The sequence below is a fragment of the Tenebrio molitor genome, chromosome 1 (genome assembly GCF_963966145.1).
Source record: "Tenebrio molitor chromosome 1, icTenMoli1.1, whole genome shotgun sequence".
Taxonomy (NCBI): Eukaryota; Metazoa; Arthropoda; class Insecta; order Coleoptera; family Tenebrionidae; genus Tenebrio; species Tenebrio molitor.
In genome coordinates this window covers 37,438,983-37,681,250 of record NC_091046.1, presented here as the reverse complement: position 1 = coordinate 37,681,250, position 242,268 = coordinate 37,438,983, and the positions used below count along the sequence as shown (strand labels likewise).

The window sequence follows — 242,268 nt, the reverse complement described above, 5'->3', positions numbered from 1 at the left end:
GTTTATTACATTACATTACAAAATATCATCTTTTTAAAAAACGATGTTTAAAGGCTGAAGGTGGAAATAAAATTTTGTATGCAACTCGCTTAGCAATTAATCTTTACTGGGCTCACTGGATTGTGGAGACTCGCTCCTTTGTCGCTCGTCCCACAAACTTTCCAGCAAACCCATAAAGATTAATTTACTAAGCGCGTCACATAAATAACTATTAGAGGTTTGTTGCACATTCATAATGTATTAATGTGTCTAGAATTCTTTCCGAAATTTTTGGAAAGATTGTAGAGAAAAGAGTATCTAACCGTTTTTTTAAATAAAAATATACAAGGTGGATGATAAAATCCGCCCCGAGCTCTAAAGCTTTTATTACAGAGTGCGTTGCAACGATGTGTATGTCAATCAAAACGCTTGTTCAGTGATGTAGGTATAATATTAATAATAATATTTTGAAAAAGTCCTACAACATTATAAATGTATGAAATCTTTTGAATAATTATTTTTCAGTTGATTGAAACGGTATTTTAGTTTTAGAGTTTATAAATTTTAACTCACTGTCAACGCCACATTTCTACATAAATTGCATTATTAATTTCATTTAGATTTAAATAACTTAGGTACAAGTTAAATTATTTTCAGCATTTTATTCATTTGTATGTATTGATCTAACTCATTCATACAGTTGTATTCAAAAAGTGTTGTACAGCTTTGTTGAATGTATGCTTCCTAGCAATAGGTACCAAATAATGCTTACTGAACACAAAAATAGAAACAACAAAGAGAAAGACACATACATGGTGATGCTCTGATATTGTTTAAATCTGATACGCATAACCCTAAAGTAACTGTACAACACTTTAATGAACACGACTGTACATAACAAAATATAAATTAAAAATAAGCAAAACTATTTAATTAATTTAAAAAAAACCATTAATAAGATTGCTATTAAAATATCAATAAAAATTTATCCATTTCGTAAATATTTTAACGACGTCCATATACAGGACAATATACACTGCGATTGTTATAATTAAATATCTGGTATGTCAAAAAGAATGCATAGGCGTTTTAGTAGCATACCGTAGCATACATAACACAGACCCCGACTTTGTATCAAAAACTGTTCTGCAGCTTTCAGTTAAAGAAAAAACTCAGAAAGTAAAAATGCAAATGGCAACAACGCAATAGATAACTAAAAATACCGTATGTAGGTACATAGTTGTCATGGTTACATTTTTTTTCTCAGTCGTTGGTCAAAACGCCTAATAACATTCACACTGGGATGCCTTCCGTTAGGAAAACGCATGGTGTATGTTCGTGCACTTTATTGACATGGGCATAATCAGGCAGGAAAATTTGTATAATATGTGACAATCTAACCAAATTTTTAAATGACATTGACGACCAAAATTTATCGCTCGCGACTGTACTATTGCGGGCAAAAAAAGTGAGACATCAAATTTCTGTCAGTTTTGAAAACTTCGATGTAGTTCAAGCTTTATTGTCATTTTTTTGACACTATTCCAGCTTACAGTTTAAAAATTTATTTTTCCGTTGACCGCTTGTTAATTTCAATATTAATGAATTCTTTTGTCTAAATTATAGTGTATTAATGGACCTCATTATTACACTGTTTCTCATTAATCAACGATTTTTGCGATTTTGACGTTTTGATTAAATTTTGATGTATAAACAACCTCGAACATGCATTGTGTGCACTTACCAACACTGCAGCAGGTAGTGCAGCAGGGTTTTCTATATTTTATAGCTCCATAACTGCATAATTACAAATTCACTTTTTCAAAAACCGACATTTTTGGTTATAATTCGCATGTCATATTTTTCAAAGGTAACTAGGTTTCCGTAGCAATCGTGATTTTTACGTGAAATTGAATGTGAATGGAGTTGACGTCTTTTGACACTCTTTGTGGAAAAGTGAATAGAAAGTGTTGAAAAATTTAAAAATGGCCTATTTATAAGGTCTCATCTTTATGGAAAAAGATGAAATTGGTTTTGATTTGGCTTTAATTTCAAAATTTGTCACCAAAAAAAAAAGTTTGCGGTCAACGAAAAATTTTTGTAAGTTTCGATTATTAATCGCCTTCATTAACAAACTAGTTTATTAAATAACTATTATACTCCTATTTTCCTTTTCCAAATGCCCTCTTTTTTTGATTGGAACTTTGCATTAAATAAATATTCACTACGTGCTTACTCACAATTATTCCCTACAACCTACAATACTTAATGACAACGTCATCAATTCAAAGTAGGGTTAGAATCAGATAAGGGTTATTTCACAGTGAAGACAATGACGTTGATGTTCCACTTTTTTTGCCCGCAATAGTACATAAATTTAGATTAGGGAAAAATTCTTGCTACGTTGACATGAAGTTTTTTAATAAATTGTCAGACAATAAAAATTTCACAAATTAAATCTTTTAAGAGAACTTTATTTAGGTCAACGCTTCGGCAGAAACCTTACTCACTAATGAATTTTACAATTACTAATTTTTTCTAATTTAAAGATTTTTTTGTTCTCTTTCCTTTTTACATTTTCAAACTGTATTAATACCTACCTACTATATTAATTTACAATTACTTCCCATTCAACCGGAACATCGAGAAGTTTGTTTGCGTTAATAAGTAAGCGCTCTAACTTGTGATATTTGGTTTATATCAACTTATTGTACTCGTATAACAGAGAGCAAATTCCACATTATTTTGTCGACCACAATGTTCAGGGATAGCTCGGAATATTTTCTCCACATCCTACCTGATACGTAAGTTTGTAGCTCAGCAACCATATCCTTTGATGTCCTGTTCAATGAATTTAAACGCGTGAAGAGCTTGCCATGTTTCTTATCCTCGTAAATCTTCACGCTTGGAAAGTAAGATTTTGTGAAGTTGCTATGCTCGTGTTGTGGGCTGCCTATCCAAAAAAATTCAAAAATCTAATCCGGGGCAAACCCTTGACAACATTATTTTTATTGATCGCGACTTATAAACGGAACTCGACATTTTTTACGGATGTCAACCACCTTTTATGGAAGAACAAAAATTTTAAGTACTTTTATCTTTAAGAAAATTAGTCTGAACTTGGGGCGTGATTACTATGTATTACGCCTCTTGTCTGTCGTGTGCTAACTATAAAGTGCCAAATTTCCATTAAGTAGGCAGGTATGCACGAGGACAATAAATTTAGGAGCTGAGGTCAATCGATACCAACCCTATCAGGTGTACTACTAAAGGTGATAAGCAGCGAAACGGAAAATATTCTGAGGGAAACGTTTTCGTGCACACGCTCAAATGCAGGATCGTATGCAATCCTGCGTCAATATTTGCTGAAATATCTATCAGTAACAGTACTCCAAAGGTAACCATCGAGACGTTCGCCTTTTGCGGTCGCACAATTTCCCAAAAATGTCATCTTTATTCGATCACACACCTCGATGTCATTTCACTCCAATTTGTTCCAAAATGCACACCAAAATTGATGCACCATCGAACGGAAAATGCTCAGGAGCTTATATTTATTATCTGAGCTGCAACGCGTCCGTGAGAAAGATAAACATTTCCTAAACTGCAAGACGGGAAATGCTTTTCAAAAAGTGGCTCTTTCATACTTCATAACGTTTACTTTTTAAATGTGGGATACTCCAGTCGCGTCATGCCAACATTAGCTCTAACTGCCGTCTGAATGAAAATTCTGGTCGGTTCTTTTCAGCGCTGTTCTTATAACATAAAGAGATGACGCCATTGTATTATTCCGAGTATCATTCACCGTGCCAAACATCACTGTAATTCCCGCCATTTACAGAATGAAACAGGTCCACAATGCGCCTCCACTTCTTAAACAATGACGGTAATTACGAGGTAAGTAGACGTCTGAAATCTGAAACCTCTGAAAGTCGCGCGATTTTTTGGCCGTCAGGATTTCTCTCAACTTCACCGTTGAAGAAATGATGGATGACGCTATCACACGTCGCGGATGGAATCTTCGAGTGATACAAGAAGCGTGTATTTAGAATTGTAGAAGCGCACGTCACGCGATGTATAAATAAACGTTTACCGCAAACCCTCACCCTTTAACCGTAATGTCATTACTCGTGGCTTTTTAAAGAGACTGATAAAATCTTAATTGTAAATTTCCACCATCTGCTCCTTCTTTATCTGCTAACTACGCAAACACTTTAAAACGCCGTTGACAATACTATCCGAAATAAAACTCGGAATTTATCAGGCCAGATAATGTACGTTTACAGCCGTTTTGAAATGTTTACACAACAACTACTTTGTTTTTGCGTGAGTCTGAAAGCTGGCGAATGGACTCGTTTTAGACCGAAACGTTTATTTTTTGTGCTTAGACGAAAGAAAGAAAATAAAACGGCCAGGATCAACGTACTCGACTGGACATGTGGATATAAAAAAGCGCAAGAATTCTGCCAAACGAGACACTTTTCAGTTATTGCACAAATTCCAGTGAAAAAAGCTGGACACTGATATCCTGGCTTGGGTGAAGTTGTGTTCGTGCACGGTTAGAAAATTACAATTGCATAAAGCGAAATGATGTAAGCTAACTGCAACAGTTATGCGTCATGAATATTAAAATATCGCTCGTGGGTCCCAATAGTACAACTCAAATCAATTTTGCGATAAGTGCATTTAGAGTTGTTAGTTGTAATGGAAACGTTAACACAGCAGCGAATAACACTGCCATTTGGCCATCCAATGTTAAAGATTGAGACATGCCAGTGTTACTTCTGGAAAGGAGACTAGTTTATCATGTCGACAGTAATTCTAAAATTACTTTTTTTGAGTTGTGTACCCCACGAGTGATATACTCCTAATGTCGAAATTTGAACATCCACGGATATGCATTTGACTTATCCCGTATGATCTAACAACGGACAAGAGTTGACTTTGAAATTACCAAACGTATATCCTTGGTAGCAAAATATTTTTTTTTGTTCGACACTGTTAGAATTTGAGAATTTTCTGCTGTGTGAACGGATTTTGGTAAATGTCACAACTTGTCAAAACGAAACGTCAAGCTAATTTTAAAGATTTTAAGCGATTTGGAGCCTTTAAGGGGCTCGTCGAAGAACTCATTTCACTCGTGTTTTAAACTGGCCCATGCCAAAAAAAGCCCGATTTACAACATGAACTCGTTAAATAAATTAAACGCTGTTCAAAAATTAAAAAAAACATTGTTTTTCATGACATTTCCTATTACTTATCACAGTGACAGATAAGTCATTTGCACCTCAATGGTTTTTTGATTTTTGTACAGCCTTTACTATCAACGAGTCTTCTGGGTGGTTAAACTTATTACGTGGACTTCCATAACACCCGGTATAGTTGACAATTATACCTTAAAAATGAATTGATGTGGATCTGTTAGTTTTTGGAACAAACGTCAAAATATTGACACAATGTGTCAAAAATAAATTACTCCCTAGGATTTAGGGATATTCGTTACTAGGTTGCCATAAATTTGGTTAGGTTGGAGGCTATGTGGTTTCTGGTAACAAACAAAAGATATCTCAAAAATGTAAGACAGCAAATTAATTGTAACACTTGCAAATGACTAATTCCTCGCTAAGTGATAGATGATTTTTCGTTTCACAATCAATTTTGGTTACTGGCGGCATATTTATTTGGATTTAATCTCTCAATTCAAAGTAACCAACCTTAGGCACTCAAAATAACTTCTGAAAATTCTAGTTACACATGACAACATGAAAAACGTTATTTCCCTAAAAGTTCGAATCCTATGGAGTAATTAATTTTTGACACGAGAGTACTTAAGAACAAAAATTGAGGTTTTGAATTATAACCTATAAAAATTAACATATTATCCAACACATATTTTCAGCAATTCTAAGGCCTACTCGTTCGCGTTTTTATTTGATCACAGGATAACTTTTTAGTGTCACCTTTATTTAATAATTGAATCGATAATTTCGCCGGATTATCAGTTTGTTTAGTTTGGTGAGGTAAAGTTCCAATTCCAGTCGATCGATGTGGACTCAAGCCCTAATTGAGCGTTATCTTGGTCCAATATTTATATTTATTTTAGAGTTAATTTCCCCATTTGAATATTGTGATTACCTCCCGTTTAAACCAGAGGAGATTAAAAGATTCCAAGAAGTATGGAGGACGGGAGAGATCCAATTTTCATTTATTTCAAGAACAAAATTGCGGTTTCTTTGATACGAGTTTCTCAATTAAGTTAATGCATTTTTATGTGGGCAATGATGATTCGGTTGGTGAAAAAAGCGAGTGTCCTTGATGGTATCATCAAAATAAATTAGGCTGTTTGCGATCAAATCCGAAATCCTTCACTCTCCCCGATAAACAAATATTTGTTGAAATTTAATAGAAGCGTTATAAGGTTTCTTGCTCCTTGTTTGTATAATTTAATAAATCTTGTCTTTTGCGTTCAGTTTACTTTGTTAAAATTATTGATCTGGGCAAGTTCGCTCCCCAATTATGAAAGTGCTTTTTACAATTTCGTAATTAAAGTTCGTCAGCCGAAAAAGTTCAAAATAAAACGCTGTCAAACATTCGCAATTACGTCTCGGAAGATGAGGATTAGCCGACAGCGGACTGATATCTTTTTTACATTGAGATTGGCAATCTACAAAGAACACCGGTTTTTACTTATCTTTCAAAGGATGATAATTATCCTGTCATGAACATCACAACGAGAAAACGACGATAACTTATGAGAAAACTCTTCAATAAGACGACGGCTCACGCAAGCTGGCATTTATTTATTAACATTGCTCACCCTCCTGAAAGGTTCTTGTAAACAAATCGTCAGTCCCAAACTATTAAGCTAGTTTTAGCGGAAACTTAATATGCAATATTTACAACTTAAAATTAATTATTTCTAAGTTGCCTTAGTGTACGTAATGCTTATCTCAGCGCTCGGGGTTGAATTCGGTGACGTTTATTAAACCCGGAGAAAAATGCATCACGTCCTTAAAATAATATTAAATCTCAACACGAGTTAATTTCGTTTGAAACTTGTTACTGTGGCATTAATTGTTAAATTTGTTTACATTTGAAATTGACCGACTAATTGAAATGCGGATGCAATTTAATTAAAATGAATATATTAATTTACAATTTATCTCACAAAAATCTATTGGGTTACGTCCTCCAGCGACAAGTATTTTAAAACATATTGTCATCATCATTAATTCAATTATGTTAATAAACTAATGAAATTTATGTTGTTGTCATATTTTCGTTGAAAATTTTAATAACAATATAACAGTAACCATTCAAGTCGGTCTGTAAGGGTCTTAATTTAATTTTCCAAATTAACTTGCAGGCGTCTCTTTAATTGGGGAAAGACTGAATACACCAATTCTAATAATTTATCACTGCCTCAGTTTTCGTTACGTTTATTACGGAACAAAAATCAAACAAAAAACCATAATAGATTTCGACCATTCTTTTTACACATTAAGAATAAATGTTACAAGTTTAAGAAATAAATAACACGGACCCCTGAAAAAATATTTCGAACATTTATGCAACCATTAATTCATGTCAGATTGCATTCAATTTTTTTAACATTATAGTATTTTGTGTAATATCTAGTTGTTAAAGGTGGCTTTCCGGACTGTTTGTCACCATGTAAACAACCTCATAACGGCTGGAGTCCGTTAAGGGTGTCCGTTATGCGTTATGAATGACTATGTAACTATAGCAACGTCGACCTAAACTTTATTTTTCAACTTTTTTATAATCGGTACAATAATTAATGTTTAATGTTATGGCACACACCTTGAATTAATCGGAATCCGTATGCCACTAGCAGATGTAGACGACATCTGAATTGTAACACTAATACAAACGCAATTTTGCAGGCAATAACGATGACCTCACTTCCAGACATCGGGATTGCGATTTTTTATTGATTTCATTAATTTATTTTCAACGGAAAGTTAAGCGTTGAACAAATCTGACAAACAACATTGAAACAATTTTTTTTTTCACAATCAACGGTTGACATGACGACGTCGTCCGCACACTTATTAATCATTCGGTTTTTTTCAATGGCGTTGAAAAAAATGTATTTCAAAAAGATAATTGTGAACGAATCGTAGAGATATTACAAAAACTATTGTACAATATACATTCGTTAGGGCCTTTACTGCCTCGCCAGTATTATTCGACTCGCTCTGCGAGCTCGTCTCACAAAATCTCTGGCTCTAAAAGTTATCCTAACGGACTACTGTAAAATACTAATACAAACTATTAAAAATTCCGGTATTTGAAAAAAAAAATCATATGAGCTTTACACGTATTGCTTTGGAAACACACATCACTCATATGAGCACGGGTGTAAAATTTTACTGAATTACTGAATTAAATTTAAAATTTTCAAAAATAGAGACTAGTTAATCACACAAAACGAATCGTTTGATAAAAATTAGGAGGCACAAAATCTTGTAAACTTTTGCGAATTTTGCAAAATGTTATAGGTACAGAAAACTAGCGAATTCTTCCACAGGTTAAAATTAATACAGGTATAGTTCATTTTTCTGACTCTGAAGGCCCGACTAATAAAACAAAATAATTACATAACATTTTTAATTTACAATGCAAAAATTTCCGATAATGAATGGCAAGGGAAATCCTCTCAAAAAGGAATTTCTTTGATTTTGAATCGCCTGATTCCGCGATAAGTCGGTTTCCGATGACATTAATGAAATCGATGGTTTCTTTGCACCAAGGGCCTAAGGTTTCAAAGGCTAAACCTTTAAATATGTAGTTTGACGAAATAATTGAACTATATTTGCTATGCTTGCGTTTGCAAGCCATTTCAGCGGCAAAACCTGGTTTGGTTCTAAAGTTGAATTAACATGAATAGAAGTCAAAGACCGGTTGATAACAGAATTAATTTCAGTGTGTCTTGAAAATCTACCACTGCTTTTGGAACAACTTAGACCATGAATGCCAATTTCGTCAACTTTCGCATTGCATTTGCAAATATGAGGTGTACAAAGATTACAACCCAATCTTAAACCAATACAAACTTGGAAGGAAGTGTTATCTAAAAGAGTGAAGGTATTGCATGTAACCAAGATCCTGATTCTCTGCATTGCAAAGCCTTAAAACGAGCTAAGTCTCTAGGTGAATTAAAGATTAACTCATTGGCAGTTATAAACAATAGTATTCACCAAATACAGGAAGCGGCATTGTGTAGTTGTATTTCCCAAAGTACTACGATTTAATCTGCATTTAGTAAGAACGCTCCCTGCAGATGAGTGAATGAATATTCGTTCGGAGTTTCTACCTGATTTGACATGAATTATGAATGAGACAAAAATGACCCTTACGGTAAAATATTTTTAAAGTAAAATTACGGTCGGTGCCACCATCTTCATCTGGTGTCCCTTCGGTGAATAATTGAACATTATCGATTTATTAGTCGGGCCTTTAGAGTCAGAAAAATGAACTATATTTCAGATACATCCTGTATAGAGAAGTAATCTTTGAAATTTGACAAATCATAAGTCATCAATGATGTTAAAAATTTCTAGAACTCTTCATTAGTAGGTTCCAGAAATGTCTACAGTTTTGCGGTTTAATGAAGCTATCATCATTAATTTGGCTTACCCATTAGTTTTTGTATTCCCTGTCTCAACTAATTTTCAACGTAAAGCTGATTCACTTACATAGCGATTATTACACTTCAGATTTCAAGGGAAAATAATAAAATAGAATTTCCTTGATGTCAATGGTGCCGCGAACCTCTACAATGGGTTCTCGGATCACCAATTAAAAACCACTACTCTCAACCTCTTAGACTTTCCATTGAAGTTATTTATGGAATAATGCATTTAATACTTTACTGCCGTAATAATATTTTCTAAATTAAAAAATGAATAATCTTGAGTTGATTTAGTTCGGTAATTAATGACAAGTCTTATGGTATATTGGGATATAAGGTTAGGAAGTGCATTATAACAGAAATGACTTTGACTTCGTCTCGATTTTTCAACTTCCGAGATTCTGTTATGGCACTTACTAACCGTATATCCCATAACGTTTTTCGCACAATCACTTATACGAAAAAAAATGGCTTCGAAGTAATTTTTTTGACAGGAATATTTTGAAGACATTAATGTCATTAATGACCTACCTCCGTAGGTATCGGTGTCGTTATTTACTTACAGCATTAGGGTTGTTAAGTTCAACTTTCGGATTGTGTCAACAACAATTGTAAGTAGCTATAACAACACGATTGCGCGAAAAGGAATTTACTTCAATGGAGATGTCAAACAGATATTTTTTAGACATGGCTGATTATTTTTTGATGTTCAAATATTGTTCAAATGAATTAATTGAAACTGTCAATATAATACTGTTCATGTTGTAATTTGACAAATGAAACATTTAAAAATAACAATCTCAAATGTTATAATAAATTCGTGTGTCACTGAGTAAGTGAGGTTATAAGTTCATGTCTTAAATAATTTAATTTTCAGTTATCATCTGTCTATCTGAACGGATTTTCGGTACGAGCGTTTCTAATTGTTCAAAATTGCTGTTGAAATTATTGATTCTTCTAAGATGAATGGTATCTACTTTTTATAGCGCAACATTCGCGTAACTAAGTGTTGCCACGCGTCTCCGCATCTGTCAAAAAAGTAAAATCTATCTATCTAAAAGTAAAATAAAAGTATGAGTGATGGAATGAATTTACAAGCTTTTGTACAATTTAACACCAAGTAATTGTCTCTACAGTGTGAAAACTTTAACTGGAATATAATTCATAACTTTGACATAGGTAAATTTTGTAAAAAATCCCGAAACAGGTCGATTTTTGTTTTTCCTTGCCCACATTTTGGCGTATATGGTTTTTGCGTATCTGCTTCCGGAAGTTCGCAACCACCCCTAACTTTTTTTTCAAATGGAAGGTTATGCCAAGATTGCCAAGTGACACCGTTTGAAAGGTTACTTAGGAAAGAATACAACGCACTATTTGTTTCCTGAATATTTTCAAAGCCTACGTGCTAAAATAAAAACCCTTTTTATAAGTTGAAGACTATTTAATGCAAAAAATGTTCAAAATGGACACCGTTTCTTTCTTAGCAAATGGCAAATCGGTAGTAACATTTTTTTTTTGCCTCATTTCATGCCTAAAACCGAACAGTATTGAAAATCCTAGGCAATGTATTAGGCATGAAATTAGGCAAATCTCACCAGAAATGTTACAAAACGTAAGGCATGTATGTTACTATCGATTTGCGATTTGCCAAGAAAGAAACGGTGCCCATTTTGAACATTTGTTGCATTAAATAGAATTCAACTTATAAAATTGGTTTTTATTTTTTAGCACGTAGGCTTTAAAATATTCAGGAAACAAATAGTGCGTGTATTCCTTGCAAAGTGGGCTTTCAAATGAGGTGTCACTTGGCATACCTTATATTTGAAAAAAAAGTTAGGGGTGGTTGCGCACTTCCGGGAGGAGATATGCAAAAACCGTATGCACCAAAATGTAGGCAAGGAAAAACAAAAATCGACCTGTTTCTGGATTTTTTACAAAAGTCACCCACGCCCAAGTTGTGAATTTTATTCCAGTTAAAGTTTCTACACTGTATATGCAAAACAAGTTATTTCTGCGTTTTTAATTATTATGAACTTTACTCTGGCGATTTTTGTAATGTAAGTATTCTTGCACACTATTAGCGTGAAGCACTGTGAATATTAAAAGACGTGAAGTTACCTTAGCAACTTTTCTGTTCACGTTGAACGTGGCACGAAGAGCAATGGTGCAGGATAATAACGACAATCATTAAAAAGTCCTGACAGTGGTGTATCAAATTGGAAACCGAATATTACTTCCTGGTGTCTGTTTGTTGGCTATTTTTAACTTCCATTGTCACTACATTTCTGTTGTAATTATGTTTGAATTTATGAAAAAACATGATTCTACATAAAAGTCCATCAAAAGTTCAAATGTCCAAACACTAATAAAGCGGATTCGGTTAGCTTTAAGATGAACATTTACTTCTTAATAAGAAATTTTAAGCTTCACCCGTGACAGTTTTTTTGGTGTTTCATCAGAATTACAAATATCTCTTCGGTCCAGTCTATTGTGCAACGATAAAACTCACTAGTTCACAAAGGCGAGGTGTAATGGAACATGCGGAATACTATAAAAAAAAAAGCATTGCCATGAATTATAATGTCATGTCACTCATATTTCTGATGATAAAAAATAACACGCTTGTTAATCTTTATGCATTTGTATAACCAAGCGTAGCTCCAGCGTGAATGTCAAAATATGTGTCGTGGATGCGAATTTCACCAACCACCAACACTGATTTAGAACGTCATTACTCATTACTCATTAGGTTCACGACACCGTGAACACCACCACACCAAATGAATTTTTATTCTTGCAGATGGGCTAGTTAAAATTAAACGAAGTCTTGACACCGTTACAAGTTTTAGTGCACAATACAACAGTGATGAGCTTCTTTACGTACTTTCGTAATTACAATTAACGAACTTCAATCAACACCAGCGTAGGGACATTTCTCCAAATTTATTAGTATCGATCCCGCACTTTAAAAATGTTTAATTTATCATTGAATCGAATAGCCTTGCGTACAGCAGGATTAATTGGATTAGATGCGTTTCCTTTGTAGTTCCGTTTGTCAGGTGGATGTATTACGACGATTATTTTCGAATTTAATTGATAGCGTATTTTTAGACGGGCGACGAGCGATCGATAAATCGATCAAAAATACATTATAATCAGTTAAGTTAAAAATTGCTTTCGCTCGACGACTTAGATTCACACGATAGCGTGACAATAATTACGGAGGTTTAATTTGCGATGAAATTGAAATATCCGAGAACGGCAGAGTACACATAATTTTGGATAAACAGTGATGGCAAATAACACTGAATTAACTTCGGCGAAAACCAGACTCTCTAGCATGTAACGTGTATTTTTCCCGTGTATGTACAGGTATCTCGAATCTAATATTTGACTTTTGTTTGCTCACCCACTTTTAACTTCACCCCTAATACATAATTAAGGTATTTGTTCGGGTGAAAATCTTGCAATGCTGACTTGGAGAAGCAAACCGGCATTATCACCTGAGAGTTTTTGGCATGTTGCGTCACTTTGCTCATTGAGCTAAGCCAGACAGATCAAAGAAAGGTAAAGAACCGTTCAAAACTTTTCTATAGAAAGTTGTAATGGGCTTGAGTTTTGCTCATTCAGCTAGACCTTACCAGGAGGATTAATTTGAGATTAATACAGTCTTCTCGATGTTGTTACTAAAAATTGTTAGTAAAGTAGAAAGGGATTAAGGAACATTTTTAACAGAAGGGATGATGTCTGCTACACGTTCTAAAAGTGATTTATATTTGTACATTTATGTACAGGATTAGACAGAATTTATGACGGTTGCACCATCTGGTCTGAAACGGAGATGAATGATAAGTAGAGCAAGTAAAAAACAAGTAATTATCTAGAAAAATGGCGTCATTTCTTTTCACTAATTTTTACAAAGTGAGGTTATGTCCATTGAGAGCACTTGTGAGGTAGTGCTGTCACGTATTTAAAAATACGTCGTGAATAATAAAAATTAAACAATTATATTTCTTGAAACTCCAGGTATTAGGTATTTGGTTTACAGTATTAATATCTTTTTGACTAATCAGTGCAATGTTTAATAAATAATTGGTAGATTGTAATGTTTCCAGTGAGATTTACTACGCATTGAAAATTAGTGACGTGAATATTTAAATTGTCTCTTAGGTATAAAATAAGTTTATATTATTTTCTATGGTACATTAAGACAACAAAACTGGATAAAGGATGCTAACAAAAAAAAAAAACAATACCTACTACATACTTTAAATATGCAATGTACTAAAATGTTATTTAACTGATCTTAATACCTGAGAATCATTATACAGGGTGAAATCGATATATGTACTTCAGAATATTAAAACCCTAGGATCTTAAGAACATTTGTGAAATTTACCTGCATTCAGTTTTGCGCTATCCTTACGCATGAGGGCAGAAATTCCATGTACAGTTTAAGTACAAAAGTTGGGTACGCAACTGATATAACGCTCTGTGTTTTTAATGCGTTTTTGCGGCTATTCATATTTCGATTTATTAGAGCTTCTAGAACCGTCTCGTTTGGGACAGAATAAACTTAATTTGGATTTAATGAATTTAATATGTTTATCAACATTTTTGATTTATTCGCTTATTGAACATAGTGGGCCCTATGATTTCCCATTTGTTAAGTCTTTCATTAGCTAAATAATTGATTAGACAAAGTGAGAGTATATGCCACGCACTATGTTAGACAGAGACAAAATAATTTAACGACGTTCTTTAACTTCAACGAAAGGGAAATTATACGGCCTACTGTGTTTTACATATTAAGATGCATTTCAGTTTCATTCTGTGTGTCCCGCTGACTAATACGCTCATTAGAGGTTTATTCAACCCAAATCACGTTTTAATAAATAAAATCAAAGACTTGTCAAGTAAAATTAGAAATTGACGCATGCAGTTGTCATAACAACGCATGCCCAGCGTAGGAATACAAGCTCATTGAAACATTTTGCGAATACCAACATAATAATGTATTCTCGTTTCAAATGCAATTTATTTGTTTTAGTACTTTTTGTTAGCACTACCTCTATCAGTGAAAATACTATAACTATTTATTTCACACGAATTAAACTACTTTTTTTCAATTGTTAATTTTTTCAGCAAACGGTACTTTAAGTCATCGTCTGAATTTTCCCAAAATGTATTCTTGACACGTGCTTCACGAAGCACTAAAGCACGTTTTCCATGATCGATCATCGTAACGACACGCTTTTAACACCAGTAATAATCTTCCTGCAGTGCTGCTGCTATGAAAATATCCAGGTGTCAAAGTTTTTCAACTGCTATCTTGAAACAATATTTTATTTTCACCCTATAAGTAGTTCTGTGAGCAAGTTTCCAATAACTTTCCAAACAACTGAGTCGGGTGGTTGGTTACATTTTTACTTCTCTAATAAGGAAAAGAGACCTTTGTCTTAATTTTTAACACATTTTATCGCGGGGTTTAACGTTCACTTTCATCTTGTTCGTAACTGCGGTGAGGTGTGAGACAAATACTGAAACAAAGGAGATCATCGTTCAAACTCGACGCCCACAGATTAAAGCAGTCTCTGTGTCAAGTGATAACAAGGGTGCCATTGTTTTTTATCGTCTTGCGTATTTTCCTTTATTGTCGATGTCGATACAACAATTCGAAAATGGGGTAGGGTGCGAAGCTTTGCGCACAGAAATATTTTTCAGGTTATGTGAACGAGTGAACGTTTGTTTTTAATTGGAGATCGATGGCACTAATCGAACCCAACCCAAAAATATGTAAAGATAGGACAGGATAATGGCATGAGAGGTTAAGATTCTAAACTTCGTCCAGCGAGAGATTGGGAGATTTTAAATTGTATTAAATTAACCCAACACTACAAAATGCACTAGAATACATTAATTAAAGCATAAATGTTACTGCTTGAAGGATATATTTCAAATTTTAGGTGCGCTAGCTACTCCTTGCCCTACATAGAATTTAATGATAATGACTTGTATGTCAACCAATCTCTTGCTGGAATAATTGCTGGACATTGCGTGTGCAGTCTAGTGCGGAGTGTAGATGAAATCTACAGAAATCTTTACAGAATCTATAAAAAGGAAAAAGATAATGTTGATGTACCTACATACAACGTGTAAGTTAACATCAAAATTATAACTAAACTATCCATAATACCATGTTTCAAAAAATGTATGGTCAAGAGCGGCTATCAAAAATAAAAGAAAACTTATGGGATGGTTTAACTTGTAGTATCTACATGATCTTATGATTTATGAGTATCTACATCTACACTTATGGTCAAGAGCGTTGTCAAAAATAAAAGAAAACTTATGGCTTAACTTATAGTGTCTGCATGTATAATTTCTTCATCATAGTAGCAACAAAGGCGTTTTGATTTTGAATTGGTCGACACAGTAGTGGTACTAACGTCAAACACTCAAAAGTGACAATTGTGTGATTCTCAATCAGCGTAAGAAAGACACTATAATTGTATAAAATAGTAAAATTTAGGTACCTATAGAACAAATAATAGTGATTTATTGTACAAGTTTTATAAGACACCATTTTGTCGCACGCGTTTTTTAGAGCACAACTAGCGCAGAGAGGAGTGCCATAAAACAAACAAGTGCGAAATGGCTTGAGTGTAATACAATATGTTTTTCTATTTTGCCCCTATTTTAATTTTTTAATTTTAAATTAAAAAAAAGTTCAAAACATAATGCTATAGTTTGTTTTTTAATCAAAGAACCACAACACCGCAATTTACACGCAAAATAGAGCTGACAACGTTGTACACTTTTGACATAGGGTGAGAAATCTCATCATATAAAAATTGAGGTTATTATAGACATTAGTAGCGCAGCATGTTAATAAAGTTAATAACAACTGATAACAACTAATTTGAAAGTTTAATAAATGTCTTACTTTGCGAGGCATTTTTAAAAACACGTTTAAATTTTTGATGCGAGTTTGCGTAATTTCAAAGACATTAAAAATGACAAGCGCCGTGGACAAGCGTTGGCTGGTATTGCCAATAGACATCATCAAATTTCCTGACTTTAGTAAAATTTTGTATTTTCAAACCTAAATCAACAGATCGTGGTTCTTTGATTAAAAAATAGACTATAGGAAAATTATATTTAGCAAATATTAAGGGTTGGTAACACTGGTAGCTAGACGAACAATTCAAAATTTTAATTTAAAGGGTCAAATAGTCACGTAGCCACTACACACTATCAGTCACTGTTAACATTAAAAATGTAAATGTTCCTGAAACCGGTATTGAAAAGAACTTTCCAAACCCGTTTGAGTGTTTGAGTCGATTGTGAACGGCCACTCGTCAGTGTGCAGATTAAAAACACAAACAACACAAAAAGTGACGTTAGATTTAAACAGCTGATCAGAGGTTTAATCCGTGATTGGTTCACAACCGAGTCTTCAACGCCAACTTTGACGGGAAATTTTAATGAACACCGATACAGGTTTATTCACGTGAGATGACGAGCCTGACCAGGTAAAAATGCAACCCAAAATACATTTTACAATGTATGCGTTGTGTTTTGGTATTTAAAAATTAAACCAGGAAGCCAAGTAGGTAATTTATTAGTTTGTAAGGTATGTCGCATAACATATTATGTTTTTACGTGTAAAATTTTAACTTTAACTTATTTTTTTTTCTGTGTTATCCTTCCGAGAATGAAATTGTATAATATCAACATAAGGAGTTCGCTCTAAAGTACATATTGTGGTAAACGAGATGATTCTACAATATCTTGCACACAGTCAACAAAAATTAACACAAGCAGTGCAAAAATCAATTATCATTCCAATATAGGATTGAAATCTTCTTAAAGATTAAATTTAGTCTATTTATACGAAATGTTTGCAGACCATTTGCTATACATATACTTAAGAAACAAAGTCATGTGATAATTGTTGTGCGGTGTGTATTTAGTATTTGAAAATGTTTTCGAACGAATAACTCTGTATATTTTTTCGGAAACTGACACGAAAAGTTTATATTTGTCAACTATTATTACGCGAAACTACTGTTTTTGTTTAGAAAATGTAACAAACTTATACGGGGTTATTACAAATGTTTCTTACATCTAGTTGGGGTAGCGGCGCACCTAAAGCACAGCGCACACTCACCTACGATGTTAGAAACATTTATAATATTTAATAAGTAATAACCCTGTACACTTCTGTTCACTGAAAAAGCATACACTTACATTTTGCTTGTATAAATCAGATTTACCATTACCTGATGTTACTGTCATTGTCAGTGGCACGTAATTGAAATAATTCGATTTCAGTCAGTAAAAGTGTACTTAATGCCCCCTCTAATGTTACTGTTATCAACATTATAGGTATTATTCTTTATTTTCAAGGTTTATTGTTGGTCTGGTATAATCAAAACTCGTTTGTAAATTCTTACTTGATAGCTTAGTATGGGTAAACATGGAAACAAACATCAAGTAAATTTACACAACCAAAAAATCGCAAAAATCTCTCTCAAGACTTGTATGCTTTTTCCGTGAACAGAAGTGTACATCCAGAACGTAAAAGTATTTCGCGTCCTAATTTTTAATTATTAATATTATTAATTCATTATGATTTTTTCGGGATGAGAAACTACGCTTCGTGCTGCTTCTAATACTTCAAAAAGCAGATCATCGTCATTGGCCATCGCCTTCGGAATCATTTTTAGATTTTTACTATTTTACCTCTAATACACTAAATGCATTCGAATCGTCATGACATAAAAGCTTCTTTAGTGCTTTACGAACATCATTTGTTCTGACATTTTTAGAAATTCTTTTGTTATATCCAACGTGTTCATAACATCAGCTAACACTACCCATTATTGTTTTATTTCTATGATGAGTGTATGGCGTGCTATTACATGTTTATTAATATTCATGGGCTTATCTGACCACACCGTTACTTTAGTTAATATATAGTTCTGCCATTTATTACATTTGAAGAATATGTTCAAATACGTGATTACTGATTATAAGATGCATAATTATGTTTCAACCGTTTTACAAAGTTTTTTGTTAACAAAAATTACATTTATAAAACACTTTAGTGCAGTAAAGTAACTACCTATACTAATTATTACAAGAAATTGTTCTGTGCTTTTTGTGGAACTAATATTGAACTCATTTTAAAATCGATAAAAATATATGAACGTTGACGCCATCAAATTATAGGATGAACGTTAATTAAAACCGATCGAGGTTGAGGTCGTTCAAGATCTCATGAGCTTCGGAGCAAATGATTCAAAAGGGTTTTCGTTGTCGTATTACTAGTACGACTGCCAGGTTTTCACATTAATATTTTACGTAAGAGGAAATTTTCATTTATAGGACAGGCAACGGAAATAACACAGTGCACCAAAAGCAAACATCGTCTTAAAAAGTACAATAAATGCAACATTTTTCATGAGGTTAATTAGAGTAACATGTCCGTCGGGTTTACTTTTTGCTCCAAGTGTTAAACTGTATCGCCACAGTTTAAACATGACCTACAGACTTTATAAAAATACGAGTTAAGAGGAAATCCAGGAGTAATGCATGCATGTGAAGAGGTTAATTTTCAAAAGAGACAAAAGGGTTGACATGATAAAAATAAACAAATTACACGCAAGGAATGCTTTTATAAAAGCAATTCATTGTTATTCACAAAAATTACGGGGGTGGAAGTAATGTCCGTACAAAAAAAATCTCCATGCTGTGCTTACATATTTTTAAATGGACGTTATTCTACAAAAGCGCTCCCAGTGACGTAATCTCGTTATCCAGCTAGTTTTTTTCAGGCCTCATCACTTTATTTTACATCTTGATCGATCAACGTTTGTACAAAAAATCTATCCTGTATAGTACGTGGGTGCGACGGTTAATCGTGACATTTATAACTGCAGAACATTATACAAGAACGACGTTATCTCATTTTCTTATGGACCACAAAAAACCAACTGAAATTAAATGAACTGGGGCGTCCTCCGCTGGAGCTTTTCGGCCGTTACAATAAAAATTTTACAACGCAGGACGCAAATAAGACATCGAGGACTTGTTTCGGAAGCAAGCATTACTTTTATACACGTTTTGTAAAGGTCGTCCATGTTTTGAGTTTCAGTTTTGCTGTAAATTTTATTGTAAACTTACTTGTCATTAGTGCACACTACTTTAGAACATTCGAATTTTGCGTTCAAACTCGATAAGTAGGGTCAAATTGGATTCTAAACAATTTAAAATTTGGAAGTGGGAAGAATTGAGTTTAGAAAATGTGTCTCTAAAATACTGTGCGAAAAATTTCAAAATTAAAACTGTAGATACGGGATAGTTATTTACATAACATTAGAGTATGGTAGGGGTATAGTCCAATTTTTACCCTTTTGCGTATGTTTGAGCTAAGATCAGAAACAAATTTGAATTGATCATAAATATCTAAAAGTTTCAAATTTGTTGACAATTGCTTCGAAAGGTTATGTGTGTAATCAATGTAATAAGTGAAAGAAATTAAAATTGTCAAATTGACAGGAGCATAAAACAACCTCAAAGTGACCATCAATAAATAAACGTGCCTTTTTTTGTTTTTTTCTGTTTCTGTCGTTTCAATAAAGAGCAAGCGAGAAAGTAAATCGTGACGTCACCTCAAAAGGGTAAAAATTGGACTATATTTCACAGCGCCAAAACTAAGTTTCAGGCACAAGGCGAAGGGTGAGTGACTGATTACTGATTAGTAGGGCCCGGATCTTAGGCAATTAAAAAGTCGAAAATAGGTGCCTAAAATAGTCCCTTAAACTACTGCAAATAGTCCCTTAAAAACTGAAAATAAGCCACATTAGGTCCTTAAAGTTGTGGTTAATTAAATTAAAAAATGGGTTTTTAAAGTTTTAAGTACACCCAACAAGATATTTACTAATTATTCCTTATTAATTTAATTAATATATCTACCTACAAGTTTGTTAGTTATATACTTGTATTTACATACATTGCATACAATATATTGCTCTAAATTTTCCATTTTAAAACATTGTCCGTTATCCACCAAAATGGACTTATATTTTGAGAAACTTCTTTCTACCTCGCAAGAGGTAATAGGCGCAAATTTGTAATTAATTTCTTCCATTTTGGTTTCATGTTCCGGCACATCTTCATCTCTAAATCTCTAATTTTCGTTTTTATGGCAGAGACCATTGTATAAACGTTAAAGCTTCTAGCCAGCCAGGTTATTGTTCTTCACCGTCTTCTTTTTTATGTCATACAACTCGACTTCTAATCCCGGTTGTGAAAATCTGATCTTTTCTGTGTTGTGAAACTGAAAACAAAAATAAAACTGGACTACGCCAATGCACTCGATTTTGGGTCGTCCTTCCCCTACATCTAACGCATCTCGGTAGCCACGCCTGTGTACCTCTCGTTGAAATGCACTCTAACAATACCTACGTATCACAGACCATTAGACTGTGTATACCTGCACCCCTTCGAACAGAGGCAAACAGATAAACTCTGTAATTTATGCCAGTCTAGTCTAATGGTTTGTGGTACTTTTGTATTGTCGGAGTATTTACCGCTGACACCATGGTCCCAACCGTAAAAGCGAAAAAGTAATTCCTTTATTGTACTGTACTTTGTACATTTCAATAAATACATCTCCCTAAATTTCAAAATCATAAAGCATTGTAAATTTTATTGAGGTACCACTTTTACATTTTTAATACCGTAAACTTCCCAGAATTCGAATATTGGGAAAAAATCCCGAAAATGAAATTGATTTTTGGTCATTTTAGGCATGTTCAGGCAGTTAAAAAGTAAAATAGGTATTTAAAGGGCATTTTAGGCCGAATAGGCAGAATCAAATATGGCTCTAATCACTCTAATTAAGCCAGAAATCATTTATAGACAAGTTTCATATATGTGCCTTAAAAAATAAAAATAGTCCATTTTGCCTAAAATCCGGGCCCTACTGATTAGTGATTAGTTGGAGCGCTGTAATAGTTATTTATGTTACAAGTGTTGAAAACGAACTATTGCTTTACGAACGGTAATATGGCGCGAGACGCAGTCGAGCGCTGTATGTGAGTGAGTAAAGCAATGGAGTTTTCACAAGAGTACCATACAATATTTTTTGTGCTGCCTTTTGTAATAAAACATATTTTTGAATCATTAACATAATCAATATTACTTAAACAAAATTATGTTGGTAATCAATTTAGCACTAAATATGTCAAATGTCAATCTGTCAGTGCTCGAATTTCAAATTTAAACGCAACATTATAGCTTGCAAGGTCACCAACCGAAGTTTTTATAAATAAACCTCCCAAACCTAAAATTAACACATTTTAACATTTTTTAAATATTTACGAAGCACCTTTTGTGTTATAACATTAGAGTCTTTCAGTAATACTTGATTTGCCACAATTAGTTTATTTTTTCTTGCCTTAGATTTCTTGTTTGTCCATTGCAGCACTAGAGTTTTCTCATTTCCATTGCCGCACGCTAATCGTCCACTTAAAATGCCAATTGCAACTACGGCAGCACAAAAAATACCTATCTTACGACATTTGTATTATACTTTTCGGCTGACCACATGTTGTATTCTGCACTTTTGCAGATTTATATGATACAACAAATGTCAAACTTTTTGACATACAGAGCTGCCAACCCGATTGGTCGTATTTTCCCTATTATGATTATGATTATTTATTATAATTAAAAAAAAAAAAACATTTGTCGGAAAAATAGTACATACATGTAATAGTTATTTTTATATTAAGTGCGTGAAGCGGTGAGAATGGATTTTCACTAAGAAGATATTTCTGCCAACCCAGGATACTGAGCGCAGTTCAGGTGTTAGTAAAGGTCAGTTCAGATAGAGAAAATTTCTTGAGCGCAGTTCGAGTGTTGGATTAACGCTCTAATAGGTTTTGTGCGCAGTTCAGTTGTCTCGCTGTGCCTTTAGTGCACATGTCATTGTTGCTGGTAACAGAATTAAGTCAAAATTTTCTTTTTGCCAAAATTTAACAGGAATGAAAAAATGAATGGTTAATTTTCAAAATGCCTTAAGTTTTTAAAGTTATTTCGATTATTATTAGTAATTAAGAAACGTATTCGTTTCTCTTTTTGAGATAAGCAGAACTGCTAAAATCCTGACAGTCATGTGGACCTTTTATTTTTCGCTAATGTACGGTCAATGGACAAATAAAACTGGGACACTTAAAATTTAATCTATTCTGTAATGATTTGAATACATTACTTTTTCCGCCAAATATTTGAACCTGCGCAAAACGGTAACAAATGTGGTCGTGATCGTCATCGAATCGGAGGAGCCCTACGTTGTGATTTTATTTTGGCGGAAAAAGGTTCGGAATGCAAACGGTGAGGGTTCCAGTTGGAAGAGTGCCGCAAATAAAACACACATGTGAGGGACGCAAAATACCTTTTATTAAAATGCCTGTAATAACTTTGATGAAAAGAAATTGAAACGAATACGAAGGACAGAAATTAAGTTTAACGAAGTACAAGAAATTAACTAGTTGAGTACATCACAAAGATAAACGACAAGATGAATGCAACAATATTTAAAATAACAGAAAAACGGGCACTTGACAGACAAAATGACAGTTTAAATCTTGCTAAACAAGTAAACAAATTATAAGGCAGTTATTACAGACAGGGACGGATGAAAAACCCTCTTCAAAAACCGTATCCCAGGTATTACTCATATTTTACAATTCGATTAATTACAAAAAACAATGTTTAACTCGGAACTACGCGGTCAAGGTACGCCTTCGGGAACTTAGAGCTGGAGGTAACAAACTCTCGGCCGCGAGGGGACTCAGAAGAATAATCTGAATCGGCTTGAGACCAGCGACGTTTCTAGATACTCAGGTTAGTAATGAACGTCGGGCTATTTCACCGACCAAGAAATAGTGACAAAGCGCCTCGGGGTTGTACGATGAGCTTCCCAAGCCGCTTCGAGCAGAGCTTGCTCCACCTTCCCCAACCAACCGGTTACCGACAAAAACCTAAGATCCCTAGAACCGCGACGGAGGTTTCACGTCAGCATCCCAGAGCCGCATCGAGCAGGACTTAGGTCCGCCTCCGCTAACGGCCGTAACTTAACCGTGGCCTCCCCAGGAATTTACTAGACAACCCCACGACTTCCTGATTGAAACCTAACTCCCATTGTGGCGCACTTACAACATTTTACTTTAACTCTTCCGAAACCTAGCGGTGCTTAACAACAACATAAAGAAAGCCCGAGTTTAATTCAATCGAACAACGCGTAACATTAAACGATGCGAAAATTCAACACAAAAAAGCGCAACATTAAACAATGATCAAATAAACAAAACAAAACGCAACATTAAACAAGGATAACATAAGCCAAAAACAACAAACCACAACATTAAACAATGAGGAAATAAAAGAGAACAAAACGTGAAGTTAAATAACGATAAAATAGAACCACTTTATATGGCTCAAATATCAGTAAACAACATAAATCACGAATACAATAATCGCTGGTAATGTTAAACAAAAAGATGGCGGGTCGAGTGCCGTTAAAATAAAATGTTAGTGAAAGAAACAAAATGGACGCTCGCGGTACGGACGACGGCTCCGAATTTCCGAAATTACAAGATTACAAAAAAATGAACCTCCCGGGAGAAAACTTAGGGATAACGCTTAAAATTAACAAATGGGCGCTTCTTAAAGAAACAGCATGCAACAAAATGAAATCTACAACATACCCTTACCACGTGGTCCTGGTGCCAAAACAAAACACAAAAAAAAAGCAACGAAAGTGGGATAAATTACCCAGGTGAATTAAAAACGTTGAATTCTTTACGGGGACACAAAATATCTACTCGGAACGGTAGTGGAATTGTTCAGGTTTAACTTACAAATTTGAGAAACTTGGATCGCTCTTCGCAAGGTGTGTTCGTTTCGAAAAACTAAACAAAAGTGACCTACCCCCTTCAACCACCCGCGCGAGCCCGTTTCACCCCCCGCTATATTTCCGCTCGCAGTTCCTAGTCTAGCCGCTAGTACCTTCACATTTGGCGTGCTGTTGTGGCGGTACCGGAAATTTAAATTTGAATTTTAAACTGGGTCACTACAATGTAAATCAAACTATTGAATTGTCAATAATTTGTCCGTGTCTGTATAATGTGTCATACCAAAGTCAACCTATTTATAAAGCCGTAATTAAACGATGCAAATTTGTAAATTTTGACTTATGTGATTGTAATTTTTTTCCCAGTTTTATTTGTCTGTCGACTGTACCTAATCACTTATACAGGGTCATTATAAATGATTGTCCCATCGCGGTTGGCGTTGAAAAATGAAAACCCACACAAATTTTGGATGTGCCGCCAGCCTCGCAACATTAGACAAACTTGTACACAGATTTCCACTACCGCCAGTATCTCCACCTATCGTCGATACTGGTCTCACTCATCTCACAAGGCTTGAGGACATCCAACTACGCCACCGACGCCTACTGCGATGGGACAATCATTTATAATCATCCTGTATTATAACAACCTTAATTGTTATTGTATTAATATGAAAAAAAATGTATGTTATTTGAAAACATTAATACAAAAGACCGACATCAAAAAATAATATATTGTTCTAAGAGTTGCACAAGACAGTCTATTGCCGAACGAGAGGGTTTAGAGCACGACGAGCGTAGCGAGGACCGAGTTCCATAAGATGTCTTGTGAAACGAGTGTACTCGTAACATGCTATTTTTTCTATTTCGGGTTCATTGATTTATTATTTTTAAATATAAAATAATTATCTAGTGACTCTTATTTTAATGGCATTATTGGGTTGATATTGTTGAAGCAAAGTTTCAAATTGTCTCTCAAATTTTGTTATAATAATAATCTACTCCCTTAATAGTTTATTTTGATCCTACAAGATGGATTCAGATTCAAATGACACCACATTTAACACTGGCAACGATGCTATAAAACTGAACTTCATGCAACTGTTTTTAGTTGAAAACAGTGTCACAAAATGCTCATTGTGTCACTGAAAGAGAAAAGAACTATTGAGTACGAGTATGAAAGTTGAGCGTCCGAGCCGAAGGCGAGGACCCCAACCGGGCGAGTGATTAAATGCACGTTTGCTCATGATCATAAAATACTTATTTATTATTTAACATGTGTAGTTTAAAAACAATATTTTTCACAACAAAACGTGGATCAACAAAATTCCAAACAAATGAGGTTATGTTGTTAGGCGTTGCGTGTTTGTGATTGGTTTAGCTAATTTTAATTTAATCAGTGATGCCAACATACATGAATTTTCCCAGAAGTTTACCCCAAGCCATTTCACGTTTTTTCATCAATTTAAGTCTAAACAAGTCAAAAATAAGATTTAAATATCGTAATGAAAGTGGGAAAGTGGCACTTTTTTACACGCAAAATCGTAGCGAAAATACATAGCACTTTTTTTACACGAAAAATCGACTTCGAGATGATTGTCAAAGCATACCTATTTTTGTTTTGTAATTTTTCAAAAATCCTTTTAGACCAAATTTCTCAACTTTTTTCGATATGCAAAAAAATAGTGTGTACAACACGTTATGAAAGTCACTTTTTTTCATTTATTTGCTTGACTAACTGGGGCTATTGCCCTCGTTAATCAATCTGCAAATTCCTGAAAAAAAGTATGACTTTCATAACTAGTTATACAAATAACTATTTGCTCACTAGTGAGTAAACATTTTTTCCTCAATTGCCATCTTTGCTCATTATTTTCAGTGAACAAAGACCACTGAAATTCAATGATCATGGAAGAAGTATATTTATAAATTTCCAAAATATCCTGTCCTAGACTAGAATACTCCGTGAATACTTTTACCAGAATTAACAGGAAATTTAATTTATCAAAAAGTATGTGTAATTTGATAACATATACATTAACATTATTAGTTCGATTGTTAGTTTTTTTTAAACAATCGATAAAAAATTTCATTCATCAAGAAAGATAATTAACTAACAATTACCGTTAAGTAGAGCTATCAGATAGTTATTCAAAATTCATTCAAAGTTGTTAATTACTAAATGGAACGTTACTTTTTATTACAACTAGTGCTTCTGTTTAGAACGTACAGAACTCGTCAATTTTTTTCTGGTAGAGATGATGACTACAGGTTGTTATTTAACGATCTTTATTTACTAGCCAACTGAATAATGCAGGTGGTCTTAATCGAGTTTAAAAGTTTAGAAATTTGTTTTGGTTCTTTCATTATGTTCGTTGTGCATTTTTTTCAAAAACGAGTTTTAATAATAATTAAAGTTGATCGCGAGAAATTCGCTTTGCTCGAAGTGGCAGCATTTTAAAATGAAATTTTAGTCGAATTTGAATTGTTCCAAATATCAGATGTGCCCTTTAAAGTTGTTGGTCTTAAACGAAATGAATCGAGTTAAAGTTGGGTGCCGTAGGCGCGGCGCTCGCCGATTTCTTTGTCAAACCTCGTCAAAAAATTCATTTGGCGCAATCACAGTCCGGGCCTCCCCACGTAAGACTGACCCTCCGCGTTCCCCACGAATCAATGAAATCCGAGCCGAGATTCCCCAATTTGCGAAATAAATAACGACCGCTCGTGGCCCTCCTCCAGGTAAAAAATCGTCATAATGAATTTGTAGAAACCGATGGAAACGCTGCCGGTGCCGGCGTAAAGGATTGTGCGTAAACAATGTTGTCTTGGGGGCTCTGGGGGGCCCTCCAAACGCCAATCAATGATATAGGGGGCAGTGCGCGCGCGCGTCGCACCTGGAGCCCAACTTCGGCCCATTCTATTCGCGATTTCGCCCCGGTCGGCCGTGATAATGTGAACTGTTGATCCTCGCTCACGATTCTCTTGTTTATCCTTTACGGCATGGTGTAAAGGTAAGCGACCGTTTTGTTGTTGTTTCGATGTTCGTGCCGGCATGCCGCCAGGATCCGGGGGCTTTACGCTTCATCCGCAAAAATTGATGATTTGATCCTCGATGATCTTTGGCAAATCATCGAGAGTAAGTCGCCGCGGACCAGGACGCTGATCCTGCGGCGGCAGCCGGCGCTCGGATTTTTTTACAGCGGAGCCACAGGTCGTCCCAGGAAGGAAATCGCCAAGTCGCACACTTACTAAACTTAAATGGCTTTGTACTTCTGGACTAATTTGCCACCGCTCATAATTCGCCGCCTCTCGCGAGCGGCTAAAACCTGGCAAGACAATCGTCTCGCTGTGACAATTACGGACGAATTGCGCAAATATTTTACAAACTGTGTTAACTCCACTTTCTGAAGCGTTTTGCCGAAGGAAGACGGTGGATGGTGGTGTTCCTTCAGTACAATTTAATTCGCCGTCGCTCGTTCAAAAATTTTTACAATATGTATATGTATATTTGAATTGCAAAGTTTACAACTTTCATAAACCAGACTGTTTACGACGTTTTCATATTGATTTAATACGGTGCGGAAAGATGTCAGAATATTAAAAAATTTAAATCAATGGTAAAATTTTCATAAAAAAAGATAATGGAAGAGTCGTTTGCTCACGTCGCTAATTGAGACATCACTAAAATATGAAAAATATTCTTTTATGCGCTGGAAATGAAACGCCTGTTGAGCTGAACATTAAACAAGCTAGAAAATTGCATTCTTGTAGATAGATCACTTCTGAAGACCAGTGCGATGTAAGATAGAAGTTTTGACATTTATTTGCTGTTAATCACTGCCAAGGGTAGTGTCAGTATTTCTTGTTATATTTCACTCTTTTTATTAGAACATAACAAGGTTCCTTTTATTGCTGCAACAGACGGTACAGACACAAATTATCACAACTTTTTAATGGTTATATTTAATACAGTGCTTTACTGGACTCCTACACTATAAAGTCTTAGTTAACTGATTTAAAGATCATTTTAGCATTGTTAATTTCTAAATAGAGAAAATAACACTTTATTTCTCCGCATGACTTAAAATTGATTGTCAAAAATAACATTCATCTTATCTTAAATTTAATTATTTTGTGCAGAATTTTCTTCATGGAGACATTTTGCACAAGATTAATGTTCTTAGTATTACAAAGTGTAACTTTATGAATGTCGGCTTGTGAAATTTTATTTAGAGATGGCGCAAATGGCTTAATTGTCTATAATTAATTATTTTTCAAGCGATCTTGATGAACGTCGTTTACAAAATATCGAATATAATTCTCTTGTCAAGATAAAAATTAAATTACAATAATACGTACAGTTCTTTCGAAGAACAAAAAGATGAAAAAAATATGAACAATAAAATACAAAATACAAGATTAGATAAGAAAATTTCCACTACCATTAAAAATGTTGTGAGTGTCAAATGGGTCTTTTTTCACAAGTGAAGTACATAATACTATATTTCGGAACAAGTTTAGTAAAATCACTTTTGTAACGTGCCTAAAAAATAGTAGGCAGATAGCCAATGTTTTCAGCCAGAAAATTTGAATATTTCGAAGATAGTAAAGCAGAAAGCACAATTTCTTTTGGAAAAGATATTTTAAATGCAACTATAAAAGCACCTTCCAGTTTGTTCCCAGCAAAGTCGAAATATGAAATATAACAGCACTGTTGCTGTTTTGTGAAACAAAAGTATGTAATAATAAGTAATGACCAAAACCATGACAATTTATTTATGTCATAAACCGTATGTTTTTTTATCAAATGTTAACAAATACATTTTCTTGGAAAAAAGCATTTCAACTCTTATTAAATACACTTCTTATATGTCTGCTACCTGGTAAGTAATGATAATAATTATTTTGAAATATCATATTTTGCTAGTCAGTGTAAGCTTTCTATTATAAAGAAGTAGTAAAAGAATTCGAATTCTGAAAATGATATTTGTACGTCATAGAAAGAATATACCTAGTATTCTATTCTCGTGTAATAGCTACTTCACAAATTTATTTCACATTTTATTACGCTTACAGCTAATATCATTTTGCTTAATTTGTCATAGAAATAGTGAAAATAGAAAAAAGAATTTTTTGTGCAACCGTCCGCGGGACTGAAACAGGCCGCGAAATATAATTTCGCGGTCGTTGCTGTTTTTAATATTTGATACAAATCAGAGTTTCCATGTAAGACTGCCGTTTAGATTTTTCCGATATCAAATTAGAAACCGCAGAATTTATAATACTTTTTAACTCTGGAGGAGTACACGAAACTCAAACATCGCTATCATTGCAATTCACTTCCGACAGTTTTAGGATTATTTACAAAATGATTTGTTTTTTTTATGTCATTTCTGTAGGGACATGTAAGCCGAATTTATATGTAGTTATTGACAGTGAAGTAAATTTTACTTGTTCATTTATGATAATTACAAATTTTCGGTTGCACAAAAAAAGTTGTGTACACCTTGGCCGCGAAATCCTTTAACATTCTCGAGATTGTCCTGCCTCGGCGACAATTTTTCTCTCGGACGTTAAAGAAAGATTTCGCGGCCTTGATATACAAATAACTATTAACTACTTAACTAACAGTGTTTTATTGTCACTTTCACTACCGCATTTATTGAGTTTATGGAAACAATTGTAACAGGCTATAGATGTGTAGGTACACTTCAACATGATGACAGCTTTTAACTTTTAGCTGGTTACCTTAGTTACACAATTACAGTAGATAATTATTGCTAGCTGATTTATATTTTAATATTTTTTGTCGTAAAAACTGTTTTACATTGATCTTACAAAATGAAATGATGTAAATCACTTCTTTACACGAGGGATTACGCTGCGTTCGTGTATGTAAACTTAGAAATTATAAAAAAAAGTGTTGTATACAAGATACAATACTACCAACTGCAATTTAATATGTACAAAAAATTCACTAGTTGCTTAATTTCTTGTTTCGGCCCAAAAAAATAGTATAAATTGTCGTAGTGTGGCAAGAATTTGTTGCGAAACATAACTTAGAGTACGCTTAGAGCTGTACTGCGAATTTATTGTGAAGGTTTTGGTGAAAAATAAATTTTGTCGACTGTGGTATTAGCGCTTTGCTATTGTAAAGCGACTTCAGAATATCCTTGTCGGTGGATATTTTTCTACTTTGGAGGTAGGGATGAATATTTTTGCTTTGCCACGAATTCCGCACAAGAGCGCCTTCTCACGCTCGAAATAAATTTCAGTGTTAGCGAGCTTCAAGTTAACGAAAATAAGTATAAGAAAAAGCTTGGATCGGCAGATTTATCACGGTAGCTTAGATTTACTTCAAAACCCATTTTTCAGTAATTTTCGGAATTAACTGTCAGAGAGATCAGGCGCTAGTTTCCAGAGTGTGATTGAAGATTTGAGATAACAATGCAAATGAAGCTGTAGTGGTGAAGTTTTAGCCGAGTATAATGCCAACTAAAACGATGCAGACAACGCTTGACAGTTTATTTAATGCTCGTTAAAGATGATTGAAAACCTGAAAACAAGTTTCAGTATTCATCATTCCCCCATATCGCTTCATCGACTATAAAATTTCAGTTAATCAAAATTTTAAACCACCCACTTATGATTTACATCCGGCTCTGAATTCAGTCGTTTATTTTACAACTGATTATTTTTTATTTTGGCAACCGACAATTGACCCCTTTAATCTGTCCATTAAGTCGGGCAGGTCCATAATACTAAAAACGGGGGAAATGAATAAAATAAACCCGGTAAGGGGTGGGTTTGCACCGGACCAAGATTTAATAGATCGATAAGTTCGCGTGCGTGGGGTTAATTACCACCGGGTGAAATTTAATTTTTTTAAATATTTAAAAATCCAGTGGCAAATATTTTTTGTTAAATTTGAAGGTGGAGCCGGTAGTGATGGTCTGTTTGTCGAGAGGGTTCTTCCTTGTTACTTGAGAGAAGCGGCTCGGAAATAAAATGTCGACGGTCCCGGAATGTCGATGAGGCATCGGAAATAACACTTGTGAAAATGAAGAATGAATTAAAATTAAAATTTCAGGAAAGCCGAATGAGCTATTGAACCCAAGACGTGATAAAATGTTTCTCTTTCGATTCGCATCCACTAAATTGTTAATACCCATTAATTTTTCATGTGCCCTGTGCTGCCAGCAAGCCGTTATGTGTTTTAGTTGACATGCAAATTTACTCTCCTTCTTGTGGAATGATTTAGTAATTCTTTCCCTTAATCAAGGACTGGAAATTTTTTAGAGGGCAACTTCATTCCTCCGTCCCTTTTACTTTCCAATTAATTTTTATCGGCACATTAATTTGGCGGATAGATTAAAATAGTTTTATGGCAAAAATATCTATACACGAAAAGTTTCATTTACTTGAGTTGCTCTCTTGAAAACTCGTAAAATACTTCATTAATTAAATTACACCCCGTTTTAGGAGCGTGACGAAAAAATTAAATGCCCACACGTAATAACCCGACATTAAGTTCATTGTTGTGCTTCCTTGGAGCAATTTTCCTGGCCTTTCAAAATCTGAATGAAACAGGTCCCTTGAAAATGTTGTATTATTAAAAGTGAAAAGAATTCGCCAGAAGTTAGCAACGTGCGAAGGTAATGAAAGTGTGGCGCTTGTTTTGTTTTCCGATGAATTTTAAACGGTTATAAACTCTACAACCCTTTAAACGGCATAAATTTCTGAACGGTTACGTCAAGTCAGTTTATACCGCTACCATTATTAGGTAGAATTAATGATCGGATTAACGTCCTCAATAACACTGATGTAGTTAACGTTTCTCGGGCAGTATGTTCCCGTAATTGGTTTAGACTTCACTTTATGGGGCTTAAGTGTCATTAAAAATAGGATATACGCTCGATACACAGATTTAAGATTTTTTGACGCCATTAACGCAGACCAGTTAAATTGTGATAGCTATTTGCACTTACATATTTTACGCTATATTGCTTGTATCATATTTTATAATGTTATATTGAAGGTAGATTAGATATCTCTAAGATATTTTTTTGCTAACTGTGATAAGCTGCTACATTTTCAGTTTTTGTCTATATTACCATCCAATAACTACAACACGACCAATAATCATAATGCTCAAGTTTTTAAAACGTTTGGTTTTTTACTTCCTGCTTTTGAATTATTTTAACGGCGATGAGTCAAAAACTTGTTTGCTATTTCTTTTATTTTTCTAGATATACCTATAATAAAGGAAAAACGAAAAATGTCACAATTTTTAAACGATAATTGAATCCTTAAATATTGGGTGATTCAAAATGATTGTGGCCAAGTATGGCAACTATGTACGAAAATTTATGTGGCAACTGTGTGGATGAGGTAGAGTTGTCATTTGTATGACATTTCATAAGCGTGCATTTGATTTTTTTGATATCATTACACATTGATTTGACAGTTTTGAAAATTGCGCGACTATGAACTGTCAAAGAAATATCAACTCTACCCTACCCACACAGTTGCCACATAAATTTTCGTACATAGTTGTCATACTTGGCCACAATCATTTTGAATCACCGAATACTATCCGTTTATTAAACTCCCGCACTGTCAGTGTCAAATTTTTTTTGGAGTGCACCTATGGTGAGATACATTTTCAGTTGCCTGTACACAAAATCTAGTTATAAAAACGTCAACAAGAAGAGTTTGGTTATGTTAATGGAGTTAATTCTCTTCTTTCCAAACAATAATGAACAATACCCTGCTTCTCTCTGGCCGTTAGCAGTATTCTTTTACATTTCATATCTTCTTCTTGTTCAGCCATTTAGTGTAAGTAATACTTTGAATGAAGCAAAGTGAATTTATTAAACTTAACTTCAAATTTGAAATTTCAAATTTTTGCGCCAACGTTAAAGTAAAAATTACTAGTCCCAGAACGGCAGTGCGGCAACTTGCACTTTGACAGTGCGGGAGTTTAGTAAATGGATAGTATGTTTGTATAAGGGTTTATATCGGGTCAAAGTTGGCACTGAAGAGTCGATTTTGAACGCACGCATCAGCTGTTTAAATCTTACCTCATTTTTTGCATTGTTTGTGTTTTTACACGAATGGTGCGTTCACAATCGACTCTTCAACGCCAATTTTGACCTAAGTAGTTTTTCGCGTAAGTAAAGTCCATTCACGTTGGATTTTCCCTGCCAAATTGTTGTCACGTTGCAAGCCTGCGACTCCTTTCCTAGTAATTTTTACATTATCGTGTTTTATTCGTGATAGAGCGATTGAGAGCGATTTGACGTCTTTAATTTTGAATGGTAGTTTGACGTGTGAAATAAAGTCACAGATTTTTTAATAAAATTCTATTCCTGGGTGATTTTACCATGGCGAAAAGAAAAAAGGTTAATTTTAAAATTGCGTTAACCTTCCACAACTGACGTAATGTGACGAAACCCGCAAGCTAATACGGACTCAAGAAAAAATAGTTTCAGTTCGAAAATTAATTAGTTAGAATCCTTTAATATTTAATGTATTGTATGTATTAACATGATTATAATCTATTTACGACCTTTATTGAGCAGTTTTAACAATACAACGTTATTTTAAAGGTAATATGTACATCGAAAAAACTTAAATTAGAAAAAAAATCATTAAAAATCAAAATACATCTTTCTTTTGTGGTATGCAATTGTAACAATACATTCTTGAAACGTCACAACCAGAATCAAAACGTATAAGTGTCTCTGAATAACTGAAATTTTATTGCCAAATTTGTTCCATCATTTAGATGAATTCCTTACTTCCATCGCTTCCAATGAAAGAAACTTCACACAATTTCCTATTGGGTTCATTTTCTATAACTTATTCTGGTTCCTTGTAACTCATCATGTTAGTCGTAGAAGGTTAAGTAAATGTAGTCATTAAGGGTTTTCTCACTTAATCAACAACGCAAGCAGAAAAATACAACACCAGTAGGTAGGAGTTGAGTACCTTTTGTATGTTCCTAATACTATCATACCGATTAACAACTGACACTATTTTTAGTGCAAATGATGACAAAATGGATGTATTATTACCTATTGTTATCCTCTAAAAGGTTTAATAACAATATATTTTGAAAAATGACTGTTTCTTTGCTGACAGCGAATAACATAACCTCTACAGTCTACGAATGACTTGGTTACTTTATCAGCCCGTATTGATGACATACACAGCTAAAGCATTTTTGAACTAAAAATCACACCGCCACAATATTGAATTATTTGACCTTGACTAGGAAAATCCAACGTGAATGGACTTTAGAATAAAACTCATTGCAAAATATTTACATTTTTTCTATTTCTTGTTTAAAAAAAACATGTTCGATCGAGTAGTTTCGATAAATTTGAAAACGATTGAGAAACAGCTCAACAGCGATGAATGAGAAAGAAAGTCCGTTGTCCAAAGTTTTTTGACTGTTTATTAATGTGAATATGCGAGTTTCTTGGTTCAATTTACATTTGTTTAATTATAAATATTCGTTACTTTACTTTAGGCCACCCAGGGGAAACTATTATCTAAAACAAAAATTTCTGATCAAATTGATTCGTAACTAATTGTTTTATGTTAAGGAATAGCCGTTATAGATTCAGTACGGCATCCCATTTTCCGGATGGTGTATCCAGGTGAATTGTCGATGAACAAGGATCAAATGAACTTTATTGATTGGTCGAGATAATCCTCGTTATTTGCACGAAATCTGAAAGTGCACGGCATAAAATAATTCATTTATTTTATCGCAGCGTAGGTGACTGCATATACGAGTATGTGTCTATGTATACTCGTATATTTTTTGTATAATATTTTCAAAGCCTGAGGACATTTAAACAGTTGGACATGGCTAGAAACCATCTGTTTGCAATATCTCCGGAAGCTCCACCCGAAACGTCGGAGATTTTAGGAAGCCGTTTAAAATGATTTATGGGTGGTATGTTTGTCCCGAGTTTAATTTCGTCGCTAATTATTATGCTCCTTTAAAAAAGAAACCGTGTAATTGGACCGTTTTTCGCAGTGAATGACTTTCCACCACATTTCCACTTGACGTCTCATCGAAACCGTATTCGTTTGCATTTTTGATACTCTTTCCATCCCAATGAATCAGTTGTCGTGTAAACAAATAATTTACATTTCCAAATAATAAAGGGGGAGGTTGTTCGTAGCAAACTCGTCAAAACACCTACGTACACTGACATTCCCAATTTCATCAATCTCCGTTTTGACACCTTTCTCTAATGTAGTTTGCGAATATACAGTAAGGAAGAAGGGAAATTCAATATTTGAAAACGGATATGCGTTCGTCTTATGGAAAATACGCACCGAAGTGATGGTTCAAGAAATCTATTTATTAATTTCTTTTTCGAGAAAAGGGAGAATGCCTTATATGAGAGCGAAGCATCAGCAGAAGGCGACGATATTTTTTTTAAATTAACGCCAAATAACTTTTTCCAGTTCCGAAAAGACGATCTTTCGAAACTCCACTAAACTTTAAACGAATAACAAAGTATTGTCACCCTTTTTTAATGCATCACGGTCTTCCTTTGACATACGCACTTTCCGAGTAAAAGATTGATGATGTCATCTGAGTGTTTTACCCCACCGGAGTTTCCCGGTCTAATAACGCCTCTGTTCTCAGTCAAGAAATTAAGCTAACGAGGAATTCATTCGTACCACATGTTTCAAAAAGTGTGTGATCAAGAGTGATTGTGAAAAGCAAAAGATTTGAAAACCTATGGCTTAACTTGAGTAATCCACCTGTGAATGTAATTTTTACCATAGTTAAACCAAGATGAAAAATTGTTTTGGCTTGAGAACGGTTCCTATATGAATGAGTATCCGCTACCAACCGAGCCGCCATCCAATAGTACTGTAATTGAGAAATTCAAAGTTAGTTTATGTGAATCTTAGTCTGTGGTTATGTATAATAATTAATATAAAACGGGGACACACGTTTTCCACATCATTGTTTTTCACAGTTGCTCTTGACCATACATTTTTGAAACATCCGGTATTATCTACTATAAACAAAGAGTAACTGCGATCAAATAACAAAAACAAAACATTTCGATCTTTTTTTTTGGTTTTGTTTCATTAATCAACCTCAAATTTTCTTATTAATTTCGAATTTTTAAAAGATCCATGAATTTGAGTTTTTTAAAAATACTCTTAGTATACACAGTGTTTTAAAATAGTGTGATTAAAATGTTTCTAGAAATTAAAAATGTAACATAATCCATTTGATTAATTCCCTACCCTGTTTTTAAAAGATAAAGTAACAAAGTAAAAGCAACAAGAATATACCTATGTATTGTAATTATTTTATAAAAAAAACTTTAATACAAGTCTGCAACAGTTATTATTGAAAAAAGTCCTCGGATATTCTTGTGATAATAATCAGTAAGAGGATAATGCTTTTCATTTTTAAAAATAACGAAATGAATCCGCAGCTTTGAGATAGATAATCTCTAAGATCCTTTTAATAAGTTACCTGAATAAAGTGTTTGGTGTTTTTTGTTAACAGTAAGGTGGATTCAGGTCTCGTCAAAGATAAATATCTGCAAGAGTAATTGAAGGCACACTGACGAATTATTCTTATTTGATTCATTTATTTGCGAAATATAAATATTGTTGAAAGGATAAAATACATAATGAAGAAAAAGTTGCAAACATTTATTTTACAAAAAGCTTTATCAAGAGTATTTAGTCTATGTCTATAACAACTATGACCACAAAATTTAAAAATTATTCAAATATGATAGTAAAACCCCTACGTTCTGAAGCATGATTGACTAAAACTGTATTTTTAAAGATTAGATTTTATTACTCATTTGAAAAATTGTCCAAGCTGAACGAACCAACTTGTTATTTTAATTGTGTTTCCAAAAGTTTGATGGAAACAATTGGCTAGAATTTCGCGCTTGCGGAATACAAACGGTAGTTGCCCATATTTCGTAGTTTCACAGGATTGTTAAATAGGTCTTGGTTTCAGAATTTATAACTAATTAACACAGATGCAATTTAATTAACACAGATGCAATTTAATTAACACAGATGCAATTTATGTACATCTAAAAAGCGATACGCTGGAGAAGAAAACATTTCAATGTAATTAAATATTTTTTTGTTCGACACTGTCAGAATTTGAGAATTTTCTCCTGTGTGAACGGATTTTGATAAATGTCACAACTTGTCAAAATGAAACGTCAAGCTAATTTTAAAGATTTTGAGCGGTTTGGAGCCTTTAAGGGGCTCGTCGAACAAAAAAACGTTGTATTCAACTCGTTCGTGTGTAAATTGGTCTCTTTTTGGCACTTGAACTCGTTAAATAAACTACTATTTTTTTATAATGATTATTTCCTTCATGTGTTTATCAACCAATTGCCTGACAAATATTGACCAATCAAAACGAGAAAACAAAAAATAACCCCATAAAATTTCTCTAAAATGCAATAATCTGATAAAAAAATGTCGGTACCTGATTTTATTTATTTTTTTTAAATTATTTTGAATAAAAAGGATTGAAAATAATGCGTTTGGTTTCATTCTATTCAGGAAATAATCAGCCGTATACCCCTCGTGCAAAATTTTAATATCGGAATTTTTTTTGCTAATGAACTCAAACATCCATAAATTATTCGATCAGAAGACCAGTTATTATCAAATAAAAGCCCTCGACTTCGTCTCGTGCTCTTATTTGCTAATTGGTCTTCTGACCTCATTTATGGATGTTTTCGTTCATTAGCAAAAAAAATTCCGATAAAAAATTTTGCACTTGGGATATAATAAGTGATTATTATTAGACATAAATAATAGCATTGCTCAGAAAATTATTGTGCTCAAATTTAATACACTTACTAATAGATTGTCTGAGAAAAACATGTAATTTTTTGAATGCTACGTTGTTTTGTGAACTTTGACATTTCTGACACTGTGAAATATTAAATAGAAATTTATATAGCTTTGAACTAAAAGCTCTTTTACTACAGGGTATCTATAAATTATAGGGTCAACCCAGCTTTGGATTTTTTTTTATGGTGCCGCCTCTTTGGAACAGATGTCCAATTTTAATTTATTATTAACTGTCACTTTTGACATTAATGGCGTTTTATTTGCGCTTTTCAATCCAGTTTTTATTCCTTATATTCGTTTTATCGCAGTGAATAAACACCAAAAACCTGTATTTTTTAATACAAATTACAAATATGTCCGGTTTTAGAGCTAAACAAACTTTGTGAGGATAGGATTTAGCCAACAATCTAACCTAAAAATGTGACATTCAAAATTTGACAAGTTTTCAAAGCAAGCTGGACCAGACAATCATTTATACAGTGTGGAATAAAATGATTTACATCTAGTTACCTTTGGAATTTTTGCACATGTAAATTTTCCTGTACCGCTCTACTTTTTTTTTCGAAGTGCCGAACTATTAGTTCTGTCAATAAATGTCATCAATCGAATTGACAATTGTTACAATTTACTAAATTGAATTAACAGACGTTGGTGGCCACTTTCAAGACTAGGAGCTGTGACTTGCTTTTGTTAGCTCCTTTTTAATTTCAATCTCTACTTTGCATTCATATCATCCCTTCGCAATAAATCACATTTGGAATTTTGGAATATTTTGAGGTTAGGCTTTCTTTTTTTTGTAGAGCGGCATTTCGTATTTTTATAAGGGTAATGCACAGGTAACTAGATGTAAATCGTTTTATTCCACACTGTATAATCTGTTTCAAAATCAAAAATCCACCAACACTGCATTCTACCTCGAAAATACAACCGACAACGTCGCCAACTTGTTGTTTTTAGTGTGTCTGCATGTGCCAGAAAAAAGTGGGGTTATGAAAGAAAACTGTTGACAGTCGTTTTGGTCATACTTCTCGGTGTTTTTTATACTCATTTTATTATTTTACTCAAAAGGTATGATATGGTAGCTACCACCTTTTTGCACATACCTAATAATTATTTTGTGTTAGGTAAATAAACTCAACAGTTCAGTGTTAAATTTTGGCGGGCGGTTGGGGCAACCCAAAAAAATGAAACTTATTCTATTTTCTATTTCTTTTTTTCTGCCAACATAATTCAACAGGTGGTGGATTTTTGATTTTGAAACAGATTATAACTATAGTCCAATTTTTACAGTTTTGCGATGACGTCATGATTACTTCCTCGCTTTCTCTCTATTGAAACAACAGAAACAAAAAAACAAAAAAGCGAAGCGTTTGAACTGAATTAACAAACGTTGATGGCCACTTTCAATACTAGCTGTGACTTGCTTTTGTTAGCTCCTTTTTAATTTCAATCTTAACTTTGCGTTCATATCATCCATTCGCAATAAATCACATTTGGTTAGGCTTTCTTTTTTTTGTAGAGCGGCATTTCGTATTTTTACAAGGGTAATGTAAAGGTAACTAGATGTAAATCATTTTATTCCACACTGTAGATAGCCTGTATTTGGTTAATGATCAATTTTGGCTATATTTTATTTAACACGGGATGCACGAAGTGACGGATGCAGGGATGAAGAATAAAATAAAGAACTTGACATCGCTTTATACAACCGGGCCTATAGGTCTCTTAGAGACCCAATTCGAAACTATTCCTTTCATCCGTGCGACTAAGACTTTGAAATTTTTAAAAGAGTGTTGTCAAACTTTGTGAGATTCATTTAAATTTAAATATCGAATTGGCTAGTATGATAAAGTGACACTTGGCGCAGTACTGCGGTAAAGTGTTATGCCGCCTGCTGCATTGGTCGTGATTTCGCTAATATCAAAGTTCCAATAAACTGAAGAAATATTTTCTTGATCTGTATCTTTTAATATTTTCTTCTTATTCTTCATCTTAATTATGTTAATGCAATGTTAAAAAATGATACTATTTTGAAAATATTGTTGCGTTTTCACAATAACCAATGTTTTTTTTTATTAAGCGTAATTTGCTTCACTCAGTCCTGACATCTACGAAAATCAACTTAACAAATAAATATAAAAATATTGCCATAAAACTTTATTTATTAAGATATCGGGAAATTAGTATAAATAATTTTCAAAATACTTTGAATTGAATTGAAAACAAAATTTATTCGAGGGAAACTTCTTCTGTCAAACGTGACTTAGTTATGATTTTCAACATCGATTGACATGTTTTTCAATTGTTCGACATACCATAATACCATGTAGTATGCAGTCAACAGGTTCGGTCTCACAGCTTTTAAGCTCTCGATCTGTGTACACGAAAATTAGATTTTCACTTTGATAGCTGTGTGCAGTTCACGCACTATTTCTCATTTGCCTTATTCATCCATATTTATCGTTGAATGATTCCAACAAATAAAACAACTATCGACATCGATTACCGGAAAAATATACAGAACAGTCTGTGATAAACACAGTTAGAATCTACACCATCCTTTTTCCGCTAGGTTCACGCAAACTGCAATTTCTCTTGTCTGATATATTGATTTTCTTGAATAATTTAGTTTAACCAGGTGCATAATTACTACGACACAGTCATATGCACATAATTTCATTGATTTTTCACTGTTAATATTATAACAAAATGTTGCCAGCCACCAGCCGAGTAAAACATTTTCGAACGCCTTTCATTCGCCAGTTGTCTCAAAGATAATTTCTATGACAACAGTTAATGAGACAATTGTTTTCAGGAAAGTCGTCCTGCGAGAACAACTGGATAACTTAGTTGCGCAAGTGAATAAAAACAGTGACACCGGGAACTATTTCGTTTGAAAAAGAAATTGAACGAATTTATCGATATTCAAATTAGTTTCGAACCAGACGAAAATAACATTATCAACCTACTGGAACATAAATATTATCATTAGATAACCTTTTGTTTGTTCTCTAATAGTGGGTAACGCCCTTATCGGTATTGGTCCTGTAGCGATCGGATGTCGCTGTTAATTAAATACATTAAGTAGGTATTTCGATATTCCTGCCGATTATTGTAAACATGGAGAGGATCAATACTGACGTTATCAATAACAACAATCAATGTGTTCAGGTTTCAGCCAGAAATCCCATCTAATTTGCAGCAGGTCGTGGCTGCACTCCCAAAAACAAAATGCTTTTGTGTTAGTCACTTTATTACGCTGTAAAATTTCCTGAAAGGGTTAACAAAAATCTCAGCTTATCCCCGCTAAGCATGAAAGATTAAAAGGAAGTTCAGCGAAAGTAACCCACGTAAACTGTACCTACCCCGAACAGCCATTAGCACATGTTGTAGGAAATTCACGAGCAGCGGATCGAATTTATCTTTGAATAGAAGGGTTATGTGCATTCATCGTATCCTGTGAACGTAAGAATGAGTTATATTCCGTAACAGCGTGATAGAGATTGCGAATAGGGTCACGTCACAGTCAGGGTTAGTCTATAAAACAAAGTGACATTTAGGTTTGCCCTCCTCGACTGTATTCCCCCATCAAAGCGCCTAGGCTTCTATCAAACTGCATTTCGATATTCAATCATGGGCCGGATACACGATTTAATGGTTTAAATAGAAATCAGAATTGTGTTAGACGGAGAGAGACTCACAGTTGTTCCACTGCTAATTATAATTAACCAACTATGCGGTACCTGTGTTTCATTATTACAGCGTCATTTACTTTCTGAACTATGTTGCCATCCTTTTATTGGTAAATCAGTAACGTCGCTCTGGCTTGCCGTTTTTAAACTATGCATGAAGGAAAGTCTGCAGAATCCGCATATTAACAACGTAGCTCCGCCTAAAAGCATTCAAATAAAATTCAGAAACTTTCGGTTTACTCAGTTTTATGGTAGTTAAATTTGAATTCTGTTTGCAGTTAGCTTCCTTCTGATTAATTTTTGATAAGTTTTGGTCGCTACAATACATACTTATATTTTTTATGTGACAGAAATATGTTGTCCAAAATTTAATGATCGTAATATGAAGTACGGTCCATGGACAAATAAAACTGGAACACTTAAAATTTAATCTATGTAAATCAGACTATCGAATTGTCAATATATTTATCAGTGTCATACCAAAGTTAACCTATTTGTGATAAAGCCGTAATTAAACTATGCAAATTTATAAATTTTGACTTATGTCTTATGTGATTGTCATTTTTGTCCCAGTTTTCTTTGTCCATCAACTGTACATAATAGAATGTAACATTAAGGATGATTTTCAATTTTTAGATAACATTATTTTATGATGTAAATTGTTAGTGCCAAACAAATCGATGTTATCTAAGGCATTGAGAACTATAAAATGAGCACTACATTTTTGAAATGATGTATTTCATTTTTCTGTTCCTTTTCGTTTCCGCGAAATGACATCATCACCATTTTTTTAATGTTAACCGCCAATCTTTTCCAATTTTTTTATGTAACGGGTGTTTAAATGAAAAGTTCATCAAGTTGGCTATGACTTTTTGATGAAAGAAGAGCGGAAAAGAGATGATGCCTTGTTTGACAGATGTCAGTGGTGTTTTACGAGTGTAACGTCTTTTTTGAGTTGAGTTTCGTTTTCTGTTGAATTATTATATAACAAATCAACTGCTTTCGCAAGTATACAACATTCGCTTTTTCTATCTCACGATGGTTTTCACCGGTGGCACATAAAACTTTATTAATCGGAAATTATATTCTAAACGGTACCAAAGTTCGGAAAATTTGGGTTTATTCGGTGCAAATAGTTATTTATACAACTAGTTATGAAAGTTTCATAACGTGTTGTACACACTATTTTTTTGCATATCGATGTAAGTTGAGAAATTTGGTATAAAAGGATTTATAAAAAAATAACAAAAAAAAAAGGTATGCTTTGACAATCATCTCCAAGGAGATAGAATAAAATGATGCAAAAAAAGTACTACTTTCACTACGATTTTGCGCGTAAAAATGATCTAAATGTACCAAAAACATCTATCCGACAATTGAGTCAACAAATGAATCTCTCTGTTGGAACAAGACGCACAATGTTACACAAAAATTTACATCTTTATCCCTACTGCGTCACACCAGTGCAGGAACTGAAGCGAGCAGATTATCCAAGAAGATTACATCTTTGCAATTGGCTTGTCGACAACGTAGGCAATAATGTCTTGATTGGCATTTAATGCTTTCAACAAATAAACACAACTAACCTAAAATTTTACAGATTACACATTTGACTTTCGTCAAATTAAGAGGTTTTGTAATCAATGTGACCAAACATCTAGCCAGAGTCTTGTCTAGAGTTCAATTTTTACCCAGTTGCGATGATCTCATTATCTATAACTTCACGTATGTTTGAGCTAGGATCAAAAATAACTATTAAGTTTCAAATTTGTTTTGGAATTATAACAAATCAACTGCTTTCGAAAGGTTATATTTGGAATCAATTGACAGGAGCATAAAATAATCATAAAGTACAATGAGGGACATGGAATCCTGGGCAGTCTGTTATTGTCATTTCAAAAAGTGTCAATATAAATGCACCTTTACCGTCATTATGATTGATATTTTCAAAAAAACTTGGTTATGAGTAGCTAAGGTATGGTTTAGAAATTTTGACAACTGAATCACACATCTGCCCAGTTTTCCGTGTCCCCAATAGTAACCAATAATAAATAAACGCTTCGCTTTTTTGTTTTTTTGTTTCTGTTGTTTCAATAGAGAGAAAGCGAGGAAGTAATCATGACGTCATCGCAAAACTGTAAAAATTGGACTATAGTTATAATCTGTTTCAAAATCAAAAATCCACCACCTGTTGAATTATGTTGGCAGAAAAAAAGAAATAGAAAATAGAATAAGTTTCATTTTTTTGGGTTGCCCCAACCGCCCGCCAAAATTTAACACTGAACTGTTGAGTTTATTTACCTAACACAAAATAATTATTAGGTATGTGCAAAAAGGTGGTAGCTACCATATCATACCTTTTGATGAGTATAAAATGAGTATAAAAAACACCAAGAAGTATGACCAAAACGACTGTCAACAGTTTTCTTTCATAACCCCACTTTTTTCTGGCACATGCAGACACACTAAAAACAAAAGTTGGCGACGTTGTCGGTTGTATTTTCGAGGTAGAATGCAGTGTTGGTGGATTTTTGATTTTGAAACAGATTATACAGTGTGGAATAAAACGATTTACATCTAGTTACCTGTGCATTACCCTTGTAAAAATACGAAATGCCGCTCTACAAAAAAAAGAAAGCCTAACCTCAAAATATTCCAAAATTCCAAATGTGATTTATTGCGAAGGGATGATATGAATGCAAAGTAGAGATTGAAATTAAAAAGGAGCTAACAAAAGCAAGTCACAGCTCCTAGTCTTGAAAGTGGCCACCAACGTCTGTTAATTCAATTTAGTAAATTGTAACAATTGTCAATTCGATTGATGACATTTATTGACAGAACTAATTGTTCGGCACTTCAAAAAAAAAGTAGAGCGGTACAGTAAAATTTACATGTGCAAAAATTCCAAAGGTAACTAGATGTAAATCATTTTATTCCACACTGTATAAACCTTTTTGATAACCTGACACTCACATTACATATAAAATAAATTTAGTCAAAAATGTCACTTCTTAAGGTGGTCCTAACCTAACTTTTATCGTTGATCTTCTAAGACACTTCACAATGTTGTGAAAAATTCAAAGGCTAGTTGATGAACTTTTCAATTGAACACTCGATATGTCCCTGTACCATGACGATCTTTTGGAGTGATACTTTCTGAAATATGTATTAATTTTTGAAGATAGAACTAGGGTGAAAATGAAATTCCAATTTTACATGGAAATTTTCACAACGGACTAAAACGCGCTCTTTGATAATTCATTAATGAAATCTTGAAATTGAGAAACAAACTCTTCATTCTAAAACAATAATGAAGTTTACAATGAATAATTTTTCAACAATTTTAAAACAACTTATTCTTTTCACTTGAGAATTTTATGTTCAAAAATAACTGATATTAACTACATATTTGTTTTTATTTGTTTTCTTCTTATCTATGTGGTACACATGGGAAATGGAAAATGAAACGGAAGTAGGATTAACGAGGTTCGATTCACATTCACACTTTCAGTTTTAATTTAGAATTCTTTGAAAATCACTCTTTCATTAATCTTTTTTTTTGTACTTTTTTGTGTACATATATGAATATTGAAGCAAGATTATAAAATGCATGATAAAGAAATTTAAAGGGCATTTTTTGACCTTGGAAATTATGTTCATAATAATAAAAATGTGCGATTTTATCTCAATTCTTTTAACATAATTCAAATGTTAATACTATGATATTTTTTTAATGTGTCAAGCAGAAACAAAATAATATATATCTTTTTCTAAAAAATACTAGTATTACGTAAACCCTTTGTCTTTACTATGTGGTTTTTTAAAAGAAAATGGTTCTATATTATAGTTAACGTTGTATGAGCTGGGGTCAAGTCTCATAAATTTACATTGAGTCACGACATCGTATTTTTTTTTTCCTTTTACCAACACAATACCGTAAACTTGCAAGTTTAATATAACTATATGTCTTACATTACATAAACGGGTCGATTTACATGACATGCAGAAATTACGTACCCAGGTGTGCCTTGCTTATAATAATATTTCAGACAATGTTTAAAAAATTACTTGATACATTAATTTAAGACGACTGGATGAGTTGAGATTGTTGTCCAGAAGAAAAACAGAACTCAGCAAGGATAAGTTAGAAAGAGGCAAATAACAAAATTAAGAAGGGCGATGTTCAAGAATTATGTTAATGGACAGATAAAAAATAAATCTGACAAAGAGAGGTCGCCAGATGTGCGACGGTTTTTTAAACAAAAAAAATCAGGGTGGTTGCCCCGACTGCCCTGAAAGAAATGCTCGACGCTCCGGGCTGGAATCTTTTTGCCGAAGTTTTTTTTTATTACTGAAAGAAAGAAAGCGCATTACTGTAACCTTCTTTATATTTTTTGTTTGTTTTTTAATAAAATTTTGTAAATTAAATTAGGTTTTAAAAAAACCGTCGCACATCTGGCGACCTCTCATGGTGAAATGAAACGCAATATAAAACTATATTTTTTGACAACAGTAAAAAAAATAAGTTAATTAAGTCGTTATTAACAGATATCAGACGTTCAAACGAAATCCTGAGCTGGGAAGGCGTCGGGAACCGTCAATTGTTTTGCTTTTTTAAAGTGTAAATTGACAGTTGTGTTGATTGCTAACCTAAAATTTATAAACAATGTGTCCGTTTTTTCCTTTATTTGCAATATTTTACATTACAAATAGAATAACTAACGTTTCCTATTTTCGAAGTAAATATCTAGGGGCACCCAAAGCTAAAAACAAACATGTTCAATTATCTGCCGTTAATAAATGTAATTCCTGTCAAACGGCGGGAAATTCAAGTAAACCAAATGGTTTACTTTTTTTAATGCCTACTCAGCCCAGATTTTCGTTTGAATGCATGATAACAAAAATTATTTCTTTTTCAATAGAGTTTCCTCCAATTCACATTAACTTGCAATGTGAAATTTTCGATTTTTTCAAGGCCTAATAAGAGATAGGGATTTTTTAAATTTTTATAGTAGATATAGAAATAGCTACTATCTAAATTGTTTTGAAAGTCTAGTTTTTTCGCTTATAATTTCTAAAACTAAAAGGCAGCTGAAAAATTCTTGTGGAAAATTTGTTTCGTTTTTTACACTCTACAAGATTTTGTAGATACATACATACATTAATGGAAAAATTTTAAAATAAAATTTCATAATTCTTCCCTACTTTCAGGTCATAGTAGCTAAACAGATTAACCTTCTTTGTAAGTATGTATGTATTAAAATTTTAAAACAATTTACTTCTTATAAAATACTGAAAAATGCCTGAAAAGTTACACAGTTTAGTTGAAAATTCTGATATTTTTATAGACGCGGTAGCTGTTTTCATTCTGTTCCCATTTTTATAAAGCTAATAGCGAAAACGAAATTGTTAAAGTGTTTGATAGAATTTGGTGTCAAATCAAGGTTTGTCCTATAGATTATAGATTTAGCAAAATTAGGTTTTCGTATGCAGGTGTCCAGTTCGACCCATTCCCTCAACTCGTTTTAAACTTTTACACGTAATTCTAAATAAAGTCCTAATGCGGATTCAAACTTAGTTATGAAGAGGGTTATTGCGGATCCCGAAATTTCGCGTTACGTGAAAAAGTTGCCGCTTTGGCCCAGTAAGGCGTTTCAAAAGCTGCGAGTTTTCTATTCAAGTATGTACGATAAAGAACGCAACTCTGCGACTAACTATTTAATCCAACAAGATTGTTCAACTTTTCTTTGCCAACAACTTCATTATGAATTTTAAAAGTAAAAATAGACAGCTCTCATAATTGTAATCTTTCTCGTAATTGGGTGAACCTTTGCAGTTTTCTCTAATTCACTTCTAATTTCCTTGTCTGCAGAGGCAGCACTCTTATTCACTGCTTTTAAGGCTTGTTTATTATTCATGTGTCATTATTAACTTATAACGTTCGACTTGAGATACTCATACTGCAAGAATTATTAATATCAAAAGGAATATACGGCTACAAAATGTTGATGCGTGCACTTCGACCTCTTTCTAACCTCTACACCAACGAGAATTTAATAATCTCGAGAGTTGAGTATACAGATGAAATGTCAAGATGTTACTAAAGAAGTTAACACACACGTAACATTTTGTATTCACTCTTAGCATTTGATATATTGCATTTTTTTTATTTTTGTGCGCCTTTCGTACATTAGCAGAAAAGCTGGGAAATAGAATACTGATGTAACTGCAAATTTATACGAAATACACAGCTTTCAGTGGGGAACCTTCGGTCTACTGAGGTACCGTATCACCAGTTATTGTCGAAGTCCTCTTCTCGAATGCACTTTCATTAGATAATAGCTCCATCTAAGGATGTGCCCGAAGGTGTTCCGCGATCTACAACGCCTACTAAACTGTCATATCCTCCAGTATTTCGAGTAGTTAACCGATCCCTTGGATCTGAATAACTTACGAAAACGCGAAGATATTCCTCGGCCGATGTGATGTGCTGCTGCATAAATTGGCTCGGATTCCATTACATCCTATTTGTGGGTAGGGAGATTTCTCGAAACGACCCTAAATTTTCTCCGAAGGGGCGCAGCCGCAACAAAGTAGGCTGCTTTGCTTTCTGACAAGGACGTCGAAGAAGTGACAGGTCTCATAATTTAAAAAACAGGACGCGTTTCGCTAATTGGAAAGAAATATTATATTTTCCCCCGTCTCATTTTTATAACGTAATAATCGCCGTTTCCTTGCCTTAAACGTAATTTACCACAATCTATAAAAAATATATACCAATAAACTGGCGCGACTATTGTGATCCTTTTATTCCTTCCGCAGTGTAGCAGCAGAATTGGAGAATTTTGTTTTTCTCTTGGGTGCAACATTCGACAAAACCGTTGGATAATATTACGAAATAAAATGTTGATCTAAGATTTGTTGTATAAAAGCAGAAGCTTCTGCGGCTGAGTGCCACTTCGGAGACTATTGGCGTTTTTACATTATTTTCAGCACATTTACTTTTAGTTGGTTTTGACAGTTTGCAAACATCGATTGATTCGATAGGAAAAAGTGAAATTCGTATGTGTTTTAAAATTGGTGGAGGCGCCGGGAGAGGTGAGGAAAATACGGGATACAAAAGCGGATAAATATTGGTACACAGTATCGAGCTTAGTAATTTATAAGTTATGGTATGCATCAATCATATCCTTCTAATTTTAACCACGAGACCTGCCACTCAGCGTTATCCTAGGTAAGGTCTTAATAATAATAATATGATAAAACGAACTGAAACTGTAATCTTCTAAAACCCACTTAGCTAACACCCAGTTTTAACAAGATGAGTTTACATCCACATAAAACATCTCATGAACCATATAATGCGAACAACAAATCAGAAACGTTTCTTGTTAGATTGTGCTTTCAGTGGTACGAAATTGGAAGTTCTTGTCGGTATTAGGCTTATGGCTCGACAAACATTTAGATTTAAGACTATTCGTGATTGTGCTCCATTTAATGAAAACTACTTCGGCTGTTGACTTATAGCACATAATTGTGTACGGATCTGCATTATTAAAACGTTTCCACTAATTAAGTGTTTATAAATACGATCTGTCGGGAATAAATGGAGATACTTCAATTAATGCGCAGGGAATAATCCAATAGATTGGCTCTTCGCGGTTGATAAACATTTCTTTTTGAGCGCAGACAATTCGTGGAGTTGTAAATTCCACTTTATCTCTTCTCTTGTTACTACAGTCGTAAAATTGTCGGTGTGATTTTTGATCACAGTTCTAATCAATAGTCACTGTATAATGTAACATATGTTAATTGTTTTTCGAACTACACGTGTGTTATCATTATCACCGTTGATTAGTCAAACATTAGTCTTTTTTAATCTTGCCCGTATATGTATAATGATCACCACATTATTTTCTTTTTTCAGTATTTTTGGCCTTACTTTACACTTTATATATTTTTTTGTTCGACACTGTCAGAATTTGAGAATTTTCTCCTATGTGAATGGATTTTGATAAATGTGACAACTTGTCAAAACGAAACGTCAAGTTAATTTTAAAGATTTTAAGCGATTTGGAGCCTTTAAGGGGATCGTCGGACAAAAAAACGTTGTATTCAACTCGTTCTTGTGTAAATTGGGCTTTTTTGGCACTCGTGGGCCTTTAAACCGCTCGTTTCACTCGCGCTCACTCATACCAAAAAAAGCCCAATTTACACACGAACTCGTTAAATAAATAACTATTTAAGTTTCCCAGTACAGTTGGTTGCAAAAAACGGGAAAAGAGATTTTTCCTAATGTAGATTTTGCTTTGTCTATTTGTCAATTAAATGTCTACTTGACAATACATATTAAATAATTTTTTAAAATGTCATTGAATTTTGACCATAATTCTAACCTATTTTTCTTAAGGTTCCACATTATGAAAGGATTGTAAAAATGTGTCAATTTTATTCCAACTGTACCAAGAATTTTTAATATAATAATTCAGAGACCATTTTATTTAACGTGTGTTCTAAGAAAACATAATTCACAAAAATTGGTAACTTTTAATATTTTTCAAACCATATTTATCTATTGATCCTCTGACAAAACAAATATGTTGTATGCATATGACATACAGAAACAAATATCTTTAAAATGAAACGCTGTTGTTGCCCTCAAACAAATATTTGATGACCCTCAAAGGAAAAGATTGTTATTTTTATTTTATCAAACGACAAATGTTTTAGGATGATTTAAAACATTGTGTTTTATTTTTCTGTATGTAGTTCGAAAGTTAACAAAAAACACAGGGTTGAAAAACATTTTTTGCGGCATCGACCTATCTTCATTTGTTTCTCGCTTCGTTAACAGGCACAGTAAGATCAATTTAGGGAATCCCTCTCTGTTGCTATGGAAACAACAAAATAACAAAATTGTTATAGATTATAACGGTACTAGTGTTACTATGAACAGCGAATAACTTTAATCAATGAGGTGTTTTCGAATATTTATTAATTATTGAACAAATTACATGTTAAAAAAATACAAAAACTATTAATTGGGTAGTTTTACCCTGCAAAGTGTGAGGAAGAAATTATATTTAGTAATAATAATTTTTGTGTCTTATTAAATTTTCAATAAAATATCTCCATAAAAATGTCTGTACGACCGATAGTTTATGAGATATGGTCGTTAATATGTTGGTCTGTTTACGATGCAAGACGTAAATTCACTTTATACAGTTAGGTACTCTTTGAATTCCCACTACTATTCTATTTATTCAATTTTCCGCATCTAAATATCGAGTATTCATTTAAATTTATCCTCAAAGTTGGCGTTAAAGAGTCGATTGTGAACGCACCACGGATTACAGATCACGGATCAGCTGTTTAAATAAATCTAACCTCACTTTTTGCGTTGTTTGTGTTTTTACTGCAGACGGACAATCGACTCAACACCAACTTTGAAGATAAATTTAAATGAACAACCGATTATGATTGTGTGGTAAAATTGCAATTACTAAAATTTGAAAAAGTAATACATGTTTGAATTTATGTGACAAAATAAACTTTACGAAAAATTGATATTTGTAAAATTTAGTTTTAAAAATCTTCTAATTGATATTGAAAAAATTCCGTCGAGGAATCGAGAGAGTATGACGAATTTCTTTGGAATTATTCTTTTTCTCAGCTATTTTCGGAGTTTTAATTAACCAAAGATGAATCTGCCAAAGCAAATAAACATGCTATGCTATCTTTGGATATTCATAACTCGAAAAATACAGGGTGTTAGTAAATGGTTGGGAATAAATTTCGGGGTGAATTCCTTATGAAAAATGTGGCTTAAAACCTAAATAAAGTTTTTCGTTAAAATGAGTAGTTTTCTCAAAAAAAGAAAAAAAGAAAAATAAACGTACATAGTGACAGCAATTTTTTTAAACATTTTTATTTGGTCAACAGGATGTCCCCTCCTAAGCCCCGAACTCGGAATACCATAATTTTAAGACACTCTGTATGTGCAATTTTCTTTGGTTATAGAATAGTAGTTTATTTGACGAGTTTGTGTGTAAATCGGGCCTTTTTGGCACGTGTGGGCCATTTTAAAACGCGAGTGAAACGAGCGTTTTAAAGGCTTACGAGTGCCAAAAAAGACCCAATTTACACACGAACGAGTTGAATACAACGTTTTTTGGTTCGACGAGCCCCTTAAAAGCTCCAAATCGTTTAAAATCTTTAAAATTAGCTTGACGTTTCGTTTTGACAAGTTGTGACATTTATCAAAATCCGTTCACACAGGAGAAAATTCTCAAATTCTGACAGTGTCGAACAAAAAACATTTTGTTTCAACGGCTTAATCGCAAATTTTCTTTTAAATCTTTTGAGTTAAAAAGAAATCCTGAAGCCTTCTCGTAATATGAGGAAATGATAAACATAGTTTAAAAAATTACAAAAATCATGATGTGGCTATCGCTGTGCTTGTGCTAATTAAGTTAATTACTTGAAAGTTTCTTGGAATGGAACGTTGAATGACGGAAGGAACCCTTCCAGATGCCGGAAACAATCTTTGCAAGATTGTTGTGGCACCAACATATTGCCCAGAGAAGTTCATTTGCTCCCATCTTGTTTAATTTTTTTCATCGTTCCGTTCAAGCCTGCGGAACAAAGACTTGCCGGCCGCAATGTAATAAACGGACGATGTGCTCCCAAAACTTGAAACTTTTTACCTGAAGTTGAGCTTCATGAAGGTTTTTGAAAGAGAAGATATCGATTTGATTGGAGCCAATTGGAAATTTTTAAGTATTAAGTTTTATTGGATATTAAATATAGCGAAAAAGCGAAATCCTTGCAAAAATGAAGCTTAATCAATAGGCTGGGCTGCGATAATAAATTTAGAAAGCTCGTCTCTCAAAGATCCTCGGAGGCTTATAATCACGTCACTAGAACGTTATTATGGACAAATTACAATACGAACGAAATACTTTCTGAATTTCTTCCCACTTTACTTAATTGTTTTGCTTTCATAATAATTTAATTCTTTCATGACAGCGTAATTACATTTTAATCTCAATTTACCCGAAACATAATTTTAGCTTCATTAGAACTGAAGAACTCTTATTAGGCAAAACAACATTTCCACACTCAACTTGTTCCCAATCCCGAATTTTAACAGTTTTCCAAAATCGTTAAACATTTTTCGGTCGGTCAAACTCTCGATCCCGAACAAACTGTTTGCCTGCTATGGTTTTGTTGGAAATGTAGGTACATAAAAAATCACTTATGAAACACTCACTTTATTGTAGTTCCTGCTTCCTGGTTGATTGATTTCTGGCAACATCGTCGTGTCAGCTATAAAGTAACTGGTGCCTCCTCCCCTCAGGCATAAAAGAGGTTGTACACAAGCCCTTCACAAGCCGACAAATATAATTAAACTCGCATCCATAAAAGTACGGCAAAAAGATTTCCTCACGGAAATTACATTTCTGGATTATTCGGTTTAAATGCCCGATTCAAGTGAGATATGCCAATAAGACGAAAAGTTTGTTATTATGTTTCAAAAAGTTTATAAAATGATCTCTCAGCTTTTAATTAATGTTTCAGATAACGATTTTCGCAAATACTGCAGATGACTGATAAATTTAATTAATAATTTTCCAACTAAAATTGGACTATAATTTAGAATCGAGTGGAATTGTTCCATTAATTTATGTTCGTTCATACTTTATGGTAAAAATGTGCACTTTTACTATCGAAACATTTTTATTACAGTTCTAGAAAGTATCTGCAACTTAAGACTTTCGAGGGTTTAGAACTAAGCTTGTTTCAAACCAATTTTGCTCATACCATCGATAAAGAATAATGGACTTTATGAAACATTATATTGGCCGTTAGATTTTATTTCATTTTGTTTCAGATCATAAAAACTTATAAATGTGTTTAGACACGATGCTTTACAGAATATATTTTACCACTAAAGAGCACTTTTTCCTGTTCTCCAACAAAAATAAATCTGTTCAGTGGCAGCCTCATATAATGGAATATTTTGTTCGCTTCAAAATAAAAAATAAAAACTAGTGACGCGAAAACTCAAGAAGTTTTATGAAAAAAGCTGAAATGACGTACTGAAACGAACAAAAAATAAATTCTTGTGGTCGTGAGTGTTTTCTTCTTTAAAAATTAATGAAGACGACAGTTCTGATAAACAGTGATCATTTTCAACTAAATTTTTTGATTAAACGGTATGAGACGTACTATTATTATTAGAATAATTAAATATATGCATAAATAAATAATATAAATAAATAATAATTTATTTAATAATTTTTCCTTAACATTGACACAGAACATAAAACACAAAAAAGTCAAAATGCGGAGGCGAGACGCCGGTAATTATTACTTGATAGTATTATCCGTAATAGTGTATGTACTCCGGCAAAATTGCCGTGCCACCGGGTGGAGGTGGGATACGGAATATTAAACATATGCGGTTTACAATCGATAATTGATAAATGTAGGATTTGCGGAACTGAAGGGGAAACAATTGAACACATCATTTCTTCTTGCACCGTTTTGGCTCAAAGCGAATATAAAAAACGTCACGATATATTCGCTAAAATTATACACATGAATTTAGCTATTAAATTCAATTTATTAAAGAATACACAACCACATTATAGTTATACACCAGAAAGTTGTTTGGAAAATGACAGTTACAAGTTATATTTTGATAGAACAATTTTAACTGACATTCCTATTAAGCATAACAGACCAGACATTATAATTTTAAATAAACAACAAAAGCAAGCATATCTTTTAGATATAGCTGTTCCAAATTCACACAATATAACACAGACATATAACACAAAAATTAATAAATATTTAGAGATCTCCGTTGCTATGAGAAATCTTTGGTATTTAGAAAAAATTTCGATTTTACCACTTGTAATTTCAGCAACGGGAATAGTACCGCAATCTCTTTTTAAAAATTTAAAAATTCTGGATTTAGATAACACATTGGTAGTTGAAATTCAAAAAGGTATATTATTATACTCATGTCACATCGTTAGGAAGTTCCTTAACATTGACACAGAACATAATACACAACAAAGTCAAAATGCGGAGGCGAGACGCCGGTAATTATGTTGATAAGCACTGCACTATTACTTGATAGTAATATCCGTAATAGTGTATGTACTCCGGCAAAATTGCCGTGCCGCCGGGTGGAGGTGGGATAGTGTAATTCGGACCTCTTCTCTGTAGTATCTGTGCTTCTATTTTCCTTCTGTATTGCAGTTACGAAAGAATAACATTCCTAAATAGCCATGTTAATTATTTTAACGAAATTGTAATTACTTTAAAGACTTCAAAGACTAGTTGACAGTTTAATGAACATTTTTATGTCTATTCTTGTCTACAATGCGTCTTTTACAGTGTTTACTCGTTTGCTATCAACTCCAGTTATTAATTGATGAAACAGTAAATCAATAAAAATAAAACGATTTGTTTTGGTAATAAAATTCGGCATGCTTTCCGCCTCAATTTGCGAATTACCTTCACCTTTTAACTGAATAAATCACCTTTGGAAAACATGTGCAATTTCGCTCTAAAACGATCCATCAATTACTTTGCTTAAAAAATACGTAATTTGATTGAACCAATACTTACTTTCAAATTTCACGTCACAAACACGTACACAAGCCAATTTACTACAGTTTTTCCCACCGTCAAAGGCATCAACAACAAACGACCTTTTACCTTCTTTCATAAGCAAAATACTTGAGTAGGTACCTTTGTAGAGAAAAATCATACTCCTCTACCTTCCAATTGGTTTTTTACCGATTAGTCAAAGTTCAAGCGTTATCGTCGTAAAATTCACATCGTTATGAAAAAAGCTGTAATTAAACGCAAGAGCTCAAATAAAAAATGACTGATAATTTGAATCATTGAAAAGATAAAATATATTTCTGTTTGCTTACGATTGCAATATCTACTATAAACCCTCACATCTGCCACAATATTTTTTTATTAGACAGTGGAACGACGCAACGTCTCCGTCAAAGATTACTGTTTAATAACCAATGACAGGCTTGTACAAACAACGATTTATATCAGACTAATGTATATGTTTTACAAGTATCAGTAGGGACGTATTGATTGTACGTCTATGCGTACAACTACATGTCTGGATTCATATACATTTGCTAATGTGGCGATATTCACGAGTACTATCAGTCTGATAATAATTCGGGACGGTTAACTATCGACAAGTGATAAAATAATAATAATATTTATTGTCGAAATAAGTAAAATAATAATCCACATGCTCCACGTCATTTACCCAAACCGAATGTAGTAGTATATTACGCTACGAGGTCGGTAAGTGCCTTATAAGAACAGATCAACAAAAAGTTGAATTCCAATTTTCGTATTCTGTTATAAGTACTTAACAAGCGAGTATTACACATATAATATTTTTTTTGGGCTACCGATTTTCCTCAAACGTGCAAAATACTATTCACTGAATTTTAAAACTTTTTCCTTGTCCATATCAGTACTTCGTACCGTTATAATACATTATTTTTTAGCAACACGATATTGTTTCTTTTCGTCATAGATACACATTACATTATCAAAAACAACTCCCTTGGGATTTTTCAAATTTTTTCGCCCTCCACATTGTTTAAATCAAAATCATCTTCATATCTCCCTTAATGCATAAATAGGTGAAAAAGGTGATTATTTAAGTTCTCCGACAGTCTAGGTCAGAACACTCGATGTAACTTGAAGAAATCCCAGGTTCGGAGATGTTTGAAAAATCACAGATTTGCCTTCTGATACAGCCACAAATTCGAAAGTACTTGGTTATGGTTTGATCCATGTGAACTGTATGTAAATCCTAATTCTGAATCAAGCACCACCCTCAAAATAAACTTCGTGACAATAAAAATGTACCACCAAGAAGGTATCAAATTACAAAGCTAAAATTTTCAGTTTATTTCTCTCAAATAAAGAAATAATTGATTTCATTTTGGAAAAAAATAAGAGAAATTAAGGGTTAGCAATACATTAGATAATCGGATAGCAAGAGTTACTGGTCGGATTACGTTTCTAATGGTCGCTGGGGCATGCCCCGAATAAGATGATCGATCTCTTCTTGAGGTATCTCATCCCAAGCTTGCTTCTTCAAACTCTTTCCTTGTTGGGGAAAACGTCTTAACCTCGACTCATGATATCCCACACATGTTCTAAGGAATTTAAATTCGAAGAACGAGCTGGCCAAGGAAGAATTTCGACCTCTGCCTGTTGCAGAAGGGTCCTACTAATTTGTGCGATTTGAGGTCGGGCATTATCTTGTTGGAAAACTTCTATAGCGTATTCATTTATCAAAGGTAACAGAACGGGCCTTAAAATCTCATCGATATATCAATGCAAATTGAATCTGTACCCAATGCTTATGGACCGCTATACCATAACACCTGATGTTATATATGATGTTATATATATGGACCTGTCCAAAGCATTTGATCGCGTGAATCACAGGTTACTGCTTTATAAATTAGATGATTTCGGTTTATCCGATGGGTTGATTTTGCTCATTGAGTCATATCTTCAGGAAAGGGTTCAGTTTGTTCAATATAGAGGCTTCAGATCTGAATCTTTCTCTCAAACTTCAGGGGTTCCTCAGGGTTCTGTCCTTGGACCCCTGTTTTTTAATATATTTATCAATGATCTGACCTCTTTATTAAATGAAAATTTTCAAATGTATGCTGACGATTTGAAGATTTATCGTACAGTTTCGACACTTAATGATTGTTCTAGGTTGCAGAAAGATCTTGACATCATTCAAAAATGGTGCAATGACAATGATCAGCTAATCAATACTAAGAAGTGCTATGTGTTGACTTTCTCAAGGAAGTTAGACAAAATTATATGTGACTACTGGATAGGTGGGGTAAAGATACTGCGTGCTACTGAATTCAGGGATCTTGGAGTTGTCTTCGATTGTGGTCTCACTTTTCGCAATCATATTGAATATGTGACATCTGCTGCCTACAAATCTTTGGGTTTTGTTCTTCGTAACAGGAGATTATTCCATAGTGCTGAGGCAATTGTATCGCTTTATAAGGCTTATGTGCGATGCAAATTGGAGTATGCTGGTATTGTTTGGTCACCAATATACAATAACCACACCTGGGCCTTGGAGAAGATTCAAAGACATTTTGCTAAATTTTTAGTATTTAATGAAACTGGTCAATACCACCTAGGCGACTTCAGCAGGAAACCCTTTTAGAATGTGTTCAGCTTCACTCATTGGCGAGTAGACGGGATTTTGCTAAAATCAAATTTCTGTCGGATGTCCTCAGCTTTTCTGTTGAATGCCCCTACCTTTTGTCAAAGCTTCTTATTAAGGTTCCTGCTTTTAATTGTAGAAGATGTGAAGTTTTTGAACTAAGATCTGCGAGGACAAATGTTCTACTAATGTCACCGTTATACCAGATGGTTAACAGCTGTTCAACCAAAGCTGACTCCAATATATATATTCATATTCTTTACAAGACCCTCTGAACTTAGTGAACTTAGGTCCGTCCTGACATATGCCTCTTAATATAGCAAGAATATATGTAAGCTGGCATAAGTGTGATTCCTAATGGGAGAGTAGTATCATGCTGCTACTCATTCCACTTACTGCCTAACTAATGATAGCTTGCCTGTAATTAGGTCATTACCTGTTGGCAAGCTTAACTAAATAATAATAATAATAATAATAATAATTAGGGCCCGGATTTTAGGCAATTAAAAAGTCGGAAATAGGTGCCTAAAATAGTCCCTTAAACTACTGCAAATAGTCCCTTAAAAACTGAAAATAAGCCATACTAGGTCCTTAAAGTTGTGGTTAATTAAATTAAAAAATGTGTTTTTAAAGTTTTAAGTAGGTACACACAACAAGATATTTACTAATTATTTTTTATTAATTAATATACAATACTACAAGTTTGTTAGTTATTTACATTGTTACGTATTTACATTGCATACAAGATATTGCTCTAAATTTTCTACTTTAAAACATTGTCGGTTATCCACCAAAATGGACTTATATTTTGAAAAACTTCTTTCTACCTCGCAAGAGGTAATGGGCGCAAATTTGTAATAAATTTCTTCCATTTTGGTGTCATGTTCCGGCACATCTTCACCTCTAAAAATTCTTGCCAATTCTAGAAGAATTCTAGAAGAGGTAAATACGTTTTCAACAATTTTGATTGAATCGGTTAAAGGTAACCCATTTTTGCCAATTGAGTAATACTTTCGCAGATTATTTTAAAATTACTGCGAACATAAATTAATTGGTTTTTTATTCCGGGTTTCTTCATTATAGACTGTGCTTTTTGAATAGCAACAACAGAACTTCCATCAAAGGACATGACAACCTGTGAGTAGTTAAAAACAGTTTAACAATCAATTAATTTGCTTATCTTTTATATACTTACTTCTTTAATGGAATCAAAGTGTTCGCTGTAAAACATAGCAGCCTGAAGCCATGTTCCCCATCGTGTTAAAATTGGCTGTGGAGGCAGTGGCATTTCTTTTAGTTTTTCTTTGTACATTTCAACTCTCAAAGGTGCCTTAACGAAAATTTTTTTCACGTTCGAAATTAAATTATCCACATCTTCATATTGATAGCGAATTTTTTCAGCCACTAGATTTAAAGCATGCGCTAAGCATGTGACATGCACAATTTTTGGATAAAACACCTTAAGGTGTCTACCAGATTTTATCATATATGGTGCTCCATCCGTTACAAACAAAAGAAACTTTTCAGCAACAACTCTGGTACTCCACAAGATTTCTACGCATAGAAATTTTAAATCAAAATAAATTTAAAAAAGTGAAAAACCCTTACCTAAAGATTGATTTACGAATCTAGCTATTGTCTCATGATTTGTTCTTTCTAATTGTTTAGACGCCAAAAGATAAGATTTTCCAGGTTCATCTTCTGAAAGTTTCCCAACCAGACAATTCGCCACATATCGCCCAAGTGCATCTGTTGTTTCGTCAACTGAAACCCATATGTTAAAAGGATCCAGCTCATTCCGAATGCGGTCAATAGTCTAAAAGTGAAAATAATTTTAAATTAAATATTAAAAGATAGTATGTTCATACATCTTTGTAGCATTTTGGTAAATAATTTTTCCGTAAAGTAGACTCATCCGGAATTTTTCTACCACAATATTTTGTCAGAAAATTCTGAAACGCAGGATTTTGTAGTTTGTGCCATGGTATATTGGCAGCTAAAAAGACGTTACAAAGTTCCATATTGAATGTACTATTTGCCGACTCCTCCAAGTTCTGTGTCAGCAACGTTTGCCGAAGCGGTGTCATAATGTTCTCTTTATGGATGGCCGTTTGCTCATGCTGTTGCAAGTGACATTTTTTTTCGCATATAAACTACAAAAAATAAAATTTTCAAATAAGTAAAAAATATAAAATGACATATTTTTAATTATGCTTAACTTACCAGTTTACCACAAGCTTTACAAAACATTTCTCGGGTTGATTTTATTTCATATAAATCTTTCTTGCTTGTCCACTGTAATATTTTTTCGCGTAAACTAATTTTTTGTTTCGGCATTATGTTCACTTTAAACAGGTTCACAAGAAACACGACCACTGCACGGAGATAAAGTAAACGAGAAATGACAAATTTGTAATGCTTATATTTACGTCTCCCACCAAATTTCAGAGGAGATGGTTAATTTTATATTTCTTAAATTTTTAGAAAATGACACCCTTAAGGTTTCTCTTATTGTTTCACTTCGGGATTTTAATTTTCGTTTTTATGGCAAGGACCATTTTATAAACGTTAAAGCTTCTAACAATACCTAAGTATCAGAAAACATTAGACCGCGTATACCTGCACCCCTTCGAACAGAGGCAAACAGATAAACTCTGTAATTTATGCCAGTCCAGTCTAATGGTTTGTGGTACTTAGGTATTGTCGGAGTATTTACCGCTGACATCATGGTCCCAACCGTAAAAGCGAAAAAGTAATTCCTGTATTGTACTGCACTTTGTACATTTCAGTAATTACATCTCCTTAAATTTTAAAATCATAAAGCATTGTAAATTTTATTGAGGTACCACTTTTACATTTTCAATACCGTAAACTTCCCAGAATTCGAAAATTGGGAAAAAACCGCAAAAATGAAATTGATTTTTGGTCATTTTAGGCATGTTCAGGCAGTTAAAAGGTAAAATAGGTATTTAAAGGGCATTTTAGGCCGAATAGGCAGAATCAAATATGGCTCTAATTACTCTAATTAAGCCAGAAATCATTTATAGACAAGTTTCATACATGTGCCTTAAAAAATAAAAATAGTCCATTTTGCCTAAAATCCGGGCCCTAATAATAATGTTACGCCGCCATGGCCTCGTCAAGTTACGTCTTTCTTTACGGAATCTTTTAACCATTACTCAGAGGTCATTTTGCCAGGAACAAAATCGGGATTCGTCACTAAACATGACTTAATCCCATTCGCTGAGCAAATGTTGCTTTTCTTGATACTACCGAAGTTTGGCTGCTTTATGCAATTGTGTCAGTGGAAGGCGTCTGCACTCCAGCTTAAAAAATTACTAATAACCAGTGCCTATGTTTTTCAGGACAATAAAAGTCGAGGTTTTACGTTTTTTTGTTCTATCGTTTTTATCATCAACTCCTATCAGATGTGGATAGCAAATTGGTAGGCATTTCGACCTTGTAAGTTCATCCCTTCTGGGCGGTGCGTTTTTATTGACACGTAGTGTCTTAATTTCAGAAACATATCCAAGTAACTTGAGTGAAAATTTCATCTATTTCAACAATTTAGATCAGAGATGGAACAGATTTGCGAATAATTTTGTTGCCTAATAAAATAGCTTCGATCCACTGGATAGAGGTTAAAGTTCAAATCAATTTAAAATTTTATCTCTCATTATAGCTTTAATAATAAATATTAACAGGACTGATATTTTATTATCATAAAAGCAATTTTCCGCCTTGAGCTGTAATTCCAATTACTCTATGTAAATTAGTGTCATTTCTGATTAAATTGGAGCAATGGTAATTTTGAAATCGGTGTACAAAAACTGCACTTGTAATAACGACTGAGGTAAACAATAGATTTAAATGTGATTATTCTAGACAGTTTATTCGTTTTTATACTTCAAATATTATAAAAATTAAATTATTATAATTTTGAAATCGGTGTACAAAAACTGCACTTGTAATAAATAACGACTGAGGTAAACAATAGATTGAAATGTGATTATTCTAGACAGTTTATTCGTTTTTATACTTCAAATATTATTATTGATAATTGATAAAAAACTGATTCAAACATTTTATTTTCACTGAAAGTTGAACATGTTGAAATATATTTGTTTTGAAATATTCAAGAACAGTTTGAAATCATCTTTACTTAAACCAAATTTTTGTGTTTGATGGCATTCTATGGATACTTAAAATTTATATAATCAATAGATGGTAGTATAATAGTACTTACTTGATTATAAATTAGTCCGGGAATACTTCATATTTGTTTACCTTTGCGGTCTGTTGTTACTGCAATAACCACAAATTATTCCTTTTAAATATTTATAACGGATTATTTAATTCACAGACATTTCGACCAAGAGCATCCCGTCAACCAACAATGAGTGGAAATTTTCCACCACTAAAATGAATTAAGCCAAAATTTCACAGCCTCCAGCTGATATTTAGAGTCAATGAGAAACGAAATTTTCAAAACAATATCGAAATCAAAGCATTTTTAATGTAATTATTTCCATCACCTGTCAAATTTGAATTTTAATCAATCACGAATTAAAAGACTATTGAAAATCACTAATCAAAACATTATTATGTCGATAAATGCTCTCTTCCTGCGATAAATTCTCTCTTCGTGTTTTGTTACAACAAAGCTTATGTAAAAAAAATTATCGATAAAACTATAACGTTTTGGGGATATTAACCTTGATTATTTCCTTCATGTGTTTAGCAACCAATTATGTGACAAATATTGACCAATCAAAACGAGAAAACAAAAAATAACCCGATAACATTTCTCTAAAATGCACACTGTGCAATAATCTGATAAAAGATGTCAGTACCTGATTTTTTTTTTATTATTTTGAATAAAAAATATTGGAAATAATGCTTTTGTTTTCATTCTATTCAGGAAATAATCAGCCGTATACCTCTTGTCCAAAATTTTAATATCGGCAATTTTTTTGCTAATGAACTCAAACATCCATAAATTATTTGGTCAGAAGACCAATTATTATCAAATAAAAGCCCTCGACTTCGTCTCGTGTTCTCGTTTGCTAATAATTGGTCTTCTAACCTCATTTATGGATGTTTTCGTTCATTAGCAAAAAAATTTCCGATAAAAAATTTTGCACTTGGGATATAATAAGTGATAAAATGTTTAAAAGCTGCACTATTTTGTTCATCATGTAGTCAGAAGTCGGCAATATTTTTCATGTCAGTATTGCCTGTAAAAAATGTTACTTATCATAACTTTATTTTTAATTAACTAGGTTTAGGAGTACCCTTTTCTCAAATTCAATATCTTTGAATATCTCTGATGTCGAATATTCCAATACCCTGAGAATTAAAAAATTAAACAATTATTACAACATCCATTCTAAGATTGTTGGTAAAACTGCCAACGATTCGTTGCTGACTATTTCAGAACGAATATGAAACCGTTTTATTACAGACTTGGAGTAGCTAACAACTTTTCTAACCTTTTCGACCATAACATTTTTGTATGTGAATATGAGAATCGGGACAGTGTCTCTTTCTACTAGATTGTAACTTATGTTTAATTAATTTTTTAAAGTTGGAGTGTTGTGTTTATTACCATCATTGAATTTTGTTCATTCTTTTTGAAAGTGAGTCGCTATGAAACGAACAACGTAAGAAGGGTCTTTAGCGCAAAAGGTGGTCACCTCAGGAAGACGTCATTAGTGGAAGAACTTACAAACTATTTGCGTAGGGAATAGAAGAAGATTAGCTTTCTAAATAATAATCAACACAAAATCCAATTTTCGTTTTTTTTTTAATGTCAAATTTGACATACATACAGGGTTATGATAAAATAACGCACAAAATTCATAAAACGTACAGTTTTATTTTTGAAAAAAATGCAGAAACACGTCAGACAGTTTTTTAAATTCTGCGCCTCTTAACATTTATATAGAAAAAACATTGGGTCAAATTTGTCAAAGTTATAACGCCATTAATATTTTTTCCAAATGGGAAGCTACGATTCAGATTAGATTATTGGATAAAGCTTATTTTTCTGGATTATAAAAATCTAATTTAAATCGGGGTTACATAAAAAAATGAGCAAATTAATAAAGAACGAAATAAACTTAATTTTAATAATAACTAGAGTTCTCTTTACAAAATTTTGTAAACATCACCCCAAATCTGCTATTGAAAGATTTAATTTACCACGCGAAAATGGTGGTAGGGGTTTTTCAAATCTAGAAATTCTACAACAAAATCAAATTGCTTCACTAAAATAGTAATTATACGCCAAGGTAGAGAAGACATTTTTTTAAGCCGAGGGAATAAAGAAGCGAGGCTTAAAATTGTCTTCTCTAGCGTGGTGTATATATTATTTTTTTCACTACTAGATCCGTTAAAACCCTTTCTAATAATAATTAGTAATTAAATTTGTTTGTCCGATGCGACGATCCGAGTTCTCATTTTTCAACGGTTGCTATGAAAATTGAAAATCGTCTGTCTACGTTAACCAATAAAATCAAAGAAAATCTTTCGTTGCTAGGTGACGGCTGTTCATTATTGACTACTGGTTAATAATAAAAAATTATTAACCTAGGGAGAGAAATTCTACTTCTGGGGTCGATTCAAGTTTCAATAATGACGCCTTCTAAGACTAGTAGTGAAAACAATTATTTTCTCAATAGAGCTCGTGATAACACTTTTTTTAATGCTTTGGTTTCAGCGGATAAAGGTTACACACCTTTAAATTTAAGTGATAATATAATTTCAGATATTGTTGAGCCAAATATACCTGACACTATAGCAAATATAAAACAAAAGTCTTTACATGGGAGATATTTTAAAGAGCTAGAACAGCCAGAAATTAATATTCAAGCTTCTCATGCATGGCTTAAAAAATCAAATATTCATCCTGAGACTGAGGGTTTTATATTTGCAATACAAGATCGTGTTATAAATACAAGAAATTATAAAAAACACATATGCGGTTTACAGTCGATCATTGATAAATGTAGGATTTGCGGAACTGAAGGGGAAACCATTGAACACATCATTTCTTCTTGCACCGTTTTGGATCAAAGCGTCATGATATATTCGCAAAAATTATACACATGAATTTAGCAGTTAAATTCAATTTATTAAAGGATACACAACCACATTACATTTATAAACCAGAAAGTTGTTTAGAAAATGACAATTACAAATTATATTTTGATCGGAGAGTTTTAACTGACATTCACATTCAGCATAACAGACCAGACATTATTATTTTAAATAAACAACAAAAGCAAGCATATCTTTTAAATATAGCTGTTCCAAATTCACACAATATAACACAGACATATAATACAAAAATTAATAAATATTTAGAACTCTCCGTTGCTATGAGAAATCTTTGGTGTTTAGAAAAAATTTCGATTTTACCATTTATAATTTCAGCAACAAGAATAGTACCGCAATCTCTTTTTAAAAATTTAAAAATTTTGGACTTAGAGAACACATTGGTGGTTGAAATTCAAAAAGGTATATTATTATACTCATGTCACATCGTGAGGAAATTCCTTAACATTGACACAGAACATAAAACACAAAAAAGTCAAAATGTGGAGGCGAGACGCCGGTAATTATGTTGATAAGCACTGCACTATTACTTGATAGTATTATCCGTAATAGTGTATGTACTCCGGCAAAATTGCCGTGCCGCCGGGTGGAGGTGGGATACGAGAATAAAAGAATACTTTAAAGCAAGAATTTACTCTACAGGAATTGTTCAAACTGTGTCGTGTTTACATTTTGACACAGACCCAAACGGTGGTACACCTGGTTGAGGGAATTTTCAGTAATCTGAGGACTGATAAGAATCATCTGATGCCGAATTCGCTCTATCAGATCCTGTAAATTATTTGGTCTGTTGATGTAAACCCGACTTTTTAAATGTCACCACAGAAAAAAATCAAGAGGGGTCAGATCAGGGGATCTAGGTGGCGACTCCATTGGGCCACGTCTTCCAATCCACCTTCTTTCAAACTGGTTGTCTAGAAATCTCCTTACATTAACAGCATAATGTAGTGGTGCCTCATCTTGCTGAAACCAAATGCTGGGATCTAAATTCTGTGCATTATTTAGATCAGGAAATGCAGCAAAATAAGTCCGGAAGCACCGCCGTACGAATGTGATCTAAATATCGCTCAGCTGTTAAATTCCCGTGAAAGAAATAAGATCCAATAAATTTTCTCATAACTATTCCTACCCAAACATTATTTTTTTGGGATGTGTTTTGTTTGAACCCAGTGAGAATTTTCCCGAGCCCAGTAGCGACAATTATGTCGATTTATTGTACCACTTAAATAAAACGTTGCCTGATTCGAAAATACTACACTACTTAAAAAATTTGGATTTTCGTCGCAATGCCTCATGAGGATTTCACAAAATTCGAAACGTCTATCCAGATTATCTTCTGAGAGTTCATGAACGAGTTGAACTTTATACGGGTGCAGTTTGTCTTTTCTTAAAGCTTTTTTAAAAGCTTTACCACAAACGACTGACTAACATTTTATTTTATCGCCGTAACCTACCGTCATTATTCTATACGTTCTTTTTCAGTTAAACGAGTCATTATTGGTGTGACACTGGCAAAACGACTAATTTTCACAAGTCATAAACTACTGGTCGGTTTACTCGGTTTTGTCGGCCCACGGTCCATGGTCAGAAAAGTGCGTCCGAAAAAGTACGTACGAAAAAGTGTGCCCGAAAAAGAGTTGCTTCTCGTCCACATGGGAGTGTGTAAAATTGCCTTTTTCATTAAGGGTGGCTAAAAAATGTTTTTTTTTTTTTATTTCACATACATTAAAAAGCTAAACGCCGTATATTTCTGTGCCTAACACGAAATGAAATGAGTTGACGACCGTTAATTATTTCATCACTCGGTAAACCGACTTGCACTATATTGCGTAACTGTAGACTTTGGACTATATTAACTAAAATATTGTAACTCACGGTGCCTCAGTATGAGCTTATTAAACAAAATAATGCATTAGCAGATGGAGCGTAAACTTTGATGCATGCCATATATGCTGAATAGACACATAATGTTCCCTAAAATTCGTGGAATGGCTGTATTATGTTACCTATTCTCTTTTATTTAGCTTTTATCAGGAAGGTAGTTTTATTTACCACATTCATGTCGTGGCGTTCTTTTTGATGTCTTTGTTATAAGAATTACACTGTCACCGACAACAACTTTCTGTAACGCCGATCGTTTAAAACATGCAAGATAATATAACTAAAACTCGTAATGGTTATACTCAAGAGTCTGATATCAAACTTGGTAAAGTGATACTTCAGTGCTTATGAAAATAACTTGTAATTTTAGGTTTATTCTTCAGATGAAAAATCTCCTTGATTTATGCGAAATCAGAAAACAAAAGTTGCTTTTACCATTCCTGGTTTCATTAAAGCAGTAAAATTTTAAAATATTCCCTTTCCAAACATTTTCTGCTTTCGGTTATTACAAAATAAAATAAATCCGTTAACAAAGTGGAGAAGATATTTTAACATGAATTTGCCATAAATCATAAACTTAGCTTTGGATATTTTAATAAGCAACACAGTTCAAAGTTTAATCCACCATTTAACAAGGGACTATTGCATATTTGATAATATTATCACGTAGGTTGCAATATTGTTAGAAAATTAAGAAGCTGGTATATGTTAGAACTTTTACTGATTTAAACTTATTTATTTTACAGTGTGTGGATAACTGTCGGCAATATGAGCTTTTTCAACTCCCTGCAAGAGTATGTCAGTAATAGCGTTGCTGGACTCAGCCTAAGCCCCAAACGGTAAGTTTATTGTTATGTCTGCAGCCTCACCCAGTGCAAATTGGGTAACCGTCTCGAATACAATTCTTAGTTGTTCTGCTAACACCTAAAAAGCATTAAGTAGGCCAGTGGGGAAGTCGTAATCCTGAAAAAATTGTTAAACCTCTTAATAACGCCAGGAGTGTGAACGTAACGAGCTAACCTCTACGTGAACTTTTAACATTTCGAAATTACGCTTCGTTTATTTGCTTAATGAATCAATTTTTTTATAGGTGGCACCATTCAGCTTTGACCTGATTTTTCAAACAAATCCATTTAACTGTTTGTCGACGGCAAATTTGATTAGTAACAAATTAATACAGGCGTGGCACCTACTCTGCTATTAATTGAATTTAATTAATAACTCGATTAATTTTTAAATAGTATAGAACTCAACGAACATTAATAGCGATTCATCTGAAAACCGTCATTCAAAAAGAAATCTGGAAGTTTCATTTAAGTGTCATATATGATTGCCACCATATTTTACAAGAATACTTATATCACGTACAATATGAGAAGATATAAAAAAAAAAACACTAGAGACATGACACTCTGTCGGTGCTGTCATTTTATGATGAAATTATGATGGATAAAGGCGAAGTGGAATTTTAAATCAGTTCAAATATTAAAACATTCTGTCAAAAATGATCCATAAAAAATACGTTATATTAAAAGACTTTATTGTTTATTACGCTGGTATGTGCAGGTAACTATCTATGAGATACTAGTGAAAAAATTATTATAAATTTTTATTTGGTGGAAATACCTACGAGTTTCTGTGTAAATTGGGCTTTTCTAATTGCCCGAGGGGGCAGATTAAAACATGAACGTAGCGAGGGTTTTAGACCCTCGAGGGTAATTACAAAAGGCCAATTTACCCAGAAACGAGTTGCATACAACATTTTATTGTTTCAAACGACGTCCCTGAAGCTTCAAAATCTTTTAAAAATGGTTACACATTTGCTTTTGACAGTGCTGACAAATGTTTTAAGACCTGTCAGAAATGTAACGCTGAATGTGTTGTCTAGGGCAACGGTTCATTATCTGCTCATTTAGTCTTAGGGCGGTTAGGAGGCAGTTTACAAAGGAGAAAAATGAGAATTTATGACAGTTGAAAACAATAATAGTATATTAACAGACAAGTTTCATAAGACCAGTCTTGAAGCACGAATTCAAGATTAAAAAACGAGTGGCGTAGAATGAGTGCTTCAAGGTCTTATGAAACGAGTTTTTTATACTATTTTTTGTAATTTGCCCTTTTTAAGCCATTTTTAAACAAAAATGTTTACTTTCCTCGATTTAGGGATTTTTGTGGCGGTTGGTAATGTCTTAATTTTAAAAGGAAAATTTGATCAAGTCTTCAATGTCGCCTTTTGTTTTATCCAAATTCTGTCACAAAACACGAATATGGAAGATAATCTTTCATGTACACCCGCTGAAATACATGAAATTGCCAAAAATACAGTCGCGAATTTGTGGCCTGATAAATTCTGATAAATAATTCTTTGCACATTTTGTAATTTAAACTGACACGCATGACCGATCAAGCTTTGCCAACCTAAAAATTTTCGTAAAATGTTCCGTGAAATAATGACTATAAGGACATCCTAGAACCTAGATGATGAGGTCACGTTCGTTAACATGTCTATTAGAGAATCAAAATGGAAGCAAATTACAAAAAAGTTTCTAAAGCAAATGCGTCAATTTGCCAAAATTAAACTGTCTTTTCAGTTGTGCCAACTTGCATGGTCTTATTTACCTACTAGGCAGGACTATACAGTTATGCTACAATCTGTCACTGTTTTTATTCACGGACACCCTTAAAAGTGATCCGACGAGTTTTGGTCGTCTGTGCATTTTAATAATTGTGTTGTTCTTTGTCCGAAGCCAGTCTACGACTTTTCAGAATGCTAGGCATTCCATGGAATGTATAGAAGCAGTTTCGTGAATGTTATATTTCATTGTAATTCCTTTAATAATAAATTTTTAAACATTTTAAAAACATTTATATACTCCTTGTATGCAGAGGGTTTTTTATGGATAACTTAAAAAAAAATTGCACGATGAGGTAGAAAAATGAATACCGAAAATACAAGAAAACAAGTCAAGAGTGCCTACCTCTTCTTTTGTTTTATCGAAACGTCTTTCTTAGTTTGATCGTACACATATGAATACTTGTATACACAGTCGTTTTATTGGTTGCCTACCTCTCAAAAAATCTATTGTTAATTAATTATTGTTAATAATTAATGCTTTATCTTCAATGGTCCGTAAACTTTGCCGAAATCGAAAACTTTTTCAAGGTGAACCACAACACCGTTACTTTAAAATTGACGTTTGTTTGTTTGTTTGTTTCCCCACAAAAGCTGTTTACCAGTGGCGTTGTGTTTGGCAATAAAGCTGATAAATTACCCATCCTTACGAATGTAAAATGCTGCGCTTCTTTATTCTATAAATTTTCTCCATTATCAGATAATAATAATAATAAAATAAAAATTATAATTCCAACGTCCAATTCATGATTTATTATAAAGTACTGTTTGAGACCACAAATTGTCTATCTATACCCATGTATTTGTATACATAGAATTCCGCTACGACATGACATGACCAATAATTTGCAACGCCTGCTCTGATTTGTTTTCTTTTTGATCAGTTTGTACTAACAATAAGATTAGATCAGACTAGTCGAGCACACGACAAAAGTACATGAGTAGCTGGATACCTACAAACAATAGATTTTTTCGAAAAAAATTAAACCATTTCGCTGTCCTTACAAAGTAACTGTGTTGAAAAATAAAATTGTTTGAAAAGAACAATAGATAGTGTGTGAACCATCTTGATATGCAGCTACTTAAAATATGTCGACCAAATAATTGAACTTGACTGGTTTTAATTTAATAGAGTAGATGTTTTTAAATTTTTTTTGAATTATTTTAAGTATTGCATCGGGTGGAAAAACATCCTTATTTATAATTTTGGCGTAAGAGTAATTCACAGAAAGTGATCGAAAAAAAAACGAGCAAGGCATTCCTACGAGTATCATGGCTTAGTTGGCAGCACTAGTTTAAAATTTAAATATGTCTGTATATGATATGATGATAACCGTCAAGTTTTTCTATTGGAGATTAGAGGACTTAAATATTTATCTTTCTTGACAATATTACTATTAAAACTAACGCTGCCAACTAAACCACAATAGTTATCGCTTACTCGTCTTTTTTTCAATCGGCCGGTAGTTCCCCAATACATTATTTTTGCATCTTATATCGTTGGATCAAAATGAACATTCGATTAAATACTTGAACCCATATTACAGGGTGATTATTTTTTTGCCGCCGGTTGCAAAATTGACCTTAAAAATCTGCTCAATAAAAATTTTTTTTTTTAAATAAATTATACCGGTCGAAAGTAAATTTTTCGACAAATCAATCTGTAAATTTTATAAATTTTTCTCAATTCTTAAGGGTCATTTTGCCACCGGCGGTAAAAGATGAATCACCCTGTATATTGAACTCCTAAAAACTTTTTGCTTCTGCTGAATTATCGAACCACTTTGAATCTTTTTAAATTAAAATCTCCAAATATGTTAATTGTCTCTCGAAGTCTCACATTATAATTTCGTTTATAAAATTGTTTAGCTAACACTTTTTAATGCGAATGTTTTAATAATTCAACCGCTCGTTATTAGTTCAGGCTGATTAAATCGAACGTTCTTGCTTTAAAGTTTGCATAAGCATTATTTATTAAATTACTAGGAAATGGGCATTAATATTTAAAACTCGTTAATTTTTTAGCGTGCAATTTATTCTCTTCTAGCTTCTTTTATTTTTAGTTCCAATCGACCCATTTAAATTGTTAATGTGTTTAATGGATTTTAACATTACTTCGCGTATTGGAAGACTTGGGTTATGATTTTGTACATTTCGTTTTTTTCCTTAAAAAATTCATATTTTTAGAAGTTGAGATTAACTTGAGCACAAAAATCTTAAATTTTTTTGTCACGGCACATTTAGTGTAAAACATAGAAAATGAAAACATAGATGGGGTAGAACTTGCCGTAGAACTTCTAGTTCGTTTTTTATTAGATTAAAACTGACTGAATGCCCCTCTTGAAGTGCAGATTGAGAAGGTCTCGGCTATAAAATATCGCTACCGATTCACTTCTTTACTGTCGGTTCGCTTTTCTCATTTCAATCTCCGAAATATCGGATGAAAAGTAGACAATACCAACGCCCTATGTAAACTGAAATGAACAACTCTCAATCTCCAATGAATCGAATTATTTCTCAATATTTACAATAAAGAGAGAGCGGGTTGATTCACTTTCCTAATTTTACAACGAGTTCTTATTGATTTTTCTCTGGTTTATAATTAAAAATTGCGGTTTTCGCACCATATCGATCACTCTTTGCAGAGTCGGGGCGAAGCGAGCCAAGAAGTTTAAATCAAATGACATTCGCGTTTGATCAGGGGGTAGAACTGATATGACATGTGCGTTATGAAAAAGTCAACCCAGGCCTTCCACATCTCAGATAGATTAGCTTCATCACAATTTTAACTCTGTTGTGTTATTTGCTTTGCATGATTAGTCGCAAATATCAACACGATGGAATTAAATCTGTATTACAGTTTTTTGTGCCTGAATTCCGGGTCGCCATTAATTTATTTTTGTAGTTAATGAAGAATTAATGAAAATGCTGTTCCGCTCCATCTGTTCTATACAACTTTCAAACTGATGAACATCGCTTTTTCGAATGTGATAATAAATTATGTCTACCGAGTACTGAAGAAGCATTCACTATTTCTTATTTCACCTATGTTTAGAGAAACTCGTATTAGCATTGGCATTGCCATTGCCATGTGAATAAGAAATATAAAGAATTATGATAAAAATTGACGCAAAATATTTATGATATTTATCTCACCAGAGAAATGAAATGCACCTTCTACATTCCGACCACGTAATAAACATGATCGAAAATAGCAAGAATCAGCATTTCCTTCCGTCCGTCGTACCAACAAGTAAAATTTCTGCGGAATTAAATGAACAGTACATTTGGAATTTGCTCTGCAAACGTTAAATTCGCCACTGAATATTTCAATATCCGGTTTTTTCAACTCACCCTTCTCTAATAAAAGTCGGTGAAGAGTTACTTTTCCAGATTAATTAATTTGGAGAGCCAGATGAATATTAAAGTTATTTTACCTCTGCGCTGCATTCGGTTCGATTACGTAGTGGTTCAACTTCTTCATGATGGCGCAGCAAACACGATGCTCGTTAAATTTGACTGCACGTACGTGCAACACAAAAACAGAATCCAATCGTATAAACTTTATGTTGATATCGGTAATACTGAGATGCTAATTGAATTTGTCTTCGTTATCGTTAAACAGAATCCGCCCTTCGTCATTTCACTGAAGGTTGACGTTTCATATGACAAAACAGTTAAGCTTACTTAAGTGAAATTAGTGGATTGCGTTCCAATAAATCAGCTAATGGGGGGATTTGAAAATAGTGATTCCAGTCTAGGGATAGTTAATCTTGAACTTTAATCTGTAAATAGGGTCGTGCGATATTTAGAGGTTTCATCTAACAGATTCTCAAATAACTTTTTGTCTGTTCTACGTATGCATATCGCTGCTGTTGCCACATTATTCTTGCTTCAATTATAAAAGGAAAGAATCTCGCCCCTAGATTATTTTCATCTTTACTGAAGAAATTGGCATGGAAGCTTTTCCTTTCGTCCTGTGGACAATAATGCGTCATACTCTCTATCTACCCTGCACCAAAGAAGAAACTTGCACCTACTATTTATGACTGCTGAATATTAAAACTGCTAACTGTGAGATTCGAAATAATTTACAACATTTTTACAGACGTGCGTTAATTAAAGTTACGTTAAAGGACCTCGCACTTTTACGGACTCGCCTAAATTTTAATTGGGTATAAATTCGATAATCACTGGCTTGCTCAGACCTAATTGGCTGGTGTTTAAAGTTACCATTAACTAAAAGGTAGTTAAAGCGGCATCACGTAGTTCCTTTGATTACAGGAGAAATCGCAGTTTCGGTATTTAGCCCAGTCTCTCAGAGGAAAGTGTCGTACGTCGTACCAAAGAATTAGAACTAATTTATACAGTATTCTACTTTTCTTGGTTACAAACCTTGAGAAGACAATGCAGTATATTTCGTACGCTGATAGATTGCACGTTTTTTGACAGAAAACAGACACAGAGACAAGTGTGACGGGAATTAATCGGTCAGGCTACAACGGTTTTCTACATAACGTGAAACAATCTTGATGGAGAGTTTAGTATTTTTCACTGTGTTATGTTTTGGAACTAGAATTTAAAAATGTGCAATGTATCAGCGTACGGACCATATCATGCAGTTTTCAAGTTAACAACTATATTTTACAACATAAACTAACAACTGCATTGCTTTTTTAACACTCAAATATACCGAGTGGAACAAAAGTATCAAATAATCGCTGTAACTTTTTAATTGGAAAAATTATAAAAAAATGTTTAATATAAAAATTATTTGGTTTATTATCATGCATGACGTTCAATAAAAATTGTCAACATTCTTAATATTGCATTTTATTACTTAGTAAGTTAATTTTATCACCTTTGTTTTTTTTTTATTTATTCCTTTTCCCCATAATGGCAAAACTGTATTTATGAATACAGAAAGATACGTTTGTTTGAAAATCACACAAAAAATGTATGGGTGCTATTTAAAAACCAAAGTTGGTTGCCATAGCAGCGAAACAAAAGAAGATAGGAACAAACTAGAAAGACCAGATGATGCAGGATAATACACCAATCAACTTTTATATTAAACATTTTTTCATAAATTGTCAAATTAAAAAGTTACAGCCAATATTTGATACTTTTGTTCCACTCTGTATAAGCTACATATGATATTCTAGTCATTAGTTGATTATACAGTGCGTTCGTTAAGTTCGGAATAAATTCGATAATTTAATTCATGTATAAAAAATCCCATAAGCCGCGATGCATTTGTCACTTTGACATCGGATAAAGTTAGCCCTAACTTTGCATCTGGATAAAATGCGCTTAAACTTCCATGGCAAACTTTTTCGAACCTGATTATTGTTTGTTGTTATGATAACGAACCAACAATCTTAAACATTGACACAGCTTGTAATAAATTGAAGTGCAAAATGGCCAGTTCAATTTTTCATAATTACCTACCTATTATTATTCATTAAATTATCTCATCGAATTAAGCTCGAGGTTTTTTCGTCCAGGATAAAATTTCATTTTTTAAACTCCAATTTGGTTTCTTTTTGGTAAATTATCGTAAAAAAATTCAATTGTATCCGGACAAAAAAAAAACCTCTCGTGTAATTACAGTCGATAAAACTGTAAGTATTGATTTCTGAGAAAAATCCTCGAAGAAGTCAACTTTGTTTTTAAAAAGTGCATATTCTTCAGTACTTTACTTACGTTGACAGCTTTTAATCTCCTAATTATGACGTCATCATTAAATTTTTTAAATGACAGCCATACTTTTTTTAAACGTAGAGGATATACAAATCATTTCAAAATTTTGACATTGTCTTGAGTAATAAAATATTTTACAAAATGTATAACTCCATCTGAAAAAACTACATTTGATGAGTTTGCTCCTTCATACGAGTAAACCAAAAGTAAACTGCTCTTAAATACGATCCCGAACAAGTGAGGAAATTATTACTAAAATTTAAATGTGTTCAATAACTGAGAGTTCGTGAAATAAATGAAACCGTAAGTATCTCATCTGAGGGATTGTATCATATAGGCATAACAAAGGTCTCCCCATAAATGATACTGCTTGTGGAAGGTAAAGATGTTTATACTCGAAACTGCAAAGCAGAAACTTGGAGCGATGCATGAAAGATCCAACAGACAGTTTGGAAGTCTCCTCATTTCTAAAACTTTAAGAAAATAATGATTTATTATCCCAGAGGTCAGAGCCAGTTAGATATACAAAAAGAAATGTATAAGGAGAAACTAAAAGAAAGCAGTGTTTTACCACAAAGTTGTAAGACATGTACGTTTCTTGCCGAACATGACCAGTTCAGACTTCTTCCGTTTCTCAAACTGAAAATTTTCCTGAAAGAAATATTTACTAACAAGGAAGAAATTGGAGCGACTCACGGATTTTTGCAGACTTTCACAAATACCACACTATTACCTTGAAACAGAATTTTGCACAGATATATTTTTTGCAATAGTTTTATTCATTTAAACTAAGATCATTACTAAATTTTTAACATGCACATTGTCTCTTATTTTTTATCCAACGCCTGTTTATTATGAAGTCATAATAATGCCGATTTTGAATATATTATGAGGTCTATAAAACACTAGTGGACTTATGAACCCATAATTAAACTGTTTTTATAATTAAACAGTTAAGAGAGAATTGAACAGTTTATTGAACATCAAAAAATGTAATACATACATAAAATTAGAATTGTATGAAACAGGAATCTCAGATGAAATCATTTGTTGAGGCTTACGTTAACATTTATATTAAAAGATAAAATAAATTTTTGGATTTTGCTGATGTTTTAAGAACTGTTACAGAAGGAGGTGTTGGATAAAACTATGTATTACACTCGTGCCTTAACAGCAAATAAGTCACTCAAGAAAAATTAGCCCACTCGAGCAAGCTCTGGTGGCTAAACATTTCTTTCGTGGCTTATTTGCCTTATAAGACTCTTGTATAATAAATAGCTACAAGCATCAATTTTGTAAAACATCTCGAACCAGTAACGTTTTTAGGAAATTTGACTCTCAGGAGCCCTGTCTAGCATCCCAATGTTTCTACATCAACACAAAATATTTAGTTAAATACCCCCATAAAATTCAAATTGAAAGAAATTACACTGCAACACACGCTGCCGAGAAAATTTTAAAGTTTCACTATTCGGTTCTTGAAATGCAATATTCACAAACACATTATTCGACAAAGGGGAACTAGACACGATGTTTCTAAAGTAAAATTGATGTAGAAATAGGATCCTCCGACCAAACAAATTTAACCTAAAGACGCTTATACACTTTTTAATACCACAGCCTCTCAAGTCACTGGGAGTAATTTACATGTATCTCTGGGTCGCACGTGGATGAGCTTTTACGTTTCGATTTTCAATAATTCCGTTTTGATTACTTTCTGTCTGTCACCGTTATCAGTCAGGGAATTGTCGAAGATATCAGCGAAATTGCCCGTCCCTGGGTGGATTTATAAAAGTAGCTCTTTCGATCGTGCTATAAGAAAATGTTTCCGATTCTCCGGCTAAAAGTTAATAAATACTCGATTAAGCAAGAAAATTTAATTAACGACAAGTACCCCTTTGAACTATTCCTAATTTGGATGGCTTTTACCCCTGCAACACTCGTGACAACTTGTAACTTTCCAATTACTTCGACCGGTCCTATTGACTCGCGCTCCAACACACCATTTCAAGAACTTTGATGGGGACGTTTCGAAATTCTTCCTATTGTAAACTCCATTAAAGCGGTGACGTCTAGGATTCCAGCGATTATGAAGTTTGTCGGAAATGACAATTTTTAATTATGCTCAAATTCGCCCGTGTTTTGTCCGTCAAATATACCTACTTTTATCCGGATTAAATGAGCGAGATTTAAGCCAGGAATCATAAAAACGGCGGAGACGAGTTGTTAAGTTTCAACTTTTAATTCTGGTCACGTACGGCTCTGTGGTCAAAACTCGACTGTAATGAATGTTGGGTAAAATCGCATTTTATTAAGCTCCAACTTATTGACGAAGCACTACAAATTGACCAATCGGCTTCGATTTAATCAGACCGAATTAAATATCCTGGTTCTACTAAACTGGGCCAGAATTTTAAAACCGTCGGTTTTTCATTTCATAAGAATTCTTATTTTTTGATGAATGTGTAAAAGATTTAATCTCTGCATTTATAAATACTGAAGTAATGTAGAAAGCACAAAGTTTCGACAAAAGAAAACGCCTTCGTGCTTATAAAACTTTAATCCTATTTAAAACATTCGTGAACGTTTTATTTTGCAACTTATACCGTTTTTATTTTCAAATTTTATTCCCAAAAGCTGTTTTTTCCTGATTAAATTCCTCTTTGTTAGTGATAAAACTCTTAACGATACTGTTTCACTGAAAGAATTCGCAAATGAGATCGAGTTTCTCTTGTATTTTTAATTAAAATTTAATTCACCCAAGGAGTGGTAACACGAATTGAATTGTGCACTACTTACCCAGAAAAATGTAAAATTGGAACTTCCGTTCCATTCGCACATAATGTTAATTCATAAAAATTATATTCGCAATTTATTAAAAATATTGTTTATAATTTATATCCAAAAACATGGATCATATTTTCTTGTAAATTAAGTGATTTTTCATTGTATTAATTTTAATACTTTAAAGGTGACGATTGAATATTTTTATTTTTTCATGTTTAAGAATTTTAAAATGAATTTTCACCGAATTCACAGTCAATCAAGGTGGATCTGAATGTAAAAGAAGGCACAAAACACAAGTAATACGATCTGAATAGCTGAAAAATTTCTTGAATAAATTTTCTGATCGACTGAAATTGTAGAGAGAGGAATTCGAAAAATGCTGTTTTAATGTTCTTTCTGATGATATTGAATGCATTACACTGAAATTAAAATCTACAAAAAGCAGTAATGGATTTGTCAATAAGACTTTTATTGAACTGAAGTTGAATATATTATCAGTAAATATTCTCATTTTTTGTCCGAAGAAATTAATAAGTTTGTGTTTGTGTATTTTATTTGTGAAAGTTTACAGTATCAAATCAACAAATAAAAATCACGGACCTAGTATTAGTTAATATAATAGTACCTCCATGATAAAAATAGAGGCGGGATTTGTAAGAAAACTATAATTTAAATTGTTTGGTGTGGAACGGTCGTTTATTTTGTTTTCTTTGTGTATTTATTTTGGTACAATTGAGGAAAATAACAGGACGATGTTGAAAAGACGACCTATCACATGGATCAATGACGGAGTTGTTCATTACCGTGAAAAAAGAAACAATGGGTAAAGAAATCATGTAGATCAAAAAGAAAAGACATTTTAAAATAAAATTTCGGGGAGTGGATTTTGTTACAAAGCGAATCGAGATCTTTGACGATATATTTGACAACAAAACGATATATTTTTTTGGCCCAATTTATTTAAATTGTCGGAAATTCCAAAAATAGCCAGACAAAAATAGGAGTTGTTATTAAAAGGAAAAATTAATTTAGGCGTGCTTAAAACATCTGGCTGTAATAAATCCCTTATTAGTGTTATTAAATCAATTAAATCCGCCTAAATCCAAACAAATCACCGATTTATTCGAGCACTCTCATAAAAGAGAGAAATATTTTTGCGAGGGTACGTTTTTGAAGCATTCGTTGGAATGTTTAATAAATTTCAAACGCACGCACTTTGCAAATTGAAACAAATTCTGCTCCATTTATGAACGTTAAGTTTATTAATCGTCCCGAAACTGATTTCAACTCACATTTGGAAAATCTCTGAATCAAACCAGGCATTCTAGGCTTTCCCCCGTTCCAAGCTCGTAACTCAGCTTATAGTTATGCTAATGAGATAACTATCTTGTTCTTTTTGCTCGCCATAAATACGAGAGATCTCACGCCGATTTAGCCCTGATATAAACACTAAATTCACTCCTTGTCGTCCCGTTAAAAGTATTGCCGCTGTGTGCTATTTAAGGACGGGAAGCAAATTTTCCAAATTAAGATCCACTAAAATTTACGATGCAATCACGAGGCACGCACGACTTCAACCGGAGATACTCACTGTTTATATCTTGGGCTCTCGCCGCAGGGGTAAGAACAAAACACATTAAAGAAATCGAATAAAGTGGACTTGAAGGAGGTTTATTGCAACATTTAAATATTTCGTACTTTTTGCGACATTTATGTTCATCTTGGCATTAATTCTCTTATGACTTTAATTTATCATAATAGCCCAGCAAATACAGGATCATTTATAAATTATTGTCCCATCGTAGTTGGCGTTGAAAACTAACACACATTTTGGATATGCCGCCACCCTCGCAACGTTAGACAAACTAGTAGACAGATTTCCACTACCGCCCGTAGCGCCACCTATCGGCAATACTAGACTCACTCATGTTATGAAGCTTGCGGCACATTCAACGACGTCACCAACGCCTACTGCGATGAGACAATCATTTATAATGAATTGTATATCAGGTGTCTAAATAAAAGTCTGATCAAGACTACTTGTCACAAATTTTACTTATTTCTCGTATATTGTACTCGTAGCTTATGAAATCTCTTTTAGCTGTCACTGTCGTCAAGTTTAACATTCATTTTGTAAAAGTGTCTTTGTCTTTAATTTTATTTTTTCAAAGTTAACTGAATATTACAAAATTTCATCTTCGAAAGAGACTTTTATTTAAATTTTCACTTCAACAAAGTGTTACCAACCATTGTCAAAGATAATTAGATAGAGAGGAAGGCTCCCATAATTATATACACAATATGTCCCCGAATTGAGTTCACAAGAGGAAAAAAAATTGTTTTGATTTTACTCAAAAACTTCAGAGGAGTAACATTTTTTGCTTCAATTGAAAACCCAATTTCCGTTATTAAAATCTCAGTATTGATATACTGCATTCTTAAATTAACATTTTCTGATAAAGTTTGTGTTAATTTTTATGTTATAAATTTTATTACACTTGGTCTTGTTTTTTCATCAACAACTTATTAATGTTTCAAAATGTTGTCTTTAGAACAAAGAATTTATTTAACCCAGTGTTGGACCGGTTTTTGTCATATAATTACATACAAAATTAAAAAATGTTTTCCTCTTTTGAACTCAATCCGGGGACATACTCTATACTGGGTGCCCCAAAATTCGCGGAACAACTGAATGGGCCAATGTCAACTCATGTTAGAAAATAATGAGAAACATTTTTTTTTAATTCTATACCTCTTAGATTTGAAGATATGTGGGCTCAAAAGGTTCAGCTTTGATCTCATTTATTTTAAATGTTAAAAAAGGTTTTGACTATTTGTCTTTTACTAGCCAGTGGCATAATAATTCTGAACGATTATGATCAGGTTTGCAATTATTTTCTTCATTATTTCCAGCATTTCCGAGTAGTAATTTTATGTTCGTTTTACCTCAAATAACGTACAGCAACATGCCTTTGATTTTTCTCTCTCATTTCCACTGAATACCACAAAAATTAAATGCCGAGCGATCCAAAAGTCTTTCTATCAAGTGTGCCATGACAGTGGAAACAAATATCGTTGGGCTGCAGCATATTTGACGCGTATTTAAATGAAAATTAAAAATATGTGTTATTATTATTAGCCTGTCCGTATCCTTTGCTTTTTTTAATTTCACATTTTTTTATTATATGGTGTAATAATAATAATAATGTCATGGCTCACTTGATAGAAAGACTTTTGGATCGCTCGGTATTGACAGACTATTGGGATATATTGAATGTTTTTAAATGTTGCCACATTTTTGTTGCCATATTTTGGAAGAAGTTTTTTAAGGAATATTAATGAAAGTGTTAGCAAATGAAAGAGCTTTATAATTAAAACAAATCGATTTTAACCAATATCCCTAATTTTATAGAGGGCCACCAAATTTCAAGCTGGCTAAGAAAACACTAGGTGTGGAAGCGCTAGTACGCTCAAACAATATAAAATTTCTTAAACAGTTCTTATATAGAAATAATGACAGAATTATACACGAGTGGATATTATTAAAAAGAAACTTGGCACATTTATTATGAAAATAACAACGTAAAAGAAATTCTATAACGGCCAGTTATGCTGGAAGTGTAACATTATAAGAATATTCTGCAGCAGCGGTAGACGTAAATGGGTTGTAAGAAATATTATGTATGTCTCCTTGTGTTTACACCTGCGTCGTTTAGTTTAATTTCTTTCAATTTGATCACGTAAATATGAAATTGCAGCTTCTTAGATAATTATTCATATGTGAGGATGCTTTGAAAACTTTACGACCTGATACAAAATGTCAAATACCTTAATAATTCTAATTTCTCATACATTTTATGTACTATCAACTAGCAAAAAAAACTGGTACATGGTGTTGCTTTAGACACTTCCAAAACTCAATGAAAAATGTGAGTTTTGGAAGTGTCTATAGTAACATACTGTACCTACCAGTTTTTTTTGCTAGTCGATAGTACTATGGCGGACAATAAATTTAGGCCGGCTTGTCATTGGCTTGACATCAAAATGTGAAGCTGGCATTATGCTCAACTAACCCCATTTTCAATTTTTGTCATTCTTGTCATCGTGACAGCGATAATCAAAATTAAAATTGAGAAAAAAAGCGTGCACCAGAGAGAAGTGCTACTACAAATCAGTTATGCTAGTGCGTCATGATCTGTAAGTTTCGAAAAGGGCGAAGGAAACGCCAAACAGCTTGAAAACCTTCAGTTTGACAAACTGAGACATCAGTCATAATGACAATAAATGGTCGCTTGCATTGACTTTTTTGAAATGTCAGAAATTTGCCGGCCTAAATTTATTGTCCGCCATAGTACTATTACGATCATAAAATTTTGCACATCAAACTTCTGTCACATTAAAAAAATTACTCTAAATCATGCTTTATTGAAACTGTCACATGAAAGATGAAATTGTTGTCAATTTGACACAGGTTTAAAATATAATTTTTTTAATATGCGAGTACATTTGGGTATTTGTTTTATATTTTTTATTAATTAAAACCTCGTTTTATTCCATTTGTCTGATTTTTACAACTTTTTGAATATTTTCTCGGTAAATCTGACATTCACATTTTCAAAATTGACACAATCAAAATTGAGGTTATTAATACATAAGGGTCGTTTTAGAATGTATAACACCACGATGACATTAGTGTCCAAAATTTTTTGATCGCAATAGTACATGTACTCTGAATGGTAATTTAAGTGATCTGTTGATATCCGTGCTCCAACAAAATTTCCGACCATTGTGTTGTAACAAGATAACACGTGTGATTCAAAAAACCTTTCATCAACGTCTGCCACGAAAAAAATTATGTATGTCTGAACATAAGTAATAAGGTTGGAACCATAAGTTGACATTTCAAAGCAATTTTACCTCAAAATGCCTAATGATAATAAAATAACAACCACTAAATCGTTAATTTTAACCAAAATATTTTTTGTTAATAAAATGTTAATTAATTAACTGCTTGAAGTCACATTTGAAACCCAAAAAAGAAATTGTCCCAGATTTACATGAACAAGTGAAATTGAGAGTTACGTTACAACAGTTGTCCCAGATTTATTTGAACATGACTGTACTTGTTCAGGAGGATTTTTAATAATTTTTTCGTGATTTCGTTGGCATCAAAGTTGTAATAACCGGATTTGCTGCAATTTTGATCTTTCTTGGTTTGCATCGTGTACATCGTCTGCATTTTCAAAATTGCGACAATGGTGAACGTGAAATAAAAAATATCTCCAGCTTACTATTTTGGTATATCATTCGTATGGTAACTTCATATTACGATACTCGATCGGTTATGCTTATGCAACTCAACCTACAGCCTCGTTGGACAATTTTGCTATCTCGTATCGTAAAATGACACGTTACGATAGAGATATTGTATTTTATTTATGGAGATTATTTAATGAATTCATTATAGTGATGCATCATTCCACAAAATAAACATTTAGACAATATTAAGTAAAAGATTAAAGGTCATTTTTCTTACAGCTAAGTACTTACTGAAAAACATTGATAGGTGCTTTATTATAAATACAAATACAAATTTAGCTATTGACTTTTCAACACATTTTTAAATTGTTCACTTTTTTTTATTTGTGTTATTTGATAATTTTATCAATTAAAACGTTAAGCCATACAATAAATAATATTTTTAAAAACAGCAATTTTGTGGTCTTAGGGAGTTTCTATTTCATTAAAACAAGAACGTTTGTTTGTAAAGTTTGAAGTACTTCTAGTGGTACTAGTGGTATTATGTGGTTACTCTGGTCATATACACTTATTTATTTGTTAAAATTTGGTTATTTATTTATTTTTGGTGATGCTTTAAGCAAAAAAATAAATGTCTTAACTTTTTTTCAACACATTTCTTCAAATAACTTTAAGTAATTCTTTATTTACAAAATAATAATTTAGTAAATGCACGACAGTAAAACATGTATATTTAATTATTAAATGATACCCCAGTGCTGCAACATAGCACGTCAAAAAATATAATTTACCATACGAAAGAAAAATATATATTATGTACCAGTAATTCAAAAGAGTAATCAACTACAACACAATGTACTGCTTATAGAGGGTCATTATAAATTATTGTCCCAGCGCAGTAGGCGTTGGTGGCGTAGTTAGATGTGCCGGAAGCCTCACAACATGAGTGAGACTAGTATCGCCGATAGGTGGCGATACTGGCGGTAGTGGAAATCTGTGTAAGTACTAGTTTGTCTAACGTTGCGAGGCTGGCGGCACATCCAAAATTTGTGTGAGTTTTCAACGTCAACTGCGATGAGGCAATCATTTATAATGGCCCTGCATAAATTGCGCAGGAGATATGTAGTTTGAGTATGGAATCGTTTTTACTCGTTTGGGTGTCTCCATTCCAGGTACATAAATAAAGTCCATAAACGGCCACTTGAACATAAGCGCAAAGATACAAGTCGTTTTCAACTGAAACTATTTGCTGAATACGTATATGTATACTGAAACGGAAGCAAATGTCGGCATGAACGGGTAAACCACGAGTACCTCTACACCCACACTTAAAACAGATTTCAAACGATGTCAATAATTCTCCACATAGTTGTGTCAAGTCGGGGTGGTTAATTCTGAATTAATTGTGCAGCGAAACTCATTTCACCTGTCAACAATCAACGACGCTTTAATAAAAAGAGTCGGGTCATCAGAGCATGATTGATAGAGTTGTCGCCTTTATGTTACAGGATTTGAAAGATTAAATCGTGAAATATCTAATGGCAAAGCATTATCAGATATTTTCCTTCTCCAAATGTATTCATTAAAAAGAGCTTTCCCGGCGCATCCACCGACGGAAAAAGTCGAAAAAGTAATTCGTTAATGACGGTGTTCTTATTGTGTTTTGCTAAGCAAGTACACCTGCCCGAGTTCTCACACTGTAAAGTACTGGCGTCGGAGCGCCACCATTAATTATTTAGTCACTTGGCAATTATTCGGAAGAGAATTTTACAGCGCGTCATCTGTCAATTGCAGAGAGGGTGAATGATAGAGAAAGTTTATTCTACGACTTACTTTGTTGTCTACGTCATAGATTGTTAGGAATCTACCGCCTAATATTTTACGAGAGAGAATACTCCAGTGGGAACAATAAAGGAAGAAGTAACGAATCACAATATTTATGCAACTGAACACATGTATCTTGTTTAGTACTAAATTGGATGTAACGTGTATGCGAAAATAAACATTTAATGGAAAACGTAGGAAGACAAAAGTGACAAGCTACACGTCTATGCAATAATACGTAATCTACTAAAGAAAAAGTTACTCTTATGATGAACGCATATGCTTCCCAACGAATAAGGTTCTCGAATTTTCTTATTAAAAGAATTAAAGGAAAGTTATCTGAATAATTGAATGTACGAAACTGTGTAAACTGAAATTTGACCAAATTGCATATTTTGAAATAGGTGTAACGGTCACGCATTATTACGAGTATGTTATCAGTCTTACTGAAAATGTTATCATCACGAACTAAAAAAAGTACTACTTTTCTTACAAGGGAGCAATAAAGTAATCCCACGCTTAAAAAGTATTTCCATAAAGTGAGCGAAAGTCATAATAAAGCACTTCTAGATATTCTAGCAGAAATACAATTTGTATTTTCTTTTTTTTTCTAGTAAATTCAACAAAATTAGGTCCAGGGCAAGTGCATCTAGGTGTGAAATAAAGTACTTTATCTACGGCTGCTACGATAAGACCTTATAACCACATTCATTTACAGTCATTTCAGTTGCGTAATGTAATTTATTACCACACTGGTTTAATTACGTAACGCATTTTTATTTAGAAGCAAACAGACAAAATTTATTGGAAGGCAACAATACAAAAGAAAAGCTACTTATTATAAATACATTTTAATCACACAATTCTTGCATTTTGTTCGCCCAGTTGCCGACATCGACTTTGTTTCTTCAATCTCTGGCTTAGCACAAAAAGACTCCTTTCTACTCTTAATGATATCATCTACTATTCTCTTCTTTGTTGCTCGCACAAGAGACCACACCTAATACACGTCATACTGGAAAAACGACGCGAACTGCAATGACGCCCCCAGAGACGCTTGTCTCTTCCGAATGCACTCCAGGTCGTCCTCGAGACAGGAACACACAAGTTTCCATTGCCGGTCCTGGTACTTTTCTTACTTGACGTCGAGGGAACATTTTTCGAAGTCACTTCATTCCCGAAAGTCTCGATAAGACGTAAACGATCCGACTCCAGTTATGAAAAATTAAAAACGAACGCGTTGTTTACAAACTGAATTAACTTATTTTCCTGGAATTGAGCAAATTGTTTCAATCTTGTATTCTTGTTGCTTTGATTTTTAATGAAAACGACATTTCACAATTATCAAAATATATTTTTGTAAATGTTAAATTTGACGTTTTTTGCAAAAATTGATTTTTTTCTTAATTTGAGCAGCCGTAGATAAAATGTTGTACATAACACGTGGGCTAAAGCATGACTACAGTAAACTAGAGTGGTATATAAGGGAAAGTAGGCTCGATCCTGGTTCCTAGGGGAGTTTTTGAGAGTTACATTTTCTGTTGGCAGCATCTACTGTTTACTATCAAGCTTCAAATATCTGTCAGTTCGGTCAAGCTCCAAATTCAAAACAGAAAAATTTCTTAAAATGGTTGGTTGCACGGCACCTTATTGTTCTGCCAGATCAGAAAAAGGTATTAAAATGTTTCGGTTCCCAAACGATGCGTCACGCAGACAATTGTGGATCCAAAATATTGGGAAACCATTGAATTGGCAGCCTAGTTGTCACAGACTTTGTGAAGTAAATGCAAGCAAATCTAAATAGTTAACATAAAATTTACATTTTATTTTCACTCTTGAAATATTTTAACAATGAGCAGTTTAATTTAAATGCAAATAATGACAAAGTTTTAAGAAATAAAAAATAAATAAAACAACCTCCAAATTTGAATGCACCTTCAACATCATCACTTACACTCCCTACTTGTTCCTCCACCTACACTGAACATAATTCTTCTCTAGCAAATGAAAATATTCTTCACTACATTGCAAGCTCAATAGTCAACTTCCTACCTAAAAAGAGCATGTGTACTAAATGTGCTAATTAGCTTCATTCTGAGGACAACAATCACTGTGACGACAATGTTCAGATATATAGTTCAAAGCGAAATTTTGGAGGTTTACATTTTCCAAGTAGCTGCTTTTTTACACTTATTCGATATGTGAAGAAACATTTAATCGCCATACAAAAGTTTTACTTTCCAATCAGCTTACAGAGACAACATACACTTCTATAGTATTGTCTATGTCTTCCCACATCATAATTCCAGCTTGCTGTAAACTTGCACACCTCATTATAAAAAAATTTCTAATAATTCGCTCAACATCACTAGCAAATCACATTACGGAAAATTTACAGCACAAATGGCAAAGTTTTTCCACAAGTTGTAAGTTCGTAGTTGAACACTGTAATTGAACTTACTTTCTTCCATAATTGTGTTTATTTTGCACCTACTCTTGAAATGTCACCTGTCATATCCACAGAACAGTCATATCATAGTCATATCTAACAATTTTGACAATAACAGTACAGCCAATCAACAATCGACAAACGCCCCTAGGAACCAGGATAGAGTCTACTCTCTTTAATATACTAATTTTACAGTAAACTCGTGTCCTTACACACACACTCGAGTCCTGCAATAATACATTTTTAGAATTTGCATCTGTAATAGGTCTATTTTTGTATTCAATTTGGAGTCATTTATGGTTATCTATTAAAGCACTCGTGGTTTAATAAATCTCTAAGAAAATTTTTATCAATACATATTTCAGTGCATTATTGTCATTTACACCAAAAATCTTCCAATATTAATGTTCAAACTCTACTTTTTAACATCTGTTGCAGACGTAGTTGCATCCGTTACCTTGAATTACCAATTAATACAAAATTCCCTAGAATTTGAAAATTTCATTTTTTTATTTAAAAATTAAAAGAAGCGTGCAAATTCTAAAAAATAACATAAAACGGGTCGTTTTCTACACCTGGGACTCGTGCGCCAAATCAACCCTTATAAAACTCGTTCTTTAATATAATGTAAGTACTATTATCCCACTGATATGTAGATAACTATTATCAATATACAGATTCATCTTTTACCGCCGGTGGCAAAATTGACCTTAAAAATTATGATTTCCCTTTCATATTTTGCAGACCTAATTTATTATCCATAAGGCACATAATATCAAAAAATGAAATTTATAAGTTAATTAGGTCAAATTTTGCCATTTTCTCAATTATTAATTGTTTAATTTATTCAACTTTGTAGCATATGCACACTCAGGTATTTTCACACAATTTTACAATTTTAGCGTATGGTATTATTGAAATAAACGCATTTTGATATTCAAATTTGTATTTGCTTTATGATTTACGACATAATATTTTAACAATAAGATTTATTAGAGGATTTTTACTGCCACAGCAGGGGGTCCTTTGTAAAATCGAAGAAATTCGTCTAAGCGGGTCAGTTTTACAAGGTAGTCATTGTTGGAGAAAATTTACAACACTAAAAGCCAACAACCATCAATTAAAACATATAAATTTTTAAAGTTTCTTACCTTTTCGACATCCTGCAAAAATAAAAATTTAGAATTTGAATTGTTCAAATAAATGACAACCTCTTAAACGTAGATTTATTGTTTTGAATGTATTTTTAAAATGTTTGCTCATTACCGTAAAATCATTCATTAGTTCACATTTTTGCCACAGGCCTTCTTACATTATTTTTGACATTAGTATGTTATATACGAAATACTATCGGTGGATAAGTATGGCAACTATGTACGAAAATTTATGTGGCAACTGTGTGGGTGGGGTAGAGTTGACATTTGTATGACATTTCATAAGCGTGCATTTGATTTTTTTTTTATCATTGCACGTTGACTTAACAATTTTAAAAATTGCGCGACTATGAAATGTCAAAAAAATGTCAACTCTATCCTACCCACACAGTTGTCACATACATTTTCGTACATAGGTGCCATACTTATCCACAATCATTTTGAATCATCCAATACTATTCCGGCCAAAAAATTTCGTCCACCCTTTTCCTGTCATTTCACAAAAATTGGGTGTAGTTTAACCTTTATTGTCATTATGATTGACGTTTGGGAATTAAAATCTGAAATTTATTACTGTTGTAATATTAAATTTATATTTGATATTAATTATAGTGAGCAGTTGTTATAAAAAAAAGATAATTTAACAGATTCCGCAATATTATCGGAAATTTTTGTATTATAAAACAAAAATGTTATGTAATTATGTCATTAATATAAAGTTTATTTGCTCGTAAAAAAAATAATAGATTGAATAAAAAAGAATATAAACAAAAAGTCTGTCAATAGTTTATTAGATTAAAAGGATTCTTCTAATAATATTATACTTGGTCCAGCGAGAGATTGGGAGATTTTAAATTGTATTAAATTAACCCAACACTACAAAATCCACTAGAATAGATTAATTAGAGCATAATTTCTGGGCAAAAACGTTACTGCTTGAAGGATATATTTCAAATTTTACGTGCGCTAGGTACTGCTTTCTCTACGCAGAATTTAGTGATTTTTATGTCAACCAATCTCTCGCTGGACAAACTATACAATTACTGTCACCCATAAGAACATAGACACAATTTGACTGACACATGTCAACATGTGAAGTGAGGTTCCAAAAGGCTGCTTTATAGCATACGTGAATGGAATGACAGTTGTGGACGAAATTTTTTGTCCGCCATTGTACGTTCACAATCGACTCTTCAACGCCTACTACGAGGTGAAATTTAAAAAAGACACCCGATACTTTTAGTGAAGTTACAACAAAAATATTAACTACCAACTGAATAGTACGATGCCGTTAATCATTTTTTTTACCCGGCGCATCCACCATTTTAACAAATACTGCTGATTTCAAAAATAGCACAGAATTGTGTAAATTCAACTACCTTACAAGACATTTAAAAAAAGTTTGAAAATTATGGGCGCAACAAAAATTGGCGCCCTAATTTAGTTTTAAAATATGTATGTATTTATTTTTGACTGGAATTTCTCTTGTATATTTGACTTCTACGTGTATTAGTGTAACGTTTATTAATAGTCTGACAAAAATCTTTCTGTTGTTGCAATTACCTCCTCATTTATAAACAGTATCTTATTGTGACCTTTAGTATTTTTAGAATTTTTTTGTATTTCCTTCCTCATTTAAGTGCAAAATCTTCTTGACACACTAAATTCAACCGTTAAATAACTGCCCAGAATTTAATCATCAAAATTTTTCTTTCTACGAAGTGTGGCTTAGAATGCCCGAAAAATTAAGCCCCGGAGTTTTCCATCCGTCTTCCAAATGCTTTAAACAAATGTTATTTGAATTTATCTCCCAAAACAATAAATTTATTCCAAGAAGGTAAAAAAATCTGACGAGAAAATTTTCGATAGCAACAGTTTTTGTCAGCTTTCATTCAAACTTCTCAAGTCTACCAACTTTCAATGAAACTTGACACACTGTAATAAATAACCTACGTGTTTTGATATCACCTGGAACTAATTGCAAAGTGCGAACCTCAGTTAGACAGATCTGACGGGATTACTTTCAATCATAAATTACCAGGAACCGGGTTTCAAACAATTTTTTGCCAACGCTATCGATCTATGTATTAAATTTATTCGGTCTGAAACAAACATCCATGTAAAAAAAATTCAAATTCCAATTAAAATGGAAACTAATCATCTCGAACCAATATAACTCGCTCCAATTGTAAAGCTGCGGTTTTCCTAACCAGCTTTCGTCTAACGCTTATTAAATGTACCTCCCCTAAAACACAATATTATTTTTTAATTAAATTAGCTTTGCTCATCCTGCCAGAACAAGTTCCTAGGTTCAATTACAACAACGTTACAATAACACAATAGACTATTTTGATCTTAGCTGGCGATATTTCATTGTTTGTTGCCCAAAACTAAGATTTTTATAATGCCAGTAGTTTATTAAAGTCAGTACGTTATAATTAACTTACCTGAATTTATTAGAAATTTAACTGGCGTAATACTTTCATATTTAACCGAGCCTGATCGTTTCTTAAATTGCATCCTCTTCACAGTGTAAATCCGACACAACTTTTACGATCTCCCCTAATTGTTTTTTCCAGATTCTCACTGAGCAGAACTGACACAGCGGAAGCAACCGCCGCAGGCGTCCCTGCGGGATCTCGCAGCAATTCAGGTGATAGCAACACTCCCGGTTTCCCAAAAGTTCTGCCAGCTCCTGGCGCCAGTGCCCTCGTCCAGAGACGCCGGAGCACCTTGGAATGCCTAGTTCCGACGCCGCCGGTCCGCAGACCCGGATCTTTCCGGCAACGCTCCCCCAAGGCCACACCGGAAAGAAGACCCTCTTTCTGCAGCCGGAGACTCAGCTGGCCGGACATCGACCATCAGGTTCGTTCGGGGTAAGAGACGCACATCTTCGAGCATGACTCTGGAGCATGACGGCATGATAGACGAGAAGTGGCGGCGTCTCGTAAATTCTTCGAAAACTTTGTCTAACGCGATAAATATACTTATCGCTAAACGGCAGAACTTCCTCGGACTCACCGACGGAATGCAATATTGAAAAGTACTTAAAAAGACATAACGTTATTTACGTCATCGAATTTCGCAACGGTGGAGTGTCTGCCGGTCATCACGGTTCTTTTATTAAAAGCTTCAGATGCCGCTCTCGTAAATTAGCGCGTTATCTTAAAAGTAAACTTTTTTTCTCAAGGGAAAATTTTCCTCCTATATCGCTCTTACCGTCGTGTATTAGAAAGACTTTACGACACCGCTCGCTTTCATTGACAACACCAAAACACGATGTATAAAGCCCGAAGCTCAAAATTGAGACGCAGTAAGTAGCGCTTTGAGATTTATTAAAAATTATTTCAATATAAAATGTGTTTGGTGAGACGTTTTGGGGGACAGATAAGTAAGTCCCCAACCCCTGGCTCAAATAAATTGGAAAATGTAAAGATTAAAATTTAATTTGGTAAAATCATCAAGAAAAACTAAATAAAGGGCACAGAGGTTTTTAATTATTTTGAAAGTATATTACTTTTCGTAAAGCTTAATATACACTCTGTCTGCGATAATCTCTCTATAATCTCTTGAAGTTCAAATAAAGAAAAAAGAACGACGTTAATTGAACAAGCTTTATTCACATTATGTTTGAGTGTTCTACCAGCTTTTACAACTGGTAAATATAAAACGCTGGAAATAAAAAATAACATGATATTTTCACACAAAACGTACTTGGAAACTCCATTATCTTAATAATCTATTTCGTTACGTCCCGGGTGTAAATTTATACAGTAACTTTACGCTACACATATTTTATTAATAATTTTTACTGACAATATTGTATTGTAATCAATGTCCGACCACCCAATCGACGGTAGAACAATGACATTCCGAATGAAGTAAATATTGAAGGACATTAAATACATTATTTGTTTTGTCCTGAATGGTGATAGCGATACTGTATTGTTCATGAAATGGATTATTTTTGAGACAAAGTACTGCTGCATTAAGATTTATGAGATATATTGTTTCCTCAAAAAATATATGAAATGCGGACGCAAATTAAAAAATATACATCTATACAAGGTGATTCACGAGTAATAATAAAAATAAAAAAATTGTGATGCAACCAACAATACATGTCCTCATACTTTTTAGTTTGTGTTTTTATTGATTATTCCACATAATGATTTTGATTAAATTTGACTAATTAAAATATATTTTTTTAAATCCACATAATCGGTGCAAATGCAATGTTGGCTGCATCACAAATATGGTTAGGCTCATTATTACTCGTGAATCACCCTGTAATAAAAAACAAATTCTACTTTTCGTTTCTAATGGACATATTGTGATATCGAAATTAGTAGGAGTATATTAAAAAACGAGTTTCATAAGGAAGTGTTTATTTCATGAGTCCAAGTTTATAAAACGAGTCGCGAAGCGCGAGTTTTAGAAAGGACGAATGGAATAAAGGCCCGTATTCACCAACGCCAGTTAAAGTAAACTGTAGGTTAAAATGTTTCGTTACCTTAGTTACCTATTGTTACTACAATATTTTCGTATATTTTAACCTACAGTTAACTTTAACTGGCGTTGGTGAATACGGGCCTTTATTCCATTCGTCCTTTATAAAACTCGCGCTTCGCGACTCGTTTTATAAACTAATATTATGTGAGATAGATATCTCACATAATATTACAATTAAAACTCCGTAAATACTAAGTAGCATATTTTAAATAGTTATTTATTTAATGTCTACTCATAAAAGGCATACTACTGCCGTAATTTCAAATAAATAATGTTAACCATTAGCCACTAATGAGACAATAAATAGAAAGTCACGGAGAAATAATTACTACATACAGGTTTGTTCATTTGTGTTGCGCAACAAAACAAACACAACTTACTATAACAAATAATCCAAGACTTTGTACTTTGTAATTTCTAAAATACCATATCAAATGATTTATCATTGTTAGTGTCAAAAAATTCACGAAAAAATAAAAATTATTTATATAAATATGTATAGATTGTGTTGGATAAAATGTTGTTTTGTGATGCGAGCATCGTGGCTAAACTTCTTCTTTGATTGCTAATATGCTACTTTCCACACTAGTGCAATAAAAGTAATGTCCATATTTTTGTTACAAATATAGTGCAAAGTGTACTACAGCACTCGTATTGGAGTACTCGTGCTGGAGAGCTATACTAAAAGTTTACATAACTGTTTGATTTAATAATGTCTCAATTGACTTGATTTATCATTATAATGAAGTTGAATTTGTTGAATTTCAGTTTAATGTTACGAAAGATCGTTAGTGAAAAAAATTGCAAAAAGTTACAGTTTTGTTTTATTTTTTATTAAAGAACGAGATAGTGATTAAAATTGAATGTGAAATAAACTTCCAAAAAGAATTTATTAAATCTGTTACAATCTTCTGGAGAAAATGTTTTCAATAATATGCATAATTACGGAGAAATGTTCATTGTAATGGAAAATTTCCATTATGTGAAAAAAGATGGAAACAAGAAATTACATTAAAAGTGGAAATTTCCTCGCAGTGGATTCGTTCATTGAATGAAACCGCAAAGTCAATTATTAGCAGAGCATTTTTAATAAAAATTTAATTCGAATCTATATTAAAAGACCGAATAAAAAGGGTTTCAAGATCAAAGTCACATACACAATATATTATTTAAGCGCTCAGATTTTTCGAATGAATGAAAAAATAATTCCCTTTGTGAAACCCTCCCTTTAATTCAGTTTTTAACCCCGTATTTTGCTTATTAACTTGAGGTTTAAATTTGAAGTTAAATTTTCAATACGTTCCACGAATAATAAATTGAAATACCTAAAACTGACCACAAGCAGTTTTGCATTCCACACTAATTATGTTGAGTACTCCATTATGCATGAAACATTTTCGGTTAACCACCAGATTCAGTGCAAACACCTGTCGGTTTTCACGAATAGAATTTGGAAAATGTAAATAAGTGGACCCACATCTTAGACTGAATCAAATCAAATGTCAAACACATGTTTTCATTATTTAGTGGCAAACAAAAATCCCGCGCCCCAAACTTACGATTGTTGTTTGTCTTCTTCTCGAACCGTCTTTATTTTGAGGGTCAAATTTTGAGGGGTCACGCTGCAACTTCTTAACCTCGTTTGGGGCAAATCAGTTCTCGTGTGTCCTCGAAATTAGGCTTTTAACAGATTTAGCTTAAAGTAAATCAGAGGCGTTTCGGCCTAGTTAGGGCCTTATATGAAATTTGGAAAACCCCCGTCAAAGCATCGGGACGTGATTGAATAAAACATAGACACACCACTTTCATTTTGCGGCGATGCAATTTCACTTCGGGTCAGATTTAGGCCCGCACTGATTAAGAAACTTCGACATCGAGTGGAATATTTTTAGTGAAGTTGTGAAATTCACAATCACGTCATTTTAAACCGAATTAGGCGAGGACGTGCCCATTTAAAGAAACTCGCCTGTCAGTTTCCCTAAAACTAATTAGATCCTGAAAATATTCCTCGATAATAATCCCATTAAAGTGGACGCACTTGGTATGCAGAAGGCTTGCGGGAAATAAAGTAGAAAAAATAGTAACATATTTTAAAGCTATGGGGGATAATTTACGGGCGATTAATATGAGCGTCACGTTTTCCAGAGTTCAAGAAATTGACGGCTCTTATTTCGAAAGCTTCACGGCGCTAGCATGGAAACAAGAAAATCAACGACAAAGTGTGCTGAAAGCGGCCGAAGTCTCGGCTGCGGACCCTCCACCCCAGGAAGGCGATTTAAGCATTGTACCGATAGACTACACGGCCCCCCAAAATGAAAAAGACAAGCTCTACGTGGAAATGCTCTACACAATCGCTAATACGGTAAGCCAACCCCAAACCTGAAATTCATTCACTAGCTAATGGGTTTAAATACGACGCTCGATTAAACACATTTGGATTATTTAATGGCAAAATACATTTCGAATGTGGTAGATAAAGCATTTGCTTTATTCATATGTTGATATTCACCCCAAGCTAAAGGGACTGCACCCGAATAAAAAAAAAAACGTTTTTTTTTTCTCTGCCGATTAACAATGTGCTGAATTAAATATAATTTTTATCGATCGCTTGACGTTTTAATGGCGAAATGAAGCTAAAAATATTCACAAAGTACTTACCGTTGATTCACAGAAACTAACATTATGAATAACATTCGTTTACTTGCCAATTAAAAAGCTTCTAATAGTTATTTGTATATCAAGGTCGCGAAATCGTATCGTATCGAGAGCAAAATTGTCGCCGAAAAGTTAAAAAAGTTAAAAAGTACGTGTTATAAATTCTGCGGTTTCCAATTTCCTACCTGAAGAAGCTAAACGCCAGTCTTACATGGAAACAAATCAAATATTAAAATGACGTTTTCTTTAACGGCCGTTGTTAAAAGCAACGGCCGCGAAATTGGATTTCGCGGCCTGTTTTAGGTACGCGAAGTGCTCGTTTCTCGTAACTTATAACATATCTCCTGTGAGATATTTCCATTGATTTATTTCAAACGTGTATTTGTTTATTTGATTACTTTGCCCAAGTGTTATGCTTAATCCAAGTCAGAATAATTTTTATTGAAAAGAAACAAAAACAGAAAGGAAAACTTTCGCAAAATTTTCAGGTAATTAAATGGAGAAAGCATTCCACTCACATTTTCCCATTGATCGGAAAGGTGCTTGACCCCTTGAAATAAGTCTTTCTGTAAGCCTCCATCGATAGCCTAGATGTCCTGAATGACCTGGGTTCAACTGTCAGAACGATTATCGTTAAGATGTTCTCTTAAAGGGCAAAGCAGTTGTAATATCATGATGATAAGTCTTGTCTTCACTGTAGGAACTCCCCGCTAAAATCAATGACCATGATCGATATACGCCACCTCTCTCTCTCATCTCGACCTGATTGGAAAGGTAAAGGTGCAATTTTTCATTTCCTTCCGTGAGAGTGCGGGCTGCTGAGGCTTTCCAGAGCCTTTTTAGCCACGATTACTGGAAGGTTCGGGATGGGTACGGTGAGGATGAGTGCGGAAGGAAAGTCCTAGGTACCGAGAGGTGAATACTGACCCAGCATTCCTCTATCTGTGGTATGAGACCTGTGCTCATATCAAGGTGTGGTGGTGTGAGAAAAACCCCTGAAAAAACTGACACCAGGTCAGACAGCCCTGGGGTTTCAAACCGGCACCTCCCAAATACAAAGCATTTGACCACAGTACTCGGTTGCCTGACTAGATGATCTTAGCTCATATGGTTTTAGCCAAAAACAAAGTTTCTCCACCATAAAAGATTTGCAGATGCTTGAACTATACAACCCCAGTTCCGACGCCGATGACACACTTCGTTTTAAAGAGTATGATCGGAATGGGATACTGTTTTTTTTTTTTTTGGGGAGGTTTCTTGGAGAGATTACACTGCTGGGGCATTGGTATACTAAGGCTGTGAAACAGCCAAGGCTTACTTATGGTTGAAGAAAGCCCAGGAAAACTCCAATCAGGAGAAGGCGGCAGAGGGATTCGAACCCACTGCCTCGGTTAATTTTGATTTTACTCATCTCTTAAAATTTCCAAATTTCAAAGTTATAAGTTCATTTATATGCAAAAATTCATCTTCAAGGTCCCCTTCATAAGTGAAGCTATCGTATACCTAGTAATGGTGATGATAAAGACAACGAAAGGCTAATGAAAAATGTGGTGAAATAAGTTTCAATAAAAATCTAACTTATTGAACTATTGTAATTTCCTCTGTTGCAATTACTTCCTCATTTCCAGAAAATTTCTCTATTTAAAAAATAAGAAAGCGTCTAGGGAGTACGATGCATATAACACTTCATATCGAGCTGGATATTCTAATCCCTTGAGATAAAATCAGTCATGATTATTTCCTTAGACTCCCAGACATCTGACACCATAACTTTTCTACCCATTGGAACTAACTACCTTTGTCTTTGAACGATGAGAATTTGCACATTTTCGCTTTTTTGATACTTTTTATTGCTCTGAATCATAGTTATGGCTCCATGTTTCATGTCATCACTGATCAGTGACAGATCCATTTTTACTTTCCCAACAAAATCTCTATGAATCATAATATCAATCGACTTTTGTGTACTCATGATGGTAAACTTTTTTTGAAAAAGATATTTTAAGACGTCACAACGCATTTCACTTGAAATTCTTCATTCCTTTCTGAATCTCGTGAATACAAACTTAAACACAATTGATGCCGTGGTAACTAGCAATAAAAATATATTTTACTTGAAGTGTTATCCTTTTATTTTAAGGGGGTAATATTTAGCCTCTTGCCAGCTCTGAACACCCCGGCCGCACACGCCCGCCCACACGCGCAATAAATAACCGCTTACATAAATTCTCCAACTTTTTTCAGCACGCAGGGCTCATTCGAAGCAGTTCTAATTATAAATTACGACCCAATCGAGTACCCAGAACTCCAAGAAACTGCACAACTTAATAGCTTTTTTATAATAAATTAATTAAGGACGAGGCCCAGGTTGATCTTGAATAAATCACTTAGTTAGTGACAGATCTTCATTAAAAGTGGAATAAGTCTATATAAGCTATTTCAGGCGCTCAGATGAGATAATTAAAATTAATTAACAGCAGTCGAGCTTGTCACAAAACTTCAAACAATGAAGTATAAAACTCGAATACCGGCGGAATAAAAACAGAGTTAGTCCCTTCATGACGTTTAACACGTTATTCTTCACTCCTGAACGTTGGCATGAATGCGTCCTTTGAGATTGAACCGCGTTTTATTATTTAAAGTGCTTCATCTCTTTAGACCTGGTAAAATTATTTTGTTCAACTCCTGCCGAGAATCGAGTTATACTTTTTGTATTGATTCAATCAGCATCAAGACCGCCGCTCAAAGCAAGCGAGATGAAATTTTCTCTTTATTTTATCCTTATTGCTTACACCAGTCGGTGCCATTTTACAAATAATTAGTTATGAAATTCGTGATCACAATTACATTTATACACCACTCGAGTTACCAATTACATATTAATATAGAGAGCTAGTCACATAAGGCTTATTTCTGAGTTTATTTTGTACGCAACCTTACGTACGCTGACCACTTGATAAATTATTTTATCATTATTATAAATTATTGCAGTAAAAGTAGAGGTAAAAACTGAATGTAAAATTTATGGTTACCGCTCTATTAAGTGAGTATACAGTATACACACACCGTTTACACACAGGAGTTAAATTGGGTGCAAAACAACTCAATATTCTTAGAATTGCTTGCAAAACAACTCAGTATTTTTTGATTCAATCAATTAAAAAAAAAAAATAAACAAAATTCTCATCACCGTACTTTTCACCTAAAAAACGACAAAAATTGACAGTTCACATGAAAGCGGCAAAAATTTCATAGCATGGGCATGGCCTGCTTCGACTACAATCATTTAATTATAATAACCCTGTACATACGAATATAAACTAGGAAAATAACAAGCGGAGTAATTTTTTATCAACCATGAACCATGAGCAAAAGCTTTTCCCTAAGTTCTATTATAATGTTAGACTTTATTATCCAATTTTTGTAATAGCACTTTGTTGTTGATAATTATTAATTAACGTAGGTAACGTTATAATGTAATAACACTGCGTTTAGTGCATCCCACGGCACTTTATATTTTATTACATACTGTAACTTTATCTCACTTGCTTCCATCATTACAATAATTAACTGGTGCTCTGCGTACTTATTATATATTTTCTGATTAATATTTATTTAATTAAATTATTTTAAAAATGTATTATTTCATGTTGTTGCTTTCAATATGAAATTAGATACGCAATTGTAGAACATTAAATTACAACGAATAAGTTCCCTGATTGGTTCCTTTTTGCATGTAAAATTTAAAGAGTACCTAAAACTGAACTTATCATTTATTGAACCGATGAAACATTTCACCCAATTACCAACACTGGAATACCTACCTAATTATTACAATCGAGAAATATAACTTAGAATCAATTACGACAGAGTTATAATAGTATATTATGATACAAGTGTATAAGGAAGCTTTTAAAGCACGTGCGTCGCTAATGCTTTAAAGGCCTTTGCACACGTGTATTATAGCCTAATTTTTGCGCACCTGCACTACAATATGAAAATTATTACAAAAAGAGTAAACTGAAATATCTTTTTCGCAGTAATCTGTCATTAACCGTTAATATAGAAATAGTCAATTGTTGTTGTTTCGTTGCTATGTATGTATATTTATTATAAATTGTGTATAAATGTACAGTGTGGAACAAAATGATTTTCATCTAGTTTGCTTTAGAGTTTTTGCACATGTAAAGATTCCTGCACCGCTCTACTTTTTTTTTGAAGTGCCCAACTATTACTTCTGTCAATAAATATCATCAATCGAATTGACAATTGTTACAATTTACTAAATTGAATTAACAAACGTTGGTGGCCACTTTCAACACTAGCTGTGACTTGCTTTTGTTAGCTCCTTTTTAATTTCAATCTCAACTTTGCATTCATATCATTTGGATATATATTTTGAGGTTAGGCCTTCTTTTTTTTGTAAAGCGGCATTTCGTATTTTTACAAGGGTAATGCAAAGATAACCAGATGAAAATCATTTTATTCCACACTGTATATTTATTATTGTTCAAAATTAGGTGAATTTGTTGCTACCTTAGCAACTTTAAAGCTTTAGTGCTTTAAAGGGCCGATTTTGTACGCATTTTAATGTCAAAAACGGAGATTATGTTTCAGGTACTACCAACACATATTGTTAATCTTTATGACATTCATTTGAATGTTACAATGACATGCAAAGTACATTCTTGTCGTGACTTGGCTGGTATCTAAGTTGCAATAGCCGCATTTGCTGCAATCTCGATGTCTTAGGAAAATACCTTCTCGCCCTGTAACGTATACAGGGCCTTTCACAACTCGCGCCCCTGAGAAAACTGACACGTGCTTGCATAACAGAGTTAATAGGTATTTAAATCCACCAATCAGGAAGGTTCAGCACCAGGTATTACTAAAAATAAAGCTGGTTGCTAGGTTTCAAAAATATTACCAGTCTGCTTGTCGGTCTGACAGATTAGAGTTGTTACTGTCCGTATCACTGTCAACAAATTTAGATTAGCAAAGTCTCCCTAGATGTTACAGTGTAGTGGTTGGTCATCATCATAATCCAGATCGTACAGATGTTTTAAACAAAAAAATTTCTGACATTTGACTTCTTAAAATTAAAACAACAATTGGCGGTTCTGAAAAGAACCAATTCATAAAATTATAACAGTCTTCTTAAAGGGCTCAATTTAGAGTCCATAATCATTTGTGGGGTAACTGCAGTAAAGGCTTCTTCGATTCGAACTCGGAGCTCCTCCTCTGTGGCTGCCTGCAGACAAAATTTTTCATATGTCCCCAAAGAAAGAAATCAAGAGGATTTAAATCTGGAGACTGTAGGTATACCGTACTACTATAAATACCCAATGGGCGCGCAATTTCTCCAATGCTTCTGGTACCATCTTCTTTAACAGCATTTAGAATAGCTTCTTCATTCTCAACTGTGCCGCGATCATCGAAGGATCACCACACTCTTGAATCTGACCTGTCTCTTGCGTCCTTGCCATCGCTCTCAGTATTATCTTGCGATCAGGATGATTATGTGCATTTTTCAAAAGCTCCGGCCGCCATTTTATTTTTTTAAGATTTGCCTTTTTATTAAATCTTAGTAACGTACAAATATGGCACACACACCTGGAGGGCGCGGCCTTCTGATTGGTTAACTTTAAGGTGTCTTTTCTCTAATACCTTTCAAGCTAGATTTTATTTTCTTTAAAATTACACATCCTTATGCCTTCTCGCCTTTCCTCATTTTCCCTGGGGTGCGAGTTGTGAAAGACCCTGTATATCGTCTCTATTTTGGCAGTGGCAGTGTGACAGAAAGGAAAAATATGTCCCCCTATTACTTTTTTTCTCATTTAACCTAATTAATATTACCATAATCATTGACAGTAGACAAAATGTTGTACGATATCAGTATCATAACTTCATATTACCATCCTTATATTGTAAAAATAACTATTTGATCTGACTGACTGAATTAGTATGTACACACAGTGTTACTTTCCATAAGAACTCAAAATTTAAAAATGCTAATGAAACGGATGTTTAGCACAAAAATGTACATACATGCCACTTTTTTTTTGTCTTAATGTCTTCTTCCATTTGCGAAAGAGCACATTTAGAACCATTTGAAAATTGACAAAGTCTCTGCACACTTCTTAACGATGGAATGGAAAGTCGTTTTATCTAAATTATCCTTTTTTGTCACACTTCGCACAACGCACTTTTCTCCCACAAGCTACTTCGCGCGTGTTTCATACACTTGAAGAGAATCATTCGGTTTTTAGTAAGTGGATTTTTTCGTAAAAGTTATTTTAGATACTCAGAACATGGAAAATAACGATAAAGAAGGCCTTAATGCCTCAGTAATATTCCTAAACATGAAATACGTTCCTTAAAAGCATTTGGAAACCTCAAAGGACTCTTATAAAAAATACAACACAATAACTACAATGACAGATATTTTCCGGAGTTTAAATTCTACAACCAAAAGCTCCGTTTTAAAAGTAAAACTAGAATATTTAACGTTAGGAAATAATAAGAATAAATTAAAATATGTATAAGAAGTTTGATATAACAGCACGTACTTACACAAAAGCTGGCACCGAATACTAACCTGAACTAAAAAAAAATCACAAACAACTCGTGATTAATGATGAAACTTATGTAGTTATTGATCTGTAGAACAGCCCAGTCAATGAAGCGTGAAAGTACCAGTTTGATAGGATAAATTTCCAACAGAAAGTTTTTACTAGTTTTTTGTTTAAAGGTACAACTTAAGATTTTCCAGTCTAATTTAATCTGAAACACTCCCAAAGGGGAAGAAATATCAAACAAGTGTATAAATCAAGTAACATTTATTTATGTTAGTCCTATCGGAAAATTACCTGAGCAGTTTTTGTAGCTCGTTAAATAATAAATATATTTCGTAATAAGCAAACTTTCCATAAAACTAATATTTTTCATGATAATTCCGTTAGAAAGTTCGTCTTTGTTGTTCTTTAAAAGCATTTTTTAGCAAAATTTTAATGAAATCTAAAAATAAATAGAATTTGAGCGCTTATAACTTGCGAAATATTTTAGATAATTTAATTATCAAGACATCATTTAATCGTGAATACTCTTGATACTCGTAGATTGCGTCTTGGTTCTCTTCAATTTGGAGTGGTAATGAAGAACTCCCGAGCAAAAATCTCGCAGGGGCAATTTCAGCAGTCCAGACGGATTAGTATCAATTTTGAACGGCTATAATTTTTGCAAATATTGAGTAATCACAGATTTCTGGCCACCATTTTAAATACAATTTTATTCTCTATAAAACTGTGTATCAGAAATTGCAGATCTAATCATCAGTTCAGTATTAGGTAACTGTAAAGCGACATTTGAATTGCTAAACCACTTGTCAGATCGCGCTATCTGACTTTCTAACAGTATTATCGTGAACGGTATTAATCCTACCGAAATTCTGCACACTACACAATTTATAATTAGTATATCTACAAAGACCATTATGTATATTTTTGACTTTTGACGGCGAATAGAATTAGGCTGGGAAAATCAGAGATCTTCATTTGTACCCTTTAATCTACTCATATAAAAATAACTATTTCTTTGTCATTTTTCCATCAAAATTTCCTGTCTGCTATAAACTAGAACCCCAACATGTGCTCACATTCAAAATTCAAAAAGTCATAAACACCTCTTATTTGAAGACAAAATGGAATTTATAATTTTTACAAATGTAGGTAAACTTCGTCCAGCAAGAGATTGGGAGATTTTAAATCGTATTAAATTAACCCAACGCTACAAAATGCACTAGAATACATTAATTAGAGCATACTTTCAGGGCAAATGCTTGAAGAATATATTTCAAATTTTACGTGCCTTAGGTTGTACTTTCTCTACGTAGAACGTAGATACAAGTGAATTTTACTTCGAAAACTACTTGAAAAAGTCGTTGCTTCCTTTTAAGAACCGAAACGGTGAAATTTCATTTGCACAGACTAGGGAACGCAAAAGTTTGTATAGAATTTTTAATCAATAGTTTATAAAAAACGAAAACTTTACCAAATATTCCTCAATCAAGACAAACCATAAAATTTTGAACGTTCCTGGCAAAAATATCCTTGGTTCAAAAGTCCAACATCCACCCATTCAAATTTATTTGAAGTAGAATTTCTAAAGATGTTGGGTAGTATGAATAAGAATAAGCATTTATTTTTATCTCTTACTAATACAACTAAAAGCATTTGCTAATGGTTTATGCATATGACCCATTGTCACCAAGGTAGGAAAAGAGACAGTAGACAACGCTTTCAATTTTTAGGAGCAGTTGGTTATACAGATTGTCCCAAAATCCGTGGAACAACTTAGCAGTAAATTATTAAGTAAAATGAAAAGAACATTAGGAAAAAATTCTATCTACGTAGCATTTAGTGATTTTTATGTCAACCAATCTCTCGATGGACGAACTTTATCAGGTTTTTTTTTTGACAGTCACATTGACGTTGTAATTTTAATTTATTGGTGAACTCACATGCAACATTGCCAAATATTTTTTCAGGTAAAATCCACACAAATTAATTTCTTGGAAATGTTGCAAATGGCACAATAAATAATTGCAAACCAGATTATAATCAGTTGTAATACGAGCAGTAGTCAATGTTATGCCGATTATTTTTGTTGTGCTGTTACGAATGTCAACAGCTTTGGGATATGAATTTGGCGAGTGCGTAGCACGAGTCGAATTCGGAAGCGCCGTTGACATGAGTAACACCAAAAATCAAAAGTGATCTGCATAACACTGACTACGAATCGAATTAGGAGGACTATTTAATTAATCAAACTCCTCAAATTTGTTTCACTTTTTCAAATTATACATTTCAATTTGTTAGAAAATAATAATTTCTGTGTTCATTTTTTGCTGCAAAAACTTTAAGTACTAGTAAAGTTTGTCCAGTGAAAGATTGCTTGACATAAACACCACTAAATTCTACGTAGAGGAAGAACTACCTAGCGCATTTCAGTAACGTTTTTGCCCTAAAATTATGCTCTAATTAATGTATTCTAGTGCATTTTGTAGTGTTGGGTTAATTTAATACAATTTAAAATCTCCCCATCTCTCGCTGGACAAAGTAGTTATACAATATTCGATGGTATTTGCACTAGTCCAATATCTGCCGCAATTCTTTTGTAACCATGGAAATCACTAAAATTAAGTTTGTTTCATTGGTTGATGAACATTAAGTGACAAATGAATTAAATAATCAAAATTATTATTCCATTATCCTATAAAAAAACAAATCGTCAAAATCTTTTTCAATAGTCAAAAAAAAAATAGACCCTTGAGTTATTCCGCGAATTTAGGGACACTTCTAGGTACAGAGTGGCTACGAAAATTGAATTCACTTTTCCACATTTGCCCAAAAGATGGAACTATAAGCAAAAATTAAATGAAATTGCTGGCAACATTGTTTTTTTTTTACGTAGCTAAATGTTGGTTGTAGCCAATGATCCTGCACTGTTAGAACTGCTGTTCTACCAGAACGACCTTCTTTAGAAGGATAATACCATTATAATGTTTATTCATTGCTCAATATTGAAATTCATGACAGTGACATTGACAATTATTGTTTAAAAATAGTGACAATTGCACAAAATTGTTACCATTTATTTTTTTCAATAACAATATCGCAAGACTTCCCATTGTTTCGGAAAATTTTGATTTTATGACGAAAAGTTTGTTGCTTAGCAGCAATAGGGTCTCGTTGTTTTGCCTAAAGCAACAAACTTTGAGTCTAATAAAATCAAAATTTTCCGAAAAAAAAATGGGAAGTCGAGTTATATTTGGCTAGACAAATTCCCGAATGAACAATTCAAACAAACATTCGCAACAACGTCACAAAACGGATTAAAGGTTAGTTTATATTCATCGTGGCACTTTTCCTGCAACAATTTACCTGTTGTATTCCAAATTGTTCTCACACTGTAGTCAATATCACTGCTGGAGTCGTTTCTAAAACGATTTTTTGTAATTTGCCTCCATTTTGATTCTCTAGTAGACATATTAACGAACGCGACGTCATCATCTGGGATGTCCTTATAGCCATTATTTCACGGAACATTTAACGAAAATTTTTAGGTTGGCAAAACTTGATTTGTCATGCGTGTCAGTTTAAATTACAAAATGTGCAAAGAATTATTTATCAGGATTTATCAGGCAACAAATTCGCGACCCTATTTTTGGCAATTTCACGTATTTCAGCTGGCGTACATGAAAGATTATCTTCCATATTCGTGTTTTGTGACAGAATTTGGATAAAACAAAAGGCGACTTTGAAGACTTGATCAAATTTTCACTTTTAAAATTAAAACATTACCAACCGCCACAAAAATCTCTAAATCGAGGAAAGTAAACATTTTTGTTTAAAAACGACTTAAAAAGGGCAAATTACAAAAAATAGTATAAAAAACTTGTTTCATAAGACCTTGAAGCACTCATTCTTTAAAATAACTCGTGGCTACGCCACTCGTTTTTTAATCTTGAATTCGTGCTTCAAGACTGGTCTTATGAAACTTGTCTTTTAATATACTATTTTAAATCCATTTCGGAAAACGTCAAAATAATTTTCTGACACTTTGTTCATTAATTTGTGTTACCAACAAAAACAAAAGCCTTGTCAACGTTGTTTTTCACCGGAAGGGAGATTTTTGTCGGCGGAAGACACATTTTCTGACCATGACTAGATTTTTTCGCGATATTCGGCACACTATTGGTCAATATCAACTGTTTTCATAACATGAGGGAATTTGTCAAGCTTAAAAGTGAAAACAGCGACATCTTTTGGCAAAATGAAGAAAAGTGACTCCAATTTTCGTAGCCACTCTGTATAAGCATTCAGGAAACAACTTGTATCATTGTAAAAAACCCACAATTAGATTATTACTTTATTTATTTGGCATCATTTTTTTCAAAATTACACTCAATTTTAACACGTTCAGAGAAAATGATTAAATAGACACCACCTTTTAGTATTGAACAAGTTAAACTATGGTTTCAGTTAATCCAATGTGCAAAGTTTTACCTTATGAATATTCTACACTTCAGTATTCTATAATCTACATCAGTGTCCTATGTGTACGATGGTTAATAGTTAATAAAATTGCTCTCACCAATTAATTTTCATTGAAAAGGGGAGTAATAATGAACAATTTTCCATAACATTCATAATTTTACACAACCATTTTTTACTGTTCGAATAAAAAATATATGAGAGCTTAGACTGATCAATTTTTAATTTACTAAATCTCAAGATTTGTAGGTAGCTCTCTGACTACCGTTACGATAAAGTCACGTAAACTCATGATAAAAATAAAATCATTTTCAAATTGCATGTTAAACATGATAACCACTAATTTAGAACATGATTTAATAGGGTTCAATGCAAGAAGTGCAACTGTTTTTTTTTTTGGCAAGTAGTAAATGAAAGCGATGCTTCTCTATTACAGCAAGGCTGCTGTAATTATGTAGGTCTTGAACTTATTTCTTATTCTAAAACGGTGCATTGTTTTATTTAAAAGTTAATCAATCATCTACAAAAAATTGTGAACTTGAACGCTAAAAATAAATGAACAGACATTTTCTAATGAATCGCTCGAGTAATTTTGCTTGGAATTTAATTAGTAAACACAGCAGGTGTAAATACAAACGTCTCTAATTATTTGGTTCCATTAATATTAATTGCACTACTAATTTTGCACACATCTAACGATAACTTCCTGACGTGTCAAGCTCGAATCCTGCGTCACTAACGATGTATGGACTTACTTTCTTACATACAAATCTGCTTATTTATGTTGCACCACTTTTTCATAAAACTCAGATCTGCGAGTTTGGACTCAAGTTTTTATCGTTTCCACAATGAACTTCAATGTAAGAAATATTCTTTACCTCGTGGGTGTTGTTGATTCAAAATAGACTTTTTTAACTTCCTATTAGAAGGAACGTAGAAACTTTCTGTATCAAAAGTTTTTATCTGCCAGCTTAACATCTTTCACTTTAGTTCTCTGTTGTTTCAAAAGTCAACTTATTAAAGGTAAGAATTACTTTCTCACGCCATCGGCCGCAATAAGACGTCTCCCGGCCTGGAATTGCATTAAAGTCGACACCAATATTGACATTTAATTTTCCGTGGGGCTTCAAATTAGAATTCCTTTGCCCCCGATGTTGATTAATATCAACCGAGTGAAATTCTCCTAATTACAATCGCGGTCTAATATGAAAATCTTGACGGTTAGTGGGCCGCCATTAAACGAGCATGCTGATCACATAATGGCTCCTTTATACAAGCTTAATGTGTTCATATTTAGCTGGGTGCAGTCCCGCGATGTTGAATGAAGAAACTTGGGCGGTAATGGACGGCCTTATTGCTCTTTTATAACTCTAGGCGGTCCTTTGTTTTTATTTCAGGTCGGAGCACCGGCCCCGGGGGGCCAATATGCACATTACAAAGAGGACCTCTACCTCTACGGGCAGAGGGCGTTCGGAATGCCCCCGGACCGCCATTACCGCATGCTGCACCTCGCCGGAGAAGAAAAACCGCCGATCGTGGTCCTCAGCGTCGTCGTCATAGAGGCCGAAGGACTCGAAGCCAAAGATGCCAATGGTAAGATGCGTAACGCAACTGATTTATTGCTTATTCGCTTGAAGTTTCATCGCAATATACGTCTAAGGGGAGATGATATATGTGACAAGGGCTGAATTCTCCAAACTCTAACGATGTTATAACATCTTGTAGGCTCAGACTAGACAATTTTTGTTAAAGACTTTTCGAACGTAGGGGGTTTTTGGTGGATCTGTGGTTTAAATGTTGTAGGTATCTAATTAATGTGTCTCGCTTTTGGTCTCAACTGTTAGCAACTTCATTCAGTTTCGGTGTTTGTACAGTTTGCTCTGCTAAAGTGTGTTTGCTGATTTACATCAAGATTAGTCTAATCCTTTCGTGTTAAATATCCTTAGTGACAGTTCATGACCCAAGAACATTTCTACGGATAAATCACAATATTTGCCAACAGTTCTCAACCCCCTTCTCGACAGATCAAAGTTAACAAGATCAGGTTATTCAATAACTTTATAAATAGCAGCTTTCAGACCATCCCCGACGCCACACAACTTCTTCACGCAGTCATGAATTAATATTTATTTTCCATAACCCTAAATCCTATCTTAGGACTCAACTACGCATCAAATCATACTTTAAAGTTTTCTTACTACAACTGGAACCGATCAACCGAAATAAATCTGTGATTGTCATCAATTTTGCCCACTTCGATTTCTTCTTTGATCTGGTCCCTTGACAGGCTCCGAAAGAATCTAAAAGTGTGAATGCTGCGTCCTGGCTATTGTTCTGTTTGAAAAAGTTTGGGTCATTTGAGGAATCTCCAATCTGTTGACCGTAACAAAAAGAACTGTAATTGGCTGGAACTAAGAATTAACACCTTAACTTGTGAACCAAAATGCCACAACAAATATTATTAACAAAAGTAGAAACAATAATACTTTTTTTATTTCTAAGTATTAAATAATGTTATCTAGAAAACATTATCAGGTACCTAAAGAAATTCTAACTCAAATAGTCATTAACGTTTTAAATTTTCTTGCCCTCTTATTTTACCATGTAGTTTTCATTATAAGCGGCTAATTTTAAATTGTTCAAAAAGAATTGTCTTAACAATACGTTCAAGAAGTGTTAGTTTCTTCAGCCACATACTCGGTTTAGGTTCTACAGAAAATTCTTGTTATCACAACGTTCTAAAATGAAATTATTTGCTAGGGCTTGACAAGAGTTTTCTTTTAAGAAGCTTGAATAAAAGAGAGAAAACTTTCAGTTATTTGGCTCGTTTTGTACGTAGTCTTAAAAGAAAATTTAAAAGTTTAATAAAAACTTGTGTCGCAAGTATTTCTTAGATATTTTCTCAAGAGCAAATTTCATTTCCGGTAATTTTTCTCCGATTTTACGCATAGTTCTTTTAGGTAAAATAAGTAGCGACGTGGGAAGAAATCGACTCGGCTGTACTCACGTAACTCCGAAATGAGAGTAAAACTCAGTAGCATTCCCTCAGAAACCCTTATTGACAACTTTCAAATTGACTTTTTTTATTTCGTAGAATTTACAGCTACTATTCGTTTTTATTTTCTTGATAGATAAAATTTCATTATTTACACTGCATTCGAACCGGAGATCTGCAAAAGGAAACTTTTTTCAGACGGACATTTATTATGATTTGTTTATGCCTCGTTCTCTTTTCATTCCCCTAGGATCGTTATTCCTGCAGAACGTCCGAAATATAAGATGTACAAGATCTTGTGAGAGATTTGACAAACTTTGTGTGCAGCTAATTAATTCGGAATGTTAATATCAAAGTCGATTACCTTTGTGTAAGAAACAAATCATAAGCTTGGATGATGGCTTAAACACTTTTGCATTCAAAACTTGTTAAATATTTCAGGAGTTTCATACTCCTTCAATTATTCGACTGGCGTTAAGTTCGTTATGAAGGAATTTAATCTGTGAATATTCTATTATTTGTTATTCAACGCCACTCATATAAATAGTACTCCTGCTTTCGAAAACAAAAATAAAAAAATTGTTTCACTTCTGTAAACTTCAATAATTAACTAACTAAATAATATAATTTCATTTATTATAAGGGTACTTGAAATTGTGCCTCTCGAGGGTATATGAGGTTGTCATTATAGTAATATGCGCAAATGACGCCAAGGGATAGGTTAAATCTTAATTACGCGAAGTTACAATTGTAGCTGAATTATTAAACACTGATGTAGTGTTTTAGTACACTCCCCTTTGGATCTAATGTTTACAAAAATAAAAACTTGAACGGTTATTGATGGTTCAATTTACTTTAATGTGCAGTGTGACAACCGAACCTTAATCTTGAATAAATTTAAAAAAAAACTTAAAGAAGGTGGTTAAGTAACTGCCAACTGGACAATAGCAAAAATATTGAGTGGAAACACTGTGCTTTTAAATAATGCAATGAATTTCTAACAATTGTGGATGTCCACCATAGTGTGAATGTCGTGACCCTATTTAATGTCTCTAAAGACTAATTTACCACGAACCAAATTAGTTTAGAATAACTCAAAACTTACATAGCTAGTAGTGATTAAACATCGACCAGTCCAAATTACTATTTAATTTTTCAGATCGAGATTTTAATTTATTAATTAAATAATGCAAATGTGCATTCTACTAAAAAAAAAACAGGCTGTGTTTTTTATAAAATTTAAACGTTAATTTGTATAAGTATTAACTTTATACTAGATAAAAATCTCTTAATTTATAATTGAATTGTAAAACTGTTGAAGATATTTTACTAATGCATATGAAAATCTTGTCTTAGAAGCGAAAAAAATACTAAAAATAAAAAATTTCTGGTACAGTATTTCACAACAGTCGTTCAGGAAATGGATTTGTTAATTTAGCAAAATTTTATTTTTTTATCGACAATTAGAATTTTGTTAACGATCAACAAGGATTGTTTAGAAAATACTGACACTACATATTTCATTATAAAATGAAAATTTTCATTATTAATTGTAAATAATGATCCGTACAACACATTTCTCTGACATCGAGCTCAGTCAGAAATTAACAATCTACAAACTAAATTTAATTAATGCAGGTACAGAACTATCGTAACAATTATAGCTGTAACAATAAAATCTAGTTAATTAATAAATGTGATCCAAACTTGAATTTAGTATTTATTCCAGTACCCGCAGATAATAGGTAACTCTCGTAGTTGCATATTTCTATTTTTATATGATTTGTGTGTAATAATTTTATGAATGTCTGTATAGGTTATAACAACCTAATTAAAATTAATTAATGCTACCCAAACTGTTGTTGTTGTTGATTCCATGCAAATGTTAATTCCATTAATAATGCTGGTTGAGATTGTCACTATATGCACATATGCAATGAACAAACATTTCATTGAAATGTAGGGTGTAGATCAATCATTAAATCTCTTTAGGAAAATTAATAAATAAGAATAGTAATTTATGCAACAGGAGCTTAAAGCTTTAATGAGGAAAAACACTTTATGCATAAGTTACATACTGTTTCTCTAATTGCAGACAATCATATAAAAATACTTCTGCAACTTTAACTACACGTCGCCCAAAAGATTTATTACTATAGAGCAGCAGCAGCATAACATCAAAATACAAAACTAAAATTTGATATTTCTAAAGCCAAGATAACGAGACAACTTCAGTTGTTGTCAGGTCACTGTCACGTCAGAATGAAACAATGACACGCTGTATATGTTTTACCCAATAAAAACAATGAAATATAATACAGTTTATTTTAACTGCAGTAGAAAAAAATACGTTTACGTGAACATGATACATCGAGCTTTGCTCTTGTAAATCAACAAATTTATTCAAATTGAAATGTAGGTTGTATGTATAATAAATAACGAACAGTTATAGGGAACAAAATTAATAGATGTTGCAGGTAATTCGTTGTGGACCTAAAGGGCAATATTGTACCTAAAAAATCTATCATATTTTCAGCAAACTATTTATTATTTAAAATGTTTTTCTATTCACTTCTTTATAAACTGTTTTCCTTTTATAAAACAGTCAACAGCATACATCAAAACTTTATATTAAAACTTTTAGAGGTTGATAAGAATTCCTTGCTGAATACCAATTTGTTTACAAGAACTTTCAAATTTTCCGGATAAAAGCAAAAATTATGGATAGGTTATTATCATATCTTAACAAAAATAGAAGTCGGGATAAAAAAAAGTTGATTTTATTACCAAACTTGTCATTTCTGCAATAAATTTAGGCGATTATAAAAATATTAGCGACATTCTTTATCTTAATTCAACCGCGCATCGCCGTTGACCTTCTCTTTTTAATTTTTTACAACAAAATAAACAGTTCCCCATCGTGTTTGACATTTTTTGCGGGGTTTCTTGATAAATAATGAATTAACAACTTATCAGTTTACGAGGATGGTTCATTATTTATTCTCCTTGACTGAGACGCAAAAGACTGGGATCATAGTCACCTAAGCCATTAATAAATTTGGTGTAACAATGTTCAGTTCTTTGAGCATCTCGAAGGCGCTTTTCTAATTTTGAGAATAAACAGCAAGCACTGATATGGCGACCAATAATCAATTGAAAGCACTTTATCAGAATCCCAAAAAGAAGTTACTCCATTCACCGATAGATTTTACGTTTTTTGACAGACACGTGACAGGACTTGGCTAGTTATGTATTAAGAATCAATAATGCACTATCTACCTTCCACCATAGTTACAAAAAAGCCAAGAACCTCTAATTTACCCGTCACTGAAACTTGTCTACCGTGGAGAATATTACTGAAAATCACTGTTTTCTTGTGTCACGATAATTACAAGATGTTATTAACCTGATGCATCTTCACATTTTATCCAATTTAAACAAAATAAATTTCGCTGAAAGATACGAATCAGATTTCACATTCGTGGATAAACAAATTTAATTTGTCAGTCAACGTCTTCTGCGCCAGAAACAGTAAATGTTGAGCCACCCTCTTATTTCCAAAATATTATTGCCAGAAGCTTACTTGTCACGAAAGTGTATTTTTTATCCACTGCATCGATTTCTATTGAGATTGAGATTACGAATCATGTTGGTCGACAAAACTTTCATCACAGGTTACGATGCTATGAAAACCGAGCTGGATTATCTGCGCACAGATCAGCAGATTCATGAGGAACGATGTCAACATTTCGGTATCTTTCAAGAAGTCGTCTTACTCAGGTGCAAGTGATACTGAAATAACTCACCAACACAGTCTTTGATAATCCTCAACTTCTCAACTACCTAGCTAATGTTGAATAAACATTCTTGGATTACTTTTTTTTGGATTTTAACATTTTCACCCTCGAAAGTTTTACTTTCTCCGAGACAGCCTCCGTGTTGCCTTCAATAGATAAGAAGCAAAACTCATCCACTGCGCTTAAAACTTTCAAGATTAAACTGATTCACATAAGAGCAAAGCTAGATAAATAATGTACTGGTTTTTATAGTGTGTCTGCACATAATAATTTTCTTTCACATACAAGAAATAAATAAATGGCATTTGCTAAATAGAAAACCAAATAACAACTTTTTATATAGATTATTTCCTTCATGTGTTTAGCAAACAATTGCGTTGCAAATATTGACCAATCAAAACGAGAAAACAAAAAATAACCCGATAAAATGTCTCTAAAATGCACATGTGCAATAATAATCATGATAAAGTGATAAAAATGTCTGTACCAGATTTTTTTTTTTATTTTGAATAAAAAGGATTGGAAATAATGCGTTTGGTTTCATTCTATGTATCCATAAATTATTCGGTCAGAAGACCAATTATTATCAAATAAAAGCCCTCGACTTCGTCTCGTGCTATTATTTGCTGGCTTAACACCAAAAATGTGTCAAAATGTTCCAAAAACTCGATACAAAAAAGTTTTCGTATCGTCGCTCTAATGTTGACAGCTTTATTGTTTCAAAGCACGTCAGCTTTAGTTTTGTGATAATATAAATTGTATTTGATATTACTAGACTAAAGCTGAGCATGTTTCGATAACAAAGTTATCATCATCAGGGCGGCGATACAAAAATTACATCTTACATAACAATTTTTTGAGAAAATTGCAAATATTACTTCAAAAATTTAATTTAATTTTTAATGTACAACTTATTTTTTTTTCTATATGGTTATTTAAAATCGAGGGTTTACTTTAATAGACCAAATAATTTAGAAGATTTACGACAGAGAATTCGCGCTGAAATGGAACAAATCAGCCCTGACATTATTGAGCGCGGTGTACAGTGTTTACACTCCTGTCTGAGTGAAAAATAGTTTGCGGGGGACAATTACAACATTTGCGTTACATTTAATTGTTAACCTTAGATGTTAGTTTATTTTTGTTTGAGGTCAATTAAAATTTTTACATTACAGATTAAATTACATTTTTGAAGTAAAATTTGTCATTTTCTCAAAAAATTGTTATGTAAGATAGGTACCAAATTTTTTAATTCATCGTTTAGGTAGTGGGAAGGTCTATCAGAAAGAGAAGAAAAAAATGGAGGTTGTCGTTTAAAACAATTGGTGATGACGTCATAGCTTAAAAATGAATGACGTCATGAACAAGTGAAGTAACTTAAAATAAGCATCATGAGAAATAAAAATTGCCCTGTTTCAGCGTTTTTGACAAATGCCATTAGTTTTGAAATTACTGAATTTATTCCACACTGTATATTGGCTCATCAGTCATCAGCATCACACACCAGGTGGCACATCATTCGGGCCGGATTAATTTATTATTATGAATATTATTATCAAGTAATAATAAATTTTATTATATGTTATTCACAATAATTGATTTTAGAAGGAAAGAAAGAACTCTATTAGAGTGATTGTTAAATAAGTGTTGATCCATATGTAAGTATAGTATTTCCACCGATAGAATGGTATTTTTTAAATTGAGTCAGGTAACAAAACGTACTAAAAAAGTGAGGTTTGAAACAAGAATACATCATTATGTTGGTAGCGCTAAATGTTTTAGTTACGCTAGGAATACGTAGGAATACGTTGTTTTGTTTTCATTACATAATACATATTTTATTCAGTTTTTTTGTTTTAATGTATGTACCCTAGAAAGTATAAAATTATTTTATATCTAAGAGTAGTAATCTAGTTACTATCTGTCAACGAAAGTCTCAATGGAAACACTATTGCCGAAATGTGTCGATGGTATGATGGATATTTATAATTATACAATGTGTTTCACGTAAGAGTACGAGCCTGACGAATTCAAAATGCAACCCAATATTCAGTTTTCATGAGTAACTAGGTGTAATAAATCATATTTTGAAAAAAAGCAGTTTGGACATCCCTGAAGTTTTTTAGATTTACCCTTTTTTCACACATTTGCGGAAAAGTTCCCCAGCGATTGTGTTAGTTAGGGATATCCAAAACTACAATTTACAATTTTTAATTAATCTAGTTCCCATTACCAAATGTATTTTGTGTTGCATTTAGACTTCGTCGGGCTCGTACTCTTACGTGAAAGACGTTATACAGTGCCATTTTATTATTTAAAATTGATTTCATGTACCTATTCTCTTTGGTTCAGATTTTGCGATTAAATATCTAGCGTAAAAAAACAATAACAACCATAATCTTAAAATGTTTCATTGGTAGTGCGGTTTTCTTAGGATTGAGCCGAGACGCGCTGATAAAATGCGTAAATAATAAAAAAGATTGAAACTTCTTTTCGCAAATAAGCAATTTAGGACTTTCATTTTCCTGTGGCCAAGTCCGCTCTAATTCCGTTCCGACGAAAAAACCTCTCGACAAGTTTGTGAATTATTTAAGAGTCTTGATACTTTGAACGCGCCCGTGGAAAACTTCGTCCACACCAACTGCCATTAAAAAGCCGCTGCAGCGTCGTATGTAATTTCAGGTTTCAGTGACCCGTACTGCATGCTCGGAATTCAACCGATGGCAGCACCGTCCTCTCCTCAGCCTCAGCCGCTCACCCCCAATCGCACCCTGTCGGATGCCTGCTCCCCCGACATCCAGGGCAATCACGAGAAGCTCCGGAAGCACCACAGCTTCAAGTTGAGCTTCAAACGAAAAGATGGACGAGTCAGAGAACAACGGGACAGCATCGCTGGGGCCCTGCCCGCCAAGTTCATACGGGCCACTTCCGTCAAACCCCACACGCTCAATCCTAAATGGAACGAGAAGTTTAGATTGTAAGTACACACTCTTAACACGTGTTTCCGGGCAGGAAAGCCGGAATGACGGTTCACGCCTTAGTTTTAACACCTCTTACGCAGAAGTGACGGATTTTGTCGGGCCAGGACCGGCTGAAACGCTCGCAGAAAAGCGCGTCCTTAAATTATTCAAGCAAAATGAATTATGGTCTTTAGGGGAATACGAGTTTGTGTTTACTTGAATGCCGTACATACGTATTAAAGTGAGTTGCGGCCAGAAATTAAAGCTGGTGCTGCGGCATTTTGTTTAATTTTTGACGAGCAGAGTCGGAACAACAACGTCGCAACCTAACGATGAGTATCAAATTTTTTTCAAGACATTTAACCGACTTTATTTTGTTCTACTCCTAAGTTTATAATTTACTGCTGGAGTTTTAGACGCGACTTGTATTCATTCAGCGAGGGATGTTTTCAAGATTTGTAACAAATCTCATTACAGGAGCACACATCATTGCAGATAATGCTCATTCGTATTCGCAATAGCGACTTCTTAATCAAATTGTGTAATTAATTCTCGTAGAACATAGAAATTGGTGAATTTCGCGAATAGTAATAATAATTCACATATTTGGCAGATTCGAAGCTGCACATGGCAAAAAATATTTTTAGATACCAGTGCTACTTAAGTTGCTATTGAAGTGCACTTTTCAACTATAGCATTTCGAAGAGTTTTTAAAATGGTATTTGTGTTAATAGTATTTGTATAAAGTAAAGTATGCAGGGTATAACAGAAATAAATGCATTTAACTATTTTAATTGGTAATAGGACTCATCTACTACAACTTTTATAAAAAAAAAAAATTTTCGAAAACAAATTCTGAAGGGTTTTAAAATTTAATTTAAATTCACTAAAGATTTGCTTACCCGTCTATGGAACGATTTTAATCTAACTATCTATAATAAAGAAGCAAAACAAACAGCGGTAATAAAGAAAACGAACGAAAGTGAAACCATTTTATTCATCAAATGCAATACGAAGGAAATAAAAACATTCAGTTTTTATGATTCCTGTTTAAAAAAGTTTTCAGATTTATAAAATTGTATTCAAAGTTAACGGTATGTCAAAGTAAAGGGGGGACAAATCGAAATTTAATTTTGCAAATTCCAAGAAACTTTATTTAGAAAAATTGTTGTAATTGATGAGTACTATCCCAGTTAAGATAAATGCACTTCACATATACCGAATATCAACCACCAAACCTGGCCATAGGCACATTAGCACATTACACATATTAAAATAATATATGAGTTGCTATGAAATATATTATTGTGTAATGTCATATTCATCCGTACAAACAATGCCATCAGGAAACTTTTGATGTAGGTAACGTAGAAAGTAGAAATACTTTTGAAATTTGGAAAAGGGAAGAACGATCACAGAGCAGTATTATGCTCAATTATTATTGGACAAATTTGACGAAACAATAATATGTTTCATAGCAACTCATATATAATTTTAATTATGTGTAATGTGCCTATGGCCAGGTTTGGTGGTTGATACCCGGTATACCATTCACGATTATTTCAAATTCGGACTATCTATGAAAATCTGACATTTTAGTTGGCAGTATTGTGCTTTGTCATAATAAATCTATTTTAGGTTACAATTGAACCGAACATTGCTGCCGGTTTGCAACATTTTAAAAATAATTAAACACATTTTATCTAAATACAATACAATAATCTAAATCTTTAATTGAAATGAAACACATATTTGTAGCGCAGTTCTCGTTTAAGAATATTTCTAATAGGTATATTTGAACCAAAAGAAGTTAAAAATTATTCTCCTAAATGGTTATTAATCTGAGTTATAAAAGTCTGATTCTGATTCTGAATCAGAGTCTGCCAACGAAATAATGAACGGAGGAATATTAGCAACCGAAAAATTACCCATGTGTTTTGTCCAATCTGAAGCAATTAATTCGTCGCAATGTGTACAATAATTTTGCCAAATTTCGGGTGTACATTTCAAAAGTGATTCCGACCATAAATCAGCAACTTTATTTCTACTTGAGGGTTGCTCATTTATGTGTTTATTATAATAATTCTTAGACAACCCCCACGCCAATTCAATTGGGTTGTATTGGCAATGATATGGGGGTAATCTAAGAACTTCATGTCCATGATCATTTAAAATTTTGTCTACAACGTATTGTTTTTGATAATTTCTTCTAAAAGGTGTTATTACTTCCCACAACTGATTTTTGGTATAATTTACTTCAAATTGGACATGGTGATTTATTAACCATTCTTGCATTTTTGCTTTTGTGGAACACGACGTGGGCAGTTTTTCGAATTGCATTGAATGGTACGGTGCATTATCCATTATCACAACACACTTATACCTATGGTAGTTTTGCTAAACCAGGAATTAATTGACTAATAACCCATTTTTGAAATATTTCTCCGTTCATTGTTTTGTGGTAGTCTCTGTCATTATTCGCTGCGTCCAGTAAAAGATCACATCCTCCCAAAAAGCCAAACCGACACCCAGCATGTAAGATTGTAAACCTTTTGCCTTCACTTTTTATTTTTGAGGGATTGCTTTTTATATCTTTTTCATGAACCCATCGACGAATGTTACTTCCATTTTGGTATACCCATGTTTCATCAAGATATACAAAAATTATGTTTTCGCTAGAATTTTGATATTGAAGAAATTTCCTTAAAAAAACGATTTTCGATGCGACAACGTGCTTTTGTTCGCATATAATTTTTCGACCATTAACTAAACGATATTTGTAACCCATTGACTTTAAAATTTTGTGCAAAGTAGTTCGGCCTCCTTCAAATTCCAACTTTTCTCTTGCGTCTGTTATAATAGTGTATCCAAAGTAAAATATTGATTTTGTGAATTAAATTGCCAAATGAGAGATTGAAGGTCTTTCCGAAACACATGATTTAGAAATGTATCAGTTTTAGGTCTTGTACCACAAAAAGAGGATTCTAGGTGCTCAAAATCTTGTTTCAATATATGAATTATTGAATTTCTACCGACCTGCAATAAAATATTACTACATCATTTTCATATTAAAAAAAAAATTACCTCAAAGATACGTGACAATCTTTCAAAATAGTCTGGTCTGTCTTTCTTGTATTCACCAAAAGATCTTTTGATACACGCTTTCTTATCGGCAGAAATTACTTTCGGCATTTTGGATAATTAGAAGTTCAAGGATAAAATGCCAGGAGTTAATTATTATTAATTAACTTAAGGACGGAATTGGCAACAAGGCGAATATTTGAAAACGAAACGTCATCTGACAGGACCTGATGCCAATCTTACAAAAACATATCTTGGCCTACTGCGTGTTTAAAATAATCGTGAACGGCATATACTGTTATGTATTGTTTCTATAGTTACTATAGTACTAACAATGTAAAAAAATACACGTAAGAAAATGACCCACTTCACGCATGGAAAACTATACGTGAATATCAATTTTTTGAATCATTATACATAGAAAAATGTATTTTGATTTGATTTCTGGGGCCGTTTAAATCTCGAAGGAAGATCGGTAAATTTCGTTTGGGCAGTAAATCATTATTTATCATCGTATTATCATATATGTGTTGAGAAACGTTAAAAATTACAGCTAATAAATATTCCGCCTCCAATAAGTAAGGACGTTTCGTTAAAACTATCCAAAAAATATATAATTCTTAATTTAGCAGACAGACCTATTCCGCTCATTACAGTATTTTAGTCTTCTTTACATTAAAGGAACTGTAGCTCTTGTGCGCCCGAAAGTTTTCATGGTAAAGATAGGAAGCCAGCGTTTTCTTACGTCATAATAGTCGTGGAAGTTACGGTGTATGATGCACGTTCATAAGAATAGCTGCCAACTTCTTAGCCACGTGACATGAAGTACACAGATTCCTAAAACTTAACTCATATCATTATGGATTTCTTTTTGCTGAGTATTTCATTACGACTCGGAACTCGAATGTACCTATTTTTAAAAAGACAAAGTTCACTGAGCAATCGACTATGTAATTCCTAAATTTGTTGCTAAAGAATTTTGCATTTGTCAATCAACGCCTTCTACGTCAGGCTAATAAATAATGAACCACTCTCCTGCAATAAAAATGTAAGAACGAAAGCTGTTTCTGTACAAAGAGCAATTTACTCTGCCACCACTTTCGTTCGTAATTGAATAAATAATTTCACTTCCATAAATATTTAATTTTCCCTAATTTGTTTTCCATTTTAGCGAAGCTTTAATACATGTGAAAAATTTTAAACAAATGAAACTTGTTTAGAGTTTGTGAATAAATATTTTTGAACTCACAGCCTTGGAAGTGACGCTTCCAACATCCAAAGCTCAATCAGCAACGAGTTTTTCCCGATCGACTCGAATGTAAAAATTGCAAAAAACACTGGCCCTTCACGGCATGAAAAAAAAATCGGTCTTGATAATAATAAAATTTAGTTCATAACATACAACTTCTCTGGATTTTTATAATGACTTTTTGCTAGAAAAGCCTTGAAAATATTTTCAGTATAATTTTTTATATTTTTGTCTTTACAGCACTGTACAAATTTTTCATAAACGACCTCCTAACGTTTTCTTGATTTTGTTGGCAGTAAATTTTGTATGCGGCTTCCCTAATCTCGGGAGGAGTACAAGAAATATCACTAATATCACTCATAGGTGGATATTGTACAAATATCTTCGAACAAAACTCACAAATTATTGCAAAAATTGAAATGTCAAGTGCCGTTTCACATGAAGAAATATATTCACTATTTTGTTATTTTTATTTATTAGTGACATATTGATGCGGATCTAAGTAAATTATTTGAATTAGTATTAAGCCCTGCACTTATTAGTCAAGTAAAATTTCTGAAACGCTTTAACATTAATTGTTGTTTTACATAAAAATTGTAGTTGCTGTCTATGAAAGCAACAAACCACTTTACATTAAACATTCGATAAATTATAGAGCGAAAAAATTTCGTTCTGGTTGTTCAAAGTAAATAGAATTACTGTTATTATTTTGATTAAATTAAGGAAACTACATACTAACAACGACAGTGCGTTTCGTTACAAATATTTATGTTATGTTGTGTTGTTGTAAAAAAATATTAAAAGAAACTGATGAGTAATTTAATTACACACATCAGCAGTAAGCAATTAATAGTTTGCTTTAATCGTATGCGCGACTTAACGAAACATAATTAATTACAAAATACTGTTGGAATGAGTATACGATTTTACAGTGGTAAAATGTATAGGTATTTTCAATGCTATTTGTTATTCTTGATAAAGTAACAGACAGTTTTATTTATTATTATACTCATCTAAAACACAAATACATATGATTTAATGATGCTGAAGTTCTTCGATATCTTTAAAAAAATCAGTTGGTGCTGTTACCATTACTGCTTCATCGTCTGAAAAATAAGTATTACTAAGAACGAAGGTTACCGCTGAATCCCTGTTTTACATTTCTTTTTCTTATTACGAATATGGAGTTTGGGTGATAATAATGTATTTTTTGGGCACCCTTAATGAAAAAGGTAATTTTACCATGCGGACAAGAAGTAACTCTTTTTCGGATGCACTTTTTAGGGCATGGACTGTGGCGCCATATGTGGATCTGTTTAGTAAGTTAACAAGGAAACCGACAAAACCTAGTAAACCGACTGAAAACAAATGAATATTTGACATTTAAATTTAACACCAAAGTTTTTATTTGCCCGAAAAAATGTTGTATTGTTTATTTCTGGTACTTATTTGGTGCATCATAAGAAAATGAACATTCATATAATCGATAGCAACAGCGTGATGAAGAAATATCTAATACAACAGCCAAAGTGATGTCTAATCTCTATATAAGACGCCACCGGCCATCGCAGATGAGAATCGCAATAATTATGGAAATAAGTACATAATTATATTGCAAATAGTAAATTTCTCGTTTTGTTGGTAAGCTGATAAAAAATACTATAAAAAATTGTTAATGTGTATTAATAAATGTATCTATTTGAAAAAAATAGATACAAAATAAACATATAATTTTTCCAATGATGTCTTTTGCTTTGTAGTTCGTGCGGTAGCCTAAAAAATTTAATGTGTACCTCGGCCAAAAAGTGCCTTTTGTCCTCGCCTGTTTGCAAGTCGCGGCTGCGCCTCGACTAAAAATCCCAAACTCGGGCACTTTTTGGCCTTGATACACAAATTACTATTATTTAATTTTTCAATTACATATTATGCTAGAACGTGAAGAAACGAAAATTTTTGCCACTGGAACTTTTTGATTTCAACACAATATGCATCAGCTAATCATAGCAATGAATCCAAGTGTCAGTTGTCAAATGCGCTTCTGGAAGCATCAATAACATTTCCCGTATCTATCGAGCAACCACTTTTCTTAAGTCTAATTCGTAGTGCAAATTTATTTCTACACTACTTACAGAAGAACCACTTTGGCACTTTCAATATGACTGATATGGTTGACCAAATCAACATTTTTTTCTATCCCACCGTCTGAGTCCTAGTGAATGTTCACAAATTGAAAAGCTTTAGGTCAGTTCTTCATCAACTACAACTTGCGGAGGTATTTTATTACTCTCATATCCCGGTTTTATTCATTTTTACAAAAAAGAGGGGAAAGTTCACTGAACTTTGTTATTGACTAATTTGTAATTCGTCGTACCCAAAATGAGGTGAATAACCAAATGTCACATATTAATAAAAACCATTTGTTAATAACTAGTTTTTATTATGATAAATGAATTAAATTGACAAATGAAATGAAATCAATTAACACCGCCCTCGTATCCAAAATTTCTTTATCGGTTACGAATAAATACTTGTTTATTGCACATTGCACTACAATAAATTTTACTCTATAAAAGCAATAATCTACCTATGACGCAACATTTGATATGATATGATTAAATTAAGTAATTTAATAATATTGTAATAATTGGTGTTTAGAAAAAATTTCGATTTTACCACTTATAATTTCAGCAACGGGAATAGTACCGCAATCTCTTTTTAAAAATTTAAAAATTTTGGACTTAGAGAACACATTGGTAGTTGAAATTCAAAAAGGTATATTATTATACTCATGTCATATCGTGAGGAAATTCCTCCTTAACATTGACACAGAACATAAAACACAAAAAAGTCAAAATGTGGAGGCGAGACGCCGGTAATTATGTTGATAAGCACTGCACTATTACTTGATAGTATTATCCGTAATAGTGTATGTACTCCGGCAAAATTGCCGTGCCGCCGGGTGGTGGAGGGTTAAGGTTAATATTAATTAACCATAATTATTAATTATTTTAATATTATATTCCAATATTCTCTATATGTATTTTAAAATTTGAAGATAAATGCAACCGCTGCAATATTCTCCCGGCGCATCCACCAATTTAATAACATACATTCTCTCGCAAAATTATAATACATACATAAAATGGATGTCTAAAATTTCATTATTAAAATATTTTTATATATACACATTGCATTGCATTACAATACTTTAACTGCGATTTGCATTTCTACTCTTACTATATTTTTAAACTCGTTTTCTTTGCTACGAAACGTTAAGAAGATCGATTCAAAGTATACAGAGTTTTTATTTAGATTGTGAAAAAAATGTCTTGTACGTTTATTTTGTAGCAAAAAGTAATCTCTAACGAACGTCTTTCTTATATTTTACGAAGACAGCCCACCGAATTTCAAACTGAGGAATAGCAAAGAGCAATATTCGAACGACAAAGAAAAAGGTTTTTACTGATCCAAGATAAGACAAAAAACAATTCCCCCACATTATTAGTGTTAATATTAATTTATTAAAAGGTCCATTTTAACGTATTCTTAGTCTCATAACGTAGAACAGTGTTAAAAATTGGCTGACATTATGTTAATATATATGAAGCCTGCGTTCGAGTCGCTTCTAATAGTGATAATTTAGTATCGCCACGGGCAAAATTCCTTTAAAAATAAGGAAGACGGAAGTTTCAGAATATAATTATGTGTTCTGTCATAAAATAATTTCCACAAGCCATTTAATTTAGAGCGCATATCTCCGACCCAATAACAGACCTGGCAAAAATAGCACATTATATTAATGAAACTGTGGACGTTACGTATTAGTCGAGGGAGTCATTTGAAACCTCATACTTTTTTCTGTTTTTTTGTCAGAGGCATTAACCACAAAGTTCGTTTCAAGATCGCATAGTTTTTAAGAGAACTCGTTTCGAAATTTTCACTGAAACATCCGGTGTGCATGTCAGAATCGATCTCTGTTAATTACTTACTACCTACTTTATTTCTGAAAATTATTTGGCAATTAATTCTGAGTGAAATTCCAAGTAACTTGGTCTTTAACTTGCTTTTAACGAACCCTCATTGTGCCCCAAGAATATCCATCATAATGTAAGTTCTGAACTAAACATCTTGCGAAGGGATCGTGTTTCATCAACTAACTAGGCTTTGTCTACAACTGACGGTGTAACAACGCAATGTTTATAGCATCTATTAAATATCACGGTTATCGATGGACATAAAAATAATTCTTTTAATTTATATACTGGAAAATACGCCGAGCTAAACACAAAAATGCTGTTTTCTCTCGGTTGATTTAACGGGAAAATATTATAAATACGCAGTCATCTCAAAAAAAATTTGCCAATAACATTTAAATGCCCCGTCTGAAACGAATTCGGAACGAGAGTGAATTAAAAAAGAAATGTATTCCGGCAATTTAATTAATTCATACGACATAATTTCCTGTCGGAGAACAACCTATTTTAGTCTTTAGTGTTGTAGTAATTTCCTTCTTTCTTAAATAAAAGAACAATTTGCTTGCAATCAGACTCAATTTACCAACAAGCAGGTTTAATTACAGCACTCCATTAGATTATAATTAAAATTTACTAAGCTGCTATTAGGAGAAGCGTCGCGAAAGTGTCGCACGCATAAAGGGATTTGTTCAAAATTACAGAACTGGCTTTAGTGTTCACAAAGGTGACCCATTTTAGTAAAACCTGTTTTATTTCGTACTATCACATCCGTACTCAAACATCAACCGTGGTGAGGCTTAAGATTCTTGTAAGCGCCCTTTAATCCAAATCCCATACACATTACTTACATTTAGTATATCTAGTCGTACCTAACAAAATCAAACAGATCTAATCTTATTTAAGAAAACATCAAAATAGACAATTATCAACAAAAGATAAATAAATTAAAGGTCAGTGTAAATAAAATTGTTATTCGATCTTAAAATAGGGATTTTGGCCTTTGTTAAGGAATTGGAAACGCAAGGATAACTCAACAATATCGCACTAAATGCCATCCAGATCCAAAGATTCGTATATACGCCTACAGGGTTAATAAGAGAACTGTTAGTCATCAAAGGAAAGGTTAAGGAACTTAATACCGGAGATATAATAGGATCGCTATGCTGTAGTAATAACAGTCCACGTCCTGAATTTTGTGTTATGCAATACCAGATTTCGCTAACAAACAGACTTAATTGAAATATATTTTTTCAGTTACTTAATCAATAACTACAAATCAAAACAACAAAAATAATAAATACTTATATAATATAATATTTACAAATAAGTATATAGTTTTGATAGTCGTACTTTAATTAATAACAAATTAGAACATGTTTGCCATTAAGAATAGGGCTACGTAAAAACCCAGTAAAAAGTAGCAATATTAGCTCCTTATTACAACGCAATATTTTTCTAGATAAATTAATTCACGTTATTTAGTAAATAAAAAATATGTTTGTATTTTGCTACACACATTTTTTTTGTACTATTATCTTAACTGAAAAACTTAATGAGTTTACTAAGATAACATGAAATGTAAAATACCCATCAGTGCTAATCGCCAAACGAATAATGTAAAAGTAATCTAAAAATTATTTAAAGGAAACGCTTGAAGTGCCCCCCATTTAACTGTAGGTAAATATAAATTAACTGTTCTTTTTATGCTCTCGGACAGATTTAACATGTTTATCCACAATTACCTTATAATTGAAGTTTTATCCACACTTATGAACCGTATAAAGTAACACTTTATCCACTAGTGGAATAATGAAATCACTTTATTCCACTAGTGGAATAATGAAAAAATACAATCTTAAATCAATCGAACAGGATCACTTTCACCCATTTTCACCAACTTGCATTTTGTACAAATGGAGTCGATAAACAATCAAAAATAAATAGCGACTATTCAACACCTCCCATTTTTTTTTAGTTAATTTCAATGATTTTTGAGGTGACATCCGCTGTCAGAGTGTAATGTCAAATCATTTTTTGATGACATGAGATGAAATTTTGGCGATTCTGATTTTAAATCGCTGTAATTGTGGATAAAACGTTGTATTGCATTCGTGTTTTAGTCGCATTTTATCCACTTAAGAATATTAAACGCTCGTGCGTTCGCACTCGCGGTTAAAAATTCTTGCGTGGATAAAATGCTATCTAAAACACTTATACAATAAATAACGATTAATTTAATTTGAAATGTCAAATAATACTTGTCAATGATGCGGCTGTCTGTGTCAAGCCGTCAGCAACTGGAAGTTGCTCTAGTTGTACAAAAAAAAAAACAGTCCTTCTTGATCACCTCGTATATAAAAAATTAGTTGAATAGCCCTGTAGACAAAGATCAAAGCTGCCAACCATATAAAGCGAAAAATACTAAAAGTAACTCTGCCAACCATACTTTTTACGTAGTGGATAATGAACTCAACTTTAGAATAAAACTTATTCCACTAAACTCGCCCAGTTGAATATGTCAGGAAAACCTACCAGCAAATTGGTCATTTTTCAATGCGCTGTACCAAAGACGCTCTTTGCTTTATAGATCTATAAATTAAAAAATAAAATTGCATTGATACGAGTAAAATGAGTCTCTTATTCTCCAGACCAAAAAGAACTTATTTGCATATCTCTTAAAACAAGCAAACAAATAGCATTTTTATTGTACTCTGCGTGTTTACTTTACATTCGAATTCGGATATACAGATCCCATTTATCCACAGATAGTGTCAGTTTTCACGGACTTCCGACATTTACATTTGTGTGAAGGATTAACTGTAACCTGCAGTAACCAAACATTATCTTACACATTGTATAAATCCATGTTAAAATGAACATTTCATCACTTCTGTACGTCCACGATAATAAAATCTATAAAGTACTCTGTAGACTGGAAGTAATATTAAGATATGTATATGACAATTCCACTCAGAAAATTTCAACCAATCAGCTTGTAGTATTTTGAATCATTGGACCAATTAGGAACGAATTACACCGATAATTTAGCATGGTCCTAAAAGTATCAAAAAATTATCGCTGTAATCATCTCCACCTTTCTAAAATTATCGCTGTAATTTTCTCCTCCTTCCTCGAATTTTGCGAAACTCATTTTTGATCCATAGTAAAATTTTTGTTGTTTTCAACTACGTTAACTAACGCTTTGAGAGCCATAAGAATACGTATAAATTAAAAAAATTGTGTAAAATTTAAAAATGAAATTAGATAAAATAGTATATTACCTACACTCGTTTAATAAGAGGTATTATCACAATCGTCGCTACGCTCGTCATGCTTTAAACACACTTATGTGATAATAAAGCGTCTTATTAAACTCGTATAATAATATAGGTACTATTTAGGAATCCAAACAATGTAAAAATGTTGATAACAACAAAATTTAAAACAATTCGAATTCAAATCTAACCAATTGAAAAGCATTACATATGATTTTTTATTTTTCGTTTCTTTCTCTTAAGCATATAGTACACAACGAATCCAGATGTCATTTTGCATGCATGCATCTTGAACTGAACGTGTGGATTATGTGAATAAGAGAATTACACAATGGCAAATCTGGACCAGCATCTGAAATGTTTCTATTAACAGTTACGCTTTCAGCGACATTGACGACGTTAACAGCGACTCCGTGCACCTCGACATATGGGACCATGACGACGAAAGTTCAGTACTAGAAGCAGTCAGCAAATTAAACGAGGTTCGGGGAGTTCGAGGTTTGGGTAGATTTTTCAAACAAGTTTGCCAATCCGCCAGACAAAGTTCACAAGACGACTTCCTCGGCTGTGTCACTATACCCCTCCAAGACATTCCGTCTACAGGTTTAGAAGGCTGGTTCAAACTGGAAGCTCGATCTCAGCGCAGCTCGGTCCAGGGCAGGATTCGCTTGAAATTGTGGCTGTCGACCAGAGAGAACAGAGGCGCCTCTGAAGAGGACAACTGGACCGAGCTGACCCAACACGAGAGTCTCTACGCCACGTTCGTCGACTACGAATTAAAAAACTGGAGCCGGGAGACGTGGACGTGGAGCGGTGATCTGCCAGGGCCGGCCTTGACCATTTTACATCAGCATGCCGTGCAAGGTTTTGACGGAACGTTTGAGTACACAGAAATATTTCTTAAATCCTTTCAGGAGATTTAACGGAACTCCAGACTGCTTTGGCGCGCTTTGTGGCTGCGTGCAGGGTTTATTTGAAATATCCTTTGGATCCCCGTTGGATGCTTCAATTACTGACAGACATTGAAAGCGCCTGGATGAACTTTACTCTCACCAGGGAAGAGGAAATGTGGTTGGCTGAAAAATTCTCCGCCATGCAGGGTAAGTGTGTCATGAAATTTTTACGTTTTTGTTTTTAATAAACGTAGTAATATTTTAATACACTGGTAAAATGGCCGTTGCAGAGAGATGGTTACAGCAGTTGCGTCATCATAGACAGTTGTTTCCCGCTCTTCATCCCCCGTCTTTGGTTCGCCTTGAATACGTTCTTCGATGCCTTGCTTACATGTCCAATATGGTAGGCACCACGCATTCTAGATGTTTCCGTCTGATTAAAACTGTTTTAGAAAGCATTCTGGAAATGTTGCCCTTTCAATAAGGAAATTCGCGGTGAGATAGTGGCAACTCTCCGTAAAGGGACGCCTGAATGGTTTCAAAGTCTGAAATCGTCCGTTATGACCTCCGATGAATACGATAACTGCTTCGTTGACTTTTGCTCCGAAGTTTATGTACATCTCCAACACGGACTATCTCATTACCATCCTCTCTTTGAAGGGTATGACGAATATCACTTTGCTCACGATCAAAAGGACCTAAACATTACATAGTTGTCTACCGAATCGCCCCACTCGGAAAGATCACACACAATTTTTTCTTCAAAAACTGGTGTTTGCTCTCACAGACGAACACAATTGTCGGTTCAAATACCAGACACATTGAAACAGCCTGTGTAGACTGCATTACAAACTTAACGATCCATAAAATTTGGCAACACTTGTTCGATACTTGCGCACACAACAGCTTCCAAAAACCTTCCGACACAATAAAATCTCGTTCCGTGACGGTAACTAATAGACCAAATTATAATTTAAGCTGCGAGATCTTGTTCCGTCGCTTAAAAATTTACCATGCTGCTCGCGCGCTAGACATCTAAATCACTACTTAACCCTCACTTCTTTCTCATTTCAGCACGAATGGAATTCCGTATTTCAGTGTGGTGTTTAAACAGCTAGATAAGTTAATGTCAGACGAAGTAATTTCATTTCTGAACCAGAATGAACATCCCGACGCGGCTTACAGCAGACTAATCTTCTCTGTTTATTTGGAAGTCAAAGACTTGGCCACTTTTCACCAGAATTTACCCTCAGGTGGCGATCACAAACTGTTACTAGTCCGTTGTCACGAATGGTTCGAACCATCTGTCAGTTGTTGGTTGATAGTGTGCAAAGCGAAAGCGCTGCAGAGGGTGAGAACTTCGGTCGAACTTCAAAAGCCTTGCGAAGGCGACAAATTGGTGAAGCACAGTTCCTCCGCAGTGGATGTTGTTGCGATGTTCTGTCAATTAAGAGACTTCTGGAGACTACTCCAGTGGCCTAAGGCCCATTCGATTCCGCTACTGTCGCAACTCCTCGACTGTATATGTTCAGCGGCACTACTCTACGCAGACATAACGTACCAAGGCTTGATGGAAACGGGCTATTTTGACAGAATGGGACCTTTTAAAATTTGCGACGAAATGTGCATAGCCTCGAACAACTTGGAATACGTTTATAAATTCGTCTCTCTGTTAGGTTTGGACCCGCAGCTCATTTATTCCCTCCGACGATTCAATCCTTCTGTTGCAGAAAATTATTTCGATTTCGTAACACTAGAAACGATCGCCTCCGAAGTGCAATGCGCCACATTAACCAACCAATTAGATAGCACTTTAAGCCAATTTCAAGTGAGAATAATGGACATTATAAAACGAGTGGGGCCGCAAATGCAAGAGGCTCTTAGGAAAGCCATGTTTCATGTAGCTTGGTCTCCAGACACTCTGCCCACAAACCAAGCGGTCGAACCGCTCTTGGAATACTTGCACACACATCTGCACGTACTCAACCTATACTTGTTGCCTCAAAACTTTCAAAAAGTCTTATACGACGTACGCAGTTGTGACGATCTGTAATTTTTTCATCACCGTCGACTCGTAGGTTTGGGAGTACACGTTAGCGGAGTTGAATCATCAAATGGACGGTGGTACCAGCAGCGAGGAGATGCCTCCCATGTTCCACGAGAGACTTCACGCGGCCCTCGAACTCATGGTCGACTTTTTCCACTGCGAGGGCAACGCGCTCAGCATAGAAAGCTTGCATTCTCCGACTTTCTGTCAAATCGAGCAAAGACTGCAGTACCACAGAACGGATACGGAAACTCTAGTGGAAATCTTCTACAACCAGCGGCTTCAAGAACAGCTTAGCACAACTAACAGCCCCTACGGTAGTCTTGCAGTGCGGGCATATTTCAATCACGATTCGCTTTGTGTTGAGGTAAGCGTCCAAATTCGGTGCCACTGTCAATATTACGATAACCTCACATTTCAGGTGTTGCATGCGAGGGACATAATACCTTTAGACCCCAACGGTTTCAGCGACCCTTTTGTTATAATCGAACTTTTACCGCATAGAGTATTCCCCCACTGCAACGAACAACAGACCAATGTACACAAGAAGACGCTTCATCCAATATTTGACGAATGTTTCGAATTCAGCGTGTCTTTAGAACAGTGTCGCTCTCCCGGGGCCATGATCGCTTTCACGGTCATGGACCACGATGTCCTCACCGCTAACGACTTTGCAGGGGAGGCCTTCCTGGCCCTGGGAAGCATCCCCGGAGTCGCGGACACCACCGGAGTCGACAACTTTCACGGACTCAAACCAGTCGAGCTAATTCTTATGCAGCAACACCAAAAGAGTACGTATTTAGGAAGGAAACTGTAAAATCGCTAACGAGTTGTTTGCAGATCATCCTGTACTACAAATATTAGAATCTAGGGTCGCCGATCGTCTAGCTGCCGAATTTGTACGAAAACAGAAACAAAGATTCGCAAACAAATAAATAAAATAAAAATATAGTGTAATATAATGTTTTGTACATCTCTCTTCCTACGAAATGGTTGTCAAAAATTCAAGCGCTATTTTTTCTACGTGATGTGTCTATAAGACAAACTAACAAATTTCGAACTAAACCGCGCACTGAACATGTACATATTTAAATGTAATACAAGTATTTTTTATATGTTTCACTATTACTTATCCAAATTTGTAACAGAAATATTGTTGGTTTGTCATCTGCCAAGTATACTTCAGTCTAGGAAGACTTTTCTAACGTAGGAACTACTTTTCTATGACTGATACAACTTCATGTTAGTGGTAGATTTCTTACAACAAGTAAAAAAATACGTCAAAAATGCCAGTGCTAGGGTTTGGATCGTGCCATCGATTTCATTTGACATTGCTCCGTCAGACGGAAGAAATATCAAAAGAGTCTGATCGCGCCACCACACAAAAACCGCAACGGATTCATCCGATAGTTTTTGCTTATTTACAACAATACTTACATTTTTATGTGAATTCGTTTCGTAACTGAAGTACAGACGAAAGTATCTACTGCGAAACTTGCCGATATCAGAATAACAAATTTACAACTTCTGACAATCTATACGCAACGCATTCAATTATTGATTCCATATCAGCAAAGTAAATATTTTTTTTTACTGAATCTGGCATTTTGGATGAAAAAATTTGATGTTTCCCCGATAGGATAATAAAACCTGCAAATACAGATTTCCTCGAGCCCAAATCTAAACATTTACGTCTTTGCTGAATAAATTGTCCCTGTTTTACTCGCTTCTGTTGAAATGTGAAATGTACGCTATCATCATTGGGTATTGTATGATTTTAATCTTAAAACTGAAAATTAAAAGGTAATAAAATTTACTAATTCACTATAATAATTATCACACTATTAACTTTTAAACATGAAAATATTTAAATGCGACAGTGATAACATGTCCTTACTCTTAATGCCTGTTATACGTATGTATTACTACAACCTTATGTACCAATCTTTTAATAGTGCGCATCGTTGTTTATTATTTTTTATTACTGTCGTGTTACAAGTATAATTATAAAAATAACTAAACTGTAAAATCATAATATAATAAAAGGTGTAGTACATTGTTATTATTAACGCACATGAAACAATCATAAACTTATTAAAAAGATAATTTATATATACACCCGTTATTTTACATAAGAGTTTATATGAATTGTAAAGAACCTATACATATCTTGCACACTCTACTATGCGGCAATCAAATATTCTTTGCTTATTTCGTTACTTATGCTTTCCGACTGTGTGATAAATAACGAAGCTTGAGCTTTACACTGCAAATTATTTCTTATTTTTTTACCCCTTCTTAACGAGCTTAATGTACTGTATGTCAATTGAAATCAAAATATTGTATTCTATATATTTAATTAATGTGATATATCTTGTCTTTGTCTACCAATCAATAAAATCAATTAAATATCACATTTTTATTCTTTTATTCTCTCCTCTACATAATTAAAATTGATGCCAATTCTCAAATGACATTCTTTATTAAACCTAGGATGTGACCAAAATGTACAAATACAAACGAGGTATTAAAAACGTTATCATTTATAATAGTACGGTGCGATCAATTAAAAAATAAATCGAGTCGGCGTGTTACCTGTGGCAACCCATGCTATAGCATTGGCTCCAAAGCAAACTCGATTTATTTTTTAAATGATCGCTCGGTACTATACAGGCTGATTCACGTAGCCCGTTCATTAGAAACTTTTAGATTTCCCAAAATCATATTAATATGAAAATTGGTAGTTGACTATAATCGACTACTCCAAGTTCAAATGAAATATTTTCAAGATGGCGGCACTTCCGGAAATGCCGGAAATCGATGCCATCTTTGTTTTTTTAAATAGAAAGGCCCCATTTTGACTTCACATTTCGATTCTACGTTAACTTTTGAGTTTAATACGTCTTTTGGTCAATACTTATCTGTCATCGTTTTTGACCTATGTCATCTTTTTTTGCAAAAAAGTGAGGTTGCAGGGCTTCATTAAAAAATTTGTAATTCCTGAACCATCAGAAATGAATAATTTATTTTTACTTTACTGACTTGCCAAAGATTTGGCCGCTTTTTTGCGCTATTAACGACGTTTTTTTATCTTTCATACGCCTACTGCAATTTTTTAAAATTGAAAATCAAAAAATGTCGAAAACTTCATTTTTTTTAAATGGTAACTACCATTTCTGATACTAGATATAAATGTAAAATTAAATTTTCAGGCCACTTTTATCAACATTATGTATGCCTATTTGCAGCCGTTTAGGCGTAATTTCAATTTTTTAATAAAATATTCTTTTTTATAAGCAATTGTTTTATTTGAATTTTTATTTAAAAATAGCATTGCAATAAATATTAGATAACAACAAAACAATAAAAAACAAGCAAATTAACAAAAAAATATTTTAATGTAAATGATTTCATTGAAAATATTTTTTTGTTAATTTGCTTATTTTTTATTTTTTCGTTGTTATCTACTGTTTATTGCATGTGATTGTTGAATAAAAATTCAAATAAAACAATTGTTTGATAAAAAAAAAGGAATATTTTACACAAAAAATCGAAATTACGCCAAAACGGCTTGGAATAGGCATACACAATGTTAATAAAAGTAGGCTTAGAATTAAATTTTACATTTATATCTAGTGTCACAAATGGTGGTTGCCGTTTAAAAAAATTAAGTTTTTAACATTTTTTGATTAGCAATTTTGAAAAATTTCAGTAGGCGTATGATACATAAAAAAATTTTCACTAATGGCGGAAAAGATCGGCCAGGTCTTTAGAAATTCAAATAAAAAAAAATCAATTATTTATTTCCGATGGTTCAAGAGTTATAAATTTGTTAATGAAGCCCTGCAATCTCGCTTTTTTTGCAAAAAAGATAACATAGGTCAAAAACGACGACAGATAAGTGTTGACGAAAAGACGTTCTAAACTCAAAATTTAACGTAGAATCCAAATGTGAAGTCAAAATGAGGCCTTTCCATTTTAAAAAATAAAGATGGCGTCGATTTACGGTATTTCCGGAAGTGCCACCATTTTGAAAATATTTCATTTGAACATGCGAGATTAACTGAACACATGACCAGATTGAACCAATCGAAGTTGCGAATTCATGGGTTAATCGCGCATTAAAATTTAATTCGAATTAAATATTTAATTCTCTTTCTATAAACTGGCCCTAAATCTATGATTTTAATAGTATATTATGATACAAGTTTATAAAGAACCCTTTAAAGCACGCGCGACGAGTTTAAGAGCACGACGCGTAGCGGAATGCTTTTAACGTCGGAAGTGCTTTAAAGGTCCTTATAAACGTGTATCATACGCAATTTTTTATTATACCTGCACTACAATCTGAAAATTATAACAAAAAAAGGAAATTGAAATACCTTTTCCGAAGTAATCTTGAGGTTAATGGTTGATATAGAAATGGTCAATTGTTGTTGTTGCGTTGCTATCATAAATTGTGTATAAATGTGTATTATTTATCACTGTTCAAAATGTAGGTGAATTTGTTGTTACCTAAGCAACCCTTAAAGCTTTAGTGTTTTAAAGGCCCTTTTTCGCACGCATTTTAGTGTCAAAAACAGGAATCATGATTCAGGTATAATAATAGTTATTTATGATTATTCGTGGGGTTGGTCAACTCGCTGAACTCGTTTCCCAGTCTACCCCACTTACAAAATAAAATCTCACTTTTAACACGTCCATCATACATCTATTTTTTATACAACTGGTTTGCATTGCATTTAAAAACGCAGTCGTATTTTTGATGTTTATTTTAATTTCTGCGGCAAAAATCAGGTAGCTAGTCTTCTATTGACATTTGTTTATTAGAAACGTCAAAAAAGTTTTCATTACGTTTTGTAAAACACTTTCAATTCCACATTATTGCATTCGTAAACATGGAATGCAAAGAAAACGACGTTAACGATGCCGATATCGACGACAGATTTCCCGCAGATATTGAAAAAGCGGCACATAGAGCCACTTTAACATTTATAAATAAATAAAAAATAACTAGTGTTAGAAATTTTTTTTTTACTAGTGTTAAAAATACTTTTAACACGGTAAGTTATAAAGAGCAATTTTTAATCAAATTAGCTTCCACTAAAAACGTCACTTTAATGTCAATTGTATAAAAAAAAAAATCCGTTGACCACTTGTTAATTTCAATATTAATGAATTATTTTGTCTAAAATATAGTGTATTAATGGACCTCATTAATACACTATTTTTCATTAATCAACGATTTTTGCGATTTTGACGTTTTGATGAACTTTTGATGTATAATCAACCTCGAACATGCACTGTTTGCACTTACCAACACTGCAGCAGGTAGTGCAGCAGGGTTTTCTATATTTTATAGCTCCATAACTGCACAATTACGAATTCACTTTTTCAAAAGCCGACCTTTTTGGTTATAATTCGCATGTCATATTTTTCAAAGGTAACTAGGTTTTCTTAGCAACCGTGATTTTACGTGAAATTGAATGTGAATGAAGTTGACGTCTTCTGACACTCTTTGTGGAAAAGTGAATAGAAAGTGTTGAAAAATTTAAAAATGGCCTACCCTGAGGACAAAAAAAGGATGAAGGTATTTTATAAGGTCTCATCTTTATCATTATCAATAGCAACGGCCGTTGCCTTCCTTGTAATAGGTACTCGTTTAGACATTCTAGACCCGGCTCCTAACGTCGCCTCGTCCATAATGTCTAAAGGCCCATTCACAATGGCGTTAACGTTACGTTGATGTTAAAACGTTAATGTTAACGTTAGATCTAGAAATTCAAATTTACATGTATTTCAGTGTAGTTCACAATGGCGTTATGATGAAAGTTAATGTTACATGATATTGTTAGCGTTAACGTTAGACCCAGAAATGTTTTGGATTCTTAAGGCTCGCGTTTACCTGAGTTTGAAACGGTCGAAAAAGTGGATTTTCGATCACGTTTTTTGAGAAAACAGTACGAGATGAACGTTTTCTCTCTTTACTACATAAATTATGAACATTTCTATTAGTGAACTATGAAGAGAAAAATATAATTTTGTTTTGACGAATTTGTTAAAAAACCACAAATAAAATGCTCTGCTTAGAAGCTGTGTAGGCAAAACGAAAAGAGATATCGAAAATATCTCACGTCATTCACTAGATATTGTTGTGAATGTGACGCAGACGAAAAGTGGTGTTTCCTACTTGAATACTAGTTGAAAAAAACGAAAAAAATGAAGTCATTTTTCAACGTTAAAATTTTACGTTGTAGACAACCAACCCTACATGCTACCTGAGCTAACAGCTTACGGAAAGGGGACTATACAAGGGTACAAATTACATCGGCCTCCTCCTAAGAAATTAGGAAATACTTATAATAGGTATTTGCATTTTTATTCCAAATTTGTAACAAACGATTTGAGCTTTATTAACAACAGTCAATAATACTGCTGCTCCATCAGGAAAAGCTTCATCAAATTATTATATCACCCATTTTAATATTAGATACGCAAATCTCTGTCCTTTTTTTTTTAAGTGGAATAATAATTTCCAGTAATAATGCACTATAAAAATAAGCACAATTTTTTCCTTTATTTCATGGCAAAATTCACGATCTCTAAATATTTTATTTTATACTATCCGGTAGATGTTCGATTACATTATCAATTTGAGTCCGGTAGGTGAGTTATAAGTTATAACAGTATCAGAGCCGGAAAGTGTCGCTAAGCAACACTTACCGGACTGTTTTATTTTTCTAACATTGAAAATTGCAAAAGTCGAAAAATATCCTCTTGAGTGCTTCGAAATGATCGATTTGTAATACGAAAGTTGATTAGCAACCACAAGTGTCATTTTTTGACGTTTTAATTTCTCGAGAAATTTGTGAAAAAACGATACGAGTGTTGCGTTTTAATCAACTTGAGTATTACAACAGATTATTTCAGAAGGACGAATGTATGTAATTCGGTAAGATTATTTCATGAATAAAGTTGTTTAATTAAAGTCCTTTAAAATGTTTGCAAGAAATACAAAGGAAGTCGGAAAATTCGGACAAACTTCAAAAATTATAATTTTTGTATGCACTCTCGATCATTACTGACGACATTTGTAATTGATTCTCTTTTTTTTTGTTCGGTTTGTTCCCGGGATGGAAATAACTCAATTGAAAAAATGTTTTTGGAAAATTTGGAGAAAAATCTGGAAAAACGCATTCCACCCTAAATTAAAATTACATTCGTTTTTACTTTTGTGTTGTTTCGCGATCTGTCCAACAAATGTAGTTGTTTTATTTCTATACCAATTTATTTCACTGTCGGATTGTTCACTTGAACATCGAAATGTAAATAAAACACCTTGAGATTCATTGTAATTTCAAATTTAATGGAAGAAAATAAATCATCATCACAAACTAATTTGCTGAAATTTGGATTGGACAAGACAACGTCTGTCGGGTCAGCTAATAAATAATAAAATGGAATGAAACAACAGTTTGCAGTGCAGCCAAAGCCAATTCAGATTTGGCATTGTTGGACTTGTCTTTCCAACACAAAATTTTATTTTATCTCCGTATTTAGGTACGGAACAGGACAGGATCGTAATCGTAATCCTCTACCCCCTACTGAGCGTCTGTGACCAATTCAAGGTACCTGCGTCCTCGGTTTGTTTGACCCAAGGAGGTTTGACCAAAATATAAATTTGTAAATAGAGGACCCACTGTACATCAAGTTCGAAATTTCTTTCAGGTAAACGAGAGCCTTACAGCCCTTTCACAATGGCGTTAACGTTACGTCGATGTTAAAACGTTAATGTTAACGTTAGAACTAATTACATGTATTTCAGTACTTTTTATAAATTATTTCCGTTGGCTAATGTTAGAATGTAACGTTAAGAATCCAGAACATTTTTAGAACTAACGTTAACGCTAACAATATCATGCAACATTAATTTTCATCATAACGTCATTGTGAACGGTCCACAATGAAATACATGTAATTTTGAATTTCTAGATCTAACGTTAACATTAACGTTTTAACATTGACGTAACGTTAACTCCATTGTGTATGGGCCTTTAACGTTACATTCTAACATTAGCCAACGGAAATAATTAATCTAACGTTAACATTAACGTTTTAAAGGCCCATACACAATGGCGTTAACGTTACGTCGATGTTAACACGTTAATGTTAACGTTAGATCTAGAAATTCAAAATTACATGTATTTCATTGTGGACCGTTCACAATGACGTTATGATGAAAATTAATGTTGCGTGATATTGTTAGCGTTAACGTTAGTTCTAGAAATGTTCTGGATCCTTAACGTTACATTCTAACATTAGCCAACGGAAATAATTTATAAAATGTACTGAAATACATGTAATTAAATCTAACGTTAACATTAACGTTTTAACATCGACGTAACGTTAACGCCATTGTGAAAGGGCTGTAACATCGACGTAACGTTAACGTCATTGTGAAAGGGCTGTAACTCGTACTGTTACAAGTAACCTACCGGATTTATAACGTAAATTACTATTTCCAAACTGACATTGTAAAAGACAGGACGGACAATCAGATGACGATGTGTAAAAAGAGAATTTTGTTGAAAAGGCTATACTCAAGTGAAGTGACAAAACAAGCAGTGGTAATGTCGTTCTGCGGGTTCTGTATTACGTATACAAATTCTTAGCAACAGGTCTCAAAGAAGAAGTACAGAACACCTCTAAGAAGATTTCTACCTTCTAAGATAATCTGTAACCTACGCCGGCAACGTCAACGTCAACAGCAGGAATATGAAGATGTTACTTTAACGGCAAAAGACATAGAGTATATCAGAAAAAATGCCGTTTGTTCTTTCAACTGTTCAAAAAAAATCAAAAAGGGGTAAGTAGGTAGGTAATCAAAGTTGTGAAAACATGGATTTAAAAACAAATAAAGGAGAAACATTTGTTCTCCTAGTAAGGACGACGACCACATCCTAATATTCAATGTTGATTAACTTGTATTTTCTTTACCATGACAATAATATTTAGGTTGATGGCACATTCCAATGTTGCGGTAATTTTTTTATCAAATCTTTGAATCGTATGGTTACAAAAATGCTCACTACGTAGATATATCTATATTTTTTTGTCTTTTTCCGAACAAAATTTTATGTTATTGTACTTAGATAAATTATACGAAGACGTAACGAGTTCGAACAGTTATTTAAACCAAAAAAGGAGGTCAAGAATTTTGAGGTTGCCACAATGCAGTTAGTAGTGTTTGATCCAACATTAGCATTGCAGGTTGCAAATTTAACTTGTCACATGCTGATTTTGAAAAACTTTAGGATTAGTAAGTAATTTTAAAAAGTTGAAGCAACCTGTCCTGTATAAAATAAATATTCGGTGTAAGTTATATGTTAAATCCAGTTTTATGTGCTTTACTGGTTGCCTGTAGCGTAAACGGTGACATTGTGGATTAATTATTATTATTCAAAACTAGTATTTCCAAATAGGTAGTTTTGTTCCTTTTTTGAATTCTTTCATTTACAGTTAAATTAACTGCAAATATCTGTGTATGTTGGTAAAAATGAAATAAAAACAAATTACAAAATAAACTGTTGAATTAAATACGGGCAGGGTTAACAAACACCATTTTCTAAAATTCAATATTTCTCAGAATCTAGTTTGCTAAAGTGGATAAAAAAATCTCTAGCTGCAACATAAAATACAAAAATAATCGAACCAATCAAATCGAGTATAAAGGTGTTAAAAGTTGTTAAATAATAAAACGTAGAGCAACAAACAGTCTGAAAAATTATAGATTTGGAAAAGTACGGTTCAATACCAAGAGAGCTCGTAGTTGTCGCGCTGCCCTTGGGGCGAGAATTGACATGCGCACTAGTAGCAACAAGCAGAAATCGTCGGTAGGTGCAATTTCGTGTTGGTGTCTGTGATGTACTAAATAAATCGCGCAGTTCGTCTTATCCAATAATAAAACGCACCCCGTCAACACACCCCCAAGTGAGAGTTCGCGACTATGCACCGGTGCCGTCCCCTGAGCCCCAGCTAGCACCATTCGCAAACAAACAATACGGTAGGTGGCCGACCACAACGCGGGGTTTCTCCTTCCTTGCACGTGTAGCTGTCACAGGGATGCCGGCGTCCACCCTGGACCCCGTAAACGCGGCCCTGCGCACCGCCCTCACCAAAACAGACGATAGCCCCCTCGACGCCCAGTTGGCGGGCTCCACCAAGAAGGCGCTGCTCGGTAATATCGAGTTCGAACCGGCCGGGAGCTACCAAAGCACCGTGCTGGACAAGCTCAAGTCGAAGTACATTGTCTTAAAGAGCTCGGAAACCCCACAGCCCAGGTAGGTCCCCAAAGTGCCCCGCCGAACCCACCGTTTTTACGTTATTGTTTTTCCGCGTGTAGTAAACCTGAAGGAGATATGGGCGCTGATGAAACGCTGAAGTTGGCAAACCACGAATTGTATCCTTTTGAAGCTGTGCAGTTAGGGTGGAGTAAGTGCGATTGGTCAGTGGGGGCTGGAATGATTAATATGGGCAATACCTGCTATCTCAATTCTACTCTACAAGCACTGTTTCATGTTCCCGCCCTCGTTAATTGGCTCATTTCTGACAAGGAACACACAGCGGAATGCCAAGATTCAGGTTTGTAAACAATGAATGTGTAAATATAGGTTATATGGTTTTTATTTATCAGTGTAATGTCATATCAATAATCTGATCAACTGTAATATTATCCAAGAGCAATTGAGTTATTTAATGACACTGATAAATTTGCAAACATCCATTTTGTTATCAAATAATTAAAAAGTGAGAAATTGAATTTATATCTGATTCAACCTTTTTTCTTGGACACGATATTATGTGTATTGCTAATAAAGTAATACATTATGTATATTGTTACTTTTCTTAATCTACGACTTTTTCTCAAAATGGTATCAATTTGGTTTTATTTCACAGTAATTTTTTAATACATCAATTTTTTTGAAAAATATCTCAAGGCACACTACTTAATTGAACAAAAACAAAATTGCGTATTTTATTTTCAATAATCACAAATAGAACAAAAATAGAACCTCTGATCACGGATAATTGTTGAAGTTCAGTCCAATTATTTTTAAAATTGGAATAATTTACGCGTTACACATTTTTCCAAGTGACAGAAAACTGTATTACCATCTTATCTCAATGAAAGTTCAAAAGTCTTCCAGTCCAGTGTACGTTGTGTTGGTATTATTGATAATGTGCACAAGGCAATTTAAAATTAGAATGAATAAAATAACTACGTGTATTATGTATTTAACGTTATGGTTTTCTTGCAGCTTTGCTAATCGATTTTTTTATCAAAATTCTTATAACTGAGTCAGCACCAAATATTTTCATTTATGAATGGAAAAATCCTTTGAACGTATTAGTTCAGTTGTTCAGTCACTCGTAATAAAATTTTGAAGTGCACATAATACGACGAGCAATATTTAAAAAATGATACACCGTCACCGTTATGGTTAAAAAATTTACAATCTATGTTAATTATGCTAACTGGTTATCGTATTTATTACATAGATGTAACTAAAATTTCTTTGATAAAGCAACTGCCTGTCTTAAGTAGCATTTGCAAAATTTATAATAATTGATTTACAAAGAAACAACTGGAGATACACGAGAAATTATTTTTAAAAACTAGCAAAATGTATGCACTTGATGAATTTATCGTTGTGTTGAATTAATTTGTTTAAAACAAATAAAAAATTATGGAGATTATGTAACCATTTGTTTTGTACATGTATTTCAAGATTCAAGTTTCATCAATAATGTTGGCTTTGAGATAGATTTATGAAACTGGAATTTATGCTAATCAATATGTCTACTCAAAAGACAAAATATAAGATCAGTTACGTAAGCAGTTATCTTTTGTAGACGATAAATTTAAAATGTCAAAGAATGAATGAAAAAAAAATGAAATAATAGACAAGTTTGTCATAATATTTATGTTTTGTTTTATTTTACCAGGTGGGCTGTGTATAATATGTGCAATGCGGAAGACCCTTCAAGAATCACAACAGCGTAACACTAATACAATCCGTCCTCTCCTTATCTACAACAAATTGCGTTTAGTTTGTCGAAACCTTATACCCGGTCGACAAGAAGATGCACACGAGTTTCTTAGATATTTAGTCGAAGCAATGGAGAAATCCTACTTAGGTCGATTCAAAAATCATTCCGAATTTGATTCAAAAGTAAAAGAAACCACACCACTCAATCAAATCCTAGGTGGCTATTTAAGATCGGCTGTGAGATGTCTGAAATGTGGTCACGTGAGCACGACTTTCCAACACTTTCAAGATCTACTACTGGACATCCGGAAAGCGCAAACACTTGATGAAGCGTTAGAAGGTTACTTCTCTAGGGAAAAACTGGACGATGATTCCTACCACTGTCAGTCTTGTCAAAAAAAAGTAAGTCTCCGGTTCAGTGTCGACGTTCACATGCTGACCAAGAATTTCGTCTGTTTAGGTACCTGCAACAAAACAATTCTCCCTTGAAAGAGCCCCAATGGTTCTTTGTATACAACTGAAACGATTTTCTGTTAGCAATAATAAAATTACAAAACACATAAATTTTCGACAAAGACTGGATCTAACAAGGTATGCCAGACATCGTCCCAGTGTTCCACTGATCTATAGACTTGTTGCCTTAGTCACACATATGGGACCGACTGTTAATTGTGGACACTACACTGCAGTTGCCCAAGCACCTACTGGTAATTTTTACCAGTTTGATGATAGTATGGTAAGAGAACACTACAGATATTTTGATTGGATGAAAATAAATGACTAAGGCACTAAAAACTTGTAAAATATGCCCCAACCAGAGTCATGATTGTTCGCAGTTTTTTTCAAAACTAATTATATTAAAATGCAAAAAGGAACAGTAGATCGTCCGTTCAAAAACTTGATGCATTTGGGTTAAATATATGCATAGATAAAGTATTACTGTATCTATTTTTTATTGTATTTTTTAACTGAAGATGATAGTAAACTTTATAGTAAATGTTTGGGGTGATAAGTATATATTAACTAAATTGATAAATAAGAAAAGAAAAATGAGTTCATTTGAACATCTTGAAATGATTGATAGACCTTGTAGATGTTGAAATTGTCTTGAAAAACAGGCGGTTTAATTTTTGAAATCTACATTGTTGTAACGTAACTTATTTCACTTCACAGGTGCGGATAATATCTCACCAAGCTGTGTTCAATACAAACGCATACATAATGTTATACGAGCTAGAATCATCCCCATTCACGCAAAAATCAAACAACACCGTAACAAGCAAGATCAAGTCTCCGCTTGCACCAGAGCCCAGTTCAAATAACAACACGCCGAAGACGAGCACCGCGAACGGTATCGGTTTCACCAGCGAGAAGGTGTACGGGCCTGAATTGCCTCCCGATAAATTCGAGAAAAAGCTAAACGGAGCTGCCACACCAGTCTCTAACGGAAACGGCAACCATTCGGAGAGTTCCGGAACGAGCGACAGCGAGCCGGAAAATGCGCACGAAGCAAAAAGTCCGCAGAAAGAAAACAATCCCACCTCGAGTCCCCAACTACCTACCAAAAAGTCTTCACTTAGTACAAATAGCGACGTGAAAACTCCGAAGTTGCCCTTGGCTCCGAAGACGCGAAACCAAACGTTGTTGTCCTCCTCGGAAAATATCAGTAATAATGTAACGCAGATCAATTCGACAAATACGGAATCGTCTGTTAAACCACAGCAGACGACGTTTCAGCCTCTCACAACAAAACTGGTTCCTTACGAGACTGACGATTCTAGTTGTTCGGACGAGTCGAATCAGTCGCCACAAGAGGCAGAGTATAGAGTTTCGACAAAGGCAGCGGTGGGTGAATGGAAAGTGACTTCGACTGAACCTACGTCACAGAGTAAGAATTGGGGAGAGAAAAAACAAGATGGTACTGTTAGTGAATTATTCAAAATGTCGCACAGCGGATATTCAGCGCCTGTTTCATCCTGGAACGGCACGAGGGCTCAGTTGGATAAGGAAATCAACGCGGAAAGGAGAGAGGAGAGAAAAAGGGCTTTTGTAGATAATGCAGATCAGGGAAAAGTGAAACATCAGAAAATGAACAATTCGTACAACAAATCTAACCCGGGATATAATCCTGTTCAAGTAAGTTCGTGTTCCGTTCGATAATCTGATCTGATAGTGAAAAGTTCAAAATAAATAAAATGTACGGTCAACTCTGCAGAAGTGCACCAGTATTAGTACGTGATTGACTCTGATTAGTAACCACATGGCGCAACGGCTTGAACTGTCAGTATCGTATGTCGAGTCTGAACATGTGTAATTAGTAAATCTTGATGTGAAGATTGTTTTTGCATATCAATAAAAGGTACGTTAAGTGTGTCGCTAATAGCGATATTTGTTACAGGAGTTTCACAATGCGAAGAACTGGAGTCAAAACAACGGTTCCGGACATTATAAGCCGTTTTATAATCCTGGCAACAGGCATCGACGTAATTTTCACCACAAAAGCTTTCATAAAAATTATCGCTTTAGGCAGTGATTAATGTTAAGGTTGAATATTTTTACATAGGCAATTGAAATTGTATAATTGTGCATATGTCACCATTGTTTAGTATAACTGACCATTTTGTGAATTATTTATGTTAAGTATTTATATTTTTAAACATATCCACAATTCCTAATTTCGATTTAAAGCTCTGATGTAACTATTTTAAAGTAGTTTTAGTATAATTAACAATGAAATCCTCTAGGAAATGGTATTTGTTTTATTTTTTGAGCTTAATGTTCACAGTGCATTTAAAATACTGTAATACATACAATTTTGTATTTTTCCACTTGTACAAAAACTTTTATTTATCATTAAGCATAAAGATATTAAACTTTTACCATAAAATTACTTTAATAAATCGTCGTTTCAATTAATTAATGACGTTTATGTTATTGTAAGTTGGGAACTTAATTTTATTCGTACTTGAATTTTATGATGCATTTTCAAAATTTTAAACAATGGTAATAGTTGAACCTACACTATGTGTACTAATGTTGTAGCAAATGCAACCATGTAACTGTTCTAGAACAAAACTTTGAAAATAAAATTTTTATATTGATATCAAATTTTATTGATGCATAATAAAAATTGCACATAATTAAACAGTAACATTTTTATTTATCACTTGACACTTCTTGACTACAAACTGATAGTAAATTGTACTTTTTGTATTTTAGGTAATCAGGAACTACACTTAAAAATGCAAATCCTTTTATCACTTCTACAATAATAGATAATTTGGCCCCCTTCAAATTAACCTTGTGGTCAGACCTTGTTTCGTTTACTTTGTCAGCTATTAACTTGATAATTTCATCTCTTGAAACTACATTGTTATTTCTGTGATTAAAAATTACACAAAAAGTTTGAGGAGAATCTTTAAAATGCTTCTCAGAAATTTTCAGAAATGCTTTCCCGATCTCATCTGGAGTAGCTCTACATGTTATCTCCACAGGAATCAAGCGTAATAAAAATCTTGTCTTTTGACTACCACTGTCATGAATATCTTTTATAATGGCTTCTGCTAGCTCAGCTGGGTTTTCTAAACTTGTTCGAATAAATAAAAAATTCTTCGCTCCTGATTCTATAACCTGAAATCTTCTTTCACTTGATGGGCCAGTTCCTTTGAGTCCTGAAATTTCTTTAGACAGTGACTCACTAATATCTTGTTCATCTGTTTCATTATCTGAGGGGTTCAATACAGCTGGATATAACTTATCTGCATACTCATTTAATAAATTATAAGACTCCTTAATACAGTCTTTTTCTCTGCTGTTACAGCTACAAAGGAAACCTTTCAAATTCACATCTAAGGTTCTTCTGTTGGCACCTTTTTTTAAAAAGTACTTCTTTTTCGATTTATAATTAGAACTGTCTGCTTTACTCATATTTTCATAAATATCTGCAACAAATGGTCATAATGTTTACCGCCTCTTTTATTAGGTATTTGGGTACCTTGCAGCTTGCCCTTATTGTTATCTTGTAACGGTTACTGTTTGCCGCTTCTTCCCATAAGGAAAAATAAATGGTTTATTTACTTTTTGATAAGATACCCATGCTTACCACATCATAGAAAACACATTTGACATTTATTACGTTTATTACCAAATTGACAAAAATTAAATCCCTTTACTTTTTTGTTTTTATGTCAGACGGTGCATTGGTGTCAGACATTTTGTTACCCAAGTGACATTTGTCACATCTGAATTTTACGATTTCGTAACAGTCTGCTACTGAAAATTGCGTAAATTGTGATGGAGAGCTGTTATTAAAATGGGTTTTGATATAAACAGGTTCCAAGGGGATGTTGACGAAGAATTAGTTTGCCCTATATGTTCAGGGGTACTGGAGGATCCCTTACAGGTGTGTTTATGCTCTTCTATAATTGTATCTTTCATCAAGTCGTTGATACGACGAAACCCAATTTCAAATAAATGTAGAGAAATTTTTGTTTTTGTTGATAACAACGTAAAAACCTCTTCGTAAAATTTCTTGTAGGCTCCAGTGTGTGAACATGCATTTTGTAAATCTTGCATAACTGAATGGATTACAAGACAACCTACTTGCCCTGTCGATAGACAAAGTGTAACATCAACACAGCTGCGACCAGTACCCAGAATTTTACGAAACCTGCTCTCTAGGTAAAGTAACTGCAAGTATTAAATTAACAGTCTTACTAAAATGTCTTTTCCAGACTGTGTATACATTGTGATAATGCTCAGTATGGCTGTACTCGTGTGTTAAAATTAGATTCTCTTTCTTCCCATTTAGAGGAATGTGAACATAATCCTAAAAGACCATTACCATGTGAACTGGGCTGTGGCTTAGTTATTCCTAAAGATGAATTAAAAGATCACAATTGTGTCAAGGAACTTAGGGCACTCATACAGACACAACAACAAAAATTGAATGATTTTCAACAAGAAATCAATGAACAGCGCTTCCTTATAAATGAACAAAAGCGTGAGATGCAGTTATTAAAAGAATTTATGAGGGCAATGAGAATTTCAAATCCCTCAATGAGGGCAATAGCTGATGCAATGGAGAGAGATGAAGTCTTAAGGTGGAGTAATTTTCTTCAACGAGCAAGAGTCACTCGATGGGGAGGAATGATATCTACTCCAGATGAGGTTTTACAGGTAAAGTTTTCTGATTGAATAAAAACAGTGGTTACATCAATTAAACTAAATTAATTATATGATTGTATTCTGTTGCAGAGAATGATAAGAAGAACATTAACTGAAATGGGCTGTCCTCCTCACATATTAGATGATCTTATGGAGAATTGTCACGAGAGAAGATGGCCTCCTGGGTTGAGTTCACTTGAGACTAGGCAAAACAATAGGAGGCAATATGAAAATTACGTCTGTAAGAGGGTACCAGGCAAGCAGGCTGTTTTGGTACTAGCATGTGATAACACACACATGAGTGAGGACATGATGGTGGAACCGGGACTAGTTATGATCTTTGCTCACGGTATTGAATAACCTTTATTACGTTTATTGTTTTTCTTTTTACATTAAAATTACATTCCTTTATTTCTTTTAATGAGATTTATAAATACAATTAATGTTAAGTTTAATAATAATTTTTCTTACTATTTTGCTTATGAACTGAGAGGGTCTGTGTAAAATAACGGAAACTCTGGTTTTTAGAACAAAAGCATGAAATAACTGTATTACATTAACAAATTAGAACTCGGTAGATGGTGATACAGTAAATTAATGCTGAACTTGCCCAATTAAAAAAGAAAATGAGGTATTCATACCTCATTAACACAATTCAGGTCAATGAATCTGGAAACTTTTTTCAAAAATAACACTGTCGGGCATATCATTTTTAATTAACGAGTTGCACAGCAATTTGATAATGTTTACTAATTAGTGCCGCCTTAACGCTATTTGAGCAAAGTATGTAGAGGTAAAGTCAAAACGAAACATGAGAGGGCGGAGCTTAGGATGTGCGCTCTCCAATTTACCGCTGGCAAGGGCGTATCATACAATCGTCAGCTAGGGGCAAAAACTTAACCAAAGCACAATTTTTTTCATCTGATAGAAATCCTACACCGAGGTCATCTACTTTTGTTGTAAAATAGAATAATGAAAACTATGTTCATCTTCATAACATTCCCTTAACACCCTGTATAGCGTAAACAAAAGAAAAATGTTTTTTTAAATTTTGACTCCCCCACTGTCACTGGGTGATTCAAAATGATTGTGGCCAAGTATGGCAACTATGTACGAAAATCTATGTGGCAACTGTGTAGATGAGGTAGAGTTGTCATTTGTATGACATTTCATAAGCGTGCATTTGATTGTTTTGATATCATTACACATTGATTTGACAGTTTTCAAAATTGCGCGACTATGAACTGTCAAAGAAATATCAACTCTACCCTACCCACACAGTTGCCACATAAATTTTCGTACATAGTTACCATACTTGGCCACAATCATTTTGAATCGCCCAATACGTAAGCTGGATTCAACTGATCTACATTCGTCTTCCGCGCAAACCACGTGATGTCATGTTTCGTCTTGACTTTACCTCTATAACCATACATGCTCTTGAATAGCAAAACTGTCAACATAGACAACAACCAATTTAAAGTTTATTGTATTACCGACATCTTTGCCATTTCAGGCTTCCAACAACCCTGTTAGTTCGTAAATAATTTAGAAAAACTATTATTTAAAAAAGTGACCAAGCACTAAAAATGGAGATAAGTTTAAGTTGTGCTATCAACTAGTAGCAATCTATTCCTGTAAAAAATCCACAAGGTCATTTATTCTTTATTTTATTTAGCATTCATTGTATCTTAGATAAATGAAACAGTTTTAATTGATAATGAATATATTTTGATGGTCGGAAACATTAATTTCACAATGAAGCTGTGACTGTGCGTTTCAATTTCACCTTTTATCCACATCTTAGGAATTTTTTGTTCTTGTTTTTTCTAAGTTGGTATTAGTAGGTATACTGTTGGACAATAATCATTATTATTATTGAAACTGAAATTTTGGTTGTCAATGACATTCATTGGTACAATAGCAAGTGCCCTATTGTTGTATGACTATGACATTATTTGTCAGAATTTATTGATGAAATGAAACATTATAGGGTATATTGAAACAAATTGACCTGAGGGTCAGGGTTCCAGGTTTATATGTGTTAAATTTGAATTGAAACTTTCGAATAAACATACTGAATGGACCAAGAATGAAACTCACTTTTTTTTATTCTATCATTTGTGATATATTAATTTTAATGTAATAGTCCTATAAAATAGAACTAGACGCAAAATGAGATTCAAAAGTTTCTCCTGTTTAATGTTCTAACAGGAATGTTGGAGTGCCTGTCTACCAGTTTCCAGTTGTACTATTGCGGGCAAAAAAAGGGACATCAAATTTCTGTCAGTTTTGAAAAATTCGATGTAGTTCAAGCTTTATTGTCATTTTTTTAGACTATTCTAGCAGACAGTTTAAAAATTTTATTTTATACTCCTATTTTCGTTTTCCAAATGACCTCTTCTTTTGATAAAGGTAGATTTTGATTGGGACTTTGCATTAAATAAATATTCACTACGTGCTTACTTACAATCATTCCCTACAACCTACAATACGTAATGACCAACGTCAATCAATTCAAAGTCGGGTTAGAATCAGATAAGGGTTATTTCACATTAAAAGTCAACACAATGACGTTGATGTCCCACGTTTTTTGCCCGCAATAGTACACTCGGTTCACAATTTTGTAATCTACAGGGTGAGCAACAATAACTGTTACAGTTGGCAAAAAAAAAATTTACATAAAATTTTCAAGACTGTAAATTGTACCTATTTCGGTTTGTTTTATTGACAATATTGACACCTGGTATACATTTCAAATTTAAACGTCTTGGTTTTTGTAATCTTTTATTAATAAAATGGTTTTCTCGTTGGAACATGACATAAAAGTCACCAAAAATCACCAGAATTTATTGCCAACTCAATCAGTACTTGTTGCTCACACGGTAATATAAACTTTTACGTTCTGTTAAAACTGACACGATAAAACAAGTGTAACAAGTTAATGTATTTACGAAAGCTGTATAGTGGGTTCAAATTTCGTTATTGTAAGCGAATAGTTAATTTTATTTCTTCCTTATTGTTCCATTATGACACTTGACACTTTGATTTAATAACCGAAACGTAGACACAGACTTGATCGATGTTGATGGGTGCGCGGTTTCCCCAATTTAATTACTTGTTTCGTTTCAGTTATTACAGCGTTCTTCTTTTGATTAGGTATAATTTATTAACGATCTAACTATTTGATCTCAAAAGTTCAGAACAAAGTCGTTCCTACATCCATTTGGAGTTGGTTTGACGTTAACACTAGTCACGTCGAGAAAAAAATGTGATTTTTTTCTTTAAAATTCGGAAATTTTTTGTTCGTAATGTGGAGGGACTGATACATAAAGTGATTGTATTCAAAATAAACCGTTTCGTCCGATGTGGATGGAGCGGAAATCATCATGAACATGGTATGAGTACGTTTTGAACAATTGAAGACTTAACAAAATTAACACCAAACAATTCGAAAGAGTCGATCTCAGTTTTCAGTTGTTTACTATTCATTAAATGTCGTGTTGCATAATTTTTAATGTGATTAATACTGAGGCTTGAATAATAATCAATGATGTACTTAATTTCTGTTGGGCATTTTGTAGTTCTTACCTATTGTGCTGCCAATTTCTTGTAATAAACGATTAATTTTTATTTGTGGCCAGTGTGATTGCGTCCCCGTTTGTAAAAGTAGAGCACAAATTCCGCCACGAGAAACAGCAAAGAGACAACGACTCCACCCAGAAACAGCAGAACTGCCGAACCCACGTGTTCTTGGCCGGCGCTAGAGTATCCCGAATTTAAATCAAGCGTGGGTACAGGACGCACATTCCTCCCAAACTTATTTTGCAAAATCCCGGACTCCTCCAAGGCAAGTATGCTAAGAACACAGCTTACACGTTAATGCGACTTTCCCTAACTCACTTACTGTCTGTTTATGACGGGCCTCCACGGATTCGTTCGCAAAACGAGAAAACCTTTTGTGTACTTGATGTTCAGCTTCATAATCTGAAAAGACAGGATTTGTTCCCGGTCGAAATTGTTAACCATGTGCTGTTGTATAAATATCTCCGGCCCTATCCCGATCCTGTTGTCCACATTTAAATTATCGAACAAAACGTTCAGATTATCGACGTACTCTGTCACAAGCTGAAAAATCATCATCAACAAATTGACGATTTAAATGTTACGCCTGTTTACAAAGCGTTCTTTGTACTGCTGTATGTAGTGTTGGGTACTCTTCAGACTTATAAGGTGCAAATTTTCCAATTTGACATGCACGAGGTCGGAATTTTTGCCGACATTTTCGACCAGGATTGACGTTATAGCGGCTGCAAAGCCGGTGTACAGTAGATAAGCCATCAAGTACCCACAGAAAAATATCAGACAGCTCGCGAAACCACTGGGAGTGTGACTGAGCCCTAAAAGTAATTGAATTTTTCTGTTTAAAAACGGAACAAAAAATACTACGTACCTTGTTGACAAGCTGCGGCTATGGCCCAGAGCGTTATCTCAACCCAAGTCCACGATTCGTAGTTTGGTCTCATGGCTGAGTACCTCCTAGTTGATATTCTTAGGCACAACGCTAGGAGAATCATTATGGCGAAGAAGACCACCCACAGGGAACCGGCAAATGTTAAAATAAAGATGTCTTTCGTGAGATTTAATTTGCTAGGTTTATACACCAGCGCTAGGCTGAAAAGGTGTCATTTGAAAACAGTGTCAATATTGTCGTAAATGAGTACTTAGTTTTTATCGTTGGGTACGATTCAATGACTGTTAAAGGCAGATTTTCAAAATGTGGTTGACAGATGAGTAAATCTACCTCACCGTTGACCAGTGTTGTGAAGTTGTCGATAAGTACAATCTCACTTCTGAAATCAAACGAATTACTATTGATAACTCTGAAAATATTATTACCTAATGTTGAAACTTTCATCCAAAATTTTGATAACGTCGATGTTGTAACCGCCGAAAAGAGTTTGGTTCTTCTTTTCGTTAGACACGTGACAGTTAAATTTCTCTTCATTACCAATAAATATTCCAACTTTTAATGTGCCATTCACCTTCTGCGTTTCGTTTCCATCAGTTTCGAAAATATATCTGTATTCTATCCAATTTTTAGAAGAATTGTCTTTGTTTTGTAGTACTTCGATAAAGGCATGTTTCACTCTTTTATGTGTTATGAAAAATCGAATGGCATCTCGACAAAGGACATTATAGGAGATCAACAGGATCGAGTAAACATTAACGATGCGCATTTCTCTGTTCATTGACGTGTTCCTGGTGGTGCGTTTGCTTTTAAAGTCTTGCCATGAATTTTTTATACATGTAATAATTGTGACTGAAGTCAGTGGCAAAGTAAATTTGCAAAGCAAACGGCTTCCGACAAGAAATCAATAAAAACTATTATGCATGAGTTCTGTAGAGCATTTAAAAAAATCCACATGAATTAGGAATCCCATTTGCTGAATTTGCCTTGCAAATTAAGCAAATGGGGTTTAAGTAGCGTGGCATTCAGTTTGAAACAATTTCATGCCTAATAAGGTAATTTTAATGACGTTTTGATTACCTAATTAAAGGTTCATTTAGTCCTTAAATTTATTTCATACACAAATTACCACTAAATGTGTGAAGAATAGATTTTATGACTTAACTGCTTCTAAACAAAGATGTAATTGATTTTGTAAGAATTTTTTTAATTGCGAACTATCATGAAAACATGTCCAAAAACTAAATTTATACATTCTTCAAGCATAGATTTCGTTAACACCAAAAGGAAAACATTGACAAAAAGCACGCAGTTTATTTTTGTAAAAGTAAGCAAAAATAGTAAGTATACATATTTATATATGACTTGGTTAATATAAGTAACATTCGCTAATCAATAATCAAAGACAAGATACGTCAGTGAAACATTTATTCATTTGCTTTAATTAGTTGGGCAAGTCCCCACAATAACATCTTCTTCGGCCATGTCGGCGTAGATTTCCAGCGGATCATTATTAATAAACACATTTTTGACGCAACCAACGTACGACAACCTGGTTTCAATCCCTTTGGCCCTAGAAGTGTTCAAAAACCTGTGCCCTCCCAAGAAAAGGGCGCTTCCAGTATCGGTAGACGTCGACGAATGATCTCCGAGAGTTGGTTCACTGTACACGTTATCCACGGACAGTGTCACCACATTTTTAGATTTAACAGCTGCAACAGTCACGCTGCATTGAGAGAATTCACCACGTCATGTGAAAAATACCTTGAATGGTGTGCCATTGTCCGTCACAGAAATAGAACTTTTTACGCGGATTGTAAGTAGCTCTGATCGGACCCTTTCCATTTTCAACGGTGAGACTCATCACTCCTTTGATCATCTCCAAAACGAAAAAGTCCTTTTTGCCATTTACCGCGATCAAGACACCTTCATCTCTCCTGGGTTTGATTTCGAGTTTGACGTCGAAAATTTCTCCGACCTTGAATCTGGGCTCCCTTAATCTGACGAAGCCTCCTGTTACTGGGAAGAACACTCCAGACTCGACGCTGTCAAAGCAAGGGACAACACCGATCCGGTTCCTGGGTTCCACTTCTAGAGGCTTGCTGTTCATGTACACGTTGCGAATGCAACCGCTGAATGAACTCGGAATGTTCTAGAAATGTTTCACTTAACAACAATCTCTTTGTGCAAGACCAAGAAAAAACTTACCAAACTCCCCTGAATTTGATTGTAATGAACGGGATCTAAACCTCCCACGTACAAAGGTGGTTTTATATCAATTTTCTGCACATTCGACACTTGCTTGTCATACATCACCGACGTATCCAAGACCAATTTTGCCGTATTTTCATCTCGACTGAACTCGATTAAATGCCACTTGTTGTCGCCGTAGTTGTACGTGTCGTTCGTCTTTATCACAGTAGTGCTCCTGCCATCACTGAATGTATAAACAACCTGAAACACAAACGCGTGAATCTCGTCTTTCGCAGACAATACGATGACGCACTCGTCCGTTTTGTAGAAAGACCGCCACGTATTGGCTGTGCGTGAAATTGTCAGATATGTAGAAGATAATTCCGTCCGGCGCGTCGCTCTTGAAGTCGAGAGCAAAATCGAACTGTCTCCTGTACCTCCCGCGCATTTTCTCCAGTTCGAGTCTGCTGTCTTTCTGCGCCCCGAATCTGTACACACCAGGGTTGGCTTGCGGCGGGTGCTGCGGCAGAGCACAGGAATCCTCCCGAGGTGGTTTTGGCGACGTAGGTACCGGATATCCCACGGCACCTTCGGTTGTGGGCGGAAGAGGCTGCGGCGGAACGGCCTCAGTCGTTAACTCTTCTTCGCTGCTCTTATTCAGATAGTCGCGTCCTCCGTCGCCCCGAATTGTGGTGGCTGAAATGACGGCCCCGTGAAAATGGTGGATGCGCCGGGTAACGACACAGTACAAAAATCTCATCAAAGTCACATCAGCATTTGCAACGCATGTCCTAGTGTTATCAGGGAGTTTTTAGAAAATGTTTGCGAAAACACAAAGCAACGAATGACTTTGTGGTTGTTCCAGAACGGACATCACTTTCCATAAAATCTTTAATTGTTAACATTTTATTTTGTACATTTATAATAAACGTCCATCTTTTTTCAAATTATGTTTCTAACCTCAAAATTCACAACCTTCCGAATCAAGGTACGACGTACTTTTACGAATATAAAATGTGACAAAGCCCACTTTGATAAGAATTTTTTTAAGCGTACGTTACCTTCAGCGTATGGCGCTCTTGTTGTTTCTTGGTAATGCTTGGTTGTGAGCGGTTCCAAAGGTTCCAGAGGAGGTAGAGTAGGTTCTAAAACAAAAACAAGTCGGATTAACATTTAGAATAAAAAAGTGTACAACCAACCATTATCTATCTTGTCGATCGCTTTGTAGTTCTTGTCTAAGATGCACTTTCCTAGGATCTCGTTGAACTTGTCCGTTGTATTTGCGAAGTTGATTACATTTCCTTTCAACGTGAGGTCACCGATGCAGCCCCTGAACGGTATTTCGGATCCGACAGTACCCGCTGAGAAGGTTATGACTCTGGGTACGCCTCCTATGTAGAGCGTTCCGTGAAGGAAATGTAACGGAGGCGGAGCATAATTTAATCTAAAATGGAAATGCAGTCAGACACGGTTTAAAACAAAGAACTTCATTTTAAAAACTTACACAGGTGGTTCGATGTCGTCGAAATCTAATCTCAATCCCTCATCGTTTTGTTTCACGGAGACCACATGCCACTCGTTGTCATTGAAAGTCTGCTCGGTCACTAGCTCACTCTTTTGACTGATCAAAACAAGACGGCCGTCTCTGAGAGCTAGAGAAATGTTGGCGGTACGCAGCTGGTTACTACCGTAGAAAATGAGACCGTCTTTTTCTTTGGTCTTGAATTTGAGACTTATCTTGAAGTCGTTGTTTACAGACAAGCCACTTTGTGCAACATATCCCGGCTTGTCTGTACCAAACGATACCATTTGAGAGAACTAAAATGTACCAATTATCAACCACCAACTCGGATTTCTTAAACACTGTAGCTTACTTTCACCGGACAACCGGGCGTAACGTCGTAGGCTTTTATGCTATTTCTGAGATCAATCGGGCTGCCCATTATTCCTACGTTGTCTATACAACCGTCAAATTTCATTTGGGTAACCTCGATGTAAGGATGCACGCTGGGGTAGCCTCCAAACGAAACAGTTTCGATCATGTCGACGGTGGTACCCTCGATTTGCTGCGTGGTGTCTTTTATGTCTTCGTTGTCCACCGTAAACCTACCCAACGGGCCGTCCCGAATGGCCTCCACCGTGTGCCATTTACCGTCGTTGTAAGTTTTAGTGGTGTGCCAGTTCTTTGTTTTCCATCCCAGATTGTACTGAAAATCGTTAATTTGTCAGCTTGTGGTGCAGAAAACGATGGGCGGCTTACTTGATACAGAATTTTTCCATTTCGCAATTCAATTGCAATGAAAGTGTTACCCCTGCCGGTCAGGAACAGCAATCCTTCTGTGGCGAACGTCTTGAAGCTCAACTTGATGTCCGATTTACTTCTGAATGGGTACGATCGAACGTCCAAAACCGCATAACCATTTCCATTGAATCTGTAACCGGTACTTGGATGCAAATTAACGAGTTTATCTCTTTCAACCGCTCCGTGATTGTTCTCGAAACCATTGTTAAAGTTCCACAACGAAACTGGTTTTTCGCCGATCACTAAATCTTCGATTTCACCGTCAAACGAATTGGCGTCGATTTCTTTCTGCATATCATAATTGACGGGGAAGCTGCCGACGAACAGTTTCGATTTATTTTTGTGTAAATTAAATATAGTCAATGGACCCTCCAATGTTGTTTCCTTTTGATGAAGCACTTCTTCGCCATCTCCTTTCTCCTCTCTAATCGTCAACTTCGCATTGTCGCCAGTTCTGAAAAAATTGACACATTATCCAAAAACCAGAATCCACCAAAGCACTCACCTCTCCACGATGAACTGATACCACACGTTGTCGGACACGTACTTTTCATTAATCACTTGTTCCACACCATTTCCTACGTCCAACTTCAGGACGGGGTAACCATTTTGTACGATTAAAGCCATGTAATCGTCCTTCATAAAAAAAATAGGACGGTTGAAATGAAAATCTGCGACTACCTCATCTCGGACTTACCGTTTTTGTCTTGCGCAAATTGGTTCCAGGAGGATTACCCAGATACCACAACAACCCGTAAGTATTGTTTGTCCTGAAATATCCCGAGATTTTGGTGGAAGTTGTAAGATCCTCCAGGTTCGACGGATTCTTCAATTCGAGAGTCGTGTTTGGATAAAACTTCATTCCGATTTTGATCTGATTGGCGAGATCGCGCGCCAGATTGATTTGCTGGTCCAACTTCTTGATGGAATTTTTGATGTTGTCAATGGTTCGCTGCATTCGAATCTGTTGTTCCGGTATTTGATCGATCGTCTCGATAAACGACGGCAATATCTCGTTGACCGTGTTGAGTTGTTTTTGAGTCTGCAACAAATCCCTGTTCATGTCGTCGACGGTTTTGGGCAGCGTGGTGGCATTTTCCGTTTCGTCTTTCACCTGAAACGCATCGACATCAGCAACAAGTTACATAAACACAATTATGAAAACCTTATCGAATGTTTCGCTAGCGATGTCTTTGATGTTGGTCACGTGACGCATGGCACTGTCAGCGTTGTCTGCCGCTTTACCATAAGCTTGATCCAGAGAGTGTCCCTGTATTTTCTCGACCATCTTATCCACATTCTCCAAGGTGTCCTTGTTCGTTCGGTGAATCTGCTTGATGGGTTCGTACTTTTCAATCGCTACTTCAAACCGGGGCTTCAAATCGTCATTGGTAGCTCGATTTTTTTCGAAAGCATCGTGTAGTGCGTCCGTTGAGACCTGAGCCGCATCGGAAGTTTTATTCTCGACTCCGTTTAACAAATTGACAGCTGCAGTTGCGTCGATCTTTGCTTTATCCGCAGCAACGCTTGCATTTTTAACCGCATTAACTATCTCTCCATAAGCATTGGCCGCTTTGACGGCACTGTCTGATAAATCTCTGGACTCTGTTAGAAGACCGTCCAGTTGCATTGCCCGAGCCGTCAAGTTCTTAGCGTAATTTTCAACTTTTGGACGTAATTTTTTGACTTCATCCAATGCCGTGACATCGAAGAGAGTTGAATTAAATTCGTTATTCCGCGACTCCAAGTCGTTCAATATGTTTCTAAGAGTGTTCAGTTTATCATTGGCTTCTACGTTGTATTTGGTTGAATTATTGTTAACACTTTGGGACACTACAAGATTGTTTCCGGATTCCAACGTCTGGTTTTCGATATCTTCCAATTTTTTCTTCAGTCTGACTTTCCTGTAATTAACATTGGTGTAAGAATTCTTCAAGGATTTATTAGAAAAAAAAAAACAGGAAAAACGCATGATCGTTTAATTAACAATTGACAAACAAGCAACAAAAGAGCAAAAAATTACGAAAAGAAGAACTGACAAGGCAGGAATTATGTTAATGATCTAGGCAAACAATTAACATGTATTACATTGAAAATAGTTATATATAGAGTATTAATTGCTTTGTATTTATTTCAATTATTTGTTCGTGTTATTGTGTAGAGGAGACAGTTATTCTTTGTCAATCTGTTAGCGATGGACGTCACATGAGGAATTTGATTCTTTGTTTCCTGTGTTCATCCTTGAACTCATTAACATCTGGTCACCACATGTTATCTTCTAAAGGAAGTAGATAAAGGCGAAATCGTGGCCTCTTTATCCTACGCGTCCAACTATTTCAATCCCGTTGAGTCATACGTAACGTAGGCATTATTTTTTAAAACTTTAACCGCGCTTTATGATCCAATCACGTGATTGTTATGACAGTTGAATGACATTTATGTCATCCATCAAAAATGAAAAATCCCGATTAAAGTGTGGTTATGTTCGGCGAGTGATCAAAGTTTTTTTGTGTTGGAACTTTAATATAATCTTCACGATTATAACATCCAAAATGAAATCGTGAACCTTAAAGAAATGTTGCCGACCAAGGGCTATTTTCAGGATATCGAATGTCCCTATTACGACAATACTTGCAATCGGCCCTATTGCCACTTTCGACACAGAAAAAAGCCGCAAGAAACGACAGAAGAAGTTACAGCCGAAACAACAAAAGAACCGGAAGTTCCTACATATAAACCGACCCCAAAAAGCGAACTAGCAAACATCAAAAGTCATATTCCTATCAGCTATGTTCCAGACTTGGCGTTCAGACCAGACCGAACAATTCGGCCACTACCAAAGTTTTCATTTGAGAAACCGACTTACAAGCCAACCCCGTTGAGCATATTATCTTCGGCGAATAAACGAGAAAACAGTTTAGAAAATGATGAAAAGGAAGACAATGATGATATTCAAGCTATCAGGGAAATTAAACAAAATATTGCGAGTGTTGAATATAATCCAGAAGTGTCTTTGCAAGACGACATTAACTTTGAGGATTTGTCAGCTGAATTTGATTTGATTGATGATATCATCGAGGAGCCAATTGACAAAAACATAAAAACAATAAGTTCTAAAGAGAATGACGTGAAGAAAGAAGAAAAGCCAGTCAGTGATGTGGCGGTTATCCAAGTAGTCAAAGAGAAAGAAAAGTCGTCAAAAGATAAATCAGAAAAACGTAGCAGTAGTAGCAGCAGTAGGTCTCACAAATCAAGACATCACAAAAAAGACGCCAAAGATAAAAGTAAAGATGAAAGTAAGGATAAACGAAGTAAAGAAAAGGAAGTCAAGTCAGATAAAAATAAAGAAAAACACTCGGGTCACAAAAGTAAACATAAAAGTAGCAAAGAGAAAGAAAAAAGTAAAAGCAGGGACCGGGAAAGGAGAAAGAGTAGCAGCAAAAGCAAAGATAGGGACAAAGAGAAACGTAAGGTGAAACGATCAAGGGATGATGACAGTGGCAACGAGAAAAAACAGCGTATTAAATCTTCAGGATCATCGAGCGATGACAATAATGATTTGCTAGAAATGAATGATTTTGATGAGTACTCGGATGTCGAATTTGGTGATGAAGACACTTTATCTGAATGTTACAAAATATTTACAGAGTACGAGCCGCCGAAAGTTGAAAACAGGGAGCCCGAGTTCTTGGACGTTGTGGAAGAAGCAAAAGACGACGTTAGTACGAGCAAAAAACGAATAGCACACAATTCCGCACATGTGAGTGAAAGTGGGTCGAAAGTCCAATATGTAAAACCAAAAATTCAATTGAGCGCAGCACAAATGATGGCCAATCGTTTCAAGATGGCCAAAGTGGCCCAAGGAAACAACGAACAGAAGAATATTATGAACGAAATAAAACAGACCATCAAAAGGCCGCCACCGACCTTGCTGGAAGCAGCTAGGAATCAGAAGTTACAAAAAATGGCAACGAAAGAGAAACCCAGCGAAAGTATTAATTTGATCGATAGTATTTTGAACAGCGCAAAGAATAAACCCAAGAAAATAGCACCGGTACAGAACGTCAATTCTATCCAAAGGGCCAAGGCGAGGATCGAAGAAATAGCCAAGCAGAAAGCCCTGGACACGTTGAACAAGACACCGGCGCAGACGGTCAAAGGGGCGAAACGTGTGGCACACGTCCCAGATATTTCCTTATCGGATATACCGGACGTCCTCAACGCTGATAAATCGAAATTACCCATTAACGTACGAACGCGTTTCTTGACCATGATCGCCGACGAATGCGTCAAGTTGTACTTGACAAAAGAAGACGCTTACACGAGAGCCCTCAACGAAGAGTTTGCGTGTTATGAGAAATGCAAGGTGCTCCTGACTTACAAGAACTCGGCGATGTTGGCGGTAAATCGCCTCCGGAAGGAACTGCAAGAAAGAGAAAGACTGGGGCTGGGACCGATCGGTGAAGGAGAGTCCTCGGGCAAGGACAAATCTTCCAACTTCAGAGGTAAAACCTTCTACGATCACATCAAGGGCTACGTTCTGTCCGAGGAGGACCTCGACATTCACGGCTACCCCAAAGAGAGCTCGATACCTGGACGCGCCGTCATAATAAACCGCAAGGCAAAACCAGGAGCGCACTTGGGGGAGAACCAGAGGAAGTGTTCGAGGTGCTCCAAGATTTACTTGGTCGACGAGGCCGGATTTGTTTTGTACCAGGAGGAGTGCATCTACCACCCTCTCAAGAAGCGGACATTGAGGGGCGAGCAAACCTACCTGTGCTGTAAGAGCAACGACGGCACGGGCTGTGCCACTTCAAGCACTCACGTCACGGAAGCGTACGACGACTCCGAACTCGAGGGGTTCCAGACCACGATGGAACCCGAGCCGGGGGATGATCCGCGTAGTTACGCAGTGTACGCCCTCGACTGTGAAATGTGCTACACCGTCAAAGGTCTCGAGCTGACCCGCGTGACAATCGTGGACTCCGATTGTAAAACCGTATACGAGTCTTTAGTGAAACCGTTGAATACGATTATCGATTACAACACGACGTTCTCTGGGATCACGAGAGAACAAATGGAACGAACTAGTACCAGCATATTGCAAGTTCAGGCGAACATTTTGCATTTGTGTAATTCGAAAACGATTCTTATCGGTCACAGTTTGGAGTCGGACATGAAGGCTTTAAAAATCATCCACGGTACTATCATAGATACTTCTGTGTTGTTTCCTCACAAAATGGGTTTGCCCCACAAGAGGGCGCTAAGAGTGTTGGCTAGTGAGTATCTCAAGAAGATTATACAGAACAGTGTGAGCGGACATGACAGTGCGGAAGATGCCATCGCTTGTATGGACCTTGTGAAGTGGAAACTTAAAGAAGAATTAAAACTGCGAGGAATCAAGTGACCTAGTTGCCTATATTTTTTTCACTTTGTTAATTTATCTTGAAATGTATGTTTCATAATATACACAATTGTTGATATGTATAAATGTGGAAGACGCTAATTTGTCCATTGTTTATTTAAGAGTAATATAATATTGTGTATTCTTAATTAAGTTTAGGTATTTATGTTCATAAATTTTGATAATAAATTTATAAAATGGTAATTATACCGGCCAGTGACTGATATTATATTTTCATTACAAGATAATAAATCACAGTGACCATAAATTTGCTCATTTTTTCAATTGCCACTTAATTACCTCCATTTTACCATAAAATTGTTACTGATGTACATTTATATAAATATGTTTTGTAATATAATTTAAAGATAAAATGTTCATATACTAAAAATATATCGTTTCCCCTGACTTAAATAATTTATGATGCGTCATTTATTTTATTCTGCACTCCTTTACCAACAATTTTTGTGAAGTAGGTACTTTTCTCTATTTTTTCTCAATATTTACGACAGACAAAATTTTTATAAATAATATCAACATTACAAACTAAAAATATTGTTTCAATTAAAAAAAAGGTACACCACTCATTGGTGTTTTTTGGAATTCTTGTATATTTAGTCATGTGAATTTTAAAGAATATTCTAAGGTCTTATCCATCTTCGTACAATGGCCGCCAATAAAAACTAGCCATCACTTTTCTGTCACGTCAAAATCCAAATGTGTAATTAATGCTTTAATGACACTAACATATAAATGATGGCTAACTTTTTTTGCCAGCCACCGTACCTTTATACATTTGTTTTAGATTCTCAAGACTTAAATATTTTTTTCTACTCCTATGTTTAAAATGCCATTTATCGCATTTAACGCTAAAGCTAGTGTGACACGATACTAAATTTCACAGAAAATTCTATAAAAATGACAGGCAGACTATGATCTTGATCGTTCATTGGTCCTGATCGAGGGTCTCTCTCATTTTCTAACAAATTTTCTACAAAATTTAGCATCGTGTCAAACTAGCTTAAGTGATCTTTTAAATACACCTTGACAAGCTGTGACTTGGTGCGTTTTAGTCACGAGGTGAAGTTACCAACGGGCTTTTTAGTCACGATCTGGTTTTTTAATAGCAAAAATCATGTGGCACTCAAAATGAAGTTAGTTGTCACTTGTCAATTGACGTTTTTCAGGTTCGAATTTTATGTTTAAATTAACGTTGAATAAAGAAGTTACGTGTTATATTTGCATTGTTCATTTTGTCGTAGAAAAAGTATACCTATGCAACTTGTTCATAAATTTCTCTAGACACTCGTTTATTAAACACTCGCTCCGCTCGTGCCAAATAAAACTCGTGTCTAAAGTGCCGCTTATAAATCCTGTTGCATAATATACCTACTATTAATTTGTACCACAAATTCTCTTAATTTTTTTCCCACGTTAATACCAGTACAACTTCAGTGCGATACATCAACGAATAACTGGTGCAGACGCGTCTTTGAATCAAATGCTTATAAACAATAATTGTAACAATTGTTTCGCATTTAAGAATATTTTCGTAGGTTCTTTACTTGCAAATTTGCACATTTGGGACAAAACAATTCTAATTAGGTACTATGGCGGACAATAAATTTAGGCCGGCAAATTTCTGACATTTCAAAAAAGTCAATGCAAGCGACCATTTATTGTCATTATGACTGATGTGCCAGTTTGTCAAACTGAAGATTTTCAAGCTGTTGCTGGCGTTTCCTTCGCCTTTTTCCTAACTTACAGATCATGACGCACTAGCATAACTGATTTGTAGTAGCACTTTTCTCTGGTGCACGCTTCTTTTCCCAATTTTGATTATCGCTGTCACGATGACAAGAATGACAAAAATCGAAAATGGGGTTAGTTGAACATAATGCCAGCTTCACATTTTGATGTCAACTCAATGACAGGCCGGCCTAAATTTATTGTCCGCCATAGTACCTGAGTCCACTTCGAACTTCGGTTCTGGGAATCACCAACAATTCCAAAGGCGAAGTTTAATGTGTTCATGTGTTAAACGAAGTTTTTTAATCTGCCAAAATGCAAAAAAACCACATCCTCCAAAAAAGCGAAAAACATGGGAACATTTTTCCGCATAACGTGATGCAAAATCAAATATGCTACTTACCCGCTTTTGTCGATAATTCTCTGCGCTTCATTGGCCTTGTTCAAAGAATATTGCGTTTGATTATACAAGTCATCTAATTTATCGTTGAAGTTCTTTACATTATTCTTCAGAGTTTCAGTTCTTTCCTCGAGGTAATCAACTGGAATTTTGAAATTCGTTACGTTCGTCAATAAGAGAGTAACTTTTTCCATTTCAGAATTCGCTGCGTTTTCACGCCCAGTCAAGTTATATTGTTTGATGGCATCAAGAATTTCTTGCCCGTCCTTTTCTGCCAACTTCACTTCAGGAGTTATGTCTTTTAATTGAGAAATTATCCTCTTAATCCCTTCGATAACCCGAAATGACGCATCTTCGGCATCCTCAACGTCATTCAAAAGAACTTCCGCTTTTTCCTTTAAATCTACGGCGTTTGTTTTCAAAGAATCGCTGTTTTCGAGCGAATAATTTGCCTAGAAATTAATGCAATTAAGCACCCATCGACTTTCACTCTTCCCGGGTTTACCTTGCGATTCAAATTTTTAGAATCCTGTTCTAACGTTTCCAGTTCTTCGATGTATAAATCTAAACTGATCTGCTTCGGGTCTACTTCGTCAAATTTTGGTTTTAATTCCTTCAGCAGCTCCCTCATGTTTTCGAGTTTTCTTCGCGTGAAGTGACCAGAATTGGCAGACTACAAAACGGTAATTTTTTACACTCTACTATCGGGTAATTGTTGAAATGGTCGACCCCATAATGATATAATGGAATTATAACATAATTATTGTTATTGTTTAAAAAAAAACACCCCGTGCTTGATACAATAAAAAAAAGAGAAGGGGTGGCTATGCAAAACAAAATTTCTGAAAATGTACGGTGAACTTGTAACTGTCACCTGTCAATTGTGAGATTTGTTTGCAGTTTTTATGTCAATTTTATTAAAAAAGGGGTTTCCATTCAAAATGGGAACGAAGAAAATGGTGACCGAGTTTACAATCTTGTTTGTTGGAGTTTCGGAAAAATCTCCCTTCATCATCGTTGTTGGTATGATTGAAGCTAACTAACTGTTGTGTTGGCAATGTAGAAACAAAATGCTTACATCAAACTCTAAAATTATGGGGTCGATTAAATCTTGCAATTCGTCTGTGGTATCGAGTAGAGCATGGGTGCAACTGTCGCACTGATGACACCCATAATCTGGGACAAACACCCATCGAGCGGGACACTGGTCGCATTTTTCTCCTACCACTCCCTGAAGACACTCGCACTGTCCGGTTTCGGCATTACAACCGAAACCAAGTGAGTATTCGGTTTTGCATCCGCACGCTTTAACAATTCCTTTTACTTGAGATCACCAAAAGCAAAATTTTATACTTACAAACACACCCTTCCGCAGTATAATTCCAGTAGCCACCGCTGCAACGGTCACAAGATCTACCTGAAACTCCCGGTTTACACCTACACTGTCCTGTGACATCATCACATCTTTCGCTGTCCGAGGCTTCCGCACAATCGCACGGTACACATCCAGCTCCAGTTTGGAAGCCGTAATGTCTATCTTCGCAACGGTCGCATTTCTCTCCGATCACGTTTGGCTTACAGACGCATTCTCCAGAGTAACTATTGCAATGGTCAGTGCCCAATTTGTCGCATATGCAACCTGTAAGCAAGCATTACTAGTTTGAAGATATTTGAACGGATGACTCACTTTGGCAGTCTTTGAGGTTGATGGCGTCTCCGAAGTATCCGGGGGCGCAAAGAGAACACGCTTCACCGAAAGTGTTATTCAAACATCTCAAACATTTGCCGGATACAGTGTCGCAAGACCTGGGGTCCTCGGGGTTGATGTTTCCGGAACATTGGCAAGGCTTGCACGTCTCACCTGACACAAACAAGAAACGAAATAAAACAGTGCTTAGCCAAAATTTCTAAATCAATGTATATCTAAATACCTAGTATTTCAGGCCTTCCGTAGTAACCTGCCGCGCACGAGTGACATCTCGCTCCGAAGTACCCTTCTACGCATTGACAACTGATTTTCTCGCCGTCTGAACTGACATCACAAGCTGTAGCAAAGCTGAAAAAGCAAGTTTTACAAGACTGCACAGTGCACAGTTCAGCACACAAGCATACTTGTTGCTCGCCACTGGTAACGGGCATGCGCAAATCAGACAGTCCATCGGAGTACCAGCCAAAGCGTTTCCGTGATAACCCACTTCGCAGAGCTCGCAATGGTCTCCTCGAGTGTTGTGGGTACAATTCTAAAAACGCACAGTTCAAGCGAAGGAACAAGAATGAAGAGAATCTGCCGTACAAGACATTTTCCTGTGGTGACGTCGCATTCAGTAGCGTGACCGTGGCACTGACATGGCACGCAATACCCACCATGTGATCCACTCTCTATTCGATAGAAACCAGGGGCGCACTCTTCGCACGACAGTCCTTGGTAGTTTTCAGGACAGCGACATTCCTCGACCGTCAAAGCGAAGGCCAGGTTTCTGTTGTCGCCAGTATACAATTGGTATGGCATCGCGTCGTCCTGAATAACGTTCGACAATCTGTAAAAAATTTAGAGAAAAACTGGACTCCCTTTGTGGAACTGTCGACAGTTACCTTGTCGTGACACTCGCAGTCCAGTAGGTGGCTCTTATGTAGATTCCCTGTAGGTCTTCCAGGACTTCCATTATGTGATCTCGTCGGGCAGGCATGCCGGTGGGCAATTCAAAATTCTCTTCGACCAACTGGACACTTGCACTGTACTCCACAGATGACGTAGGCTGCTCGTAGCTCGAGTAAGTCAAGTACGTTTTTTTACCTTCCAGTATCACATCAGGTTCACTAACGGCGGAGCCTACACACACGAACAACGCAAGTCACGTCTCAACTTAAATCATCGTCTGACGTTACTAACCTTGACCTGGAATTATCGTGTAATATATCGTGTAGTTGAGGAACCCCCCGTATGCCGTCAATTTCCTCCCTATGTATTCATTTGGCGCCGTAAAATAAACCGTAACGTTGTTAATATCTGCCGATTCAAACACAGCACCGATTGTGTTTTCTTCGGCCGTCTGCACCGTCAGATTCAAAGGATATATCTCCAGTTTTGTACTGGCATTGAGTCCCACTAAGGCCCAATCAGACATTTTCATCAGCGACACCTTGATTAATTTGGAGCTCGAGCATCTGGTCGTTTTTCCAAAACAGAAACATTCAGTGCAGCCATCTTGGTTTGCTTCTTGCAAATTGAAGGTGCCTTCGCGGCAAATTTCGCACGTCGGACCGACAACATTCTTCTTGCAGAAACATTCAGCCGTGGCTTGGTCACAAATGTCAGTTCTCGTTCCTCTAGTGTCGCAAGAGCAGTATTCGCAGTAAGGAAAGGCGTAATGTCCAGCCAAACACTTGTCGCACTGTCGACCCACGATGTTTTGTTTACATCTGCAAAAATACGTACACCAAGATGGTTTTTTTGATTGGTTTTTGTTCTTACGAGCAACTTCCGTTGAAGAGGTCGCATTGTTCTGAACCGTCGATTCCCAAAATGTTGCATTTGCACTCTTCACACCCAATAATGGGGTCAAATCCGTAAGTTAGGGGTTCGCATTGGTCGCATCTTTCTCCCGTGACGTGTGGGGGACAAATACATTGACCTGTTGTAGGTTCGCAATAAGCTATCGATGGACAATTGCACGGTTTACAATCGGGAAAACCGAAGTACCCCGTTTTGCAAGCTTCACATTTGCGACCAATTATGTTTGGTTTACATTTACACTGTCCACCGAATTTGTCACATTCGAAGCTGAGAGAACCGTCGTAGTCACACTGACACGGTAAAGCTCCGCTGTTATGACCCGCGGTTATAGAAAACACCGAATCTCTACAGAAACCTTCCTCAGTTGTGTTGATATTAAAGTGATTGCTCCCACAAGTGGAAATGAATTCGCCAGTACGATCGACGTCTTCTTCTTCCAAGTATCTGTCGTCGTAAAAATCGGACGGGATGACCAACAAATAATCGAGATACACGTTTTTGTTGCCTGGTTCCTGTTAGAAAGAAAAGCATGCATTTGGAAGCTTGTGACACTGTTAAAGTAACAAACCTTCAAAGTTAGCATGAAGTTTTCAGTCAACACGAATTTTGTATTTCCGTCGCTTTGAGTTATAATCGCGCGACACCCAGACCGAGAGGGGCAATAGTGAACCGGCAACGTCGCTTCATAAAACTGACCATTTTGCATAAGCACGGTGACGTCAAAATCTAAAACAATATTTTATAACATTGTTGAGTCTGCTACATCTTTTTGTCACCTTGGAAATTGGGTTGATAGTAGTGGACCACAAAAGAGTAATACCCTGGGCTTGGAACCTTGCCCTTCAGGTCCAAAGTGTTATAGTTTGGATTCAACCACATATACGTCGTGTTTAACAAGGTGGCCGCCAACGGAGCGTTGTTCTCTTCGAACTGGATCTTCTTCGTCTCTGGAGGGTTGCGGAACGAGGCTGGTATGCACATTAGGTCCTTCCGGACACATACCGACTTCGGTTTAATATAATCCAAAGACCAGTCTTCGTACGGAATGGCTACAATCGAGTGTACACCGACATTTGCGTTGTAACTCTGAAAATCTCCCTTGCATCATCTTTGCAACAGTAACGTATTGACTTACGTGCAAATCAATTTTAATCTCATTCCCGTCGACTTGTTGAACCGCCACGATGCCCTCCGGGGTTGTAATGATTTGTCGACAAAGCGTACTGTACGGACACAAGTACAACATAGCTTTTCCGTTGTTGGTGTGACGCCCCGACTGAACAACGGCATCGACTTTGTGAGTTCTCTTGTCATCTTTCGGCGTGACATAATTGATCACCACCACGTACTGACCAGGTTTGTTGACCGTGATGTTAAACGACAAGACCGGTTGAGCCAGATTTAAAAGGGGGACTCTGTTCGCCACGTTAATTTTTGACAAGTGCTTTAAAAGTATTTATCTTCATTAAAACACTACTAAATTTAAGCTGACTGCTTACCTCGGTATCCTGGAAGTACTCTCTCAGTTTGTCTAATTTACGGCCAGTCTGTATGTAGCCCCCGACCCCGTAAGTTGTTGAGAACTGGGTCAGATTCAAGTAGGTGTAGTCGCGACACAGCCCTTTTTCGTCGATGGTGCAAGGTTTCTCTACTTTCTTGTTTAAAATTGCCGCCAAATAAAAGTCTTCAGGGAGGAGCACGAAGTAATCCTGCCCAAAAACCAGCATAAATGGACAAATTGGTGGAAGTATCGTGCCATCACATAAATTTCAAATCAAGAGTGCTTTCAAATGTCATTTGCTCCGTTTAAACACGTGCGTCGAATGACAGTCCAAAGCGCTCTTGATGTGAAATTTATTTGATGACATGATGGTTGTTGTTTACGCTACCAGTAATAGATTTTCGTCGACTTTTATACTGATTTGCCAACGTCCAGGATTCATAACGAACGGTGAAGGAGTGTTTCCGGTTGCTCCTGAAACAGTCACGAAAGCCGGAACAGACGATGTGTTTTTAAACTGAACTTGGAATTCCTGTTCGTTGTCGCTGGGATTGTCTGGTGTTATCTTGATTGTACCAATGACAGTGTCTGGGTTGTTGTTCACAAAACGGAGGACCATTCTATAAAGTGAAGGCTTGTAGATGTGAATATCCTGCAGGATGACGTTCTGCAAGAGCGAGAAAACCGCGTAACCCTTCCAAGAGTATCTAGGAAAAGCTTTTTCGTCGTTCGCGTGTCTGACAACAGTGTTTGCAGGAGTGTGTCCGTCCTCGGCTTCGTACTGGTACTGGTACAGCGTGGGAAAGTAATGGGCTTGGAGCGGTTCTTTGCAGGTGCGTCCTGTAACCCTCGCCTGACACAAACATTGCCCTGAAGACTTGTCGCAAATGTTGTTAACAGACCCACCGACGTCGCAGTCGCAATCTGAAATGTGCGTTGTAAATTCCTACAATCGTAATACCAATCTGAAGATTACCTGAACAGCCGAACAGATTATTTTCTTGTAGATTGTATGTACCATCGGCACATTCAGAGCAGTCTCTGGCCACAACCAGCGACTTACAGACGCACTCTCCGTTGTCGGAGTCGCACACAGCAATACCACCGACCACTCCGGGAACATTACACTTGCATTCCTCACATCCTTCGGGATTGTTGGGATTGAGATTCCAGTAGAGCGGTCGACACTTGTTACAAATGCGACCCTCCACTCTTTCTTTGCATTGGCAAAGCTCCCCGGCCGGAACGGAGCCGCAACCTGCAAAACGCGGCACAACACCTGCCGGGTGGCAATTGCAATCTTCACAAGCGGGGAAATTGTAGAAACCCTCTTTGCAGACGTCGCACTGCTGTCCTGCGAAATTGTAGTGGCATTCACATTTGCCCTCGCCATCGCAAGAGATTCCGTTGGAGCCTTGACTGTTGCACTCGCAAGACAAGCATTCGGGGTATTTGTAATATCCAGGGCTGCATTGGTCGCATGTTTTCCCAGCGAAGTTCACAAGACAGGAGCATTTTCCGGTTGGGCCGCAGCTTGAACCCAAAGAACCACCTTTGCTGCAATTGCACGGTTTGCAGTCGGGGTAGCCGTAATAGCCTGTCAGGCATAAGTCACAGCGGTCGCCTCCGTAACCCTCTTTGCAAGTGCACTGTCCGGTCTCCTTGTCACAAATGCCTTCCTTGGTGCCCTTGATGTCGCAGTTGCAATCTGGACAGATGAGTGATGGGAACTATAGACAATTGTGATAAATGTGTTCGCTTACAAGAACAGCTGGGGTAGTTGTAGTAACCGGCTTGGCACTCGTCGCAGTGTTTACCTCCAAAATTATTTTTGCAGGTGCAGTTTCCGGTTTCTTGTTCGCAGGTTTGTGTAACGGAACCCTCCGGATTGCATTCACACTCTAAAATAAAAATATCTTTGTTTATCTTGGAAGAGTGAAGGTTAGGTGTGTTCGCGCAACTCTTAAGGATGTCTGCAGTTATTGCAATGTAAAAAATATTTCATGAGAGAAAGCGGTTAAATGTCTTGCAGATTTATTTGTTCTAAGTTTTTTGCAAATCTTATTTTTAAGAGATCGAAGTTAAGTAAAACATGAAAACTTGTTTTTTAAAAATTACTTAAGTTTTCTCTCTGAAACACTATTTTAATAAATAAATCGATTAACAACTATAAGATGGCTCTGTTTTCTCCCAAGCTTATCTAGTGTTCAGCATCTTCTACACAAAAACAACCGAGAAATGTAATAAAGGAATTCTGATAGTATAGAAAAAGTATCGTATTCACTCGCATGTTATGTCTGTTGCTTATCTCGGGCGATTACAGCACTTGCCTAGGGCTCGTGCCGCAAGCTCTATCCTCGTTAGTAATGGCATCATTACACACTTATTGAATAATATATACAGGTGTCAAAAAATTGGCATAGAAACTACTTACCACCTTATCGGGGATGTTTAAATGTACATGAAAAAAATATGAAAAAAATGTTTCCGACAAAAAAATCAATTACATATTTTTATAAAACTATCCCACCTCCACCCGGCGGCACGGCAATTTTGCCGGAGTACATACACTGTTACGGATATTATTATCAAGTAATAGTGCAGTGCTTATCAACATAATTACCGACGTCTTGCCTCCGCATTTTGACTTTGTTGTGTATTATGTTCTGTGTCAATGTTAAGGAACTTCCTCACGATGTGACATGAGTACCTATAATAATATACCCTTTTGAATTTCAACTACCAATGTGTTATCTAAATCCGGAATTTTTAAATTTTTAAAAAGAGATTGCGGTACTATTCCCGTTGCTGAAATTACAAGTGGTAAAATCGATTTTTTTTCTAAACACCAAAGATTTCTCATAGCAACGGACAGCTCTAAATATTTATTAATTTTTGTGTTATATGTCTGTGTTATATTATGTGAATTTGAAACAGCTATATCTAAAAGATATGCTTGCTTTTGTTGTTTATTTAAAATTATAATGTCTGGTCTGTTATGCTTAATATGAATGTCAGTTAAAATTGTTCTATCAAAATATAACTTGTAACTGTCATTTTCCAAACATAAATTTGTTACACAGTCTAGGACTGGTTTACAAATCTATGAGGGGCATGATGACCAACTCAATAGACCGGGACCAATGGCTTAACGTGACTTCCGAATCACGAGATAGAATATAGCCTTTTTTTTTTTTTTTTTTTTTTCGCCCTGGGTCGGAATCGAACCCGCGACCCTCGCGTCCCTGAGCCGAAACGGACTCCCTTAGGCTATATTCTGCCTATATTATTATTAACGGTAATACAATGTAAACAAAGATATACTCGTATTCGTACATCATTACCTTGCAATGTTACCGTAGTGGATTTAAAATATTTTTTTCGATTTCCAAAGCTTCTAAATTCTCTGTTATGCAGGACTAGATATTGGTAGCGAGTGATCTTGTACTTTGTGATAATATGTACAATTAGACGTAGCTGTCATGACAATTTCATACATATACATATTTCAAAATAATTGACCTGTTTAGTGCCACTTTCAAAGATCGCCAAATCAACAAATAAGTCCAATAGAATTTTTGTAACATTTTTCTGACGTTTACGGTAATCTCTTCTACACCGTAGTGCACCGTTAGTACGCCATTTTTGGGACACCCTGTATATTATTAAATAATATTTTCCCGAATTATGAATAAACAGAAGCCGGTCTACCAAACCTCATCTTTTTTTTACGAAATGTTTGATTGATTATTATTGCTATTACGTAATTTATTTTATTTTTAGACTTTCGCATCTTTCTACGAAAATTTTATTCTTTAAAACGGGGAAACACTTATTTTTTCTAAAAACTAAAAATTTGACTGACAAAAGTAATCACGTGACTTCCTATACAGGATGGGGCATCGTATATGCGCACGCGAGAAATCGCGACTTCTAATTAAATAAAATTGTCGAAATTTTCATATCTTCCTATAATTATTTACGAAATCAGCCTAAAAAAACACCAATTAGATTTTGAATTAAACGCAGTTTTACATTTCAACTTTCAAAATAAATTTTTATTTATGACCTGCTACTTGTGCTGTCATAAATTTAGGTGACAATGGAAACTGTCATTTTTATGACAAAGCTGTAAGTAAGGGGCTCAAAACGGCAGGCTACTAGTGAATAGTCCTTTTGTTAGCAAATTACAGCATTGCGGCCATAAATCACGCGTCTGGCTTGCATTTAAATAAAAAATCGAATTATTTAGATAACCAAGTCAAAATTTGTAATTACATAGTTAGGTATATAAAATTTCGACAATTTTATTTAATTAGAAGTCGCGATTTCTCGCGTGCGCGTATACGATGCCACACTCTGCATACTGCAAATTTCACATTTAAAAAAAACCGAAAATGGGTTTTGGTTTTACATAAAACATATCGAAAAAAGAAAATGTATTTTGTATACATATTTTGAAAAATGGTTCAAAACAATCCTTGAAATAAAAATTATTGAGAATTTGTTTAAGGCTCATACGTTTTCAGCTCGATCAACCTGAAATTCAGTTTCGGAATTTTGATTTTTTTCTTAAAATAGGCGACTTATTCTGAAAATGCACGGTTTGTGGACAAAAAAAAAAAACTGGGACACTCAAAATTTCTTACACTTGTATCAAGCTTTTAATTGTCAAGATAAAGTCAAAATAAAACTGACTTTTATAGCCACTATTGACAGTTATCTTGTCAGCTGTAATGCCGAATCTAACTGAATTCCAAAAACACCTAATTAGACAACGGCTTGGGGAGGGTATTACATGGTATTACCATACGAGCAATTGCTAACGAGCTCAACGTTAGCAAAAATACTGTTTTGCTCGCCAAACAAATGTTTGTAAGTGTCACACGTGGCATTTTTGTCTTATGTCATCATACCATAATTAACCTATTTGTTTGCCAAATTTGGATTGGAACAGTTGTCATTTTTGTTCCAGTTTTTTTTGTCCACCGACCGTACTCTCCCGGACACGGAACCTTGGTCACAACTGACATTTAACTGACAAATATAAGTAAGTATGTGAACTGGCCTTTATTGAATATAACCCAACTTTTGAGTCGATAATGCTATTTCCCTGCTTTTTTGACGTCACAAGAAAAACTTCAAAGTGATTTTTAATAATTGTAATTTATTAATGACACTAATGATTGGTTTAGATCATTTTTTTTAGAAATGTTGGCCAAGATTCCAAGATTCTACAACTTTTTTCGATATATTTAACAGAAACCCATTTTTTTTCAAATGTCAAATTTGACGTATACCGGAATCATTTTTATTACCAACATCATTATTATTAAGTACTGACTAACTGGAGCAGTTAGATATAAATTATTAAATATTAAACTAATTATAAAAAAATATAAATTAAGTACTTACGTTTGCAATCTGGATAGCTGAAAAATCCAGACGCACACTCCCTGCAATACTGCCCTCCGAAATTATACAGGCAAGGACATTGTCCATTCAGCGCCTCGCACTGCAAATCCTTGGTCCCATTCAGGAAGCATTCGCAGGGTCTACAGTCCGGATAACCGTAATACCCGAAACTGCAACTGTCGCAATGTGGGGGTGTGAATTCCTTCCTGCACTCGCATAGACCAGAACCCTCCGCACAGTTCCCGGTGGAGAAAAAATGATTGCAACTACACGCTGCAAAACTAAAATGAAACAAAGAACCAAAGATACTGCAACGGCTTACGCTGACACACGTCGGTTTCGTTCCACGACTTATTATATGGCCTGTAAAACGTGGGCTTACACTTGTTGCAGTTAATACCCTCGGTGTTGTGCTGACAATTTTGACAAACGCCTCCGCCGTCAAATCTACCATGAATGTCGAGCGACATCCGCTTTCGATCGACTTCTTCGTCGTAGACGCACTCGTTGCTGTGCTGGAAGCAGTTGCAAGCTGCAAGAATGTTAATTAATTGTTAGTCTTGAAAAGGCGGGCTCCTGATTTACGTTCGCAAACAAACGGATGATTTATTTTGGACTGCTGCCATTTCTTCTGTTCAAATCCTGGACAGCAAGAGTCGCATTTCGCTCCGCAAGTATTGTGTTGACAGCGGCACAATAAAACACTGGGATCTTGCGAGTCCTGGATGTCGCAAGTGTCAGCGTGACCGTTGCACATGCAGCGACCCCCGATGCTGATGTCTTTGATCGAATAGAAATACTAGAACAGAGTTTGTTTACCACCGGTTCTGGACAGAACAAATTGGAATTACTCTTCTGGTGACGGTGGGATCTTGCCTGGCAACGGACATGAGATGGCCCAGCAAATTTTTGGTCCTCAAAAGTCTCAATCGTACGTTCGTGGCCCTCGTCCACTCTTGCAAGACGGTCGAATTGAAATAGTGATTCGCCGAGGGCCGATTGTTCAACAGCGAAATCGGTATCTACAACATTTTCAATCAGCGACGTGGAGTCATGGATTTGTTGACGCTCACTTCGCCTCCTTCGAGGGGCACGATTTTGGAGTATTCGGTGGTGCAAATAACGGAATCGTCCCTCGTGATGGGGTGCAAACTTTCCCTCCCGAAATACGTTTCGCAGTCGTCCGGAGAGTCTGAGAAGTACTGCCAAGGGGTGTAGGTTTTACCGTAGTCAGCTGATTTTTCCAGTACCCACAGCCCCGGTCTTGGCGAGTTTCCCATTCTTATAAAAACATAAGCCACGTGAAACTCCTAAAAATTCAACAGTCATGAAATTTTCCGCCCCACATTGTAAGCGAAAAATAAATGTTCAAGAATTTGAACGTTTCAACATTGGCAGCATTTTTATCAGCGATCTTGGTGGTATAAACAGGTGAATGATCGCGCTGAATCAGAAGCGATTCATGAATTACAAATATTTGTGATTTGAAAGGAAACATAAGCATATTTCCAACATTTACAAAATGACGCTTGAACCAAGACAAGAACATCCTCTGATAAGTGATATGAACCTTAGCATTGATTATTGCAGGAAGTGGACACCCACGTCGCATGTCTTGATATGATACGCGGTAGCAGAAATTCGTGACAACATGAAAAAATCTCTCGCCTGATATGAGATTACACATAGTTAAATTACATTTTACCACGAGGTTTCGCTACGCAAGCAATGTTTTACTCCGGTATTCTTTAGCTTATCAAAATAATATTAATGATGAGACCAAATTAAATACAACAAAGAACGCGATTTAAAAACAGTTCTCACCGAGACTGTTTGACGGGGGTCAAAACATAAAATAAAACATGTGTTTGCCAGATGCTCTTTTTGTGGCTTCTCGAAAGATCAGACGGTTGTGACGTCGAGCAGGTCCCAGCTTTATGAATCTATCGGAGTCGGCATAAACATTTCGTTCAGTTATCTCACAAGATGATCTAACACTGGCACACAGAATTAAAATTACAGCCGGGATGACAATATAATATGTATTATAAAAGACGCGCGTTTCTTCATTTGACTCATCAAAATCTATTCATCACGATTATAAATAATGTTTTAGAGTTGTACGAATTTCGGACAGTGTCCCGCTGTTTTCTTTGTTGACATTATAGCGTAATCTAATTTAGAAAGCAATTGAATTTAATGAGGAGTGGTATATACTGTGTGGATTTTTCTTTTGTCGCGTCAGGTCGGCTGGGTTATTCGCCAAAGCAAGAGAAAATTTCACTCAGTGGGACACTTGCGCTTCGACGCATTGTTATAGTCAATGGTCTGTTTTCTGAATGGAGAGGGAGGATCCAATGTTTTCAAAAGCTGAGAAAATCACAAGTTCACGTTTATTAAAGCTATTGGCAATCGAGTGCAAATATTCCGCCACAGGGCAGGATAAATCTGAATATCCACCTAATTAAACAACTGTCTATATTTATAGATTTATTTTATAGCTTGCTGGTTTGTAATTTTTATTTCCAGTAGCATTTATAGTGCTCTAGAAATAGCAACTGAAACAGTTCCGGAAGTTGTACGAGCAGGTATTTTTCGAAATGAGAGGTCGGTAGCTTGCGGTGTCAGTTGAAATCTTGACAAAACAGCACGGAAACAATATGTATATACTTACTTGGCCGAGATCAATGGTTAGATTGACCTCATTATACTTCATTCCTCTGGATAGCGGAGGGCTTTGCCACCAAGTCTCCATACCGTCCACCGCGAACTCCGGCGGGTGCATTTTGTCCGGTCTTGTTGGATCACAAACATCACAAAACTGGAATTTCATAAAAACTACAATAACACCTAATAATGCTAATTATTAATTACATATTAATGTAACAAGTCTGCAATGAAAAAATTGATTTAATTATTTTACACTGTTCTTACAGATTTCCGACGAAAATATTTTTTCTTATCAGGTTACATTTTTTCACAAAACAATTTATAATATATTTCTTCTTCCATTTAGTATTCAATTGTTATTCGCAGTTTTATGTTCCGTCTTTGTGCGTATTTTGTCTATATGAAGAAATAAACGGGAATTTAGTAAAAGTTCTAGACAAAATTAAATATGAGTACAGGACACTGGTTATAATTATTTGTATTTGTCATGGGTTGTGGTTCGATATGGTCAACAAAAAGGCTACACCTATGGGCTAAACGTGGGTTTCCTTATTTTATTGTTGAATGCAAGAGCAAGAATTTAGATTGGGTTCAGAAGGACTGCCCATATAGAAAATAGCTACAACCAACGACCAGGAGATTTTTGGCAATTTCTCCAGAAATGTTTATAAGCTGTAGTTTTAAAATGTGATGTGGCAGAAATTTTATTTATACTGTACGATCAAAACAAAAATAAATAATCGGGTACAGTTGGCTGCGATAGTTTAAATATTGCTGTTTTTGAGAACCATTAGATGTTATAGGACTTAAATATGTTTCTTTGACAACAGCAATATTTAAACTAGGTAGTGTTGTCAACTTAAGGCTGTTGCATAGTGGTTGGCTAAGCAATGGTAAAGATCACTATAAACGGATTTCCGTTATTTTTCCACAGTTTTAGGTACTGTCGCGAGCAAAAAAAAACTGGTCATCAAAATCATGTTTTGACGCAATGGAAAATGCTCCATTGTAAAACGATCGTAAAATCATAACCTATCATCATGTTGTATGACATTAATTGACATTAATTATTTAAATTTTTGACACTTTGTTGACGTGGGCATAATCAGGCAGGGATTTTTTTTTTATTTGTGACAATCTAACCAAATTTTGAAATGACATTGACGACCAGAATTTTTTGCTCGCGATAGTATGTTTGAAGATATGGCGACTACGGTATGATGATCATGGTTCACTGTTTTTTTTTCGATTGCACGGCACCATTTTTAATCATATTTATCCAAATTAAACACTAGAATAGTAAAAGAACTAAGAACTAGCCGATCGTCTTTAATTTTTTGTAAATAATGAACTACAGGATTTTTTTCTCTTGCGATACCTGTGCAACTTTGGTATCCTTACGGCTTTTTTGTCGAATACAAATTTTATATAACAATGTATTACAAAAACTGGTCCAACGGTAAACAACATCTGCCTCCAAATTACTTTTACAAATCGTTTTTAAATAAAATCTGTTTCTTAACTTTTATAGATTTCCATAAAACCTGATAGTGATGAACTGATCTCGATACCATCAAATACGATTTGTTTAACAGGAAGCCACACTAACTTTTATTGTGAAAGTAGAAATTTGTCAATAAGAGAGTGTTCAATACTCATATAGGTAAGTTTAATGAAAGAATTAAGTACGACATTATTTACTCTTAAAATAAAAAAAACTAAAATCTCGTGTGTCAAGCTCATTTTCATTTATTACGTATTAGGGTGTCCAGAAAGTTCTGAGCGTTTTTGTGGTACCTATTCTGTTTCACGATATAAAATAAATGTAAAATCAATTGGTAATTTTTGTTAGTTTTTTAAAATATGAAGTACACTTGTCCATAAACAATTTGACGTTTCTCACTTAAGTAATTTTCAATTGGTTACATTCTGGTAATTCGAAAAAGAACGAAATCGTAATTTAATGTTATACGGATTTAAATGTGGACATTCAGCGGCAGCAGCCACAAGAAATATTTGCAGAACTGAAGGTGCGGGGACGGTAAAAGAGTCTACTTGTCCGCGATGGTTTGCGAAATTTCTGAATGGGGAAGAAGGTCTTAGAGATAAGAATCGTTCGGGATGAAAGAGTCCATCTTCTATCGTCGTGGAATTGAGCTTTTGGGACAAAGATGGTTGGAAGTCATTGACAATAACGGCGAATATTTAGTTTAATTGTTGTTTAATTTTTTAAGTAGTGGGTTTTTATTTGTTTTTATCTATTTTTCTAAAAAACGCTCTGAACTTTCTGGACACCCTAATATATCTCAAGAAATTTTACATCAGGTAGGTAGGTAGGTATAATTTTTCCAACAATTTTAAATATGTAATCATATGTAAGTTCTATAAAAATAAAACATTCTTTCTCCAGTTGAAAGTAACTTAATTCCACTGTTACTGGATATTCTTTTATTATATACTTTTATTCAGTCCTGAAGAAGTCGTATTTAGTCTGTGTAAAAGTTCGCAGAAATTGTTGTGCGGTAAGTAGGTATGCGACAAAGAAATATGATAACAATAAATACTCGTTTCTCTTGTTCTCTTCAGGTTTTTATGATTCAAGTTGTTTTAAATTAAATCCTCTTCAAACAATGACATTTATTTCCAGAGTTAATTTAATTATTAGTCGTTACACATTTTTTGAACATTTAACAAGTCATGTGAACATCAACATTGGTACAGCGTAAGAATTGGGTTATTTTCTTAAATAGCAGCTTATCATAGTCTAAATATGTATTTGATAATAAAGCTAATTGAACCGACCGTGCGCTGTTTATCTGGGTTTAGATAAATTAGGAAATAGACCGAATTCGAAAGATTTCAATAATTTTTAAAACAAACGTCTTAGAATCAATTTACACGTCCCTATTTATCTATCAAAGAAGTTCAATGTTCGATAACAGAATGAAAAATATTTATACTTAACGTCTGTTTAGAACAACTTATTCTGTCATGACTAATAAATCATCACTGATCAGAACTATTACCGACTATTTTTGTTTGCCTTTCGAGATGCAAACGAAAAGGCCAAATCTTGGAAGTTCTGTTTTGGGAAATTATCTAATGTCGGCAAAATTCGCGAGAAACGTGAAGTTGTAGACGAGCGATCTAGTCTTTACCTGTCCTTGGATAACATTAACATTTAAATCATTTTCGGCATTGGCCCCGACGAGTTTGCAATAGAGTTCCGGTCCTTCGGTGTCAACTCCACACGTGGCCGTGGCTGTGGTTTTTCTGCCTTCGGCCAGGTTAAAATACGGCGGTGTTAGAGTTTCACCCTGCACTGTGTCAATCGTCCGAAGCACAAGGACGGCCAAAAGGCCCGTCCACGCGCTTACCACGAACATCGCAACGCTACTGAGACGCCGGCACAAGAATCAAACAGACACAGCATCTTTAGTCCGCAAATTGTTTAACCCTCAGGCAGGACCGTATCTCGCATTTTTTATTTGAAGCATCCAGACTGGTCATCAATGAGTCTCGACGGAAACGTTCGCTTGAATCTCGAAAATCAACGCCGATTCTTCCATTACAACTGATCGTAAATAATTTACGGCTGTGTAGCTATTTTCGCATTTTATTGGCTAATCAACTGTTACGACTCTCATGAATGCATCTACGTCACGGGCCTGTGGTTTTGTCTCGGCAACGTGCATTCATAATTCCCTGATGATAAAATGCTGCGAATACGTCTCTGTCGAACATGCTTATCCCTTCCATTCATGAATTCGACCACCCGAGACTCACGTTTGGCACTTCGCGGTGACATTTTTCCCATTCCTCGTCCTGACATAAAAAAATCAAAACTAACGATCGATTTCCAAAATATTTATTTCAACAATCAAACTGTAACAATCCTGCTATACAAAATGTGTTACAACTTAAAGTAAACGTCTTTTGTAATTATGTACTTAGTGGTTAGTTAGGTATACACATGATTTTTACGCAACAAGCAAAAATAGGAAATATTTGCGTGGTAAAGTTTACGAAGGAACGCAATTGACGAGTATTTTTTATAATTGTGCTAATTAAAATTAAATACAATCGAGGTCCGTTAGCGTATGATTTTGCTTAGAAATATGCAGGCGAAGTTAGGTAACTCTGAAAAAAGAAGATTCGATGACCTTTGCCGTGTGCATTTGTGGAATATCCGGCAGTGTAAACATAAAGCATGGCAAACACTATCACACCCTAGATCTTAAGTCCATTTTGCAATTTGCAAATTAAAAAATTTGATTATTTACAAACTACATATTTTTTTAAATTCTGAACTACTTTACAAGGAAGCTTTATTAGAACGATGTTAATCACAATGTGCTGGTTAGCAATTAATTTGGTTTTTGATTTTGCGGATTTAGTAACACCTATAAGATAATTCCTGCTATAAATCGCTATTTTGTTACAAACTTAAAGTAACATTAATTAAAATTAATTAAAAGTAACATAATTAATATGTACAGTTAATTTCAAAATTATAGGGTACACCTAATTTTCTACAGTGTAAAATGCACTTACATTTTTTGTCAATGATCAATGTCAATTTTGACAAACCAAATGCCTAATCTAACCGAAAACGCGAAAGTGCTCATTCTTTCCAAATTAGAAGATGGGTGGTCCATCCGAAGGGTAGCTCACTATTATAACATCGACAAGAGCACCGTGCAGAGGATAAAACACACTATTATGGTGTTCTAAAATATCAACGACATTTTATGTTGTCAAACTTACCTAACCTATATAAAAAATATGACACTTAAATTTCAAAAAGGCATCTTTACATGTGGAAAAAACTGTAATAAATTGACTTCTTGATTTTTGAGGTGTACTCGATAATTTTGAAATTAACTGTATATCAGATACAATTCTATCTATTTGTGATTGAATCTAAGCTTATAATATTTTACAGTTGTAATTTGATTATCAAAGCTATGTTAAATATTCAATCAAGGCGATCACATTAAGCGTAACTGGCAAATAAACAAAATAAAAATTTTAGTTTTATATCACGAATTGGAACAAAAATAAGGAATGTCAAAATCACCCACTATGTGATACAATATTAAATAAATAACCACCTTTGCTCTTCGCCAGAACAATTAGTAAAATAAAATTTGGAAGAGAAATGATAATAAAAGAGACGAAAATGGCTTAGTGTAATTTGATTATGTAAAGTTGTCAGCCTGAATAATGAAAGATGACTTCTGCAGGGTTGCGATTATGTATGGAACCGGCTCCGTCCTGCTAAAATGATTTAAGCTAGAACCCTGAAATTTTAAATGCGCTTAGGACTCATTAATTCTAAAAAATAAGCTTTTCAAGGATGCCCCATTTAACCCATGTTCCCATAAAAAAATATTTTAAAACATTTGAAAAGCAGCTTTCAATGAGTCCTAAGTTTGCTTAAAATTTCAGAGTTCTAACTTCAACCGTTTTAGCAGGACGGAGCCGGTTCCATACATAACCCTGTATATCTGTCTAGTGTACAGAGTTATGTTACAGCGTAAATTTATGACTAGGTTGGGACCTCCTAATAGATGTTTATTGGTCATTATTGTTACATGGTTTCTGATAAACCAATCAGGCGGCATTGTTATTTGGACTCTTTGAGCCAATTTGAATTGTAGAAGTCGTTTTTCACTAAACACACCCTGACAATAAACATACGTGAAAAATTGTCATCAATGTGTAAAATATTTCAGAGTTTATTGCACACAATCCCACAACTTCAACTACTGTTAACTACAAAATTTTGCAAAACGACGTATTGTTTATCTATAATTTTGTAAATAAATGAATACTTATTTCCAAAAATGTTTAGTATGTATAGTTTTTTAATTGACATATATTTAAACTTACAAAATAAGTTTGGGCAAAAAATATTTCCATTGGCACGAAAGAATAATAGATTTATAAACTGATTTTATCATTGACATACGTCATTAACGTATGTACATATACGTCATTAAAATATGTACACAGACATCATTAACGTATGTACAATGGCGCACAATAAATTTTGGTCGTTAGTGTCATTTTAAAATTTCCTTATATTGCCATCAATTTGAATTATGCCCTGAATTTATATCCAGTCTCAACAAAATGTCAATATGTAATTCATTGAATTCCCAAGAGTTTTTTTTAAGTTTTAAAACTGTTCAAACTAATGACCCCAATATATTTTAATAAAGTAAGAATCATTGTATCTACTAGTTAAATAATCTTGTTCAAATATGTATTTATACCTTACGTTTGATTTCATCAATAAAATTGAGAAAAGGAACGTAATGACGTACGTAATGTTGTACCGTGAGATCATTTAAATTTATAATTAAAGTAGGCTATGACTTTTAAATTAGATTGGCAACATTGCTGACAACTTGATTTGAATTGTCAAAATGATGCTTCAAAATTCAATACAAAATATGAAACGGGGGAGAGCATTTTCTATAGTGCTTGTAACTTCCTAAGGAATTCTGACTTAAACCCTAAATAAACCGAACATAGACCCTACTTAAAGAAATTTATTGTCATATTGTGCCTGTCAATCACTAGAGGGTCTCCGACAAATATTTTGAGTACTACCCCAGGTAATTTTTTTCTCGGAGGCCGGCTAGTGATTGACAGGTACAATATCACAATAAATTTCTTTAAGTAGGGTCTTTGTTCGGTTTATTTATGACTTAAGCCAAAATTCCTTAGGAAGATAAAAATACTATACGATTGTCAATAAAACTGTGTAATTTTCTGGTGCTTCGTTTCTTTTAAATTAAAACAACACAACAGTATTACCAATCTAATTTAAAAGTCATAGGCTCCTTTAATTATAAATTTAAATGATCTCACGGTAGACATATAACGGGTGTTTTTTAAAATTTGGGGTCGAAGTTGGGGTTGAAGAGTCGATAGTGAATGCACTATACGGGTAACGGATCACGGATTTAAATCTTGTAACTTACAGGAAATGCCTCTGCTGATTTTTCTCAAAAATAGTTAATATCAAGCAACTTTTTGCAGCAATCAACTCACAGAAAACAATGTTAACTCTGAATGACTTATCAAATTTTTGAATAGAAAATTAAACATTTATTTTAAAAAACTGTTTAAAACTTGAGGCGATTATATAGTAAAATTATTATATAGTTAAAATTATATGTGACATAAGTAAATTATTTAATAGGTAAGTATGATAAACTTTGAAACATAAATTTATATCGAAAGTGGTGACAACCTTTGACTCAACCTAATATATTCTTGCTATCAAGGGAAAGCTACCTAAGAAGAATCGTTTCACAACCGTTTTAGTTTGAACGAAGCAAGAATTTTTACCATTCCGAGGAGAACAATGTTTTAGGGTTTAGTTAAAATTTTCGTTTGAATAATTTGTTTAGTAAAACATGAAATGCGTTAAACGCCAGTTAAAAAATATGGTGATCAATAGCGCCAGATCAACACATTTTTCCATAAAGGGAGGTAGTGGAAATCAAAATGAGAGTTGTGACTTGAGTCCGCTTTTACTTGACATCTGCCAGATTTATTGTGTACACCCACATATTTTGGAACAAAAAAACCTTCGGTTTTTCTGAATGATGGGTGAGTTTTTTACACTGGTGTTTGTGACTTTCGATGACGATTCCCTACTACGTTAGGTATTTGTGGAGATTGATTTTTATAAAGTTTTGCATAATACAATACCGAGAGCGTTTTAAAGGTGCACATTCACGATGAGATATTTTCATGCAATTTTGGTCTCACGATACAAAAATTTCACGAACAACTAAATTTCATTGTGGAAACACTCGTGAGAGACATGAAACACTGAAACATATAGCAGGAGACATTATCTCCTGCAAGTTGTTCGTGAAATTTTTGCATCATGAGACCAAAATTGCATGAAAATATCTCATCGTGGATTTGCACCTTAAGTCATTACATCATATTAGGTTATTCGTACAAACTAAGATAATTTGCAAATCGTTAACGAAACGGCAAATGCAATGCTTCAACAATGTCAGTTGTCATAGTTTTGAATTTGCAATGCCTTATCGAGCCTTACCGAGTTTCGTGAATGACCCCCTAAGTTACAATTTTCATTTTGTTTTTCATGGCTTCCCCTTGCGGAATATTTATTTTATTTATATTTTTTTATATCCTATTTATTAAATATTTTCCATTCATAAGCAAGATTTTTAAAATTTTGAAGTTTTAGGTTTGCGGTTGTAAAATTTTGTAGTTAACATTAATCTTTTTCTGTAAAAAAATGATCCATGTTAGTATTTGTGTAAATCTTTTATTTGAAATTGAACACTCATTTTTGTTACTAACATCCCATTTTTCTTTCAGTCTATTAGTTTTACTTCTTTACGAGTATATGTATGTACTTTGAAACAAATATAACAAAAACATCTGTCCTTAATGAATTGTATGCTAAGGACATTGAAATGCCGCTCTACACTTTTTTGTGCAATTCTTGTTTTATGGGTCATTTAAACAATTAGGTACATCAAATGTAAAATAAATCATCCGATTAAGCCTCATACGTATATTTTTGATTAGAAAAAAATTTGCGGAAAAACGTTCAACATGCAATGGTTGATTTAACCATTATTATATTTCGTACCTAGGTCCTTTAGATTGTCAAATAAAAGATCAACCGTAAGGTATTATGAAGTTTTCCATCATATTTTATAATCAGGTGAATTAGAATTCAGAAAGTGGGCTAATAAATAGATAGCTCATGTTTAAATAAAATAAAATATATCTGGAAAGTTAACTGGCTCAAGATGATTTAATTAAATGGAGTAATTGCAAAAATCGAAAGATTTCGAAATATGTGTCTGCTTTAAAAATCATTTATAATTTTTGTGGATCTAGAATTATTATAGACTTTAAATTGTGATAACGATGTGGATAATCTGTAGGTGCGTTATCAATATAGAGAACCATTCTAATCATCTCTGACATAACACACAATGAAATTCTTAGGTCTTAACATAACAACCAAAAATCCAAAATTTAATCACATCATCTTGAGCCTATAAAAATAAACTATACATATATTTACAAATATTGGCACTTATTTCCTGATCAGACATAATATAAACCTTACTTGAGCAAATTATAGTGAAATTGTAAATAATGTGGGAGAAGTTTTCTCTTAATATCAGTTCATGTGAGAATACGCAACAAAAATTAATATTTAATCTTTTTTAGGATGTTTGTATAAATAAGCAGCAACCATTACTGAAGAACTTAAAACGACATTGACTGTAAAATTTAAAAGGAGCGTTAAATCTGCCGAATCCATCGAAATCGTGAAAACGCGGGCTGAAAACAAATTAATTTTTCAAGTATTTAACATTTTATCATTTTTCACTTTTTTGAAAAAACAACAGATTTTTTTAAATTAATATACAGACTGATAAAAATGGCAGTAATCGACAATATTTTTTTATTTAAGAAACTGACTTATCATATCGACCCTTTCGTCATTGGAGCACATTTTAATTAACTAAAAATATGTCAGAATTATTACAAAAAAGAAAAATGTCAAGTGATTGTCCAGATTTCACACATTTCACAATAAATAAAGGTATTAAGTTATAACTGAAAAATGTGTTACTGGCTACATTTAAATTTCGTTAGGGTCGGAAAGTTATGTGAATCAGTCTGTATAAATTGGAATTTCAATGTATAGAAACTTATTTAGTTATTCCTGTAGTATTAAGCTTATGCAACCAACTCAACACATAAAACACAAAATCGTAAAGTTGTAAATTCACAATAAATTCTAATCTTCAAAATGCACATAAAAATTGAAAAAAATCGCATAAAATCGTCAAATATTACACCAATAAAATATAACAATGCAAATACAGTTCTGTAATAAATCAACATGCATATTATATAATTTCCTTTTTTTAATTATAACTTGAGTTTTAAAAATAACTTTGGAATGAAAATGTAGCTAGATCACTTCTTTGTAGCATCAATGAAAACATTTTTTAAGTTGTTGTATATGACCAACAGCCAAAATATAATTTAAATTTGTACTTACTAAAATTTGTAAATGCTGAAATAAACCACGTTAAAACACTAACTGATTCTGAATTTTTTGTTTTCAAAATCTCCATTAACTGCACCACCTTTGAAGAGGCTCCAATTGGCGTACAAAGAGGCTAAAACGTCATGTTAAAATGATTTTACATATTTTTAAGTAAGTAAAACCTACCACAAGAAAAGCAATTAAGCCTAATGGTAACGTTCCTAACAATAAACCTGCCGCAATTAGCGTGTAAATGATTGTACCTATCAAGCCATATATATTTAGGCAGTTTTTATAATGCATTACAAATATTATCAAAACGATTTCTTGTATAAGAATTATAGGATACTCCATGTACGACAGAAGAGCATAACCATTCCGAAAATTGTAAGAGAACATAATCGTATAGCTGAAAAAACTTGAACGTATTTTAGAAAGTAAATTGCAAGAATTACCTTGATAATTCCAACAACAAGCCTGCAAGATTTATGCCGTTTGCATTCTTAACCTTCAAAATGTTCAAGATTTGAGGAATTTTCAAAATGAAACATGTTGCTATAGTTATGATACTTAAAAGGTCCGAAATAAATTCTAACGCAGACGTTTCCTTATCAAGTCCCATTGTTACAACTTCAATTACGAACAAGAAATACCACAACAAAATTTAAAACTTTAATTATTAAATAATTATTAAAAAATCAAACGGTAAATGTCAAGTCAATTGTCACTTGTCAGATAAATCTAACCATAACCAAACTTTTCAATGTATGGCATTCCGTGTGGCTTCTAAGGGCGGGTACAGATCAAGCGCGCCGATCCGCGCCGTGCCGTGCAAAACGTTTGCTAACAAAATTCGTGTATGTTTGAAGAATTGTCCAGACTGACCAAATGCGCGGATGTTTGGCTGTGTTCTGAAAGGTTCCGAGTTTCGTACGTTTGTTTCATTCGAAAATACCGTCTTCCATTTTAACTAAATTAGAGATATCTAGACAGCTGTTTAATGGCTGTTTGCGTTCGCTCTTGACGAATTCACCGACAAACATAAAAAATCCGTCCAAATCGAGCGCGCACGAACAAGCAGATTTCTTTGATGTACCGACATCAGGCGGATAATGTTTGCGAATGCTTGTTCGGGCGCGTTGTTGCGCGTTTGTGCTCGGTAACCTGTCCAAACTGACCGCACCTGCAACGTTTTGCACGGCACGGCGCGGATCGGCGCACTTGATCTGTACCCGCCTTAATAGATTTGATCTATTTTATTCAAGAAGAAAATTAGAAATATTATCTGTAATTGAGCATATTCACCTATTCAATGTAGATTCAGAATGAATTTACAATCATTAATTGTAGGTTATTACACAAATGTTTGTTTTACTTTTGAATTGAAAATCTGTTGTAGAGTATAATCATTCCGGTACACAATGGATCAACTTGGATTGATCAGTGTTTCAATGGAATTTTAGAACAACAGCTTGCACCAGATACACAAATCGAGATATGTGTATGCAATGATGCCTCAAATGATAATACAGTTGATTTGCTTAAAAAGTGGAATATTCTATTACAGAATAAAATTCCGTTAAAAATTTATAATAATGAAAGTGGCAAACCTAAAGGCGGTAAGTTCACCATCATGAAATGTGAGAATTTTAACATGTTAACATTTAGTTGGATACTCCAAAAATAGAGCAGTTAGTATCAGCAGTGGTGCTTACTTGTGCTTTCAAGATATAGTAAGTATAAAGATAACACAACAGGGTTAAATATTTCTGGATTTTTTTAGGATGATATCATGCTACCGGTTCGAATATTGGAACAATATAAACAAGCAAAAATATTACCTAATAACACTGTAAGTGTAAGCAGATATTATTGACATACTTGTGTCATTTTGTTGTAATTTTAAAGATTGTTGGCTGCCAGTTTAAGAGAGCGCCTGAAAATTCCACAAAGAGATACACCTGCTGGGCTAATTCTTTATCAGAAGAAAAACTTCAGACACAGATATATACCTCTCATGGTCCTACCATAATAATGCCAACATGGTTTTGTCATCGGACTGTATTTGAAAAGTAACTTTGTAGAATCAACAGTTTCTTAAAGGAACACTGATTTTTTTTTAGGGTTGGAGGTTTTTCAGAAGAAGGAGCAGGTACCCCAGAGGATTTAATTTTCTTTTATAAACATCTTGATCTGGAAGGTAAAATATGTAGAATAAACCAGTGTTTACTAATTTATACCTATCATCCAAATGCAACAACATTCTCAATTGAAGAGTTAAGTTTATATAAGCGCTAAAATCTAATACTTACTAAAAATTACATTATTAGGAGTATAATTTGGCAAATTCGACTTGACAGATTACAAAGAATTATTTTAAATAAATGGGAAAAGTTCACCATATGGAATGCAGGAAAGCAGGGACGAAAATTTTATAACTCGCTATCAGAAGAACATCAAAAAAAAGTTTTGACATTGTGTGATGTTGATGAAAAGAAAATAGGCAAAAAATACATTTCTTTTAACCCGGAAACTCGACATAACGGCAGACCTCTTGATATAATACACTTTAGAAAGGCAGTTCCTCCATTTGTCATATGTGTTAAAATTGTAGGTACCTAAACAAAGAACTACAACAAATTGGCTTAACAAATTTATTTTAGGATCTTACAAATGGAGAATTCGAAAAGAACTTACTGTCTCTTCAATTAATAGAAAACGTTGATTATGTTTTGTTTAGCTGACGAAAATAATCTGCTACATTACACTTGCAAAGGTTATGGAAAAAGAAGACGGGGTTCCAACAAACTAGACCAGACACAATGAAATATGTTGTTGTTCAGTTGTTCGGGCTGTTCTGTGTCTACAGAAAATTTACCGAGGGGTTGTACACATTGTTCTTGTCCATCTGAAATTATGAATAATAATAGTATTGTTACCGAAATTGAAGCAAGTGTGTTTCTCAGTAAAAGTGTCAAAGACAAAACTATGCAAAAGTGCATACAACAGTAACATTTTTGAAGTAGTATCAAATATTTCACATTGTAAAAACTAATTTAAACTCGATAGGTTTATATTTAATTCATTATGACTTGATTAAATAAATAGCATTGGAAGTTCCATTTTTATCAGTAGTTGATAAAAAGTAAACGTTGATTGGATAAGGGCAAGTATTTGGAAAATATGTTTTAATAGTAATTTATTATACGAGTTTTATTAGACACCATTTTGTCGCACGCGTTTTTTAGAGCACGACGAGCGCAGCGAGGAGTGCTGTAAAACAAATAAGTGCGACAAAATGGCTTACAAAGCGAGTATAAAAATAATATGTTTTTTATTTTGCCCCTATTTTAAATTTTAAAAAAGTTCAAAACATAATGTTAGGAAAATTAATTTGGCAGATATAAAGGGTTGGTAACACTGGTAACTAGACGAACAATTGCAAGTTTTGAATTTAAAGTGTCATCAAGTGCAGTGATCACCTAGCAACTAGGTACTCACTGTGAGTCACTGCCAACATTAAAAATGTTGTTGTAAATGTTCCTGAAACCGGTATCGAAAACAATTCCTTTTCGAAACCCGTTTTGAGTGTTATACTGACTGTATTAAAGGTGCAAAATAGAAAAAAGAAATTCCTGTACTTTAGTTTACCATATTGCAATAAATAAAAACTATATTAAATTAAATACGTAACATGGGTGTTATTTTATTTTTATTATAATTCTGATAGATCCCTTCTTATCAAATGCTTTAGGAAAGTACCGGGTGGCTTTTAATGATCGAAATTATGTTTGTTCGGTTGGCAACAAATTTACGATTTTATATTGGTAGAGGTAAAGTCAAAACGAAACATGACATCACGTGTTTTGCGCAGAAGACGAATGTAGATCAGTTGAATTCAGCTTACGTATATGACAGTGGCGGAGTCAAAAATTTTCTTTTGTTTACGCTATAGAGAGTGTTAAGGGAATGTTCTGAAGATGAAGATAGTTTTTATTATTCTATTAGAGGTTCTACAACAAAAGTAGATGACCTCGGTGTAGAATTTCTTTCATCAGATGAAGAAGAAAATTGAGTTTTGGTTAAGTTTTTGCCCCTAAACTGACGATTGTATGATACGCCCCTGTCAGCGGTAAATTAGAGAACGCGCATTCTAAGCTCCGCCCTGTCATGTTTCGTTTTGACTTTAGCTCTACATTTGATTGTCAAATTCAGTCAAAAAATTATTCACTATGAATGTGATTTATTTTTATCATGTTGGATAACGTGACTCAGTTTTATATTTTTTCCTGTCAGAAATATGACATGACTGTTCCGACATTCAAATTTGAACAATGTTGTCTAATTTACGAGTAATTTCATTAAAAAATCCTCTTTTTAATCAAGTACGGGGTCATTATAAATTATTGTCTCATCGCAGTAGGCGTTGGTGACGTAGTTGAATGTGCCGCAAGCTTTATAACATGAGTGAGACTAGCATCGCCGATAGGTAGCGCTGCTGGCGGTAGTGTAAATTTGTCTACTTTAGTTTGTCTAACGTTGCGAAGCTAGCGGCACATCCCAAATTTCTGTGGGTTTTCAACGCCAACTGCGATGGGACAATCATTTATAATGACTAGACTTAGACGGAAAATAGTGAAAGCGACATCATCACGATCCAGTGCAGCGCGTTCGTATAATCAAACGATCCACGGTTCACGCTCGCAGCGAAAAAGATAGCGGTGCGGCGCTGGAGCAGACTGATGGGGGGCGCCAACTATTTTCCGCCTAACCCTAATAATGACCCTGTATTATTTAATGAAATAATTTAACTAATAGCTGTTTGCACCGTCGTAGTTTAAAATTAAGAAGAGCTTAAAACCTTGGTTACAATTATTAAAATCGTAGCAACAATTGTTTTTAAGCTTGGTTTAAAAATAAGGAACGTCGGTGCAAACGGCCAGTAATCAACCTAACCCAACACGAAAGCTATCAATTTCTAGTGGGCAATTTGATTTGTTCTGTAGTTACTACCAACAATGTTACCAGATGTCATAGCCACCTGTTATCCAAAGAGCGTTTTTAAATTCATCGATGGATCAATCGGTGGAATCAGTTTTCTACCAAAACGTTATATTACGGTTAGATTTATGTTGAGCTTAAGAAAACACGTTTCTTTATTCACCAAAAATTTCATGTTGGGCTCAACCAAAATTCACCTTTCCCATCTACAATGGTACAATGGGAGTTGGTTGTTTGGTGGACGAATAGTGGGGGAAATGTCAAAATAGTTTGTCGAAGTCAAACTGTCAATGTCAAAGCAAAGCGAGGGAAAAATTGGAAAGGTGCAACCGGTGCAACATTATTCACGTATCCTCTAATTTTTTCATGAGTCTTTCTTCTGTTTAAAATAATTTCTTCATCAGAGGAAGTTAATAAATCATCATCTAATGAATCTTCCAAAGGCATTGTAATCCGTTTTACCAATATTATGGTCCCAAGAAGACTAATGTCGCACATTTATTCATATAATAATAATAGTCGCCGAAAATGAAAAAATGTTTAGGTTATGTTTACACTTCAGGTGTCATGACATCAGCACCAGTCAGCACAGTCATTAGTTTTCCACCAAATCCGTTTCCCTATTCATCACATTTTTGCACAACATAAATGTTCAACACAAAAAAAAACTTATGATTGACAGTCCACCAATGTTGAAATTCACCGCAAAAAGTTGATGAATTTAAAAACGCTACCCCACATTCATCTTGAATAGACTGTAGAAAGCGAATCAACTCACTACTACTACTAGGCGTACCAATTATTAGGGAGTGCCAACCCACTAAATATGTCTGAATCATTAAGGGCCGGTTGCACCAACGTGAGTTAAATTTAACTATAGATTAAAATATTCGAAAACATTGTTATAACAATAGGTAACTAAAGTAACGAAACATTTTAACCTACAGTTAACTTTAACTGGCGTTGGTGCAACCGGCCCTAAAAGTTAGGAAGCAATTACCGTGTGAGCAACAATTACTGACTGAGTTGGCAATAAATTCTGGTGACTTTTGGTGACTTTTATGTCATGTTCTAACAAGAAAACCATTTTATTAATAAAAGATTACACAAACCAAGACGTTTAAATTTGAAATGTATGCCAGCTGTCAATAATGTCAATAAAACAAACCGAAATAGATACAATTCGCACTCTTGAAAATTTCATGTAAAATTTGTTATTGCCAACTGAAACAGTTATTGTTGCTCACCCTGTATTAAAAAATAGAAACAAAAAACACTTCTGCATACTATCAAAGACCAAAATGTTTCCGTTTTATGTTGCATTTCTAGTCGTCACTAGAAAAAAATACTGAGTCGTTTCAAGTTCGTAGCTTCATTAATTCAGAAACACTTGCGTATTTTAATAAATATTATAAAGTGCTTTTTTTAATTTGGCGTCGAAGTTGGCATTGGAGAGTCGATTGAGAAATCACCACTCGTGTAAAAGCGCAAGATTTAAACAGCTGATCCGTTATCCGTATAGTGCATTCAGAATCGACCCTGCAACGCCAACTTCGACGCCAAATTTTAAAAAACACCCATTAGAAACAAAAATTTAAAATTTCAGATATAGACGGTTGTGATTGTTGATTGTGATGATAATGTAGTCATAGCCTACACCTAGTATAAAATTCTAACACGTTGTGCAAAAAACATTTTGACTTACAAAAAACTTCAAATGTAATTTCCTTGTTCTCGGTTTCATAGCTCAATACTTTTCCCACTATATTAGAAGAAACTTCGGGTGTGTAACTTTCGGATATTCTAAGAATCTGCAAAATAAACCTAGTTATATCGTGACATTTCTGACGAGTGAATCTTACTTTAAACGCTATTATATCCCCTGTTCTTGGTTCCGTATTTTGAGTGATGGGTTGTTTTAATATACATTCATCAACTTTTTTACAATTGAAAATGGTTTCTGAACTTGGTTCAATGATATCATTTATTGTTTTTTTGGAATCTTCAACGTTATTGGGTGTTGAAGATTTAGGAATTTCTAGTTCTTTGTTAGTTTCGTCACAAATTTCATCATCGTTAAACTTAATGTGCTGTGGATTTTTAGGTGTTAATGTGTGAGGAACATGACAAACTGGCTCTTCAAAACTAAGATTATTACATTGGACATTATTTACTTTCCGTTTTCTTTTGCGAATTCGTTGACGTTTTCTTTTTTCAATATTTCCATCACTTATGTCGGAGTTGCAAGTACTGATACAACTTGTCTCTTGACCCGTTTTTAACACATCTATCGTGTCGGGTGGGTTATTTTCAGAAATTCTACACACATCATTATCCTGCACTAACTTATCTGAATTCTTAGTAAACAATATATCAATGTCAGAGTCATTTGGCGTATTTTGTTTATTAGAAATTATTATAGTTTTTACAATGTTAATTTTCTTCTCATTATTAACGTTTTCTTTAAAATGTATGGGTTTACTCCAAACATTTTTTTTATTTTCAAATATATCATCTATATCACTGTCTTTGCTGCTATCAAATGAATCTGGATTTGGTTTTTTAAATAAGCAATCATTTGCTTTGGTATTAACCACTGATCCATTTTCTAATTTTGTATGCTTCGAGTTAGTCGTCCTTAAATCAGTACCACAAGTGATGTCTTGAGATTCCATTTTTTCATTATCCTCAAATTCCATTTTTCCGTTACTCTCGAATTCCATATCACATTTTCGTTTCTTACCATGTGAGAATGGATTTTCTTCAACTTTGCAGTCATCCTTCTTTTTCTTTTTCTTCTTTTTAACTACCGGAATTTCCTCTGCCTCAATAACATCATCTACAATGCAATTATTTTCATGTAACGGTGCCTTCGTTTCACAATCGGGAATTGCCCTGTGAGCAAAGTAATTAAAATAAAGGTACAGTTGGATTTAAAAAACGGCAAATATCAACAAAAAATTATAGGTATACAACGAGTAGTCAAAGATTGTCGAATATTTTTGTGGTGGTGTCACGAATGGTCATTCGCTTTATGAACATCATGAGTGCGCAGCACGAATGGTGTTCGCACGTGTAATGACCATGAGTGACACCACCATAAAAATATTCTACTATCTTTGACACGAATTATTGTATTCAACAGACTATTTAATGAACCAAATAGTGGAATACCAAGTTATATTTTCACTAGTGGAATATTCGCTGGAATTTGCTGTTGCTAGGCTACTAAAGTAAATATTTGCTATTTTATTGGTTAATATTTGAAAAATGACAAGTGAATTGAATAGTCATATACAGTGTCCACAAAAAAAAAGACGAGTCCATAGCTCCCTTATTTATCGGAGGATTTTAATTATCTATACACCAAATTAAATGGTTGCTAATAGGCTATAAAATAGCCTAATAAATTCAAGTATAGCCCTATGGGCTTCAAGGGTAAACTGTCAAAATATTTTTTTTCAAATAGGATTACATACCTTTTATTAGTAATTCTGATAGAGACTTTAATTCTGAAAACAACAATGTATCACAAGTATAACTTCACATTAAAAAAAATAACACTAACTTTTGAAACAAATGACGAGCATCAAGCGAAAAGCTATCAAAATGCACTGCGTTACTACCAAATTAAGGTAGCTGGAAAAACAAATGACAAATAATAACATGTGGGATTGCGCAGATATGCCGCCAATGTTTAGCGCAAAAATAGACGATAGTAGCGTTTTTTACATTTTTTTTGTGAATTTTTGGTATTTAAGTGTATATTTGTGATACATTCTTGTTTTCAGAATATAAATCTCTATCAGAATTAGTACAAAAAAATATGTATTCCCATTTAAAAAAAAATATTTTGACAGTTTACCCTAGAAGCCCATAGGGCTATACTTGAATTTATTAGGCTATTTTGTAGCCTATTAACAACCATTTAATTTGGTGTACAGATAATTAAAATCTTCCGATAAATAACGGAGTTATGGACTCGTCTTCTTTTTTGGGGACACCTGTATAATACCACGAGTAATGCAAATTATGTCGATTATTTTTCAAACTGGTCACGAATGTCAATTGTGCTTGGGAATGAATCCACGAGTGCATTAACACGAGTGAGATTCGCAAGCACAATTGAATGAGTGAAACCAGTTTGAAAAATAGTCTACAAAATTTGGACTACGAGTTGTATTAAGCTGATAAGAACAGACACTACACTTTGATCTTAGCCATAAGGCCGAGAAGCTACGAGTTGTTCGGAGGACTATTCCATGAACCAACTCTTTGGATTTGGGGGCAAGTCGGGAGAAGAAATTAACGCAGAAATTGAAGAAAATGTTCCCAACAACACAAAAAACACACGTGAGTCCGTTTGGAAGCAATTCCATACATTCATTCAAGGCTGCATTCATTTGTTAAAAATATTCGATTTTGATTGGGCCTTTAAAACGCTCGTGCGAGTGAAACGAGCGTTTTAAACTGGCCCACTCGTGCCAAAAAAAACCAATTTACACACGAGTGAATGATTATTGCACGCGACCTGAAAATTGTCCCAAGAGCCGCAGGCGAGTGGGACAACACGTTAAGTGCAATAACATTTTTTGTACGTCTTGCATACGTCATGCTCATGACTCATGACCCACTTGATAGAAAGACTTTTGGATCGCACGGTATTTCCCCATGTAATGTTAGCTTTGTTTCCATGGTTATATTAAAGTGACAAAAGCCTGAATCCTGAATCATCACTAAACTATCTAGAAGGAAGGCAGCGTATGAAATGTATGTTGCCTAGAAACAGTTTACAGCGGGCCATTTACACTAGGAAAATATAAAAATCGCTCTCATCACTAGTATGTACCTACGCTATTTTTTTTAAATCAAGTGTACACTTCTGTTCAATGAAAAAGCATACACTTACATTTTGCTTGTGTAAATCAGATTTACGAGTACCTGATGTCACTGTCATTGTCAGATAATTGAAATAATTCGATTTCAGTCGAAGTAAAAGTCTACTTAAGGCCCCCTCAATGAAGTATTATTCTTTATGTTCAAGGTTTATTGTGGGTTCTTTAAGTCTGATATAATGAAAATTCGTTTGTAAATTCTTACCTGATAACTTATTATGTGTAAACAATTAAACATATGCGGCTTGCAATCGATCATTGATAAATGTAGGATTTGCGGAACTGAAGGGGAAACAATTGAACACATCATTTCTTCTTGCACCGTTTTGGCTCAAAGCAAATATAAGAAACGTCATGATATATTCGCTAAAATTATATACATGAATTTAGCTGTTAAATTCAATTTATTAAAGAATACACAACCACATTATAGTTATACACCAGAAAGTTGTTTGGAAAATGACAATTACAAATTATACAGGTGTCCCCAAAAAAGAAGACGAGTCCTTAACGCCGTTATTTATTGGTGATTTTAATTATCTGTACACCAAATTAAATGGTTGTTAATAGGCTACAAAATGGCGTAATAAATTCAAGTATAGCCCCATGGGCTTCAAGGGTAAACTGTCAAAATATTTTTTGCAAATGAGATTACATATTTTTTTTTTTTTAGTAATTCTGATAGAGATTTTTATTCTGAAAACAACAATGTATCACAAGTATACATTTAAATACCAAAAATTTACAAAAAAAAAATGTAAAAAAACGTTACTCTCGTCTATGTTCCATTTTGCGCTAAACATTGGCGGCATATCTGCGCAATCCCACATGTTATTATTTGTCATTTGTTTTTCCAGCTCCCTTAATTTGGTTATTACATTGTAACGCAATGCATTTTGATAGCTTTTCGCTTGGTGCTCGTCATTTGTTTCAAAAGTTAGTGTTATTTTTTTTACGTGAAGTTATACTTGGGATACAGTGTTGTTTTTAGATTTAAAATCTCTCTCAGAATTACATACTAAAAAAAGTATGTAATCCCATTTGAAAAACAATATTTTGACAGTTTAGTCTTGAAGCTCTTGGAGCTATACGTGAATTTATTAATCCGTTTTGTAGCCTATTAACAACCATTTAATTACTTGATAGTAATATCCGTAATAGTGTATGTACTCCGGCAAAATTGCCGTGCCGCCGGGTGGTGGAGGGTTAAGAACATGGAAACAAATATCAAGTAAATTTACATGGCCAAAAAATAGCAAAAACCTCTCCCAAGACTTGTATGCTTTTTCCGTGAACAGAAGTGTACCTAAATACATCACTTATGCCTGGTTTCTGAAACCGTCTCCGTCAAATTCCTGGAATGCAGTTGCTCGAAATCAATTGCTCGAAAATGAAATTGCTTGATTGTAACTTTTCTCGAAATACAAGTTCCTCGAACGGCAATTTATATGGCAGAAAATGTTTATCATTGGAGTGTAATTAGTAGTAATTATGGACTAATAGTAACACTACATATTCCTTAGTTCACGCTGCCTCAGTTCTGCAATTTGTAACACAAAGATAGATAGGTAGAACTTCTAATTATCAGGTAGGTTTAGATTAATGACAAATGATAAGAAATACTGCAAACCTTACTTTCAAAAGAAATTTTGAACAGTGGGATTCTTGTATCTGAGAGTGTTTGTTTTTTTGTCAATTCATTTACAGACAATGTTTACGTTTAAGAGCCTGCATCGAAGTGGAAGGACATTATTGCATAACCCTATTGTTTTATTAAAAAAAAAAAAAAAAAACGTTGTGGCCTTGGAGAAAATAGTGGAATCTCAAATGCCTGCACCCGAAGATCTCTAACGGGTGTAAATCTTAAATCCCACATCAAAAATAAAACCAATCTTCAGACTTTGAATATTGTTTGATTTAAAAATCTAATTAATATTTTTCTTCGTTAATTTCGCCTATAAATTTTAGAAATGAATCCTCATATATCAGTGTAAAAATCAGAAGTTAAAAATTTTGTGTAAAACATTTTTTTTTTTATTAATTTAATGCGGCCTTTGTAATAATAATAACAATCACTGCATTATCCTGAGTACATGATAATACACGATTATTATAAATGATTGTAGTCCAAGTTGGCGTAAAAACTGAATGTAAAATTTATGGTTGCCGCTCCATATAAAATTTGTCAAAATAATGTGAATAAGTGAATACACACCGTTCACACAGAGGAGTTAAACAACTCAGTATTGTTAGATTCAATCGTTAATTTAAAAAGAAATAAATAAAATTCTCATTACCGCACTTTTCACCTCAAAAATTACAGTGACAGTGACAAAAATTGACAGTTCACAGTGAGGCGGCAAAAACTTCATAACATGGGCATGGCTTGCTTCGACTACAATCATTTATAATAACCCTGTATTACCTTCGAGCAAAACATTTTCGAGAAATTGCCGTTCGAGGAACTTGCAATTCGAGCAAAGTCATTTTTGAGCAGCTGATTTCGAGCAATTGCATTCGAGCAATTTACCTAGATTCTCTGAAACGCCTCGATAACTTAACAGCCGGTTAAAGCAAGCGTTCTTGCTATAGAAACGCTAGAAAGTCACCAATCACATTACATGATTTTTGTATTTATCGGAGAGTTAACTAACTGGCCCAATAAAACTGTTTCCAGAAACCGGGCCTTAATGTTATGGCTTATGAGTTGGACCTTTAATACCTATAATTTTATTTTTGTTCATTAATTGTCAACCTTTTTTAATAAAAATCATCCTGTTTTACCTTGTTTGTCCTTTTTTGTCATGATGACGTCTGGTCACCCTATGTAAATACCCCTTAATAACTCAAAATGTAGCGTAAGTACATACCAAACAATATCACCATCATTCAGGACTCGAACATCTTCCGTTGGTGGTAAATAATGATTTTCCGATTTTAAGTAGAAATTGTGAACATTAAAAATGTTGCTTATATGTTTTTCAACATCCTGTATACACTTTAGGTTTTTATTTACATAGATTCTAACAAGGGATTTATGGTCATGAAAGAACATGCCTAAGTTAACAGTGATTCGCATGATTCTATAAAACACTTCACAAATAAAAACAGATTAAAAAGTTAATTTTTCTTCAATTTTCATTTCACGGAATCCAACAAAACTTTTAGGTTATTTTCTTTAAACGCTAAACGCTAGAGCAGAGACAGAAAGCAGTGGTTCTCAACCGGCGAAATGCGAGATACATGTGTAATTTAATGTAATTATGCTTTTTATTCTACATACGTAAAGTATAGTATTATAATTTTAAAACCTTTCTACTTATGGGTTTATTGGCAATTGATTTTCTTTTTATGGAATCAGTTTTTTGTGAACGACTATTATTTAAAAGTGGTTTCAATAATAACTTTACAAACTTTGTCTTTATGTGTATGACAGACAAAGAGGGAATTACAAATTAAATGTGGATGTAAAATTGTTACGAGTTGTTTGCAAATATTTTCTTGGGCCAAATTTGGTACAATTTCTGAATTTCTGTGGCTTGTTGTTGCTTTCCTTTCAATATTGGTAAATAACCAATGATCACCATAATAAGCCTGATTATCTGCCAATTCTTTTTAAAAGACTTAACAAACTGATAATTTGGATAAGTCAAACTGCCACGATTTTGAAGATTAATTAAACGTAAAAGAAGCCCAGGGGTTGAAGAAGATAATATAGGATATAATGACAACAGTCGCAGTGAAATTTTTCATTTAATTTTGTTTGTAATATGAAGTTGTTAATGGTGGCTTTCCGGACTGTTTGTCACCATGTAAACAACCTCATAACGGCCGGAGTCCGTTAAGGGTGTCCGTTATGAGCGGGAGCCGCCGTTATGAATGACTAAATAACTATAGCAACGTAGATTTAAACTTTATTTTTCAACTTTTTTACAATTGGTACAATAATTAATGTTTAATGTTATGGGACACACCTTGAATTAATCGAAATCCGTATGCCACTAGCAGATGTAGACGAGATCGAAGATGATGTTTTAAAATTTTAACACCAACACAAGCACGATTTTGCAGGAAATAACGATGACCTCACTTGCTCTGCGGCCATCCGGACATAGAGGAAGGAATCGGGAATATCTTGATCGCGATTTTTTATTGATTTCAATCGTTTATTTTCAACGGAAAGTTAAGTGTTGAACAAATCTGACAAACAGCAGCAAATGTAGACAAGCGCGAGTTTGCAGGCAATAACGATGACCTCACTTCCGGACATCGGGAATATCTTGATTGCGATTTTTTATTGATTTCATTCATTTATTTTCAACGGAAAGTTAAGCGTTGAACAAATCTGACAAACAACATTGAGACAATTTTTTTCACAAACAACGGTTGACACGACGACGTCCTCTGCACACTTATTAATCATTCGGTTTTTTCGATGGCGTTGAAAAAAATGTATTTCAAAAAGAGAATTGTGAACGAATCGTAGAGATATTACAAAAACTATTGTAAGTACAATACACGTCCGTTAGGGCCTTTACTGCCTCGCCAGTATTATTCGACTCGCTCTGCGAGCTCGTCTCACTCGTCTTGCTCGGCCGTAATAGTAGATTACATACCGAGGTGGGAAGTGTTTCATTCCTGTCGAGAGCTGAAATAGTTTACCAAGGTGTAGCCGAGGTGAACTAATGCTCGAGACAGGAAAGAAACACATTCCCACCGAGGTTTGTATTCTATTTTATTCGGAATCATTATAAACTAGGCAAAAATGAATAGGGAATTCCACAAATTTTCTTGGAAAGCAAAATAATTGCCCCAATCCTTCCACGTATTCTTAAACACTAAATAAATTTAAAATGTTACAAGTACTTGAAACATTACATTTAATCTGTGTATATTTATATTTCTAACACATTTCGTTACAAATTTTAAACTGTATTTATAAAAAATTCAAAAATGGAAAAATTCCCTATTCATTTTTGCCTAGTTTATTTTAGCAAATAAACAATTAATTTGGTGCAGTTTCATTTCTACCGTTTTTCGACAATTCGTGTACGCCACTGGAAAAACGTCATAACAGGGCGGAAAGTGACCTATTACTGACCAAGAGAGGGAAGAAAAGATAAAAAGGAATGGTTAACTTTCCGCCCTCGAATATGGTTAGGAATGAGACACAGGGACGGCTGGTGTATAAGTGCTGCAGAGCTGCAGAATTCTCCAAAAATTTTGTTATACATTCTAATTTTAATTTCAGTAATAAAACAGTGACATGATTAATTATTTTACGTTAAAAAAATTGAAAATGATTGCTATGCTGATGCTCCATTGTGACGCGCGAGACGAGTTCCATTAAGTCAAATGTTTTTATGGTCGGTGCCGCAGCTGGGCGGCTTTTATTGCATTGGGCCACTGGAGCTTAGCTGTGCCATTGTGCACCTCTTCGCAGTTCCTTCCAACCTCCCTTTCACCCCCACCCGCAAACGCGTCTACAATTCATTAGTTGGATTGAACGAGAAACTGAGCTGCAAAGGCATCAGTTCATGGAGTAATTTCGCTCGGTTGTGACGTAGCGTGTATTCATTCGGTGTAAAAACGTGCTGATTGTGTTAAAATTTTCGGAAATAAATACAGTAGGGCGTCGATTATTATCTAAATGGGACTGAGGATAGTGCCAATAATCGTAAAATATTGCTGAAATTAACAAAAAATGTATAACACACAGACTCAAATTTATAATAAATTCCGATGTAAGCGGTAATAATTTTAAATTAGGATTCAATGTTCTTATAATTAACATTCGGCTAATCAATACTTTACTGTAAACAAATTAATAAATTTGCAGAACACCCGCTTTATTTCACCACGAGCCGCGCGTGAATGCCCATATTACAATACGATTCCGAATAGAATACTATTACAATATACCCTGCTATGAAAGCACAGTATAGAGCTGTAAGAATTCTTACATGACATTCTCAAGCGCCATTAAAAAAACACTCATTTTGCGCACTTAATACAAAAATAACTATTTTTTTTTTGTGGTTCAGCTTATGAAATTTTTAAAAGTCCCGTGAAAAACAATCGGAATACAAAGTGCGGTAAATGCACGGAATTCTTGGTAAATGTCATCCAAACGTCAGCTTAGAAATTTTCATCTGCTTTTTTAAACTTTTTTTATTTAAGTATAAAATAACATTGCCAGTCATGCAGGATAGCACTGATAGCAGTCATGTTTCATGGGTGATTAAAATAACAGCTTTTGGTTAAACAAAGTTTATTATTGAACTAATACCACATATAACGAAAAAGGTTATATACCAAAAATGTAAGTATAATAATCACTACCCACCTAAGAACTTCTAAAGAAAATACACAACTACTATACTGTTTAAAGTGTAACTTATAGCTAAAACATCTATCAATCCAGCTTATCTAATAACATGTTTTCTGTTTAATCTCAGTTTAAAGTAAATATGTAACCTACATTTGATTGCAGTATTATTTAAACACGAACAAAAAGTGACCTATCGTATTTTATCATTAGATAACTGGACCTAACTCTGACTCTTACACGTTCCCACTCCGAACACACACATTTATTGAACAAGTTCACTTACAACCCTAGCTACATCATCATTATAACGTGCCAACAACGTAGCATTTAGATCTACATTCCAAAATCCCATATCCGCCAAGATGCACAAGTTCTTTGCGCGAGTGGACTCGGGATTCTCCGTGACCCAATGACCGTTTACCCACTTCCCAGGCTGAAAACAAAAATATAAAATGAACAATCTGCAGAAACGTGGCGCACGTTACTCACTTCAGCTTTCGGCGGTACGATCATGTTGATGACTGAACGAGCGGTATTTATAGCAGACGAGGCAACGTGAACTGCCCCGTTGACCAAATTTTCTGGTAAAATATGAACCGGCACGTTTTGGATGTGGGGATGATCTGGAGATTGCGTTGGTTGCTGCGGCGGAGCCGACGGAGTCTTGTCGTCTTTGCAAGGTGGCAAATTGCACGGCTTCGGTTTGTATCCAGACTGCTGATAATTGGGAACGTGCTGATACTGACAAGATGGACGTTCAGGAGAGCGGCAGCAAGTAGGGTGCTGATCGGAGTTGGTAGGTGTCTGCGACGGTGTTACGGTTTGATCCAGATGTCCGTACAGGTCGCTCACTAAATGCGGTGCGCAAGTATTATGAAAATCGGCGATTGTGTACTGAGAATCGGACTGTGACCAAGTGTAACTCTGAGAGGGATCTGCTTGCACAGGTTCTACCTTGTTGGTGGGCGAATATACTTTTTCCCCACTTTCGTATTGTTCGCCTGAAGATACGACTTCGAAACCGGGATTGTTTTGGGGGAAAATGAACAGTCTCCCGTTGGAGTTTACTTCTGAAAAACAAGTGCCAGCGGCTGAACAGTGCGACATGAAAGATTTTGCTTCCTGAAGATTTTGTTCGAGGTCTGCAACCTCAGCCTCTAGTTTGGCAGATAATTCTTCTTGAATGTTGGGTTTGGGTGTACTCGTTTCAATCCTTTTGTCTTCATCTTCTGGAACCAGCGGACCTGGAGCTTCTTCGGCGTGTGCCAAGAAATCGGGACGCAAAATATATTTCGGTACTGGCATCTTATTACCATCAATTGTGATATAAACGTATCCTGCAATTAACAATGTGACTCGCAAATACATTATTTTTCTCGCAATATGAATCTTACCTGAATTTTCGTCTTTGTCATCACAGTCTGGAGCGTTCAGAACATCGTAACCGCTGCTCAAATCGGAGGAAGCTTCACTGGCAATTTCAGAAATAGATTCTCCTGAAGAATTATTATTAACCGAAGTTGCGTTGTTATTATTATCTTCGTTTAAATCTGCATCTCTTTTTTGAATATCGTCGTCTTTCTTGTCATCATCCTCTTTATCGGCTTTGTCTTCCTCCATTTCAATATCTTTGGAGCTCTTTGACAGATCAACAATTAGATCTTTTTCGTTAATGCCGTATACGTTGGTTTTCTGCATTTGAACCTCCATCGTGCGATTTTCTTCGAAAATTCTTGGTTTTCCGTAAGACCACAGACTTTCCCAATCTGAATCTGAATCCAGATTCGGCATGCCTTCAATTTTTATATCTTCAAATCTTCTACTTAAATCTATCACAGCGGTGGCGCTATCTTTATCCAAATCAGTCTGTGTATTTCGGACGGTAGCAGATTTTTCTAGCCCTTCAGAAAAATGATCGAATGAAGAAGAATGTTTTATGTTTTCAACGTGGCTTCTGGGAAGTTTTTCCTCAATCACTTCAGATTTCGTGGTAGGAACTTCTTTTGGTGGGGCAACGTTTGGAAACACGGGTTGTTCGTTTGGTTTTTCTGGTGTACTTGCAGTGCGACTTGTACAAGTACGGATTCTATTTCCAGCTAAATCCACCCCATAGGGGAAATACAGAACTTTATTGGGACCTTGTATGACCGGTACGGTCTTATTCAAAATTTTCGATTCTTTAAATAGGTCACTGACATTTTGCACTGCTTCCATTTTAATTTTCTTGCAAGTTGCACTGTCTGTAATGTAGGTGAGTGGTAACTGAACCACAACGCAGCAGTTCAAAGCACGACCAAAGCGGACGTCTTCGTCGTAAAAGTTCCAGTAACTTTCATATTTTCCGGATTTTTCTGAAAGCAAACATGGAATTCAGAACTGTTATAAATTCAATGACATCATTTTTTAAACAAACAAACAATTGGATGCTCTCGTTTTAACTTTCAACACAATTTAATATAATTATGTTACATTTAGCAGAAGTTACTTAACCACCTACAACTTCTCATAAGTGCTATTGTTCCCGGGACCATTTACTTACTAGGTATTTCGAAGCGAACGGAAATGGTTCCTTTCTCTCTTGGCTTCAAGGGGGGACAACGGATGACATTGACGTGAGGCTTCATTTCAGCTGACCCCCAAGTCAAGCGCAATTCAGTCTAAAAATCGGTAGAAATAATTTACGTGAAACAAACACTAGCGTTGGGGGGACCTACTTTCGAAGTCCACGGCAATTTTCCATTATTCATCACTTCCCACTTATGGAGATAAACCTCTCCACCGACCATTTGTTGCAGGGTTGCTGTATCTGCTCCAGGCGCAAGACAAGCGTTCATGAGTGGTACACCATCGACGTCGAGTGCAATTTGTGGGTGCTTATTAGCGATGTCATCCTGTTTAACACTTCTGACTTTACCAACTGGTCCCTTCGCCTGTCGGCCTTCGTCCTTGGCTTCTTCGTCGATCTCGAGGTGGGCAAAACCCTCAGAATCAATGAACAAAAACGGATTTTTTGGTTGGCGATGTTCCTCATTATCGAGTTTGCTTATTAAAGCTTGCTTCTTTTCTTTTATTTTCTTTGTCTTGGCGTCCAGTTTGTCCAATTTCATTTCTAGTTTACGATCATACTTCAACGTCTTCAAAAGTTCCTTACTAAAATACATTTGCATGCATAAAATGCGATTTAAAGTCACGCAAACCTACTCAATCGGAGTTTCTCCGAGTATCATGTGTTTTCGTCCTCTTTTAGAACACTCGGGCTTGTTTTTCTTTGGAACAGAAGCGACTCCAACGGGTACTTCTTTCTCTTTACAATTAGCAATGTTGGAAGAGACAGCAAAAGTTACCTCTTCAACAACATCTCGTTTAAACTAAAACAATTATTACAAAATAAAACAAAAAAACTCTTTGATATGGGTAGTTTTGTTTCGAGTTTATTAAAAAAAGATCAAAATTATTTCTGTCCGTTTCAAGAAAACGTAACTTCTGAGAGCAACTTTGTGACTACATATTGATTTTATTTTCTTAAAGAAAAATACATTTTGGTAGAATTGAGTCAACTCCTTAAAAATGTAGCAAACATTTAAGTGATTTTTTACTGGAAATATACCACCTACACACGTTCCATCCTACATCTAGAACACTAAAAATTTTATTATTCAAAATTTATATTTACAAAGCATTTTTTGTAAAAGTATGTAATATTATTTAATATTCCGTTCAGCGATATGACACACTGTTTGGATGCAAGTCGTAAACACAATAGTCACTGATAAATCAGTTTGAAGTGTGGGTGAGTAATCAATGTTTATTGCAATGACTGTGAATCACGTGTTTTGTTGTTACTTAATTAATAAATTATTTTCAAGGGGGATATTCACAATCCGGCTTAAAAAAATGAAATTTCACGCAAACTTGAATTTGTCTTGTTTGACAATTACAAATTATATACCCTATTGTCACCAAACAATAGAGCAAAAAGATCGTGTTTGCATCGTTACGAACTACATGTCCTTGTATTCTGCATTTGTGTGTATTTCTCGAGCTGTAACAAACTGTGTAAACTGTAAACAAGATTAATAGTAACGCTCTTCGTTAACGTGTACTAAAACCTATTCGTTTTTAAAATTGTAACTGAACCCGGACAATTTTTCTAGTATCAAGTAAAGTGCATCTGGGCTGCATTATATTGTAAACTAGCTGACTTCGTACCGCCTCAGATTGATTGTCGATGCGCGCACAATGACAAACGACATAACCTTTCAAAATGAATTTTTTTCATAATTTTTTTTATTCGTGAATTTTTCCTATGTTTTAATAGTTATTCTGCTATTCAGGGCGGAGACAAATCGAACAATTATATTAGGTATAAAAATCTGTCCAGCCGTTCTTGAGTTATAAATGGGGCAGCTAACCCGACTTTGTTTTATGTATACAGTATGTCCCCGGATTGAGTTTACAAGAGGGAAAAAAAAATTTTTTTGATTTTACGCAAAAACTTCAGAGGAATAGCATTTTTTGCTTCATCTAAAACCCCCATTTCTGTTATTAAAAAGTCTTTTTCAACACAGAGGAAGACTTAACATTAAAATCAAAGAATATGCAGAATAGTTATTTTTATATTAAGTGCGTGAAGAGAGTGTTTTTTGTGCATGAAAAGGTCTTTTACGCCGAGACGAAGGTCGAGGCAGTATAAGCCTTTGAATGCACAAAAACCTCTTCGCGCACGAAATATAAACAATATTTTTTCTATAATTGATTCAAAAAATAGAAATTAAAAATTCAAATTTTTGAAGGAACTCTGAAGTTTCAATGCAGTGACCATGTTGCTAGGTAACTAATAAAATACAGTGCGCGAAGTGAAACACAGAAATAGTCGTGTGCGTGAAATCGCATTTCACACACTGTTTTGTATGGTTTCTATGGTTTCGATCTTACTAACAATGCAAAAAGAAATACACGTTAGAAAATGACCCACTTCAGGCACCGATAACTATGCGTGAATTTCAATTTTTTGAATCAATAATAGAAAAAAAATATTTTCCTTTTTTTTTGAAAAAATCTAATGATAATTGAATATAAAACTATTCTATTAACTATGCGCCGTTTTCTGTACATCATTCAACCCTGTATCGAAGTTTAAGCTTCTGAACACCCATGCCTGATACATAACTCTTGGGAAATTTTTCATTAAATTTTGTAATTATGTGACAAAAACCGGTCCAACATTGGATTAAATAAATTCTTTGTTCTAAAGACAACATTTTGCAACAGTAATAAGTTGTTTGTCAAAAAACCAGGCCAATTGTAATAAAATTTATAACATATGCAAAAAAATAGTGTGTACAACCAAGGCGGTCTCTATTTTAAAATAGAGACCGCCTTGGTAAAACACATTATGAAAGTCTCTTTTTTTCACTTATTTGCTTAATAGAATTTTGTATTTAAACCCCATTGATTTTAATACTCTGTATAAAGTAGTTCGGCCCCCTGTAAATTCTAATAAATTCTTCGATGTTTCCAGTAGAGTGTCTAAAGTAAAAAAACTCGTTTTTGCTGTTTAGCGCACGAATAATTTCGGTCAGATCTCTTTTAAAAAAATCATTTCACTTTTCTCATTTTCCTCTTTTTGTAGTCGTAGTATCCTCCAGGTTCTTTTTTGTAATTATGCAATATATAACAGATCTTCCCACCTATAAATACAGTTTAGGATTTAATCGAATACAAATTCATTGTTCTCACATTAAAGATGTCCATCAATCTATTAAAAAATCGCATCGTTAGGTACATACTTAGATCGGGCCTATCTCGTTTAAAATGTGTGTAGCACTTCAACACACTACATTGTCTCGAAAGACACAACTTTTGGCATTATGCACTTGTATTAAACCCTTTAAATTATTATTTTGTGTTGTTTAAATTAAAATACATTAGAAAAACGTCAAAATGACATTTATTGATAACTTTTTGTTTTAGAATCATCTTGCAACCTATATACCATTCACGATGTTTTGGCATAAGGGGAGGCTATGATTTCATTTTTTAACGTTGGATACATGTTTGATTTCTGTCATCTCTACTATCACTAAAGTGCCTGACATGCGGACCTATCAAAATGAAAGTAACATGTTGCCGCATTTACCGTAATCATAATTAAGCGACTTTAAAACGTATTGATGGTGTTTGTATTAGACTGCAGAACATATTTTCAGTAAGTTACAATGAAGTCAAGTTTTTTTTTGTGTATAAATTAAATCGTAGGTGAGTACAAGATAAATATGTAGCACGGATAGTGAAGGAAGAAACAACGACCCAATTGAAATGGCACAGGGGTTTTACAACTTCGCGATAGAGTTGTGAATTTATGGCTTGAGTCTATTTTGAAATGTACTCCTGAAATTTGCCAACATTTTTGTAGATATTGTAAAGAACTTATTTCGGAAGATTGGGCACAGTTAGTGTGAAATCTTTCATTTGAAAACGTTCTTCCTGTAATAATTTCATTAGGAGAATCTGACTCGGAATTTAATTGGGATTTTGATGCAGGTAATGATGATTCAGAATTTTCTAATGAAATTATGGAAGTTGAATAGTTTTGTTCTTTTTTGTCATAGACGATGGGTGTGTAAATATTTTGCAGAAAGATTGGAATAAAGTAAGGCTTAATAAGTAGGTAAAAGATTTTATACAATCTAGTTATAGGAATGTTTTGGTTAAAATGATAAATTCATTGAGAAGTTACTAACTGGTTGGTTAAGACACTGTATAGGTGGGTTATCTAAGTGGTGCATAAATTAACAGGAGCCATTTCATCTTTCGGTCCCGGTCCCTACTATTCTGTAGTCTGTTCAAGTCAGTTTCCTGTTTTGTTAAATTGGATTAAAAATGTGTGAGTATTTTATATTGCAAAGTATTAAAACTGACAACAATGCACTAGACAATGACGCAGTTTATAACCTCAAACTTAGAAAAAAATAACCTAATTCAACGGACAGCTTTACTGCCAACTTAAATGCACTTTTTCCATAGCCTTCCCTTATGCCAAAACATCGTGAATGGCATATAGCATTTCAAATTTAGTGAAAAAAGGTTCACAACCAAAATGAAATGAAATATGTAGACTACGTCCACTGATAGAATGCATTTTTTTAAATATCCTTAGATAACAAAATCTCCAAACCATAACATTAAAATACCGGGTGATCAAGAAGGGCTGTTTAAGTTGGTAGTACAATTAAGAAAATTTTTTAATTCGGTTATTTATAACACTGCAACTGGATATGTTTTGTTGGTTTATTTGACAAATATCTGATATATTGGGTGATTCAAAATGATTGTGGCCAAGTATGGCAACTATGTACGAACATTTATGTGGCAACTGTGTGGGTAGGGTAGAGTTGACATTTCCTTGACAGTTCATAGTCGCGCAATTTTGTAAGTTGTCAAATCAATGTGTAATGGAATTGAAAAAATCAAATGCACGCTTATGAAATGTCATACAAATGTCAACTCTACCCCATTCACACAGTTGCCACATAAATTTTCGTACATAGTTGCCATACTTGGCCACAATCATTTTGAATCACCCAATATATGCCGTTCACGATTATTTTAAACACGCAGGAGGCCCCGATATTTTTTTGTTAGATTGCCGTCAGGTCCTGTCATATGACGTTTCGTTTTTAAATATTCGCATTGTTGTCAATTCCGTCATTAATTTAGTTAATAAGAATTTACTCAGAACTGCCCCTACAAATATGTATGTTTCATTTCAATTACAATTTTACGATTATTGTTCCTAATGCGTTCAATTATTTAAAAAATGTAACAACTTGGGAGCAGTGTTCGGTTGAATTATAACCTAAAATAGATTTATTAAGACAAATCACAATACTGCCAACTAAAATGTCAGATTTTCATAGATAGTCCGAATTTGAAATAATCGTGAATGGTTTATAGGTATATCATTAATAACGACAAGCCACCAACAACCGGAAGTTACTCCTGTTATACGATTTAAAATACGATCCAGTGTTACCAACTTAAAGTCCTTCTTGATCACCCCGTATTAGAAAGTATCGTACAGTCCATTCAAAAATCAAAAAACCACCAACGTCGCATTTTCCTCGATAATTATTATCGGCAACGCTGTCTAGTGTAAAATTAATTTTTAGGTTAAATGTTTTCTTTTTCTGGCCAGTTTTCAGTAAAAATATGTAATAAGAATTAATAAATAAACGCTAACCAATAATAAAATAATTTGAACGAAATTGAAAGCAACTGAATTTTATATTGAATCAAATAAATGTAATAATTCAAGTTACCAATATAGTATGAAAAAATAACTGCCTAGGGTTTTTAAATTTTACCAACATAAAGCAACAGGTGGTGGTTTTTCGATTTTTGAATGGACTTTAGATTGTGTTGGTAATATCTTGAAGCATTCGCGCCACTGATTCTCATTGGTTGTTTAAAACCCACGCGAAAAATAAATTATATGACATTTCAAATTTGAAATTGTCAGTTCTGTCAAGTGGCATTTAGATTTGTGATTTTTCATCTTTAGAGCTTTGTTTTGCGATTCTCTGGTTTTAAAAGTTATTCGTTTTGATCGTGTTGCTGTTTTGATCTGTTCCGTTGAGATTTTTTGTTGATTTTTTAAAATTTGTGAAGTGAGTACGTGCCTCAAGAATCTAGCTCTATAGTCCAGTTTTTACCCTTTTGCGATGACGTCATTATCTAGTAACTTCACGTATGATTGAGCTAGGATCAGAAACAAATTTAAATTGATCATAAATAATTATAATGTTTCAAAGTTGTTGACAATTGCTTCGAAAGGTTATGTTTGTAATCAATGTAATAAGTGAAAGAAATTAAAAATTGTCAAATTGACAGGAGCATAAAATAACCTCAAAGTGACCATCAATAAATAAACGTGCCTTTTTTTTGTTTTTTTCTGTTTTTTTTCGTTTCAATAAAGAGAAAGCGAGGAAGAAAATCGTGACGTCACCTCAAAAGGGTAAAAATTGCACTATATTTATGATCAATTCAAATTTGTTTCTGATCCTAGCTCAAACACACGTGAAGTTACTAGATAATGACGTCATGAAATAATGGGTAAAAATTAGACTATAGAAGGTTACGTTTGAAACAGAACACTTGATGGATGCTGCACAATATCACATGTTGCAAGATAAGTTACCATTTGAAAGAATTTGCGCTGATCGATTCCCATGGCTTTCATTGACGTCATAAAAAATATAACATGTAACATCAAGTGAAGAACATACAGGTTATTTTTGAAATACATGTGCAAAAAAGAAGGGAATTGGTCGTGATAAGTAGAAGTCATAGAATTGAGCCACAAGCCGTAGGCGCGTGGCTTAAGCAAACGAGTGTGAAATCGAATTTTCAACACGTGGTATACACGATATTTTTCCGACGACCACAAAAAAAAAAAAACGCTAATATTCGGTATTCCTTCAAACTTCAAATATTATTCGACAGAGCTGCGGACAAAACATACATTGGTGGCCATTACAACTGTGTGCAATCATTTCATTGCGCACAGGCTAGAAGGTATCTGATTGGCTAACCAGTTTCATTGCACACGGGTTCGCTATTTGCATGCAATAGCCAACTTTCAATAATAGTTATTTGTGCGAATTTACGCATTTTTCATAGTGGTCGTCGGAAAAAAAATAATCCTATTTATTTAGCAACAACCAACAATGGTATATTATATGTATGACAAGGGACTAAAGTGCATCTTTTCATTCAGAGTCGAAGTTTACTGCACGAGCACACTGATTACACGAGGAATGCAAAGTTACTTTAGTCCCGTGTACACAATAATGTCCATAATCGCAAAATAAATTTGGGTACAAAGAAAAAGCAAAACACTACAAATTTGTGCAAAGTCATTACATGAGTAAATGGCGTATAACTGTCAACGTGACTTTATTCAGTGTAGGTGGGTGCAATCAATGTAATACGTAATGTTTTAATTTAAAGTAGGAGTATTAGATTTACCTCTTTATCAAATTTGATAATTAAACGAGGGTTCCCAAACTTATCGTTTTTTCCATGCATTTCAATAACACTGTATACATACATACAGAGGTTAACAAACACAAACATTTAGAATTGTTTACTTTCGGAATATTATCTGTGAACGTTTTTCACTTTGAGATTTCAATACTTTTAAATTCACTTCTCTTTACTCAGAAAATTAATACTCGTGAGTTAATTTTATGAATATTTAAATCTTTATCAAACTGTTCCGGAAGCTTGTCAAGAAAACAATTTATTGTGTTCACGATCCATTGAGTTATAATATAGAGTACTAAAGATGAATCATCTACTTACATAATTATATACAATGGCGGACAAAAAATTTCGTCCACAACTGTCATTTCACTCACGTATGCTGTAAAGCAGCCTTTACGAACAAATAACCTCACTTTACATGTTGACACTTGACATGTGTCAATCAAATTGTGTCTATGTTCTTATGGGTGACAGTAATAAATTTGCAAACGTCAATCAGAATGACAATAAAGGTTAAACTACACTCAATTTTTGTGAAATGACAGGAAAAGGGTATACGAAATTTTTTGGCCGGAATACTACAGTTGCGGCCAAATAAAAGCGACCACTAAATTGACATTTTTGTCATCTTTATAAGTTTTGGTAATTTAGGCTTTTAAAATGAAAGTTTCTCGGGTAACAAGAGACCCATACCTGTGGCACAACATAACACTGACGGATGATGTCAATTTGAAAAATAGTTAATTATTACAATAGAAAAAATTGCTGCCCAGTTTTATTTGGCCGCAATGGCCGAAATGACAATGTTGTTTGACCTAAAGTATGTTCCGTTACTCGACATCTGCAATCGAATTTCTGGTTAACTGCAGTTAACTGTTCCGATACTACCAGATTCCTGAAATATGGATAGTTACGGAATGGCTGTCAACTGAAGATGTATCTAACTTATCTGTCACCAAAACGACTGGCGAATTTAGTCCGGTCATTTCGGTTAAAATATATTTTTTACATAATGCTTATGACAATGTTAACTGATCACTACTATTCATAACTAAAGATTCTTTATAATTGTTTTCGTGCCTCCGGCCGGAATTCGGTAATTTGTAGATCTCGAAATCATCCAGAAACACATGCCTTGCCGGCTTAGTCCGGCAAAACGTAGGGATTTTGAGTTGTCACTTATCATCGGTTTCGGTTGGCATGTGTTATCAGAATTTCTGTCAAGTGTCAATGATAATTCTGTGCATGGCTCGTTAAAAATGTTTTTTATATTTACAATAACGTACAAACTACAAAGAAGCAATATTTAACTAAAATTAATTCATTAAAATTACGTTTTAAGTGTTTTGAGCCACTTCTTGAATATGGGCTTGATGTATTCATTACACCAAATGTTTCAGGAAAATGTCCAAAAAAAAAACAAATTAATTAAATTTAATAAATGTCAGGAATCAAGAGCGATGTTGATTTTACATTTTAAATGTTTGTGTTGCCAACACAAAAAAAAGTCCCTAATACCAATTATTAAGATAATAATTGCTTTAATTTTTATTTCACAAAAATCCCCAGAAGCCGGCAAAATTTTTTTGTGGATCACACGTCTAGCAAACCGTACTCATAAACGTACAGTTTCTGGCCTTGTGATACAAATAACTATTAATACCTTTTATCAAGCAACTTGATTCAAAACGAAACAAGAATCCGTAAGTATTTTACAACAAATTTAAATTTCGTGTCAAAAGCATAACCAGACCATTCCTTTAGTACTACGCCGGCCAAAAAATTTTAGCCGTCTTTTTCTGTCATTTCAAAAATAAAAATTGTAATCCATACTTTATTGTCATTATGATTACCGTCTTGATTATGATTGGTATTTTTTGGGTGGTAAATTTCAAAACTCGAAATTATTTTGGCATTTTCTGTACACAGAACGTTTACCTCAGGTTATCTATGTACGACTGCTCTAATTTTGTTCACTCATGTCGGATTTTTGGAATATGGAGCTTTAAACAGTTTTTCTTTATACCATACTGTTATTAGGATTTATCAGTACTCAATGCTTGATTGATATGACACCTATAACAGTCTAGGCCGTTATTTTTGCTGCCGTTGCTACGGTCACGGCACAAATGACAACTAAATTTAATTTTTGAAGTATAAACTATAAAACAACATACGGCCGATATGAATACATATAACAGACTCGGTTGATTATAAAATCTCGGGTCCGCCTCGTTTTTACAATATCTCAACCTCGTCTGTTATATGTGTGGCGGTCGTGAAAAAGTAGGTAAGTCAAATAATTTCAAAAATGAGTTAACGATGTTTACACCTTAATAATAAATCATGGAATTAAATAATTCAGATTTTCACAGTTTAAAATTTACTTATATTGAAAGCAAGTACAGGTAGAAAGAAGTTTCTATTTAATTACAAGATTTTAGGAATGATGTGGAATTTTGAATCGTTGCCCTGAAAAATTAACATTTTCGACTTACCTACTTTTTCACGACCGCCACAGAATAACCCATATCGGCCTAATACCGTTATATACTATTTCCGTTGACCGCTTGTTAATTTCAATATTAATGAATTATTTTGTCTAAAATATAGTGTATTAATGGACCTCATTAATACACTATTTTTCATTAATCAACGATTTTTGTGATTTTGACGTTTTGATGATATTTTGATGTATAAACAACCTCGAACATGTATTGTTTGCACTTACCAACACTGCAGCAGGGTTTTCTATATTTTATAGCTCCATAACTGCACAATTACGAATTCACTTTTTCAAAAGTCGACCTTTTTGGTTATAATTGGCATGTCATATTTTTCAAAGGTAACTAGGTTTTCTTAGCAACCGTGATTTTTACGTGAAATTGAATGAATTCTGACACTTTTTGTGGAAAAGTGAATAGAAAGTGTTGAAAAATTTAAAAATGGCCTACCCTGGGGACAAAAAAGGATGAAGGTATTTTATAAGGTCTCATCTTTATCGAAAAAGATGAAATTGCTTTTGATTTGGCTTTAATTTGAAATTTTGTCACAAAAAAAAAAGTTTGCGTACAACGAAAAATTTTTGTAATCAACTCTTTTGTTAATGGGCGATTAATAATCTCAACTATTAAAGGCACTCACTCGCTACACTCGTTCGTGCTTTAAACAGTTTCGATTATTAATCGCCTTCATTAACAAGCTATCGGGCCTTCAAATAAATATATATTTATATATATATTAAGAGTAGGCCTAGGCGACATTCTAATTCTGTTAACAGTGTAAAGTAATTTTTGTAGGTAACCAATTATTCTCCGGAGTTACACAGGTTACATAGTAAGCTTTTTCCCAATTTCATATTGTCATATTCCGGGGAGGGGATATAGGGAAAATGCACTACAAAAATTAAAAATATTTTCTAACCTAATTTTATTTCGTTAAAATGTCAGACGTTTCTTGTGTCATTTTCTACGCTGGAAAAATGTTGCAAACAATTGAATTTCCATAGGTTGCTCTAAATATAAATTTATTTGAAGGCTCGTTAGTTTATTAAATAACTATAAATTTGGTGCGATTCTGTTTTAAAATTTACCAATATGGCTATATAACAAGGTTGTAGTTGCTATGATATGAAGCTGTTGATTGGTTGTATCTATGCAAGATCAATGTTGTTCAATAACAATATTGCTAAATTTTGAAACAAAATCGCACTAATTGATTGACAGAATAACAATGTGTGTTAAAATGACAAGAATCGAAAGTGGGGTTACGGGGCCCTAAGGTTTATTTACACTTTACGTGAATGTCAACATAGTGACGGCTAAAATTTTTTGGCCGCCATAGTACCTAGACCTACCAGATTTTCAGTAACCAAACTATCAGCTGTCATCGAAATACCGGTTACTTACCGACTGGAACGGGATATAGGTACTCCTAATTTTCAAAAATTGTATTTGAAAATTTTACTAAATTTCGTAATAGCAAATAAAACGTGCCTTCTAAATCACAAAACTGAACTGAACACCAAAATAAAATAGTACATATTTTGAAATTTCAGCAGACTAATTTTGCATTTTTCTTTCACAAAGTGTAATGGCAAATTATGACTTGTTAAATTTTATTATTTGCATCTATGCAATTGCATTAAAAATTCAAAATATAGGATTTCAATGTAAATATGCAGTACAAAAATAAAAATACAGCCAATGCAATGCAGAAAAACTGAGGCTTTTATAAACGTTTTGTTGTTCATTTTAAAATGTAAACAATTTACTGACCCTCTAATCAAGAACAGCATTCAAGTATTTATTTTAATATGTGATGTTTCCTTTAAGTTAAAGGCTAAACTGTGAGTCACAAATATTGCATAATGTTATGCATGATCAATATTTCAATTATAATTCTCAAATTATGATCAAGTTACCTGTTTCATGTAGTTAATAAACCACTCAGGGGGTACATCTGCATTGCTGTTGATGGAATTATCGAATTGCGTTTCCACATCATTCGAATGTTTTCTCCCCATCTGACTTGAAATTTTGTCCAGCTTGAGGAAAATGATTTCTCCCAATCTCGCCTTCAGACGAAACGCACTCAGAGCGATCTCAAACCACTCTTGGGAATCAATAACCCACTCCTGCCCATTGTCAGTGAGATACGTAACTTTCACGTCATTGTCAGCAACACCGGAATTTTTCAGCTGCAATTAAACGCCATGTTGGACTACTTGTTTGGGAATTAATTATTAAAACACTCACCAAATACGATTTGAACATCTCGAAGTTCGAGGTGGTAGTTGGGGTGTCATACATGCCGATCACGTTGGATTTGTCGCCTCCATTGTCCAGTTTGTGTCTCCATTGTAAGTTAAAAATAAGCTCGGAAGCTTTCTTTTTGGTGCCCATTTCTGGCAAAACTGTAAGTGTTGATTGAGAAAAACTAATATATTGTAAAATTCACTTGTCAAGTTTGTTTGCGAAGAAGATATCGCGACAACAATTCTTGTTTACACAACACCGGGTACTTCCCTCTGTTGCACTTTGCAATCGAATATGAAATATGTCCGGAGTTGAATAAAAACAATGACCTGTCATAACATCAACCTCGTTACAGAAGAAATTATCCAATGAAAACAATCGGCGTGAGCATGCGCCCAAAAAAACTACGCATTAATTTTAGCATTTTCATCCTGAACATGGCGTCATGTGTGGCGGCAAGTTTAAAATTGGGCTTAACACAGTATGTAGAATTAACATTGTGAAATAAGTGTCAAAAATGTACCAATAATTCCTGACATTTTAGACACCAGATCTATTTTTAATGATGAAGTTTAATTTTATTTTTTAGTAACACGATATTGTTTCTTTTCGTCATAGATACAGATTGTGAAAAACAACTCATATCTCCCTTGGGATTTGTCAAATTTTTTCGCCCTCCACATTGTTGACAACAAACTCATGAGAACGAAACTATAGCAACCACATATTCACGCAATCTTCCCTGCTAAATATTTTTAATAAAATTTTAACTTTTAAGTGCAGAGACTAAAAAATAAAATATTGTATGCACCACGGGGAATATTCATGTTTTCCCCTCGGTTGACTTATAATTCCTCGGGCCAAGGGCCCTCGGATTATAACCACGTCAACCTCAGGGAAAAATCATGTTCATATCTCCCTTAATGCATAAATATCTATTTAGTTTCTCTTTGTTTACAACTGTGCAGTAAATACCTATAAAAGCTAGTATGAAGTATGTACAATATTTAATATTAAACTTTAATTAACGTCTAAACCCGAGTGTTTAATTTAATTGTGCCTAAAACCAATATCTGTTGAACAGATTCTCATTTTGTTCTAGAAATGTTTTGCTTCCTACACACGTGACTTGCATAATGTTATCTAGGCATAGGCAAATGAGATTGTTCAGTGCTTTAAATTGATTTTCTCAGCTGAATTCGTTTTTTAAACATAAATTGGTATGATTAATAAATGATTCACTAAAATTTATGAGATAAGAGTTGACAGTTCACAGAGATAATTTCTCGTTTTCTATTTCTTGTTAAGCCAGTAGAGCATTTTAATCAAATCAAAACATAAAATTAATCATTCTTCTCTTGATTTTATCGTACCTATTCTGACGTGTAACCTAGTGTCATTCCGCGTGGAGATAATGAAATGAATGATTTAGTAATGCAACAAAAAATTTTTGGAAACATGTATTTATTCGGGTGAAAACGTGATGGTAGTTAGTTAAGTTATAATTTTTATCTTCAAACGTCATAAAAGTAACAAATTGTGTCACTCAAATGACAAGGTAAAAGTGTCATTTTATGTGATTAAACACATAAAATAGCAAAATTGACTATTTTATGCCAAATCACATAAACTACAAAAATCAAAAAGTTCAACGAAATCATTTATTAATATGTATTTATTGTGACAAATTGTATTAGGTATTATTATTTATCATGAATAATTACACAATACTTATTAATAATTTAAATCACTAAAATTGCCTTCTAATGGTGTTATGGTTTTATTGCGTTTGAAGATAAAATAGTACATATGTTATTCGGAGCAAAAATGGTTTTATGTGCTTTGGCTGGTTTGTCTGCCTCACTGCTTTCGGCAGCCAATCAACCAGCCGCAGCACATAAAACTTCATTTTTGCTCCTCATAACATAATATACTATTATTGAATGATTGACTCGATGAAAAATCTTCACTTGTCATACATAATAAATAATAATTAACGTCAACAAATATTAAAGAATAGGGTAACCTATAATCGTGTCAAAAATAAATTACTCCCTAGGATTTAGGGATATTCCTTACTATAGGTTGCCATACATTTGGTTAGGTTGGAGGCTATGTGTTTTCTGGTGACAATTTGTGATTTCAAAATGACATTTAACGGGAGCCCCTCTTTTGAAACGAAGTTAAAAAGCACAAAAAGGTGTAATATTGGTTGATACTTATTTATATAATCAAGCGATTAAATCCTTGTTAACCCTTGCAATACCTCTTTATTAAATTTTGCAGTGTCTAGTTTCCGTTGTTTTTGTATTATAAATGCATAGATGACAAAAAAATGTTTTGTTAAAAAATAAATGCTAGTAGGCAACCAACCATGCAGCATGCACCGTACTATGCCGGCCAAAAAATTTTGGCCGTCATTGTCTGTCAATTCAAAAAAAAAATTGTAATCCGTAGTTTATTGTCATCATGATTACCGTCTTAATTATGAACCTTATTTTTTGGGTGGTAAATTTCAAAACTCAAAATTATTTTGTCATTTCTACTACACAGAACGTTTACCTCAGGTTATCTATGTACGATTGCTCGAATTTTGTTCATTCATGTCGTATTTTTGTAATATCTGAGCTTCAAACATTTTAAATTGATTGTCAAACTGACAAGAATCGAAAGTGGGGTTACGATTCCTAAAGGTTTATTTACACTTTACTTGAATGCCAAAAAATTTTGGCCGCCATAGTACAAGGGCCGGTTAACGCCAGTTAAATTTAACTGTAGGTTAAAAGGCTTCGTTAGTTTAGTTACCTATTGTTATAACAATGTTTTCGTATACCGTCTGTCCATTCTCAAACTCGAACATAGGCAATTAACATTGTATTGAACGTTTTTGCTGATTCCTGCTCGCCAATTGAACTTACAGGTAAGGTAATGGTATCAACAGAAAGACAAAATTATTGCGCTTAAAATGATACTAATAATAAGATGAAAGGTGCTATTTTTATTTTAAAATACTAATTTAAAACTTGGCGATTTTTAAATATGACATGCCATGATTTTCAAATTGGACAGCATTTGTCAAAAAATTTAGTAATTTGTTGGGTTAAGTCAGCGAATTTTGGTAAATTACTGTCAAAATTATTTACGGAAAAATGAATAGTTGCTCCATACAGATTAAGACCAATTTCTCTATTTCTTTTGAAGTAAGTTTATGTAAATCGCGGATACTGAATATCCTCAGGAAGTACAAATATCATCCCTAAAAGACACAGTGTCATCAACAGATTTTTGCTGTTGATGAAGAAAGTAAGAGTGAAACCTGTTATGAAATACAGGAGCGTGCTAATGATCGTTGCTTTCTGTCGACAATCTGCTTCACAGACGAGTCTACTTTTACACTAAATAACGAACCAAATGTTCAAAACACGCGATATTGGACTCAAGAAAACCCTCGAGTAAATATTCCTACTAGAACTCGGTATCCTCAAAAAATTCATATCTGGGCTGGGATTTTTAATAACATTTGAAATAAAGGGAAATTTAAATTCAGCAAATTATTTAGATTTATTATTAACTAAGGTAGGAACTGCATTGTAACTTTTTCAAAGAATTTATAATAAAAACTGCTTAAATTGTTAATTACTTTAATATCATAATTTAATTCTTTAATACATATTATTGATGTATCGAAATAATGGCATAATATCTATCAACTGAATGCACAGTGTTAATTGCCTATGTTCGACTTTGAGAGTGGACACCCGGTATATTAATCTGTAGTTAAATTTAACTCACGTTGGTATTACCTGCCCTTACAAAACAAAACAATGCCTTGAACTACGAATGCGGACGGCCGGATAGTTTATCGTTGTATCTAGGAGGCCGTGCTCATAACAAGGGTGAGACTAGTATCGCCGATAGGTGGCGACTGGCGCTACCGGCGTTGTCACAACATATTTATCTGTGAGCTCATTATTTTCGTAATGATAAAGCCATTCCGACTAATTAGGTGACAACTCTGACAGTATTTTTGATTAACGTCCATGCTCATGTGATTTTTTTGTCAATTTTAATTTCTAACAAATCAGCGCAAATTTGAACAGGACCGGTTTCAAAATTTTCAAACAAATTTACTTATTGCATCATCATTGCCGTACACATTTTACTAAGGTGATTTTGGCTAAAACTTTTTAGAACAACTCATACATGTTAAAAGAAACGCCTCAACTTCGAAAACACCCTGTATTTGTCAGTGTCTATATAATATGTCATACCAAAGTTAACCTATTTGTAATAAAGCCGTAATTAAACAATGCAAATTTGTAAATTTTGACTTATGTGATTGTCATTTTTGTCCCAGTTTTATTTGTCCATGGACTGTACACCAATACGGTTTTCTTGTTTTAAAGCATATTTCCTAGAGATTACTTCGCATTGGCGTACGTTTTATAAAATGTGATATACAAGGTGTATTTATAAAATGTGCCGAAATTTTACCTACGAGGTTATGGCACAACGTAGAAGACTAAAAGCAGTTAAAAAAAAATTACCTCAAAAATTAAATGTCAATTTATTTTTTTTAAGTTGCTCCAAAAGCAGCGGTAGATTTCCAAAACACACTAATAGTTATTTGTATAGCAGGCTGCGAAATCCTACTTTGACGAACCGAGAGAAAAATTGTCGTCAAGGCCGCTTTGCGGCCGAGACAAGACAATCTCGAGGTCGTCAAAGGATTTCGTAGCCAAGGTGTACACAACATTTTGTGTGCAACCCGAAAATTTGTAATTATAAAATGAACAAGTAAAATTTCCTTCACTGTCAATAAAAACAAAGTCGGCCTACATGTCGCCATGTCGCTATGGAAACGACATAAATAAAACAATTCATTTTGAGAAAAATTGGAAAAATGTCACAAGAAAATTACAACGTTTTTGTTCCGTCTACTTCCCCGGAGTTAAAAAATATTGCAGATTGTGCAGTGTCCAATTTAATACCAGAAAAGTCCAAACGGCAGTACGATAAGTGTGAAAACGGTGTCGGAGAATGTTGTTTTGGCTTATTTAATGGAAAAATCAAAAACTGTGAAAAGTTCAACTTTATGGAGCACATATTTAATGTTGAAGCTCACGCTGAACATACGGGATGGCATTGGTGTTACGAAGTTTCTGAAATTGGTACCTTTTTTGAAAAAAAGTCAGGTGGTTATCAGGCGAAAAAGTCTAAGGTATTGACACGAGACCAGATCAATTTGCTGAATAATCTGCCCTTTTTAGGTAATTTTAATCATGGGAATATCAGGAGCCATGCGAAGAGACGAACTAACCAAAATGTCTATCGATGACATCAAGGATGAAGATTCTATATTAATAGTGGCCGTTCCTGACACAAAAACTGGCATAAAACGAACTTTTACCGTCACCAATCCAGAATTTGTAAGATTATACCGCAAATATGCAGCTCTTGTTCCGTGTACTCATCCAGAGTTAAAAAAATATTATAAATTGTGCAGTGTCGCATTTGAAACCTGAAAAATCCAAACAGCAATGTAAAAAATGTTACAGTGACTTTGAGACTGATGTAACAAGAAGAATGTGAAAACCGTGTCGGATAATGTTGCATTGGCTTACCTATTTACTGGAATTTATTTATTGTGGCAGGTAAATGTTAAATTCTGTTATGATAAGTTGTATCTTTCTGTATCATCTGCTCCCTTTTAGGTTATTTTAATCGTGGAAATATCAGATGCCGTGCGAAGAGACAAATAAACCAAAATGTCTGTTGATGCCATTCAGGATTCAGGATATGTTACTAGTTACTAGATATTTCCCTTTTTGACCGGTGAAAAATTAACCTAATTAATACGTGTCTGTTCTAGATCGATAATGGGGATTTTTTTACCGACTCGTCATTCATGAGGCGACCACTCCATTTGAAATTGGCGGGAACTTCAAATTGGATGAAAATTCTGTACTAATAGCGGCCGTTCCTGACACAAAAACTGGCATAAATCAAACTTTAACTGTACCCAATCCAGATTTTGTAAGATCACACCGCAAATATAGAGATAGATATGTTGTAATTGTGATAATAAATAAATATTGAAATGACTTTTACTTTTACGGCCGTCGTCAAGGCAACGGCTGCGAAATTCAATTTCTTCTATTCATGTTAATTCAACTTTAGAACCAAACGGACTGTCTCGGGATGACGGAAAACGCCCTGATGGGATGACTTTAGTACCGTGGATTAAAGGTCAACCTTTGGTTTGGGACGTTACTGTTGTAGATGCACTTGCAGACAGTTACGTATTGAAAACATCTGAAGTCTCAGGTTTTGCCGCTGAAATGGCTTGCAAACGCAAACATAGCAAATATAGTTCAATTATTTCGTCAAACTACATATTTAAAGGTTTAGCCTTTGAAACCTTAGGCTCTTGGTGGAAGGAAACCATCGATTTCATTAATGTCATCGGAGACCGACTTATCGCGGAATCAGGCGATTCAAAATCAAAGAAATTCTTTTTAAGAGGATTTCCCTTGTCATTCAACATGGAAACGCTGCAAGCATTCGGGGCACTTTTCCAGATTCCGCATTATTATCGGAAATTTTTGCATTGTAAATAAAAAATGTTATGTAATTATATTCCACCAGAAATACTTATATTTTTGCAACAATTTTTTTTTAAATATTTTTCCGTGTTCTACATGAAGCCAGTAGCTCGCGATTACAGTTTGGCAGGACATTTTCCTAACACCTTGTACATGTATTATGTAGGTATTCCAGGAACTATTTTTGGGGAGGCTTAATCTTTTGGTAGGGACTTTCGGAGATCCAGTAAGGTAATCTTCCTTGTTAGTATATTTTCTTTTACTAGAAATACAAACATAAAAATACTGTTGGAATGGTGCGTTTTATGCCCCTATTCGTTTAAAATCTTATACTCGTTTCGTACAGAAACTCTAGTGGAATTCGGCTTTTGTTATAAATTTATGTTTATCACTTGCAAAATAGAATTTTTTGCTGCAGCAATAATCCTACTGATAAATGCTAATGAGGTTCGTCAGTTTGGGGTTCGCAACGTTAGCTTTAGGCAGGGATGTTCCAGGTAGTGAGTTGTATTTATTACAAAGGTTATTACTTGATGATAAAATCTTATTCTTCGGTTGTTGTTAAATTTACAACCAAAGTCGAATTCCACCAGAGTTTCTGTAGGACTATACTGTCGCGAGCAAAAAAAACTGATCGTCAAAATTATGCTTTCATGCAAAGAAAAATGCTCCTTTGCAAAACTATCGTAAATAAAACTACATATCATCATGTTGTATGACATTAACTGACATTGGGTCATATGCATAAACCATTAGCAAATGCTTTTACTTGTATTAGTGAGAGATAGAAATACATGGACTCTATTAGATAGAAAAAGACAAATATATAGTATAAGCAAATGCTTAGTCTTATGCATACTACCCATTGATTAATTAATTTTTTTCACACTTTGTTGACACGGGCGTAATCAGGCAGGATTTTTAATTTTTCTAACCAAATTTTGAAATGACATTGACGCCCAGTAAAATGCACCCACTTTCGGTTTGAAGACGGAAATAGCCACATTCCATGTTCCACTGATACCGTTTTCAATAAAACGGAGGTTAAATGTCATATAACAGGCCTGGTTCGTTTTCGGTGGTCCAGCCTGTATATGGGAATTTGAGGAATTCGAGGCTTACTATTCGCATAATATTGGTCCATTTCTGTTTTTGTATATTTTTTAAAAATCCAGTCTAGAACCAATTGCGAAATACTGATTAGTTTCAATGGCATGATGTGGCTCAGTAACTATTGAAATAAAAAGATGAATTTTACTAAATTATTTATTATATTTAATATTGTTCAAAACACAAAGTCAATACAGATATGTACATAATTATTGAAGGGTATTACTAATTGTTGTTTGTAGAATTAGCCGTGTTTTTTTGTGTTTCAAGGCCTGGTGCTGACATTAGCATTCTTATTAACGATTCTCGACGTACTTATATCTTCGTGCCAGATATACAAATACGCCCAAAAATGGCAACATTAATCCGCAAGAGAAAAAATTTCTAACTAACTATAAAAAAAATAAACAAAGGAAAAATAATTTTGAAAAGTTTCACCTGGTTTCCAATGAAAGGAATGGCGTTTATAAGTCCAGCGACGCCGGCACCAATTGACGTGACTAAGAACCATATAGCCATGGTTGTAGTCTTCATGGAGGTCGGGGTTTGGGTATATATAAATTCGTAACTAGTAGGACACAATAAGATTTCGGCAATTGCAAAAAAGATGAATTGGGGAAGTTGCCAAAATATGTGTACACGATTAGATGGCGTGACTTCGTGAACTTTAATTTTCTGTAAAAAGCAAAAGTATATATCTTCGGAAGATCAAATGATTCGCTCATTTTTCGATTCTTCTAAAGTTACTGCGAAAACTTAGTCATTTATTTTCAACAATTTTTTTTGCAGTTTCTCATCGATAAAGCAAAAGAAAGAACGAATACATTTTGTATGTAGATCGGTTATATACATATTATAAAGTGTCAATATTACCCATATTTGTGTTTCCACGAATATAACAAGGACCACATAAACTCCGCCATTTTTAAAATGTGTTACTTCATCAGATGACTTTAGTGTATAAAAACCATCCTTAACGTTATACTGAGAAATGTCGTAAGTGCTAATGTTCATAAGTAAATCGTTTTTTTCTAGATAAATGACACTCAATATCTTATCCTTGTCGAGACGGTTTCCTACCAAAGTCCTAAAAGTTACTTCTGTACAATTTTTCTTAGAACATCAAGTGATATAAAAAACCTAATTCTTGCATATCCGTGCAAATGTTTTCTTGTATCATCCTCAAAGCGCATCAAACCATTGGTGGTTGTGAAATATCCGTAAGACTTTTTTTCAGCTAAAAACAGCTTTTCTCCAGGAATAATCGTAAACATCTCTTTGCATCCTGTGATATTATATTCTACAAAGTATCTTCCCTTTACATTCTCGGCTTTGATGAATTTATATTCCAACGTTCCGAGTTCTAGATTTTCAATGTATGGTGGCGCATTAATTTGAAGAGTACATTCGAGAGGATTGTAAATTCTTAAATGGCATTCTCCTGCTTGTGGTAGAACAGGCATGTCTGATGCTATAATTAAAGATACAATAGATGCCATGAAAAATGCTAAAGCATCAAAAACTAATCCCCAACCCATGCGTTGAAGTGGTGTAGTGATTAAGTTATATTTGTCACAAAGCGGATAAATAACCAATAAAAATATTGGAATAAAAATTAATAGTAGCACTGAATCTGCTGATTGCGTGTATGCAGATGAAAGAGTTAGATCTGCCCTGATATGACGATTCATGAGGCTTGCTTGGTACGGCCAGTCGATCGATTTCAAATCATAAAGTGTCCAGTAAATTATAAGTGGGAGGAAAAAAATCATTACTCCTAGGGTAATTTTTACATCTTTGACGAACACACCGCCAAATTTTTCTTTAGAATGATCCAGCCAATGATTAACTTTAGTGCGAGATGTTATTTTTTCTTTGATACCTTTCTGGAGGAGTCCCACATTATTACAGTTGCTATTTCATACAAAAAAAAATCTTACCGCTATACACATTACCAGTTGGATATGTACATGACGTAGTGGTTTTACCATCACGTAAATTTTTTTCCCCAGAATAAAGGCAACTGGAATGGAGGATTGCTTTAAAATAAGTTTACAGTTTTCAAGTATAGGTGCTCACTTGTAGCAAGAGTTACGGAAATTGCGCAAAATCCAAAAGATACGGAGTAACATACTTCTGTTCCGTAACAATCACTTTGTACCAATGGGGGTAGTGTAACAAAGGAAAGACCGCCCCCTAGATTCATGGCAAGATAAAAATAAAGAAAATAGGTGGATAGGTGTTTCTTTTGTTGTGGTAAAGTAAACTGGTCACCACCAATTGTTGTTATACTAGGTTTGATGCTTCCCATAGCAGCTGCTATGAGGACCAAGCTCAACAATGAGAAACCCAATGCTGGTGAACTTCGGAGTGGTTCAGTTGCAGATATCGAAATAATTATAGTTCCAATGACGTAGACAGCACAGAATATAAAGATAGTTTTGAATTTTCCGATCCAACTGTCGGCAACAATTGCTCCAAGTACTAGAAAACCATTGGTCATACCTCTGAATGCATGCATGAATGTTTTTGCCCAATCGATGCTATGTTTTATCGACTTCAAGAAGAGTGCTTCACTAAGATATGGGACAAGAGTCACTAAAATAATACGATTACAGAGAGACTAACATTCAAATTTCAGCAAAATAACTTGCTTTGAATTCCATAGAACGTAAATCTTTCCAATAATTCATGTGTGAGAATTAAAAGTACTTGCTTTGGATACTGGTGTTCCTGCAATGCATTGAAATCGTTTAATAAAAATATGCCGATCAACACAAAAATACTTTTACGAATAATGTTCATTATTTCAAAAATTGTTACTTCTCTATTTACCTGTGCAGGGTCACTCATTATGCTTTATTACTTAAGAGAGAGGATTTTAGTGAACAATTTATAAGAAATATTTGGACGTTGAAATTGTCACTTTGACGCTATTGTTTATAATTCTACTTACCTACTCGACAATATAAGTAATTGTGTAAGAATTGTTTCCAATCACTTAAGAAATTATAATTATAAAAAAAAGGCTATATTCTATCTCGTGATTCGGAAGTCACGTTAAGCCATTGGTCCCGGTCTATTGAGTTGGTCATCATGCCCCTCATAGATTGATTTGTAAGCCAGTCCTAGACTGTGAAACAAATTAATTATACTTAAAAAATTATACTTTACACAAATGCTTTAACTTTTTGCTGTTCACAATCATAATTAATAACAATTACAGACCAATGAAAAACTAGAGAAAATTTGCAAAACAACTGCCAGTAGTTTTGACATTTTCCTACATAGTTTTACTCTGGTGCACTTAGATATTCCAAGTAAATACACGGTGTCCCAGAACTGGCGTCCCAGAGAAAAAAGGAGAAATCCTCATCAAAAGTTAAATAAAAATTCCTAAAGAAAAAAATTTGTAGCTTGAACGGTATTTAAAATAAGAACATTTTTATTCTACAAGTCAGAGCGTTGTAAGCCATCCAGGTGTAGTTCTCAACATTGTTGCTAGGTGATTGGTTTTATTACGTTTTCGATAAACTGGTCGGCTATGAAACTTTTGAGAAACGTCAGTGTCAAGATTTCGTTCGAATTCCTTCAAATCGATTTAGTACCACCTGTGCTTTTTAAATTATGTATTCTGCTGCGGACTATGTGGAAATGTTGTTAATTTACGGAGAATGTGGACGAAATGCTAGGGCAGCGGCAAGGATGTATGCCCAACGCTTTCCTAACAGGAATCATCCCAATCACAAAGTGATTCTGAGTGCTATCGCACGAACCATCGAGGCAGGCCACATTTTACCAAATAGGAAGGAAACTGGTGGGGCTCCCCGGACTGTACGCACTGTTGAAAACGAAGAGGCTATTTTAGATGCCTTTGAAGAAGGTACCGAAAGCATTAGAGAAGTTGCACAGGAATTAAATATTTGGAAAACTTCTGTACATCGAGTGATGAAGACTGAAAGACGACATCCGTATCATTATACTCGTGTGCAACATTTGCAGCCAGAAGATTACCCTGCCAGATGGGACTTCTGTACATGGCTTTTAAATCTAGAAGAAAACACCCCAAATTTTGTTTCTCGGATTTTGTTTTCTGATGAATTGACTTTCGGGAGACAAGGATGCTTCAATGCGCATAATTGGCACATCTGGGCGGAAGAAAATCCACATGCTCTATTTCCAAGAACATTTTAAGAAAGATTTTTCATAAATTTGTGGGCAGGTCTATTAGGGAATCGTGTAGTATGTCTGCAATAGAAATTAGTTTACATGTCATCGAACTTCCCTCTTTAGGTAGGACCTTTTGAATTTTCTGCACGGTTAACAGGAGACATTTATGCAGATTTTTTGGACGCAGAACTTCCAAATTTGCTTGAAGACATTCCACTTGTTTTCCGTATTAACGATTGGTTTCAACACGATAGCGCACCACCACATTTCAGTCGACGAGCTAGAGAAATTTTGGATCAACAGTATCCTGATCGATGGATAGGTCGTGGCGGTCCACGAAACTGGCCTGCACGGTCCCCCGATTTAAATCCGCTGGATTTCTTTCTTTGGGGCTACGTTAAAAATGTTGTGTACAGGCACCCTATTGATACAGAAGAAAAACTCAGGGGTCGCATTCAGGAAGCTTTTGCTACAATTACTCCTGAAATGGTTACAAATTCTAAACGGAGTCTGTTGCGGCGGGCACGGTTATGCTTGCAAATGAATGGGGGCCACTTTGAGCACTCGCTCTGATTGTATTTATTTTTCGTTTCGTGATTCCTTTTGGATATGTTGTTTTTGTGGTTATTATTATGTTATTATACCATTACTCCTGTTTTTTTAACATAAGTGCACGCGTTATAATAAACAAGGTTCTTTTCAGAACCGCCATTTGTTGTTTTATTTAACAAACTAAAACTTGATTAAGATGATGGCGAGTGTGACATCTTGAATAACATCTGCCTTAACCTAACATACTGATGTTGACACTTTAGCGGACATGACATTATTTAATTGTGACAATTTATAAACCTAGCAACCGATTTTATTCACATTAACACCTCAGAGTTCCGTTTCTGGAATTGGTGGATCTTAGATGTCTCATAATTCTCTTATGCAAGCCAGTAATTGTTCTTCGTTTGCATTTTTAGAATCGAGATTGTCGTCGGCATTTGTATGTTTTCTCTGGGGTGCGAGTTCTGGGACACCTATATTAAATAGTCTTAAATATGTACTTTTTGATTTATTTTTTCAATAAACAAAATACTACCGGCACATAAACCTCATTGCCAGAGACCGGCGAAAATAGCTATTTACGTTACAAGACCGGTACAAGACTAGTAACGTTTTTATGGACGAGCTAGTGAATTACAGGTCGAGCCCGATAGGGCGAGACTTATAAACTAGTGAGGCCATAATCAAGGCGCCATAATGCGTCTACCGGTCGTGTGACGTAGTACAAGATTTTTTAGTATACTGAGACAATTATTTAAAAGAAAATTAATTTAAATAAAAAAAATTGGCTCTGAAAAAGATTACTATGCCTTGTTACTATGATAACAAACGATTCATCAAAATTCAGTCTGTTGAAGTTTTTCATGTGATTTCTTTCATTTGCGCTAACTTCCTTTAATAAAATGAATTCTCACAACCGAACCGAAGCAGAAGTCAAGTTTTCTTCCCAGACCACCTTTTGGAGTAGATAGTACGCGATCAAACTTATTGCTCCAAAAATCATCGGGAAGATATTTGACAGAGTACAGGTACAGGTACAGGTTGTTCTACAATTGGAGAATACAAAATAAAGTTGTTTGGATTGATCAAAGGGTAATGCTTGCCTTTAGAAAACCATTTCAATGATATAAGTAATTATTGTACACTTAATTTTTCTATAAATAAAATCCAATAAATCTGACAAATTATTTGACATTTGCTACCGGCCGCCGTAGAAAGTAAAACGGACTAGACCATAAACATGTGTAAATCTGACAAATTATTTGACATTTGCTACCGGCCCCCGTAGAAAGTAAAACGGACTAGACCATAAACATGTGTAATCTGACAAATTATTTGACATTTGCTACCGGCCGCCGTAGAAAAAAACGGACTAGACCAGGGGTCTCCAAACTACGGCCCGCGGGCCAACACCGGCCCGCGAGCACCACCAATCCGGCCCGCGGTAGCGGGCCGGTCATACCCTGTATCCGGCCCCCATTGTAAAATTTACTGCCAAAAGCGAAAAAAAAACCAGCAAATTTATGCAACTGATCAATCTTTGAGTGATGATGCTTTTTGGTATTTTTTTTTGTTCGACACTGTCAGAATTTGAGAATTTTCTCCTGTGTGAACGGATTTTGATAAATTTGACAACTTGTCAAAACAAAACGTCAAGCTAATTTGATAGATTTTCAGCGATTTGGAGCCTTTGGAGGGGCTCGTCGAACAAAAAAACGTTGTATTCAACTCGTTCTTGTGTAATTTGGGCTTTTTTTGGCACTCGTGGACCTTTAAAACTCTCGTTTCACTCGACTTTTAAACTGGCCCATTCATGCCAAAAAAAGCCCAAATTACACACGAACTCGTCAAATAAACTACTATTCTTTAAATATTTTCTTTTGAAGTTCTGGGGCAAGGGTTTCTATATCGGCGTTAAAAGGATTTTGAAAAATCTTGATATCGTTTGCAATTGCATCAAAATCTGAAAGACGAGACTCAAAATTTATTTTTTATAAAAGATAAAACAAAACGTCGGCTCCCACAAGCTGCCCAAAATGGCCATGCATTTTTCCAGGGTAAGATTGCGACAAGTTTTCCGGGAATTCTATTCATCTGACACAAAACGTAAATATATGGCATTGAATAGAATCCCCTTCACTATCGTCGTATACGTATAGTTATACAAAATTTTCAAAATGGTGGCAATTTAAATTAAAAAATGCGAATTTGGCCATTTTTTTTCTGAGTAAAGTATGGATTAAAAATGCAAAAATTAATTTACCAAAATAAGCCTCCGTTTCGGCATATGTAGACCAAATATGAGCAAATACAGTGCTCAGAATGTGTGTTGCAGTTTTTAAAAAAGCGATTTCGTTCAAAATTTTAAATACAATGACTTACTTGAAAGTGGTTATAGCCAACTTCGGACCCTTCAAAAGTACTGAAAATGAATTAATCGTAGAAAATCCTTCTACAGGGTGAATTTTACATACCCCTCCTAGATTAGAAATACCGTGTGAGCAACAATTACTGATTGAGTTGGTAATAAATTCTGGTGACTTTTATGTCATGTTCCAAGCGGAAAACCTTTTTATTAATAAAAGATTACAAAAACAAAGACGTTTAAATTTGAAATGTATAGCTCTGTCAATAATGTTAATAAAACAAACCGAAATAGGTACAATTCACAGTTTTGAAAATTTTATGTAAAATTTTTTAGTGCCAACTGAAACAGTTATTGTTGCTCATCTGTATTTAAAAAAAACGATTTCTTAAACCGACAAAGGTAGAAGAGTCCCTTAAAATGCGTTAAACATTTTTTGTTCAATTACAACTACAATTTTTTGTCGAAAGGAGTGTATACATCAGGCAGCAACTGGTTTTCTCCTTGTAATTTTATATCATTTATATATTTAGTCAAATTTACGCGTAATTCAAAACTACACTATGTTGGCATAATGAGCTAGCTAGCCCTTGGCCCTTGGAACTTAGTGGAGGAGTCAGTGTGGCCCTTGGGTTAAATAGTTTGGAGACCCCTGGACTAGACCATCAACATGTGTCTACCGGACTCGTCGTCAAGGCAGTAGACACCTACTACTTCTGTGCCTACTACCAGCACAAGACCCTCAGTGTCGGCGCGCTCTATTAGTGGAGTATATAGTGAAATTTTTTTAATAAACAATTGTCAGTGTCAAAATGAAGTAAAAAACCATACTGTACCACCCTAAAATTTGGACATATGGACTAGCTGTATAACAATTTGACACCAAATCATGGTTAAGGTTATGTTCACTTCACTTCCCGTACCTTTCTTCCGTGAATTAATTTTCAAAACAAATTTAATGAAAAATCAGCAGAAACCTTTTCGAATTTGAAATAAACTCTTGCTCGTTAGGGCGCAGGCTCAGTTACATAAAAAAATGTTGACACTCAATGTGACCAATCGAATTATCATGAAAATCACAGTTTGGCTCATACCAACAAGACAACGTTTTGACAATTGTTTATTAAAAAAATTCAACTATAGTCTATTTTTTAATCAAAGAACCACAACACCGCAATTTACACCCAAAATAGAGCTGACAACATTGTACACTTTTGACATAGGGTGAAAAATCTCATCATAAAAGACTGAGGTTATTAGAGATATTAGTAGCGCAGCATGTTAATAACGTTAATAACGACTAATAACAACTCATTTGAGAGTTTAATAAATTTCTTACTTTGCGAGGCATTTTTAATAACACATTCAAATATTAGCTGCGAGTTTGCGTACTTTCAAGGACATTAAAAATGACAGATGTTGGCTGGTATAGCCAATAGACATCATTAAATTCCCTAAATTTAGTAAAATTTTATATTTACAAACCTAAATCAACAGGTTGTGGTTCTTTGATTAAAAAATAGACTGTAGGTAAAATCGAACTGCAATTACGACTCTTATTTATTGGTGATTCAAAGCTACAACTAAGTGAGACCTATCCAATCTTGTAGAAGACAAGTTTCTTGTTTATATGAGAATGAGGATGACGAAGAAAGCATTTAAAATAGGTAACTTTTAGCAAAAATACAATGTTCCGGGTTATTACTGCTCGTCGAATAAAAAAATATTTTCTCAAAAAGTACACGGGCTATCGACTTAATTCTTTTTTTTTTAACTTTTCCCATATCTTAGTTACATTTGACTCGCTGCATGTGTATCGAAATTTTCAATATTTTACATAGGTCCCAGCAGAGTGAAGTTTGCGATGCGCATTTTTGATTAATCGAAATTTGCGGAATTTCCAATTCACTGTTGGAAGCGCTGTATTTTTTAGTATAAATATACGGAAAATCAAAATTATAGCTTCAATAGTTGAATTAACACAGCGTTAAATGTTAAGAGAAACGGAGTTTTTCGAACTACACCTCTACTACGTAGTTATAAAGGCCGTTTTCAAAGTTCGGTCCTATTAAAAAAAAGTTGTAGATGACCATTTCAGACAAAAAAGTCAACTATTGTTATTACTATTATTAACGGTAATGCAATGTAAACAAAGATATACTCGTACATCATTACCTTGAAATGTTATCGTAGTGGATTTAATAGTAGTTTATTTAACGAGTCCGTGCCAAAAAAGGCCCAATTTACACAAGAACGAGTTGAATACAACGTTTTTTTGTTCGACGAGCCCGTTAAAGGCTCCAAATCGCTTAAAATCTTTAAAATTAGCTTGACGTTTCGTTTATATAATTATAAAAAACACATATGCGGTTTACAATTGATCATTGATAAATGTAGGATTTGCGGAACTGAACGGGAAACCATTGAACACATCATTTCTTCTTGCACCGTTTTGGTTCAAAGCGAATATAAGATATATTCGCTAAAATTATACACATGAATTTAGCTGTTAAATTCAATTTATTAAAGGATACACAACCACATTATAGTTATAAACCAGAAAGTTGTTTAGAAAATGAATATAGAATATAGCCTAAGGGAGTCCGTTTCGGCTCAGGGACGCGAGGGTCGCGGGTTCAATTCCGACCCAGGGCGAAATTAAAAAAAAAGGCTATATTCTGTCTCAAGATTCGGAAGTCACGTTAAGCCATTGGTCCCGGTCTACTGAGTTGGTCATCATGCCCCTCATAGATTTGTAAACCAGTCCTAGACTGTGTAACAATTTTTTTTTTTATCGAACAGTTTTAACTGACATTCATATTAATCATAACAGACCAGACGTTATTATTTTAAATAAACAAAAAATGCAAGCAAATCTTTTAGATATAGCTGTTCCAAATTCACACAACATAACAGACATATAACACAAACATTAATAATAATAATTAATGTATTTAGAGTTTTCCGTCGGTATGAGAAATTTTTAGTTAACGCAAAAAAAGTAAATACGACAAAACCCAGGCGGATAGGTCTTGCAAAAACTTACTGACACAATTTAGTCACGTCCTTCACCTGTATGCGGCCGTGTTTACAATTTTATTGGAAAGTGAATTTCCCGTAATTATCGTCAAAAATGGTGCAGTACACTAATCCGGAGTTAACAGACATGGTGCTGATCTACAGGGAAGCTTTATCGAAGGCTGGTGCAGTCAGGCGTTTGTAGAGATTTTCAGGTCGCCAAGTTCCCTGTGAACGTACCTTTGTGAATGCTGTCCAGTATTTAAGGGATTATGGTACTTTTAGTCCTGTCAACCGAAATCGAGGCCGTTCAAGATGTAGGCGTGTCTTGGACTTGGAGCCTGAAATTCTGCAAGCTGTTGAGGAAGAACCGAATGTTAGTTGCCGACGACTTGCATTACGAATGGGTGTTTCCTGTTTCACAATTTGAAGAACGCTGCACGAACAAGGATTACATCCTTCATCTTCAACGTGTCCAACACTTAAAACCAGAAGATCCACCACGTCGAATTGCATTTTGTCAATGGCTTCTTCAAAAAATCGACGAAGAACCCAATTTTTTAAGCATCGTCTTAACCACAGATGAAGCAGGATTTACTCGAGATGGAGTTTTCAATTCCCATAATACCCACATCTGGTCAGAAGAAAATCCACACCAAATCCGAGAACGTGGTTTCCAACAAAGATTTTCGATTAACGTGGAGACAGGTATAATTGGGAATCGTTTGATCGGGCCACATGTCTTACCTCCACATTTAAATGGTGAAGGATATTTAAATTTTTTACAAAATGAGCTGAGTGACCTTTTGGATGACGTGCCGTTGCAAGTTCGGAGGGATATGTGGTACTTACATGACGGAGCGCCCGCTCATAGTGCACGAGGTGTTAAAAATTGGTTGGACGCTAATTTAGAAAATCGGTGGATAGGTCGTAATGGACCAGTTTTATGGCCAGCTCGTTCATCGGACTTAAATCCTTGTGACTTTTTTCTATGGGGCCATTTAAAACAGATTGTGTATGAGACTCCAGTTAACACCGTCGAAGAATTAACTGTGTGAATAATGCTGCCGAGTCAGTTCGACGAAATTCCGACATGTTGGTGAGAACTCAAGCTTCTATGGCTCGAAGGGCACAAGCGTGCATCGATAACGGAGGGGTCATTTCGAACATTTAATTTAAAGGTTAGTGCCCTTGATCAAGTGTGGTGCGTAACTTGAATGTCACTCTCACTTACTACGAATAAAGAATTGGTTTTTGCTTGACTATCTAAGTTTTATCTTCTTTCGCTTTTAATGTACGCAGGGAGACATTGGCGGGTACTAAAATTTAAAATTTTTTTAATTAAAATTTTGTTTTGATGAGTTCTATCACCGTTTAAATTTTCTTAATGCATTTCAATAACATACTGTATGTATGAGGTATATACAGAACATATCAATCAAAGACATAAGTTTAAGGAATTTTATTAATTACTTCACATACCAATGTATCGTGAACAAATAAATAAAATACAAAATCAAAATTAAAAAAAAAAATTTAAGTAAAATTTTGAAATTGATAAAAGAAGTAATATATCTCGTATTATATTATTTTAAATCATTTTCTTCGTTATCGTAATCGTCGACATATTTGTACTTCTTGGCTGAAAGCGCAAATAGGGCAGTAGCGCACAACATTGCTCCACCAAATAAAAAACATTCGTTTGACTAAAAAATTGAAATACAAAAATGAATATAAAAACAGCCTGTGAAATATGTGACCTGCTTCTTGAATGCATGTATCAGATGAAGAATAATAACTAAGACATTACCAAAAGACTTCATTAGTAACCAGACAGCAGTCATTGTGGTTTTCATAGAAGGTGGTGCTTGGGTGTAGGCAAATTCATAACAGGTGGGACCCAACATGACTTCCCCTATTGAAAAAAGCAAATAATGTGGAAATTGCCATAATATGTGCAGGTTATCTCGTTTTGCAATTTCATAACTTCTTATTTCCTAAAATGCCCTTACCGATAATTCCAATTTTTACATACAGTGATTTAAACTGAGCGATATGGCTTTACCTTTATTTTGCCATTTTCGAAAAATATTAACACAGTATAAATTCTTCCTCTCTGAAATTTTAATTCTATCGATTCATTCTTCCCTATCACGAAAGTGCCAGGCTCCAAAGTGAAAAGAGAAGAGTCATTGGTCTTTCTTCTAGTTTTTGTCAAATTCTGATATTTCAACTTGTAAGTCAGTGTATCTGGTCCTTCGTTGGGGTTTCCTACCAACATCCTAAAAAATGTTCGCTTATTGATATACCGTGCGATCCAAAAGTCTTTCTATCAAGTGGGTCATGACAGTGTAAACGAATGCCGTTGGGCTGCATTTGGCACATATTTAAATGAAAATTAAAAATATGTTTTATTAGTTTGTCCGTATCCTTTAATATTTTTAATTTCACATTTTTTTAAATTTTATAATGTAATTATAATAATGTCATGGCTCACTTGATAGAAAGACTTTTGGATCGCTCGGTATAGATAATAATCAAATGCGACTGACCTAATATTGGGATATCCAAGTGACTGCCTCTGTAATGCGTCTGTGTATTGAATCAACGTTCTGGTAGACAGGAAATAACCTAAAGTTTCCCCTTCAACAACAGTAAAATCAGGATCTGATGTGAATGGTATTAAGTTTTCACAGCCAGATAATTGGCAATGTACAATATTTATATCGTACACTTTAGGAACAATCATGAATTTGTATCCCATCGACTCGAGTTGCAGATTATTTACGTATGGTGGAGCACTAAGTTTGATGGTACAATTGAGCGGATTATAAATTCTTAAATGACATTCTCCTTTCGATGGTATAATTGGAACGTTTGATTCTATGATTAAAGACAGAATACCGGCCATCAAGAAAGATACTCCAATAAACATTCCTCCGCATCCCATCCGTTGAAGAGGTGTAGTGATTAAATTATATTTGGCACATACAGGATAAACGACCAAGCAAAATAAGGGAATCAGAATTAATATGAGAACAGGATTTGTGGCGGACATCTGGTTGGGTCGAATATTGTACCCATTGCCAATTTCACCATTCATAAAACTACCCTGCAAGATCCACGCCCTGGGCCTTAACACGTCAAGTGCCCAATAAAATATTAGAGGAAGGTAAACAGATACCATTCGGAAACTGGTTTGTATGTTACGAACAAGTTCTCTTCCATATTTTTCTTCGGAGTGGTCCAACCAGTTGTGAACATTTTCTGTAGCTTTTGTTTTCTGTATAATAGCGTACTGAAAGAATTTGTGTCAAGGGTGAATTGCAAACAGAAACGGTTGTCACCCCCACGCAGCTGAACCAATGGATCAGAATACTATTTTCAGGTTTCAAAATTGTGAAGTGACGTTTGCCGAAGAAATAGAGAACTGAAATGAAGACCTTGTAAAGTGTATTATGTATGTAATATGAAAAGAACCCTTACCGAAAATAGCCGCTACGAGTATTGTACCAAGTCCAAAACCGACAGAATAACAGTTGAGGTGTCCATAACACTGCATTCTTGAAATTTCTGGAAAAACAAGTGTTCCAGTAAAAGCTCCAAGATTTATGAAAAAATAAAGGGAGTAAAAGAATATGTGCAAAGTCTTCTTTTGTTGAGGTAAAATAAACTGGTCACCGCCGAAAGTTGGGAGACAAGGTTTCGTAATTCCATTTCCTGTAGCTATTAATATAAATCCGATTATGTACAAAGCCGATAAAGAAACAGAGCGTTGAATAGCAAACAATGATGTAGTTAATATTCCACAAAAGTAAACAACCGAGGCACAAATAATTGTTTTATATTTTCCAAGCCAACAGTCGGCAAAAATTGCTCCAACCATTGGAAATGTATAGCTTAAGCTCACAAAGGCATGATATATCATATTTGCTGTGTCTTCTGAATAGCCAATAAAGTACTTTGCATAATTAACTAAAACACCTGAAATCATATTATAATACACTATCAACTGTACATGTATGCGTTCCTTTTACTTTTAAATCCGTAATAAGTGAATCTGTCACACAACGCCGACACAAGTATTAGAGATACTTGTTTTGGGAATTTAGGTTCCTGCAAAAATCGTGAAAACTGTTTGCAGTTTCTTCATTATTCATGCTTTGTTACCTCAGAAGGATTCATTTTCTTTGAAGAAAACTGAAAAATAAATTATCGACGATTTAATCTGAAGTTAATCGTAATAATTGACATTAGAGGAAAACTGTCACACCAACCAACTTTAAATTGCGCTGTTTTATTTTTGGTTTGGAAATTCCATGTTCAAAGATAAAACGTGTTTTATAAATCTTAATTAAATGTTTTATACAGATTATAGAGTAGAAAAAATAGTAGATTATATCATTAAGAGTAGAAGTCAGTCTTTTTGTGCCAAGCCCAGAGATTGAAGACCGAGACGAAGTCAGTCTGTGGAGCTCCTAGAATTTGAAGTGCTTCAAGTCCGGTTACAAAAGAAAAGCCACTTCAACCATTTCTACACAGGTACACAAGAGCGCGATTTTCGACCTGTTGAAAATAAGATAGATATTTATTATTATTATGCAAAATAGAAGCTGAGACCGAAGTCTATTTAGCTCCCAGATCAAAACGGAAAAGTAAATAACTATTTCCGTAATTTCAATTTCAATTGATCGCATGTGCTTCGTCATCGAAAATGTGCATCAAGTTTGTTTTTAAAGATGTTGGGGATGGATGCGTTTATAATTTCGTCACTCAAGCCGTT

At 34.4% G+C, this 242,268-nt stretch overlaps 14 protein-coding genes, 1 long non-coding RNA gene and 1 other non-coding gene across 28 annotated transcripts; 6 read left to right on the top strand and 10 right to left on the bottom strand.

Annotated features, from left to right (window-relative positions):
• The first annotated feature begins 27,448 nt into the window (after positions 1 to 27,448).
• On the top strand, positions 27,449 to 134,129 carry unc-13-4A (BAI1 associated protein 3). Of its 3 annotated transcripts, none has more exons than XM_069047566.1 (15): positions 27,449 to 27,577; positions 68,162 to 68,254; positions 91,803 to 92,099; positions 95,881 to 96,097; positions 108,842 to 109,037; positions 116,919 to 117,213; positions 129,161 to 129,639; positions 129,690 to 129,875; positions 129,959 to 130,071; positions 130,121 to 130,329; positions 130,743 to 131,344; positions 131,399 to 131,697; positions 131,747 to 132,082; positions 132,137 to 132,506; positions 132,556 to 134,129. In XM_069047566.1, the coding sequence occupies exons 2-15, from the start codon at positions 68,184 to 68,186 to the stop codon at positions 132,648 to 132,650; spliced, it is 3,765 nt and encodes a 1,254-aa protein (XP_068903667.1). In that variant the 5' UTR covers positions 27,449 to 27,577; positions 68,162 to 68,183; the 3' UTR covers positions 132,651 to 134,129. The 3 variants fall into 3 exon arrangements, with proteins under 3 accessions (XP_068903667.1, XP_068903664.1, XP_068903675.1); XM_069047563.1 differs by having other exon boundaries at positions 129,149 to 129,639; XM_069047574.1 differs by lacking the exons at positions 27,449 to 27,577; positions 68,162 to 68,254 and having other exon boundaries at positions 91,954 to 92,088; positions 129,149 to 129,639.
• LOC138141428 (uncharacterized) lies at positions 59,531 to 61,674 on the bottom strand. The gene is made up of 4 exons (XM_069062127.1): positions 60,639 to 61,674; positions 60,284 to 60,568; positions 60,024 to 60,231; positions 59,531 to 59,969 (listed from the first exon to the last, which is right to left on the bottom strand). The coding sequence occupies exons 1-4, from the start codon at positions 60,750 to 60,752 to the stop codon at positions 59,599 to 59,601; spliced, it is 978 nt and encodes a 325-aa protein (XP_068918228.1). The 5' UTR covers positions 60,753 to 61,674; the 3' UTR covers positions 59,531 to 59,598.
• Positions 134,130 to 141,434: 7,305 nt separating the features above from the next.
• scny (scrawny) lies at positions 141,435 to 146,866 on the top strand. The gene is made up of 7 exons (XM_069036646.1): positions 141,435 to 141,778; positions 141,836 to 142,055; positions 142,118 to 142,356; positions 143,722 to 144,167; positions 144,226 to 144,501; positions 144,939 to 145,901; positions 146,164 to 146,866. Exons 2-7 carry the CDS (start codon positions 141,838 to 141,840, stop codon positions 146,296 to 146,298), a joined length of 2,277 nt encoding a protein of 758 aa, XP_068892747.1. The 5' UTR covers positions 141,435 to 141,778; positions 141,836 to 141,837; the 3' UTR covers positions 146,299 to 146,866.
• Positions 146,867 to 146,905: 39 nt separating this feature from the next.
• Positions 146,906 to 147,966, bottom strand: LOC138122401 (THUMP domain-containing protein 1 homolog). Of its 2 annotated transcripts, XM_069036659.1 has the most exons (3): positions 147,868 to 147,966; positions 147,765 to 147,809; positions 146,906 to 147,706 (listed from the first exon to the last, which is right to left on the bottom strand). In XM_069036659.1, the coding sequence occupies exon 3, from the start codon at positions 147,690 to 147,692 to the stop codon at positions 146,922 to 146,924; it is 771 nt and encodes a 256-aa protein (XP_068892760.1). In that variant the 5' UTR covers positions 147,693 to 147,706; positions 147,765 to 147,809; positions 147,868 to 147,966; the 3' UTR covers positions 146,906 to 146,921. The 2 variants fall into 2 exon arrangements, with proteins under 2 accessions (XP_068892760.1, XP_068892761.1); XM_069036660.1 differs by having other exon boundaries at positions 147,760 to 147,905.
• Positions 147,967 to 148,026: 60 nt separating this feature from the next.
• elgi (E3 ubiquitin-protein ligase NRDP1 elgi) lies at positions 148,027 to 160,024 on the top strand. Of its 2 annotated transcripts, XM_069036657.1 has the most exons (5): positions 148,027 to 148,167; positions 148,303 to 148,445; positions 148,499 to 148,943; positions 149,022 to 149,280; positions 152,576 to 160,024. In XM_069036657.1, the coding sequence occupies exons 1-5, from the start codon at positions 148,078 to 148,080 to the stop codon at positions 152,578 to 152,580; spliced, it is 942 nt and encodes a 313-aa protein (XP_068892758.1). In that variant the 5' UTR covers positions 148,027 to 148,077; the 3' UTR covers positions 152,581 to 160,024. The 2 variants fall into 2 exon arrangements, with proteins under 2 accessions (XP_068892758.1, XP_068892757.1); XM_069036656.1 differs by lacking the exon at positions 152,576 to 160,024 and having other exon boundaries at positions 149,022 to 152,564.
• LOC138122397 (uncharacterized) lies at positions 151,293 to 154,183 on the bottom strand. 2 transcript variants are annotated; one of them, XM_069036653.1, is made up of 6 exons: positions 153,831 to 154,183; positions 153,656 to 153,784; positions 153,385 to 153,605; positions 153,111 to 153,331; positions 152,839 to 153,059; positions 151,293 to 152,790 (listed from the first exon to the last, which is right to left on the bottom strand). In XM_069036653.1, the coding sequence occupies exons 1-6, from the start codon at positions 154,181 to 154,183 to the stop codon at positions 152,562 to 152,564; spliced, it is 1,374 nt and encodes a 457-aa protein (XP_068892754.1). In that variant the 3' UTR covers positions 151,293 to 152,561. The 2 variants fall into 2 exon arrangements, with proteins under 2 accessions (XP_068892754.1, XP_068892755.1); XM_069036654.1 differs by having other exon boundaries at positions 153,977 to 154,117.
• LanA (laminin subunit alpha) lies at positions 154,697 to 181,960 on the bottom strand. Its single transcript, XM_069036644.1, has 37 exons — positions 181,709 to 181,960; positions 178,555 to 178,701; positions 176,954 to 177,190; positions 176,732 to 176,902; positions 176,466 to 176,679; positions 176,203 to 176,412; positions 175,881 to 176,153; positions 172,229 to 172,366; positions 171,442 to 172,173; positions 170,854 to 171,389; positions 170,464 to 170,673; positions 170,100 to 170,408; positions 169,741 to 170,050; positions 169,533 to 169,690; positions 168,923 to 169,476; positions 168,341 to 168,870; positions 168,043 to 168,280; positions 167,744 to 167,987; positions 167,563 to 167,690; positions 167,382 to 167,506; positions 167,138 to 167,311; positions 166,808 to 167,089; positions 166,529 to 166,755; positions 165,956 to 166,123; positions 165,454 to 165,902; positions 159,063 to 159,801; positions 158,595 to 159,011; positions 158,403 to 158,533; positions 157,856 to 158,351; positions 157,470 to 157,802; positions 157,100 to 157,413; positions 156,795 to 157,039; positions 156,657 to 156,740; positions 155,909 to 156,291; positions 155,611 to 155,856; positions 155,167 to 155,554; positions 154,697 to 155,114 (listed from the first exon to the last, which is right to left on the bottom strand). Exons 1-37 carry the CDS (start codon positions 181,934 to 181,936, stop codon positions 154,843 to 154,845), a joined length of 11,040 nt encoding a protein of 3,679 aa, XP_068892745.1. The 5' UTR covers positions 181,937 to 181,960; the 3' UTR covers positions 154,697 to 154,842.
• On the top strand, positions 160,361 to 164,537 carry LOC138122393 (RNA exonuclease 1 homolog). The gene has a single exon (XM_069036645.1). The coding sequence runs from the start codon at positions 160,473 to 160,475 to the stop codon at positions 163,302 to 163,304; it is 2,832 nt and encodes a 943-aa protein (XP_068892746.1). The 5' UTR covers positions 160,361 to 160,472; the 3' UTR covers positions 163,305 to 164,537.
• A 442-nt stretch (positions 181,961 to 182,402) lies between the features above and the next one.
• Positions 182,403 to 189,395, bottom strand: LOC138122402 (solute carrier family 66 member 3). The gene is made up of 4 exons (XM_069036661.1): positions 189,087 to 189,395; positions 188,818 to 189,040; positions 188,644 to 188,764; positions 182,403 to 187,913 (listed from the first exon to the last, which is right to left on the bottom strand). Exons 1-4 carry the CDS (start codon positions 189,251 to 189,253, stop codon positions 187,786 to 187,788), a joined length of 639 nt encoding a protein of 212 aa, XP_068892762.1. The 5' UTR covers positions 189,254 to 189,395; the 3' UTR covers positions 182,403 to 187,785.
• Positions 189,396 to 189,437: 42 nt separating this feature from the next.
• Positions 189,438 to 191,539, top strand: LOC138122399 (queuosine-tRNA galactosyltransferase-like). Its single transcript, XM_069036655.1, has 8 exons — positions 189,438 to 189,977; positions 190,031 to 190,250; positions 190,300 to 190,364; positions 190,415 to 190,483; positions 190,540 to 190,703; positions 190,755 to 190,907; positions 190,962 to 191,241; positions 191,295 to 191,539. The coding sequence occupies exons 1-8, from the start codon at positions 189,957 to 189,959 to the stop codon at positions 191,373 to 191,375; spliced, it is 1,053 nt and encodes a 350-aa protein (XP_068892756.1). The 5' UTR covers positions 189,438 to 189,956; the 3' UTR covers positions 191,376 to 191,539.
• On the bottom strand, positions 191,272 to 201,732 carry coil (coilin). Of its 6 annotated transcripts, none has more exons than XM_069036647.1 (5): positions 201,398 to 201,732; positions 201,312 to 201,350; positions 195,495 to 196,527; positions 195,338 to 195,443; positions 191,272 to 191,539 (listed from the first exon to the last, which is right to left on the bottom strand). In XM_069036647.1, the coding sequence occupies exons 1-5, from the start codon at positions 201,604 to 201,606 to the stop codon at positions 191,409 to 191,411; spliced, it is 1,518 nt and encodes a 505-aa protein (XP_068892748.1). In that variant the 5' UTR covers positions 201,607 to 201,732; the 3' UTR covers positions 191,272 to 191,408. The 6 variants fall into 6 exon arrangements, with proteins under 6 accessions (XP_068892748.1, XP_068892751.1, XP_068892753.1 ...); XM_069036650.1 differs by lacking the exon at positions 201,312 to 201,350 and having other exon boundaries at positions 195,495 to 196,319; positions 196,376 to 196,527; positions 201,398 to 201,539; XM_069036652.1 differs by lacking the exon at positions 201,312 to 201,350 and having other exon boundaries at positions 195,495 to 196,319; positions 196,376 to 196,471; positions 201,398 to 201,538.
• On the bottom strand, positions 197,712 to 197,872 carry LOC138122495 (U2 spliceosomal RNA). The gene has a single exon (XR_011156532.1). It is a non-coding gene; the product is annotated as a U2 spliceosomal RNA (small nuclear RNA).
• Positions 201,733 to 204,781: 3,049 nt separating the features above from the next.
• On the bottom strand, positions 204,782 to 220,007 carry LOC138122314 (next to BRCA1 gene 1 protein-like). 3 transcript variants are annotated; one of them, XM_069036534.1, is made up of 9 exons: positions 219,865 to 220,007; positions 219,663 to 219,811; positions 219,329 to 219,604; positions 208,060 to 208,226; positions 207,573 to 208,008; positions 207,398 to 207,515; positions 206,253 to 207,209; positions 205,348 to 206,195; positions 204,782 to 205,291 (listed from the first exon to the last, which is right to left on the bottom strand). In XM_069036534.1, the coding sequence occupies exons 2-9, from the start codon at positions 219,807 to 219,809 to the stop codon at positions 205,121 to 205,123; spliced, it is 3,120 nt and encodes a 1,039-aa protein (XP_068892635.1). In that variant the 5' UTR covers positions 219,810 to 219,811; positions 219,865 to 220,007; the 3' UTR covers positions 204,782 to 205,120. The 3 variants fall into 3 exon arrangements, with proteins under 3 accessions (XP_068892635.1, XP_068892644.1, XP_068892626.1); XM_069036543.1 differs by having other exon boundaries at positions 219,663 to 219,820; positions 219,865 to 220,004; XM_069036525.1 differs by having other exon boundaries at positions 219,663 to 219,956.
• A 2,831-nt stretch (positions 220,008 to 222,838) lies between these two features.
• LOC138141255 (uncharacterized) lies at positions 222,839 to 225,766 on the top strand. The gene is made up of 3 exons (XR_011163053.1): positions 222,839 to 224,883; positions 224,933 to 225,316; positions 225,377 to 225,766. It is a non-coding gene; the product is annotated as an uncharacterized lncRNA (long non-coding RNA).
• A 1,759-nt stretch (positions 225,767 to 227,525) lies between these two features.
• Positions 227,526 to 230,674, bottom strand: LOC138141222 (peptide transporter family 1-like). Its single transcript, XM_069061922.1, has 8 exons — positions 230,213 to 230,674; positions 230,032 to 230,110; positions 229,457 to 229,975; positions 229,318 to 229,400; positions 228,518 to 229,263; positions 228,251 to 228,464; positions 227,816 to 228,052; positions 227,526 to 227,769 (listed from the first exon to the last, which is right to left on the bottom strand). Exons 1-8 carry the CDS (start codon positions 230,228 to 230,230, stop codon positions 227,674 to 227,676), a joined length of 1,992 nt encoding a protein of 663 aa, XP_068918023.1. The 5' UTR covers positions 230,231 to 230,674; the 3' UTR covers positions 227,526 to 227,673.
• An 8,258-nt stretch (positions 230,675 to 238,932) lies between these two features.
• LOC138141282 (peptide transporter family 1-like) lies at positions 238,933 to 241,781 on the bottom strand. The gene is made up of 8 exons (XM_069061982.1): positions 241,656 to 241,781; positions 241,523 to 241,601; positions 240,972 to 241,469; positions 240,833 to 240,915; positions 240,038 to 240,783; positions 239,551 to 239,767; positions 239,246 to 239,482; positions 238,933 to 239,191 (listed from the first exon to the last, which is right to left on the bottom strand). The coding sequence occupies exons 1-8, from the start codon at positions 241,668 to 241,670 to the stop codon at positions 239,072 to 239,074; spliced, it is 1,995 nt and encodes a 664-aa protein (XP_068918083.1). The 5' UTR covers positions 241,671 to 241,781; the 3' UTR covers positions 238,933 to 239,071.
• Positions 241,782 to 242,268: the final 487 nt, after the last annotated feature.

Excerpts from the sequence above, each read along its gene's own strand:
- LOC138141428 (XM_069062127.1), bottom strand. The coding sequence starts at position 60,752 with ATGCCGAAACAAAAAATTAGTTTACGCGAAAAAATATTACAGTGGACA. Across the intron at positions 60,232-60,283 it reads TACCAAAATGCTACAAAGAT|ACTATTGACCGCATTCGGAA; the intron begins GTATGAACATAC and ends TTTCACTTTTAG. Across the intron at positions 59,970-60,023 it reads ATTCGTAAATCAATCTTTAG|AAATCTTGTGGAGTACCAGA; the intron begins GTAAGGGTTTTT and ends TTCTATGCGTAG.
- coil (XM_069036647.1), bottom strand. The coding sequence starts at position 201,606 with ATGCGAATCACTGTTAACTTAGGCATGTTCTTTCATGACCATAAATCC. Across the intron at positions 201,351-201,397 it reads AATGATGGTGATATTGTTTG|GGTGACCAGACGTCATCATG; the intron begins GTATGTACTTAC and ends GTATTTACATAG. Across the intron at positions 196,528-201,311 it reads GACAAAAAAGGACAAACAAG|GGCAATTCCCGATTGTGAAA; the intron begins GTAAAACAGGAT and ends CTTTGCTCACAG.
- LOC138141282 (XM_069061982.1), bottom strand. Across the intron at positions 240,784-240,832 it reads ATTGGTTCAGCTGCGTGGGG|TACGCTATTATACAGAAAAC; the intron begins GTGACAACCGTT and ends AAATTCTTTCAG. Across the intron at positions 239,483-239,550 it reads TCGAAAATGGCAAAATAAAG|GAAATAAGAAGTTATGAAAT; the intron begins GTAAAGCCATAT and ends AGGGCATTTTAG.
- scny (XM_069036646.1), top strand. The coding sequence starts at position 141,838 with ATGCCGGCGTCCACCCTGGACCCCGTAAACGCGGCCCTGCGCACCGCC. Across the intron at positions 142,056-142,117 it reads TCGGAAACCCCACAGCCCAG|TAAACCTGAAGGAGATATGG; the intron begins GTAGGTCCCCAA and ends TTCCGCGTGTAG. Across the intron at positions 144,168-144,225 it reads GTCAGTCTTGTCAAAAAAAA|GTACCTGCAACAAAACAATT; the intron begins GTAAGTCTCCGG and ends TCGTCTGTTTAG.
- LOC138122399 (XM_069036655.1), top strand. The coding sequence starts at position 189,957 with ATGAATTTACAATCATTAATT. Across the intron at positions 190,484-190,539 it reads AAATATTACCTAATAACACT|ATTGTTGGCTGCCAGTTTAA; the intron begins GTAAGTGTAAGC and ends GTAATTTTAAAG. Across the intron at positions 190,908-190,961 it reads ACAACATTCTCAATTGAAGA|GAGTATAATTTGGCAAATTC; the intron begins GTTAAGTTTATA and ends TTACATTATTAG.
- elgi (XM_069036656.1), top strand. The coding sequence starts at position 148,078 with ATGGGTTTTGATATAAACAGGTTCCAAGGGGATGTTGACGAAGAATTA. Across the intron at positions 148,446-148,498 it reads TTACGAAACCTGCTCTCTAG|ACTGTGTATACATTGTGATA; the intron begins GTAAAGTAACTG and ends TGTCTTTTCCAG. Across the intron at positions 148,944-149,021 it reads CTCCAGATGAGGTTTTACAG|AGAATGATAAGAAGAACATT; the intron begins GTAAAGTTTTCT and ends ATTCTGTTGCAG.
- unc-13-4A (XM_069047563.1), top strand. The coding sequence starts at position 68,184 with ATGAGCTTTTTCAACTCCCTGCAAGAGTATGTCAGTAATAGCGTTGCT. Across the intron at positions 109,038-116,918 it reads CGAAGCCAAAGATGCCAATG|GTTTCAGTGACCCGTACTGC; the intron begins GTAAGATGCGTA and ends ATGTAATTTCAG. Across the intron at positions 129,640-129,689 it reads ACATCAGCATGCCGTGCAAG|GAGATTTAACGGAACTCCAG; the intron begins GTTTTGACGGAA and ends AAATCCTTTCAG.
- LOC138122314 (XM_069036534.1), bottom strand. The coding sequence starts at position 219,809 with ATGGGCACCAAAAAGAAAGCTTCCGAGCTTATTTTTAACTTACAATGG. Across the intron at positions 207,516-207,572 it reads AATTGCCGTGGACTTCGAAA|ACTGAATTGCGCTTGACTTG; the intron begins GTAGGTCCCCCC and ends ACCGATTTTTAG. Across the intron at positions 207,210-207,397 it reads CGTTCGCTTCGAAATACCTA|AAAAATCCGGAAAATATGAA; the intron begins GTAAGTAAATGG and ends GTTTGCTTTCAG.
- LOC138122402 (XM_069036661.1), bottom strand. The coding sequence starts at position 189,253 with ATGGGACTTGATAAGGAAACGTCTGCGTTAGAATTTATTTCGGACCTT. Across the intron at positions 188,765-188,817 it reads GCTTAATTGCTTTTCTTGTG|CCTCTTTGTACGCCAATTGG; the intron begins GTAGGTTTTACT and ends ATGACGTTTTAG. Across the intron at positions 187,914-188,643 it reads TTCAGCATTTACAAATTTTA|CCCGCGTTTTCACGATTTCG; the intron begins GTAAGTACAAAT and ends ATTTGTTTTCAG.
- LOC138122393 (XM_069036645.1), top strand. The coding sequence starts at position 160,473 with ATGTTGCCGACCAAGGGCTATTTTCAGGATATCGAATGTCCCTATTAC.
- LOC138122397 (XM_069036653.1), bottom strand. The coding sequence starts at position 154,183 with ATGAACAGAGAAATGCGCATCGTTAATGTTTACTCGATCCTGTTGATC. Across the intron at positions 153,785-153,830 it reads GATGAAAGTTTCAACATTAG|AAGTGAGATTGTACTTATCG; the intron begins GTAATAATATTT and ends GTTTGATTTCAG. Across the intron at positions 153,332-153,384 it reads AGCCGCAGCTTGTCAACAAG|GGCTCAGTCACACTCCCAGT; the intron begins GTACGTAGTATT and ends AATTACTTTTAG.
- LOC138141222 (XM_069061922.1), bottom strand. Across the intron at positions 229,264-229,317 it reads AACTGGTAATGTGTATAGCG|AAAGGTATCAAAGAAAAAAT; the intron begins GTAAGATTTTTT and ends GGACTCCTCCAG. Across the intron at positions 227,770-227,815 it reads TTCCTTTCATTGGAAACCAG|TTAGTTAGAAATTTTTTCTC; the intron begins GTGAAACTTTTC and ends TTTTTTTTATAG.
- LanA (XM_069036644.1), bottom strand. The coding sequence starts at position 181,936 with ATGTTCGTGGTAAGCGCGTGGACGGGCCTTTTGGCCGTCCTTGTGCTT. Across the intron at positions 176,413-176,465 it reads TCATCCGTTTGTTTGCGAAC|CTTGCAACTGCTTCCAGCAC; the intron begins GTAAATCAGGAG and ends ACATTCTTGCAG. Across the intron at positions 158,352-158,402 it reads TATCAGTTCATCGTGGAGAG|AACTGGCGACAATGCGAAGT; the intron begins GTGAGTGCTTTG and ends CAATTTTTTCAG.
- LOC138122401 (XM_069036659.1), bottom strand. The coding sequence starts at position 147,692 with ATGAGTAAAGCAGACAGTTCTAATTATAAATCGAAAAAGAAGTACTTT.